The 264,213-nt window shown below is 41.7% G+C and overlaps 1 protein-coding gene and 1 pseudogene across 1 annotated transcript; one reads left to right on the top strand and one right to left on the bottom strand.

Annotated features, from left to right (window-relative positions):
• Positions 1-20,622: 20,622 nt before the first annotated feature.
• On the bottom strand, positions 20,623-143,323 carry LOC148018684 (putative transferase At1g60990, chloroplastic). The gene is made up of 13 exons (XM_087701069.1): positions 143,291-143,323; positions 138,649-138,907; positions 81,359-81,528; positions 79,817-79,850; positions 79,497-79,570; positions 79,323-79,388; positions 79,110-79,174; positions 47,364-47,451; positions 47,202-47,267; positions 46,959-47,124; positions 24,553-24,636; positions 24,150-24,277; positions 20,623-21,091 (listed from the first exon to the last, which is right to left on the bottom strand). Exons 1-13 carry the CDS (start codon positions 143,321-143,323, stop codon positions 20,933-20,935), a joined length of 1,392 nt encoding a protein of 463 aa, XP_087557195.1. The 3' UTR covers positions 20,623-20,932.
• A 245-nt stretch (positions 143,324-143,568) lies between these two features.
• LOC148018683 (uncharacterized) lies at positions 143,569-148,200 on the top strand (annotated as a pseudogene).
• Positions 148,201-264,213: the final 116,013 nt, after the last annotated feature.

Raw genomic sequence — 264,213 nt, 5'->3', positions numbered from 1 at the left:
CACGGATCCAAATTGCCCGTCATGTGGGGAGATATTGTAGAAGTGTAAGAGGACATTTTGGATAGGGTAGCTTTTGCATGGAAGCTAAATATGTGGGATTCATCACTTAGGGTACATGCATACCAATGTAATGCTTAGTGTAGAATGAATTCCTAATAGCCACAACATGTGCTCTTAGCATGCATCTCCTTGTCCCTCTCAAGTATTGCCATGATGAAATCTAAGCAAGATGTGGATTTTTCAAAGAACCTTTGGAAGCATGGTCACCCATGTACCTCTTTATTCCTTGAGATTACTTCTACACTAATATGTAAATAAGAGGTGGATATACTTAATTCAATGCACCATATTTTGCATACATATCTCAAAAATCATTGCCAAGGTTCTCCTATAGAATTACATACTATAGTGTTGGAATATATAAAATCTTCATTTTGCATAATTTATATAGAGATTGTTTTTCCAATGTTGCTCGAACTTTTAGGTTAGCTAAAAAAGACTTGCTGAGTGAATGGTTTTCCTCACCATCTCCTCTTTGGCACATTGAATTTGAGCTTTATTCCTCTTAAGCTAGTCCATTCCCAAGATATAGTCACAGCATTACAAATGTAGAATTTGGAATTTGGATTCAACTAGTTGGTTGTCTAGTTCAAATTGTATTTACCCTACAATTTCAGTTGAGGTGACCTCTTTCCAACTAGCCAATTCTACTACCAATTTCTTTGTTTCCTAGATTCTAGATGCAATCTTCTAATTGTCTTTGTCACAAGAAAAGAATGAATGCTTTCATAATCAATCAAAATTTTGAATGGCTTACCCTTACATGTTGTTGGAGTTTGAATGACACAGCATTGGTGCTCTACTCCTTTACTCCTAACAATAACATGTATGAATCCTCTTTTAATTTTTTCACCCAGGGTGCATTCTTTGAGTCGACCTATCATTGTGTTTATGCAAGCTTTGGTTGCTCTTTCACATCCACGACCTGGGTTGTTGTTACTATTTTCATGACCTCTTTTGATTGTTGGGTTAGGGTTCGAAGGACCATTTAGGCTATTTACTTTCAAATACCTAGTTCTTCCACATTGGTAGCACTACCTATTATCTAATCCTTTTGGTCCTTGGCCAATGGCATTAGCTTCACTGTTTCCTCAAGCATTGTTCATACTAGCTCCATAGTTTGGAAGTTCCTTTTGTAGTTATTGTTCATAAGGCGATTCTGTTAACCATTTTGAGTAATCTCTATGTTTATGGGCTTTTCTCGCATTAAGGCATCCTCAAGGTTTGTCAATGACATTGACTATAGATGTGTTTCTAGGTGTGGATTTAACCCTTGGCAAAATCTTGCAATTTGTTGAGTTGCCATTATTAGTGTTGCATACTTGCAAAGATTGTCAAACTTTGAGTAATATCATTGCCATGTCAAATTAAGTTGAGAGAGGCATGATAGAATTCATTCATCTTGATGGATTCAAAAGATGAGGGTTACTATCACCATTTCACTACTTTAATTTGATCCCAAGTCTAGGAAGCTTCAATCACTCCCTTATATTAACACCATAATTTGCTTCCAACAAAGTTTGGCCTCACCAATGAGAAGAAGAATGTAGTCATGGATTGATTAGCAACAATACTTTTTGTAGCTAGAAAGTAATCATTCATAGCTTCGATATCTTATTCTACATTGAATCCTTCTCCATTACATTTAGTGGAGTTTTCTTTTGAAGGAACTTCTTCTCTTATAACTCTTTGTAAGTGTCCTCAACCCTCATTACTTTTGGAGATTTTGATCGAGAGATAAGCCAAATATTAGGGTGAAATTTCCCAAATATTGAAGGCCTTCCTCTCTACACACTTTGTAACAAAAGAATATAGCAATATTCATGATCAAAATGACATTGTGATATATTACGTTCTTAATCATGGACTTTGTGCAATGGTACAATTACAAAAATGGGAGGTTTTTTCATTACTTCTAAGGCTCTATAGGCTATAGGCAAAGGAGAATATCCTCTAGTAACATATCCATTCCAAAAAGTCTCTCATGTGCCACCATACAATCGGGAGGTATAACTCAAGTGACCCGATCACACACCTAGTGATGTAAAGTCATTATTTGTTTGTTAATTGTGATACTATCATTAGTCTTTTGTCCTTTGAATAAGAAGTATTGAACTAACTTTAACTCTTCCATCCATCGAATTCTCCTAAGATCAATTCAAAGATTTCCAGTTTGATCATGATTGACCATGAAGAAATTATGAGAAATTCTCAATGTCATCCCTCATAGACATCCCATTGGATTCAGATATAGTCAAATTCTCAAGAATTATCATGATGGTTTTGTGAAACTCAAATATTCAAAGATTTGACAAGCAATCATGTATATTATTTTGAATACCATGAATTGTTCATAAGGATGATCATCATTCTAAAATATTATAACACATCCATAAGAAAATAACAACATATTTATTAACATGGCCAAGTACAAGAATTCAATTATGTATTGAGCCCTCATGATCTCCTCAAGCTCTTTTATTACAAAGGAAGGCATAATAGCCCTAGCCTCCTCTAAAAATCAATAACACTTTGGGAGATCAAGATACTTAGGGAGCTCATAATTCTAGACTTTCCTTGTCCAATAACAACAATCCTATTGGGTGAGATAGCCTTGGTATGTTGATCATATATTTGTTTATTTGTCCTTACAAACTTATCCATCTATTAGCTTACCCTTATCTTTGCAAAGAGTATCATACTTATAAAGTACAATTAGTTTAAGTTCCTCAAGTCATTTCAAGAATTTAAGATGAGTTCCCATATCTTCATACAAGCTTACATCAAGATAAGGTAGGTATTAGACTATCCCCAAGTAATTGAAAACTCTTTGTAAACTCAAACAAGTCTAAAAATGCATCTTTTCTAAGATAGCCACCGTAACCTTCTTACCAAATTCCAATACAATTGATTGACAAGCAATTGCATATATGATTTCAAAAATCAATCGCATAAGATTTATTCTATTACTCACATGTCAAAACAACTTGACTAATAAATACGGTAACTCTACTTAGATTTTTCCACAACAACAAAGCTTCTTATTACTTATGTAATATCAATTACAAATTTTGAAGTGTGTAGCAATCGATCTACAAAACATCATTGTGAATTTTATTCTCATGAAATTCATTATGATCTATATCCCCATATCTTGTTTCTCTTGAGCATGATAAATAACGTACTAGGATTTTGAGATTATCCCCAACATCTAGTTCCAAATATAAGCCTTCTTGGCACTATAGCTACTCTTTATGTGGGACTATCACAATACTTACCAATAGATTCGCAATGTTTTAGGTACTAACTCATTGCCAACTAACAACAACAATTCATCAAAAGTGGCAAACATACAGATATATTGACTCACTTTAGTTGCCTAGCCTAGTAGATTCTCCATGATTCATATTGGAACAAGAAGTTTTGGCTTTCGTATATCCCCATATGTGTGACCTATTTTGTGGTTAAAAGTTACACATGTACCAATGCCTTCATGAGGTTGCAACATATTTGGAGAAATAAATATTTTCTCCAATGTCTCAAATATGGCTTCTCGATATGAGCAGTCATTTTAATCTAAGGCCATATAATACGTCAATGAAAAATTCTCCCTCAACCATACAAACTCTTTTTCTCCAATTTCTTGTGGGTCATAATGTAGTTACTATAAGTAGTGGGAAAAAACTACCAAGTTTTATTAAAATATGTATTGCTATTCAATTAACTACTTTTATTTGTTGATCACTTATCTTTTAAAACATTGGCTCTGATGCCACATCTGAGGTGTCTCTTCTAATAAATTGAGGGGAGTCCTTTAGTAATTGAGTGAAGTCTATTTCCATGCACAATACTGCTCAGTCTTCCCTCAGGGAACATTGGACTCAATTGAGCATAGGAATCTTGATTCTATTTCATAAGGGAAGCATGGTAGCTCATCTCTAATAGCAGTCTAATACCCACTTAAGAAATGTCATTTTGCAACCAATCAGAGGTGAGATTAGGGCTACCACTACACCTACTTGAAAGAGAGTGAGAGAGAGGGAGTGTAACTCAATCCATATACCCATAAGGTAAAATTTTAGCTTTGGGGGCCCCAAAATGATGTTAATCCCAGTAACTATCCTCCCAAAAGTAGAGAGTCCTATACTAAACAACTTTATCTAGTGTTAGGAAAGTTACTAGACTTTTTATTAGGTCCACCCAATCAAATGTGATAGGTTATTGGGACCAATAACAAGGTATACTACCATATTATCCAATATATAAACATAACTTCATATCATTATCATGTTAAACAAGATTCATCAACATGGCCTTTAGTATGTTACAATACTTTGAAAAACAAGTGACCTTATTTCATAAAATATATATACACAAACATCACTTTGTAGACTCGTGATACAAAATTTGTCTCTCCATAGAGATGACAACAGTCTAGCATAGGATATGATATTCAAACCCTGCAAGGTTGGGGTATATGTGATCGCACTCCTTTTGTGGAATAGGGAATTTTCTAACTTAGAGTTCCACTAAGCTTTCCTTAGCCTTCAAAGTCATTCTACATAATAGGTTCATTTACCAATTAGCCCTTTGCCTTATTAAGCGTTCTGAGTGATCCATAAACAAAAGACACCTACCTCTTGAGGAGCATAGCACCCCCGCCCACACGTGATTTTTTGGCATTCCATAGAATGCTAAGGAGCATTGGGCTGGGGATCTCAATGTCCTAAATCAACATAAAATTGATTTTAACATTTTCTAATTTCTTTTCAAGTATTTACATCCACAAATCATTTTATGAAGTGGAAAAGAACAAGCTTATGTGCTTGTTTCATTATCTTGGTTCTATTTTTTTATTTTCCATTGAGTGCATGTAATCAATTGCATAAAAGTAATTATACAAATCAAGAAAAATGATTTCAAAATAGTAAAATTTATCTGAAATTCTTACACCAACTAGTTATCTTCACTTGACCATCCATCCTTGCATGGGAAAACTACATCTTTGGGTTAGAATGCGATTATCGTATCTTCGAGTTGTGTGGAGTCTAGGGATTCCTTAGGTTGCACCTTAGCTTTGGGTTGAGCCTCATCCCTGCCTCATTGAACTTATATGATCTCTCTATGTCTCTTTGGGCCGTGAAAATAGTTTTCCTATGCATGATCTTCATGAACACTCATGAATGATCTTTAAAACCTAGGTTTGCTATTGCTTTGAGATATAGAAGGGCTACAAAAGCCTCCATGAAATTTTATGACTCTTTTTTTAATCTTTTGGACATTTTGGTGGCCTCCTCTGAGGCTTGTTGCACATGAATGGGACTTATAGTAAGTGAGTTGAGGACATGAGACAATGTGAATGGAGTGTAATGTTACAACTGTTGTTACTGAAGAAAATGGAAACGAGAGCAGTAAATAGGCTTCAACATGCTATGATATTAGTGAAGATTGTGTGTAGCACTGGTCATGAACCTTTGAATGGAGGATATGGCTAGAGTCCTTACAAATAGTAGGCTAAGATGCTCTAGGGGATTCGGCCTGCAAAGAAGAGAATCCAAGGTTTCTTACCCAATATGGAATGTTTATATAGATGTTATGGAGAAAAGCCCAACATGCTTCTCTCCCCCCTTTTCTTTTTTGGAATTGTATTGTTAAAATAGGCCTAATTGAGCATGCATGTCCCAAAAGCATACCTTTCTTTTTGGCTCCCCTCTTTTTGCACAAAAGGTTTGAAAAAAATTTCCACTATATTTTATTCTTCTTCTTCCATTTTTTATAAATCCAAAAGTAAAATTTTTATGTTTTCTATATATAAGGTCTAATGCACTCCTAATGTCAGATTAACTAAAATTGTATACCTTTCTTTTTGGCTCCCCTCTTTTCACACAAAAGCTAATCGGAATTTTCTTTTTCCACTCTATTTTTTTCTTCATCCATTTTTTATAAATCCAAAAATACTTTTGTTATGTTTTCTATATGTAAGGTCTAATGCACTCCTAATGTCAGATTAACTTGATGTAAAATTGTAGAGTGACTTATTTTTTGAGATAAACACATCTATGCTATTAATTTATTCTCTCTTCAAAATTAAATGGATTGATTTAATATGTATGGGTTTTTTCGCATTTTGAAATTAGTAGTTTATTTCTATTAAGTATGCATGCGTTTAACAATATGCAAATGTGCAAATGTTGCAAGCATTCACATTTCATAAACAAAAGCACTTATTCAACATTATTTATATATGAAATAAACTATTTCTAAAATGAACGTAATTTTATTGAAGTTAACTATATGCACATTGTTTATTGAAGTGGACTAAGTAATAGGAACATCACAATAATGGAATAATAAAGAGAAGTAGCTTTTATATGTTCTCCTAGTATGATAGCATGCTTTGCTAATTAGATAACTAAAACAAACTCATTAAGGAAAGTGGGAGGCCTTGATTTTGATGACCAAGAGGTTATGATTGGGTAGACTCGATCAATAAACTATGTTTAAAAAAAGTCAATGTAGATACCTCAAGTCATTGTGGACAATTAGTAGCCTGTGCATGTACAACACCTACAAGAGGAGGATGGGTATCCAACTGTAGAAACATGGTATTCTTTTGTGGAGATGATATATTAGAAGCTAAAAGTGAGCAAGCAACCACACAACATGTGATCTTGGAAGATAGCACCGCACAATAAGATGAGGATTTTGTTGACATTGTAGAGTAGATGGGTTTCCCTAGTGTGGAGAAACTCAGAGCATATTGACTTGATCTGATTCCCCTCCTTTTCTATTATGCAGCTACCTTTAGTAGGACTTGTGCATCAATTTGCTAATGGTTATGTAGAAGACTCATGGAATGGTATCTTGCCATTACATGCAAGCCTTAGGAATGCTTATGTATTGACAATCAGGTTACAAGAGTATCCAAATGAGAAAGAAATAGTGGTGGACTTCCATATGAACCTTTTGTGCACTGATGAGTATGACAAGCTGAATCAATGGCTCCAATGATATAGGCACATTCATGATGAAACAAGTCTTTGGTGAGGCTTTGCTTATGGTTGATTTTGGCAGGCCAAAGTGTTAAGAATGTGTGCTCTGTGTTTTGTTGGACATTTTGCATATCTCAACAATTGAGGGGTGAGGTAAATATGATGGGTTTTGTCTAGAAACCCTTTTTTCATCTTGTGTACCAAGCCCTTAATGATAAGGCTTCATTGGACACATTTATTGCAAGATCCTCTTGTGTAGCTATTGCTTTGTGAAAAGAAAAATTAGGAGTGGGCCTTGAAACACACAAGCATAGAAAAAGGACATTGTATGTGAAGTGGACACTAGCCTTTTTTGTATGTGACATCCCCTTCAACACAAGCTGAAATCAAATACCCTAGGGTTCTTCGATGTCCACAACAAAACTAGGTTTTACTTTGCTAGAATATACTAAATTCTATCTACCTTTTAGTGTTGGATTGCTCTTGTTGAGAACTAGTCTACATATAGGATGAAGTACTTGAGGTTTGACGATGAGGGTCAATAGGTTTCTAAAGCATATGAGATGTTTTGTGATGAGAGGGGTATTAAGAATTAATTGATTGCTCCATATAACCCACCCCAAAATGGTGTTTTTGAGCACATGAACAGGACCATTCATGAAAGAGTCCAAAGTATGGTTAGTTAGGTAGGCTTACAATAGCACTATTGGGCTATGGCCCTTACTATTGCCATACATTTGATAAACAAATCCCCATGCATTGATATTGATTGTTAGGTTGCAGAGGAGGCATGGTTTGGGAAACATCCCTCAGATGCACATCTTAGAGTCTCTCGATGTGAGGCTTTCTACCATGTACCCAAGGACAAACACAATAAGCTAGATTCTAAGTTAATGAAACACATCTTTCATGGTCATGAGGATGTAGGTGTGAGATGGGCTATTGCCTATGAGATCTACAGGCTCAGAAGGTCATCTATAGCCATGATTTGGTCTTCCATGAGGAGAATATGAAAAAATAGCTTAAGCATGTAGCTGAGATACGCATGGTAATCTTTCAAGAGGAGCCTTCTCTTACAATACAACTAGCTAGATAGCATGTAAATGATACTCTAGTGGCCCATGATTATGATGCTAAATAGGATATATAAGCACATAGCTTGTTTTGGGTTAGTCTTCTAGAGATAAATGTTAGCCTAATGGGTTTGTGCCCTCTATGGACTATGTTATGGTGATTCTAGTGAGTCTCTTACTTTATGAGGAGGCCATGTGTAGAGGTGATAGTCACTCTTAGGAGAGGACCATGCAATCTAATATAGAAAAACCATACATTGGGATTTGGTTTCTTTGCCCAATAGGAAACATGCATTGCTATGCAAGTGGATGTATAAGTTGAAGAATACCCCTAGATACCTAAAGCCAACATATAAGGCTAGATTGGTTGCTAAGGGCTTTAAGCATGAGCATGGTATCGACTTTGATGAAGTATTTTCTCTTATAGTCAAGATGACTATCTTATGATTGATTTTGGCCTTGGTTTCGTAGTTGGATGTAGACCTTTATCAAATAGATGTGAAAACAAATTTTTTACATGGGGACTTGTATGAGGATATCTATATGCAACATCCTAAGGGCAATATGGAAAAGAGTAGGAAACACCTACTATGCAAGTTAAGAAAAAGCCTTTACAGTATTAAGCCCACACCAGAGAATTGTACCATAAGTTTGATAGTTTCATACATTGCAAGGACATACTCGCATTGATGTGAATTTGTGTCTTTACATGAAAAGGGCTTGTGATGGTAGCCTTATTAACTTGGTACTTTTTATCAATGATATTGTGATTGGTGGGAGAGCTTGTGATGATCTAGATGCTTTGAAGACTCAGCTTAAGAAGATATTTGAGATGAAGGACATGGGGCATGCCTTAAATATTGTTGGCATACGCATCATGCACGATCGCTTTAAGGGGCTCCTTTATGTGTCACAATAGGCATACATACAAAAGGATTTTGAGCAATTTGATGGACAAGATTCTTTATGTACATGGAATGGGTAGTTTGATGTATGCCATGATAGTCATTCGCCCTGACATAGCATTTGCAATGGGAGTTTTGGCATGCTATATGCCTACACTTAGCCAGTGATATTGGGATGCCATGAAGAGTATCATGAAGTACTTGAAAGGAATTGTAAATATGAGCATTTGCTATGGTGGCTAGGATACTATAGTCGTGGGTTACACTAACTTCAATTATGTAGGACGTGTAGATAGTAGGAAGTCCATATCTGGGTATGTCTTTACTTTTGATGGAGGTATTGTTTCTTGGATATCCAAGGTGCATAAATGCATGGCCTTATCTACTACTAAGGTAGAGTGTATTGTACCCACTGAGGCTTGGAAGGAGGTCCTATGGTTAGACATTGGTATTACCATTACTCCTAACTCTATTGAATTCTATGAGTGCTATAGTTAGCCAAGAATCTAGCCTTTCATACAAAGACAAAGCACATTGAGGTGTACTATCACTTTATTAGAGAGATGGTAGAGGACAAGTCTGTTGAGCTTGTCAAGATCTTGGCTGATGAGAATCCTACAAATGTAGAATCCTACAAAAGTTGGAGGTTTATGGGTTAGGAGATCAATTGGGTAGATTTCTTTTTTTCCTTCGAAAGATAATGGATGTAGGATGAGATGATGTTTATTCCTCATCATATTGTACTTTATCATTTTTTTCTTATTCTCTCCTCACTAGAGGCATATTTGCCTTTAGGTGGGAGGTTGTTAGGGTAAAGGTGCATGTGTCTACACCACCCTATATTTGCTACACATATTGTGATGGCATACATGTATACTATAGGTGGCGAGTGCCTATCATTATTACTTTGTTATTTATTCTTTTAGTGATTATTGAATAAAGGAAGGATGATCACACATTGTGTATCTCTCTCTTGGTCTCTTGCTCCATCCTCCATAACTCATATCTCTATTGCTTTCTCTTGCTTGGGCTTCTACTTGAGCTTCTCCATTCAATCATATATGCATTGATTGGACACATCATCATTTTTTCTAGTTAAGAATAGAAACACACACACACACACACACACACACACACACACACACACACATCATTATGACTCATTTTATGGGTATAATAGGTTAACATGGTTATCCTACATATACCATATACAATATGAGTCCATTTAAATGTAAAAAATGGATCTATACATGTACTTATATGCTCAATCTCAAACAAAACATTAGGAAAAAATAAACTAAAAAATGGGCCTTTTAGCCCTCCCTCCCTACCCTCCCCTTCCCCCTTTTCCTTAAAATAAGGAGAAAAGGAGAGAAGAATAGTAGAATAATCATCTTCTCTCTTCCTCTTCCCTCACTACACTAAGCTACATCCTTCCCCTTGATACCTTTGTGTGCCTCTCTATGCATCTCTACTCTATCTTTTGAGAGAACTAAGTATTGCTCTCCGTTTCTATTAATATCTCTATGCATCTTCTCTAACCTATCTCCATATAGACACTAAACCAACTATTTCTATTACTATCTTTATATATTTATCTCAGTGTCTCTACCTGTGCCTCTCTAGTTCATCATTGTAAACTCAATAGCCCTATTTCTATTAATATATAAGTGTATCATTTTTCTTACCTCTAGCCTAACTCTCTAAATATACTAAACCTCATATTCTCATTAACATCTCTATGCAATCAATTTGTATACTTGCAACCAGGGCACAAACTTATAAGTAAAATACATACAAGAAAAAGGGAGCTATATATTGCAATAGAGGCTGAATATATCCCATTTTTAAAAAGACCGAGCATACCAATGACAAGCCTTAGGTTCTACAAAGTTACAAGAAGATGGGATTGAAGCACATGGGCTTGTGGGTGGATGGGAGAATCTACCCAATTGATCTCCTAACCCATAAACCTCCAACTTTCTCAAGAATGACAATTTTTTTGAAGTATGTGTGTGAGGGTAATAATGGGCTACTTGGTTACACTAAGCGGCTCAATGATTAGGCATTCAAAGTATTTTACAACCTATTAAGCAACCATAAGAAAGTGTCATGAGGTGATTGTTGCATATCAACTTCATATACAATAGCTCATATGACAAGTGGTATAGCTAAATGAGACTATAATTCAACAAAATAATCATGTTGTCACAATATACAACATTGTCTATGACATTAGTATATCATATGACGAGGCAAAGGTACAATTGGATGACCATAGAAAAATCAATAGCAAACTAACTCAATAATGAAAGCAAAAGAAGAAGCTAATCAATGAGTTAATTGTGAATATAACACCTAGTGAAAGTGACATATTAAAGCATGCAAGGAAGATTCGAATGAAAAGCTAGATGAGAGTGAGCTTGGATCATCTCTTTGTGTTTTGTATCCTCTACTCTAGCAAATCCAATCTCTTCAATCTCAATCCAATGAACTGGTTCCTTTTGATTTGGCCTTTCTAACCTAACCGCATGGGTTTCAGAATGCTAGCCACAAATGCAAACAATCAATATTCCATCAATCCCATCCATGTCCATGAACAAGCCTCCTATTCTACCACATGGTAGGAGTGTGAGAACCTCAATGGTTGCATCATCCGTGGTCCCACCAATGGAACCAAAATGTTGCACCAAGTGCACAACAATTGGGACATTGGGTGGACTTCTATTGTATCAAAAGCTGCAACTCGCTTCGACGATAATCACTTACATTGTCTCTCAACACTCCGCTTTAACTAACCATGCATCCTCCTCTCTATCCCAAGAAAGTAAGAATACAAGACTAGCTTCAAGGTGTAGTAAACTCACTAACTTACCTTCTTGCATTGTAGTGCAAATGCTTGATGGCTAGAAGATGATTCCATGACCATCTTCTACACGGTCAACAAGATCCAATGCCATCACTCCTTTGCATCCACCAACAACCATACCAACGAGCTAATAAGATCTCACTCACTCACTCTCATTTAGTCTCAAGCAATGGAAGCAAGATGATAGAATAGAAGAAGAGAATAGGAAGCTTCAATAGTTGTATCGATAAAGCTTTTGTAGCATGAATGCACCAAAAGGGTGATTAAACTAAGACCTTCCACCCTTATGTAGGATGACACACCATTTTTGGGTAAGGATTTGCATCCCTTTTTCCTTTTAGGGTTTCCATCACTATGAATTAGGGTGTGCACCCTCTTTTGGTCATCCTACCCATTTTGTGGATACCTTAGTCTAAATACACCAAGCCTACGCTAATCCAATCACAAATACATGTGTGCAACCCACACAACACTTACAAGTGTGACACATACAATGTGGGTGATAAATACAACCTACATGTAGTGAGCCCAAGGCTCTCACAAATAATATATCCATGATAATTTGATGATATATATAATACACAAGTGTCCAAAATAATATATGAAGCTTCACAAAATTATGATCCTATAAAAAAATAGTAGCTGGCATTTGCACTTTGATTTTGCTTTAACCTTCTTTGACTTAAGCCTTCTCAAAATATTGTTAACATCTATAGTTGTACTTTCATGTGTATCTTGATCAAGGCACAACCATTCACCCTTAAGCATCCTCCATCTATGATGCTTGAATACTAGGCATAATGTTTATCATTTGACAAAGGACTTGTAATTGGGAAGGAAAGCTAGTTGATCCATCCTTGAGAGAGCTGAATTTAAAGCGCAAAATTGTCTCGAGATCCATAAACGAACCATTTTTTACGAGAAATGTGTCAATCATGGATCAAGGAGCTGGAGTTTCTCTAAGTGCATTTCAACATCGGGAATCCAATGCAAGTGCTCATTTGTCGATCGGAGTCTATTTGGACCCCCATTTAATGGCCACAAGTTTTGGTGTTATGAAGTGGCTACCTGATCTGAAAGCCAGAAAGCAAGTGATAAAGGCCAACATAATAGTGTTCGATGCCAGAAAGTCGCATGTCTAGTCCGATCACGAATCTGAGGTCATTTGTCCCTTTGTTCAGCCTGCAACCACTTATGGGATAGTGCAAACATGAAGGAGCGGCCATTTTTAAAGTTTGAGAATTGTTCAAATCATGCTTTCTCCTGCTGGCCATGGATTCCTACAATTCTTCACTTCTTTAGATCGCTCTAGGCCATGTGTGATTTGATGTAATAAATGTAAAGTTCAAATTTCACACACACACACACACACACACACACACACACACACACACACACACTCTCTCTCTCTCTCTCTCTCTCTCTCTCTCTCTCTCTCTCTCTCTCTCTCTCTCTCTCTCTCCATAAACGTTGTTCATATGGGCTAGGAGGATGAGGGAGAATGGATGCCGATTCGTGTGACGAGATGCAAGGAATGGAACAACTAAGCACAAAGGAGGCATCAATAGTTGTAAAAGAGCATTAGTGGCTTCTTGTTTTTGAAATATGATGAGATGCTTATGTGGATTATAGAGTAAGTGGTCTTTTATCAAATTTCATGATGAATCTTTCGTTCTTATTATGGAAAATGATTGAAAATGGTTGAATATATTTAAAATTATAGAATAATTAGAATTTTTTGTAATTCACGTAATGAAAATCAAAACTATAAAACCTGGAATGTGAAATTTAGTAGAAAAATGCTAATTTCATGGGTTTTTATGGTTCAAATGGTGTTCATATGGAGTTATATTGAATATACTACTATATCACAATCCATATAAGCTTCATAAATCTAAAAATTGAAAAAATATTAATTAATATTAAAATAAAAAATAAAAATCATTAAAAAAATTTAATGATGAAAAAATTTAGTTTACATGTGTAAAAATAAGTTTACATGTGTAAAAATTACAATAAATTAGGTATATGTGTGTGGATGTATGGTGAAGATAGGGCATGGGAATTTGACTCAATCTACCTCCATCCTTATGTGAAAGTGTGTGCTTACCGCTTTTCTATATGGAATAATTAACATGAAACACCCTTATAAACCGATGCATGATTGCAAACCTAGACGGTAGGAGAAAAGGGGTTGTGAAAAGTTAAGTATAATTTAAATTCTACTTTCTATGCATATCATGACATATAAAACTCGCTTCATTTAAGTTCAAAGTAACAAAGCATGGATTAGTTCGGTATTGTTTCTAAGCAATGCAGTAATGGGTTAGAAAGGAATTCATTGAAAGAACATTTTTCACATGACACATTGGTTGATCATCTTTTGGAGGATATGGACGAGAGCAAGTTCACTAGTTGTAACCGCCCATTCTTGCCTTCAATAATGGTGAATATTTGTCGATCTGTTAAGGGATATATGATGAGTAGAGCTTTCCTGGAAAAATTCATGAGACCCTTACTCCTGTCAGCCCAAGATCAAAGGAGGGGAAGGAAATAGTTATTTAGTATTACCCAAAAAGAAAAGGGAGCCTTCACTTTCCCCACTTTCCCTTACATTCATTTAGGGTCCTCAAGGTAGGACATCCCAAGAAATTGGCAGACATGTCTCCTTGAATATCACCTCATTGCACCAAAACATCTCACCAATTGGGTCCGCAAGTGTGGGATGGACCTAGGGAATCTCGGTTCTCCTAGCACAAACCCATCTTCCAATCGGCATCCACCCATTAATGCCCCACCACCACATAACTTTTTCTTGTAGGTAACTTGAAGACCTAGAAGCACAATCAACAACCACCCTTTCCTTCAACATCAGCAAATAACCTCCTAACTCCCCATGCAGGTCTCTAGCACCTTGATCAGTGCCAAGGGATTGGCACTTGTCTAGGAGGGGGTTAATGTTAACCTTTTATGCAAAGAAGCCACAAGACACAGGAAACAACAAGCTACTAGAGTACATCGAGAGAAGCCAAAGATTAAAAAAGCAAGAAGAGAAAAATTCGAGGAGCATTCAAGAGTGATGACTTGAAGAAATAATGACGACATCTAGTTGACAAAAATTCAAAGCCTAGAAAAAAAGACAAAAATAACACAAAAGTATTAAGCACAAGAAAGAGGACCAAATAAATTTTGTAAAATCATTTTCAAGTGTTGCGCTCACTCCCCTACAAATTGTAATTAATGTGCATTTGATGGCACACGAGTGAGTGATTTTGGACAATTAGATGGGACATTGGGCTTGAAGAGCGAGCTTCAAGAGATTATGGATGGTGGGCACATTCAGAAAAGAGGTCTAACCCAAGTTTAAATTCGAAGGCCACATATATATGGTGGAAAACCTTATTGTAAATCATTACTATGACTAATGCAAGGTAGACTTATCTCTTTCTTATCCACTATCTTTGCTTCCATCTTTGTGTAGCCATCTCACACTTGTAGAAGTTTCAAGAGATAGGAGAGCTTATGAGCTTGCTCCCAATCTTTATTGCATTGGTCCATTGCTTCCCCTCACCTTCTTGGGATCTTCCAAGTTTGTCGGGTGGAAAGATAGAAAATGTATCACACACACACACACACACAGAGGCATACTAGTGGGAGTTTGGAGGAACAAGCGACGGAGGCTGTATCCTTGCACGAAAAGGATAAAGGGTGAGAAGCGCAAAGCTTGTCACATCGTGTGTTGGTGGAGTCATCAGAGCTTAGGAGCTCACACGAATTTCTAGACTACAAGAGGTGAGTTCTCTTGCCCCAACTAATATTGTCGAGTTGTCTTCTTGCTTGGCGGGCTTTGAATCTATAATTCGTGGTAATTCAAGAGAGCGATGGTAGAACACCTCACATGGTTGGAGACCATGAGTGAACTTGACTTGAGAGAGCGCATGATTGATGTGTCATTCTGTCTAGATCCAGCACATAGGCAAATGGTTCAATAAGTTAACATGTTGTAATATTATAGAGTGACTAATTTTTTGAGACAAATATATCTTTGGTATTAATTTTTCATGTCTTCAATGTTAAATGGCTTGATTTTAAATATATGAATTTTTTACATTTTAATATTAGGATATTGAGGGGGGTATGTGTCAAGCCACAAATCATAGGGGTTCAAGAGATTAGACATTAGGATATTACTCTTCAAAAGACTTTGTACATTGTAGATACCCTCTTGGATTATAAACACTCTTTTGATAGCCCAAAGCATCTATCAATAGTAGGCAAGTAGAAGCTTTAAGAAAGGAACCATGTATAAAAACCCTAAGGTCAACAGTCCTATCTTGAACTTGCTACAACTTGCTTTCACTCAAAATTTCTCCTTTGAACTCAAAATATGGTCATTTGGGTACTTGAATTGATTAAAATAGACATAGTCTACAAGCTAACGTGGAAAAATTTACAAAAATATTTTTTTTGAAGTAAAAAATGCTACTTTTCATAAAATACTTTACTTTTTTGTATTTTTAGGCTTGGTTGCCTTGTAGCACTCAACATAACTCCTTGTAAATGTATCCATCCAAAATTATCATTAAGTTAATAGAACTCAATAATGAATGTTCAGACTATGTTAATAGAGCTCAATAATGAATGTTCAGACTATGTTGGAGATTACTTTTGAACCTAGAAAATATGTCAAGATTATGAGAAAGTATCCCATAGACATATATTTGAAATATTTATATGGATGTCTTTTTCTTTATTTCCCTTCATTGAATGTGTAACCATACAATATCTACACTCCAAACCTACACATCCTTCGGATGGGCCACAACTACCAATTGTCGTTTCTTTTGAGCTCCATAGTCAACTCAAACTCCTCTTCCTCTACATCTAGATCTTCTACTTTATCTACTATATCATCCACTTTCTCTTCTTCATCCTCTTTGTCGTCATGTCCTTCACCCAAGCTCTCCAATGCATGTGTCTTTTCATCCCTTATCTTGAATACTTTGATTCTCTTATCCACAATGGGTATCCACAAGGCTCTATCAGTGAATAAGTAGCATTGTCCTAGGCATGCTTCACTCTATAAGATCCAAACCATCTCTTGACTACCTTCATTAAGGGAGTTTCAGACTCCATTTTGGGCCTTGTAAGAAATTCCACCTTAGCATAGAAAGAGAATTTAAAAATCAATAAAAATAGCTAAAATTTGAAAAATTTCAAGATTTTTTTTTCAAAATACACAAATTAGCATGTGGCCTTTAAGTTGTCAATTAGCATTAAGAGTCAAGACATCAATTCTTGGAATTAAGTGCCTAGTACTCAAAACTAAATGGCTCGTATATGAATCGATTGGAATTAATAGCATAGCAACTTCACAAACATCGCAAACAAGGATGGATGAAGCTGAATCAACATCACAAATGGAGATGGCTAGGATGGAATCAACAGTGATAGAGTTGGGGCAAAATCAACACCACGACTGGAGATGACTAAGGTAGAATCAACATAACAAAGGGAGACAGTGGTGTCCGAATCATCATCAAAGAGATACATGAGAGAGGCATATCACCTCCATGTCAAGCTTGATAATCAATATGAGCCATTAAGTAAGAAAAATAACCCTATCTCATGTCTTCTACATCCAAATAACTCTGTAGGTTGCAAGGAAAGATGAATATACATCTATGGACTCATGGGAAACTGTATTCAAAAGATCCTTTGCATAACTATGTGCCTCTGTTGAGGGATATTCGTTGGAAATAGTTATAATGGCCTTTTAGGGTGCACTCAACATTTGGATGCCATCAACAATGTATAGAAGTTAAAAAGAGATTTGTTAGAGAAGGAGAATGCCAGACATTAGAGTAATGTAAGCACAAATTACTGTAAAACAAGGATATTATTTAGAGCTAGAGAATTCGTAAATATGCTTGATAATAGTTTTTCTAAATAGACTATGTAAGATATTGAGGAGCACGAAAAATGTATTGGTACTTACAGATTCAAGGCAACCATCAATGTAAATTTACATTAATTTGTTATAGTATGCTTGCTTATTTGTTTGCTTCTCCTATTATTTAGTACTATAGATGCTACTCCTATTGTTGGTTATTCAAGCAATATCTATAGTATGTTTGCTTGCTTCTCTTCTTGGTATTATAGATGCTACTCCTATTGTTCTAGCTAAAATTTGAGTATTCTATCACATTTTTTTGGTATCATAAAATCTTGTTCCAAATTTCTCAATCTTTGTGTTTTACAAGTGTGGAATATAGAGCAACAATATGTAGCTTGTAATATACTTACTTTTTGTATATTGCATTATCCGTCTTAGATGCATTACTACATACATTGATGTTTTTGGATATTGCATTATTCGTCTTAGATGCATTACTACATACATTGATGATGAAGTTCGTAAGATATTTTTTTGGGGTTTTCCAATGAATGGCATGCAAATAGCATCTATAAGTTAGTCAACAAAGCTATGGTGCCATATATAACATAATAGCCAATATTAATGCAAATCATGTGATAATGTCTCATACATATATTTGTAGAGCAATAAGTAGAATGGGAAATATTATCATCTTAACATCAATTGGCCACTATATTTTACCACGGATAAATCAAAGTGCAAGGAACCAAACCAAGCCAAGTGAAGATTTCACTTTCAAATAATGATTTGACAATACTTTGTCACCTTACTAAATTAGAGATTTTGATGGCTCAATTCTACAATATTTTTGGTTGATTATAGCATATAGAAATTGATATCCTTAGGATAATGAGTATATGCAAACCATGTTCTTGCATCCATTTATTGCTTAAATATGGATTTCAAGAATGCCATGTTTTTTTGTATTTTTTGGATTGAACAACTTTTAAGGAAACTTCTATGAATATGACTCATACTAAAATATTCAATTTGGGGGGATGCAAGATACAAAAATCTTCACTTTCAAGGGAGATTATCTACAAGTTTTTGAACTTTATTTAGAAATTTTTATTAGTTTTTAATGTTTTTGTCATATTCTTGTGATAACCACACATGTGAACTAAGTTTGGCACCAAAAGTGTTGTATGAATTTTGATTTTCCAAGGATAGTATTAACATTTTTTATAGAATATAGTAGAATTTTAATATTGCAGGAGTGTGGCCATACAAGTTGCATATGTAGGCCAAGTGTGTGGTTGCAAAATGCGGCATGATGAGCGCAAAATCCATTATGTAGTTTTTTTGCTTTATAACCTCATCTAGCTACTATGGGTGGGCTAAGGATGCATGCCAAAGATAATGTTACTTGGTACTTCCATCCAAGCCACATGCATGGGCTAGAAAGCAACATACCAAGCACAAAAATGCCTAGTAATTCATTGCTAGACATGTCTTTGGACTATACTAAGTTACAAATCACTGTAACAAGAAAAAAACCACTACAAATGAGTGTACTAGGATACATAACAATATTGAACTAAAAAAATGTAAACTATCAAACTAGAGACTTTGGAGTTCATAAGCCAAATGCTAAAGTCATAGATGAAATTACACTGGCACAACGTAAAGCATGACCGATGATGACTTTGCCACCTCAATAAATTGCCCATCTAGCCTTCAATCTCAATGATTTCATATTAGAGCAATTAAAAAACCATAATCATTGCCTTACTTTTGGTTCATGATAAATTTAGTAACTTTGATGGCCATATGAATTGGTTGTCTTTTCGTGCTAATGGCACCTTGTTGTGGGTTTCTTTTCATACCAATGGCACCTTGAAGTGGATTATAACTAAAAACTTTGATGTATGTCTCTGTCTTGTACGCCTTTGAAATGACTCTCATGCCTCTTTGTCATGTATGCATTTGAGGCATCTCTCATATCTCTTTTTCTTATACACCTTTGACGCCTCTCCCTCTTATGTGTATGTTGTGTGTTTGTTGTTATGTTTAGGTTATATAATTTCTAAAAAGTGTTGAATAGTGTCAAAAAAAGTCTTCACATAAGAAGAAAGAAGGCAAAGGAGGGTACCTTGCTTCTTCATCATCCTCTATTCACAATATCTCAACTTCAAGTTCTTTGCTTCAAGGTGTGACTTGAATCTTTGACTTTGCAGTAGATCAATAAATGCATCCACACATAGGTGTGCAAAGCACCTAGCTTTCAATTAGAAGAACTTGATTCAAATATATGGAAGCCACAATTCTTCATTGATCATCTATGGCCATTGCATTAAATAAATGACCAACTCAAAGTAAGCATCTTATCAACTAGCAGTTAGCTAGCTAAGTCTAGCCTTGCTAATGCACTTCATTATTTAATCTAAGTACAAGCTTTTTCAAAGCAACTAAGTTGACTCTTTATCAAAGAGAATCCAAAGCTTGCATTTCCTCAAGAGCAAAGCAACTAGATCAAATGTAGCCCCACCTTGGATGCTTTACACACTTGTTGTGCTCTGACTTGAATCTCTCTAGAATCTTGATTGAGCCACTTAGAATTAGAGAGTGAAAAAGCTTCAACTACACAATTGAGCCACAAATAGCCAATTTAGACACTTAGAAATCTTTGTGTAGACAATTTGTCATTGGAACTCAGCTCTTTTTGAGGATCTCTAATCGTCTCGAAAACCACTGAAAATGAGACTATTGCCAAGACTATATGTGGACATGAAGGACATCCATGCAATATTTTCTAATTTGATATCCAAATTATGTTAGTTCTAGGTTCAAATCATACTTGCACTCTGTGTTATCCAATCTTCTACTATGATGATGTCAAGCGTGGTGAATTTTCTTGCTGAGTCACAATATTTGTCAATATGATGGCAGTTTGGTCAAGATCCTAACTGGGTTTGCTTGGACCATGTTATCTATTAGCACATTTTGCCCCTCTTTTGATCGTATCATTAATTGGTTTAGAACTGGGCGTAGTTATTTCATAGGCTTAATCATATTACTGGGCGTAGAATTACAGCAGATGAGAAAAATATGAAAAGTAAATATGTCCTGAAAAGTAGCATTCCAATCTACAATTATCAGTTTGCCAAAGAATGTGACACAAAAGGTACACCAACTACCAAACCTTTCCTGTCACCCACTTGCACTTCGAGATCTGACAACCCAACCTTTTTGCTAATATATCCAAGGCCACGGCATTCATCACTTCTTGTTGTGCAACTTGTAAGTTTACCAACCTGAAAACGGCCAACAGAATACTTCAATCTGAGATCAAGACCTCTATGTTGGGCAAATATTTGGAGCTTCAAGATCAGCATTATCATCCCCTAAACTGTTAAAATTTTACTTTCAGTATTCACTCTGACAATGATATAATCCATTATTGTATTCATGTTCAATTGATCAGGTTTACAGCTCAGTTAATAAATTATTAGATTGCAAAATTGTATGGTACAGTTCCAACTAAGCTCAAGTGTAAGGGCGTGGACTGAGAGTCAAACTGCAATAATCAATTTAGAAGAAACTAGGACAGCATGACAAACAGGCAACCACAGTTCATATGTTTCCTACAGGTAGGAATGATTTTTTTGGCAACTATGATCCATAAAAAGGGCAGAAGTTTGGATGGCAGGTCTTTGTTTGGAAGCACACTCTCTAGCTATACTTCATGACACTTCCAACCAATTCACCCTCAATTGAGACATTATGCATGCCAATGCACAAGTAGCATCCTGCTATACTTCAGGACAATTCCAACCAATTCACCCTCAATTGAGACATTATATATGCCAATGCACAAGTAGCATCCTTGCTCACTGTCTTACTTTGAAGATCGAAATCAGCAGTGCATTAGGGATGCTTTCATCTCCTTGATGGTCACAATGTCAAGAACACTCGTACATATAATAAAGGTATATTGAGACTCATACAGATGATACAAGTATATTGAGACAAGGCAAATACCTGCTCATATTGCAAAAACCTCAACACATGCAACACAAGTGCGCCTGGAGACAATGTTGACAATGCTTGTTCTTAGATTTACCGTCCTAGTTTTCGATCGAGACTTGGTGTTCCCTTGTGCATCCCTTGTCTTTGTGGATGAGTCTTTATCTTTGTTTTTGTCTTATCCACCCTACTTCCCTTTTGAGATGTGGAAACAAGCATCCACTTTGAAGATGGCAACAAGGGTTTCTTATGAGTTTGATCAAACAGCTGTGCGGAACACAACAGCTAGACAAGATAGATTGTGAGATCACTCGTTGCATGAAATTGAAATATTTGGGTGGTAAGTTATTTGAAAACAATGTGACCTAGTCATCTCGGACTTTCGAGGTCTAGTGGTGGCAAACTTGGCAAGTAATGCTAATACTCAGCTAGCTTCCCCTTGAGGTTGGTCTAGTTAGTAATTTTGAACTCTTGGAGCTCATGGTCCAAGTTTATTTGATGGATCCTATCACGAGCCACATAGCAGTCCATCAACTAAGCCCACCAGTCTAGTGATAAGTTAAAGTGTTGCAATTGAGGGTGAAATTCAAGGAGTAGGTCTTGTATCAACTCAACTATGGCTGTAGTGTTAACAGCTTTTCCAAAAGCAAACAGCCTTGTACAAGGAGCAATAAGGGTTTGGCTAAAGTTCCGACCCCTATGCAAGGTCCCAATGGTCTTGTAAATCCAAGACATGCCATATCAAATTCGAATGTGCTAAAGTGACTTGCATACGTGAGGTGCAAGTTTATTTGATGGATCCTATCACGAGCCACATAGCAGTCGATCAACTAAGCCCACCAGTCTAGTGATAAGTTCAAGTGTTGCGATTGAGGGTGAAATTCAAGGAGTAGGTCTTGTATCAACTCAACTATGGCTGTAGTGTTAACAGCTTTTCCAAAAGCAAACAGCCTTGTACAAGGAGCAATAAGGGTTTGGCTAAAGTTCCAACCCCTATGCAAGGTCCCAATGGTCTTGTAAATCCAAGACATGCCATATCAAATTCGAATGTGCTAAAGTGACTTGCATATGTGAGGTGCAAGTTAATTATATCACAATGCGGGACCTAATATCCCAAATTATCAGTTAATGCCAAAGGCAAAAGTTGTAATAAGTTATGTCTGATAGGTACTAGGTGGTACCTAGTGTCAAAATCTAGATTGATGACAAAGACAAGCACAACTTAAAGTCAGCATCTAGTGCTACAATTCTTTTCAAGTGCTCCTAACAATGCTTATCATTGTGTTCCTACGTACCTGTGCACACTATTTCTAGTGGCAAGCATACCATACATCATATACAAGAGCCTATTTTAAGCTGGCAAAAAGACCCCAACAATGTTACATGTGGTTGCAATCGCTGGATAGTCTTCTTGGAGCTTTGAACAACTCTCACTTGAACTATCTTGCACTTTAGAGAGCTACTACTTGTGGGCAGTAGTTTGCTTAGCCCATGCTGCATCGTTGAGGAGTCTTCTTTATGCTATCTCTGAGGCACATCCAGTTCATGCACAAGACTAGAGCACTCGTCATGATGTCTTTATGTCATTGTGTTTTCTTGATACTCTATGATTCCCCTAGGGAGGTACTCATAGTGAGTCTTGTCCACTCGCATCCATTCTGACTTGTGCCTATAAAAATGCACCTTTTGCCACCCCTCATTGGTGGATTCACTCATTGCCACACCAGAGGTGATCTACAATGTTTAATCTCATCTTGATGGGATCCTTAGAGCTTGCTTGAGGGAAAGCAAACATACAAATGATTAAATGAGATGCATACTAGTCATAATTCTTGTGGATGTCTGGCCTTCAGCCTGGTTGAGATCAGTGTATCCTATCAAAGGGATTGAGGAGGGCGTGAGGGCATGGCCTAGTGTAATTAGCAGACCATCTGGTAGTCTGAAGATCTGACCATTGAAAATGCTTGAATGCAAGCGAGAATGTCTAGGATACAAAGCCTCAAAGCAATCTGTTGAACTGGCTGGAGAGAGCCAATTTATAGAAAGGCTTTTGGAATCTGGCCAACCTGCTGATAGGTCTTACTTGTGCACCAGATCTAACCTGCATTATTTCATTACAACCCACCACATGGAATGTCCTGATGGCCCATCCTGTGTGGTCGTGCTGGTATTGACTGCGCTGCTGCTCTTGCTCCTGCTCCGGCATAGTGACACTGCCATTACAGCATCTGTCATGCCAACAGTCTGGGACTCTCACTGTACACTGGTCACGATGTTAGTGACTCTTTTTTATAATTGACCACGGCAGGTCAAGGAACAACAATGGGTAACTCAAAATGTGCATACCTTTGTTCCATTTAAGAGGATTGGAGTTCCTGGCACCACTGGCCCATCCAAAGAAAGTCCCCATAGATGTTGCTTTACCCCATCATATGTTATCAACCTTGCTACTGTCTCCTGTCCAATATAGCACCCTGGAATGCACCAACACCCATTCAAAACTGGCAATATGAAAACCTTAGAACAGCTTGTAAAACATCAGCAAAGCAGTGCAAATGTAGATTTATTGGCTGGCCACAGCAGGAATACGGCTGGAGGCTAGAGAGAGTTTTATTTCGTCATTTTAGCTTTAGATAAGTTACTTCATTTGTCTAAAACACTACTGATCATGAAAAATACTTTTCGCTGTCTTTTTTGCATTTTACTAAAACTTTTTCTCTTGCATGTTCTTCTAAATTTGCAAAATCACCTTTTGACAAAGATATAGTAGACCAGAGGCCTGCTTCCAACACATTAAACTCATCTGTGAGCTCCTTGCCAGCTGCAGGACGTCCTGTTAAGACATACTATTCAGCACATTATATTCATGCATCATTCAGACCAAATATTCATCCATCATAAATCATAGTTTTCTCATATGTCAATCAAATTTCAATTGAAATGGCTATGAAAGTATGCTTTGAGTATGGTTTAAACCCTTGAGGTGAATCATACATGACCCTAATTTTCAAACATATTTTAACAAACTTATGAGAAAACATAAATACTGAAATTTAAGCGTGAAACTACAAAGATCTCCAAAACAACTATCAAATTCCATGTGCCAACCAGAAGGATATGTGTCGAGAACAAAGGTGCATGATGTACACTACTGAAGTCTAAGCTAATATAAAAAGTTACGAATATCAAGACAGCAAGAGACACTAGAGGCCTTGTTGAGCTAAAAAGTGCATTAAAAATCTGATTACTCTTTATTACAGCCCTAAAACTCAATTATTACCAAAGATTCATTAAACGATGCACATTTCTAGACACTGTCTGTGTCCCATAAGGCAAACCCTAATTTGGGAGGATCCACACTCCTACGAATAGAAGTTGCCGACCACTTAGCCCTAATCCTGTTTTGTAGATTGTTGGTGCCTATCTCTGCTGTCCACACCCTATTATAAAGGATATCCCAATTTGAGCTGCTGTCTACTGCCATCACCTTGCAGGCTGCATTTACGGCTACTGACCACCTTCCAGCCTGCATTTGACCCTGATCTGCTGCCACCAGCTGCTGACATGATCATCCACACCTGCATTTACTGCTCAGCCTGGTTATACAGAGCGCCACATCATCAATGCAGCTGTGTTTTGCTGCAACAGCTGTTGTCTGGCAATTCTGGATTGTTTTGTTCCTGCTGCTCACTATTCGAGCTGTCCAACTTCATCTAGCACTAATCCAAACACTCCTAGATCTGCATTTGCTGCTGTAGGAGCATATTTGGAGGTTGTCTATTGTGTTTTGAGATCCATCAAAATATAAGACACTCCAGCTTATACTCTCTACCCCAATCCTAGAGACATGGGAAGTTCAGTATTCACCTTTTGCATAGTGTGTTTGCTGCATAGAGTATTGTGTTTATTCCTCATTCATTATTCATCTTCAATGTTCATTATTCTAACTTACCCTAGCCCTAATTGTGTTCTTTATTAGTCTGAATTTTGTCACACAATTGTATTTGTTATCTATAGGTGAGTATTTATTTACATGGTATCAAAGCTAGGTTCTCACTGAAGAAACCCATGCTTTTGACTAGAGAACACATATGAGAAACAAGTTTACATACAAAAGATGACTTTGAATACTTCCACACCACTTTAGTCTCTCAAGCCCTATATGCAAAGACCTACGAGAGTGGACCTCACAACTTGCTCTGCAAGGTTTCCACATGGGTGGAGAGAAATTGGACTACCATGAAGTTGTTGAGATGGCAAGCTCAACATGTGCGGACATTGATGATGGACCACCTAGTTAGATGGGTTTGCACATCTACACTTAGCACATTAGTGGTCATTATGATTCTCACTTGGCCCACTGACTTATCACTTATTATTTTTGGTTTGTTGCACCTATCTATAGCTGGCATACTTATAGCCCGAGCTGATTAGTATAGTCATTTATGCACTATTTGACTTAGTAAGCCACTTTTTTTTATGTTGTATCTTATCTATACTTTATATACATTGTATTGTGAGAGAAAAAAAAAAGCTAGCAACAAAATGTTTTAGCCTCCATCTCTTTTCTTTTGTTCTTGAGTAAGCTTCCTCTTGTGTGTTTGCTGCAACAGCTCAAGCAAATCTCCTCACTACCCAATTCATGACATGACATCAAAGCGGCATCACTGAGAGAGGCTCCTTTTGAAGGCTTAAGTAAAGAAAAAGAAGCAAGGATTTGAGCAAGCAACCAATAAGTAAGAAGCTCTCCAATTCTTTCACTCTCTCTTGGATAGAGCATATGGAGGCACCAAAAGCAGGGCAAAGCAAGTATCTCAAGTCATTGTGAGATTTGGTGTGTGAGCAGAGCACTATATATTCTCCGGATAAGCCCTTTGGAACTTGCTCGTTGCCAAGAAAGCCATTTCGAGCCTCATTTTAGACTTGCAAGGTTATAGGCAATAGTTTCAAGATATGTTGCAATTTTGACTAGAGCACATAGAGGCACCAAAAGTAGGCAGAGCAAGTATCTCAAGTTATTGTGAGATTTGGTCTGTGAGCAGAGTACTGAATATTCTCCAAATAAGCCCTTTGGGGCTTGCTCGCTGCTAAGAAGACCATTTCGAGTTTTAGACCTGCAAGGTTATAGACAATAGTTTCAAGGTATGTTGCAATTTCGGCTATCTCGATAAAAAGTGGATACACAGGCTATAGATTTCAAAAGTTTTGAGATGTTTGCTTGGAAGAAAACACAAGTTTTATCTGCAAACAAGTTGCATATTATATGTATTGTTAAGCAATCAACAAAAAAGATTGCTTCATGTGTTGTTATACACTTGTTATAAAAGTTCGTAAAAGATTTGCTTGTTTTAATTTTGTGAAAATGGGAAAGAATAGTGGAAATCCCATCATTGAGAAGTTCAACAAGAACAGTTATCCATTATGGAAGTTTTGTGTGACGAACTTTCCTATTGGAAAAGGCCTTTATAAGTTCGTTTCAAGTAAAAAAAAGCAGCCAGAGCATAATAACCCTACGACTGCAAATGAATTAAAGACATAGAAAGAATGGAATGTAAAAGACAAAAAAGTGATATATTGACTATTTGCAGTAATTGATAATACTATGTTGGGACATATCAGAAATGCAAAAACTTCAAATGCAGCTTGGACAATCTTTGAGAATATATTTTTCGTAAATACAAAGGCATAGAAGATTCAACTCAAGAGTTGAATACTTTGAAGAAAGGAAAGATCTTTAGCATTGCAGATGCCATAGCAGTTATTGATGCAATGCTTGAAAATGATGATTTGCTTTTATTTACTTTGGGTGGCCTTAATAATAAGAAGGCTTGGAAATCATTTGCCACTTCTATATATGTATAGAAGTCCTTTTTAGTTAATGATAAGTTGGTCTCTCTCATGATTACTAAAGAGATCGATATACAAGGTGAATCATTTGAAATAAGTGGTGAACAGATACAAGCATTCTACTCTTATTCAAGAAGAGAATGTGACAGATTTTATTTAAGAGGCAGTGATATGAGATGTCAAACCAACAAAACAGGTTGAATAATTTTGATAAAATACAGGTTTCAAGAGGTCTCGGAAACATTAGAGATAGGGGGAGCTCTAGAGGAAAAGGTGGATGGAAGAACAAAGATTCTAATAATTCTCGTATTGTTTGTCATTATTATTACAAAACAAGTCACATCGCAGTTCATTATTATGCTAAGAAGAAAAACATTCGAAGTGATAAATTGCAACAAAAAAACTATGCATCATCTTTACGAAAAAATGAAGATAAAAATGAGTATTTATTTGTTATATAGCATATAATGAATGTTGCTACAAGAAAGGAGATACATAACGATATATGGTATGTTAATTTAGGTGCATCTAATTATATGACCAGTCATGCTGAATGGTTTGAAGAGATGCAACGTTTACAAAATCTAGGTTATGTGTAGAAGAGTGAAGATTCATGCCACTTAATTTTTAACATTGAAAAAGTTTCCCTATCCTTGTATGATGACTGAACAAAGAGTCTTGTCAGATATATTACATGTACCATCAATCACAAAGAGTTTAGTTTCTGTTGACTAAGTGATACAGTAAGAATTGTAAGTTCGATTTAATACAAAAGATTGTTTTGTAAAAGACTTTAATGATAAGTACAAGTTGGTTGCAAAAGGAAGTAGAGTTGGCCGCATGTTTTACTTTAGATGTTGAAATTCTTGTCATGAATACTACTATGTATGCTAAAGGAGGAGTGGTTGTAGGTGATTACAGACAGGGTTGTCAAGTACGAAAGGTATGATATGATATGGTACAATAAAATATGATACTAATTGGTATCTTATGAGTATGGTACGATATTAGTACAAAAAAAAAACTTGGTTATTTTGGATTATAGATAATAAAACACATGTTTAGAGCTAAAATAGCAATGCCACTTGAGTTAATAGGATGAATACATGAGGATAACAAGGAAAAACCTCATGCACAACATGCGCAATGCGCTACTAGAAGACAGATGGGAGTGTATATATAATACATCAAAGAACAAAGCAAAGTTTAGGGTGGATGGTGAAGCAGGCTCTTCATTCTTGTTTGTGTGTGTGTGTGTGTGTGTGTGTGTGTGTGTGTGTGTGTGTGTGAGAGAGAGAGAGAGAGAGAGAGAGAGAGAGAGAGGGGGGGAGGAGGGATGCTCTTGGAATTGCATATTCATCCTAGAAGTTGGGTGAGAGTGTATGTGTGTGTGTGAGAGAGAGACTTGGAATTATGATAATAAATATAAGGCTTAGGAGTTGGAAGATATTGTATGGTCTAGTCTTCAGAGGCAAAAAAAAGCCTGTTTTATATACGAAATGGTACGGATACATACCGTATGGTACGGTACAAACCGTACAGAACGAACTAGTCCGTATGTAGTATGCAGGCAACTATGGTTATAGGGTTACCTGATCTGCTTTTAGAATTAGTAAGCAAGCAAGACAACCTTTTTCAGATGATACAAATATGAGTAGGAATATACTTTATGTTGTGCATACAAATATTTGGGGACCTATACAAAACATGTCTCTTGGCAGCAATAAATATTTTATTACGTTTATTGATGATTGTTTAAGAAAGTTATGGATATATTTTCATAAAGAAAAAGAGTGATGTATTTAAGCACTTTAAAACTTTCAAGGTTGCTCTTGAAACGGAAACAGGCTTGAAAGTTAAATGTTTGGGGTTAAATGGAGAGAGAGAGTAGCTCTCTATTGAGTTTAATGACTTATTGCTATAACCTTGTCACAAGCATAGTTGCCCGAAATAGCATTTTAGGCTGCTCAAAATGGAAACGTTTCGGTCTAGAAACACGTTTTGGGACAAGCATTTCCGCTTATAGGGGTTTTACCCAATTTGAGGTCGTAGACTGCATTCCACTTTCTTGCACGAGCATTCCACCTTTCCCTTGCTGTCCACCCTGTTTCTCAGCTGATCGTCCTCCCTACCTGCTGTCTGCTTCACATCCCAGCCTTGAAACTCCGGATTCCTCATCCTTCAACTACCCAATGCCTTTCCTTTCATGTCCATACTATTTCTAGCTGTTTTTCCTCAGATTTGGTGCTGATTTTCGTTGTTTTCAGCAAGCAATTCCTCCCCTCTCTTTGTTGTTCACTGTCCACATTGATTTGAGCAAGTTTTTCCACTTTTGCTCCTAATTTTCCTTGTTTTCAGCAAGGGACAGCCCTATTGAAGGACACAATTTGGAGCCACATACGTTTTCTTTTGCAATTATGGAGGTAGCGATGACTCGAAGCGATGGAAATGCAACTACTGCCGTGTCATATGTGCGGGGAGCATTACACAAGTGAAGGATCATCTTGCTCATGTTAGTGGTAAGCATATTGATAATTGCCCTGATGTGCCTAATGATGTATTTGCTAGTGTAGAGCATTGGAGGCGGCAACACCTTGTGGTTAGTGCACCACATAAGGATGATACTTCGTAACCAAGTGTACATCCCACCATTTCACCTTCTCCTGCAGATGTTAGTGCCCCAAAGAGGGGTAGAGTGTGCATGAATGTTGGTGGCAGTGCTTCTACTAGTGGCAACATCTCTATGGATATACATGTAGAGGCCACTCAAGCAAGCACAGGTGCTTCCATTGAGAGCACAATTCCTTCATGGATCCCTTTGCCACAGCTTGGGGGTGCACAAGGTGGTAGTAGCTCATCAACAGGTGCATGTACCACTAGGGCAGCAAGAGCTGTAAGAGAATCATTGAAAAGGGCAAGTATTACAACAACCCTTCAAAAGCAAGCAAAGGCAAAGGCTACTCATGAGATCGTTTAGATAGTGCGCCATCCCTTTTCATGTTGCACATACAAACAAGTGAAAAAGGACCATCAAGGTCATCAATCGGATTGGATGTGAGTGGGAGAGCCCCTCCTATGAGGATTTGCGCACACGTGAGCTTGCTAGAGAGAAACAAGTTGTAGAGCTAGAGATGCAACATTTGAATGCTACTTCGCGAAAGTATGGTTGCACTATTTTGTGTGATGGATGGATGGATGTGCGGGGTAATGTGTATAACATCTTGGTGTCCTATTGCAAAGGGACCATGTTCTTGCATACCATAGATGCATCGGCAATAGGGGCATTGATTACAGGTGAGTACATCTATAGGCATATCAAGGCTATCGTTTCAGAGATTGATGTAGAGAATGTAGTATAGGTCATCACTAACAATGGCAGTAACTATGAGCCTATGGGTGCTTTGTTAGAGAGTGAGTTCTCTAAGATCGTGTGGACTCCATGTGCATCACAATGTTTAGATCTACTCATGGAGGATTTGGAAAATCTTGGATAGATAGATAACCTCTTCAAGAGACGTAGAAGCATAGTAAAGTTTGTGACAAAGAGGCCTAGAGTGCATGCCATTTTTAAGGAAAATAGTGATTTGGATCTTTTGAAGCCATCAATCACTCGCTTTGCTTACATGTTTATTGTTGTGGAGAACTTATTAGAGTCCACCCGGGCCTCTAGGACGGTTGTCTCTAGAGAGCGGGCTGCATGGATGAGAAGGAGCAGCCTAAGGCCTTGACATTTATAAAGAATGTAATGGATGAGGCCTATTTGGGAGGATGCAACTACATTGGTAAAATCTTTGACTCCCATTTACACAGTTTTGAGGACCATTGATATGGAGGATAGTACTCTAGGTCTTTTGTACAAGAACATGGATCAAAAAATTGAAAGGCGCTTAACAAAAACATCTTCTTCTCTCGAGATAAGTGAATCAATGACTATCCATTCTAATTTCACCTTTTTAATCATATGTATGAATCTATGATCTATTATGATTCATAATTTATATTGCTATGTGGCTAACAATTTTTATACATGCTATAGAGTGTAGGACATTCGCACACTCTGCAACAGGAGATGGGATTGGTTTAACAAACCAATCCATGCTGTTGCATATTGCTTGCATCCTCTTTGGTGCAGCGAGGATCAATATGTAAGTGAGAAGCTTGAAGAGGGGCTGCAACATTATTTTAGTGAGTAGGCTGATGGAGATGTTTCTGTCATTATGCAACTTGAGGATGATGTCCTCAAGTTTGGTAATCACTATCTCTTATTTGCACGCCCCACAACAAAGTTCCATGCGACACATCTCTAGTCTCTGTCTTGGTGGAAGAAGTATGGTAATTGTGCTTTGACATTGGTGAGTAAGGTAGCAAGTGTAAATAATAAACATGTGACATGATACATCATACAATGATACATGTAAGTTGTAACTTATAAGTTGTAATATAAATAAGTGTGCTGAAATTTTTTTAATTCTTTTATTGGAATTAGGTAAAAAAGGATGGCTGTCCATGTTTTCTCGCACGACTGTGGTAGTGGTCCTGTTGAGAGAAATTGAAACATGTAGGCATTGTTTCACACCAAAAAGAAAAATAAGTTAAAGACTGCTCAACTTGAGAGATTAGTTTTTTGCCATTGTAACTTGTGCTTGATTGAGAATTCAAGTAACACACCTGAGCTAAACCAGGTAAATATAGATAAGATTGACATAGAGAAGGTGAGGGACATTCCTCACATTCCAAAGGAGGAGATAGACATCTACAATATGCTATATGAGGAGATGTCTGCACCTACACATCGGACACAGTCCAAGTGTACATAAGCTAGAGCGAGAGGATTTTGACCTTGACGTGGAGTTGCTTCTATCTCTACAGCTCCAATGGCAAATGATGATGATGATGCCTTCTCTTCCTCTAGTAATAGTACTAGTGCTCCTGCTAGTAGCCTTGAGAAGGCTAAGATAGAGATGGCTTTGGATGATGTTGAGTGACTCTCATGAGTCATTAGATGACATATCATGATATAATGATTCATAGACTTACACTTTGCAAACTTGCTATTAGTTGATTATGTAGATTCATGTTTATGATTCAGTGGAATTTGGATGACTCACGACTCATGATATAATGTGATACACCATGGATTATACATCATAGTTGTATTTCTTTTCATGCATTGTTTATTGAGTTATGACTCATGAGTACTCTCTTTTTTAGTCTACATGACATAATATAAGTCTACGGCTATTCACTTTTGAGTCTTCAATCTGGAGTTTACTGTCTATGACAAGTTATAGTTTATTGTCTTAAATTGAATCATAATTTGTGTATACTTTAAACTTGTCAAATCTCGATTCTCTTCTAAGTTTTAATGTTATATTTGTTCAGTGTAAAGTCCCTTTGTGTCCATGTAAATAGACTTATGGGTGTGAACACACCCTTAATGTACCCTTACATATAAATACATTCTTTTATTCTTTGTGTACCATCACAATGGTACACCTATCTCTGCGTTCACTTCTCTCTAACTCTCAGCTCAGCTTTGCTCTTCAACTAACGCCGTTATCTCACACGCCATTGCCCACTCTCACCCCTTCAAACCAGTATCAGAGCATACTGTGCAGACGATTGTCAGGCGGGGACATGGCTGGAGTTTGTGTCGAGTAGGGAGTCAACTGGAGTTCTTGACCAAACTGGAGTTGGGTTCCACAAATTGCTGACCAATGTGACCAGCGTGGTCCAATGGGCATGCAATAGGTACAATGACTAGCGGGAAGTAGGCGCTGGCGGGCTTTAATGGTTTGTGCGTGATAGCGGGAGTCGAGCAGCAACGGGCATGACAGCAGGAAGGTAGTGGACTTCGCATCCAGTAGCAACTCACCAGCCCCCAAGTGCAACGTGACCAGCACGGGCACTTTGCATAGAGTAGCGACTTGCCAATCCCCAGGCACAACGCGACCAGCACGGGCGGTAGTTTAGCAAGAGCCATGTTGCCTAATAGGTCATGGACCTGAACGCTCGTTGACCCGCCGTTTTTTTTTCCAGAAATATTTGAGATTATTTTTATCTCCTCTCTTCCGGGTGTTTGCACCCGCAAGCATAATGCGCAGATTTGTGTAGATTTAGGCCTAGAAAATTGGGGCTTTTTCAGGTTGAGTGCTGCTTATGCAAAATTGAGGTATCTATGTTAGAAAATTGCAGACATTGTGCGCGTTTGAATTGGGGATTTCGCCAACTTTATTCAAATTTTGCTCATCCAAGTGAAATTTCTAAACATTGGACCTATAAAATTTAGGGCTTTTGCTGTATTAGTAAAATTTTCTTCAACTAAGTCAGACTGACTGACATTGGTGTACAGTTGGACCCGAGAAATTTGGGGCTTTTGCAAAATTTTGTAAAATTTTGCTAAATTTGCCTATTTTATGCTCTCAGGAACATGTATTAATGCAATTGGGGCAGATTTGATAATGAAATTTTGGGGCTTTTGCTAAAATATGTGGATTTTGGCAAAGTTAATGCATGAAATGCATTTTGAGAATATTGCTGGAGCAATCTTGTGGTTATAAGCAGAGTGATTTGAGCACTTTTATCTCCCACTTGTGCGATTTTGGAGAAATTGCAGAGATACGATCACATACATATGCAGTACACTTGTTGGACAGCTCCCATTGAGTTAATGTATTAGTGATTATTCATGTTGCAGCAGTCTTAGTGATCATTTGCAGATCTGGGATTGGTGCATATGTATTTTTGGTGATATTGCTGAAGTGGGAGTTACTTGGCAGTGGTGTATGCATTTAATGTATGCTGAAATTGCAGTCATACCGCTGAAAGTCATTCTTTCTACTGCTGGACATGTACTTGGACTGAATCTTGCTATTATTTGCTGAAAAAATGGGCTGAAAACAGCCGAATATTTGGCTCATTTTTTGCTGTCATAAATTGCAGCATCGAATTTTTGCTGAAAAATGAAGCCCATTGCATACATTAAGATAGCAGTGTCTGATGATATACTTACAGACATCAAGCGTCTTGACACAGGTTATGCATATGGAAAAAGCTTAAGGACACTTATGAAAATACAACTCATGTGAATCAAGTGCATCTTATGCGTAAACTTGTGAACATGGAGTTGGATAAATCTAAGCCAGTATCTGAGCATTTGAGTACTTTCACATGGGTTTTGAGTCAGTTACAGGACTATGGTTTGGCAACTTTCGATGATAAATTGAAAGCTATTTTCTTATTGATGAATTTGCATGACAGCTAGGAATCTTTGGTTGGGTCACTTAGCAACAACTCCGCTTTGACTTTTGATGGTGTTAGAGGTTTAATCCTCAATGAAGAAATCAGAAGAAAGTCTAGTGGTGAAAGCAGTGGCTCAGCTTACCATGTAAGAGGCAGACCTGAAAAGAGGGGTAATGCAGCCAATATAGGTAAAAACAAAAGCAAAAGCAAGGGCAAATAGCAGGATGTCATATGCTATCAGTGTGGGCATAAAGGGCATAAAAAGCCCGATTGCCGATACTTCAAGAAAGAGCAAGAAAGAAAGAAACAGCAGGGCAAAAAGAAGGATGATAAGAAAGATGATGATAGCTCTTTCTCAAAAGAAGTTGCAAAGACAAATGTTGCATCTAGTGTGGTCATTGAAGAGCTTCCTGACACTAAAGAGATATTTCTTGTAGCCTCGTGTAATGATGTAGATATTATGGCAGCAAACAAGTGATATGCACATCACCAAAAAGGTGGTAATTGATGCCTTACTTTTAGCTCATGATACGCTGTCACAATCATGGATAGTGGACAGCAGTGCCTCTTTTCATGTTACTCCCTCTTTGGAGTCATTTTCTAAATACATTGCACGTTGTCTAGGCAAGGTTTACTTGGGTAATAATGAGTAGCAACCTATTGTGCTATAGCCAGAAGATCATGGACAACAAATAGATGCACAAGATGAAATAGGATAGCAAGAAGATTATGCTGAGAATAGATTACAGCAGCAAGAACATGCTGAAAATCAGCCACCTGGTGATGGTGTCCACATTCCTCAAGATGTAGGCCCACTGCCTGATAATACAGATCATTGGGTAAGACGGTCTACACGTGTTAGAAGGCAGCCACAGAGGTTTCAGCCATCTTTGGATTGCATTTTGTTGACTGATGAGGGTGAGCCTCTAACATTTAAAGATATGCACAGTCACATGAAAACAAGAGAAAGTGGGAGCTTGCTATGTAGGAAGAGATGAAGTCTCTATATGCAAATAACACATGGGAGCTTGTACCTTTGCCCAAGGATAGGAAAGCTATTCCTAATAAATGGGTTTACATAGTGAAATGTATTGATGGGAATCCCAAGTACAAGGCACTACACAAAAGGAAGCCATAGGCTACTAGGAGGTCTTTCCACTAGTGGTGAAGATGGCTACGCTCTGTGTTTTGTTTGCTCTCACTGCATCCTTGGATTTAGAGTTGGATCAAATGGATGCAAAGACTGCTTTTCTTCATGGTGACTTGGATGAAGAGATGTACATGAAACAACCAAAAGGATTTGCTATTCCAGGACAAGAGCATTTGGTTTGTAAGCTGAAACACATCTTATATGGGCTAAAACAAGCCCCTAAACAATGGAACAAAAAATTTGATACCTTTATGCTCAGCCATGGATTTAAATGCAATCATGCAAATCACTACTTATACACTAAAAAGGCTAATGATGGCAGCCTTATTGTGCTGGTTTTATATATGGATGACATGCTGTTGCAGGATAGCATAAGAGTACTTTGAATGCTCTTAAAAGGCAGCTGAGTTCAGCCGTCTCTATGAAAGATTTGGGGGCAACTGAACACATCTTGGGCATGCACATTAAAAGAGACAGAGGGCAGCATTTGTTGTTTCTCTCACAGGACAAGTACATAAGAAAAGTACTTGACAAGTTCAATATGGCTGATGCTAAGCCTCTTGGTGTGCCTTTACCACCACATACAAAGCTTAGCAAATCTAATTGCCCTAAGGATAATGCAGTTGCTAGTACCATGAAGGGTATACCTTATGCATCAACTTGTGGATCTTTGATGTATACCTGGTTGCAACTTGCCCTGACATTGCTCATGCAATGGGAGTTAGCAGATTCATGCCTAACCCTGGCAAGCTACATTGGGAAGTAGTGAAATGTATCTTCAGATATTTGAAAGGTACACAAGAAAAGTGTATATGCTATGAAAAGGGCATACTAGAGTTGCAAGATTATGTGATTCAGACATGGCAGGAGATCTTGACACTAGAAAATCCACCAGTGGGAATGTTTTTAGTTTGGCTGGTGGGGCTATCTCTTGGTGTTCAAGATTGCAGAAAATTGTGGCACTTAGTACTACAAAGACTGTATATATTTCAACCACAAAAGCTTCTAAGGAAGGTATTTGGCTTGGCCGTCTAGTCAAGGATTTTGGTCTTTCTTCACGTACTCCAGTGCTTGGGTGTGATAGCCAGAGTGCAGTATGCCTGGCTAAGAATGCCATGTTCCATGCATGTACCAAACACATAGATGTTCAGTATCACTTTATTCGACAGGTCTTGGATGATAATCTTGTCACACTGACTAAGGTCAAAACCCAAGATAACCCTGCAGATGTTCTGACTTAGTCTCTTGCAAAGGCTCACCATGAGCATTGCATTCGTTTAGTGGGAGTTGGTTAGCTTAAAGGTACCACTTCGAGCCTTTAAGTGGGAGGTTGTTGGGTGTAAAGTCCCTTCGTCTCCGTGCAAATAGACTTACGGGTATGAACACACCCTTAATGTACCCTAACATATAAATACATTCTTTTATTCTTTGTGTACCATTACAACGGTACACCTATCTCTACGTTCACTTCTCTTTAACTCTCAGCTTAGCTATGCTCTTCAACTAACGCCTTCATTCACACGCACTCTCACCCCTTCAATATTGTTGAGGAATTTAAGTGTTTTGATGTAGAGGTTCAACTAATAAGTGGTGTTACTTCATCATATATTTTTAGTTATATTTATGACTATATATATAGTTATTTCAATACCTATTTTTTTTTGGATTTCCATTTCATCGTTCCTGACCGGGCCTGAAACTCTATTTCACAACTCCAAAACGCATTTTTGTTTCGCCCTTTCCAAAACTCTTGGCAACTATGGTCACAAGGGAGTTCAGAGTGAGCAAGGATGTTATTTTTAATGAGATTAGCAGTTGATAAGCATCTAGTGGTGATGAATTGAATGATAATAATGATAATCATAATAGTTATATATAGAAAGGAATGTAAGAATCATGAAGCCTGAGTGGACTAGAAACATCATCTTGTACTATATTTACAATTAACCCTTAGTTTTCTAGATGAAGGAGTAGCCCCACATCTTCATATGCATCTACGGATGCTACAAGTGTAGACAAAGGAAAGAAAAAAGTGTCGGATGATAATGGTGCATCTACTAGTCATTTGGGATTTAATGGATATTCCAATGGTTCAGAGAGTTTGGATGATAAGCTTGGTATTCCTTCAATCAAGACACCAGATGTATAGAGAGTACATGGTAATGTAAAGGCTCCACTGAGTGATATAGTGGTACACAGGCCTAGTAGGGTTAGATACCCTATTAAAAGTTTAGTCTTGAAGGTTACACAATTCACCATTATGCTAATCTGGTAAAGGTAGTTGAAGATGTTGAGTCCACTTGCTTTGAGGATGTTGTTGGTCATGCTCATTGGGATGTACCAATAGATGAGGAGATGGTTGCATTAGAAGCCAATAAAACTTGGGATCTAGTATCATTGCCTAAGGATAAGAAAGCTATTGGCTATAAGTAGATCTACAAAATTAAGCATAATGTAGATGGACCTATTAGTAGGTATAAGGCTAGGCTGGTTGTAAATGGCTATACTCAAACATATGGCATAGATTATGAAGAGATTCTGTCCAATTGCTAGGATAAAAACTGTTAGATATATGATTGCTTTGGCAGTGGTGAAAAGTTGGAGGTTGCAATAAATGAATGTAAAAAATGCCTTCTTGCATAGTTCATTGTAAGAAGAGGTGTATATGAAGCAACCAACACGTTATGAGGATTTAGGTCATCCCACATATGTGTGCGGGTTAAAGAAGGTGCTCTATGAGCTCAAGCAAACACCTAGAGAATGGTCTGATAGGATTGGAGAGTATCTTGTCAATATTGACTTTTATGTTTTTTATGCTAATCACTCACTTTATGTAAAAAAGAGATGCAAGTTTGGTTATCATATTCATCTATGTGGATAACTTGGTCATTACAAGTGATAGTGACAATGGAATCGCAAAAATAAAAAAACATTTGAAAAAGTTTAAGATGGAGGATTTAGGTAAGCTAAGGTACTTTCTTGGTATTGAGGTAATCAGATGTGATGATGATATATGGCTGTCCCAAAGGCAGTATGGCTTAGATATGTTCTCCAAGTATGATATGACAGCATGTAAGCCTCTTTTAATACTACTGGAGCAAAATGTGATGTTGAGTGCCAATCTTGGGAATGAGATATAAGACATACTATTTTCAAGAGGATAGTAGGAAGTCTAATTTATATGACTATCACAAGGTCAGACTTGAGTTATGTTGTTGGCCTTGTTAGTCAGTTTATGGAGATGCCTAGAAAGTCTTATTTGGATGCAATTACACACATATTGAGGTTTGTGAAGTTTACTTTGCATTATGGACTTTTCTATAAGGCAGTTAAGGATATACAAGTGTTTGAATACATAGATGCAGATTGGGCCGATAGCATGTTTAATAGAAGATCTACCAGCAGATTCATATTTTCCCTCGGTAGTGTAACAGCTATGTTGAGCAATAAAAAGCAACCTACATTGCTTATCGAGTGTAGAGGCCAAGAATAGAGGTATTACTACGGTAGTAAGTGAGATGGTATGGCTACAAAAGTTATTGGGTGATTTGGATGTGCATGGAGATGGTTCAATTGTCATTCATTGTGACAACAAGAGCAACATACGGTTAGCTAGGAACCCAATGTTCCATGCTAGGACAAAACACATTAAGGTACATTACCACTTTGTGAGAGAGAAGGTACTTGCAAGAGAGATTGGCTTGGCCTATATCAACACACAAGATTAGATAGCTAATATTTTCACAAACGCATTGGGTGCAGAAAAGCTTTGAAATTTTCGAAGCTTACTTAGAGTTGTAGAGATATAGTTGAGCTTAAGGGGGAGTATTGAGATGACAAGCTCCATACATGCGAACATTGATAATGGACCGTCTAGTTAGATGGATCCGCACATCTACACTTAGCACATCGACGGTCATTATGATCCTCACATGGCCATTGACTTATCACTTATTATATTTAGTTTGCTTCAGTTCATAAAGAGCTTTCCATAAGCAAATAAACTTACCTTCTCAATCAAAAAAAGAAAATCTAGGTGGTTGCTCTATATAGATTTCCTCCTCCACGTAACCATTCAAAAAGGCACTTTTAAGATCCATTTGATAGATAAGCCAACCATGGTGAGCAACTACCATAATCAACAAACGGAATTTTGTCAACCGCACAGTAAGAGTAAAGGACTCTTCATGATTAATACCTTTGCTTCTCTCAAAACCCTTGCATGACAAGTCAAGCCTTGTACTTTTCTAAAGTCCCATTAGATGGTAGCTTGGTTCTAAATATCCACTTCATTCGAATGACTTTCTTATGACTCAGATGATCCACCAAAGTCCAAGTCTCATTCAATCAATATTCTCTAGCTCCCTCTCCATGGCCTCTCACCATAGGGAATGCTAAAGAGTCTCTTATCAATTATCCGGCTTAGAATGCGCTATGTAATCAGTTATAAACAACGATGCAAATGAAGTCTAAGTCTAAAGTCCCATTAGATGATAGCTTGGTTCTAAATATCCACTTCATTCAAATGACTTTCTTATGACTCAAATAATCCATCAAAGTCCAAGTCTCATTCAATCAATATTCTCTAGCTCCTTCTCCATGGCCTCTCACTATAGAGAATGCTAAAGAGTCTCCTATTAATTATCCGGCTTAGAATGTGCTATGTAATCAGTTATAAACAACGATGCAAATGAAGTCTAAGGTGCGATCCGAAAAAATCTTCTAGGACACTTAAGAGTGGAATCCGATGAAAGCATCCCCGAATTCCACATGGTCTACTAATACGAGGTAATGGTCTTGTAGAGAGGGCTTGGGAGTAGAAGAATCGACAAGAAGGTCAAGAGCAGGCAATAGCCCCACCTCAGAAGGCACTATCTCTGATGGAATATATAGAGAAATCGGCTTAGAGTTCGGTGCATAAGACAACATAATATCCCTCTTATCAATAACTACATTTCTCCTAACAATCACCTTGTTTGTTCGAGGATCGTGTCCAAGGATCAAACATAAGACAACATAATATCCCTCTTATCAATAACTACATTTCTTCTAACAATCACCTTGTTTGTTCGAGGATCGTGTCCAAGGATCAAACAAACGATAGGTATTCGCTTCATAGGAGTAACCTACAAAAATCAAGAGATCAACTCGAGGAGTAAGCTTTTCTATCTTATCATCAAACATGTGCGTATATGCATGACTTCCAAAGACTCTAAAGTGGGAAACTATAGGTGGAGAGCCAAAAAATGCCTCATATAGAGTCCTTTGAGGGACAATCATTATCAAGGATAACGGTGGAGAATGTACACCGAGCTTTTAATAGTCTAACACATGAAGGCGTTCAGGGAGCTCTGCTGCAAACAATATACTGCATGCCATGTTCATGATGGTCCAATTCCTACGCTCTATGACTCCATTCTGAGAAGGGGAGTTGCTAGAGATAACCTAGCAAGAGATGACATACTCCTATAGAAACTCGAAGAACTTGTGTGAGGTAAACTTGCCATCACTATCACTCCTCACGCATCCTATACGACGACTAGTCTAGTTATGAACCAACTATACCCAAGCAAGAAAACATGTAAATGCATCAGACTTATGCTCGAGAAAGTGCACCTAGATGTATCTAGTGTAATCATTCACCATCAAAAAATATCATGCGTTGTTTAAGACGGCGATGGACGCCGGCTCATAAAGGTCAACATGAATCCATCTCAGAGGCACCTCAGCTCTAGTGTGAATTGTTGAGGGAATGAGAAACAATGCTACTGTCCAAGTCAATAAGCTTTACAGATATCTCAAGATAGCTTTAGGTGTGAAAGGCCCTCAACCATCTGACCATGCGACAACTCAAAAAGGGAGTCCTATTCAATATGTCCTAAGCAAAGATGCTAGAGACCCTCCATACTCGTAGACTCTCATGTGGTGGCTAAAGCCTCAAAGCAATGAAACTCGAAGCCCTTGGTTGTCAGTTCAAAAAGGACCTTGGTCATGTGGTACAAGGCACTAGACTCTACTTCAATGCAAGCAATCACTTCACTAGTCTAAGAATCAAGGAGCTCGATTATGGTTGCTATAAAGAAAACTACTCGTCCCAACAAGCAAAGCTGTTGTACGGATAAGTTCAATGAGTTGGGGAACCTATTAGTATACATTATTGAGCATAGTGAGATTCGAGCCATCGTCAATGGCAAAATTGATGAACCTTGAGCCGGAATTTTGACCGAGGAGTTGTTCCCAACATGAACTATCACGGTTTCAGGGGCTCAAGAGATAAAAATATCCAAGATGGAGGTCATCTCATGAGTAGTTGCACCGTCCACAATCCAAGGAGTAGCTGAAGGAAGCAACTTACAAATATGGACAAGACTCGCATTCTTAAATGTCTCTAAGAAGAGGATGTGGATCTCTACAAACCAGACAAGTACGCCCTCTTGCATTGAGAATATCGTAGACTATGATGGTTAATAGATGGCAATGCGGATCTAGCTTCACCATTGCCCCTGTTAAGGTTTGCTACCACCCTGTCTCTTCTGCTTAGGGTCGCCCCGACTGGGGAGTGAGGGTCTAAGTCTTGGATTTTGGTGTTGTACCTCTTGCCTTTGATCAACACTCATCGTCAAAGTGGTCAGTCTTCTATTATTCTTTTTAGTTACATTCTGCCACCCGGATTTAAGAAAAGACTAGGTGTTCACTAAGGTCTCACTAGCTGGATTTGGAGTTTGATTTTGATTTGAGTTTTGATTTTGCTTGCCCTTCCCTTGCTGCCCCTTCTAAGAATGAGAGTCTCCTTTGAGGAGATCATGCTATGAAACTAATCGAACAATCAAGCACAACACAATAAGTGACACACAAATTTATAGAATGTAAGCATGGTGGGCTATGAGATCACATACTGCACAAAGTGAAAGTATTTACGTAGCATCTTTGTTAAGGAACAATATAACTTGATCATCCAAGAACTTGGAAACCTCCATGGTAGAGAACTCGGTAAAAAGTCACACATACTCAACCAACTTGACTTTCAAGTCATCCCTACTAGTGATTTTGAAGTTTTGGAGCTTATGGTCAAGATTTATGCGACGGGTCCTTTCCAAGCCACATAGTAATCGCTCAAGTGTGCCCAATGCTCGGATACTAAATCAAAATGCTAATGTTGAGAATGAAGCCTAAGAAGCCTTGCATCAGCTCGACAATAGTTGAGGCCTTCCGAGCCTTTCATGAGTGGACGACCTCCTGTCACGAATCATGTGATGGGGAGACTTGCTTGGCTGTTGCGCCAAACACACACCATACACACAAGAGTAAGCTCATACACTATACAATATACACAAAGTATAGATAAGATACAATATAAAGGAAAATGGCTTACTAAGTCAAACAATGCATAACTAACTATACTAATCGAGTGGCACTATAACTATACCAGTTGTAGGTTGTTAGCGATATCAGATCCCTGGCCGTACAGTACGGCAGACTGGTCGAACTGACCAATCGGACTGCCACGTGGCAGTCCGACCTATACTGGTCAGTCGGCTGCATTTAATGCAGCCGACCTGTCTATTCTGGGCGCATATTTTTTGGCTATTTATAGCCGATGTTTAGCATAGTCTTCCACACTTCCGATCGCAGGTTTCAAGCTGGAGATTCGTGCTGATTATAGGTCTATTTGCAGGTTATAGGCTGGAGATTGTGCAGACTGCAGCGGACTTCGAGGTGAACAGCAGGTTGCATCGTCGAGGTGGAGACACACAGTCCCGCGCACTACGTCTGTGTACATATTTGCATATCTTTGTATACAGCACACTTTATACAGCAGATCTTCATCTTCCACTATCTCTTTCTCTCTCTCTCTTCTCTCTGCGTTCACTCTCTCTCTCAATCTTGGTCCCACGCTTCCACATCGCTGCACTCTGACATGGTATCAGAGCAGTGAAGAAGGGCTAACTGAGTGAAGAACCTACCTGAAGAGGAGATTCCATCGCGACACAAGGCTATGTTTCCAGTGTTCGAGGGCGAGCGGGAGGGCTGCGCATCGGAACAACGCTGAAGCGAGTGTGGGCTCGTGGGAAAGAAGTCCAGTTGGTGGACTTGCTGCTGTTTACTGCTGTTTGAAGAGGAGGAAGGCTGAGTTTTCAGCTTTCAAGTGCAGGTTTTGCTTTTTTATCGCCTCTGGCGGGTGAAGAAGGTTCGGGACGCCGAAGAAAGAGCCCTAGCAGGCTGCGTTTTCACAGTCAGAGGGGGTTGCTTTTGTGTTTGTGAAGGCATTACAGCTGAAGATGTCTACAGAGATTGACTTGGAGTTTCAGACGATCATGGATCGGAAGGTGCCTGTCTTACCGGCTCTTCCCGCAGATCAAAAGCTCGATGGCGACAATTACCGCATTTGGCGCGTGATGATCGTGCGGAGTTGGCTAAGGCACAGTCTCACTGGGACAAACTGAATGCCCGTATCCGTTCTTTTCTTTTTCTGTCTTGTACTACAGCCGTGATAGCCCACATCGAGCACTTGACGGTGGCTCGGGAGATATGGTTGGAGCTTGACCAGATGTATAACCGGATGACCCTTATGAAGCGGGTTTCTTTGGAGGTGCAGATGCGGACCTTGTCCGTGAACAAGTCTTCTTCGTTGCAGGAGCACATCAACAAGCTTAGACAGCTTCAGATGCAGGTTCAGAATGCGGGGAAGCCGATTTCCTCCGAAGACATGGCAATCACACTCTTGTCCCAGTTCCCGCCACGATTCGGTGCTTTTTACTCCGCCCTTATTGCTTCGGGGCGAGAGTCTACTCTTCGTTCGGAAGAATTGGTTCCTATGGTCTTGGACCAAGAGGAACAACGTTCAAATATGTTTATTGTACCTATTCTCTTGGATTGACTTATGGCCATGGTTCGATTTTACAAGGTTACACTAATTCTAACTAGACAAGAGATCTTGACACAAGACATCCCATGGCAGGTTTATCTTATCCTTGGCACGGCTCCCATTTCATGGTTAAGCTGTAAGCATGTTACAATGGTTGCTTACATGGCTGAGGTAAACTACAAGGCTTTATATAATAGCAACACAAAGCCCATCTACTTGAGGTGCTTGCTGCATCTACTCGAGGTGTTGGCAACGCTTCATTTTCCATGTGACATTCCAATGTTGATCTTCTACAACAACCAAAGTGCTATAGCACTAGCTAGTAAACCCACCATTAGTCTACAGACAAGTCTACAGACAAAGCATGTTGGAGTGCACTACCACTTCACTAGAGAACAAATTGAACTAGGCACAATTCGCCTAGAGTTTGTGCCTTTATCAAACAATTTTGCATATCTATTCACCAAGATGGATTCATCAACACTTGCTACACAAGAAGAGGTTCTCTCTAGCTTTTCCTTCCACCGTCCAGTGGTAAGAGGAGGCAACTTCTTCTCTTGGCAATTGACATTATTGTTGTACTTTGTATCAACATCCATATCATTAGGATGATCATGATTGTAAAAGGATACCTGGGCAAGTGAACACTTGCCTATGAGGACATTGTCCAAGTGGCAGCATTGCATATATTTTGCATACGCATTACATTTTACAGTGCCCTTTACATTACCGCATGCACTGGTATTCTATTCTTGTACACATGTATCTATGCATACTTATCTTTTTCGGGTCAAAGAGTGGTTGACTCTAAATACACCATATTCAGGGCAGCTAACTACTCACATGGTAGTCTCCCTAGGCAATCTCTCTTTGCCAACTTTTCTACAAACATTCCTTCCCATTTTTCCTTGCGACACAAATTACTTGATAGGGTGCAAATTGTTGCTAAAAGAAAATAAGTTTAAAGTGGTTGCCACTAGGCAACCGACAAGTACCCTTTGTCCGATGCCTTGGCCTCTCTGGGGTGACCCTTTAGGCTCCCTTGATAAAATAGCCATTGCCTTTGTAGTCTTGGTAGGTCACTGGGCAGCCAATAAGCACCCTTTGCCCAATGCTTGGCTACTTTGGGGTACGCCTTGGGGTAAATAGATCATGGGCTTGAACTATGTTGGTAGTCCCTTCATGGTTCTAGTTTTGGGCCTAAGAGGGGTGTTGAGCTAAAAAATACATTATAACCTGATTAGCTGTTTGCTACACCCCAAATCTCAATTACTACCAAAGTTTCAATAAATGGTACGAGTTCCTAGAGAGTGCTTATGTCCCATAAGCCAAACTATAATTGGGGAGGATCCACACTTCTATAAATGGACAGGCTGCCCATCACTCAACACTAATCTTGCTTTGCAGATTGCTAGCATCTATCTCTGCTGTCCACATCCTGCTCGTGGAGGATATCTCAGTTCGAGCTACTATCTACTTCTGCCCTGCACCAGGTGCTTGCTGTCCAGCCCTCTGTACCTACTGATGACTGTTCTCAGCATGCTGCCATCACCCTGCAGGCTGTGTTTACTGCTGTGACCACATTCCAGCCTGTGTTTGACTCTGATCTGCTGCCACCAGCTGCTGATATCATCATCCAAACCTGTGTTTACTGCTCAGCCTGGGCATACAGCCTGGCACATCATCACTGCAGCCATGTTTTGCTGCAGCAGCTGTTGCCTGGATGAACAGCAGCAAGGCAGCCTGATCAGTTGAAAACACGGCAGTCCTCCAAGGCATAATAATCAGCATGGCAGCTGGAATCAGTCAGACAGGGCCTGGAGGAGTTGTGAAGGAGGCTGAGGTGATGGCAATAACAGCTGGAACCAAATGCAGATGTGGGCATCCTTGATGCCTGAACATTTGTTATGACATATCCTGTGCTATTTTTTATTCTAGACTAACTGAGGTTGAATCACAAGTTAAAATGTTCAGGGTGCAAAATAAGTTGGACTTCATCTCAATTATGCCTTTCTTAAAACCAATAAGTTGGACTTTTTCTAAATAATACCTTTCTTGATACGAAGATGCTCCCAAGCCTTTGCACCCATAGGCACAGCACCAGCTTTGAGAAATGCTTCCCAAATGAGACCAGCTGTGTCAACTGACAGCATCAATGAGTACCCACTTTTTGAAAGCAGATTGCCTACTCCAACTGTCACAGGCGTTCCTTCAATCTGAAAGGGGACAAAAATTCAGCCAATGCACATAACATGGCTTAGCTCGTGATCTATAATCATAAATATCAACTCACTGCGTAGTGCAGATGAGTCCCATAGGGTTTTCCAATTATGTCCTTCATGTTGAGCCGCTCCATCAACTGTTTCACAATAAACCACAAAAGAGCTTACACATCCATAAAGCCAGTTCTACATAATGTTGAAAGAGGACAAAACCAATAAGTATGCAACCATACAAGGTCACTCTCAGGGCCCATAATCGTAAAGAAGAATGTTTTGTCGGTAATATCTTCAATTTCAACCTTATCTGCAAAAAAAATATACCTGCAATAGTATTACAATAAAGAAAGCTTAAAAAGGGAGCAACACCATAACTTCAAAAGGAACATAATTCATGTAATTACTAGCAAAAAGTTGCATTATCTTGTATGCACCAGCAGCATATTTTTCAAGTGTTAATGTCGATGCATAGGAGTAAGTGGGCTTACCTAAAAATATTCTGAGATCTAGCTACTAGAAACTTAACACAAGTGACCACTATTCATTGCAACCATGTGACTAGAGCACCCTAACTGAAAGGTGAACATGCAGTAATGTACCCATGGTGTCTATTGTGACGGTATGGCTTGTATCATGCCCCCAATTGTCCACATCTGATGGCATGTCAATCCGTTCCATAAGTCCCATCCTGTACTACTCATCCGATCTTCTACGGACTCATCCAATTGGGCCAATTGGACATGTCGCAGGTCAAAAGCTGACCACCGTTTTCTTGGCCATTTTTGCCAAATCCTCCCACATGCAACCAAACGGCTCTAGCACATGTCTCTGGGCTCTCTCTCACACAATGCCTCCAATCTCATGATTCTCTCTCTTTTTTTTTCCGTAAAATGATTCTCTCTCTCTCTCTCTCTCTCTTTTCGTGAAGAAAATTGAATTAGATAGTGAATATTTACATCAGACCATCAAGTCAACATTCTCTTTGTAACTCTTACTTTCTATTACAACAGACCATCAAGTCAGCATACTCTCTCTCTCTCTGTGTAACTACTATGTACATGAGGCCTACAGGCTCTCAGAACAACCAGAACAACCTATTACATGAATAGTACTAATAGATTAGACAGAAGGAACAACTGGAATAGAGCGAACAATCGCCAGCCAGGGAGCAGCAATATCCGGAAGAACCAGGTCCGCTGACATCATAGAGGAGATTTGCCATAAGACTATTCCACGCACACGGGCCACATGCCCATGGATGCCCGATGCTGCATCAAAAATAAAGGCATTGTGAGTGCGCCATATATGCCATAGGGCTGTCCATCTAAGGAAATGAAATAGACAGGAACAATCTGAACTCAAAGAGGGCATAGAGGACATATTTCCCATAATCCAGGAATGAACTGATAGGCGGTGCTGAGTCACCGAGAACCACACACAGGAAATGAAATTCCACATCTGTTGCGTAACAGGGCAAGAGACAAAGAGGTGAAGCAATGTCTCATCACAAGTAGTGCAGAAAACACAACGCCCCGCAGAGATCTTTCGGGCATGGAGCACTTCACCCGTTGGAAGACCCCCAATAGGCAGCCGCCACATGAACACTTTTTCCTGATACAGGACCTTAGACTTCCAAAGCTGGATAAATCTTTCCCGCCACTTCATTTTACTGTCCCTACTATGCCATAACCTATTCACTTTCCCCATGACCCATTTCTTGGCTTCCACCATCTGATGATATATCGGATTAGCTGACCTTTTCCCAAAATCATTAGGAAGCACAAACATCCAGTCATGCCAAGGATCCAATGGTTGTAATGCACGCAAAGGAAAGAACCTCTGAAGACTGTCCTGGATGGACGATCAAATGTCCCTGTATCCACGAGGCACCCTAAAGTACTGACGAATACGCCTAAAGGAATAAAGACGGGGCTGCCCAGGAATAACATCATCACGAACGTCTCAACCCCAACCTAGCCATCCGATTGAACTTGTCTCGCTGCAAATCTTTTAGTGGCCAATCCAATAACCTCGAAGAAGCCAGCATTTCTTCTTGCAACGAATTTTCCTCTTTCCGAATATCCGGGGGACGAAAAAATGCAAAACAAAGCATCTCCTGCCAGGAAGCTATCAAATGAGAAAGGAGAAAAGACTGGGAGACCTTTAAAGGCCTTGTAGAATTAAGTGCATGCCACCAGGAAGCATGAATAACTGTGCTACCATGAGAGATGCTAGTCTTTTCTATGAAGAATTTGGCAATGTTTGACCAAGGATGACATTGAGTACATTGACTCTGCAACAAGGATAGCCTCAAAGCGACCATATGCAAATTGACATCTAGCAAAGCTGCACCCCCCATCCTTTTCGGAGTGGTCACATGCTGCCAGGGGATCCATACCTACCCCAAACTATTGCCTTTCTTTTTCCAAAGCATAAATCTGATAGGCTGAACCAAATACGAAATGGACTTCTTAGTCCAAGGAAGAAATGGTAGAAAGAATGAGATCATACTGATCATAATGCATTGAGCCACTTTTAGTCTAACATGTGGTGGCCAACTCTCGGATTTCCAATACATGAACCTGTCATGAATTTGAGAGGCCATCCAATCCAACAAGGCTCGGGGAGCAACCTCCACACCAATAGGATATCCCAAGTGCCCGATTATATTACCCCTTGTGATCACAATGCCATTCCAGCCCAAGGCGTGCAAATCATTCTCTATACAAGAGAGAGGGTGGATTTCTAAGTATTAATGTGAAGACCCGATGCCAAAGCAAAAAGATTCCAAGCCACCAGTGCCCGGTTAACATTAATACGATCCACCTTAAGGAACATAAAAGAATCATTTGCCAAAGATTGACCCAAATGCTGGTCACCGCTAGGAAGAGTCAAGCCCACTATTTGACCTTGAGCTGCCACCTTATCCGATAATGAGAGTGTGGGGTGAGTTACCAAAGCAAACAACAAAGGGCTGAGAGGACAACCTTGCCGAAGGGACCGAGATGAGGCAATTTCCTCCATAATCCCTCCATTAAGAGCAATGTGAGCCACAACACCTTGACTAATAGTATCAACTAGAGAAATCATATAGGGTTCAAACCCCATTGTAGACATTAATTGCCACAAGAAAGACCAACTAACATGGTCAAAAGCCTTCTCAATATCTAGCTGAAGCATAACAACCTGCTGGCTAGAAGCTTTGGCATAGTCAATTCCGAGCTGAACATTCAAAATGTTGTGCATTATATTCCGACCTTAAATAAAACCGTATTGACGTGGATGAATGAGGTGTGGAAAAACTTTTTGCAATTTGTTGGTAATAATTTTGGAGAAGATTTTATATAACGATCCCATAACAGAAACTGGTCTCCATTGTTTCAAAGAGGTCAGAGAGGGAACCTTGGGCAACAACCTCATGACAGCAATCTTCCAATCCGCTGGCATCATACCAGAGTTCCACACATGCTGGCATAAGCGAGTTAATGGGTCCTTAAGCAGTTGCACATGGGCTGAAAACAGCTCATTAGGAAGCCCATCCCAGCCTGGACTTTTTCTTCGAGGCAAGTGAGACAGCACTTCTGCCACTTCATCTTCAGAAATATCAGCCTCCATCAGATTCACCCATTCTGGTTTGACCTGATTACTAACCATGTCACAAATATATGTTTGAGTAGAGAGAACAGCATCGGAAAGAATCTCTTGCAGGCCCAACAAGGCCCTATAAAAGTCAACAATCATCTGAATAATAGAGGTAGGGTCGGTCACCAAATCACCTTGCCCATCCTTTAAGCACACAATATTTTGCCAGGCATAATTTTGATACAGATGAGCAAAAAAATGATGAGTTTGACAATTGTTATCATGTAAAGCTTCACCTCTAGCCAACAGTTTGTATTTTGCATATTCCTCTTCCTTAAGAAATTGGACCCTACCTTTTCAAACATTCAATGCATAGAGACAAGGAATGAGCTAATAAGGATTGAGCATGCTGCAATTGAGCTCAAAACGAGGAAGCATGCTGAATACCATATTCTTGGGATAACGCTCGCGCATTATCCCTAAAAACCGCCCATGCTTCCATCCCTGTAGATAGGACCCTCAAGCTAAAAGGGGCTATCAGTTGTTGAACACGTTCTATAAACTACTTTTGCTGCAAAAAAGATTGATTAAATCGAAGAGGAAAACAGGCAAGGAGGGCCTTAAATGCATGAACAGGTCTATGGCTCATTTCCAAGACCAAAGGGTTATGATCTTACAAAACATGTTGTTTTTCCACTCGCATATCGATGACTATAGGAAGAAAAAAATCACTTTGGCAGATATATATCCTATCCAAGTTGGCCCAAGTGTTTGGATGTTGAAAAGAACGATAAGTGTATCCAACTTGTGATGGATATATCCAAGACCACGTCCTGTTTCAAAGATGCTGCTGCAAGAGCATCCCAAACCTGTCTCTCAGGACCATCCATAACCAAATGCGGAGAGGTCACTTGATCCACAGAAACACAGGCATTAAAATACCCCATAACAAAGCCTTGACGAGCCATGGCAAGGCAATGCAGGTCTTCCCAAAGCTGACGATGTTCTCTTGCATTAGAAGGAGCATACACACCTACAATCCACAAAACCTCACCCTCATAAATTATTTCAAGAATCAAAAATCGGCCACGAGAGTCTTGAGAGACCAACGATGGATGTAGGGAGGATTTGACTGCCAACATAACTCCTGATCTGTGCGGAGGTCGACCAAAGCGTGTTGTTTATGCTCCATAGCACAGAAAACATCCCATTTTCCAGCTAGCACCACTTTCCACAACCGGTACTTCTTTTTGCCCTAAGAAATATCTTTCACATTCCACAGAGCAATTTTCATAATGAATCACTAATGAAAAGAACTATTGAACTGCCGCTTTCCCTTTCCCTTTTACATCAATAGCCTTGGCAGCCTGGAATCTCTCCATTTTACCTCCAATAACATCAACAAGATCTGCCCTCTGCAAGTCGGCAATGGAAGCATGGGAAGGAAAGTGCTATTACTGGGAGCCAAACACATCCCAAGGAGGCACAAGCCTCCCATGCGCATCAAAGCACAAAGTAGAATCAAAAGGCCTTTTATCTTCTACTGTCGGAGCACGAGAAGATTGGGATTTCATATAAAACCCCTTTCCTCTACGTTGAAAGGTTTGAGTGATAGGGGGTGGAAAGGATGAGCAAGAGTGGAGTGAGAATCCTATCTTGCATTACAACAAGCAACTGTAACCCAAGAATCCTCCCAAAGAGACAAGTTCCGCCCACCCGCAAGCGAAGCACGCTCCCCATCAACATGGGAAACGTCCTTCTTGCCTTCATTACGATCATCTTGAAAAAGCTGCTCAATATCAGCCACAGGCTTTTGAATCATCTGCTGAGGGAGGTGGTCTTGGATTTCCATATCTGGGTCCATAGAGGATTGCCCTACCTCCATATTTTTGTCGCATTCCGAAATGAAATGGCCCAACTGGCCACATTTGAAACAATGTCCTGCAAAAGTACCCCATTTCAATTCATACACCAACGTTTGTAGCCCTGGAACCTCAAAACGAATCTTCGTCAGGTGAGGTTTCCCTGTACTCCAAAGCATACATGCCCTATTCCGATTGCGGGAAGTCAGCCGAGGTTCCACCAAAACCTCCCTAATGGTTCTCAAAACCAGAGGGAGGAGTCTCCAGAGATGCACAGGGAAATCCACCATCTCTATCTAAATGGGGCATGCCTGTCTCAACACATCCTGAAACTCAGCCATGGGCCTCCAAGGGACCACATGAACTAGTTGCCCATCCATAAACAAAGGAATGTGTTGCATAATAAGAGCCCATACTTCTGCAGAACAAAAAAGAACCTCAAAGAACCCCTTCGATCCCTCATAAATCTCTTCCACTAGGGAAACCTGCATACGCCTTGAAACTTCTTCAGAGCACTGTTCAAAACTGGCAAGCATAGACTACAGCCAAGCATGAATTTTGGTGATCAAAGGGGTCCTTCCAGTAAAATCAAATATGGCTGCCCTCTCATGGAAAGTAGCTATCTGTTGTAGAACCAAGTCAGTTCCCATGACTACAACTACTTGATCCCCATCTGGTAGTGCGTTAGCTTTATCCTCATTATGATGGACATATTCTGATATAAGATGATTCGCAATGGCCAGCATGAATTGTAAAGACCCATCGGGCTGTGAACACAAAACATGTTTCTCTGTCTGAGACGAATTCGGGCCCAAGACCGGTTTTTCAACCGACATCCTACGACATTTAGCCATCTCTTCACTATCGTGCAATGGCCCAAGTTCATCAGCCGAGGAATCGCCATCCAGATCAGCAAAGTCTTTGTTATTCCCTTGCCCAATCTGCTAATCGAGAAAGGCCATGTCGATGCCATTAGATTGTAGAGCCAGAATGTCGTTTTCCATTTCGTTACTGGTAGGAGAAGTCACCAATAGGAGAATGTCCAATCCGCAAGCTCTGCTCGACAGCAATCTTCAGCCCAAGTGTAGATCAATTGCTGCCGTTACCTGACCTGTGGAGGGTCGCAATCATGTGCTCCCAGATCCTGGCAATCTCTCTCTCTCTCTCTCTCTCTCTCTCTCTCTCTCTCTCTCTCTCTCTCTCTCTCTCTCTCTCTCTCTCTCTCTCTCTCTCTCTCTCTCTCTCTCTCTCTCTCTCTCTCTCTCTCTCTCTCTCTCTCTCTCTCTACACATGGTTCAACCCTAGTATAGTCTCATCGTATAGTTATTTTAAGTATATTTTCAGTATTGTTTCATAGGCCACCCACTTATTTGTAATGTTATCTTTACCTTACTGATGAGATGACATTAGACATCAATGTACTCTGGATTTTGTCTCATAGGCCACATTGGCCTTATGAAGACATTAATATAACTTTATTTCTTTCTTTCTTTCTCTCTCTTGATAGCTAACTCTCCAAAGGGTCTACAGAGACACTTAGATGCAGTACACTCCTATACTTTGAACAGTGGGCTTTCACTGAACCTTGGTAATCTTACCCAGTTGGATATCAAACGAACATGGTTGATACCGGGCCAAGAGCTAGGGACAAAGATGGCTTTTTACTGCGTGCATTTCCTTCATACTACAGATGATGAATTTATTGTTTGCCCGAGATACATGGACACCCACCTTTCCCATGGGATCAGATGTATTATTGGCCAGTTGTACACCTCCTCACATCAGCTAGAGATTGAGACTGGCAAATATAGATCCATTTCACCAGAGCGCATATGCCAAATATGCCAATTAGAGCCAGAGACAGAGGAGCATTATATTTGCCGCTGCCCAGCATATTATGAGGTCCCTGGTAAATTTATGAGCCTGGACCCGAGGAAATTACGCGATGTCAAAGGAAAAAGTTGCTATAAGTTATGCCGCACAGGTACTTGGTGATATTTGGTACCAGTTGTTGACCTAGGTCATTCACTTGGCCATAAGTGTCAGTTGGTGACACTAGAGAAGTGGCGTTTAATGATACCTACACTAATCTAATGGTCAAAGATGACGCACAAACACTCGGGAATGAAAGTTGCCTAGCCAATTTAATTATTGGCCAATCAGATTACTTTTCAAGTTACCGAAATAATTATTAGATTAATTTTTAATATTTAAAGACTGAAAATTAATATATAATTATAAATAATACTAGAAAAACCATTTGGAAAGGCTGCCCCTTGTCAAAAATGCCCATGCAAGACTAAAAAACGTCTTTAGAGGCTGAAGAGAGGCATTTTTAGTATATTCAACTTGCAAGAGACAAAGAGGAGTTGCTGCTAGTCTGATTTGCAGCCGTTGGAGAACCTTTTTAGGCAGCCAGGGGAAGGAGAAGACCAATCAACAGCAAGTGACAACATCTACGGGCTGTTGAGAGAAGGCAACAGCAGTAAATAATTAATTTTCCTCAGTTCTTTGCATTTACAAGTTGTTGAGACAGGGCAATAGCAGTAAATGACAAATTTTCTTCACGAAGAAAGTTATAATTTTCTCTCTCCTCAACATTTCTACAGCCTTGCTCCAAAGATTGCAGCAATCTCACTAGTGGTTGAGAAATTTTAAATTTCTCTCCTCTAAATCCTAATCTACAGTAGAAATTAAGGTTTAGCAACAGCCTCGAGAAGTGTGCGAAAAATTGAAAGCTCCAAGACTTGGATTCAATACAGCTGAAGTTGTTTTTAGCCTATTCAAGTGAAGGGACCAACAAATAATTGAATTTAGGACATTTTTCACTCCATCAAAGCGAGTAAAGGCCAATTGATTGCCCGAATCAAGGGGCAAATCATATTAAAGACTTGTTAGTCATTTTGAACAGTAAGGGGAGTTGGAATACCGAAAGGGATTGGGAGAATCCCATTGTACATCAACTTCTTCTTCAATTAAGTTAAATAAATACCGAAAGGGGCGTCAGTTTTGGGACCAACACGGTGTCCAATGTCCAAGATTATATGGTAAAGTGTACTTTTCAATTTTGTGAATTTGTTAATTGTTGTAAATAGTTCTTCATCAGGTTATTTACCAACCTATCCAAGGAGGAAGGTTGGTTTCATGGTTCCATTGTCATCTAGTCCGGTTAAGATACCTCGCTTTCACCTAGGCAACAGACCTACAAATTCTTTTTTGCACCGTGGAGAATTCAGCTCTTGACTGTAATTCATGCACTGTCTACGTGGAAACATTATTTGTTGTAGGCTGAGTTTACAGTGCAAATAGACCATCAAACTTTGTGGTACTTTCTGATGCTAACAAAGTTGTCAAAGAAGCATATGAGATGGGCAAATTTTCTCTCTATGTTTCATTTTCAGATTGTACATATTGATGGTAAAAAGAATATTGTGGCTGATACACTGTCCCGTAAGTCACAAATCTCAACCGTCAACATGGTTTATCACAATGAGTTGGATGCCATGAAAGAGCAATATGTTGCTGATTCGAACTTTGCTAATGTTTATGATCAGCTTTGCAATGGCCAAAGGCATGGACACTTTGTGCCAAGAGATGGATTTCTAATGATGCATGGACGACTATGTGTCACAAAGCACAGTGAGGAGAGTGGAATGTTCCAACTTCTATAAAACATAAAACATTGTACTTGACTATCACTTTCATATGGAATGAATACAATATCATGATGCTTTGTACTTTAACTTAGTGTCTTTTTCATTATCACTCCATTACACAAGATTGTCTTTATGAGTCCAAGCTTCCATCTTGAAACCTAATTCACTTGTGTAACAATTGGTCTCTATTTGTCTATATCAATATGAATCTTGTCTTCGTCTTCCATCCTCCATAGCTCTTGCCATGCTCTAGATCCGCACTTTTCACATGGTATCAGAGCCCAATCGGGCATGGCACTACTCCTCTAGCTCCGTTTCACTCTCATCTAGCTCAGCTTAAGCTCAGTCCAGTCTTCCTACTCCTTCCTCTCATTGCCCTGCTTGGCAGCCATAGCCAGCCTGCACCTACCCTGCTTTAAACTCTTAGATCTCTTCAACGAGACAAGATCTTGACAAGCTTCATTCTGGAGATCTATAATCTTGCTCTTGGAGCTTCTCACTGTTACCTCAGAGCTCAACATTAGGTCATCTATAGCTCAACATTATCAACTGTGTCAACTTCTGTTCTATGTGTCCTCCATAGCCAAACAGGACTTGCAGCCATTTGAGCTCCTCAATCTCACAGTAAAGCCCATATCTTATTACGATTTCTTCTAAGGAGTTGTTCAACAACTTAGGGCACAACTTCTTGCCACAACAACTCACGACAATGAGCACTCTATACTCCGGCATTTCCAAATTTCATGGTCACTGCCCTGAACTGCACCAATCACTGTACGTACGATAAGATCTTCCTCCACGCGGCGTAATCTATCCCGCTGGTATAGAGCTTTTGAAGCCTATCTCATAAGCTACCTTCCCAACAATTCTTGTTCCTAATGATTGCTTGTACAATCTGCTACAACCAAAAAACATGTCGCCTGTTCTTGCAAACCCTAATAAAACACCATAGTCATTAACATTCAAGCTTTCCTCCTCGCTCCATTCTTAAATCTATTTAACAAAGCCAAACTCAAGTTAAAGGACAAGACAAGCATCAAGAATCGCCATCAAGCAGGAAGAAGATTCAAGCTCAAGACCAAATATAGTATCTCTTGATACTACAGAGTGTGTCTTCACATTACCTTGCACTTGTGTCCCTTGACACATTGAAATACAACTCTTTTGCTTGTTAATTTAAGCTTACTAACATGGCAGAGCTTGAGCAAATAGCAAAGTTCAATGGAGAAGGTTTCCATGCTTGGAAGGAAAAGACCATGTACCACCTCATGAGGAAAGACCTCTAGGATCTCTTTGAAGATGATGAAGGTGATGCAGATGACGAGAAAGAAGATTCAGAAAGCGGGATCCTTGTAGTAGCTCCACCCAAAACCAAAGAGTGGAAAAAGATGAATAACAAGGCACTAGGCATCATTACCTGGGGACTAAGTGATTATGTGCTACATCATATCTCTAGCATTAGAGATACTAGAACTACTTGGGAGGAACTTGACAGGATGTTTGGTACCCAAATAAAAAATTGAAATGTAAAATTACTCATGCAGTTTTATAAACTAGATATAAAAGACAATGCTTCCATAACCATACACATTAACAAGTTCAAGAGTCTAAAAACCCAGCTTGCAACTCTTAAGAAGAATATTGATGAAAATGAAGCAATAGTCGTACTGCTTGCAAGTGTAAATAAGGATCCATACGAGAATCTTATGTCCACCCTAAGTAATGTTCCAAGTCTCTCACTTAAAGATATTGAGCACTCTCTTCTTGATTAAGAGAACAAACATAAGAACATGAATGCAAAAGATGATATCCCATCATCTAGGAAAAATCTCTTATACACCAAAGGAGCTGTTGGACCCAAAGGAAGAGATCGAGGATTCAACACAGACAACAAAATCGGATGACATGTCATTATTATGGTAATACTGGCCCTATAGCCAGTAAATGTTTTCACAAGAAAATAGCATAGCAGATGCAGAATGATCACCACCACAACCAATTCATGAATAAAGAAAAAGAAGAAGATGCTTCCGCTACCATCAACAACTCTAGCAGATTGTTCTAAAGAATTTTCATTGTATCTTTCATATGTTTTCCTCATAGTGGATCTCTATTTTTCCCTTAGTGGCTTTGCTTTGTAAAACAAAACCCTCGCTAAAGATGTAAACTTTCAAGCTTAAACTTGACTAGACTGCCTATAAGCTAGTCTCTTGGGCCATGTCATCATGTAGGGGGGCAAAAGCCAGCAAGTGAAAGGACTTATCATTTGAGGAGAGGTGTTCAGAAATGACAAATGATGTATGCTCCAGGAAGAGCTATCCTAAATTCCATATGCACAGTGAGCAGAGTGGAACAATCCAACTTCTATAAAGCATTGTACTTGACTATCACTTTCATATGAAATGAATACAATATCATAATGCTTTGTACTTTCGCTTAGTTCCAGAGTCGATCATTAGTGATCGAGACCCCCAGATGACTAGTTTATTTTGGAAGGGCTTGTTTGAGAATATGGGTACCACACTAAAATTCTCATCATCCTTCCATCCACAGACTGATGATCAGTCTCAGGAAGCAAATTCTACGATGTTAGATCTTTTGAGATGCTATGTTTCAAACCACAAGGCACAGTGGGAGCAGTATTTTCCCTTGGTTGAGTTTCCTTACAACAACACAGTGCATACATTCTACGGGCAAAGCTCCATTTAAAGTCGTTGAGGGTGGCAAGAAGGTACCACCTATTTTGCACACTAAGGATAAGATGTTTGAGGCTGATCGTTTTCTGGAAAACTTGAATGTAGCCTATGCAAGGATAAAATATGCACTTCAGAGATCACAAGAAAAGAAAAACACGGCAACTGATCGCCACAGACGTGCTTTTTTGCAAAGGGTGATTATGTATTGCTGCGTTTTGAAAAAGCAAGACTGAAAAAGATCAAAGGAAGAGAAAGATTGTGTTCGAACTTCAATATGAGATACTGTGGGCCCTTCCAAGTGTTGGAGAAGATTAGCAATTATCTCCACATTCGCGGATACACAATGCCTTTCATGTCAATTTGTTGAGCCCTTTTCATGGTGATGTGCTAGAGGATATAAGGAAAGAAAGGTCAAATGTAAAGTTTCCAGGAGATACTTAGTGAAATTTCAAAATCATTCACCAATACATGCCAAATGGATGGAAGAGGATGACTTGGTAGACCATCCTCAGCTATTGCAGCTTTACCTAGATGTCTTTCAGTTAGAACTGACTTTAGTTTGGGCTCCGTTAGGTTCAATAAAGCAAGGGTCCGGCATATTGCCTGATACTCGAGGAAAAAGTAGCACTTCCACTCCTTCAATTATGATAGCTCTCGTATGTACTGGATCTCGGATGTATTTAGCATGTATCCAAGGTACTATGCTGACAATATATTTTCCATGAGGTCACTACTTATTGTACTAGTCACTATGAGATGCATGCAGATGAGTATGAGTTTCACCCGCGCACTAGAACTATACTCTTGCATTAGCTTATGATCAACTTGGCATGAATTTTGCCTCAATTTTAAGACAAAAATTATGATTAAATTCAGCTCAGTTCTTTATCAGCTTGAGAACCGTTTATGGTCACTTTTTGGATTAGTTTTTGCAATGAGTTTGTGATCAGTTTAGGGTCACATTTGCAGCAATTTGTGACCAGTTCTCAGATCAGCAAGTAATCAATTTACGATCAGATTATGCTCGTTTTTCAATAATTTACATCTAGTTCCATGGATAACAACATATATTATGATGCCATTGTTGTTTTAGCCATGGTTTATGCTTAGTTATGCTATGCTACGGTTTGGTTTTGCCAGATGAGTTGAGCTCATGAGAAATAGACATGTCACATGATAATCTGGCAATGTTTTTTTATAAGATTCTTTGTGAGCCTTATGGTATGTTATGATTGGTTGGTAATTTTCAGCATGTGTTAGACATATGGAATGGTTGGATAACAGTGCTGAATGTTATATTAACTATGATGCCTTGTGAAAATTCCAATTTACTATTTTGCTTTTGATACATTTGGCAGTGCAATTGTGGACGATTGCAAGGATTTTAAGAGGAAGGGCTGTCATCAAGACATGTATTTTTGAAACCTCACTTAACATGTGGATTAATTTTTTAATCACATGGTTAAGTACATGTTGCATATGTGAGGTGTAACTAGGATTAGAGTAAATTTACAAGCCCGAGACCTGAGGAAATCACAGGATGTCAAAGGCAAAAGTTGCTATAAGTTATGCCACATGCGTACTTCATGGTATCCAGTATCAATTGTTGGCCTACGTCATTTATTTGGCCATAAGTGTCAATTTGTGACACTAGAAAAGTGACGTTTAATGGTATCTAATGCCAATCTGAGATCAAAGATGGCACACAGACACTTGATAATGGAAGTTGCCTTAGCCAATTTAATTATTGACAAATCAGATTATTTTTCAAGGTACCGAAAAAATTGTTAGATTAATTTTCCGTATTTAAAAACTGAAAATTAATATTTAATTATGGATAATGCTAGAAAAACCATTTGAGAAGGCTACCACTTGTCAAAAATGCCCATGCAAGACTGAAAAACGTCTTTAGAGGCTAAAGAGAGGTATTTTTAGTGTATTCAACCTGCAAGAAAGAGAGGAGATACTGCTAGTCTAATTTGCAGCCATTGGAGGACCTTCTGAGGCAACCAGGGATAGAAGAAAACTAATCAACAACATGTGACAGCATCTATAAGCTATTGAGGTAGGGCAGCAACAGTAAATGACTGATTTTATTCAATTCTTTACATCTACAAGCTGTTGAGACAGGGCAGCAGTAGTAAATAATAATTTCTTCGCCAAGAAAAAATCTGAATTTTCTCTCTCCTCAGCATTCTCTCTCATCTCCCAACCTTTCTACAGCCTTGCTCCAAAGATTGCAGCATTGAGACCAGCATTCTCTCATCTTCCAGCCTTACTACAACCTTGCTCCAAGGATCACCAGAGGCTGAGAAATTTCAGATTTCTCTAATCTAAACCCTGGTCTACAGTAGAAATTAGGGTTTAGCAGCAGCCTCGAAAAGCATGCCAAAATTTGGAAGCTCCAAGACTTGGATTCAACAAGGCTGAAGTTGTTTTTAGCCTATTCAAGTGGAGGGACCAGCAAATATTTGAATTTGGGGCATTTTCCATCTCCATCAAAGCGGGTGAAGGCCAATTGATTGTCCGAATCAAGGGGCAAATCAGATTAAAGACTTGCTGGTCATTTTGAACAGCAAGGGAAGTTGGAATACCGAAAAGGATTGGGAGAATCCCATTGTACATCAACTTCTTCTTCAATGATGTTAAATAAATACTAAAAGGGGCACCAGTTTTAGGGCCAACAAGGTGTTCAATGTCCAAGATTATATGGTAAAGTATACTTTTCAATTTTGTGAATTTGTTAATTGCTGTAAATAGTGCTTAATCAAGTTATTTCCCACCCTATCCGAGGAGGAAAGGTCGTTTTCAGGGCCTCTTGGTCCAAAGAGGGGAGAGGTTGCATGCCCCATAAAGAGATCAAGATGACACCCCACAAATTATGATAGCCTTCGAGAAACAAAAGAAGTATCGAACTGATCTAAAAGACATGACACCCCCACTTACAAGTAGCAATGTTGATTTTTTAGCATTAATATGAATGCACGAGGCCAAACCAAAGAGACTCCAAACTGCCATTACCCAATTGACATTGGTTCAGTCAGCCTTAAGAAACATAAAGAATCATTTGCCTAAGACTGACCCAAAAGTTGAGAACCATTGGAAAGAGATAAAACAACAATCTCTACATCCTCCACCAACCAATCTAGCAAAGAAAGCATAGCGTGAGTGACCAATGCAAATAATAATCGACGGAGAGGGCATTCTTAATAAAGAGAATGAGATAAAGCAATGTCACTTGTGGCTCCCCCATTAAGCACATGTGCCATTGCATCCTGACTAATAGTGTCAATAAGAAAACTCTGCAAGGACCAAAGCCCATGGTAGATATCAATTGCCGCATGAAAGACGAGTTGACATGATCAAAAGCCTTTTCAATATCTTACTAAATCATAATTGGCCAAAGGCTTTGGAATAATCAATCCCCATTTGAACATTCAAAATATTATGCATGAAGTTCCATCTGAATCCATACTGGTGGGGTGAACCAACTATGGGAACACTTCATACAATGTGTTTGCAATGACCTTTGAAAAGATTTTATATAATGAGCCAATAACAAAGATTTTATATAATGAGCCCATAACAAAAATAGGCCTCCATTATAGATCCAAAAAATCCATATCGATGCCACAAGAGGTCTCCATCACTGCCCCTATGCGTACTGTGTTAGACTAACCTCTCTCTCACTTTTACTTTTTTTTTTTCATAAACGGTAATTTTATTGGCTTTGGTTTTTGCAATCTTTACTAGTTGTGCTCCCAGTCTTCAAGCTACAGACCCTGGAGACTACCCTCTAAAAAACTGGAGATTGAATATTCGAGGTGGAGACATATGCACACATTCTCTCCACACCCGTGTATATTTATGCATCCTTATACAGCATTCTTCACTGCAGATTTTCCATGTTTCATTGTCTCTTTCTGTCATCTCTTCTCTCTCTGTTCACTCTTTGTCTTGGTCATTCGCTTCCGCATTGCTTTATTTTGACATGGTATCAAAGCATTGAAGAACCAACCTAGGGTGGACCCGTTTGAAGAGGAGATTTCAGCATGACACAAGGCTTCGTGCCTTTTAAATGCGCTCCTGTGTGAACACACCCTTAGCACTTGTACTTACACATACATATCTATCTTAAAACCTAAAGGTACACCCTCGTCATTGTACCTGAAAATGTGCTCACTCTCTACTCTGCTCTCTCGCACTCTCTCTGTCTCTAACTGCGCGTAATGACGGTCTGTCTTGATCTCCATGCCTAATCAGTCCCTACAAACTCGTATCAGAGCACAAAGTGCACGGTCCACAAGGTCAAAGGCAGCTCACGCACAGCAGCTGAGGCAGCTCACGTACAGCAGTTGAGTGTGTGTCTATCGCCAGCTGGAGAGAGGAAACAGTCGCAGGTGACCAGCGACACGGGCAGGACCAGGCGACTGGTCCAGCGTGGGCAAGAGGGCAGCAGTGGGCAGCAGCAAGTGTGACGCGCAGCAATTGCAAACAACTAGACTTCCTGTCCAGCGCTACAGCCTAGTGATAGCGACTTTATTGCTGCGCTGACAACCAGCGGGCGATAGGCACGGCGGGACACCTTCTACTGACAGCGACTGCAGCAGGCCGTCAGTCACACAACGCTTGGCGGGTCAACGGACCCATCAAACTTTTCTGAAAATTCAATATTTTTTTGAAATTTCTTTTACCCACTGACGGGGTTTCGCACATGCAAGCACAAAATCTCAGATCTGTGCAAAATTGGCCAAGAAATTTGGGGTTTTTCCCGAAATTGGGAATCTCAACACAAAATTGGACAATCTGACTCAGAAATTGCAAAGTAGGTGTACATTTGCCCAGGAATTTTGGGCTTTCACATTTTAGTGAAATTCTTTCAATTTCACTGAAATTAGTGCACGCATGACTTGAAATTTTTGGGGATTTGTCCAAATTTGGTGCGAGCAAGATGCAACAATGATATCTGTCTCACAAATTGCAGGAATTTATGACATTTTGTCCCCGACATTCTGGGCTTTTAATGTGCGTGTACAAATTGGGCTGAAATTAACCCAATTCCTCAACATTGAGGCACATTGGACCCCGTGAAATTTGGGGCTTTTGCAGTTTGGGAAAAATCTGTGCTGCATCTGAAATTGCTCTATTTTGGCAAAATTGGCATATCCTATGCATGACAGGGGAAATGCAGATGTGTGTTTGATACTTTGAGCACAAAATTTTCGGGCTTTTCACCGTTCGTGTCAAATCTTATGCCCGTGGATACATGTACAACAGAAATTGCAGCTGAAATTTTGGGATTCCTCATGTAATCTGATGCACATGCCCTTGGAACAGCTGTAATCAGTTGGATAATGCTATAGCACATGGTTTGGTGCTTCTGAAAATTTAATTACAGATCTGAAATCTATGCTTCTGCGTGGTTATTAATTGTTGTTTGGTACTTGTTTGTACCTTGGTCACTTGGGTGACAGTTTGGGCCTCCATTTACTGGTTTTTTGTCACATTTGGGCTGAAAATCATGGTTGGCAGCAATGACAGCAATAATCTAATGCAGGAAATGAAGCTTGAAGGCGCGCATAATTTTGCAATTTGGCAAAAGCAGTGCTACAATATCCTGTTACAAAAGAAGCGAGCAAAGCCAATCAAAACCAAGGGGGCAAAGCCCGTAGACATGGATCAGGATGATTGGGATGAGTTAAATAAGCTTGCATGCTCGACCATAGAGCTATCAATTTCTAAAGCTTTCCTCTTCAACATTGAAGGTTTGGATTCTACATATGCTATATGGACTAGACCGGAAGAACTGTATGCACAAGAGTGCTGCAAGCAAAGTGTATTGGCTGAAAAAGCTTATGGATTTGCGTATGAAAGAGAGTACAGCAATGTCTACTCACTTGAGTGAGTTTAACTCCATTTTCAGCCAGCTGGTTGCCTTGAAGTTCATGATTGATGACAAATTTAAGGCTACTTTCTTGCTTTGCACTCTACCAGAGAGTTGGGATATATTCAAGACTGCTATGAGCAATTCTAATGTGATCCTTTCGTATGCTGATGTAAAGAGTGCTCTACTTATGGAAGAGATGAATCGGCAGAACAATGCATCCAGTAAGTCTTCAAGTGCTTTGCATACAAGGGGCAAATCACAGCAAAAGGGCAAATATGATGGCAAGGGACGCAGTAAATCACGTGGCAAAGATGTTGAATGCCATCATTGTGGCAAGAAGGATCACTTTAAACATGACTGCTACAAATGAAAGAAAGAGAAAGGAAAAGGCAAGAAGACAGATGATACCAAGGAAGAGAAGAAAGATAGCCTAAGAAGAGCAGTGTAAAAATTGAAGAGATGAATGTAGTCACTCATGACAGTGACAGTGACAGTGACGTACTCTTTGTCTCCTCACACTTTGGTGCACATGCTTTACTTGCAGATACAGATGATGCTGGAAATGATCAGCCAGCTATTGCCTATGAAAATGAGCCATTACATGTGCACGAATAGCAAGGACAGCAAGCTGTTAATGCTGATTTGCAGGCTGAAATGCCACGACAGCATGCTGAAAATGGAAATTTGCAAGAACAACCAACAAACAATGACCATTGGGTTAGGAGATCGTCTAGGGCTACTAGACAACCTGACAGGTTTGTCCCTAGTGCAATTAATGTGGCTAATTATGTCATGTTGACAGATTGTGGTGAACCGTCTTGCTTCAAGGAAGCAATGGACAGACGGGACAGCAAGAAATGATATAAAGCCATGCTGTCAAAAATGAAATCTCTTGAAAAAAATGGCACTTGGGACTTGGTGCAGTTGCCTAAAGGGCAGAAAACCCTTCCATGCAAATGGGTTTACAACATGAAGGTCACTTCTCGTTCCTCACCAAAGTAAAAGCAAGATTGGTTGCAAAGGGGTACAAGCAGAAGCATGGAATTGACTTTGATGAGATTTTCTCTCATGTGCTCAAGATGACTACATTGAAAACCATTTTGGGCTTGGTTGCAGTTGAGGATATGAAGCTCATACAGATGGATATAAAGACTGTGTTTTTACATGGTGATCTAAATAAAGACATATATATGCAACAGCTTGAAGAGTTTGTTGAACGAGAGAAGGAAAAAATGGTATTGAAACTCAAAAGGAGTCTGTATGGGCTGAAACAAGCACCAAGAGAATGGTATCATTAGTTTGATACATTCATACAGTCCCAAGGCTTTCATAGAAGTCAACTAGATCACTGCTTGTACACCAAGAAGGTAGCAGATGGCAGCCTGATTATCTTAGTTTTGTATGTTGATGACATACTGATTGCTGGCAGGGATACTCATGCCTTGGATTCATTGAAGCAAAGTCTTCATGGCAGCTTTGACATGAAGGATCTTGGTAATGCAAATCACATTCTTGGCATGCGCATACTCAGAGATAGATCAAAAGGCTTACTCTATCTATCTCAACAGGAGTATGTCTCCACAGTTTTGCAGCGTTTCAATATGGAGGGGGGGAAAACAATTGGGGTTCCATTGCCTCCATATATGAAACTTAATGCAGAGGACAGCCCTACATCTGATGATGAGAAGGCTGAAATGGCCAAGATACCATATGTTTTTCTTTGGCAGTTTGATGTATGCTATAGTTGCTACACGTCCTGACATTGCCTTTGCAATGCGAGTGGTTAGCAGATACATGGCAACCCCTGGCAAGAAGCATTGGGATGTAGTGAAAGGTATTATGAGATACCTCAAAGGCACAAAGGAGCTGTGCATCTGCTTTGGAAAGCTGAAGGCATCTGTTATTGGCTTTACAGATGCAGATTATACTGGTCATGCGAACTGCAGGAAGTCTACTTCTGGATATGTATTTACTTTCACAGGAGGAGTAGTCTCTTGGATCTCTAGGCTACAAAAGTGTCTTGCGTTGTCTACTACAGAGACAAAGTATGTGGCTGCCACTAAGGCATGCAAGGAGGCTTTATGGCTTTCGCGTGTCTGGTGGGAGAGCTTGACATCTCAAATTTACCTGTTCTCCATTGTGATAGTCAAAGTACTATCATGCTAGCATGGAATCCTATCTTTCATGCAAAGACAAAGCACATACAAGTGAAGTACCACATCATTAGAGATGTACTTAACGGCAAGAGCTTTGAGCTTATCAAAGTGCATACAGATGATAACCCTGCAGATCTTCTCACGAAGGGTCTTCCAGCAAAGCGGTTTGCTCATCGCCGACACATGATGGGAGTTGGATAGATATATGTATTTCATCTTTGTACATACCTAGACTTAGCTGATTCTTTTCTCCTCTTAAGGAACATTGCCTTTAGGTGGGAGATTGTTGGGAATAAAGGTCTCGTGCCTTTTAAATGTGCTCGGATATGAACACATCCTTAGCACTTGTACTTACACATATATATCTATCTAAAAACCTAAAAGTACACACTCGTCATTGTACCTATAAACGTGCTCACTCTCTACTTTGCTCTCTCGCCCTCTCTCTGTCGCTCATTGCACGTGACGATTGTCTGCCTCAATCTCCGTGCCTAATCGGTCCCTACAGTAGGAGGGCTGCACATCAAAACAAGGTTGAGCCAAGTGTGGGCATGGGCGTGCAAGAAAGGAGAAGATTTGCTGGAGCTACTCTGTTTTTTGCTGTTACAAAAGAAAGAAGGCTACATGTTCGGCCTTCAAATCCAGATTTTACCTTTTCATTGCCTCCAACAGGTAAAGAAGAAGCGCGATGAGTGGTAAAGAGCCTAGGAGACTGTATTTTCACACTCAGAGGGGGTTGTTTTTATGCTTTATGCAGGCATTGTAGATAAAGATGTCTTCTGAGGCTGAGACAGAGATTCAAGCAATCATGAACCGCCTTACAGGCTCTTTCATCAGATCAAAGGCTCGATGGCAAGAATTATCGCATTTGGCAGGTCATGATGCTTGCCATTTTGGAGTCTTATGATTTGGCGGAGCTTGTTACAAAGGCTATTCATCGTCCTTCTTCACGAGACAAGTCCAAACTCTCTTCCAATGATAAGGTGGAGTTGGCAAAGGCTCGGACACATTGGGATAAACTCAATGTTCACATCCGCTCATTTTTATTTCTCTCCTATACTACAGTTGTTCTCTCTCATATTGAGCACTTGACGGTGGCCCAAGAGATATGGCTGGACCTTGATTAGATGTGCAATCGTATGACCATCATGAAACAAGTTTCTTTGGAAGTGAAGATGAGGACCATGAAGTCATCTTCTATGCGGAAGCATATTAACACACAAAGGCAACTTCAAATGTAGGTACAAAATGCAAGGAAGGTGATCACTTCCAAAGACATGGCGATAACTCTTCTTTCACAGTTACCGCCTTGTTTCAATGGTTTTTATTCCACCTTTGATTGCTTCAAAGCGGTCTAAAACTCTTCGGTGGGAAGAGTTGGTTCCTATGGTCTTGGACCAAGAGAAGCAGTTGAAAGGGACCAATGCTTCTAAATCTGAGGCTTTGGTTGGTCAATCCTCTCAGAAGAAGAGGAAGGCCCAAAAAACCATCAGTAGGGGGTCCTTCACCACCTCCCAGTACGTAGTGAAGAAAGCCTTAGAGAGGCCATCCTCTCCCATGCATTTCTGCTCGTCTTGTGTATGGAAGGCCCTCCTCTAGTTCCTTCTCTGCGAAGGGGGCTAGGAGGGAGCGTCCCATCTCCTCTGTGACAAGGGACAAGATGTGATCCCAAACCTGCTGTCTACACCATTGTGCTCTAGCTGAGGCTGTCTCCTACTGAAACAAACGCCTGTAGTAGTCGGTGGCAATCTCCATCACCTCGTCTGGGCTAGAAGGAGTCCTCCCATACTGATCTCGAAGGCTGCGTATCTGCTCTCTTGAGATAGGAGGCTTGTGCAACTGGAAAAACTCCCTACACATCGTGTCCTCTTTCTACACCCAGAAAGCTGCTGAGGTGCGGAAAGAGAACTTCGAGCACCTGTCCTCAAGGCCAGCAATGGCTGCTCGCGTGCGCATCTCCTGTGCGTGGAGGGTGGGATCCCTTGGTGCCTCCTGTAATAATCTCTGCGTGGCTACAAGGTCCCACCGAAGTGCACTCTCCTCCCAGCTCTGCTACCTGGCCTATATGGCTACCTCTTGGCAGATATTGCTCGACTCGGCTAGGACCTCTGCAACCTCCTCTACGATCCGGTCCTTCTGCCCCACTCCCTGGCCCAAATCTACTCAATCTGTCTCGTCACCTGCTCCCTCCTACAGATCAAGACCGAGATCCGACAAGATCGTGTGTCAAGGCCAGATGCTGGAGGATCAAGTGTCAAGAGAACCGCACAATGATCAACAATGATCGCACAATGTGGTGCCCGCCAACTAACCAGTTTGACCTCCACGAGAGCATCCCCACTCTCCCACATAAAACCTGTCCAACCGCTCCAGCAAGTCACCACCTAGCCACTTGTATCCCCAAGAGAAATCCAGCAACCTCTCCCTCCTGTGGAATGCAGGATCTCTCCAAGCATCGCATGCTCCCACTGCCAGTAGGAAGACCTCCCATACCTCCTCCTCCCCAGTCATGCCCTAGTAGTTTCTGCCTCTGCCCTACTGGTCTTCTAAAGCCTCCAAGTTGTTGAAGTCTCCTCCAACGATCCAAGAGTCCACCTCTGAGAGTCCATCTGCGATCTCCACCCAGAACCTACTACGGTGCCCTAACCTCAGTAGAGGCATAGACATTGAGGACTCCAAAGCATGAGTCCCCAATATCCAATCTGATCCATAGAACCCTCCCTACCACTATTGTCTCGTGGTCTCATACACACGCAGTGAGACTCGGGCCAATAGACGTGCATAAGCCTCCGCTCTTGTCATGGCACCGATGGCATACTCCCAGTAAGTGTGCAATCTGCCCGGTAGTACCTTCCCTACCCACTAAGCCTAGGTGGGAGTGAGCTTGTGCTCCTGTAGAAGTAAGATGTCGATCCATCCGGCAAGGGCAAGCTGCAACTCCTGCTGAACAATCAACTTCCGGAAACCACGTGTCCCACTATAGTGGAGGCTATTCACATTCCAAGATACAAGGTGTAAACTCATGGGGAGACCTGTGACAGACCGAACAAGTATTTGTTCGGCGTGGAAGCCGCAGACGAAGAAGAGTTATGAGGCATGCGGATATGATTCGCTGTCAGCCTGGATAGTGAACTCCATTCCCCCATGGTAGCCCTCAGTCGGACCGTGGGGATGATGGATACGCCTAGTGGAACCACCAGGGCATCAATCAACGAGGCTGAGAGGCGAGACTTCATACACTCAATCACATCTATTGGTGTTCTCCACTGCGGGTGGGCTTCAAAGATAATGCTTAGATGAGGGGCCTCGGCCCCTGCCCACCAGTTGATATCCATCATGCAACCTAGCCACTCCTGTGAGAAAAATAACAATCCACCTTCTCCCATCCACTGGGAAACGTGGTCTGCCACCTAGCTTTTCACCTCCTTCTCTACCTAAGTAGTCGTCCAGCCTCCTGTGTGGGAGGTCTAACAAAAGAAGGCATAGTTTGGTCCATCCGATGGTATCTTGGCCATTTCAGCCATAGCATACATCAAACTCCCAACAGCTGAAGCATATGGTGTCTTGGCCATTTCAGCCTTCTCATCATCAGATATAGAGTTGTCCTCTGCACTGAGTTTCACATATGGAGGCAATGGTCATGCAGATCACCATGTAAGAATGTAGTCTTTACATCCATCTGTATGAGCTCGATATGTTCAGCTACAACCAAGCCCAAAATAGTTCTCAATGTAGTCATCTTAACTACAGAAGAGAAGACCTCATCAAAGTCAACTCTATGTTCCTACTTATACCCCTTTGCAACTAATCTTGCTTTGTACTTTGGTGAGGAACCAGAAGTGACCATCTTGTAAACCCATTTGCATGGAAGGGTTTTCTACCCTTTAGGCGACTGCACCAAGTCCCAAGTGACATTTCTCTCAAGAGATTCCATCTCTGACAACATGGCTTTATACCATTTCTTGTTGTCCTATCTGTCCATTGCTTCCTTGAAGCAAAATGGTTCACCACAGTCTATCAACATGACATAATCAGCCACATTGTTTGCACCACGAATGAATCTATCAGGTTGTCTAGTAGCTCTAGACAATCTCCTAACCCAATGATCGTTGTTTGCTAGCTGTTGAGCATTTCCAGCGTGTTGTCCTAGCATTTCAGCCTACAAATCAGCATTAACAGCTTGTTGTCCTAGCTGTTCCTGCAAATCTAGTGGCTCATCATTATGGGCAATAGCTAGCTGATCATTTCCAGCATTATTTTCTACATTTGTAGGTTCATTTACAGCACATATTTGCTGCTCTACAACGGGCACATTTGGCTGTGCAAAAGGTATTTCTTTCCGGAATACAATCCTATGGACCTCCTAAGTCTTTTCGGGCTGCTTATGCATGCGGTCTTTCCGGAAAATAACATCATTGTTGCGTATTACTTTCCTTTTCTCAGGATCCCATAATCTATAGCCCATTTCACCCTCGTCACCATATCCTAGGAAAATACATTTACAAGACTTTGGCTCAAGTTTGCTACGTTTCTCTTTACAAATGTGGACAAAAGCCTCGCAGCCAAACATTTCAGGTGAGCATATGAAGGTGGCTTTCCCGACCACGCTTCTTGGGAAACTCCCCCCCCCCCCCCCCAAAAAGACCTGTTTGGTGACCGATTAATCAAGTGTATGGCTGTCATAACAGCCTCTGCCCAAAAACCATGGGGTAATGCAGCATGAGACAGCATCGTATGGACCTTATCCTATATGGTTTGATTCATACGCCCTGCAACTCTATTTTGGGGTGGATTATGAGGGCTAGTGAGCTCCCTCTTTATCCCTTTGCTGTCACAAAATACCTGAAAGGCCTTGAACACATATTCCCCACCATTGTCAAAACGAAGATACTTAAGTGTTTTATCAGTCTAATTTTCAACCAATGCCAAGAATTTTTTAAACTTGTCAAGCACTTCATCCTTGCTACGAATACGATAAACCCATACCTTCCGTGTAGCATCATCCACAAAGGTGAAAAAATATTTCTTTCCAACCAAAGATAATCCTTGCATTTGACATACATCGGAATGTAGTAACTCTAGAGGAGAAGATTTCGGTGAAAGAGACCTTTTATGAAACATCTATGCATGTTTACCATAAACACAATGATCACAATGCTCAAAATCAGCATAAAAGCGACTAGGCAAGTAACCCAAACGAGAGAGTACTTTCATTCCAGTTTGACTCATGTGTCCCAACCGGCTATGCTACAAAGAAACACTTGGCTGCTCGGTCACAACAACATGATCACTCACACTAGATACATGGAGAGGATACAAGGTATCACTTTTACAACATCTGGCAATCACTCTAGATCCCTTACAGATCTTCCATTTTCCATCACCAAAGGTGGTATAAAATCCATTATCATCTAGCTGCCCTGTGCTAATCAAGCTCTTCTTGAGCTGAGATACATGCCATACATGTTGAAGTGTGAAGACAGAACCATGCTGAAACTACAACTGCACACTGTCAATACCTGCAATGTCACATGCATAGTTGTCCCCAAGATGAACAACACCATGTCAACCCCCTGTATAGTCAGAAAGTCACTCACGATGAGGGGTGACATGAAAAGAAGCACCTAAATCTAGAATCCAAGTATGCATGTCATCATCCGTATCTGTAAGTAAAGCATGTATACTAAAATGTGAAGAGACCAAGAGTATGACACTCCCACTATCATTGTCATGAGTGACTACATTCAACTCTTCCATTTTGGCACTACTCTTCTTAGGCTGACTCTCTTTTTTCTCTTCCTTGCTATCATTTGTCTTCTTGCCCTTTCCTTTTTCTTTCTTCCATTTGTAGCAGTCACATTTAAAGTGATCCTTCTTGCCACAATGATGGCATTCAACATCCTTACCAAGTGATTTTTTGTGTCCATTGCTATCAGATTTGCCTTTCTATTGTGATCTATCCCTAGTATGCAAAGCACTAGAAGACTTACCGAATGCATTGTTCTGCCGATTCATTTTTTCCATGAGTAGAGCACTCTCTACATCAACATACAAAAGAATCGCATTAGAGTTACTCGTAGCAGTCCTGAATGTATCCCAACTCTCTGACAGAGTGCAAAGCAAGAACGTAGCCTTAAATTCTTTGTCAATCAAGGACTTTAAGGCAACCAGCTGGCTGAAAATGGAGTTAAACTCACTCAACTGAGTAGACATAGTTGTACCCTCTTTCATGCGCAAATCCATAAGCTTTTTCAGCCAGTACACTTTGCTTGCGGCACTCTTTTGTGCATACAATTCTTCCAATCGAGTCCAAATAGCATATGCAAAATCCAAATCTTCAATGTTAAACAGCAAGGCATCAGAAATCGATATCTTGATGGTTGAGCGTGCAAACTCATTTAACTCATCTCAATCTTCATGTTCCATGTCTGCGGGATTTGCCCCTTTGATCTTAATCGGCTTTGCTTGCTTCTTCTGCAACACGATATTGTAGCATTGTTTTTGCCACATTGCAAAGTTATGTGCTTCTTCAAGCTTCTTAATGTGCATGAGATTACTTTTGTCACTGCTGCCAACCATGATTTTCAGCCCAAATGTGACCAAAAATTCAGCAAATGCAAGCCCAAACTGTCACACAAGTGACCAAGCTACAAATAAGTACCAACCAGCAATAAATGACCACATAGAAGCAGAAATTTCAGATCTGCAAGTAATCTTTCAGAAGCACCAAACCATGTGCTACAGCATTCCACAACAAATTACAGCTCTTCCAAGGGCAAATACATCACATTACATGAGAAGTCCCAAATTTTAGCTGCAATTTTTGTTGTACATGTACCCACGGGCATAAAATTTGACATGCACGATCAAAGAAGCCCAAAATTTTGTACTCAAAGCATCAACCATACATCTGCACTGTCTCTGACATGCATAGAACAGGCCAATTTTGCTAAAATAGAGCAATTTCAGTAAAACCCCAAATTTCACTAACCGATCTATCCCGTTTGCATTAATACATGTTCCTGAAAGCATAAAACGGGCAAAATTAGTAAAATTTCACAAGATTTTGCAAAAGCCCCAAATTTCTCGGGTCCAAATGTGCACCAATGTCAGTCAATCTGACTCAACTGAAAAGAACTTCACCAATACAGTAAAAGCCCCAAATTTTATGGGTCCAATATTGAGAAATTTCACTCCGATGAGCAAAATTTCAATAATTTTGGCGAAATTCCCAATTCAAATGCACACAGTGTCTCCGACTTCTAACGCAGATGCCTCAATTTTGCATGAACAGCACTCAATCTCGAAAAACCCCAAATTGTTGGGCCTAAATCTGCACAAATCTGCGCACTGTGCTTGCGTGCGCGAGTAGTGGAAGAGGAATTTTTTATTTTAAAAAATGGAAGGGAAAAAAAATTTGTTGAATGACGGGTCCGTTGACTCGTCAAGGCTGACATCACCTGTTTGCGCCAGTCAGCTGCCGCATTTGTTGTCAGCCTTATCGGCCCACCACGCATGCCACACAGTCCTGTCGCGCAGGACAAACGCCTGTCAGTCGTGTGACACAAACATCCATCAATCCCTGCTACTCAACACCCCGCTGGTCCCACCATCCCCTCAGTTGATGTCGCCTGCTCCGTCCGACTGGCACGATGCCTACAGCGAGTGTCACCTATTCACGACATGTCGCACGCCGTCTAGCAGTCCGTTGACTTGGACTTCGTCAGTCCTACTGCCCGCAGTGCCTGCAGCCCAACCTGCAACTAGGACTCTGCCATCTCACTCCTGCACTACTGATGGAGTATTGAACACCTGCCAGATTATCGAGCTCAAAGAGCACGGAGATCGAGACACGTAGTGATTGCTAGCAGCAGAGAGAGAGAGAGAGAGAGGTAGAGAGAGTGCAGAGTTGAGAGTGAAAGTGAGTACGACTTGTGGGTACAATAACGAGAGTGTACCTCTTTAGGTTTTTAGATAGATATATACATGAAAGTACAAGTGCTAAGGGTGTGTTCACACCCGAGCACATTTAAAAGGCACGAGGGCCTTTATTTCCAACAATAATTAGCCACACTTTATTTGCCAAAAAAAAAGATTTCATGAATGATCCAAAGTAAGCCCTCTATACCACATGAGATCAACTGAGCGAAGATAGAGCAATACCCATAGTGGCAAAGGCCCTTTTCCAAACTGTGGCTTTCCTATATATATCTGAAACTTGCAAAGAAAGAGATACTCCCAGCTCGCACTAGAGTCGTCTAGATAGCTACTATTATAATGGGATATTGAGTGTTGGTATGCTTCAACAAAGATATGGTTACGACTACTATCATAAGGATGTGAAATTTTATTGCTTTGCTTATCATTTGATGAAAGTTAATCAAATGTGCAAATGTGACTTGCACATGTAAGATACAAGTCAATTATTTCACAGTGTGGAACTCAAGACCTCAAGATAGATCAATAAGTGCTTAGAGATACTTGGAAAACAAGTTGCCCTAGCCAATTTAATTATTGGCTAGTGAAATTAATTTTTGAGCACTAGAGTACTTATCAAATTAGTTTTCACAATTAATATTCTGAAAATTAATTTAATAAGCTGAACCATGTTGAAAAATGGAATTAGAAAGCTGCAACAATTCTTATCAGTGAGAAGTAAAGCGTCTTTTGACTCGCACTTGAGGCTACCCTAGCCCATTGAGTGCTCTATCTTTTCTTTGAGCTTATCTAGCAGGTATGGGTCTCTCTTCGCAGCTACCCTAAGAGTTAGTATGTACACGAATCGGTGCCTAAACCCGCTTGTTCTGTCTTCAGCGTCCCACATGGTGTTGGCCATCCTAACTACCCTACTTTTGATTCAGTTTCTGCCTCAACATCTTTTGATTTAGCAAAAGGAGGAATATGTTGAACCTATTTCTTTCCTTTCCTTCTCCTATGGGGTGTTTCCCAAACATGAGCAGAAACTTCTAATCCCGCTTGGACAAAGTGAAAAATGAATAATGATACATCTTGTTTGTTGAATCTCGAAAATACTTAAGACATTGTTAAAGCGGTTAAAATAACTCTCATATGAGCTGGCAAAACTTGCCCATGCAGGTGGAAAAAAACGTTTTGGATGCTAGTGGAAGTCTATTCCAACCATTGTGAAAGAGAAAAAGGCTATTAGAGAGCAAGGAGATTGCCGCCAATGTGATTTGCAACAGAAGGTGACAGCAGTTTGGAGCCCTCCAAGTGCAAAAAAAACAATCCAAGGTCCTTCTGGTGCATGTGACAATATACAGGAGAGGGTAGTAGCCTTTTTTATGGTCCTAAGTTGTAGGTAGCAGCTTCCATGGCTGTTTGAGCAAGGCAGCAGGCACTTGTTTGCCAACCTTTCTCAAGATGAAACTCTAAAATTTCTCTCTCTACAGCATGCTCTCTCATCCTGTAGCCATCTTTCAAGTTATCTCAGCAAAATCTAGATACTTGAATCATTAGAGGTGGAGATATTGGAAAATTTCTATTGTAAACCCTGATTTACAACAATAGAAATTAGGGTTTGATAGCCACCTCGGGATGCGTGCTCAAAATTAGCAACTGAAATTAAAGAATTTTAGCGAGATTCAAGAGGTTAGCTAGCCCATATCAAATTTAGGCCTTAATTTGTCTCTCAAGGAGCAAGCTAAAGGCCAATCCCCGAGCAAACCAAGGGGAAATTTGATTTCAAGGCTTGCTGGTCAGTTTTGACAACAAGAGGCACTTGGATTAGTGGAGGAGATCAAAGAATCTCAATTGTACTCCATCCATTTGCAATAAAAGCTACAGAATACCTCGAGGGGCGTCAGTTTTGGGGCCCAATGGGCTATCCATTGTCCAAGATTAAGGTGGTAGATTCTGCATTTTCAGTTTATGTGAATTTTATACTTGCTGTAATTAGTATTAAATCTGGTTATTTATTACCCCATCTGAGAAAGAATGTTGGTTTCAGCTACATGGATTACACATGGATCACCTTCCACCCCGACAATAAAGCTTGGATCGCCCTCACTTGGAGCTCAACCAAAAGGAGCTCAACCACATCATCAACATGGACATTATTAAGTTACATACAGCCAAGACATGGGTGGTATCTACTCAGGATCTAGGGACGAAGATGGCTTTCTACCAAAAATATCTTCTACACATATCCCCCAATGGCTTTGTTATCAATCTAAGATACATGGATGTACACTTGTCTCGTGGTTTATGATGCACCATTGCCAATTGGTCAACTCCATACATCCTCACACCAGCTACAAATCTATTATGCATTCGAGATATATGGATGTATACTTGTCTCGTGGTTTACAATGCACCATTGGACAGCTCCATGCATCCTCCAGGACATAGGTGCCATCTACTCAGGATCTGGGGACGAAGATCGCTTTCTACCAAAATCATTCTCTACACATATCCCCTGATGGCTTTATTATCAATCCAAGATACATGGATGTACATGTCGCATGGTTTACGATGCACCATTGGTCAGCTCCATACATCCTCACACTAGCTACGAATCTATTATGCATTCGAGATACATGGATGTATACTTGTCTCGTGGTTTACAATGCACCATTGGACAGCTCCATGCATCCTTGCACCAGCTACACATCGAGACAAGTAGAGACATTGTAGACTCTCTCCCCCTAGAGGACGAGATTTGCTAGCTCTATTAGTTGAAGCCAGAGACAAAGGAGCACTCCATATGCAGATGCCCAGTGTATTATGAGATCAAAAGATGCTTCCATTACCTATTTAGAGAGGGATTAGTGCCATTATGCAAGGTGATGGATTTCCCCGGTTAGAGATGTCTTGGGCTCTTCTCAGTAGAGCTATGTCGGCATAGAGAGCATCTCTTATGGACTCAAGATCAAGCACATGGAGACACACCAATGTGGACTCATAGAGTTCTACAAAGCATTGACCACTCCCACTACCACAAAGCCCCCATCCGACCGACTAGTAGCCCCACCCTGGGGAGTCACCCTGACATAGCTGCTTAGAGCAACAAAGCCCATCATCCACGCTCATGCAAGAGGCATCTTCTACAAATACAGAGAATACTACATCATCATCAGGGAACCATGGCTTGCTGTTTCAACCTCTCAATGTTAAATAGACCCATGAGAGATATCTTGGGACAAGAGTACCCTCAGAGCAGTTCACATTGTATCTGGTTTTGACATTATTTTGTATTCATCAGCTATGTATTTATTATTCTCCTTCAGTTAGTCATAGCATTAGATGATAGCTATTTTGGGATTTGGGAAAATTCCCCAACTTTCAGATGTAACATTTTGGTCGCATAGGCCAATTTGGCCTTTTGTAGACTTTAATATAACTTTCTGTCTTTCTTTCTTTCTTCTTCTGCTACCTCACTCAAAGGTCTCCAGTCTCCTCATATTATGCTGTGTCAGCCCGATTGAGTGGTAAAAATGTCACATGTGATGATAAGTGAACAGGCGGCCTGTTTACATGCACCATAAGCTGCATAGCCCTCTGAAAGCTTGCAAAGATGAAGAAGGTCCTGTTCTACTATCTTGTGATTTTCTTGCAGCCATACTAGACCTAGAATCCTTTGACTAGACCTTAGCATAGGTCGATCCTTTATTTATACACATACATTGTTTGGTTGTCCTCTGCCTGCATGACCATTGGCCACAGCTGATTGAGGGTCAGCTCACCATCCACCATAGCTCACTCCACTTTTTCTGAAAGTTAAGGCTTCAAGGATCCAGCTCTCAGAACTTGTCATATGAAAATCACCTCGACATGATCGATGCTTTTCAGAAACAGTACTTGTAGAATGTTCACTGTTCCCACTACTTGACCTTATGCCCAAAAAGAGATCCTTATATAAAGTGACACCAAATTGGCCAGCCAGTTGCATTGGACTCTTGGAGAAAATGTGGATCTTTTATGAGAAAATTTAGTTCAAACTGAATTATGCCATCAATGTACAAGGATAACGTGAATGGACACATTTGTATTGCAAAAACATTAAATGCTTTTTTCTAAGCTTTGTAAAGAAACAATACTCGAGTGCAAATAATGAGCTTCACAAGGATGGACTATTAGAGTATGAAACTATTAATCAGCTGAAACAAGCTAGAAGACGATCATACTTGTTCAGCATTTGGGAAAGACCTTGTCGCATGTTTGGCGATATAAAGAGTATAACTGATCGCTTCTGCAAAAGATATAAACAAAGAAAACTTATTGAGCTTGCTGCATAGGAGCTACAAGTGCCTGATTTTGGCCTCAAATAACACAAATTGAGCTGAATGAAACTGATATGAGCAATTTCTGAAAATAGAGTTAAGAAACATCAACCATACCATAATCCAAGCTGATGCAAGGTCGATGGTCCTAGCAGTAGAACTCACAAAAACAGTATCACAACCCTAAAGTCAAAAGATGAGTTTAAACCATTATATAGATAAGTGGCCTTGACATTAGGTGGTAAAAAACAATAAGAATTAAGATATTTTCAACGTCGATATATAACACACCTGGCCCTCCTTTAAGGTTTGAAAATCTGCAGTACTTTGATTGTGCAAAAATCGAATCCGATCATCCCCACTTACTGAAATACAAGTTTTTTTGCAATTAGACATCATATATAACTGCTTCAAAGTGCTATAGAAACATTCTGTTGTAGATGCAGAATTGTTGTAGGAGCACACTGCACTACTTCAACTCATAAACACAGAACCAGAAAGAGCATACTTATTCCAAATTGGAACAGCAGTAGGCACATGCTAGGGGTGATATTTGACAAGACTAGTTGACAATAATGAACTTATGAAGTCTTGCAAGAAAGGTGTGTCACCTCTTAGCCTGCCAATGTGGGACATTTCAACCACCTGTCACAAAACCTAAAAACATGAGATGATGAGGAAATAGGTTGTTCCTCTGGTTTGGAGAGCAAAAGCCCTTTGTCCCACATCTAATATGCTTGAACAAAGGGCTAACAGTTAGATGTGGCTAACCATCTATCAGAAATACACTAACAACAAAATACACTAACAACACGCCAAAGAAGTTAGGCCACTTCAGCCATGCGTATGGACACTCATCAACAACATATCACAACACCATGAAAACTTTAGACAGATATCAAAGCAGCTGTGGATAAAAGACAAAGAAATGGCATACAATCATGGCAAATGAAATTTTCATGAACAGAACTAGTAAGGTAAGACAAAGAACAAAATAGATCTGCACAGAGATCACAAAAGCCTGTGCAGGCTATTTGTACCTGAGGCCATGTGCTCACTTCTTTTATCTCAGGATGAATCAGCCTGCAACTATAAATGCAAAGAGACAAGTCAACTCATCAAAAACATTCCCCTATAAACAATTCTGGCTTTACAGAAATTGCCATACTGGAATGATTTGCTCATAAATCAGATAGTGCAGGGAGCTACTTGGATATCCTGGATTCTACCCCATGCAGAGAGAGACAATGAGTACATGATATTCTTGCATCTGTCCACATGCCTGACTATGAAAACCAATACAAAATGGAAGATGCAAGAGATATGCAGAGAAGCTGCTCATGCAAGACAATAGCTGGCAGCTACAAGCTAAACCAAAGAACGAGAGAGGACTAAAGGTTCCCCTAATGTTTAGTTGTACATACCTCATGATGACCTAGGGATCTTGTAAATAAATATAGCATGCATGTAACTTGCAAGCCACATAACTATATCTGACAAGATAGCATAAGAAGTGTGAATAGGAAATAAGCAAATTTGTAGCCATTCTCAGGCCTCAGAAATCTCTTTTCTGGAGAAGAAAGGGTGGGAGGAGAATACTGGGTAAAATGTACATGAAAAAGAAACACTTCCGATCTGAGAAAATCCTCATGCAATCGTGAGTGCTTTATAGCAGTTGAGCATACCATCAAAGTTAACACCAGACAGCTAAGTGAGAGGGAAGAAGGCTCCACTTAGTATGCGAATGGCATGTCATCATGGTCATCATTCACATTAGCCTAAAAATTAATTGAAGACTATCAAATCGCATCATAAACTAGATATCAATTCACCAATAACATGTAATAGCAACGACACTTGTTTGATGCCTTTCTTCAAGTAAGTCTGGACATCGGGACAACACCAACAGCATAGACTGTAAACCAAGGCCAGCAAAACAGAAGCACTGAACAGATACCATATCCATAATTTAATGATGCAAAAATATACCCAACAAAAGCCTCCAAAATTCTGTGTGACCTAGCTAAGATGGATTAAGTACAAAGGTTCTAGAAGATCCAAAAATTATGCTCGCTTTGATCTCATCAATGTAAACAAAATGCACAAACATAACTGCTTTATTAGAAAAAGAATAAATGACATGATATACCCACAGCAGCACCTTCATCAGCTGCTTTCAGAGCTTCTTCATCATTGCCAAAGGATTGAACCACACCATCCTCAGAAAACTCTGCTCCCATATCTCTCATGAGAGACTGCAACACACAGTTCCATACTGCAACATTCAATCCCAGGATAGAGGTCACAATAAATTGTTTCAAATCTGAAACAGTACACAACAAAACATTTCAATAAGCAGACAGCAAAGAAAAAGTATGGACAAAAAAGCCAGGGCATTTCAGAAACCTACAAAACACCTGTTTTAAAGTTCCAAAAGGCCCTACCCTAAAAGATGTGTTTGAACTTTCGTAATCTTGTCACAGATTCATTTGACACTCTAACATGGACATTGACATTGTTTGCAAGAACAAGTTGTTGTCCATAATGCATGTATATATTGATCGCTTCTGCTATAATGAAAGCTGTCATGGACAATGGGCCATGATGCATGTATATGTTGATGCTATGTTAAATCTCCAATTGTATTGGATAGGATTATGAATTATGATAAATCACATCATATGAGTCATACTCTATACTTATAAAGTCTCATGATAGTTTTCTTCCATCTTGAATGAAACTCCTTTCTAATGTTTCAGGAAACTCATATGAAGCCTATGAAACCCATTCCATACCTCCCGTTTCAGAAACCCTCAGCAACTATGGAGCAACTTCAGAGGCTGAACTGAAACCTTTCATTTCAGTGATTAAAATGAAATGTTACAAATTTTTCATTCTCATTGAAATGCATTTTTAACTTACCTTTGACTGTTATTATTGGGAATGTCACTTATAAACACCATATCTAGCACATACCCACGAGTGTGTGTTGGCCTATATTTTGTCAAGTCTATCATCTCCTAGTTGTGAGCTCTGTCAGAGTCTGACAGAGACACACAAGCTCTGACTATTTCATCCCATTCTGTTTGCATACATTTCTACTTCAGTGTCGGATGTGTTCACAGTAGAACCAGCCCACGTGCATTTCTTTTTCAGTGGCTGCAGGGCCTATTTTTCATTGCCATAGGGGGCCCAGCCTGCATAGATATTCGCACGAGCACTTTTTGCAGCAGAAGCAGCTGATCGGCCAGTTTTATGCTGGCCCATTCCATCAACATTTTCACCTACATCAGGTCAGCCAGTTTAGGCTGATTTGGCTATTTATAGCCAGCCTCCACACTTGGCACATCATCTTCTTCATTTTGCAAGTTGAGCACACTTCGTCTTCAACCTTCCTCCGTCTCTGGTGCTGCCACAGTCATCAGCCTGATCCAATGCCCTCACTAATGCCTTCTTTCCTTGTTGTCTCTTTGTTCTCTTTCCTCTTTATGTTCATGTTCCTCTTACATTATACACTCTCACATGTTATCATTGCCTACATGAGGACACAGAGACTTCAGCTTGAAGAGACCACACTGTTACTGAAAATGCAGATTTCAGCCTGCTGTCTGCTACAGAAAACACAGATTTTCTGCACTATTCGTGTGATTTCAACAAAGGCAAGACATCTACCACTGTCTTCTTGCACGTGTAGCTCATACCCTCTGCTTGGGCTCCCCTACAACAAAATGCAGCAGATTTAGTGTGTTTGCAAGTCTACTACAAGGATGGAGTACCACCATTTCAATGTGTTTGATGACTCCAATGAGGAGTCTACCTATTCCTCCGAAGATGGGCGTTCTCACAGGTCTAAATGCCACAAAGAGCGACGCAAAGAATGGAGAGCAAAGCATGAAAGGGAGCATCACTCTCACAAGTCTCGAAGATCTGCGTGGCTTTCTCCTCCTCCCACTCATTTACATGTCCTACATAGGGCCCATCTTTTTGGCCCTCGCATCGCTATGATGGCACCTTCTGTACAGGTGGTAGTTCTTCCTTCCTTACCCAAAGAAGATCAACTTGACAAATCGAACTATTCCCTTTGGTCATGCAAAGCGAGTGCATTATTGACACCTTTGATCTTTGGGATTATATTACTACTCCTATTCCTTGACCCACAGAGGATCTTGCTATTGTTTCTATGATGGACTGAGCTACTCTCTAGGATCAGATCCACTCTCAAGCTAGGTCTTTTCTTTTGATGAGTCTACAAGATGTTGTCGTTGTTCATGTACACAAGTTGCAAACTGCAATGAAAGTGTGGATAAAGCCCTCTTTCCTTTACCATCAAAAGATCTTTGCCCGTCATGGTCCATGTTACTCACAAGAAGAAACTCAAGTTGCTCTCTGTTGATGGCTCTCCTATGAAGGACCATATCAACAAGATGGAGGATATGTGGGATAAGCTTATATCCCTGGATCAGATGCTATCTTCAAAGGACATAGCAAGGTTTCTTTTGCCCAATTGCCTTCTCCTAAGTACAGAGTATTCTGCACCAATTTGCTTACCTCCACGGTATGTAAAACTCTTCTTTGGGAGAAGTTAGTTTTGCTTGCTTGGAGAATGACGAACGACTCAAAGAAGTTGGAGCTAGTAGATCCAGCTCTACCAAGGCTTTTACTACACATGCAAGAGGGGGGAACAAGAAGGAAAACAATAAGGCTAATAATAAGAAGCAAAATGAAAATAAGGATGAGAATAAGTCCAAGCCCAAGTGCCCACACTGTGAGCACGGCTAGCATTGTCAACCTTCTTTCTTGATCTTCCATTTTTCCCCTTAATTTCTGCTGCTCTTCCTGTGTGCTGAGGCAACCTCTTAGGTTAATTTTTCCACCTCTCTTTTGTACCGGCAAGCTCTTTCCTCCCTCAGCTCCTCTAGTTCTTTTGTGGCTTTAGTGATTTTCTTCATTTCAACTTGCAGATCTTGGTAGATCCCCACAGTCTCTTCATTCTATTGTCGTAGGCATTCCAAGGCAAGCTCAACCCGAAGTCAAAATTATCTTCATTAATTATAGCATGACCACAAAGGGCTACAAGTTCTATGACTTGAAAAAACAAAGATAGAGGTGAGAAAGAATGTGGTATTTGATGAGTTTGCGGCCTCGGATAATCCAATTGATGGTGCTTCTACTCCAAAGTTCTTCCTCATGGACTCCCCTCCCCCCCCTCTAAGAAACCATCACTTCCCTTCCCCCCTTTCCTTCCAAGTTACCCATCAATACCCCTTCTTCATTTGTGACTCACGCCCATTCTTCCCCACCTTTTGCTTTCCTTCCACCCTTGATCGTTCCTTCTTCTACTTCTTCATTGAGTATTCATACTCCTTCCCCATCCCCTCGAATGTCTTCCGAGAGTATTTAATCATCAAGGTGGGAGCCCTCTTCTTCAAAAGAGAGGGATGTAACTTTATCTAGTGAAGAAGAGTCCCTATGCCAAACAAGTGTATTACAAGTACCAAAGACCTCTTAGTCTCCATTGTAGCAAGGTGAGACTCTTGTTATTCCACAATGGTACGTGCAGCTCATGCAGGATGCAAGACTAACTCATTATTCTGCTATACTGTCAAGCCCACTAGATCAGTCAGCATACAGTGAAACACCTAGTGTGCGGAAGGCACAAGAGAATGGTAAAGCACCTGGTAGTGATCTAGATTCATGCAAGTCAATTAGAGTGAGAAAGCCAATGCAATGATTGACATATAACAGCTATGTAGCTTATCACTATACATACATGGATAAGGTTCTATAGGATGTGGAATCCACCTGTTTTGAGGATGCAGTGGGTAATGAGTATTGGGATCGTGCTATGGATGAAGAAATGACTACACTTAAAAATAATGGCACATGGGAGTTAGTACCCTTACCTGAAAGCAAGAAAGTTATTAGTTGCAAATGGGTTTACAAGGTCAAGATGGATCTATAGAGCTCTAAAGCCACGGCTAGTTAAACCAGATAGGGTGGTTTTCTCTATATGAGCTATACTTTTACATTTCGGATTTCACAAGATCATGAGTCTACTATTATTGTCGATTGATGAGGCTCTTGCACAAGATACTTCGTGTTGTGCTATGTAGGAGAAGCTCAATGCTATTAAACGTAATCAGACTTGGGAGCAGTGTTTCAATGCATTTCGAAAACATGAGTTTCAAAAATTGAAAGAAACTAAGTTTCAAAGTTTCGACCATTTGAAGTGGATCCAAAATTTTCAATTATCTAATATACTATATTATAAATAATAATATATGTGTTTAAGCATATAAATAAGCATATGTATACATACTAAGCATACTAGAGACTATAGTCATTGAGCAATCTTAACCTTTAACACAAGAATCCAATATCCATGATTCACATTGCGCAATTTCACATAGTTATCAGTTTTACATGTTGCAACTTGCAAGATTCTTTAGTATTAAGCAATCTTAAATCAAGTTTATGAGACTCATAACAATGCAAGCAGCAATAGATCATAGTAGATACATGATACATCAAAATAGGCAATCTAAAGAATTAAGACTAGATACACTACAATGAATGACAAACCATGTTTTAAAAGGTATCATAAGTAGAAATAGTTGAATAGCTCAAAACTTTGATGGAGGAATAGCCTTCATAAAAAGATATGTCAAAATGTCTTCTAAAAAACCAACCTAATCACAATCCACGAATCCATGCATGAGTAAAGAATAGCCTTGAAGAAAAAGTTTAAATCCTTGGTGTCCTTGAGGTAAGTGAAGATACTCTTCATTGTTTGCCAATGATTTACAAGAGGGCTATCAGTTATAATGCTTGATTAGGCAACAAAATACATTGTCAATTGGGCAACTGAATCCTTTGTTCGTGATGGAAATATGCCCCCCTCAATGGTGACAAATTATAAAGCCCATAGGTGGGTGAAGAACACCAACATAAACGACAGCAAGTGGTTGCTAAAAATGATGCTGTAATTTTAACAGCATTGATCCCAATAATAAGCAAATCATCAATATATGGAATAAAAATCAGCAAATCTGAAATGTGTGGTATTGAAAGAACATATGTCATAAAAGATCATTTGCTAAAGGAGTATGACCAAGAGAAATTTCAGCATGCTGTTGATCATAAGCATCAAGACAATAAAGTCCTCATGTGAGAGTGTTGCTCGATACAACAGAAGAAGGTGCCCACTTATCATAAACCACACGCAGAGGGCCATCAAAGAGGACATGAAAGCCCGAAGTAGCAAGGGCTGAGATGGAAAGAAGGTTCTTCTTAATCTCTTGCACATAGAGGACTTTCTATAACATCATGGAGATGCCACAAATAGTATTAACTTCTACAGTATCAATACCTTCAATTGCATAAGAGGCATTGTTTGCACACATGACTATGCCACCCTTAGGTATATGAGAAATGGATGAGAATAATTCTTGACAATAAATGATGTGCTTAGAAACACCACTATCGAAATACGAAGTAGAAGCCACATCAATGATGAAAGAGCAAGCATCATGTATAGAAGGATTATATTGACATTTGATGAAGAAGGGTATTCATTGTGCTTGGAGAGGTTGGTGGTCTCATTGGTGACAACAAGGCCGGGACTCCTTTTTCTTCTCCAATGCAATGCGCTTACAACATTTAGTGATGTCATGCCCCGTCTTTCAATGGTAGTTGCACCTATTTGTTTTGTTGGATGTACCTTTGGAAGGATTGGAAGATACTGCACCAACATGGAAAGGTAACTTGGAGGAATGATTTGATGAAGAAAATGAATGATCACCATAGGTATTTGCTGGCTTTTAATCAACCTGCTTGTACTTCACTTGATTTTGACCTTTTCCACAATGGTGGGTAGAAAAGGCTTGTTTGGTCACCATGGTAGCATTGCAGTTGAGTTGGTTTTGTTTTTCCTACAACAAAAGAGACACGAGCTTATCAAAACTGTAGGTAGCTCAGTTGCCCATAGTTGCCAATCGCAAGGTGGTAGCAAGATCTTGATATGACTCCAATGGACCATTAAGAGTTATAGAAACAAGCTGATTATTTGGGACTTCTTCATTAGTATTTAATAGTTGTTCTTTAAGAACTTTGACGCCGGTGAGATAGGCATCCATATGACCTTCTCTTTCTATGCAAATATCTTCCCGTTGCTTACATAAATAAGTAACGTGTGCCTTGTTGTGCACTTGATATAATGATGTGAGTTTATCCCATGCTTCCTTGGGTGTCTTGCATGATCGAATGTGTGGAATGATACCTCTCTTCAAAGTTCGCAGATAAAGCAAGTAGGGCATGCACTCGAGCGCCATGGCCATACCATTGAATCTGGTCTTGAGTGGGAAGCGTTGTGGAACAAAAAGATGATTTGGCATCATGAGAGCCGCCTCGTGATGTGGAGGTGAGAGGTGGCACCGGTGTTGGAGAAGCTCGCCTTTGCTCAGTGCTATTCAAAATATGCCATAAATTCTTTGTGACAAGAACATGTCACATTATGTAAGCCCACATTGGGTAATTGGTGCCATCAAGCTTGTCATCGGCACCAAGCATATAACAAATCATTATTATTGCTAGACATGAGCGGAAATCAACAATAAAATAATATTTTCCAAGTGAAGAGAGAGAAAATAGATGTCCGAATAATAATAAATCACTGATAGAAGAGATGTTGCCCACCTCAATGAAGTCAAATAATATGAAGAATAATATTTTTTTTATTGTTTTCTTGTTGAGGAGAGAGAAAAATATGCATAAAATAATTATTTTCAGAAATAAAATATTACTTGAACAATGCAGCAATCAGCAATATGCTGAAATCAGAGATTAATGGCTGAAAGTGCTCCAAGAATGCCAACAGCAGCAGAATTGGATGAAAATTTGCCCAATAAATGCGCCAAAATAATAAATTTGTCTTCAATACTGGGGAAAAACAAGGCCAGCAGCCAAATAATATGATCTTGGAGCACACCGAAACCACAACAAAATTCGAGTGCCTCGGAGGTGGAGTGGAATTGGGCAAGAGCCCCAAATTTGAACCGAAAGTAAGAGAATTTGAAGAAATTGGATAAATTTTTAACCCAATTAATGTCGAATGCCTCACCTCAAGGTGAATTGAACATTGATATTGATATATTTGATGAAATTCAGAAAAGCCCCAAATTTTTCAAAGAAACTAGGGTGAAGTTGAGCTCAAATGACAAAAAACCCAAATTTTATTGGGAAATTGAAGAGAAAGTCGAAGATTTTTGTGACATTTTTACCCAAATGATGCCAAATGTCGTGCCCGATGATGAATTGAGTCTCAATGTTGATGAAGAATCCCAAATTCTTGAAAAGACCCAAAAAAATTTATAATATCTGGGCAAATTTTGATCAAATTGATGAAAAGGCCCACATTTGATGAAGACCACACCTCAATTCAATGATGAATCTAGAGTAAAAAATGCAAAGCTCCAAGATTTTCTTTAAATTGAATAAATTGGCATTTTTCGTGAAAAGCCCTCAATTAGCCCCAAAATGTACTTGTGAAGGGCACTGTGGCAGAACAAGGGCTTTCTAGTGTGAATTGAGGTTTTATTCATTTAAATGAATAATATTTTTAAATAAAATTTGTTGTCGACACTATTGGGCTACAAGGCACAAGTAGCCAGCTAATGTGTTATGCAAAAGACAATAGAGCGACATGCTCAGTGACATAGATCAGTTGACTAGTGAAACCAGTGCTGGTGGCAAGCACGCATAGCAAGTTAGGGCCGGCAATCAAGTAGCACATCGACTAGATGGTGAACAAACAGAGCATGACACAGCACATATGTGGCAGCATGGGTAGTGACGAGGCAACTATCAAGTAGCATGTCCATCAACAGCTCGTCTGTGGGCCAAGGCAATAAACTACATCATTATCACAAATAGGCGCCAATGACAAGGCATGGCCTATGAGACACATTTGAAGTTCGCAGTGTGGAACTGTAATAGAGCCATGAGGATGGTTGCAAGATTACTCCAAGAGACCTTTACCAACAGGGACATCATCCTATACACAAAGATACACCAGAGTCCAATCACACACTTGCCAAATGTGAGAGGCTATAGATTCTTTGTGTACCAACACATTTGTTGGTACACTCTTATCGTCTCGTACTTTTACTCTGCTCACACTCTCTCAAGCCGTCACACTCACTCGTTCACTCCTGCTCGAGCTGTGTCCCTATCACTTCCAACAACTGGTATCAGAGCTGACTTTTGTGTATGCTTCTCGTGAAGAAGACCAACAACCGAGCAGCCGTGCAGAAAACAAGCAGAATACTGCTCGAAGTAACCAAGCAGGCGTGTAGCTGACGGCAGGCAAAAGGCGTGATAGTTGGGCGAACTGCAGACAAGCATCGAACTGCAAATGGGTGGTGACTGTGCAACATTCACGCGACTTCTCCGGGCGGTATGCGACTAGGAACCACACGACAACTAGGCAACCTCTACGAGCGGTTCGGGAATGGATAGGCGAGCGACGTCTGAGGGTGACGTGACATGACAGGGGTAAACGGACACCCCCCCCCCCCAGTTCCTTTGTTGTTTTTTTTTTTTTTAATCGAAGTTTTCTCTAATCCCCTCATTACCACTTGGCTTTGACGGGAGTTCACACGCCAAAAGCACAAATCACAGATCTGTGAGGATTGGAATTAAAAAATTTGAGGCTTCCCAAATTTGATCTCATCTAGGCCACACACACAATGACACTCGTGTCAGAAATTGCTGACATTGCGAGAGGTGACCTCAATTAATTTGGGGATTTTACCAAATTTGTTGGATTTTCGCTCTTTTGGGCAAAATTTCCTAACATTGGATCCCAGAAATTTGTGGGTTTTCATGTATTGGCAAAGCTTTACTCAGCTGGGTCAGATTGACTGACATTCATGCAATTTTGGACTTGAAATTTTGGGGATTTGCACAAAATTTGGTAAATTTCTGCATCTTTTGCCCATGTAGTGGCTGGTTAATGTACAAATAGCAGAGATTTATTTCTAGTTGAGGAAAAACAGCAAGGTATTTTGCTGGTTCAGCTTATGCTTCTGTAAATTAGTGCATTTACTCTTGTGTTCGTAATAAAATGGCTGCAACTTCTTCCAGTTCAAACATAAAGAGTTTGATGGAGATTAAACGGTTTCATGGTCATGGATTTGACCTTTGGAAAGACCGTATGCAGGGCATTTTGTTCCTGAAGGATTGTGAGGATGCTTTGCACGAAGATAAACTTGCACTAATGTCTGATGTAGATTGGGCCAGAGTGAATAAAAAGGCTGTGGCTTACATAAAGATGGGTGTCACTGATGACATTCTAACAGACATTAAGGGTTTAGACATGGGTGTGACTGGATGAGTCAAAGCCTACAGCTGAGCACTTCAGTGCATTTACAAGGATTCTAAATCAGCTCAAAGATGCAAACTTGGACTTTGATGATAAGTTGAGGGCGATCTTTTTTATCATTACACTGCTTGACTCTTGGGAAACCTTGGTGGTTTCACTCAGCAATAACCCCAATCTCTCATATGATGGGGTGAGGGGTTCTATCTTAAATGAAGAAATTAGACGTATGTCTAGTGGAGAAGGTAGCAACTCAGCTTATAATGTAAGAGGCACGGTTGAAAAGAAAAATACAAATGCAAGACACAGAAACAGGAGCAAGAGCAAAGGAAAGGATAAGAGTGACATCACTTGCTATCACTGTGGTCGAAAGTGTCAGAGTGCAGCGATGCAGAAGCGTAGGACAAAGACTGAGAGAGAGTGAACACAGAGAGGAGAGAGAGAGAGGGAACAGTGTAAACACAGAAAATTTGCAGTGTAGTATGATATATAAGAGTGCAGAAATACACAAGGGAGCAGAGGAAATACCTGTGTATGTCTCTGACTTGATGACCTCAATCTCCGTCAGCCCAAGCGCAGTCTGTCTCAGCCAACAGATCTCAAGATCAGAATCTGAATAATGAATGCTGAAGTGTGTCAAAAACCTGGCTATAAATAGCCAAAAAATAGGAAATAATTGCAGCAGGTTGGCTGCATTAAATGCAGCGGACTGCAGTAAATAATGTCCGATTGCAGGTGCTGACGTGGCACCTGCTGACATGGTACTGACGTCCGTACTGTCCAGCTGTCCAAGAAATGACTGTCTAACATCCCCTCTCACATCCTGGACAGGTCAAAAGACTGAGGGATCTGGAATGTTGCCAAAGAAGAGCTTGGGGAAGCGCCTTTGTAAACAAATCTGCAAGATTATCCTCCGTCTTCCAATACTCCACATCAATGGTCCCATCCAGAAGCTTCTCCCGAATGAAGTGATACAAGATCTCAATGTGCTTTGTCCGGGCATGGAATACTGGATTCCCTACCAAGGCAATGCAACTCTCATTCTCGCAACTCCCACCGCAGAAGAGTAGGACAAGTCTAGGGACAACCAAGCTCCTCCAACAATCTCCGAAGCCACACAACCTCACATGTGGTGGAAGACGCAAGCCGATACTCCGCCTCAGTAGAAGAAAGGGCTACTGTGGGCTGCTTCTTGCTACTCCAAGAGATAACACATGTACCCAAGATAAAACAGTAGCCTGTAGTAGACCGTCGATGGTCCACATCTCCAGCCCAATCCGAGTCACTCCAACCTACAAAAACCAGATTGGAAGCATCTATACCTCCGAGATAAGAAATCCCTAAGTCAGAGGTCGCCCTCAAATACCAAAGAATCCTCAGGGCAGCATGCCAATGCACTTGTTTGGGTTCCGTCGTGAACCCTGCCAAAAGACCCACAGCAAAACAAAGATCAACACAAGTGTTGAGAAGCCAAATCAAAGATCCAATCAACTGACGATAACGTGAAGCATCCATCACGGGAGAATCTGAGTGTGAAGTGGCCTTCCAATTCGGATCCATAGGAGTAGTAATGGGCCGACAAGTATCCATCTCGAAAGTAACCAAGAGCTCCTAAATGTACCTCTGCTGAGAGATGAAAATCCCCCTCTGAGACTAATAAATCTCGTGACCTAAGAAGAAATAAGAAGCCCCAAATCCGTCATCTCGAATGCCTGATGTAAAGCTGTCTTGGTCTCTCAGACCTTCTGTGCATGATCCCCTGTCAAAATCGAACCATCAACATATAACACGAACAACACATGACCAACCTCGGAAATATGCACATAAAGCTGCGGATCGGCCTTGAGGCGCCGATATCCCAACTTCGACTGAAGAAACGAGTCAATCTTCTCGTTTCATGCACGCGGAGCCTGCTTGAGGCCATACAAGGCCTTCGTCAACCTGTAAACTTTCCCATCCGAGGATCCAAAGCCAAGAGGTTGCTCGACATAGATCTCCTGCAAGTCACCATTCAGAAAGGCCGACTTCACATCCAACTGATAAACAGGCCATCTCCTATGGCCAACCAAGGCAAGAACAGCTTAAATAGTCACCATACGAGCAGTGGGGGTAAAAGTATCATGGAAGTCAATGCCTGGGCGCAGAGCAAAACCTTTAACAACAAAGCAAGCCTTGTGCTTGTCCAAATAACCATCACTAAGGTACTTGGTCTTGAAGACCCACTTGACACCAATCACCTTCTTGTGAGAGGGACGAGGCACAAGAGACCAAGTGTCATTCCTCTCAATAGCCTCCAACTCGGCTTCCATGGCCTTCCGCCAATGATCAGGTTGCAAAGCCTCGTTCACTGAAGTGGGCTCTCGATCCTGCATAACAAGGGTCAGCAAACAATAGTTGGAGCAAACAAGCTCCAAAGAATGTGCCTGGTTCCTCCATGACCTCCGCAGTCCATCCTACGGTTCTCTCCTCAGGGACCCCCTCGATCCCTGAATCTCAAAGGGTATCATGTGCCCAACGAGGAGGAGGACGAACCTCTCGCTCTCCATCTACTGAAGACTCAGAAACATCCACCGGCGGAAGCTCCTCGGGAATGGCCGATGGAATAGAAGACTCTGAATCCGAAGAAGAATCTCCATCAAGAGGCTCTGGCTTCAAAGAACTGTCTCAAGAGCCCAACTCTACCCTGGATCTCCAAGGACGGGGTGCTCCTCACCCCCCTCTATGGCCGGTACTTCCACGAACCGTACTTCTTAGCTCGTATAGACATCCCGCTTAATGGGATCAAACAAGCGATAACCTTGGAATTGGAAGCTATAGCCAACAAAAACCTATCGTCGGGAAACCGCCTCAAACTTATCACAATCTTCGAAATGTGCACATAAGCATCACACCCAAAGATCCTCAAATAAGAGACATCAAGCTTAGTCCCGAAGTAAGACTCAAAAGGTGTCATCCTGTCAACGGCCGAAGAGGGAGATCGATTAAGGATGTGAACTGCGGTAGCCACTGCCTCTGCCCATAGAAACTGAGGTGTCTTGTGGTGCTCCATCATGGTGTGTGCCATCTCAATCACACTTCGGTTCTTCCGCTCCAAAATGCCATTCTCTTGGGAAGTGTTGGTGTTAGCAAACTCCTGGTGAATGCCCCTATCTGCACAAAAAAGAACAAACTCATTAGACATAAATTCACCTCCCTTGTCTGAACACAAGGTCTTCAATCGCCAACCAGAACAGTTCTCCTCAAAGAGAAGCCAATCCTTGAAATGAGAGAAAGACTCCGACTTCAAAGTCAAGAAATAGGTCCAAGTCATCCTGCTGCAGTCATCTACGATCAACATGAAGTAAAAGCTCCCCTTCAAGAACTCAGTCCTCATCAGGCCACAAAGATCCGTAGATACAAGCTCCATGGGTGAAGTAGACCTCCTAGAAGCTTTGTTGGGAATCGCATCCCGATGCAATTTCCCACGAATGCAGGAGACACATGGCTGATGACTCACCACTATGTCCGGCAAGCCTCGGACAAATGACCCTCGCGACGCCTTCCGAAGGTACTCATAGTTCAAGTGGCCAAACCGAGCATGCCATAGCTCGAACTGTGTCTAAGAAGTAAGAAGAAGAGAAGTAAGAGCTGAAGAAGACTTCAATTTGTAGATGCCATTCTCCTCATACCCTGCAGAGAGAACCTTCCTCGATCCACGATCAAGGACTCCTACAGTATCACTGTCAAACTCCACCAAGAGGCCAAGAGCACAAATCTTATGAACCGAAAGTAAATGATACCCCAATCCTGGCACATGCAGCACCTCAAAGGTGTGGATACTACCACGTCCATCTAGAATAAGCTGCATCTCACCCCGTGTAGCAATAGACACAGAAGAGTTATCTCCAATGAGAATCTGCCCACGCGAAGGTCGCAAATGGGCAACACCAACGGAAGGAGTTGTGTTCTGTGAGGCACCGCTGTCCACAATCCACTCTCGAGCCTGGGGAGCTGTCATCGCAGCATTAGAAGTTGTCAGTGTAGAGTCCTCAATGACTGCTAAGTGTAGAAAAGCAGCTGAAGAGGGTGCAGCCACCGCTCCAGAGTCCTTCGTGTCCTTCTTCTTGGTATCCTTCTTGTCTTTGTTGGGACATTTCTTCTTCCAGTGACCGGTCTTGCCACAAATATGGCAAGTTGATTTTTTCTCCTTATTCTTCTTGGATTTGTTGTCCTCCTTCTTCTTTTGATCCTTCCCCTTCTTCTGAGAGGCTTGACCAACCAATACCTCCAATTTGAAAGCATTCTGTCCCTTCAATTGTTCCTCTTGGTCCAAGACCATAGGAACCAACTCTTCCCACCGAAGAGTCGACTCCCGCCCTGAAGCAATAAAAGCAAAATAAAAGTACCGAATCATGACAGCAACTGGGATAGTAAAGTGATCACCATGTCTTCGGGGGAAATAGGCTTCCCCGCATTTTGAACCTGCATCTGAAGCTGTCGAAGCTTATTGATGTGTTCCCGAAGCGAAGAAGACTTATTCACGGACAAAGTCCGCATCTGCACCTCCAAAGAAACCCTCTTTATCAGGGTCATCCGGTTGTATATCTGATTGAGCTCCAGCCATATCTCACGAGCCACAATCAAGTGCTCAATGTGAGCTATCACGGCTGTGATGCAAGACAGACACATAAAAGATCAAATCATGGCATTCAGTTTGTCCCAATGAGACTAGGCCTTGGTCAACTCCACACGAGCATTGGAAGAGAGTTTGGACTCATCCCTCACCGAGGGCCTATTAATCTCCTCCATCACCAATTCCGCCAAATCACAAGACTCTAAGATGGCCAACATCATCACCCGTCAGATTTAGTAATTGTCACCATCAAGCTTTTGATCCGTTGGAAGAGCATGTAGGACAGGCACCTTCCTGTCCATGATCGCCTGGAACTCCAAATCAATCTCTAAAGACATGTTAACCTGCAATACTTGCACAAACACAAAAGTAGTCCCCCTTTGACTATGAAAACGCAGCCTTCTAGGACTGATTCCTCCGCTGACCTTCTTCACCCACCAGAGGCGATGAAAAGGTAAAATCTTCAATGGAAAGCCTCAAACACAGCCTTCCTCAACTTAAATAGTAATAACCTGCAGCAAATTCACCGATTAGACTCCAAAATGGTCAAGCCCAAGGTCATGATGGACTAGTAGCAGAGCACCTATCACATACCAGAGTATATTGTTGCTTTGTGGATTTCCATAAGAACACAATACCATGTGCTAGGCTCATCCAAACACTAAACAAGCTAGAGATCTCAATGGAGATCAAATGGGGGATACTAGCATTGTATGTCTCTGTTACAGGATGAGTACGAGCACCAAAAGGGTTGTCTAAGGCAATCACTAGCACCATTGGTATGAGACACAGATGCCCACTCTCACCTACCCCATTCGGCCTTTATATGGATGAGATAGCAAACTACATATCAAAGTGCAGCGATGTGGAAGTGTAGGACAAAGACTGAGAGAGAGTGAACACAGAGAGAAGAGAGAGAGAGAGAGAGAGAGAGAGAAAAGGAGAGTGTAAACGCAGAAAATCTGCAGTGTAGTATGCTGTATAAGAGTGCAGAAATGCACAAGGGGGCAGAGGAAATATCTGCGTATGTCTCCGACTTGATGACCTCGATCTCCGTCAGCCCTAGCACAGTCTGTCTCAGCCAACAGATCTCAAGATCAGAATCTGAAATCACTGAATAATGTACCAACAATGTGATGGAGGACTGCTATATAAAGCAGAAATAAAAGGCATAAAATAAACAGGTAGGCTGCATTAAATGCAGCCGACTGCAATAAAATAATGCCAAAAAAAACTGTCCGACTGCACTGCAAGCTGCCACGTGGCACCTGCGCAGTCTGCTGACGTGGCTAGCTGCTGACATGGCACTGTACTCTGTCTGCTGCTGACATGGCTCTGTAATCTGTCTACTGTACCAAACCCTAACTGTGCAAAAACCCTAACACAGCCTGTCCAGGGGATGACTCAAATACTAACACATTGATGGACTTGGAGAGGAAGGAGCTGGCTGGGGAGGGGGACATTGATACCCATACTACAGTATGCCGAAGACATAGTCCTCATCTCCAGCACACCTGAGGGATTGCAGTGCCACCTAGATGCACTACAAGCCTTCTATCAAGACAAGGATCTAATAGTGAACCTTGGGAAAACCAAGGTTATGGTGTTTAGTACTTCCAATGGATTTGGCGATCAAGGCCCCATTTCACTTATGGAGAGGAGATAGTGGAGGTGCTCCAAATATATGTTTACTTGGAGATTACATTTTCATCGCCAAAATTCGCTTTGAGGATTACAATAGAGAATAGGTTGACACAAGGCTATGCAGCTCTAGGGTTCATGGAGAGTCGATGTGCACACATACAATTTTAGGAGCCTTGGACAAAGCTCTAGCTCTTCGACACTTTGGTCACACCAGCACTTTTATATGGGGGCCCCGTATGGGGATTGAGCCTCTACCACACGAGTCACACAGGATCAGCCACTACCCAAGGGGGAGAAGATTATGAGGGATGGGAGCAAATGGAGAGACCCTTGGTACTGATGATTTCACAGATGATTTGAAGGAAGCCCTTGGTACCACAAGAGATTATCAGAGCATAGATGGGAGCACCACCCATAGTAGCAGAGGCTCTCTTCTAGACACTTACTTTCCTCCATAGTCTCTACACCTTGCCAAGACAGAGAATACAACTTGGAGTGTCCTCACTTGGAGCTCAGCTAAGAAGAGCATCAGGATGGACATTAGTCAGATATACACAACCAGGACATGGGTGACACCTACTGAGGATCTAGGGACGAAGATAGCATCTTCTACACATCACTCGATGGTTTTGTTGCCTGCCTAAGATACATGGATACACACCTATCTCATGGTGTACAATATGCCATTAGACAACTTACATCCTCACACCATCTCCAGATCAAGAGAGGTGGATATGGCACAGACTCCCTCCCTCCAGAGGACAAGATTTGCCAACTTTGTCAGTTTGAGCCAAAGATAGAGAAGCACTGCTTATATAGATGCCCAGCATACTATAAGATCTGAGGGTGCTTCCATTGCTTGTTCAGAGAGGGATTTGGGCCACAATCCAAGGTTATGGATTTCCTGGATCAAAGATGTCTCAGGCTCTTTTTACTGGAGCTACGCCACCACAAAGAGCACCTCTTACGAACCCAACAGCAAATACACGGAGCACACACCAGTCTGAACTTACAAAGTTCTACAAAGCATCGATTACTCTCTACACTACAGAGCCCTCATCGCTCCGCAACCAATGATCCCACCACGAGGGACCACCCTAGACACAATCACAGAGAGATGTAGAGCCCGTCATCCATGCATTCCCTACCTCACCGCTTCAACCTCTCTATGCTAGATAGACCCATAAGAGATATCCTGGGATAAGAGTGCCTTTTGATAATGGAGATATCCTGAGATAAGAATGTATCCAAAGCAGTTCCACATTGTATTTAGCTTGGATATCATTTTATACTCATCAACTATATATTGTTCTGTGTTTATTTTCCATTTAGTTAGTCAAAGCATTAGATGATAGCTTTTTTGAGACATCAAAAATTCCTAGACTTTTCAAATGTAACATTTTGGTCTCATAGGCCAATTTGGCCTTTTGTAGACAATATAACTTTCTTTCTTTCTTTTTCTTTTTGAAGTAATTAGAGGTTACAATATCAAAAGACCAACCTCTCCGACTAAGCAATGGGAAGCTTATTCATTTTCTTTGTATGGAAAAGAGCCCAAGTACTTGAATTTCTATCTCAAAGGGTCGAGCTACAATCTTGTGAGAGCACTCATATAGCAATACGTTTCTTTATATCATCATTCAAATAGAAACATAAATAGAGCCATAAGAATCAAATTATACAATGATAATAAGTTACACACATGACATTATGTATAATAAAGAATTCTTGGGTTTGCAAATTACCGGTGTCAATGCACAATTTCCATACTAGTCCCATACATGAGACACACTGAAGTTGAGCCTCTCTTAGCTTTGCAATCTCTCTACCAAAATGCAAGCTCTCATTGTGGAATATTAAGAGATCATCCTCAATCTTTTGAAGTATGGACACGTCACCTCCTATCACCTTTGTCATATACTCCATGAATCTCTCCTCTAGCTCCTCACTCTCACATTGCTTATTATCTTGCCAAAGATGATGCAAGACATAGGCCATTGCATAAATTGGTCTATGAAACCAATTCTATCTCCTCTCCCACAACTATAATTTAAGCAATCCTAAAGATGTTAACATTGAACAAACATGTGAAATTTCAATTCAAGAATGGTTATCAAATTTCACATATATAATATCAATTTGCAACAAAAAAGTTTCTTACTTGTCCAAGGGTAAAAGTTGTTCTTTTTGAGACCCTCTCCTATCTTATCCATATACTTGTAAAGAAAATCTACACTATATTGCCCCTTGGCAGCTGCCCTCCATGACTTGTGTTTCAAGAGTTGGTGAGAGAGATCCAACTCAAGGAGATACATTGATAGCACTTATACATCTACCCTCTTTCATTTCAACATATTCATTGACTGCAGATTTCTGTGTTCTCATATCTCCTTTCTCTCTCCCTCTTCTCTCATGCTCATTGTCTTTCAATCTTCTCCATACGCTTTCACATTCACTACATTCTGACATGGTATCAATGCAATGTAGAAGGGTTGATTGATTGTGGGCAATGACCTAATTAGGAGGATTATTCGCAACAAAAGTTTGTGTTTTCAACCTTTGGAGGCTGAAATGACAAGTATAGTTCGAAGGAGTGAAGAAGAAGTTTTTTGCAAATTCTTGAAGTTAGTGAAGAACAAAAGGCTACTTTTTCGACCTTTTGAAGTAGATCTTAAGTTTTCATCTCCTGTGAGAGGTGAAACTCTTTCAAGATGAGTAGAGTGTTAGCAATCATGATTGTCATACCTTGTCATCTCCTATCTATGAGCCTCAGTCTGAGTCAGACGAGGACTGCGGGTGTAACCAGCCTTCCTTCCATGGATGGGTGGTAATTGCCTGATTACAACTTAATTATAGCAACAGACAATAAATGAAAATTTGAAAATACAAATTTACCTTGTCGTGATTGTTATGCCTCGTCATCTCCTATCTATGAGCCTCAGTCAGTCAAACGAGGACAGCGGGTGTAACCAGCCTTCCTTCCATGGATGGATGGTAATTGCGTGATTACAACTTAATTACAGCAACAGACAATAAATGCAAATTTGAAAATACAAACTTACCTACTAATCTTGGACAATGCACACCCGATTGGCCCCAAAATTGGTGCCCCTTTCGCTATTTCTTTAGCTTTATTAAAGAAGAAGTTGATTTACAATGGGATTCTCCTGATTCCCTTCGCAATCCAAACTCCCCTTGCTGTCCAAAGTGACCAGCAAGTCTTCAAACTATTTTCCCCCTTGCTTCAAGGACTTAATTGGTCTTCACCCACTTCATGGACGATGGAAATGCCCCAAATTCAATGGTTGGCTAGTCCTCCACTTGAATTTAACTGAAATTCACCTTTAGCCCTAAAAAATCCAAGTCTTGGAGCTTCCAATTTCTGGCACACTTCCCAAGGCTGCTGCCAAACCCTAATTTCTGCCGTAAATTAGGGTTTACAACAAAAAAATTTGCAATTTCTCAACCTCCAAGGGTCCAAATGCTGAGATCTTTGAAGCAAGGCTGTGAAATGGCTGGGAGATGAGAGAAAGCTGTAGAGAGAGAATTCAAAGTTTTGTCGCGAAGAATGACTGAAAATCAATCAAATCCAACTGCTGCCCTGCCATAACAGTTTGTAGATACAAAGAACTGAAGAAAATCGGTCATTTACTGCTGCTGCCTTGTCTTAACAGCCTATACCTTGGATGCATACTCATCTGCATACATCTCACAGTGACTAGTACACTAACTAGTGACCTCATGGCAAACATTATGTCAGCGCAATACCTTGGATGCATGCTGAATACATCCAAGATCCACTACATACGCAAGCTGTCCATTACTAAGGAGCGGAGGTGCTAGCTACCTCACAAGCATCAGGTAATACTCTGAACCTCTGCTCTACTGAACCTAATTGAGCCCGAACTAAAGTCGGCTCTAACTGAAAGGCATCTAGGTAAAGCTTCAACAACTAAGGATGGTTTGCCAAGTCATCCTCTTCCATCCATTTGGCATCAATGGGCGAATAATTCTAAAATTTCACCAAGTATCTCCTGGAAACTTTACCTTTGACCTTTCTTTATGTGCCAAAATCTACTGAGGTACCAAAATCTCATCCAACTCCTCAACCTCATGTTGAATTTCAGCAAACATATCCTCTAGCACATCACCATGAAAAGGTCTAAGCAAGCTCACATGAAAGGCATTGTGTATCTGCCAGTGTGGAGGCAATTTCAGCCTGTAGCATGCATCACTAATCCTCTCCAACACTTACAACAGCAACAGATTCCCCTTTCAATTTTACATCCAAAGTATGAACTTTGCCTCTATGGAAGAGGGTCATAATCTTATCATGAGAATCAATCACTGCATGCACACGATGACACCAAGGCATACCAAGAAAGACATCGCATCCTTCCAATGGAGCAATACTCTTCGTTGTCCAAATAACTTTGAATGTGCAAACGAAGCTTTCCAATGATAGGAGTGGCCAACTCTGCATGTCCCTTGCATGCCATACCAATCTCACCCATGGGCCCCATCTCATCCTCTCTGATGCCTAAAAGGGATGCCATATCAAGAGAGATGAAATTTGACTATGCCCCTGGATCAAGAAAAATCAATGCATGCTGATCTCTAATTTTGCCCCATATCCTGCAAAGTTCAATACTATCTTGATTAGGTTGATTTGCCACTACGTCAAGTACTAAACCAGCAATGCTTTTGCCTTTCTTTCCCTTATTATCATCCTCTTCAGCTTGTTGTTTATTAGGATAGTTGAGTGCCATATGCCCTTCAACTCCCTATGTCATGCATCACTTTTCCCACTCTTTCTCTACGGTCTGTTCCTCTTTCCAGCCCTATTTTCAGATCTGCCCTGATTTTCAGCTTTATTTTCAGATTTACCCTTTTTCTCAACCTTTCCCTCTTTGACATGTGACTTGGCATCATCATCGTGGAATCCTACATCCTTTCCACACAGCAATGTGTCGGCTATAGTAGCAACTTCTATAAGCTGAGACATACTAGAAACAATGGACTAAATGCAAAAATCCCGAATACCCTTTGGCAGACCACAAATATACTTCTCCACTTGCTCAGGAGGGGTATTGTGCAATCAAAAGTAACTGGCAACAATGTATCCCAAAACTTCTTATTGTACTGATCCAAGTTCTTGCAATCTTTGGAATTCAACTAATTCCAAGCTGTCATAATGTCTACTTCAAAGGTACTTGTCAACCAATTTGAAGCAAACATTTGCTTGAACTGGACCCAAGTCGTAGGTAACTTCCCTTGAATAAGAAGTGTAGTCCACCACTGCAATGCATTTACCTTCAAAAATGTGGCTGCCTTGTGTATCTTAGATGCCTCTGTGAAGTTACCTCCAGAATAGGCTACATCAAACTACTGAATAAAAACAAGTGCTTTCAGTATTTCTTATTCACCACTAAAAGGCTCAAACTTCATGCTTTTGCCACCTTCATCATAGTCCTTCGAAGGACCTATGGGAGTCAAGTTATCATAAATGGGCTGCTGCAAAAAGGATGCATTGGCTGTATTTGCATAAAAACTAGTACTATCTGAAGCATCTACATGACCAGCACCAAATCCTTGTGCTCCAACAATCCCTAGGGGTGCCGATACATATCCATATGGTCTGCTTTGTGCCCCAAACATCATGCTTATGCTGCCATACATGGGATTAGACATTCCACTTGCATTACTTGGATACATTGGATGTTGTGAGCAATGCATTGGCTGCAGCATACCATAGGGATTTGTGCCATACATTTCCGTGTGTAGTGTCTGTCAAATCATAGCATGAAAAATGGTACCACCACCAAAGTATCCTTGTTGTTCCATGCTTGCATGTGCATAATTGCCTTGTTGCCTATGTTCCCATGGATTGGAACTACCAAGTTAGCCATGCATTTGCACTAGCTGCCCCACGGATACCAGCTATTTATGCTCATCAAGCATTTTGAGCTCTTCTAAAGAAGCCTTAGGCATTGCCTTTGGTTCTTGCAGCTCTCCTGAAGCTGTAGAAGATGTCTTTTTCTCTTTGCCTTTGCTGTCCTTCTTTGGGGCATTCAAGAATCAAGTAAACTTGGGATACTTTGCCAATTCAGCAAAAAGATTTGCTGTTGTACGCATTCGATCCTTGAAGCTATCATCAAATTCTTCAGCCCCTTGCCGATCATCAGTCTCTTTATGCATTGAAGTGCCAAAATTTGGGTCATTTCCCACATTTTCAACATGCTGTCCATGCTGAGAACCATGCCCAACGTTAGTCATTGCATTTCCCCCTTCACCACATGATTGATCAAGGAGTGATACATCCTCTCCACTTGATCCCATATCACGATGTGAAGACATGCTTGCTGTAATCACTGCTGAGAACAATTTCAGCAATAATGCAATAGTCCCAAGTTGCAATCAAATACCACAGGCCCACCAATTCAAAGGATTTGATGGTATCCTGGCAATAGAACCATGTAACCAGCCTTCCTTCCGTGGATGGGTGGTAATTCCCCGATTACAACTTAATTACAGCAGCAGACAATAAATGCAAATCTGAAAGTACAGATTTACCTACTAATCTTGGACAATGCACACCCAATTGGCCCCAAAATTGGCACCCCTTTCAATATTTCTTTAGCTTCATTGAAGAAGAAGTTGATTTACAATGGGATTCTCCCGATCCCCTTTGCAATCCAAACTCCTCTAGCTGTCCAAAGTGACTAACAAGTCTTCGAACTATTTTGCCCCTTCATAAGAAGTTGATTTACAATGGGATTCTCCCGATCCCCTTTACAATCCAAACTCCCCTAGCTGTCCAAAGTGACCAACAAGTCTTCGAACTAGTTTGCCCCTTAATTCGAGCACTTAATTGGCCTTCACCCACTTCATGGACGATGGAAATGCCCCAAATTCAATGGTTGGCTAGTCCTCCACCTGAATTTAGCTGAATTTCACCTTCAACCCTGAAAAATCCAAGTCTTGGAGCTTCCAATTTCTGGCACATTTCTCGAGGCTGCTGCCAAACCCTAATTTCTGCTGTAAATTAGGGTTTATAACAAAGAAATTTGCAATTTCTTAACCTCCAAGGGTCCAAATGCTGAGATCTTTGGAGCAAGGTTGTGAAATGGCTGAGAGATGAGAAAGAAAGCTGTAGAGAGAGAGAATTCAGAGTTTTGTCGCAAAGAAAGACTGAAAATCAGTCAAATGCAGCTGCTGCCCTACCACAACAGCGTGTAGATGCAAAGAACTGAAGAAAATCAGTCATTTACTGTTGATGCCCTGTCTCAACAGCCTGTAGATGTTGTAACCTGCTGTTGATTAGTCTTCTCCTGCCCTTGGCTGCCTCAAAAGGTCCTGCAATGGCTGCAAATCAAACCAACAACATCTCCTCTCTCTCTCTCTTGTAGGCTAAATACACTAAAAATGCCTTTCTCCAACCTCTAAAGACGTTTTACAGTCTTGAATGGGCATTTTTTACGAGTGGCAACCTTCCCAAATGGTTTTTCAAGCATTATCCATAATTAAATATTCACTTTCAGTCTTTAAATACTGAAAATTAATCTAATAATTATTTCGGTGCCCTGAAAAATAATGACTGGCCAATAATTAAATTGGCTAAGCAACTTCCATTCCCAAGTGTCTCTAAGCCATCTTTGACCATCAGATTGGCGTTAGGTACCATTAAACGCCACTTATCTAGCGTCACCAACTAACACTTATGACCAAATGAATGACCTAGGCCAACAACTGGCACCAAATACCACCAAGTACCTGTGCGGCATAACTTATAGCAACTTTTTCCTTTGACATCCTATGATTTCCTGGAGTCCCAGGCTCATAAATTTACTCTAACCCCAATTACACCTCACATGTGCAACATGTACTTAACCATATGATTAAAAATTAATCCACATGTTTAGTGAGGTTTCAAAAATACATGTCCTCATGACAGTTGGAACTCAAACCTATCTGTCACTTGTTTTAACGAAGAAGATAGATCATTCTAGAGCAATCAGTTTATTGCCTTTCAATGCATTTTCTCCTCCAGTTATAATTTTTTGTGCATGTCACGAGCAATTTTTACATATATTAGTCTACCTCACTTACTAGACATTGTCCACCATTTTCGGGATTTTTCTGAGCACATCTGGTATTTTTGCCAGCATTAATGCTAGCTAGCCACTTTTTTGGTTCAAATTGCTGCTCAACCAATTTTCAAGTTATTTGGCTATTTATAACCTTTCCTTCAATTGGCAAATGATCTTCCTTCTTCCTTGGTAGGTGCAAACTCCAACTCAGTCATCTTCCCCTGTCTCAAGTATTGTTGTCATCATCCGCTTGATCCGGTGGCCTCAATGACACTGTGGGCTGCGTGCAAGGATTGATCAGTCCGGTATTGTCTGCATCAGCAAACGCACACTTTGTAGAAGCAAGCAACTAACCAAAACAGCAAGCAACAAGTTTCTGCATTGTCGTTTTCAGCAAACGCAGTCTTTGTGTCCAAGGGACAATCATTTTCCTCCGAGCAAACCATCTACATCGAATCCTTCCTGATCCTACAGCTTCTTTCCATTGTTCAAGGGCCTATCTAGTCCAAACACAGTTTCTGTGGGTGGTTCTCTTACAAGATATCAAAGATGTCTTGCAACTAGTTTCGCGGTTGTGATGATACAAATGAGCAACCTTCTCAACACTCCTCTGAACGATGACGAGATTATCATGAAGACTATCGCACAGATTGTGAAGAACGTAGTCACCTAGCCCACTTGTTACAGAACCCTTCCCCTCGTTCTCTCCATGTTTCTCAGTATGCCAGTTGTGCTGGCCTTAGAATGTCATCCATGGCACCCTCTATACAGGTGTCTGTACTCCCTTCTTTGCCCAAAGAAGAATGGCTCGATGGTTCCAACTACTCACTTTTGTCATGTAAGGTAGAGTGTATCCTTGATACCTTCAATATTTGTCAGTTTGTTACCCACCCTATTCCCTGTCCAATGGACGATTCCACCATTGGATCATCGATGGATCGTGCGGCCCTATGGGATCGCCTCAACTCTAGAGCTTGATCTTTCCTCTTTATGAGCTTACAAGATTCTCTCCTAGTGCATGTGCACAGGTTACAAAAAGCAGTGGAAGTGTGGACAAAGCTTGCTTTCTTGAACCACCAGAAAACATTTGCCCACCAAATTACTCTCAAGAAGAAATTATGGATGCTCTCTATTGATGATTCTCCTTCCATGAAGGATCATATCAACAGGCTGGAGGATATGAGGGATGAGCTTGCATCCCTTGGCAGGATGATATCTTCAAAGGATAGGGCCATGATGTCTTCTACACTAGCCTTCTTACATTAAGAATCCATGAAAAGTTCTCTAGTAGAAGCTTGCCGCACTTGTTTCAAAGCATGATGAGCACACAAAAGAGGTTGCCAATGGATCCACCTCCACGAAAGCTTTTGTTGCAAGTTCAGGAGGAGGGAAGAAGAAGAAAGGGAAGTCAAAGGCTAAATGATGGGAGAGTTCTTTAGGCTGTGACTCCGACTCCGAGAAGCCTAAATGCCCATATTATGAAAAGAGGACACATCCAGAGGAGAAATGTTAAAAGAAATACCCACACCTTTGTCTAGGAGCAAAGGATAACGCTAAAACATCCAAGCCTTCTATTCCTTCATATTGTTGACTTGGAGGAGCCTTCTTCAATGGTTGCCTCATCTTCTGAAGGCTTTAGCTGGTTGATAGTGAAGCTTTTAGTCGTACAACTCCACGAGGTGATTTGTTGCAGGATCTTGTCCTTCTAAGGGTTCAATCACTGTTGGTGGCATTGTATCGATGCCTATTGGTGGTGTTGGCACTTTGCCTTTATTTCTCGATCGCACATCGAGCTCCCTTTCACACGCCCTTTATGTTCCGAACTTGGGCTTTCCACTCATCAACGTTGGCATTCCTCTTGCCACCCCATGATCCATTTCTCCCTTGGCCTCCTGCCACATCCAAGATCCAAGAGGGAGTGTTAGCAATCACGATTGTCATGCCTTGTCATCTCCTTCCTGTGAGCCTCAATCTTAGTCAGACGAGGACTTTATGAGCTCTGACTTAACTATCACTTGTTTTGGCGGAGAAGGTAGCTCATTCTAGAGCAATCAATTTATTGCCTTTCAATGCAATTTCTCCTCCAGTCGGAACTTTTTGTGTTCTTCTTGGGCAATTTCTACATTGTTTGTCTACCTCACCTACAATTGGCATTTTTACCAGCATTAAATGCTGGTTGGCCACTTTTTTAGCCCAAATTGTTGGTTGGCCAGTTTTGGGGTTATTTGGCTATTCATAGCCTTCCCCATTCAGCTAATAGATCATCTTTCTTCTTCCTTAGTAGGTGCACACTTCAACTCCGTTATCTTCCTCCATCTCCGATGCTGCTGTCATCAACCTAATCCGGTACCCTCACAGACGTTGCGTGCTGCGTGCAAGGACTGATTGGTCCTCCTTTTGTATTCAGCATTTGTTCATTGTTCAATGCAGATTTCTTTTTTCTTTTCTTGTAGTCCCTCTCTATTCCTTTGTCCCCATGTTGCATTCCCTTCCATTGTGCACTATCACACAGAGGAAGCCCTAGCAGGCACCGGCATTGTGCATGGAGTCAAAGGGGGGCTGTGTTAGCAGATTAGTTAGCTCAATTGTGAGTCTATGCTGCAAAGGCTGTGGCATTTTATGCAGCATTTTATGTTGTATTTATTTCTGACATTTTCTGGCGTGTTTTTTAGGGCTGGGGAGCATTTAATGCTAACCGACTGCATTTATTGCTCCCCTCATTTTATGCCTATTTATTGCTAGGCTCCTCCTCTGTGGGTACTTTAGCCATCACACGTGGATTCTTCAGGAGAGAGGAGCCGGTGCCAGGGTGCCCACACAGCCAATGACTCATTGTCGTACGCTTCAAACGTATGGTCGAAGTTGCAATTGATGTATGAGGCTCCTTCCACCATGAGGGCTGTTACTCTCTATGGCCAACTCCAGCAATTGAAGTTTGAACCCAAGGATACGATCCAATCATTCCTACTTCGTGTTACCCAACTCCAGGACCAGCTTCACACTATATATCTGCCCTCTCAAAGGCACATCTTGTTGGTATGGTACTCTACAAGCTTCCTCGAGAGTTTGATGGCGCGGCGAATGCCTTACAGGCGCAAACATCTACCACCCCTGCCAGTTTTCTTCATATGTCCTCGATGCTACTTGAGCATGAGGCTACTTTGTGACTACAAGGGAGGCTTCCGTCACATTATGGAGGTTCCGATGAGGCTCTTGCAGCTTCAGAGAGGGGTTCAACGAAGAAGTTGAAGGCCCAATGTTACCACTATGGCAAGAAAGGTCATTTACGAAAGGACCACAAAGAGTTAGCGGCTTCCAAGAAGAAAAAGGAGCAAAAGATGAAGCAGGATGCGGACTCCTCGGACAAGTCATTGTCCGCCTCTGATTCCGCCTCCGATCCTCCGGCCACAACGAAGTCCAAGACGTGGAAGGGATAACTTCTTTGGATCGTGGAAAGGGCTTGATGGCCCCTTCCTCTATTGCTTTCTAGTGATGCCCTCACGACTCTTCGGTGCCAGAGAGGGAGTGTGAGAGGGTGTGGTGGTGGGGCAGGCGTGCCTCATCTATATTTTTCTACAGATACACAGGATCCACAGAGGAATGTCCCTGGCTCATCGTCGTTGTCTAGCAGTGAAATCCTAGAGTCTGGATTTGACATTTGGGTTCATGATGGACTGTTCTCTTATTGACAGAGAGCAGGAGGCTTTCGTCTAGAGCTCACATGAGGGGACACTTTGGCAGTTTTGGCCGAAGGCGGGGATTCCATGGCCACATATTCAAAGACATGGTTGACAGATTGGTATTGTCTGTCCTGAGGGACATAGGTGACATAACACAGAGAGCACTATGATTCTTCTCTATTTTCAAGTGGTGCTGTTATGATCAACCTTGACATCAGATACTCTTCGAGGCATCTTGGTGGTGGGCTCGCCACTCCCTGCTTGGATATCCATGGTTCTTCTAAAGGTTATATGATGTATAGTTTATGATTCCCATCATTGTACTATTGTATTGTATCAGATCACCCCTAATCTGAGAGAGAGTTTTAGCAGATTAGTCAGCTCAATTGTGAGTCTATGTTGCAGAGGCTGTGGCATTTTATGCAGTATTTATCTGGCATTTTCTGGCATGTTTTTTAGGAATGGAGAGCATTTAATGCTGGTAGACCAACATTAAATGCTAGCCGACTGCATTTATTGCTCCCCTCATTTTATGCCTATTTATTATTGGGCTCCTCCTCCTCTGTGGGTACTTCAACCATCACACATGGATTCTTCAAGAGAGAGGAGCCGATACCAGGGTGCCCACACAGCCAGTGACTCATTGTCGTATGCTGTTGTCTCGTGTTCGATATGCTCATCTGTTTTTGTGTTCATTCATTCTTTCTTTCTCGTCTTGTGTTTCAACAGTCTATTTCAGCATGTTGTTTATGCTTCCATTACTGCACCATTTCTGACAAGCTGCCCTTGTTTTTGTGCAAGTCATTCCATTTACAATGTCAACTAAATTTTACATGGAGTTTTAGGCTATTATAGACTGTAAAGTCCCCATATGCTAGCTCTTCCTTCACATCAAAAGCTTGAGAGGGAGAATGACTACATTTTAATGCTTCCATTGGCTCCGAAAGGGGGGTAAAATACCAACACACCTGGCCAAAATTCTGCTAGTTCACTCCTTCATCTCCCACTTTAACAATTGTCTCTGTTGTAGCACGAGCCCAATGCATTCGTGAATAATGACTGCTTGGAATAAAATAAGCATATTCTTCTTCATGTGCTTGTTGATGGACATCCCTATTATACATAGCCTTCTCTCTATGCTTAGTACTGCCCATAATACCATTTTCAGCCACAAGCGTGCTGTCTATACTTCCATTTAACCCATTTTCAGCATCAATCTGTTCTAAGACAGCATTACATGCATCATCATATTCTCTCTAAAGATGTTTCTCTATGTCTTTGTCAACCTGCATCAATGCTTGCAAAACTTCACCATCAAATTGCATTTTTAGTTTCAGCATATCAATGATTGCATCATGAAATTCACGCTTTGCGATTCCAAGAACTTCGCCAAGTGTGAATTCTACTCTACTACCAAGTATACGATCTTCCAATACTTTTTTAAGGTTTGTGGCAATCTCAAGATCTGATTGTAACCAATAGCTGGGCTGCTTGCCCCTTTTCTTTCCTTCTTGTTTCTTCTCTTAAAATGCATCCTTCATAACATGCTCAGATATGGCTTTTTCAGTCTCTTTCTGCTGCTCCATTTTACTTTGTGTTATGCGTTTAGATGGACCTGAAGAGGAAGGCAAGTAATGTCCTCATCTCTTCTTCTCTTTTCTTCCACAAGAGCTTCTTAATTATGAGCCTCAGTCAAATAAGCATAGGCTGAAAATGAATCCACTGGTGCACTCCATCCTATTCTCCCTCGTATACTCTAACTTGCATCAACCAATGCAGACTTTGTTGTTTTGCCCTTTTCCATACAATCTAATGCTTGCATCCAAACACGAGATTTTGCTTCAGCCATGCCTCTTTTACGAGCTTCATCAATCCTTTCAATTCTAAACCCATATGAGGCTACATCTATGGCAACAAATGATGTCCTTGTAGCCATATCTTCCAACCTCTTCTGCATGTCACCATTTCCAAAATTTGGCTCTATTGGAAAACCAGTTTCTGCTGCGTGTATTTTACCATCTTTTCAAAAGACTAACATTTTTGCTTCCACTTCACGGTAGGTTGTAAAGTCTCGCTTTTCATGCCGTAAACTGTCACACCAAATGCATCTCCTCTTGTATCCTTCTTTGTACGGTCTTTGGGCTGTTGCCTGAGCCTTCTCTTCTACCTTAACATCCAACTTTTGACCTTTGCATAGATTTCTGTCAAATTCAACCTCAAATCACACATGCCTTTGATTAATTCATCCACAGCATCACCTTTAAGAGCCGGACCAATAGGTATAGCCGGTTGTTCCACAATAGCTACAGGCGCCTTGACTACAATTTTAAACCCCTTCTGAGCACTGGTAAGTGTGGTACCTATCCCCCATCTTAATTTCATCCGCTCTCTCTTTACCAACATATGCACTACTTCAGTTACATTAGCCCAATCTGATTTCAGCCATGTTTCAGAAGAGGCAGCTTTTAAATGATCAGTCAGCTTCTCCTGCAAGACACGATCTGCAGCCTTCAAAAACAAATCAATTTTCTGACTCTCCAATGATTGCTGCTCATCCGCATCAAACTGCGTATACCGACTTTCAATTTCACGGAGCAAAGCTGTAGTAGCCAACCCTTTATTGGGCTTTTCAATCCAATCTATAAATGTCTTTTTAGTTACCAATCTTGCATCTTCCAAGAAAAACTCTTTTCTCAAAGCTTTCTTAAAAGCTGCCCCTAATCAGTATCTCTTCTATGTAACTCATCAATCTGATCATACAATGCATGCATGGCCAAACCAAAGAAATACCGACTCCATACATATTGCAAACCCCATGAAACAACATCTTTTCTTCATACAACCAGATGAAGGCCGAAACATTTTAACCTTTAAACTGCTTCAATTCTTGTCCCACTACCTGCAATGCATTCACAGCTAAGGAATCAATTCTTTCTACTTCCTGCCGAGTTTGCATCTACTGTTGTAACAACTATTGTTATTATTACTGCAACAAAGCAATCATCAATTGTATGTTAGCCTGCTCTTTATCATTCTCAGTCTGTCATCTCCTGGTTGTGAGCTCCTGTCAGAGTCTAACAGGAGACAGAGGAACTCTGTCAGTTCATTTAGTGGCTGTCCTTGTCAGTCTGCAGCCTTTGAGTGTCATACAGCCCATTCTGGGCTGTTATTCTACAGTCGGCCCAGTTTCTGGGCAGGTCGGCCAGATCTGGCTGGTCGGCCAAATCTGGCCAGGTCGGCCAGATTTGGCAGGTCGGCCAGTTTTCTGGCCTGGGGGCTATATATAGCTGCCCCGCCAGTCATTCCAGCATCGTACTCTGCAGGTTCAGCACTGCCTCCGTCATCTCCGTCTCCGGTATTGGTGCTGCCATTGCGTCCAGTCTGTTCTGGTGCCCTCACTGACGCTCCAGGCTGCGTGCAGGGACTGCTCTGTCCATTTCAGTGCATTCAGCATTCATCTCAGTCAGTGCAGACTTTCTTCCTTCATTCTCTGCTTTCTCTCTCCTCTCCTCTGTGTTCGTGTTCTTCTTCCGTTGCGCACTCTCACATGGTATCATCGCCTGATTGAGAGCACGGAGGACATACCCTCAGGAGTGAGATACCTTACTGCTACTGCCATCTGATCAACAACTGCCAGGTGACTTCTTCGGGAGGCCTTTCAGCCTGCGTTTTGCTGCCCACGCTGTCTGCAGAGGCTGCCACGTCATCCAGCGACGCAGTTACCCTGCGTTTTCCACCAGGCTGTCCCTCCTGCTGGGCAACCTCCCTACAGGCTGCGTTTTGCTGTTCTGCTGGTCGCTACCACTCCAGGCGGCACATTTCCTGCTGGCGACTTCTTTCCAGGCTGTTTCCTGGTGCTGGTGGTCTCTCTTCTGGTGATCGACATCAGTTATCGTTGCGTTTTGCAGATCCAGGTGTTTGTAGGCATTCTCTGCCTGCGTCTTGGTGGTTGGTGACCACATTGCTGGTCATATTTCGACATCGGCACAACTTTCTTTGGTATTTTGCAGATTGGAAGATGTCTTACCAATTTTCAGGCTTTGATGACTCAAAGGATGAACTTCTTTCTCATCATTCCTCTGAGCGGAGGCGGGATTATCATGAGGTTCGACGTCGAGAAGAACCTCCTCGCACTCGTCCTTCTTCAGTCCATGCATCTCAGAGGGTTCCATCTACCGCGAAGGTTTCTTCAGTGAAGACTACTTCAGATGTGCGGATGCCTTCCTTGATTCCCTCTATTCAGGTGCCGATTCTCCCTTCCTTTCCGAAGGAAGATAAGTTGGATGGTTCCAACTACTGCCTCTGGTCATGCAAGGTGGCTTGCATCCTCGATACATTTGACCTTTGGGAGCTTGTTTCTTCACCCATCGACCGTCCCCCCGCGGATTCGTCCGATGGCACCTCTATGGACCGTGTAGCCTTATGGGATAGGCTCAACTCTCGAGCCCGTTCCTTTCTTTTTATGAGTCTCCATGATTCTGTTCTTGTACATGTTCACAGGCTACAGACCGCGGCGGAAGTGTGGACGAAGCTTGCGTCTTTGTATCAGCACAAGACATTTGCCCACAAGATTTCCTTGGAGAAGAAGTTGCAGATGCTCAGTCTTGATGGTTCTCCTTCCATGAAGGAATACATCACGAAGATGGAGGATATGCGAGGCGAGTTAGCCTCTCTTGGTCGTTTGATATCGTCTGAGGATATGGCGATGATTCTGTTGACTCAGCTGCCATTACCTCGATATGATATGATGTCTTCTATACCAGCCTCATCACCTCGAGGACCCGTGAGACACTCCTATGGGAGGAGCTTTCCCCGCTTGTCTTGGAGCATGACGAGCGACTCAAAGAGGTGGGAGCCAAGGGCTCCACCAAGGCATTTACGGCCTGCACAGGTGGCGGCAAGAAGAAGAAACAAAAGAAGGAGAAAGCCAAGGACAAGAAGGAGGAGGACAAGAAGGATGCGAAGGAGAAGAAGCCCAAGTGTCGCCATTGTGGGAAGGGCACTCATCCCGAGGAGAAGTGTTGGCAGAAGTATCCCCATCTGAAACCTAAGGAGAAGGACTCGAAGGCGGCCCCAGCCACAACAGAATCTGCATTTGTGCATGTCTTTGTTGAGGAGGATACTGCCCTAGCTTCTACCACACAGGAGAAGCCTTGGCTCGTCGACAGTGGAGCATCTTCACATATGACCTTCCGTCAGGATTGGCTTCAGGATCTTCGTTCCAGAGAGGGTACCATCACCATTGGTGACAATTCTACGGTCCCTGTTCGAGGCATGGGGACTTTACCTATGTTTTCTGACAAGCGGTCTTCCTCCGCCAAAGTTCTCTATGTCCCTGATTTGGGTTTTAACCTATTATCTGTGCATGGCCTTACTCAGTTAGGTACCCGAGTCATTTTTACACAGGATGCAGTCGCAGTGGAGGATGCTTCTACAGGTGATGCTCTTTGGACAGGTACACAGGAGGGTGGGCTTTATACGCTCACAGCCTTGGCTGCGCGGACTTCCCATGAGCTTTGGCTGCTTTGGCATGCTCGGTATGGTCATTTGAACCTCGATTCTCTTCGCCGGGCTTCTAGGAGGAAGATGGTGGAGAGACTTCCTGATTTCCCTCCTCTTCACACTTTGTGCCCCAGCTGCTTGAGGGGCAAGCAGCACAGGCAGCCACACCCTCAGGTTGCTTCTAGGAGGGCTACTTCTCCGCTTGAGTTGGTTCACACCGACCTTTGCGGACCTATGGGCACGGGCTCCCTTGGGAAGGCCAAGTATTTGATGCTGATTGTGGACGACTTTAGTCGTTATGTGTGGCCTTATTTTTTGGAGTACAAGAGCGAGGCGTACTCCCGTTTCTGTGAGTGGTAGGTGTTTGTGGAGACCCAAACAACTTCCAAGGTTCGTGGCGTTCGAGCTGATCACGGTGGCGAGTTCACTTCTCACCTTTTCTCTCAGTTTTGCAAGGATCATGGTATTCGGGTGGAGTATTCACATCCGAGCACACCATCAGAGAATGGTGTGGTGGAGCATGCGAATCGGACCATGGTGGAGATGGCCCTGCTGGAGCATAGGAGTCTTCCTCATTTCCTTTGGGGTAAGGCGGTGGCTACAGCGGTGCATATTCGCAACCACTCTCCGACTTCGGCTTTACAGGACATGACTCCTTATGAGGCTTTCTTTGGAAAGAAGCCTTCCGTGTCCCATTTTCGCATCTTTGGGTGCGATGCTTTTGTCCATGTGGACAAGAAGAAGAGGAAGACGAAGTTCGACTCTAAGTCGAGAAAGCTTATCTTCGTGGGTTATAGTACGACCACGAAGGGATATCGGCTCTACGACCCGACGACGCGGAAGGTTAAGGTGAGCAGGGATGTGATCTTTGATGAGGCTTCGGCCTCTGAGGATCCGATTGATGGTTCCATTACAGATGTTTCTTCGTCATCGACGGACCTCCCCCCACCTTCTTTACCTTCACTTCCTTCCAGGATACCCCTTAGCACCCCCCCCTATTCCTCCTCCTTCGGCTTCCCTTTCCCCTTTGGTGGATGTGACTCCGTCTTCTACGAGCTCTTCCACTGTCACTTCGGGATCTTCACGGGATACACAGCCTTCTTCTGATGCGGAGGATCTACCTTCACTCGGTGAGGGGGAGTCCCTCTCCGATTTGGGTGCTTTGCAGGTTCCGAAGACCCCCCGGTCTCCCTCCCAGCAGCAAGAGTCTCTCAGAATTCCTTTATGGTATCGCCGGCTCATGCAGGATTTAGGTGTTACTCACTTTCCTGCTTCTTCTACAGGTCCACGTCGATCAGCACGTTTACAGGCCCAGCGGGATAGTTCACTATGTGTGAACTATGCTCTTATGTCACAGATTCTTCAGGATTCCGAGCCTTCCACTGTGGAGAAGGCTCTTGCACAGGATATTTGGAGACAGGCTATGCAGGCCGAGCTCGATTCCATCGAGCGAAACCATACGTGGGAGCTTGTTCCGCGTCCCGCAAAACGGAAGGTGATAGGTGTGAAATGGGTCTTTAAGACCAAGTATCTTGCAGATGGCTCCTTGGACAAGCATAAGACTAGGCTTGTTGCCAAGGGTTTTGCGCAGCGTGCAGGCTTGGACTACTTCGAGACTTTTGCTCCTACAGCTAGGATGTTCACCATTCGAGTTCTTTTGGCTCTTGCTGCTCACCACCGTTGGCCTGTTTATCAGATGGACGTCAAGTCTGCTTTCCCGAATGGCGTTCTTGAGGAGGAGATTTATGTTTCACAGCCTCCTGGTTTTCTTGTGCAGGGGAAGGAGGATCATGTCTACAGGCTGCGGAAGGCTCTTTATGGCTTGAAGCAGGCTCCTCGTGCTTGGTACCAGCGGATTGACCGCTTCTTTCTACAGAGTGGCTTTGCGCGCTCCGCTTATGATCCCAACCTCTACTTACGGGTTGTGGATTCTCTTTCAGTGTTCCTTATCTTGTATGTGGATGATATTATCATTACAGGGAGCGACACTCAGCAGGTGGAGCATACACGGTCCATTCTTCAGCAAGAGTTTGACATGACGGATCTAGGGATCCTTCACTTCTTTCTAGGCCTGGAGATCTATCAGATGGCACAGGGCATTTTTATCTCGCAGCATAGGTACATCTCCGAGCTTCTTTTGGAGTTTGATATGGCTGAGTGTCGGCCTATCTCATGCCCCATGGACCCCGAGTCCAAGCTTTTGACAGCTGGAGTTCCCCTTCCAGATCCCACCCGTTACAGGTGCCTTGTCGGCTCTCTTATCTGGCTGCTTCACACTCGGCCGGATATCTCTTTTGTGGCGGCTTTATTGTCTTCTTTTATGCAGACTCCTACCCAGGATCACTGGCCGGCGGCCTTGCGGGTTCTTCGCTATTTACAGGGGACTCGATCCTTCGGGATCATGTATGGAGATGGGATTACCCTTTCTGGATGGAGTGATTCTAATTGGGCAGGTGATGTGGATTCGAGACGATCCACTACAGGTTATGCTTTCACCCTTGGATCCGGTGCTGTCTCCTGGAGCAGCAAGAAGCAGCCTACTGTGGCACTTTCTTCTACAGAGGTTGAGTATCGGGCCCTATGTTCGACCGCTATGGAGGCAGTTTGGCTCCGTCGCTTACTGGCGGAGATTGGCTTTTCCCAGACCGGACCTACGGAGCTGCGCGTGGATAACCAGAGTGCTCTTGCTTTGGCCAAGAACCCGGTGTTTCATGCTCGCACGAAGCACATTGAGGTTCAGTATCACTATGTCCGAGAGCGGATCGTGGAGTAGGAGCTGGTGGTGGTCTATTGTCCTACGGCGGCCAATGCAGCTGATCTCTTTACGAAGCCTTTGCCTCAGGCTTCTTTGCTTCATCACATGCGGTCCTTGGGTCTTCAGACCCTCCCAGGATCTGAGAGGGGGTGTTAGCCTGCTCTTTATCATTCTCAGTCTGTCATCTCCTGGTTGTGAGCTCCTGTCAGAGTCTGACAAGAGACAGAGGAGCTCTGTCAGTTCATTTAGTGGCTGTCCTTGTCAGTCTGCAGCCTTTGAGTGTCATACAGCCCATTTTGGGCTGTTATTCTGCAGTCGGTCCAGTTTCTGGGCAGGTCGGCCAGATTGGCCAAAGTCGGCCAGATCTGGCTGGTCGGCGCAGGTCGGCCAGTTTTCTGGCCTGGGGGCTATATATAGCTGCCCCCCCAGTCATTCCAGCATCGTACTCTGCAGGTTCAGCACTGCCTCCGTCATCTCCGTCTCCGGCATTGGTGCTGCCATTGCGTCCAGTCTGTTCTGGTGCCCTCACTGACGCTCCGGGCTGCGTGCAGGGACTGCTCTGTCCATTTCAGTGTATTCAGCATTCATCTCAGTCAGTGCAGACTTTCTTCCTTCATTCTCTGCTTTCTCTCTCCTCTCCTCTGTGTTCGTGTTTTTCTTCTGTTGCGCACTCTCACATTGTAAAGCATCACCACCACTTGAACCCAAAGAATCCCCATCTTTAGACACTTGCTGCCGACTTTCATATCGGATTCACGGTTGTCGGAGCATTTGGAGTCCAAAGTCTACCGCAGGGATAAGAGACAGCAAGGTAAAGGGAGATTCAAGGAGAGGAGTAGACGGAAGAGAAGGGCTTCAAAGAAATAGAAGATATAGAAGATATAGAAAAATACTCACAGAAAGAAATAGAAGATGTAGAAGAATACTCACAGAGATGAAGCCTGTCAATTTATTGCTGCATTATGAGAAGAAAAATCTCTTGTAGACAAAAAAAACGTGCATAAAATAACACATTCCTCTATGCTACTCAGATCGCCAATCTGATGCTTCCATTGGCTCCGAAAGGGGGGTAAAATACTAGCACACCTAACCAAAATTTTGCCAGATCACTCCTCTTTCATCTCCCACTTCAAAGTGTTGTCCACTGCCTAAAAACTATGATCGCATGTCACGCAATTTCACCAATCCTTCTTTTTACATAAAATCCTTCCAAAACGACTGAAAGCTACATGCTTTCTTTTACATGTTATCCTATACTAGAAGTTGTCTACAATTTTTGGATTTTTACAAGAGATAATATCTAAAATATCAAAAATTGCCTAAACTTGTCCAAAAATTTAGTATTTTTTAACCATCCACACTACGAACACTGACATTAATGACTAATATGGCATTTGTTCTCTAGATCCATAAGAAAGACGCACTCTAGAGTTTTTCACAGTGTCCGCGTAGCAGCACAACGGAGAGTTAAGGTAAGTCAGAATATGATTTTCAATGAGACTGCTGTCTTCGACGATTCGGTTGATGATTCTTGTGCAAGTGATACCTCGTCCTCTCTTGACCCTTCCTCACCCTCAGTTCCTCCTTTCTTCCAGGTTCCCTATCAGTACCCCTCCCTCTATTGTGCTAAGAAATGCACTTAGTCACTTAAACAACCCCAAAACATACTTATTTTAGGCTTATTTTAGCCAAAACCCTAAAATGGGGAGCGGATCGAGAGAGTTAAGTGAGGAGGATCTAGAACCTTAATTTTCTATAAATTGGCAGCCAGCCCTCCACTCTTCCCTCAATCTCGTTTTTGCAGATTTTAGGTGTTTCAGTTTGCTACCCACATCCCGTTCGCAGAGGACATCTCAGTCGAAGCTGTCCATTGCTGTCTCCATCAATTGGCGCCTAATTTCTAGCCCTCTTCACGCAGTTTGGAGCTTATTTCAATCAAGCAACTACAATTCCTGTGCATACTTGCTACCGTACAATCTACCACATCATCACAGTCCTATTGCCTACGTTTTCAGTCTTTCTCTCTCCTGCAAGCTGTCCTACCTGCGTTTTTAGTTTTTCTCTCACCTACTGCCTGCGTTTTCAATATTTCTCTCTCTTGCAGGCTGTCTTGCCTGCGTTTTTAGTCTTTCTCTCTCCTCACTGCTATATGCATTAGATCCAGCTTTTCACTGTTGCATTTGCTGGTGTTCCACATCCGGAGGCTGCCTTGCTGCAATTCGGAATCCATTCAAAGTACGACACACTCTCCAGCTCATTACCCCTGCCCTAATCCTTGAGATACAGGAGTTTGAGATTCAATATTCATTCACTGCATAGTCTGTTTGCTACATAAGCATCGTATTATTCAATAGTTATATCACTTCATTTATTCACTGTGTTCATTGTCTCTGAGTTACCCTAACCCTAGCTGTGTTCTTTAATCAGTCTGTGCTTTGACGTAAGATTTCTGTTTATGTTTCTATGTTAGGTTATTTCTTAACATGGTATCAAAGCCTAGTACTCTCTGAGAAACCTAGGCCTTTGATCTAAAAGCTCTTCACAAGAAGCAAGAACAACAATAGATTCAAATGACTTCAAACACAACAACACCAATTCAATCTCCAAAACCAACTATGCCGAGAACCGAGCGAGAGTGGGCCGATCAGCTTGCTCCACAAAGTTCCGACATGGTGGATGACACTTCAGATTACGTGGAAGAACAGCTAGGCAAGCTGACCTCTAAAGAATATAAATTGATCATAGCTTATAGACGAAAGAAGATTGAGGAGCTCAATCGAAGGATTGCCATTCAAGAAAATCTCCTAAATGAAGGTATGCATAAATTTCTCTCTTCAGATTTTGCGCGTAAGTCTAACGATGTTGCAAGGTCGTCGAGACCTCCATCAGGGATGGATCCCCTTGTTGGAAAACAAGACCCCGAGTATATTCATTTATTTCATCCACTTCCATCCACTCCAAAGCAAGGTACGTTAGATTCATCTTTTGTGCCTTCTTCTTTTACTTCTTCTGCTTTGCAATATTCTCGTAAAGATCACGAGGAAAAAAGAGTACAGTTTGTTGACTATGGAAAAGGTCCTCTTGAGAACCAATTCTTGTATGTTAACACACGTCGTGGGGATTATAAGAAAAAGCCAGGTACCTCTTCTTCTGCCCTTCCTTCTTTTCTATCTACTTCACAAAATCAAAATGAATTTGGTGTTCCTTTTTCTTCATTGCATGGTGCATCATCATCTTCACATTTTTATTTCCAATCATTAAATGATAAAAATGAACAAAATGCATTTGCATCTCATACACCTCGTTTTCAAAACCCACCTATCCCACCACATTCATCCACTGCTTCTCCACTTCCATTCACACCATTCACTTTTCCATTTCAGACACCTTATGTCGCACCACACATCACACCAGGGGGTTATGGAAACATAGACACATCCTTTAGGACCTCATCCTTGCCTCTGCCAAGTGGTGTTCCACCTACTTCACACACACTTTTGGAATCATTGCAACTTGGGTATCCCCCCAGTCTCCCCCAAGAGTGGATCAGTTGACTCCACAGTTTACCTCCATGGCTTTTCCTAGTGGATCTTCTGGTCATATTGTTGTGCCCCGGCCTCACTTTGGACAGGGCTTCCGTGTCCCAGTGCCTTCACATACACCGGCACCTTATGCAAACATTCATGTTCCAGTGCCTCCGCCTCAATCGACACTCATTGGGCACTCACAACTTACTTTTGCTTACCCATAGTTTCCCCCTCCTCCTTCAGATTTAACTTACTCAATTAGCATACTCAATCAGTATTTCACAACACCTAGGATATCACATTGGACTGCATGTCTTTGTGTGTTGCGTTATTTATGGCGTACTTATTCTTATGGCCTGACATATGGTTCTGGTTTATGTTTTCAAGAGTACACTAATTCTAATTGGGTAGAAAATCTTGACACCCAACATTCCCATAACAGCTACCTCTTTACCTTGGACACGGCTCCCATTTCTTGGTCCAACCATAAGGAGGAGACGGTGGTGACTTCCACGGCCGAGGCTGAGTACTGGGCTCTCTTTGATGGCCTCGGTGCTGAAGAGTCTACTGGCGGCACTTCATTTACCACGTGACTCTCCCACAGTTGCCTACTGCGACAACCAAAGTGCCATTACCCTTGCGGACAATCCGATCATCACACCACGGACACGGCATGTGGGAGTCCACTTTCACTTTTCCAAGGAGCAGGTTGAGCTAGGTACTATTCGCCTAGAGTTTGTGCCTTTATCAAATAATTTTGCAGACATTTTAACCAAAGCGGTCAACCGGCCGGTTCTTCAGTACCTGCTACCCAAGATCGACTTGGGTACACCACGGACACGGCATGTGGGAGTCCACTTTCACTTTTCCAAGGAGCAGGTTGAGCTAGGTACTATTCGCCTAGAGTTTGTGCCTTCATCAAATAATTTTGCAGACATTTTAACCAAAGTGGTCAACCGGCCGGTTCTTCAGTACCTGCTACCCAAGATCGACTTCGGTACACCCTCCCTACTTCTTCAGCTTGACGGGGAGTGAGTGCTTTCCCTTCCAATTTGAGAGGGGGCGGCTTCTACTCTTGATAGTGATAGTGATGATGCTTACATTTTTTAGACATTACATTCATTTATTCTTTTGTATTGTATTATGGACATTTGTAACTTCATCCGCACTGTCAAGATTACATGATTGTAAAAGGGCACTTGGACAAGTAAACAATTCCCTTGCGAGGACATTGTCCAAGTAGCACCGGTGCATAGCATATTGCATGAGCATATCATCTTGCATCTCCCTTTGCATTACCCCATGTATTGGCATTCTATTCATGTAAACATGCATTTGTGCGCATTTATCCCTCTTCGGTCTTTTGGAGTGGTCGACTCTAGGATCCACCATATTCGTGGCATAACACATGGCAGTTCTCCTAAAAGGCAGTTTCCCTACCCTTGCTTACTTTGGTTGTCTTGCGAAGCCCACCATCATCTTTTTTGCCTCTACATATATTCACCACATGATTGGCATACACACACACTTTTATCATCCTTAGGCACTTATCCTAGTCAGTATGAGGGATTGGCTTGCTAGTTTTGTAAATGACTTGGGTTTAAAACTCTCTTTATCCTTTCCTATATGTCACTTAATAGGCTGCTTCCCCTATATTCCTTATGTATTTTCAAAACACTTTTCAAACCAAAACAAAACAAAACAAACAAGTCCATTGTTGTCTCCATCCGCCTTTGTAGGGCTTGGTAGGCCCTTGGGCAGCCAACGAGCATCCTTTGTCCGATGCCCTAGCCTTTCTAGGCTGATCACTTCGGCTCCCTTGGTAAGATAACCATCGCCTCTATAGTCTTGGTAGACCACTGGGCAACCAACGTGCACCCTTTGTCTGATGCCTTAGCTACTTTGGAATGGGACGCCTTGGGGTAAATCAAAATTTAGGCTGACCTACTTTTCTAGCCCTATTTTAGGCTTGAGAGGGGATGTTGTACTAAGAAACACACTTAGTCACTCAAACAGCCCCAAAACATACTTATTTTAGGCTTATTTTAGCCAAAACCCTAAAATGGGAAGCGGATCGAGAGAGTTAAGTAGGAGAGGATCTAGAACCCTAATTTTCTATAAATTGGCAGCCAACCCTCCACTCTTTCCTTAATCTCATTTTTGCACATTTCAGGTGTTTCAGCTTGCTACCCACACCCCGTTCGCAGAGGACATCTCAGTCGAAGCTATCCATTGCTGTCTCCATCAGTTGGCACCTGATTTCCAACCCTCTTCACGCAATTTGGAGCTGATTTCAGTCAGGCGACTATTGTTCCTGCGCAGACCTGCTGCCGTACAGCCTGCCACATCATCACAGTCCTGTTGTCTACGTTTTCAGTCTTTCTCTCTCCTGTAGAAGGTCCTACCTGCGTTTTTAGTCTTTCTCTCACCTGTTGCCTACGTTTTCAGTATTTCTCTCTCCTGCAGGCTGTCCTGCCTGCGTTTTTAGTCTTTCTCTCACCTGCTGCCTGCGTTTTTAGTATTTCTCTCTCCTCATTGCTATCAGCATCAGATCCAGCTTCTCACTACTGCATTTACTGGTGTTCGACATCCGGAGGCTGCCTTGCTACAATTCGGAATCCATTCAAAGTACGACACACTCTCCAGCTCATTACCCCTGCCTTGATCCTTGAGATACAAGAGTTCAAGGTTCAATATTCATTCACTGCATGGTGTGTTTGCTGCATGAGCATCGTATTATTCAATAGTTATATCACTTCATTTATTCATTGTCTTCATTGTCTCTGAGTTACCCTAACCCTAATTGTGTTCTTTTATCAGTATGTGCTTTGTCGTACGGTTTCTATTTATGTTTCTGTGTTAGGGTATTTCTTAACACCCTCATCATTGGCTCCTCCCCCTCCTACTCCTCCATCTACCCCTCCTTCCCTTCCACCCTTAACGGATTCTCCTTCTTCACCAAGTATTTCCATCCCTTTAGCCTCCTCTCCAGAGTCTTCTAGGGATCCTTCATCGCCACAGGGGGAGCCTTCCTTAGATCAAGAGGATGTCCCTTCCCTACAAGAGGGGGAGTCCCTTTCTTTAACGGGTGCACTACAGGTACCAGAGACATCCTTGTCACCCTCGCAACAAGATGAGTCTCTCCACATTCCTTTGTGGTATCACCGGCTTATGCAGGATTCTAGTGTTTCTCACTTTCTTGCTACCCTTTCACGTCCACACACACCAACTCACTTACAAGCCTAGTGGGATAGTTCGCTCTATGTAAGCTATGCTCTTATGTCACAGATTCATCAGGATAGAGAGCCTACTACAGTTGATGAGGCTCTTGCCCAAGGTGTTAGGAGGCAGGCTATGTAGGCTGAGCTTGATTCTATCAAGCACAATCAGACTTGGGAGTTGGTTCCATATCGTCGGAAGCGGAGGTTGATTGGTGTGAAGTGGATCTTTAAAGACCAAATATCTTGCATATGGTTGTTTGGACAAGCACAAAGCCAAGCTTATTGCCAAGGGTTTTGCACAACATGCAAGATTGGACTATTTTGAGACTTTCACACCTATGGCTCGAATGTCTACTATTCAAGCTATCTTGGCTATTTCTGCCCATCATCGTTGCCCTATCTACCAGATGGACATCAAGTCCGGTTTCTTGAATGTCATTCTCAAGGAGGAGATTTATGTTTCCCAGCCTCCCAATTTTCTTGTACAAGGGAAGGAGGCCCATATCTACGAGTTGCAAAAGGTCCTTTGTGGCCTGAAGCAAGCTCTCAAGACTTCGTACCTAAGGATTGGTCGATTCTTCTTACAGAGTGGCTTCCATCACTCAATACATGACCAACCTTTACTACAAGGTTAAGGGTGGCAGCTGGTTTTGATTATTTTGTATGTGGATAATCTTATCATCACTGGGAGCTCTACATAGGAGGTTGATCTGACTTAAGAGATTTTGAGACACGAGTTTGACATGACGGATATTGGGATCCTTCACTTCTTCCTTGAATTGGAGCTCTATCAAATGGCACAACACATTTTTATTTCCCAACGCTAGTAGATCTCCTTTTATGAAGACTCCTATCTAAGATCACTAGAGAGCGGCTTTGCGCATTCTTCGATATTTATAGGGGACTCAGTCCTACGGGATCAGGTATGGGAAGGGGGTTACTCCATGGATGGAGTGACTCTGTTTGGACAAGTGATATGGATTTGAGACAGCCCACTATAGGTTTTGCTTTTTCCCTTGGATCGAGAGCTATCTCTTGGAGCAATAAGAAACAGCCTATTGTGGCTCTTTCTTCTACCAAAGGCTAAGTATCATGCCCTTTGTTCTACCGCCATGGAGGCAGTTTGGCTCCATTGTATAATGGCAGAGATTGGCTTTCCTTAGATAGGACCTAGGAGCTGCACATGGACAACCAAAGTGCCCTTGCTCGGGCAAAGAACCCAGTGTTTCATACTCGCATGAAGCACATTGACGTTCAGTATCATTATGTTGAAGAGCAGATCGTGGATTCCGAGTTAGCGGTGGCATACTGTCCCACCGAGGACAATGTTACAGATCTCTTCACGAAACCTTAGCCTCAGGCTTCTATGCATCATCACATGAGGTTGTTGGGTCTTTAGACACTCCCAAGATCTGACAGGGGGTGTTTGTGAGAGTGCGCAACGGAAGAAGAACACGAACACAGAGGAGGAGAGACAGTAGAAAATGAAGGAAGAAAATCTGCACTGACTGTAATGAATGCTGAATACAAAACTGTGGACTGATCAGTCCCTGCACGCAGCCCGAAGCATCAGTGAGGGCACCAGATCAGGCTGATGATGACGGCAGCACCGAAGACGGAGGAAGATGACGGAGTCGGAGTGTGCACCTACCAAAGAAGGAGGGAAGATGATAATACAACTGACTATTTATAGCCAAGTGGAAAATGACTATAAATAGCCAAAAAACGCAAAAACTGGCCGACCTGAAATTTGAGGCCGTAAATATGTCCGACCAGCATTTAATGCTGGTAAAAATGCCAGGAATGCTCAGAAAATTCCCGGAAAGGGTGGACAATGTCCGGCAGGTGAGGCAGGCTGAAGAATGCAGAAACTGCCCCGGGAAATGCACATCTGAGTGCTCTAGAATGAGCTACCTCCTCCGTCAAAACAAGCGATAGACAAGTCAGAGCTCCTAAAGTCCTCGTCTGACTCAGACTGAGGCTCACAGGAAGAAGATGACAAGGCATGACAAACATGACTGCTAACACCCCCTCTCAGATCCTGGATGTGGCTGAAGGCCAAGGGAGAAACGGATCCTGGGGTGGCAAGAGGAATGCCAAGGTCAATGAAGTCCGTCGATGTAGACTGCTACTGAAGGAGCTCCTCACGATCTTGGGAATCCCCCTCTAAAACACTAGGGGCCAGGGAATCCACAGCCGCATCACCGAGATCGTCCCCCTCTGAAAGGGATGGGGGGTACGAGGGAACCACCGGAGGAGAGGGTGGGGGATGGGAAGGAACCTGTGGAATAGAAGGTACACAAGAGGAAACGGGTGTAGCAATAGACTGCCTCGGAGGACCCTGCATCAAAGAAGGGGAATGGAGCCTGTAAAGCCCGCTCTCTTGCTAACCTGTAGATAAGACAGCTCCTGTAAGAGAATCCTCAATAACAACGGCATGCTCGGTGAAGATCACTCGTGTGCCAAGCCTCGTAAGGCCATAAACTGAGAGGAGGGGAAGGCCCAAATCCGGAACATGTAGGGCCTGGGAAAAGGAGCTCGAAGGTCGGTCGGTAAACAAAGGCAATGTGCCAACACCACTAATAGGCACCGATAAAATGTCACCAACAGTGACTGAACCCTCTGATGGACGGAGATCCTGTAACAAATCACCGCGGGGAGTCATATGACTCAAAGCACCACTGTCCACTAACCAAGGCTGCGCAGAAGACACTGCAGCCACGGAAGAAGGATCCTCCTCCAAAGCATGGATATGAAGGAACACTGACTCATGGGTAACAGCTGGTGTAGAGGTAGAAGAAGGCTCCGATGTAGATCCACCCTTCGCTCCCGGACGAAGGTGAGGGTACTTCTTCCAACATTTCTCCTCTGGATGTGTCCTCGTGTGCCAAGCCTCGTAAGGCCATAAACTGAGAGGAGGGGAAGGCCCAAATCCAGAACATGTAGGGCCTGGGAAAAGGAGCTCGAAGGTCGGTCGGTAAACAAAGGCAATGTGCCAACACCACTAATAGGCACCGATAAAATGTCACCAACAGTGACTGAACCCTCTGATGGACGGAGATCCTGTAACAAATCACCGCGGGGAGTCATATGACTCGAAGCACCATTGTCCACTAACCAAGGCTGCGCAGAAGACGCTGCAGCCATGGAAGAAGGATCCTCCTCCAAAGCATGGATATGAAGGAACACTAACTCATGGGTAACAGCTGGTGTAGAGGTAGAAGAAGGCTCCGATGTAGATCCACCCTTCGCTCCTGGACGAAGGTGAGGGTACTTCTTCCAACATTTCTCCTCTGGATGTGTCCCTTTCCCACAGTGTGGGCACTTCGGTCTCTCTGAATCTGAGTCAGAGCCTGAAGAACTCTCCTTCTTCGTAGCCTTTGACTTCTTCTTCTTCTTCTGTCCTCCCGAACCTGCAACAAAGGTTCTAGTGGAGTCGGATCCACTAGCACTGACCTCTCTGAGTCGCTCGTCATGCTCCAAGACAAGCGGGAATAGCTCCTCCCATAGAAGCTTCTCACGGGTCCTCGATGTAAGAAGACTGGTGTAGAAGACATCAAACCGAGGCGATGGCAACTGAGTCAAAAGAATCATAGCCATGTCTTCAGAAGATATCGTTCGACCGAGGAATGCAAGCTCATCCCTCATATCCTGTAATCTGTTGATGTGGTTCTTCAGAGAAGGACTATCATCAATAGCGAGCATCCGCAACTTCTTTTCGAGAGATATCCGGTGGGCAAACGTCTTCTGTTGATAGAGAGACGCAAGCTTTCTCCACACGTCCACTGCAGTCTTCAACCTGTGAACATGAACAAGGACAGAACCTTGCAAACTCAGAAAGAGGAAAGATCTGGCTCTAGAATTGAGCCGATCCCATAAGGTTGCACGATCCATAGATGTCCCATCTGCGGGATCCACCTTAGGCCCGGGGAATAGGAACAGAAACAAGCTCCCAAAGATCGAAGGAGTCCAAGATACACTCCACCTTGCAGGACCATAGAGAAAAGTTGGAGCCATCCAACCGGTCCTCTTTGGGCAGCTGAGGAAGTACGGGTACCTGTACAGGGGGTACCAAAGGCTGCATCTTCGGCCCACTAGAAGGGGATCGCCGAGATACATGAATAGAAGGGGGACGGGAGAGAGAAATAGACTCCGGACGACAGCCCTCGTGATAGAAATCACGCCTCCGTTCAGATGAGTGTCGAGACAAAAGCTCGTCATCTGAGTCATCAAAGCCCGTAAACTGATGAGAAGACATCTTCCAATCTGCAAAACACCAAACACCAAAGAAAAACTGTGCCGAAGCCGAAGTATGACCAGCAATCTGGTCACCAACCACCAAAACGCAGGCTGTGATAGCCTACAAATACCTGGAGCTGCAAAACGCAAGGTATCTGATGAAGATCTCCAAAACAGAAGCCGCCAGCACCAAAACGCAGCCTGGGAGTGGGTCGTCAGTAGGAGATGAGCCGCCAGGAGTGGAAACGATCACCAGATCAGGAAAACGCAGCCTGATGATGTGTCGCCCAGCTGAAGGAGGGGCCACCTGATGGTAAACGCAAGCAGGAGGGGTCATTTGATGACCTGGCAGCCTTTGGAGAAGTCATCTGCAGCAAACGCAAGAAGAATGGCCACCTGGAGGGGCCGCCTGGGCAGTTGGAGATGAGGCAACAACAGCAGAAGAGGGATGAGGTATCTCTCCACAAGGTTAGGTCCTCCGTGCTCTCAGTCAGGCGATGATACCATGTGAGAGTGCGCAACGGAAAAAGAACACGAACACAGAGAAGGAGAGAGAGTAGAAAATGAAGGAAGAAAATCTGCACTGACTGTAATGAATGCTGAATACAAAACTGTGGACTGATCAGTCCCTGCACGCAGCCTGAAGCGTCAGTGAGAGCGCCAGATCAGGCTGATGATGACGGCAGCACCGAAGACGGAGGAAGATGACAGAGTCGGAGTGTGCACCTGCCAAAGAAGGAGGGAAGATGATAATACAACTGACTGCCAAGTGGGAAATGGCTATAAATAGCCAAAAAACCCAAAAACTGGCCGACCTGAAATTTGAGGCCATAAATATGTCCGACCAGCATTTAATGCTGATCCGACCAGCATTTAATGCTGGTAAAAATGCCAAGAATGCTCAGAAAAATCCCGGAAAGGGTGGACAATGTCCGGCAGGTGAGGCAGGCTGAAGAATGCAGAAACTGCCCCAGGAAATGCACATCTGAGTGCTCTAGAATGAGCTACCTCCTCCGTCAAAACAAGTGTGTTACAAACATGACTGCTAACAGTGTTAACCTACCTACTTTAGTCATGTCAGTCTGTCATCTCTTGGTTGTGAGCTCCTATCAGAGTCTAACGAAGACATGGGAGCTTTGACAATGTAGCGTGCATTTCCCTAGTTTATTAGGAGGTTTCCACCTTTGGTCAGTGTCAAACTACTCCACGACTGCTGATTGTTTTGGTCATTATTTTCCCCATTTTTTTCAGCAATCAAACTGCATTAAATGCAGCCACTTTTTAGCATTTATAGTAGTTGGCCAAATTTAGGGCCTCCTTCGGTAGTCAGCCAAATTTGGAGGGTGTTGGCTATTTATAGCCATCTCATTGATCACTCTCTCACTTTTGCAGGTTATCTTCAACACACTCCTCTCTAACACTCTCTAGCATCGGTGTTGCCTTCATCATCTCAGCCTGATCTGGTGCCTTGCTGACGCTCCAAGCTACGTGCAGGGACTGATCAGACCTCATCATTGTATTCAGCATTCTTCTTCAGTCAATGCAGTATTTCTTTCTTCATCTGCTCGTGTTTCTTCTTCCATCATGCACTCTCATATTGATCACCCGTTGAATGGGGAACCTTCTTCAAATGAGGATGATTTACCTCCCCTTAGTGAGGGGGAGGCTACTCAATCTCCCTCGAAGTGGATGAGCCTATTCAGATTCCTTGTTGATACTAACAGTTCATGCAAGATTCAGATGTTTCTTACTTTCTTGCTTCTCCTATAGGTCCACACAGATCAGCTCGCTTAAAAGCCCAACCGACTAGTTCACTTTGTGTGAACTATGCTCTTATGTCACAAATTCTTCTTGCTAGTGAGCCTACTACAATTGAGGAGGCTCTTGCACCGGATATTTGGCATCAAGCCATGCAAAAGGAGCTCGATTCTATTGAGCGTATTCAAACTTTGGATTTGGTTCCGCATCCCCCCAAGCGGAAGGTGACAGGTGTCAGGTGGGTCTAAAAGACCAAGTACCTTGCAAATGGTTTCTTGGACAAGCACAAAGCTAGGCTTGTAGCCAAGGGTTTTGCTCACAGAGTAGGTTTGGACGATTTTGAGACTTTTGCACCCACAACTTAAATGTCTACTATTCAACTTATCTGACTCTTGCGGCCCACCACCGCTAGCTTGTTTATCAAATGGACATAAAGTCTGACTTCTTGAATGGTGTCCTTAAGAAAAAGATTTATGTTTCACAACCTCCAAGTTTTCTTGTGCAGGGAAAGGAGGACCATGTCTACAAATTACAAAAGGCCCTCTATAGCTTGAAGTAAGCTCCTCGTACTTGGTACCAAAGGATTGATCGATTATTTCTACAGAGTGGCTTCCATCAATCAGCTCATGACCCCAATCTATACTTCAAGGTTGAGGGTGACAAGTACGTTTTGCTTGTCTTGTATATGGATGATCTTATCATTACAGGGAGCTCTACTCGGGAGGTTGATTGTACTCGGGAGACTTTGCAATAGGAGTTTGACATGACTGATCCTGGGATCCCACATTTCTTCCTTGGCCTGGAGATCTATCAAATGGCACGCATTTTTATTTTGCAACAACCATACATTTTCAAGCTTCCCTCAAAGTTTGGTATGGCCAATTATCAACCTATTTCTTGCCCCATGGACCCCGAGTCCAAGCTTTTGGCAGCCCGAGCTCCCCTTACAAATGCCAGTTGTTATAAGTGTCTTGTTGGCTCCCTCATCTAGCTTATTCACACTGAGATCTATCAAATGGCACAATGCATTTTTATTTTGCAACAACCATACATTTTCAAGCTTCCCTCAAAGTTTGGTATGGCCAATTATCAACCTATTTCTTGCCCCATGGACCCCGAGTCCAAGCTTTTGGCAGCCCGAGCTCCCCTTACAAATGCCAGTTGTTATAAGTGTCTTGTTGGCTCCCTCATCTAGCTTATTCACACTCGACCAGATGTTTCTTTTGTTGTGGCATAGTTATCTTCTTTCATGAAGACTCCCACTCAGAAGCATTAGGGAGCGGCCTTGCGTATTCTTCGTTATTTACAAGGGACTCAATCCTAGAGGATCATGTTTGGGGAGGGGCAAACGCTCTCTGGTTGGAGTGATTCTGATTGGGCAAGTGATGTGGATTTGCGCCAATCCACTACAGGTGATGCCTTCTCCCTTGGATTGAGAGTTATCTTGTGGAGCAACAAGAAGCAGCCTAGTGTGGCCCTTTCTTCTACAAAGGTAGAGTATCGTGCCTTATGTTCTACAACTATGGAGGCAGTTTGGCTTCGTTGCATGTTGGCAGAGACTAGCTTTCCTCAACCCCAGGACCTACGAAGCTACATGTCCACAACCAGAGTACTCTAGCTCTAGCCAAGAATCCTATGTTTCATGCTCGCACGAAGCACATCGAGGTTCAATATCACTATGTTTGAGAGTGGATCATGGATTCCAAGTTAGCGGTGGCCTATTGTTCCACAAAGGACAATGCAATTGATCTCTTCACAAAGCCTTTGCCCCAAGCTTCTATGCTTCATCACATGAGATTGTTGGATCTTCAGACACTCCCAAGATCTGAGAGGGGATCTTAGCCTACCTATGTTAGTCTTATTAATCTCTCATCTCCGGGTTGTGAGCTCATGTCAGAGTCTAATGGGGACATAGGAGCTCTAGTAGTTAAAATGCATTTTCTTTATTTGTTGGCTTCCTGTGTGCAATTCTCAAGCCAGTTTTTGCTTTCCACAGTCTACCTACACCTGCCGACCATTATCATTATCATCTAGCATTTTTCCAAGGTCCCACATATTTTTTCTAGTATTTTTTCTTCAGTAACCAGCATTAAAAGCTGGTTGGCCAGCTTTTTTGGCACCTACTAGTGTAGATCGGCCAAATTTGGGCATTTATGGTGGCTATTTATAGCCATCCCCCCCACTTGGCAGACACTCTCTCTTCATTCTTCAATCTTCCATTTGTAGGTGCACACTTTAATACTCCATGCTTGGTGTTGCCATCGTCATCAGCTTGATTTGTTACCATCACTGACACTTTGGGCTACAAGCTAGGATTAATCAGTCCATCTCCATTCTATCAGCATTCTTCTTCAATTAGTGCAATATTCTTCCTTCATCTTCAATTGTCTCTCTCTTTTTTTTTTGTGAAGATAATCGAATTAAGTAGCAATATTTACATCAGACCATCCGGTCAGCTAAGAAAAAATTGACACAAATGAAAGGCTACCAAAACTCTAACACACAAAAAGGACAACTAGTGTGGAGCGAACAATATCCAACCAGGGAAAGGAGCAGCAATGTCAAGAAGAACCAAATCAACTGAAACCATAGGGGAGATCTGCCATAACACTAAACCACGAACATGGGCCACATGACCATGGATGCCTGAGACTGAATCAAAAATAAAGGCATTCCAAGTACGCCAAATATGCCACAGAGCTGTCCATCTAAGGAAATGGAAGAGGCAGGAATAATCTGAATGCAAAGTAGACATAGAGGTCATTCTTTCCATAATCCACGAATGAGCTGATATCTGCTACTAAGTCGCAGAGGACCACACACAGGAAACAAAACACCAAATTTGTCTAGCAAAACAGGGCAAGAGACAAAGAGATGAAGCAATGTCTTATCACATGTAGTGCAAAACATAGAGCAACCACCAGAGATCTTGCGAGCATGCAACACGTCCCCAGTCGAAAGACCCCCCAATAAGCAACCTCCACAAGAACACTTTACCTTGATAAGGAATCTTTAACTTCCAGAGTTGGATGAATCTTTCCTACCACTTCCTTTTGCTATCCCGAATATGCCATAATTTATTAGCCTTTCCAATGACCCATCTCTTGGCCTCGGCCCTCAACCATCTAATGATATATCTAATTAGCTGACCTTTTCTCGAAATCATGAGGAAGCACAAACATCCAATCTTGCTAGGGAGAGGATGGTTGTAAAGCAAGTAAAGGAGAGAATCTCAAAAGCATGCCTTGTATGGACGACCAATTGTCATGATATCCTCGACGCACCTAAAAGTGCTGACGAAAAAGCCGGAAAGAATATAAACAAGGCTGTCCAGGAATGACACCATCATGAACTGTCTACAACCCCAAATGAGCCATCCGATTAAACTGGTCTCGCTACAAATCTATATCACGCTAATCCAATAACCTGGAGGTAGCCAACACTTCTCCTTGCAGCAAATTTTCCTCCTTACAAAAATCAAGAGGGCGTCAAACTGCAAAACGTAACATCCCTTCCAAGATGCAATCAAATGAGAGAGGAGAAAAGACTGGGAGACCTTAACAAGCCTCATAGAATAAAGCACATGCCACCAAAAAGCTTGAATAACAGTGCTACCATGAGATGCTAGTCTTTTTTATGAAAAAATTTTCCTCTCTCTCTCTCTCTCTCTCTCTCTCTCTCTCTCTCTCCTGTTGTGCACTCTCACAAAGTCGGCCCTGATAGATCTTCCAAACTTCGGCAAAAGGAGAGCGCCGAGGGGAGTATCAACCTCCTCCTCATTGGGCTAGTTTACCAACTTGATGTGAAGTCTACCTTCCTTAATGGTGATCTAAAAGAGGAAATCTATGTTGAGTAACCTCATCGCTTTTCCTTATCAAATGCAAAGGTGTACATGTTGAAGAGGCCTCAAACAAGCTCCACATGCTTGGAACAAGAAGATAGACTCATTCTTCCAAGGGAAGTTGGGATATGGGCATTCCTCTTCAGATCCCTAGTAGTATGTCCACACCTCACTTTGAGGGCATGCGTAGTTCGCACTTTATGTGGATGATCTTATTTTCACAAGTGACCATGCCCAGAAGGTCAAGCAAACGAAGCAGGCACTACACAAGATGTTCAAGATGATGGATATGGGCCTTCTCCATTTCTTTTTAGGTCATCAGATTTACCAGACTTTGAGAGGGATTTTTTATCTCCCAATAGCAATATGTACAAGAGCTTTTGGCTACGTTTGAAATGGAGGGATGTAAGGCCATTTCTCCTCCTATGGATCCGAATCGGAAGGCTATGGCCCATGTAGCCAGTACACATAGTTGAATGGGTCCTTGATTTGGCAACTTAACACTCAAGTTGATTTGTGCTTTCCTGTAGGCTTGTAGACCAAGTTAATGAGCGAACCTAAGGTAGCTCATTGGAAAGTTGCTATGAGGATTTTGCGATTCCTGAGAGGAACCCCCAATCTTGGTATTCATTATCTGGCAGGTACTACAGACTGGGTTTTGGTTCTTATAGGCTAGACGGATTTAAATTGGGCCAGAGATGTTGACCAACAGAGGTCAACGACACGATATTGTTTTACTCTGGGTGCAGGTGTTATCTCGTGGAGTAGTAAGAAGCAACTCATAGTTGCCCTTTCTTCCACAAAGGCAAAGTATAAAGCGGCATCTTCTACCACATGTGAGTCAATGTGGCTTCAAAGGTTACTTGACCCTTCATTCCAACAAAGAGAGTTGCATTGCTTTGGCATGGAACCCTGTGTTTCACGCTTGGTCGAAGCACATTGAGATATAGTACCATTTCATTCAAGAGGAGACCTTGGATGAGACTATAAACCTAGCAAATTTATTTACGAAGGCACTTTCTCAGGTTGTTCTTCAACGGCACTCCAAATCCCTAAGCCTTGTGCTGTGTCCAAGATCTGAGGGGTTGTTACAGATTAGTCATCCCCTAGACTAGCATTCTCAGGCTATAGTTGTTGCAATCAGTTCCCTCAAGAGGAGTTACACATTTTCCTATCAAGTATCTAGGCATTTTTAGTAGTCACAATGTCTGGGCACCTTATTACAAGCAAGGGCAATGCCACATGGCAGCCCAACATCATATCACTAATTTTGTTGACCGCCCTCTATATTTTATTGCATTCTTTTTGTGTTATATATTGCCCCTTGGCAATTGCCCTCCATGACTTGTATTTCAAGTGTTGTTGAGAGAGATCTAGCTCGCGATGATACATCGATAGCCCTTGCACGTCTGCCCTCTTTCATTTCAGCATTCATTGATTGCAAATTTCTGCATTCTTCTCTCTTTTCTCTCTCCCTCTTCTCTCACGTTCATCGTCTTTCTGTCTTGTCCATATGCATCCACATTCGCTACACTCTGACAAACATACCTAACACTGATTTAGGAAAAGAAATGCATACAAAATCGAATGGAAAACACAATCAGAGCTCCAATGTCTCCGTCAAACTCTGACAGAGCTCACAACAAGAAGATGATAAACTTAAAGAATAAATTGGTAGGCTAACACCCCTCTCAGATCCTGGGAGTGTCTATAGACCTAACAACCTCATGTGATGAAGCATGGAAGCCTCGAGCAAAGGCTTCATGAAGAGATCCATTGGATTGTCCTTCATGAGACAATAGACCACAGCTAGCTCAAAATCCATGATCCACTCTTAGACATAATGATATAGAACCTCTATGTGCTTCATGCGAGCATGAAACATAGATTCTTTGCAAAAGCTAAGGCACTCTGGTTATCCATGCATAGTTGAGTGGGTCCTATCTATGTTGAGCCAATCTCGGCCAACATCAAACCAAACCAAACTACCTCCATAGCTGTAGAATAAAGTACTTGGGTACTTTGCCTCCATAGAAGATGGTATTTGAATTTGCCAATTCTTCGAGTAGTGCCCAATCCTGTGGACACATGAAGAGAGGGAGGAGGAGATGGCTGCTCTAATCTATGTGACCTGGCAAGAGAGGCTTCGGTTTAGAATGATGTTGGGACCTCCGATCCTCACGATGATCACACAACCTCTCAAATGGAGTATGAATAGACTCCTCATCTAAATCATCAAAAGCCTTGGAACTGGTGATGAGACATTTCTATACAACACAAAAGATGCTGCATTTTGCCTGAACAACGGGAAAATCAACAACACCTGCCAAAGAAGAGGTGTGAATGTCTTGCCTTTGTGGAATGTCACCTATGAAATACAAAAATTTTGCATTTACAGCAGCAATCAGTAGGCTGAAATTTGAGTTTTCAACAACAGTGCGGTCTCCTCTTTGGCTGGAAACTCCGAGTCCTCATGTAGTGAACATGTGCAACAAAAGAGAATCACGAGAAAAGGAGAGGAGGAGAGAAAGTAAGAAGAGAAGAAATGATTTACACTAAACAAAGAAGAAACGCTAAATATAACGAGGACTAATCAATCCCTACACGCAACCCAAGGCATCAATGAGGGCATGGCACCAGATCAAGCTGAATAATGATGACAACACCTGTGTGACAGTGATGAAGATGACGTGTGCAGCTAGAAGTCCTCACTGAAGTCGGAACAAAACATAGCAATCTGAATGTGCGCAAACCTGCCATAAAGAATAATGAATCTACCCCACACAAATCAATGATACAAATAGCCAAAAAGGGCCAAAACTAGCCAACTAGGAGCCTTAAGCAAAAAAAATGCAATCGACCTAATCAAAACTAACTGAGCAACTCTAACTGCTACCAAAAATGCTAACATGGCAGCCTCTGTGGCAAATCGCAGCCATTTGCCTCCTCCGTCAAAACACATGATAGACATGTCAAAGCTCCTAACGTCCTTGTCTGACTCAAATTTAGGCTCACAAGCAAGAGATGGCAATGCATCACAAACATGATTGCTAACAAAGGGAAAGAAGGTTGGGAGTCAATCCCTACCTCATGAGAAGTGATGGTGCACAAAGCTCTTGTGGGACACCTGTTAAAGGCATAAGTGGCACAAAGAATAGCATCGAACCAAAAAGAATTTGGTAAACTCTTACTCTTCATCATGCATCTTGCCATCTCCATGAGCGATCTATTCTTTCACTCCGCTACTCCATTTTATTGTGAGGAGTAAGGGATGATGCATTGATGATGAATACTTTGAGATAAAAGATACTTTGGAAACTATTTAGAAAGAATTTCACCCAAGTGAGCCTCGTCTATACAAATATATAGATGCAAAGGATCCAAAGAGCAACTTTCCTTCCACATTGATTAAAGTCTGGTAGATGTTGAAATCTTGGAGCTCAAGTTCACTTCCAAGTTCATGATGGGCTTTGATAGAGAGCAAGATTGGCTCCTAGTCCAAGCTCACATGAGAGAACACTTTGGCACTTTGGCCAAAGGTGGGGAATCCATGGTCATGTATGCTCATAGGCATTATTGACATGATGGTCATGTATACTATTACAAGGCACTCTTGACAAGCATAGAGAGCTACTATGATTCTTCTCTATTTTCAAGAGATGGTATGATCGACATCCACATCAGGTTCTTTCCAAGGCACCTTGGTGGTCACTTGATCACCCACTACTTGGGTATCCATGGTCCTATTCTAATGGTCTCTGTTGTATGGACTTTAATAGGTCCTTATCATTGCATCATTGTATTGTGTTAGTTCGCTCATGATCTAAGAGAGGGTTTTAGTAGATTAGTCAGCTCATCGGTAAGTCTATGCATGTATTGTGGGTTGGACATACTATTATGCATTTCTTTCTATAGGTGTCTAATTTATTGGGGCCTAATTTATGGTTGTCTGGGCATTTTACCTAATCAACCTACATATTTTATTATTCTTTATGATGGCACACTTTTTGTTGGATTTGGTCTATCTGGCCCTCTCCAACATAGTCATTCATTACTTGCAATCTTCCAAAATAGGTCCTGTTAGAGAGAGGGAGTCAGTGCCATACCAGTGCTCACATTAGCCCCAACAACTCACTATTGTATGTGATTGTCTCATGTTTGGTATATGGATTCCATTTCCTAAGCATATCTCTGGAGTTCTCTCTTTGTATTTTTTCTTTATTTTCTTGCAATCTCTCTTTCTTTTGTATTGTGCAATCTATTACAACAATCTTCTACACTTCCATCGTTGCACCCACTACTAGGCAAACAATTCATATTGAATTTTATGGCCAAGTAGACCATTTTCTGGGCAGGTTGCTTTAAGTAGCCACCTTTGTGTATTTTTCTTTTTGAAGGGTGCTCAGTCATATTCTAGACAAGATCAGTCAATTTTCAGTTCCTCTCCCTATTTATAGTGTAGTCATCTCCATTTCTCATTATTGCTTGCAGCTCATTCCTTGCCTGCTACTATTGTTGCAATTGTCCCTACTGGCCATCATCTTTTGTCATCTTCCTCCATCAAATTTCATCATTTCCTACCACCACTTCAATGCCCTCACTGCCATGGCATTCACACATGCAAGGGCTGGCTGTTTGCAGCCTTGTATTGCCTTCAGATCAAAGTGTTATTCCTTCAGTTTCACATATGTTTCTTGGCCAAATGCCCTGCAATCTATTATAGAGGCATGTCGGGAGCACTCCTTCCAACACTCTTGTGATCATCCTCCACATTCTAATCATTCCTTCCCTTTCAATGCCAGCACTCCATCACCTTCTTCCATCTTCTTTCCGTGTACGTGTATGACAGAAAACTATACTACGTGTATGACAGAAAAGTATATGGTAGGCTCTAAGGCTAAGAGTGTGTGAGACTCTACCAATTCTCTTGTAATGAACTGTTGTCTCTCGTATTCCCTTGCTCTCTTTTGTTTTCTGAATTCTTGGTTAATTAGTGTTATTGTATGTTAGAGGGTGGACAGCAAAAAGTGAACAGATAGCGAGCACTCATTCAGCCGTAATCCATGTTTGCTTCTGCGCTCTTAAGACGGCCAGCCAACAAACCAGGTTTGCAAACCTTGAAAACTCTTTCATCTCCAAACTATTCATATTGCACATTTCAGGGCTGGTAGATGAATGGAGAGGGTGAGGGACTTACGTGCAGGTCGTAGTCGATGGATGGAGAGGCAAGGTCGAGAGGAGACGCGACTAGACTGGTTCTCTTGTGCAGCACGAGGGGACTGTGGCTGTGGAAGACATTGCTGTCTGCTAGTCGAAAATGCAATGCCCGTCTGCTGCCCCCGGGCGCACAGGAGGCGGCAGGAGTCGGAAGGCAACACAGGGACGCGCTCATCGCCTCCATGGTTGTCTGGATGGCGCAGAGATGTACCTCTCGGTAGTCGAGAGGCTCGTGCGAGCTATTCTTCAGCAAGTAACAAGGACCCCAGGGTTGCCAACGAGTGTTATACACAACTGGCTGGAGCGCCTTCTGGTTGCCCCGCTCCAGTATTTCCTTCATGGGAACCCATCCTTTTGCTCACTCGAGTCAAACACTCGAAAAAACTTGATGAGATACCTAACGATGAAACCAAGGGAAAGTGATGCAAGTTGTCGGATATTCTTAATTCAAAACCCACAATTAGGCAGCTTTCTGGGATCTTATCCTTCAATATGATGCACATTCAAGTGAATGAGGTCGAATCTCCCACCATTAATCTCAAATTTTATACATTGAATAAAAAACAAGGATATCCTAAGAACCTTGTCCATATGTCACTAGAGCCCCTCCCCACTCAGGTCAAATAGAATTTATGGTGGTGGAAATCAAAGTCATGATTATTGGAGTTGTAACAATCAATCCAATTGGTGCAAGAAATCGAGACTTCAATAGACTCCAATGATGTCGAAGCTGAAACAAGTTATAGAAGTACCACTCTAACGACTTCAAAGTCTAAAAAGTTGCAAAAGGGACCCCTTCTATCACTTCCATTAACTATTCCTCTCATGTCCATGAAGTAGACCATGTGGTGGTGACTCTTTATTGTTAGATATGCTCAATGCCCCACCCTCATAAGATGCCACCACCATTGATCCATGGTGCTCTAAGTTGTAATGCCCCCGTTATGAGAAGAAGCTATCTGTGAGCAGCACGGACATTGGGTGGGTCCTAACTTGTATGTCAAATGAGGTCTATGTGACTAGATGGCAAAAAGGTGACCTTTGTGGATCTAACCTTTGGGTTAGGTAGAGTAGTTATGCTGGTAGCAACTCGAGGCACAATGCATCGAGTTGCAGGATATAACCCCCGACAATAAAGGGAATATTCCTTGCAATATTCCTTGGCTGGGAAAGATTCATATTATTGTTGAACATATTGACTAGACTACCTTCCCAATCTATAAAAGGAAAACCCTTCTAAAGCCATCATCAATCTATCTTTCACCCAATCAAAGTTCTTACAGCTACCCTTAAGCTCTTCGCCTATCATCTATCTAGATCACCATCTAAGCTTCACAGTGGAAGCACACTGGTGGACAGAGCCATCTTTGTATCAATTCATTTGAAATTAAAGCAATATTTTTTCTTCTCATATTTGCTATGTGTTCTCTAATGCTTGCTTATATTTTATTTGCTGTGTCATGTAATTTCTACATTCACCATGTGGTGGTGATACCTCTTGTCCTCTTCCAGCCCATTTATTATGCATTTGATTCTCCACCATGTGGTGGCAATATCTATCGTCTTCTTCCTTATATCCTTTCGCACTCGAATTCATGTATTTTTATGAGGTCTACTAATAGCCACAACTTTATGCAAAGCCAATTAGCTTCACCTTATTAAAGTTAACTGCCATAGTTCAAAGAGGTCACAAGGGGACTAATGGTCATTAAAATTTGAGGTTTGGTGTCATGTGAATTATTACATTTTGGCAACTTTGGAACTTTTGGTGAGGACTTTCACATTTCAAAAACTAGGGTCACTCTAGTTATCATGGGATCTAAAACTTGCAAATTATGAATGTTTAAGTCTTTTATATGAGCTCCAAAATGTACTTATGTTGGCTTCAAGGCCTTCTACCCACATCTTAAAGGCTTTCCATAGGTTTGAATTTTGCTTAAGAAGGATTCCTATATGGGCATTGACACATTGTTGAAGCTATTTTTGCTACTAAGGATAGGTTTACTTCTTTATATATATATAATTCATATTGTTTATCATCACATGTTTCCCACTTCCCTCCCCACCATAGAGTGTCTTTGGTCTTATCCAAACAAATTTTTAAAACCATTACACATATCATGTTGGGTTTCTTATGGTATGAGAGATGGCTTGAGCTCCTTTTTGGCTTACTTCACCTAACTAGCTATCTACTCTGTCAATTGTATCTACTCATTTTGGCCAAGATATCCCCCAAGGTCCTAGTGCCTAGGATGATTGGAGTTGGTCACCATCCTTTCTAGTTGGGTTTGTTGTGGTGCCTCTATGCTTTTAGCTTGGTTTGACACAAGTATTACCTTCTAGCATTAGCACTAAAGTTTTGAGAGGGGTTCAATTCAAAAGTTTTAAACTAGTTATGCCCTATTGTTTTTTACTTGGTACAAAATGCGATATTACATTGCCTTTATAGGTCTTTAAAGAATTCATGCACCATCTTTTTACACAGTACACAATGGTATATAATGTGGCCTCCCCTAGCCTTGAGGGCATTTGTGCCCCATCTTCTACCACATTACAAATTGGGATGTAGCATTATCCCCCCATGTCTTGGGGGCATTCATGCCATGAATGATTATGTGTGCACTTCCACTAAATTACTTATTCATGTATAGTGAGGGTTCATCCTCACCTATTCAACTTTATTGATGAGCATCTTGATGGCTCTCATAACTTATTGAAATCTCTTCTCTAGCTATTTCCTAGAGCTTCTTGTCTCTATCGTCTTTCTCTTTATCTCCATACCTTGAAGCCAAGGTTCCTCCAATCTTGCTCATGGTTTTGCTTCTCTCAAGTAAATCATATTTATGGTTCTTCCAAGCTTGCTGACGGTTTTGCTTATCTCAAGTAATTTGTATTTGATATTTATAGCCTCATTGAACATAGTGCTCAAGACCTTATAATTGAGTATAGAGTTTGCAATAAATAGCAAGAATATGCTCATGTTCCTAATCCCATGGATTAAGGACTTAAATATGGCGCAGTTAGTCAATGTCTCATTCATAGGAAACCTTTTGCTACACATAGTCCCTTACTAGCTCATCATTTCTCTGTTGAAATCCATCAACTCTACTACTAGAATATTATTGCAAATAGACAAGGAAAACGATTTTGTGAAGAGTGGCTTGGTCGCATTATAGTCTAATGCAATGGCTCGATCTATTATATTAAAGGGTTCCTTTCCGTACTAGTTAGACATAACCAAAAGGTTTTGGCCATATGGAAGACTAGCAAATGCACTAGTAGTGTCAGTACTGCATTCAAATCAATCCACAAGTTCATGCACATCCCTATTACCACTAACATATCTAATCTCTTTGGCTATAGTTGGTATCCTACTACTCTCATTATTTGTTGGATCTTGTAAGCTTGCATGTTGTCACCATTCATTCTCCTAGTTGTTATGTGGATTCTCAAACAATAGAACTTTTTCTCAATAGGTCATTTTAGGATTCATTGGGAGCTGCTTCTCTACAAAAACAAAATGTGACATTGGTAGAATCTTATGGTTTCAAGATAATCCTCTCGCTTCTATGGTTCTAGCTACCTTTCACATTCTTGCCTTGTATTGTTGATCTAAACAAACCATGCTTTCTCCACTCAATTCCATGAACGCAAAAAAGAAAGAAGGCTTAAAGCTTGTGATAAACTCATTGGATTTACCTTTCTTTTCATGGCCTAATCTACCCAAAGGAGCTTGATGGCTTCATGATCTAAGAAGCATGCCTACTCAAGCTCTCAAGATACCATTGCGTGCTATCACCATTGGTTCATTCTCCTAGTTGCTATGTGAATTCTCAAACAATAGAAAAATTTTAAATGGGTCATTTAAGGAGTCATTGCATGTTGCTTTTTTGCACAACATTGTGCAACATTGGCAGAACTATATTGTTTCAAGATAATCCTCTCTCTTCTACGGTTCTAACTACCTTTCACATTGTTGTCTTATATTATAGCTTTGAACAGACCATGCTTCCTACTCAATCCCATCAATGCAAGAAAGCAAACAAGGCTTAAAGCTGAGAGGTAGAGCTTAAGTGAATGCACACAAGTGAAAGCAAGAACTATGGCAAATGGAGCAAGAGAGTGAGAGACAAAGAGAGAGGCATTGTATATGGAAACTCCAACAATCACAATATGTGACTAGCCTTCCCTTATTCAATAGTCACTCAATGAATAAAGAATAAAGTGACAATCATGGGCGCCCGCCACTTTCAATGTATAGGTGTGTGGTCATGATGTGTGAAGTAAATGCAAGGCAGCATAGGCACAAGCGCCTCTAACTTAAAGGCAAATATATCTCTAGTGAGGAGAGAATTAAAAAAAGTGACAAAGTACAAATGTACATAAAGCACAACAGGATGAGGAATGGACATCTAAGAAACAACACCTTTAGCAAAGTGAAGACATGCCCAAACACGGACTTTCTACTATCTACATGTCCTGCATAGTTGGAGTCAATGTAACCCATGATTATAGTATCTTGGCCCCACCATAACAATTCAAACCTTATGCAAATAATCATCAATGAAAGTCACAAAATACTTTGCACCACCTAGTGACTGACAAGGCATGGGACCACATACATCAGAATGAACAAGAGCCAGAGGCATACCCATGTGCGTAATGCCAAACTTCTTATGAGAATTGTGTGTCTACCTACATAAAGACAATGATCAAATGAATCAAAACATTTATAGTGAAGTGGCATAAGATACTCCAAATGAGAAAGCATTTTTATTCCTTTTAAGGACATGTAGTCCAAGCGATAATGCCATAAAAATACATGTGGTATGTTAACTACAACCAATACATGGTCAATAGACCCATACTTAAGCAAGGGATAGAGGCTGCCAACATTGGCATGTCGAGCAAAGATAAGATTTCCACAAGTAATCTTCCATGTGGAATCACCAAGGATACATGATATTATGCATCATACAACTGTTGCAAAGAGTAGGCATTTGGTCAAAGTTGACGGAACATGGCATACATAATGCAAAACAAAAGTACTGCCTAAAGTAAACTGGAGCCGAACATCCCCAATGCCAATGATATCCAATGCTAAGTCATTTCCCAGTTTAACAGAACCTGTCGTGTTGCAATAGGAATGAAATGAAAATCCCTATGTAGGGTAACATGGAAAAAGCCCCCAAATCAAGCAACCAATATAGTGAGAAAGTAGACAAGATAGTAGCCAACTGACTAATATCAAGAAAAGAAGTTATTAAGATGTGATCATCATTGGGCTTAGACTCCAAGGTATATATCTCTATAATTTTCATGCTGGAATTACTAGGCACAATGCTTTGATCATTAAATTTATCCTTGCATTTTTCACTATACTTATCATTGCATATCTTACAGCATCATGGCCTAATACGATCATGCTTCCCACAGTAATGGCATGTAAGAGAGGCCTTATGACCATGAGACTTACTGTTTGTTTGGTAGAGACTCACAGTGGCCTAATATGATCATGCTTCCCATAGTAATGATCACCACAGTAGACAAACAACCAAGAAAGCAAGCTCGCATTGCCAAGGATATCTAACTAGCAATAGGAATACAAAGAATGTAACTAGCAGTAACTAAGCATAGACCACCAATACCAATGATTGTCACGAAGTCAAAGTATTAGTAAACCATGCATTCCATAAGCATATACATCACTGACAAATTGTTGAAAAATGTAAGTGTCCATATTCAAAGCATACTAAATCAAATTAGCCTACATGTAGTGGTAAAATATGTCCAATAGCATACAAGAGAGCATATACATGAACCAAGAGTCCCACTATCTCGAAAAACTAAGCTCAACTACATAAAGAATCCAAATCTGTAGCTCCCATTGATACAAATCCAAACACCAAATGAGCAATCCAAGCTCAATATATCAAGAACATGACTATTTAGAATCCAATATATATTCAGGAATATGAAACCCAAGTAAGTCTTCAAACTCATAATGTCAATGCCTAAAGCAATTGATGCATAAAGCCAAAGCTCCAAATCATCCAATATAGCTCGAATCTGAGTGGTAAAGCCATCCATAATCATGTTTGGTCCAAGTATCAATGTTGTACATCAATGCATATACAAGTGACATACTCGAATAGCATCAAGTCTCAATAGGCATAAAGTTATTGTTAATAACTTGATGTCCATACTATTATTATAGTAATGAAATTTTACAAAATTGAGCTAATCGATCTTTCACCAATCTAAGTAGCATCCCAAAGCATAATCATAACATCCCAACACAAAATAGCATTATTAAGGGATTAAATTATGCATAATGGATCTCATTATTTGCTATCCAAACCTGAACTATTTTATTTTGTGTGAATCTGAGTTGAAGCAAAGGATAAAGAAGCTCCTTAAATGGTTGGCTCTAATACTAGTTGAAAGGTAAAACTTGAGTGAAAGCACACAAGAAAAAGTAAGAGCTATGGCAGATGGAGAGAGAGAGAGAGAGCGAGAGAGAGAGCATATATGGAAATTCCAATAGTCATAATGTGTGGCCAGTCTTCCCTTATTCAATAGTCACAGAAATAATAAAGAGTAAAATGATAGTCATGGGTGCTCCCCACCTACAATGTACAAGTGTATGGTCATGGTGTATGAAGTTAATACATGGCAACCTAAACACGATGCCTTTACCTCCAAAAAAGCTTGTAGTAAACTCATCAGATTTAGCTTTCTTATTGTGGCCTAATCAATACGAGCTTGATTGCCTCATGATTTAAGGAGTGTGCCTATTTAAAGCTCTCAAGATACCTATTTGATATGATATACCTTCACATTGTCACCAAGAAGACTAGAGACATAAGAGGAAGAAGAATTGATGCTAGAATAGAGATGAAGCTTCTCTTGTAAAATTATATGACATGAGCAAACAATACATAATATATGCAAATTAGACCATAATTGAGATTTTTTCTATTGTAAGCAAAGTAATACAATCATGACATTGCCTACTCATATACTTGCATAGAGAAAGCTCAGATGTTGATCTAAATAGATTATAGGTGAAGATATTAAGGCTTGCTTGATGAACTTTGAGGTGAATGGATGATCATGGTTCTCATAGGTCTTCCTTGTTCATAACCTGCAAAGATGGTCATACATTTCTTATTCAATTTCATAACATTCAGCTCGATCGACATACCATATTATTGGCCTTCGCTAGTCAATCATGTAATATTCCAAGGATCATTCACATTGCACTCGCACTCGTGCTTGTGGGTGTTATATGCACATGAATAGACTAAAAATATACAACAATAATGTTAAGCCCATCACAAGCAAGTAGAGAAGCAAGGGAATTCCCAAAAAAATCGATCCCATCAAAAGCAAGTAGAGAAGCAAGGGAGTGCCCAAAAGAAGGGAGGATTAATTGTTTTGTCCATATCAGTGAATATTTGTGTAAGCTAGATAATGTGATCGATTAAAGCTGAGAGCTGGGCTCACTCCCATGCAACTTGTAACATTTTTTGTGGTGCATAGTCTCACTTAACTTCTACACTTAGGGAGATTAAGAGCCCAATGCTACGAGACATTGGAACTTGAGGGCAATATGCATTATAACATGAGAGGAAGAGATGAGAAACTTTAAAACTTAAAAAGATAAACAAAAAATAAAATTTAAAAAGCACATGAGAAAATAGAAAATGACATGGGTAAATCTCTCTTTGGAAAGGTCGGGTGTCAAAAGAAGTGGTCGAAGTTGGAAGGAATGTTGTTGTGACTATCGAGAGAGAGAGAGAGAGAGAGAGAGAGAGAGAGAGAGAGAGAGAGAGAGAGAGAGAGAGAGAGAGAGAGAGAGAGAGAGAGAGAGAGAGAGAGAGAGAGAGAGAGAGAGAGAGAGAGAGAGAGAGAGGTTGTCATGTTACAAAGTAACTGAAAGGACAACCTAGTCATGAGAGCATAAGTTAAAAGCAAGGCTCCAATGGCACTAATATGCTACATAGGCGACTATTTAATAAGGTTATTCCAATAGAATGGGAGAAAGTGGGAATCAAATGGTATCATCAAATGCATGCTTGAACATTGACAATTGAACTCACACTGGGCAATGGAGTCAAGAAGGGCAAACATCCAAAAGTGGACTTGGCCCAAGTGATCTAGGAACAAGGAGAAGGAGAGAGAGCGGAGGAGAAGATTGGTTCTATAATGTAGCAAAGCCAAGGTGAGAAAATTTGGAGGATTTGGAAAAAGGAGTTTGTTTGGAAGAAGAAAGCATTGAAGGAAGGTAGCACATGAATAGAGTGTATAATTTAATTCAAAATCATTATAGCATCTCAATAATGCTTGGAGTAGCACAATTATTACTTTTTATAGTACACTTTTGGTGGCTTCTTCAACCATTTGAGTGCAACCCGATAGTATCCTTTTGGTGGCTTCTTCAACCATCTAAGCATAGCCCAATTGGAATCAAATGCATTTATAGACTTAGCATGCTTTCATTCAAATGCATTTATAGACTTAGTACACTTTTATTTGAGGGCCCCCCTTAGGGTAGGATCAAACTCTTCAAAAGTGATTGATGGATTTGCACCAATGAAACAACCCTCTTCTTCTTCTCGAAATCAAACAAGATGTTTGGATCCACTATTTGGAGTAGTAGATGCCCAAAGGGGAGGTTCAATCCTAGTCAATGGTGCCATGCCTCCTCTCCACAAGCCAAGCGCAAGCAATCTCACTCCAAAAGAGCTCAGCATAAACCCCTCTGATTAGCACTACCTCAACCAGTCCCTATTGAACCTCTTGCAAAGATACAAAGAAAGAAAGTTGCCAAGCAATGGACCATTGAAGACACGACTCAAGAAATTGTTGATCACGAGACAAGAATTTCTCTCAATAAGTGTTCTAACAAATATGGGATGAGTGCCTAAATGTTAAATTAGCAAGAGGGGCAAACCAATAAGAAGGCAAAAAGGACCAATAACCATGCTAATAGCGAAAGAGGAGGCAGCTCTTTTTGACTGGTGTTTCAAAAAATGTGATTCAAGCCATCGAGTATATGTTCTTGATGTGAAGCTAAAGGTCACTAAAATATGTTAGACCAGGCATATAATTTTCAATCAAGGGATTCCTGGGAAGAGTTGGTGGGAATGCTTTCACAAGCGACATCCATACTTGGTGTTTCAAGTTAGCGAACCCTTGGAGCAATCTAGGGCCATTAGTTTTTGACCAAAAAATTGTGGTGACCTTCCATGAGAACTTGAAGGCCCTTTATGAGCAACACAATTACCCCCCAACCAACATATGGAATACAGATGAGACATGATTTCAAGACTCTGGAGATAAAGGCATGAGAGAGCTTGCATGGAAAGGCACAACAGCTGTATATGGGATGCCCACTGACTCTAGGGAGTGGATGTCAATTTTATGTTGTGTTAATGCAATTCTTGGATACTACATCTTCAAAGGACAAAGGGTTGGTGGAAATTATATCCAAGATTGTGAAGAGGGAGCAGTCATGGCCATGTAAGAAAATCTTGGATGATGAGGGAGTTGTTCCATGCATGGTTGGACCATTTCCATAAATGTATATATGTTGGGTTGCAAGGTGTTTGTGAAATATACACTTAAACATGAACTTGGAAAGTGTCTATATTTTAATAACTATGTCATAGTCAAATTATCATTATATTGTGAACTCAACATAAAGGTTTCATTCTCGTGTATCGTCCCTATCTCCCTAGATATGGATGGGCACTTGGTTGTGAATTTGGCTAGATATTATCTTGATGGGCTATACATAAATAAATTACTAATGGGTGTTACATCATGTATTCTTCTAGACAATGCCTTCATATGCTAATTATTTTGTATTGTTTGATGGGGTAGGACTATAAAAATGTTTTACTACAACTTACAGATACAATACTGGTATTTAAAGTAACAAAATTGTTCGTGGAAAAAATTGTCTACCTCATTGATATTCATGTCACTAATAGTAACATAATAGATTTATCACTATTCAAATTAGTGACGCAAACTATGACCATTGTAAAGTAAAATTTTTATGTAAACAACGAAGGTTGTAGAGGGAAAAAAAGGGTGGTAGGACATGCAACCATGCCACCCTTTTAGCTATATAGACTAAATATTCATGTATAATTCATTTGCCAATGTAACATACACCTAACATTCAAAAATTGTGCATCATGGTTCACCAAAAACAAGGAATCCATTGATTGTAAAAGCTAGATACAATCAATATGAAAAAGTACTACTCAATGAGATTATTCATCACTTGCTTAAGCCCAAGAAGAAGAGCTTCACTTCAAACTTTCATGGCAATCACACCTTGAGGTATGCATTAATCACATTGATCTTTTGCTTACTCCATTCTTCCAAACTTATCCAAGACTTTCTAGGAGAGTGTTTGGGCATTTGTAAGAGTCTCATTTAGTAGAAGCCTAAATAAACTAATGTGATTTGCACTAGGTGACTTGGCTACCCTAATTGCCCCCCATTTTCTTGTAAACTCTAACTACACTAAATAAGGGGGAAAAAACTCCCCCTACATAGGATAAAGATAGCAAATACATGCATGGAAGGGTCTATATACATTAATAAAACAAAAACATCGTATATAAGGCTAGCATACTACATCTCCAATTTGTTGTAAGATGAGTGACATTTCAATTTTTAGATTGAGGTTCCATTATGAGGGTTTGAGTGCTATCGGGTGATCCTTAAATTAGTGTGAAGTAAAATATCATCAACAACAGCTTGAGAATTAAGGAAGAGCATGGTGACATCTTGTTGTGTCAACCTACATATATTGTAATCCCTATTTATCCAGCATGAACTGAGAGAAGAACTTGGGGATATTTCTAGGAGATACTATGCATGCCAAGGTTGCCTATGTGTCTATAGGGATCAACATGCTTTCAAGAGGGTTGTGTTGTAACCTACATATTGTCAATTAATTTGATGAGGCTCAAAAGCTGACAATGAAAATGCTTAAGGAGCTAGAGCTATGTTTATTGTTTGGGTAACTATGCAAGTTTTAGGGCTGACCATTATCCATGATAGAGAGAAGCTTTACATTCCATGTCTCTATGGGGATTAGGAGGGCTATCTTTTGCAATAAGCCAAGCTACACGTATGGGTTGTTTGTCATGTTTTAAGGCATGGAATGATTCTTGTAGTTCATGGAGTGACATGTTATGTCAAGACCTGGCTAGTGTGTTTTAAAAAGGAAATATTAGTGCACAAGATGAATGTGGTTAATGAGAGACTCAATTTGATCTAGGCATTTGTGGTACCACAAGCATGGCCATGTACTCTGACTTTCTTGATTAGGACATTTGACTAAACCATCTACTCAACCACTTGATTTAACTTCACAATAAGATCATTATGTCTAATTGAATGCCTAGTCTCATGTTTACAAAGTGTTGCATTTATCATGCTATATGCAATGTATTCACGCGATTACTCTTCATCATGTTATTGCTCAAGTATTGCTTCACATCCCTCTTTGATTTATTGCTAAATATCCTCATTGACTTTATTCTTTCCCTTATTTCAAGCTAGTTCTACTCATTGTCAAAGTGCAACCCAAGTATACCTCTTGTTACAAAAATGGCTATAACTTTTCTCCACGATATTGAAATGTGAAACTTTTTGGTTCAAAATTAGATGAACTGTCTTTCTTTGCTTAAAAATCAAAACCAAAATATTTTGAAAACATTCTTTGCTATATAGATGAGTCCAATACCTTGTAAATTCATTTTTTTGACTTCTCAAGTACCCGTGTTTCCAAGGCGAGCTCTCTAAATCAAACCTAAATATGACTCGTAAGCATTGAATACCACCTACAATCACGTAGGTAAGCCCTATACAAACTCTAAAATACCATGTAACATCTATAACAAAAAGTGAATTAGTACTACCAAGAAGACCTTGATATCTTCTTTCTCTATAACAAATTGTAAACTTGTAAATGGCATAAAATAGTCTATAATACCTATAAGTGGCTAAAATTTTATCCCAATAAATGTCCAAGCATTTTATTACTTTTCCAAGTACTTATATTTTACCAACAAAGGCTAAAGGAACCTCAAAACAATCTTTAATCCTTATAATTTGACCAACCTTGTTTGAATGCTCTTCACCGAAGGCCTTCAATATCTCCACTCGCAATACCTGTGTGAGGGATAAGCCAACAAGTCAAGCTCCCTACATCAAGTCATCAAGAGAAAAGCCAAAACCCCACCCCTTTAAGATCTTTAATAGTTGGGGGGGGCGGGGGGTGGTGGGGAGGGGTCATCTCTTTTTTTGTCCCGCTCCCTCTTAACATTCACCTTTTTCCTTTAATGGGTTTATACATGGCAAGAGCATTCTACTCTTTGAAAACATAGATGAAATGGATTATTGAAATTATTTTTTCAACCTTTGATGACAAGCATAAATTGATTGTTGATATAAAAATTAAAAATGGGAATTGATGGAGGGTCCTATCAATGCAAATTATTGATTCGCTTATTGAAATACTTAACATGTACAATTCATTCTTGGGTACAAGAGAATAAAATGATCAAATTAGGCTTATGTATTAAGGTAAATAACCCCCTCCCTCTATCCGTTTCTCTTATTATCTTCATTACTATCATTCTCTTTACGTCTCTCATGTTTCTCTTCCCCTCCCCCTCCCTCTATTTTTCCTCCTTTTCTCTCCATACCCTACACTCTTATTATCTTCATCGCTATCATTCTCCGTGTCTCTCATGTTTCTCTTCCCCTCCCCCTCCCTCTATTTTTCCTCCTTTTCTCTCCATACCCTACACTCTTATTATCTTCATCACTATCATTCTCTTTGTCTCTCATGTTTCTCTTCCCCTCCCCCTCCCTCTATTTTTCCTCCTTTTCTCTCCATACCCTACATAGACACACACATGTATATCTATATTTCCCCTCAACTCCTATTTTTCTTCTCTCCCCCTTTTCCTCCTCTTTATCACTATTACCCTTTCCTCTCTTTTTTCCTTTCCCCTTTATTTTCTCTTCCCCTCTATTTCCCTCTATGTACATATATGTATATGCTCTTCCCTCTAGTTTCTCTCTATTCCCCTTCACTCTCTTTTTTCCTTTCCCCTCTATTTCTCTATGTACGTATATATATATGCTCTTCCTCTAGCGGCTCTTTTCCTTTAATTCTCTTCCCCCTCTCTTCCTTTTTCCATCTCTCTACATTTCTTCCCCTTCCTCGATTTCTGCATTTTTCATCTCTCTCTCAACCTCCATTGCTTTGAGTTCTCCACCTCTTTTGTGCTCGTGTGCTCTTGTTTACAAATCTATAAAATACCATGCTTAGGGTTAGATATACTCTATTTCTCTCTCAACCTCAATCTTCCTTGCTTTGAGCTCTCCACCTTTCATGCTCCATTTACAAATCTGTAAAATACCATGCTTAGGTTTTGATATATTTTTTCTCAATACATAATTACCATTAGCATCTTTTATTTGCATCACTATTAACATCATTATTTGTGCGCAGTGATGCACATAATAGTTCAAATAAACACTAATAGTGATGACAATAGTCACACTTTGAAATACAAACAATAAAAATTGACTTTAACAAAAAGATAGGACTAACTAAGGCTAAAACTTAATGCTTCAACTCGACCATACATTCACAAAGATAAATGTTATTTTTCATTTTTCAAATGCAAAGCACCTAATTTTCAAATAGAGAATCATGCTATTAAAGGAAAATACATAATATAACACAAAAACAACTTACACTCCACCCCCCAACACAATTAAGCTAAAATCACAATTAAACCATCTTCAATCTTTGTCCTTTTCTCCCACTTCTTATGACATTAAGATTCATTTATAAGAGTAAGATACAAGACATTCAATCTTATAGAATCATACCCTCACAAAACAACATTTCTTCCCATAGTAACTCAAAATGGGAGGCATCATTCATGTAAACTAATCACATTTTACAATAATGGCTTTAAAAAAGCAACTACATGAAGATAATTTCATTTCTCTTCTCGCTTCAAATCTTTCAAGGTGCACATCAATAAGAGTGAGGTAATTGGAAGATCCTTATATACACCTAGCCACTCCTAAATACTAACTCCTTAGAAGACTAGACCCTCTTTGTCCCTCTCTTGGAAGGTCTCAACACATCACAATTTAAAACTTCACTAAAAGGAGTGATTGGCTCAAAGGAAAGGCCTTGCAAATGCACAAATCCCTTAGATAAGCATGCAAAGTTCAAGATCAAGAATCTTCCTCCCTCAAATAAGCATGCAAAGTTCAAGATAAAGAATTTTCCTTGACAAGTGTGTGTTATCCTAAACTTTGCAAATCTTCATCTAAAAACTTTTAATTCCTAAATTACTTGGATAACTAATTCACTAAATTACAACATACATTTTTCTCTTATTATATACTATCACAACAAAGAAGTTATGATATCCTAAAAGTACTTAAATAGCATACCCATCATAAAGCAAGTAACATGGCTTTGAATTGGTCATCAAATTTTAAAAACAAGTCCTCACCCACTAGTAAAGTCAACATGAGGGGGAGCATAATCTTTCAAAAATCAAGGATTAGTATCAAATCCCTTTTCAATAGTAGCTCTAAAGGATGCAATATGTACATTAATTATGTCCTATCTTAAATCTTACAAGAGTCAATTTCAAGCATCTTCCAAATTGGTTGTCAACAATTGACAAATTCAAAACTCTTCTATACTATTTGAAACCCAATGCATTAAGGTCTAGTATGCAATTGTTTTCCAATAATGTCATTCAAAGAATCAACATACACATCCATTACATTCTACAACAATTTACTTTTCCTCCACCTTCCCAACAATGGCTCTGACAAAGCAACACAAAAATTAGTTCAATTTTACCTTCAAAAAAGTTTAACAAGAACCTTACCAATGGTAAATGCACAACTAACAATTTAAATTTCTCCACCTTCCCAACAATGGTTTCAACAAAGCAACATGCAAATTAGTTCAGTTTTACCTTCAAAAAGGTTTAACAAGACTAAACTTCAAACGACCACCACCATATTAGTTCATCGTGATTGTATCATTTGCTCAATGCTCACAAGAGTTCTTACAAAAAAACATACATGCATGGTGTGTGGCATATGTACACATGCATGTTTCGAGAGGCTGCATGAATGTATTTATATATACGAGCACGAATATGCTTTTACATATATATATATATATATAGAGGAGCACGTGATATCTCACATCGTAGCTGCTGGAACTTGCAAATAAAACGATGGTTCTCTTTGGCTTAAATATATTTTGAACAAACTATCCCTTTCACGGCCATTGACCCCGGAGGCCTGAGGAATATCTCAGGCTATCACGATTCGCCACTGTGGTCGATTATCTCGACCACTCGTCAGGCCACGAGGCTCGAGGAAGAAAGAGCTTCACATAATCTTCAATATATACTGTTGCACGACAGACATGCAGTTTACATAATCTTCACCACTGTTTCACGATAGACATGCAGTCCACGCCTCACCACTTATTCACGACTGTTTTGATACTCAGATATGCGTCGCCATTCATACAACAGTTGTCTAAAAGTGCGACCAAGTTTATTAATAAGAAAGCAATTACATGTTGAAGAATCCTTGGTGCTTCCACACCAACAGCATAATTTGCTATACAACCAACCCCTTGATATCTTTAGTGCCAAGGGTGTGCTGCCCGCTGCATGGAATGCCCGCGCAGGAAAACCCAGCATGAAATACCGGTTCGCGGAAACCCTAATTACCACCTGCAACAACCATATTAGCGTGATGCATTTCCAGTGACCCCCTTTACAAACGTAAATATTGATTGTGATCCCATCCTGATTAAGCACATAACAATCCATAATATATATATATATACTTCCCCAAAAGAGGTAAATTTAAGGAGAGGACACCGAGCCTGACCTCATTGCTATGATATATTAATCCGTGCCATGCGTACTGTATTGCGCTCCGACCGACAGGCCGGATCAAATCGCATAAGAAGAAAGGAGGGAGCTCCCTTCTTTCCAAGACAGGTAATAAAGAAGGGGTAGCAGCTGCAGCTCCCACTTCAAGCAAGCACTCGCATGGCTGTCTATTGGTCATGTCATCAAAAAGCTCCGCCCATAAGTGACAAATTCACATTCTCGTGGCATTCATATAAGTACAGAATGAGACAAGCCAAGCAGGTGAATCCTTGAAATGGCAGCTGATGCAGTCACACCCCCTACCGGTGTTGGAAGAAGGAAGCTCCAGCCAGTCTTCTTGGCATACACTAGTAGAAAGCACAGACGTAGAACGCAATATACTGCGGCTATGCGGCATGAAAAACCCTAGTTGGAGGTGCGCTGGCACATGTCTACCTAAGCAGAATCTGCAGATACAAACAGATCACAAGCGAAATGTGCACATCGTTAGAATCGAAATACGTCATTGCACATAAAGACATCCAATATCCGTGTTATCTAATCTGATAACAATATTGACGACTTTTGTGGGGGAGGGCGGTTCGAAAGACAGACGACAAACAACGGGAGCATGCCTACGGCTGCGGACACGGGAAGAAAGAATTTCCAAATAGAGCCAAATATCGTGATGCGTGAAGAGTTACCCTAAGAGGAAAGAGAAGGCGAAGACGAAAGCAGCACTAATACACTATCGACGAGAGAAGGCGGGGTGGGTTGGGGGCCGGAGGAGTGATTCAGAGAGTGTGAGGCCGATCGGTAGATAATCTCTGAGGCGGTTTGCTTATATAGAGGAGATCGAGAGGCACGCCATTGCAGGACGGTTAAATCAATCCATTTCAAAAGGTCCTCTCTCCCTCTCTCTGTGCCTCTCTCGCGCGTCTTGTCGTCTCTTAGAGCTGCGGGAACTTGCCTTCACATCACTACACGCAATCCGATGGCGCCATGCATACACAAATATGCTGGCCAGTGGCTACATCCAAACACACACATACATACACACACACAGACTCTCTCTCTCTCTCTCCCTCTCTCTCTCTCTCTCTCGGCTACCTACAATACGGGTGATGAGACTAGACCCCCGCCCTCTCTTGTGTGATCATTCACAACCTTACCTCCTTACTTTCAGTGCCCCCCCTCCCTGATCGCCTCCCTCCTGATCCCCAAGTCACCTCACACTAAAACACCCACAGCAGCCCATCAGTACACGGAAATGGCCTCTCGCATGCCTGAAGCCTCTGTACTAAAGCCCTGTCCCTTTACTGCGGGGCTATGATAAAGCAACATTACACGAACTGCTAGTAACTAGATCCCCCCTCTCCCCGCCGGCCATATACGACTGCTCATTCGTTCGTCTATCTAGTATCTAATCTACATAGGAAACTATGAACATCATACCAGCCTATGCCCTTAGCATAAGAATTCTTTCAAGTTCTACTATGATCCGGTTCAGTTAGCCTTGCAGGACAGGTCGTTATTATCCACATAACAGTAATATAATAGTGCGGCATTTCAATCCGCTCATGGATTCACTACCCATCCTTCAAATGTGCGTCATTAGATTCGCTGAACACACAATCATACACGTACTTGTGTGAGATGAAGGCATGTGATTATATACTGCTAATGAAAGCGCAAAAAGAAAATATCAGATTAGCCATAATTATACCGCTAGTTATAGAGTTGGAGTGATATACTACTACGATTAGGATAGTTACTAAGATTCGGATAGTAGTGGTACCCTGGCCCGATAGCTTCATGTGTATGTTGAAGGACGTATTGTGACAACACATGATCTGAGACCACACGTAATTCTGCTTCTAGAGACCTATGTAGCCTGGACTTACATATGGTTAGATTAATGAAACACAAGCACCTTAAGTTCTCATGGGTTCTAAAGACTAGGAGGTCAAGGGTTCAAAACTTACAATCGGGTAGCTCCGCAATGATTTACCTTTGGGTGGCAAATGGGTGTTATTCCCATCACACCCACATACTCTCGGCCGTTGATCGCTGATACACATGTTCATTCTAGGCACATGTAGTCACATGGGATGATAGTTGTAAACCCATTGAGGCTTAGCAACCACTATAACATCTTGCCAAATAAACTAGCCGTTAGATGGAAAGATAAGGTTCAATTGTAACGGCCAAGAAATTTTAAGCAAGAGTGAACATTGTTTTGCATTAGTTGCACTTTGTAATAATTTCTTCCTCCCATCACCAGGCTATTGAGATTTTGTCCATATATCTTTTCCAAGTATAGATGGCAAGTAGTAGTACAATACCTTCCAACCTCTTTGCAAAGAAATGCAACTTTACTAAAGCCCTTCAATTTAAAGATTTAGATTTTGGATAACATTAGTATCTTACATAAAGTTACAAGCCAAGGGATCACACTCTAAAGTGATGTTGTGCTTTCTAGCACCTCTCACTTTCTATCAGAGAACCACTTCCTTTGAAATAGCTAGCAAATGTTTGAGTAGGCAATAGAGAGTTATCTAAACTCAAAGATGCACTTTCTTATGGGATTGTAAATATATTTTCTATTCATATATATGCGCCCATTATAGGAAACAAGTCACAATTGGAGGAGCAGCATTCTGTTGATATTAATATCATGGAATCTTTATGCCTTTTCACTTCACCACAAAGAAATACATGCTCCAATGGTTTACTGTGAATGCAATTTTCAGGGCATGCATTTTTAAAAATTTGCAATTATCATGACTTTTGATCCCTCTTCTTTATTGTGACCTTTCATCATCATATCCTTGACCTCATATTATCATTACCTTTGACCTTACATTATCTTATCTTTTCATTTTTAAAAATGTTGACCTTCCACTTTCATCACCATTCCCATGATTCTTAATCTTCTCATGTTTGGACTCTTCTCAATTATTTCTTTTCAAATGAGAAACACAAACCCCTAACCTTTCCCTATTAAAATATAATTTAGATGATTAGAATCCAATCCTTTAATACTTTTTGAGTTGTTGGCTTAGATAGGTAGGACCTTTCATCGTGAGATCAGCTTTAGGAGTAAGGATGGATGTTGGGAACAATACGTCTTGAAAGATAGTCACTATATCTCAAGAAAATTCTCTTCTAGTCGGTGGGTGAGAACTTTGTGATTGCACTAAATGTTGGATTTCCAATGAATTTTATCACAAGCTTACCTCAAACTTTGTGCTTTTGAGGACTGGTTGAGTTCCCGGGATCTTTCCGTTAATATATAGCCTAATGGGTAATTGAATGTTTCACTCGTGAAAAAACTAAATTCTTAGAATACTATAAAAGTAATATTTTGGAGAACCTCTTGTTCATGCTTTAACCCATTTGCATAAAAAGTATTGATCTTTGGAAGATTTGAATGATTGGATGATATCAATAATGTTTCTTCAAGAACTTTTGTTGGTTGAGTGGAAGACTTATGTTGCGTTTCCAAAATGGTAATCTATCCCAAGTACACCTCTAGGACAATCTTCATGTGTGTAGGCTTATCTCACTTTGAAGTAAATATCACACACTCAAGATTATTTGAACTTGGTAGTAAAATAGAAGTATGATTTTTCTACTTTCTTGAAAGGGAGTCATCTCTCAAATGAATGGTACTAGAGATTTTTTAGGTTTAGTGCAAGGTCTTTGTTGCTTTTCTAGGATGGTAACATATTTCAAACATTTCAAAAAAACTAGGGTAGTAACATATTTCAATTGTTTCCAAAGATCTAGATTTTGTCTCATTATGAAGCAAACCTATGACATGAGAGTGTCAAAGTTTGTAGTAAAAATGATAACACAAGAGCCATCCTTTTATACAAAGGTTGTTGTATCACCCAAATTACCCTTCACATGAGAATGTATAAAGCTTAGTGGAGAGTTCCAACAAACATAATTTCAAGAATGAATTCAACCTAAACCATCAAAATTTTCTTATCTCTATCTCATGCATAAAAAATATGTGCTTTGTGTTCCAATTTTTGACAACTTGTATCCTAGTAGAGTTCTTTGAGGGAAAACATTAAGAACATCATTCTTACATATTTCATAATCATATGCATTTATTTGGATCTTCATTGTGTTTATTAACGTGTTTCTTTGGAAGAATTCAAATTATCAAATAGATCAATATGTGGTATAATAGTTTTCTTTGGAAGAACTTGAAATTACATGATAAGATACTTAGATATGGTTTAAATACATTCACACTTTTCTTTCACTCTTTCTTATCAATGAGTCTCCTTTGCCTCTTTCTTACAAAGTCTCTTAAAAATATTATAAATATTCAAACATGTCTCCAAGGGAAAAGTATACAACATGCATGTGTCATTTTTTGCAACTAGAGGTGGGGGGCTACCATGGTTTGAGAAAAAACCCACAAAATTTTGGACTACATATCAAAAGAATGATATTTTAGTTAAATTTTCAAAATATTTATATTTCCTTATAGATGTTTCTTTAAAAGCATTAGATACATGCACACCTTATCAGAGAGCACCTTGAATGCTCCATATACATTTTATTACATGCAAATTAGATACAAAGAGAGAGAGAGAGAGAGAGAGAGAGAGAGAGAGAGAGAGAGAGAGAGAGAGAGAGAGAGAGAGAGAGAGAGAGAGAGAGAGAGAGAGAGAGAGAGAGAGAGAGAGAGAGAGAGAGAGAGAGAGAGAGAGAGAGAGAGAGGGCATGAGAAGGATGATATGTTGAGGGACATGATGGTCTCCATTACTAGCTAGGCAAGGAGTGTGCTCCTCAAATTTAATGAATGTTTATGAGAGGCGAGGTTTGAGAGGAGCTCTCTTTATTTATTTCCAATAAGAGGTCAAATGATTATTAAAAGGAATACCTTTGTAGATAGGCTAAGCACACATCTTCTATTGCATCCATCTTTTTGTGCGTCAAAGTTTCCTTTATTGAATAATCATATTGTTTCTACAAGCATAGACATAGATTTACACATCCTCAAAAGCACAATGTACATTTTAAGCATATCTTTGATCCAAGGATAATGAAGGTTATATAGGACTTGAAGATTTGTGAAAGAGGGCTTTTGATCAAATTGATTCGGAGTTTGTGAGTGGGAGTACAAATCAATGTCCTCTTATTCAAAATAAGTAATGAGGAATCTAATGTGCATTCCATGTCACATGACACATAAGTAAACCACCTAAAGATAAGAAAAATATAGTGCACGATAGAGCATTCCCTAACCTCTCTAAGTTGACACCAAGAATACATCCTCTAAGACCTCCACAACTCTTATAATGATCTTACTCTCTACAATTATGCTAAGACAACTCTTTCATTCACAAAATGGAATCAGTATCCAACCATTATCTAATCTCACTACACATAGTAAAACTTGCCATTTCAAGTTTATAACATAATAAAGGTGTTGATAAAAATTTGCAATTCTTTAAATTTGAGACACATCTTGATTATCAAAAGATTGAATTCAAAGGATAAGTGCATCAATGGCATGTTTGGAACTATAAGCATATTAAACATCTTCAAGATGAAGAGCATATAGTATACAAGAAGACGATAGAAATTGACTCTAAATGATATGAATTGGTCCACCTCTATAGTCAATTCTCGAGAATCATTAAGAAGACTTGTAATCTTCCTATAGCCAAAGAATTGAATATCATTATATTCTCATGCCACTAGACATATTGTAGCTGTTATCATCTATTGCAGAGATGTCATGTTGTCAATTTAGAAAAAGATATTGCTTCTCAAGCATATGTTGATATTACAAACTATAAAACTTATTTGTTAAGTCTACCAAAGTACCCAAAATCTCTGAGAAAGAAGAAGACATCTTTAAAATTGTTGTCACTATAATTCTTACAATGTTGGTTACTATAATTGGTTCTTGGGCGACTTCGAAAGTTGGGATTAATCATAATGATCTCCTAGAAGTGTTGTAAAAATATCTATTTAGAGTAAAACATTATTTGTATGTCTCTACTATTGCAATTACAAATTTGCAACTATTTTCTTTGAGCATGATGTATATAGAATATCAACAAAAAGAAAGAGAAAATAATGTTGTGAGATTCAACAACCTATCTTTATGAAACTTTTCCAATCAACTCCACTAGAGGAAAATTATAACTTTAACAAACTCATTGTTACTGTTACATTTTAAGTCTAATATTGAAATATACCCAATCCTAAATCATATGAAAGATAGTTTGGTAGTGGTCCAAGGATTAGATCCTAGCCATCACTGTCCATGCTACTCACAAGCATATGGATTTAGGTAACTAGGTGTTCCCTAGGTCTACCTTATAAGCGAAGCATCCGTACTCATCTCAAGAGGATAGACCTATGGTTTCTTAAAGTCACAACTAGGTCTCTAAATGTTATCTAGTATTAAGCTTATATGTGAAAGGTGAGAAGGATCAAAGCTTGCACGGGAGAGTTATGGCGGGAAAGCAAGAGCAAGAGAGGGAGAGAGACTCACAGCGTGAGAACTCCAACATTCACAATGTGTGACCATCCTTCCCTTCCTTGCAAGCCTCAGTGGCTGCAACATACTTGGCCTTAGTGGTGGAAAGAGCCATACACTTCTGCACCCTGGACATCCAAGAGACAGTACCTCCAGCATAGATGAACACATATCCAGAAGTGCATATATCCTAGCTACCATAGCATATGCATATATTTGCAGTGCCCTTTAGGTACCTCATGATACCCTTCACAACATCCTAATGCTTCTTGCTAGGTGTAGCCATATAGCATGCCACAATACCAATTGCAAAGGCAATATTTGGATGAGTGACTATCATGGCATATATAAGACTGCCCACTGTGGATGCATAGGGAATCTCGGTCCTCTGCTCATTTGTCTCTGGACAATCAGCATGTGATACCTTCACATAAGAAGGCAATGGACATCCAATAGGCTTCATGTCCTGCATGCAGAAGCACTCAAGAACTTTATGAATGTACTCCCTCTGTGACATTAGAGGAGTCCTTGATGCCTATCGTGTCTAATGTGCATACCAAGTATGTGAGAGGCATGTCCTAGATCCTCCATCTCAAAGCTCTTCTTGAGTTGAGCCGTAGAGTATTTAGCTCATCATGAGCTTTCCCTACTAATAGCATGTCATCCACATAGAGTACCAAAATAAGCAAAGATCCATCATGGGTTTTCTTTGTATACAAGCACGGATCCATAGCATTACGGTTGTAGCCCTATGACTGCATAAAGGCATTGAACTTATGACACTATTCCTTAGGTGCATGCTTCAAGCCATAAAAACTATTCTTCAACTTGCACACTAAGGTGCTCCTTGCTAGGCTCTGCAAAGCCGTTAGGCTGCTCCATGTAAATCTCATCATGCAAGTCCCCATATAAGAAAGCCATCTTAACATCCATCTGGTACAAGTCCAAGTCAAGCTGTGCAACCAAAGCCAAGACTAAGCGCAGGGTGATCATCTTAACCACAGAAGAGAAGACCTCATCAAAGTCAACACCATGCTCCTGCTTAAAATGCTTTGCTACCAATCTAGCATTGTATGTTGGCTTGAGGTGTCTAGGGTTCTTTTCAGCTTATACATCCACTTGCACGGCAGAGCCTTCTTACCACCAGCAGGCAAGGAAACCAAATCCCAAGTCATATTCTTATGCAAGGAGTCTATCTCAGAATGCATAGCCCTCTCCCAAGAGTGATGTCACCCCTGCGCATAGCCTCATCATATTCTTATGCAAGGAGTCTATCTCAGACTGCATAGCCCTCTCCCAAGAGTGATTGTCACCTCTGCGCATAGCCTCCTCATCATAGGTGAGAGTCTCTCCTACATCTGTAACCAAGACATAGTGCATGGAGGGCTCGAATCTGTCAGTTGGGTGTCTATCTCTAGTAGAACTTCGCACTGTAGGATCTGTTGGTTGCCCAACATTTTGTCCAACATCCAGGCCATGAGCATTTGCTGCTGCTACAAGCTGTCTAGTTGGTTGTATGGGAGCTCGTGGCTCCTCCTGAAATATAACCCTGTGTATCTCCACGACTCTTTCAGGCTACCTATCATATTGTCTTCATGGAAAGACTACATCATGGCTGTGGATGACTTTCCACGCCTACGAATCCCATAGATGGTAACTCATCCCTCTTGCATCTCCATAACCAAGGAATATGCATTTAACACTCTTAGGATCCAACTTGTTACTCTTGTCCTTGGGCACATGGCAGAATGCCTCACATCCAAAGACATGTAAATGCACATAAAAGGGAGGCTTTCTTGTCCATACCTCCTCTAAAACCTGAAAATCAGTGGCACTACATGGCAATCTATTAATGATATGCATAACAGTCGTAATTGCCTCAACCCAAAAGTGCTTGGGTAGGCCTGCATGGCTAAGCATATTGCGAACCCTTTCCTGGATGGTCCTATTCATCCACTTAGCCATACCATTCTGGGGAGGGGTATAAGGGGTGGTCAACTGACGCTTAATACCCCTCTCATCACATAGCTTCTCAAAATCACGTGCTACATATTCACCCCCATTATCTGTCCTAAGGCATTTCAGCATATGCCTAGACTCAAAGCAAGCCATCCTTGAAAAACTACCAAGACATCGGACTTCTACTTTATGGGATAAGCCCATACTTTACGTTAAAAATCATTTATGAAAGTAACAAAATACTTCGCGCCACCCATAGACTAACATGGCATGGGCCCAAGAACATCAGAATGAACTAAGGCCAAGGGCTCAGTCATGCGTGACATACCACACTTCTTATGCGTAGACCTAGTCTGCTTGCCATAAAGACAATGATCACAAGAATCAAAATGAGAATAGTCAAGGGGCAGTAAGTATTGCAAACCAGAAAGCATTTTCATTCCCTTAACGGACATGTGCCCCAAACGGGCATGCTAAAGAGATACATGAGGTAAAGACCCCACAGACAAAGCATGATCAACTATAGATCCAAAAACAACTAAGGGGTAGAGGCTTCCAGCCTTGGCACCTCTTGCAAGAACAAGCTTGCCACGAGTAATATTTCATGCAAAGTCTCCAAAAGATACATGTTATCTTGTGTCATTAAGCTATCCAATAGACATGAGACTTCTAGTCAATGTAGATACATGACGTACATCGTGCATAATAAAACTACTGCCAAAAGGAAGCTTCAATCTAACAACACCAATGCTGACAATCTCAAGAGACATGTCATCACCCAAGCACACAGAACCCGAAACAGAACGGTATGAATGGAACCTCTCTCGGCAAGGTGTCACATGAAAGGACACACCTGAGTCTAAGAGCCAACATTGTGCACATAGAGTGTATCTGTCATCTGCGAAGCACTAGATGAAGTTGCTACAAGGATATAATCCCCACCACTATCCTCGGGCCGCATAACATTGATCTCTTCAATTTTAACACTTGACTTAGCAGGTACTATGCTGCAATCAAAAGACTTTTCTTGGACTTTCTCTTTTCCCATGTCTTTGCACCTTTCATTGCGTAATTGATGACATTGTGGCCTTATGTAGCCTTTCTTCCACAACGATGACAAGTCAGATTTTGCATTTCTCCCATGCAACTTACTGCGCGACTTGCCACGTGACTTGGATCAAGATTTCTACAAATCCCATCCATGGCCATTATTTGCATTTCCATCATGTCAGCCTCTAACTCTCAAAGCGTGAGACACACGAGAGGCATCCAAATTCTTACGGTTTTTCTCTTCCTGCAAAAGAGAGCTCTCAACATCAAAGAGCTTCAGAGTAGTGGCATAAGTACACAAGGCAATGCGAAATACATCCCAAAACTCATTAAGAGTTCCAAGCAAGAACAACGGAGTGACATCCTCTTTGAAATCAATGCCATGCAAAACCAAGTTCTTAAGAATAGCATGAAATTGGCTCAGATGAGCTGACATGGTCACATTCTCTTTCATGTGGAGATCCATAAACTATTTCAACCAATACATTTGACTTGCAGGACTTTGCTTATCATAGAGGTTCTTGATCTTAGCCCAAAGCTACCAAGCACTCTCTGCTTCCTCAACTACATTGTAATGCACCTATTTAATGAGAGACAAGATGAGGGTGGACTTGCATAACTCATCAAGCTCCATCCATTCGTCATTAGTCATAATTTCAGGTTGCTGTCCACTTAACCTTAGTGGCTTTATTTGCGATTTCTGCACCAATACCTGCCAAACTTGGCTCTTCCAATAGGCATAATTCATACCATCAAGCTTAGTGATGTTGAAGATAGCACTGCTAGTGGAAGAAGATGCCATACTGCAAGCTGAAACAGTGCAGATAGTTCAAAACTGCTTGATGTAAACTGCAAAAAATGACCAAAAAACCAAGGCAACATGGTGAGAAACGAGTATTTAATGATGCTTCCCACCAAGTACCATCAAAAGTGCATCAAACTAGGATGATTTAGCATGAAAAATACATGACAATCTAGAGATATATGCTTGCTGTAATTTATGACAGCAGTGTACAATGAGAGCTGACAGTAGGCAAAACCCAATATTCAAAGTCAATCATTGATTATCAATGCAAAACCAGCATCAAGCAAGCATAAACAAGCATGTAACAATCAAATTGACATGAGCCAACACCCAAGCATGTCAGAAAAAGTCCATCAGTAAAGTCAGTACATCCCCTAGTCAACAGGGAAAAATATACATACCACTGCCAAGACAACACAAGTCGGTGTCTGCTCAGTGAATACAAAACCGAATTAGCCCAAGTACATCTACACGGTGTCGTGCCACTACGTAGATACAATGTGAAAAACTTTAGAGTGCATCATCATCTAACTTTCTTATTGATCTAGAGAGTTAATGTCATCTAAGTCATTAATGCTAGTGTCTGTGGCATGGATGGTCCAAAAATACTAGATTTTTAGACAATTTTAGCTTATTTTTGATATTTTGGATATTATTTATTGTAAATATCCTTGAAAGCTAAGGAAACTTTTAGATTAGGATGGCATGCAAAAAGCAAGTTGCTTTTTCAGTCAGTTTTTGGATTTTTCATGAAAAAGGAAGATGGGTGAAATCGTGTGCGTCGCAATCACAGTTGACAAGTAGTAAACATCACTTTGAACTAGAAGAAAAAGGAGTAAACCAGGAGATTCTGGAGCAAGTGTCCATAAATTTTACCCCCCTTTCGGAGTCAACGGAGCCATGAGATTTGGGTTTCGAGCAACATAGAAGAAGTTGTTTTGATGCACGTTTTTGGTTTATAAGGGAGCTCTAGGAGATCTAATGCTTGGAGATTGCTTCTGAGTAGTGCCAGATAAGGGATTCCAGGCTCTATCAATACATATTGATTTGATTCATTATGCTTCATCTTTATTGTGTTTACATCTTGTCTATTCTCTTTCTTTTATTCCATCTCCTATCTCTACTTCCTTCTATCTCTGATCCCTGGTGAATATGACCTTTCGACAAAAACTCCTTCGACATTGGTGCACCCAATGTGAAAGGTCGTTAGAAGGAAAGACAAGGTGGGATAACCTTCGAAGAAAATTTCTAGTGATGTTTTGCAACAGTTAGTGCTGAATATGAATATGCTTGTGCAGGTACAACAACAACAAAAGGTGATGTAGGCTTCTGCTCAAACTGAAACTATTGTGATGAAGTCTATGCAAGTAGTTGAGCGTGAGATGAAGTTATTCAATGGCAGGAATGTATCTGCATATGTACATACCTATGCTCAAAAGATGGAATTCTTTGGGGTGGCTCAATTTGCATGGAGCCAATATTTTGTTCGGATCACTGTACATGAACTGAAAGCATGAATTACTGAATTGTACATGTAGGATGTTGATTGGGTAGCTTTCAAGAAGACACTCAGGGAAGAATTTTACATTGAAGATACCAGTTTGATTACGTGCAAGACTTTTCAGGAGTGGGTTTTACAACCCAGTAAGAGTCTTGTGACTACAGAATTATTAAGAGAATTTGAAAGTCGATTTGAGCAATTAGATCTTGCAGAATAGCAAGCTCTTGCAAGTCAAAAAATTGAATTGTTTCTACAAGCAGTAGATCCTGAGCTTCAAGAGAAGCTTGATGATTTGCTGAAGGATCAGACTATAGAGACACGTTTTAAAACATAGTGGAGACATGTCAAGGAAGCTATTATTGGACTTGTAAAAAAGCATAGAAGAAGAGAAAGATTGCATGTCTCTAGCTTGTCCATTGTTACAGGCTAACCCTATGGCTGTACCTGCTATTGTTCCCACTGTTAGGGAAGATGTTTAGGTGAATTGGTCAAAAGCATGCAGGATCTTCAATTCAAGGTCGAAAAATTAGATGAAAAAGGACAAGAGGAAAGGGAATGGGCAGCAACCCCTAAGCCATGAAAAAGATGTATGTGGTGTGATAGTTTGCAGCATGAGAGCAAGGATCGTGCTACCTATCTGGAGGCCTTGGCACGACAACTCATCTTTTGGAAAGATGGCAAGATCCATGCACAAGAAACGGGATTTCCTCTTGCTTTGAATTTTGGAAAGGGAGGTATGTTGAAGTTGTTGGAAGACTTGGCTGTCCAAAATGCTTATGCGGCTATACATGCTTCTACTTTTGGTCTACAGTTGGATAGAATGCATGGCCAAGTGATGGTTGGTCCAAAGGCTGAAATATGGACACATGCTTTACATGCAGCTAAAAAGAGAAAAGTTACTGATAGTGAAATGTCTCATGCAGGGCAAGACATTCGTGACATAACTGGTTGGGAATCACCGGTAGATGCATATTCAATGTATGCATATTTAGCAAAGGTACAAAACACATATGTGCTTGTGGAAGAGAAACAAAAGAGAGATGAAGATAATGCAAGGACATCTAAAAGAGTGACAAGAAGAAGTGTGGATCAGCCTAAAGCTACAAATCAGCAACGTCCCGAGCATGTTGTGGAAGAGGTCAGTTAAGAGCAAAAACAGGATAGCAAAAAAGAGGGCAAAAAGAAGGGCAAGTAGCCAGGATATAAGTTGCAGTCTGACATTGAGACAGCCACAGATCTTATGAAGGTTCTTGAAGAACGGATCCTAAACAATCGGGTGGAATTCACATTGGGAGAGGTGCTTGGTATCTCCAAGCAAGAATTTCATGATGAGATCATTGACATAATTAAGAGAAGGCGTCAGTTTCTTGGTGATCCCACTAGTGCATTGCTGAAATTTGAAGAGGAAATTGGTTTGTTGGGTATTTGGGCTGAATATGAGCATGAAGTAAGTATTGGATTATCTATGCAAGATGCTACTAATTAGTGGATAGCATGTGGAAAAGAGAAGAAAGTGATTGAAAATGCATTGTCATGTAGCAATATGCATGGTGGAGTAAGGCAGATGCAACAATATGGGGAAGAGACTCTAGGATTTATTTCTCGAAGTCATTACACAAGAAATCATTGGGCCAGGGCTACCACTAAAATGGTAGTGAAAATAGGGGAACGCAAAACTCCTTATGTTGCTTTGCTTGACCATGGGTCTGCGATTAATGTCATTGAGCGTGGATTGTATGAGAATGGTGCATGGCCTGCATGTGGACACTGATCATGGTTGGCGTATGAGGGCTATAAATAATTCTTTGGGAGAGCTCTATGCTACATGTCCTAATGTAAAAGTGATGATTGGTGATGTACAAGAAGAGCAATACTTCTTTGTGTAAGATAATTCCTCATATGCAATGATTTTGGGACAGCCCTATATTACAGGAGTGCGTATGGAAACAAAGGTGCTTGATGATGGTTTTGCTTATGTAAGAGTCAGAAGCAAGGATGGGAGGAAAGTAGTCCAATTTCTTACTGTTTGTGTTAATCATCCTAGGAATCGGGATACACTTCAAGAGTCTTTTTTGCCTCCAAATGTAAGGGAATTCAAAGACCTAGATTTTCATTAAGCACTACTGTAATGCGGGGCTATAGTAGTGCTATTCAGAGGATGTACTTGCCTCTTGATGGAATAAAGCATGTATTTACTATTGGCCATTCTTAGTTTACACCAAACAATGCATGTTGGTTTAAGCCTATGGAAGCTATGTGCATGCCTGAACGCATATCTATGAAACGGGCTACTAAGGAACTGAGAGCATTGAGATTGTTAACTGAAAATGAAGGCATTTCAGGCATATTTGATGGGTTGAATATTAATGACACTATGGCTGAAATTTCAGCAACTATACATGCAAAAATGAGGCTGAAAATAGAGTGTTGTCAGTATGTTCTTTGGACATGTATGATATTATAGCATTGTTTGCTTAGCAGGAAGGATTACAATGGGCTGAGGCACTTGTGGAGACAAAGTATAAGAAAGTTGACAAAAAGGTGAAACCAATTGCTTTGCCACTTCCACCAAAAAATGAGGGTCTATATGAAAAAGTGTTAAGGCAGCCAAGCTTACAGGATCCTAAAGATATAGGTCATCAGTTTACATATGAAACATTATAGGAATTGAAAGTTGGTAAAGAAGGGTTTCTTTTGCCTACTGAAAGAGATTGTTTTATGCAGATCCTAAAGATATGGGTAATCAGTTTACATTTGAAACATTATAGGAATTGAAAGTTGTATAGAAGGGTTTCTTTTGCCTACTGAAAGAGACTATTTTATGCAAATGTTGGCTAGGCATGGAAATGCATTTTCATTTTAGCCAACTAAAATAGGTTGTGTGGATCCAAATATTGTCTCTCCTATGGTAATATTTACTATGCCACATGTACCATGGAACTTGAGGTCTATTCCAGTGCCTAAAGCTTACTTGCCAAAGCTAATGGATTTGTTAAATGAAAAGATTTGCATGAAGATCTTGGAGCTCTCTTCAGGCATGTACTCAAATCGTTGGTTTACTATGCCAAAAAAGAATGGGGCTTTGAGATTTATTCAAGACATGCAACCGGTCAATAAAGTGACCATAAGAAATGTGGGTGCAGGTCCTGTGGTTAATGAATTTGCAGAGGCTTTTGCAGGCAAAGCGATCTTTTCTTTGGGTGATCTTTACTCGAGGCATAATCAGTTTTAGCTTGCAGTTGAAAGCAGGGATATCACAATCATAAAGACTCCCTTGGGGTTAGTACGGATGTGTACTCTCCCACATAGTGCAACAAACTCAATGGCACACATGACAAATGCTATGAATAGAGTACTCAAGGATTTTATATCACACTTGACAATGCCCTTCTTGGATGATGTTCCAATCAAAGGGTGTGCAATGGATGAAAAGAATGAAGAGATGGATGCTCATGGGTGCAGACAGTTTGTTGCAGACCATATCGTGGATTGTGAGAGGATTTTGACGCATCTAAAAGAGGTGCATTTAACTCTTTCTGGAAAAAAGTCTATCTTTGGAGTTGAAGAGGTTTTGATTGTTGGGCATATGTGTGGGGCCTATGGGTGAAGACCATCACTTGCAAAAATATACGGGATTGATAGAATGCAAGATGTATGCACGAATATATCAGATGTGCGTAGATTCTTGGGAACATGTGTGTTCTATTTGATTTGGATCCCTCACTTTGCACATGTAGCTGATGCTCTACATCAGCTCCTGAGGAAAGGTCAAAGGTTTCACTGGGAAAGGAAGCATTAGAAAGTAATGTGGAAATTGAAGCAGCTCTTGAAATTTGCTCCTACATTGAGAAAGACTGATCATGCACATAGAAAGCCTATCATTATTACTGTTGATACAAGCCCAATTGGGATTGGATGAGCAATTGGGCAAGATGATGAGGAAGGACAAAGATATGCAATTCAATTTGGTGCTAAAGTATTGAATGAACGACAGAGAAGGTATCCATAAGTAAAAAGAGAATTATGGGGAATTGTGACAACCCTTAAATGTGATAAGTAGTATTTTATAGGTGCTCATGTAGTCATTGAGACTGATTGTTTGCCAATATTGGGTATGATTACTAGTTGTGCTACCCCGGACATTGCTATGCTTCGTTGGATTGCATACATCAAATCTTTGAACCCTGAATTTCAGCATATTACGGGAAGAGATAGCCCAGTGGCAGAACATGTTATCTCAGGCATGCTATGAGAATGAAGATGGGATGATGGATGAAAAGGAAGAAGATGACTTTCTTGTAGCTGAAAATGATGTTGTAAGAGTGAATTTAGCAATACAAGGAGTTGCTACAACACTAACAGGAGCTTGGACAGCAAAGAGAAGACACTTTAGATGTTTTATATCTTGTGTAGAAGTGTTTTTGAAAGACAAATATGCAAGAGAATGGCTGAGAATTGGTCAATACCTCAATAGATTAACAAAGAGAGATGAATGGTCAGATGAGGAGTTTAAGAAGATCAAGAGGAAAGCCTATGGGTTTTTCTTAAAGGATGGATACTTATAGAAACATGCTAAAAAGAAGCAGGATATGACATTGCGAGTTTTGGGTGCCAGAACTTCACAAGTAAGTGTTATGCAAGAATTTCATGAAAGCTTGTGGGCTGGCAATAGAGTTGTTTGGGGTACTTTTGCAAAGATCAAAGAAAGATATTAGTGGTAGGGTATGTATAAGGATGTTGCTCACTTTGTGGAAACATGTATGACATGTCAAATGTATTCATTTGTAAGACATCGGGATGGATTGTAGCCCACATATCCATTGTCTCTTCATTTTAAGTGGGTAGTGGATTTAGTCATGATACCTACAGGTATTTGGTAAGTGAGATATCTTGTACTTGCTCATAAATTCTTGACTAATCAAGTAGAAGGAAGAGCTATACTACGTACTAAGACAACAAATGCAGTGTGTACTTTTCTCTTAGAAGAGATCTTTTGTCGATATGGTTGTGTGGTAAAAATTATAGTATATAGGGGTGAGATGGATGTAGATGAAGCTCATGATTTCTTTGCATGGTTGGGGATAAAGCTTGCTTTAACTTCAGCTTATAACCCTGAAGGAAATGGAAAAAGTGAAAGAGGTAATCCACCTATTGTGAAGGCATTGGCAAAAGCATGTGGAGAGAAGGTAAAAGAGTGGCCACGATTGCTCCCTTATGCTTTGTGGGCTGACATAACAACTCATAGTGCCCTTACAAGATACATGCCTACTGAATTGATGTATGGTCAAAAACCTATCATGCCGATAGAAGACATAACACTCACATGGAGTGTGCTACCTTGGGAAGAGGAGTTGAATCGAGAGGAGTTGTTGGCCTTGCTCATTAGGCAGTTGGAAAGAAGATCAGAAGACATAGAGGCAAGAGTTGCAAAGTTAAGGGTAACAAGGACACAGAACAAGAAACAAATTGACAAAAGACATAGATTGAGACCAAGAACCATATAAGACGGGGATTGAGCATTGGTTTATGATAGCAGCTTAGACAATCAACATAGTGCCATGTGTAAAGTTCCCAAAAGATGGTTTGGACCCTATGTGATAAGACAAGTGTTTGATAATGTTACTTATGCATTAAATGAGTTGGATGGGGCAGCCATAAAACTTTCAGTAGTAGGGAAAAGAATCGAATTATTTAAGAGGCGAGAATTTACTGCTTATGAGTTGCCAGAATTGGAAGAAAATAGTGACCTTGATACAAGGGTTAGCCAAGAATATATGGAAGATGAAGAAGCAAAGGATATGGTTGTAGAGGATGAGGAGGACTCAGAATCTAGTGACAACTAGGATATTGGGACATATCGGAGGATGTGCAGGTTCAGAGGGGGTGGATGTCGTGCCACTACGTAGACACAGTGTGAAAAACTCTGGAGTGCATCATCATCCGACTTTCTTACTGATCTAGAGAATCAATGTCATCTAAGTCATTAGTACTAGTGTCCATGGCATGGATGGTACAAAAATACTAGATTTTTGGACAAATTTAGCCTATTTTGGATATTTTGGATATTATTTATTGTAAATATCCTAAAAAGCTAGAGAAACTTCTAGATTAGGATGGTATGCAAAAAGCAAGTTGATTTTTCAACCAGTTTTTGGGTTTTTCATGAAAAAGAAAGATGGGCGAAATCGCGTGCATCGCGATCACAATTGACAGGCAGCAAACATTACTTTGAACTAGAAGAAAAAGAAGGAGTAAACTGGAAGATTCTAGAGCATGTGTCTTGCAATTTTATCCCCCTTTCGGAGCCATCAGATTTGGGTTCTGAGCAGGAAAGAAGCTGTTGTTTTGATGCACGTTTTTGGTCTACGAGGGAGCTCCAGGAGATCTAATGCTTGGATATTGCTTCTGAGTGTAGTGCCAGACAAGGGATTGCAAATTCTATTAATACATATTGATTTAATTCATTGTGCTTTTTCTTTATTGTGTTTACCTCTTGTCTATTCTTTTTCTTCTCTTCCTTCCCCTATCTCTATTTCCTTCTATCTCAGATCCCCAATGGATACGACCTTCGACAAAAACCCCTCTAACAATGGACCAAGGCATATCAACCATACATCATCCACAAGGAGATCCCGATCTCAAAGATCCAAAAGCTCAATATGTGTAACCCGCACTATTCAATGTATGATAAGCATACAAAGATACTCCCACCGGGAGAAAAGCCATAAGTATCAAGCAAATAGGCTCAAACAAAGCATGTAAGAGCACCAATGATGGAGTATTCAAGATCATACATCAGTAAGACATTTAGAGTTAATGAGTGGTCAAGTATCCAATGATAGCATCCAATGTCATGAAGACAATCCCAATCAATCTCTGACGAGCCAAATTAAGACCACAATAAGCTCTAGAATATCCAAGATCAAGCCCAAACAAAGCTCTAGTAGCATTCAAGTCCAAGCAATGCAGCTAGCATGTGTAGGTAACATAAGCATCAAGCATGTACCAACGGGTCATACATAGACCATAGGTATAACCTCTGTTACAAAGCATGTCAGTGTAGACCAATGTCAAGTAAAAGCTAACCAATATGGAGCTTGAATAAGGCTCAAAATACATTTCAGAACCATCCAAAGCATTTGCCAACCTCCAAATGATGGCTAATCAATAGGCATACATTTCTCTAACATTTGGGACCAACCGAGCATCAAATGTCGATGCTATCCAAGCATAAACATAAATTGCAGATGTAACACTATTTATGACTGCCTATTGACTATGGAAAATTGTCTCGGACTGAGGTCAATCAGTCCACAAATCAATATCAATGACAAACCACCAATGTTGAGCATCAAGGTGGTATTCCCAAGTGCCAAATGAAGTGTTTTCAAGCTACCAATGAGTGCCAAGGGAGGGATGAAGTAAAAAACAAGTTTTTGCAAGTCTTCAAGCTGGTGCAAAGTAATTTAGGGCCTATGGAAGGGATGGGCAAGGTCAAGGCGAGGCTGAGGGGTAGTCAAGGACCCCCAGGAGCTCCCTCTTGATGAAGGGCAAAGTCACTTGTAGAGTGTAGGTGTCACAAGAAGCAAGAGAACATGGCTTCCTTGCTTCACAAAATCTATGGACTAAAGTGAAATAACAAAAGTGAGCTCCAATAACTTTGAAGGAATGCCTTGAGGGTGCCTAAATGGGGTGGGTAGGTGCTCGGGAAGCTGAGGAGTGATCAGAGCTCGAAGGAGTCGAATATGATTGCCAAGAGTGAGAACAATGGTGTAGGGATTCGAATGAATGCTAAAGGAGCCATAGACCAAGTTTGAATACTCAAGAAACCATGCTTTGATACCAGTTGAAAGGTGAGAAGGATTGAAGCTTGCACGGGAGAGCTATGGCGGGAGAGCAAGAGCAAGATAGAGAGAGATAATTAATCTTACTCTTCACGAAGTGTCTCCACATAGAGATCTTCTTGTTTGACATTGACATCAGTATCAAGTAAGTGAGATCAGACTAGCAATGAGTTGCTTCTTGAATACTTGTCTTGTCCTTCAACTTGACTCCCCTCCTTGCTGATGTGATGGATAAATTTTACTTGAATCATTGCTGGAAATTGAGTTAGGAGCTCAGATCATAGTGGCAAAACCTTCTAATGGAGTGAGAAGAGTGAGATGGAAGAGGAGCTTGGTGATGATATTCAATTGAATATTCCAAGTCTTCCAAACACTCCACAAGTGTCTTCACCTTGATGTTATCACTCAGTAAGTCAAGGAATCAGAGTGGCAATGTCTTAATCCAAGTGGTAGGAGAGAGAAATGAAGTAAAGATGAGCTTTTGAGAGGTTGGCTATGGCTGCCAACTCTAGGGTTTCTGGGCAACCCTGGTTTTTCTGCTCGTGCAGCTCATGGACTTAATCATTTTGCTCAAGACTTGATGAGAAGGAAGCTTGGGTAGTGGGCTTTCAAAGCCCTATGATTAGAATGAATGTTGCGTTGCGGACAAGGAGAATAGTCATACGACCATACAACGAGCTGCAAACAGCTAGCGACCACAAATTTTGACAATGCTGGGTCAATGTCAATGATTGAGCTAACAGGGAGCTGCACTTGGAGCAGAGGGACAATTATTTAGAAGAAAGCCGATCAAGATCTAACCTGTTGATGAGATCTAGGAGCTCAAAGTAGGGTAGGTGCTGTGTGGCTATGACAACCTCAAGGTCAAGTGAGGATGAAGTTGGAAATGGAGTCATACATTGATCCTGAGCTGTCCAGAGATGAAGAGGAGCTGAAAGAGCAAAGAGAAGACCTCAAACATGCTAAGCCATGCTCAGTTGTACTTTGATACCATGTGAAAAGACGCGGACTCTAGAGTACGGTAGTGGCTATGGTAGATCAAAGATAAATATTAAGTTCATGATGACATATACAAGACTTCACCTATTACACAAGTGAATTAGGTTCCAAGATTGAGACTTGGACTCATAAACACAATTTTGTGTATAAGACTGACAATGGCCAAGGCAATGATAACATGAATCAAAGCATTTATAGTCAAGTGGTAGAAGATACTCCAAATGAGACAGCATTCTTATTCCTTTTAAGGACATGTAGTCCAGGTGATGATGCCATAAAGATACATGTGGTATGTTAGCCACAACCAATACATGGTCAATAAACCCATACTTAAGCAATGCCAATGATAAACCACCAATGTCGAGCATCAAGGGAGTGTTTCCAAGTGCCAAATGAACTGTTTTCAAGCTGCCAATGAGTGCCAAGGGAGGATTGAAGTAAAAAATGAATTTTTGTAGGTCTTCAAGCTAGCACAAACTAATCTGGTGCCTATGGAAGGGTTGGGCAAGGTCAAGGCAAGGTTGGGGGTAGTCAAGGACCCCCAAGAGCTCCCTCTTAATGAACGGCAAAGTCACCGCTAGAGTGTAGGGGTCACAAGAACCAAGAGGACATGGCTTCCCTGCTTCACAAAACCTATGGACTAAAGTGAAATAACAAAAGTGAGCTCTAATATCTTTGAAAGAATGCCCTGAGGGTGCCCAAATGGGCCGGGTAGGTGCTCGAGAAGCCGAGGAGTAGTGATCGGAGCTTGAAGGAGTCAAATATGGTTGCCAAGAGTGAGAACCAATGTTGTAGGGATTGGAAGGAATGCTAAAGGAGTCACAGACCGAGGTCGAATGCTGAAGCAACCATGCTCTTATACCAATTGAAAGGTGAGAAGGATTGAAGCTTGCACGGGAGGGCCATGGTGGGAGAGAGACAGAGAGAGAGAGAGAGAGAGAGAGAGAGAGAGAGAGAGAGAGAGAGAGAGAGAGAGAGAGAGAGAGAGAGAGAGAGAGAGAGAGAGAGAGAGAGAGAGAGAGAGAGAGAGAGAGAGAGAGAGACTCACAATGTGGGCACTCCAACAGTCACAATGTTTGACCGACCTTCCCTTTATTCATCTGTCACTGAAAGAATAAATAATAAAATGACGGTGATGGGCATCCACCACTTATAGTGTGCAAGTGTAGGTACTGTCAGTGTAGTAATACACGGGTGGCTAGGCAGAGGCGCATTTACCCTCAACAAGATGGTCATTATTGCACGAGTCATTAGAGACTTGAGGCAAACAAGGACCGCACTTGGTTCAATGAGAGTGAGAAACTAGGGGGAGTTGAGCATAAATCTCTTTGCTCGTAAGGTATAGTCTCACACTGGCCTCCTAAAACAGTGCTTAACAGATTCTAAGAAACGACCTAGAATGGTCACAATTTTTCGGCCCTTTTCTGTTGGGGGTTAAAGTCCACATTTGCCTAGGTGCCCACATTTGCTTGTACTAGTTGCTTGAATACTTATACACTGCAAGTGGTAGCTGCTCACCATTATCACTTTATTCTTTATTCTTTTTATGAAAGTAGAATAAGGGAAGGCGAGTCACACATTGTGACTATTTTAGTTCCCACATACTGTCTTGCTCTCTCTTGCTTGAACCTCCATAGCTCTTGCTTTTGCTTGTGCTCTCACCTCTTACTCCTTCTTTCAACTAGTATCAGAGGGGGCATTTAAGGAGATTCATCAATATTCACTTCAATATAGTAAGAGAAATTCATTTAGAGCTTCCATGACATCTACTCAATGGGGTATGCATCATCAACCCTATTGCTTCTCAAATCAATGCCACCCTTTCCAGCACTAATCAAGACCTTCGTTCAAACCTTTTGAGCTTTTGCAAGTGAGCATTGACCTCAAAAGAAATAGTAGAACTCTTAGTAGTAGTGGCCAATGTTGGTAGGTGAATTGGATGGTTAGCCTCTATTGACTCCAAAGACAACACCACATGATAAAAGCCAAGCAAAACAAGGTTCCTTGTATCACTTTCTTTTCATTGAGAGCTCATTCTAGCCTTATAATAGTTCAAAATTTTAGATTTATAGTTTTTCTTAATTTTAGGAGCTCTAACCCACTATACAAGTTTCTTATTTTTCAGAGTCGCAATCCGTTGTAGATTGCAAGCGCCGCTATAGAGACTATGGGGTTACAAGTGGTGAAATGCCTCTTTTAAGTCCAGATCTATATTTTAGCATAGAAAACCATGTATTGCAACATACTCTTCTTTGACAAAACCTTAAAAGGCTTGAAGTTCTATTGTAGGTCTGCTACTATAGAATTGCAAGTATCATTGTGGAAAATGTAGGGTTGTAGGTAGCAAACCACCTCTTTTGATTTCATATTTGTATCTGAGTGTGAAAATGTATATATTTTAGCATATTCTTACTTGATAAAGCACTACAAATCTCAAAATCAATAAAGCTTCAAGAGCTACAAAATTTTAGACCATGTGAGTATTAAACATGGCCATGTGAGAAAGTCTTTCCATTCCCAAAGAAACATGCAATTTTATTATTTCTGTTGTCATAAATCCTTCAAATTCTCCATTGACTTGAGTAGCATATTTAGCCTTTGGCAATAGTACATAACCTTTACAATACACTGATCCCTCAAACATTGAAATTTTAGTTTTCCTTTTGTCATTGATGAGAAACCTATGACATGTGACATACACCATCAACAACGTTGGGTGAAATAGCCTTCTTGTTGTCTAACAACAATATCTTAAACAAAAGGTTGCACTCACCATATTTTCGGTAGGAGGAGAAGAGGAAAGAGAAGTTGAAAGTAAACCCTCCTTGTCATAAGTAGAGAACAACCGAACTGTAGCAACAAATTCCATTCTAGGACTCTATCTTCAACACATCACCATGAAGCTCTCAATCCTTGAAAGACTCTATCATGTGTTGCAGGTTTTTTTCCTTGCGCTTGTATTTTTTATCTCCTCCTAACTTCCTCCACGTTTTTCCTTTTATCTAAGGTTCCTCTTTCTTGCCAAGTGGCCAACATGTTGCTTAACACTTAATTTTTCTGCTTGGGGTCATAAAATATCACAGTGGGATCGCAAATCCTATTCACAAGGCTGTACTTCTTGATGAAGTAGGAATGCATCTCAAAACCAAGTGAAAAAAACACATTGTGAACATGTGAGTAACCACTTAAGACTCCCATCCATTGACACAACTCCCAATATGGGTATGCATTGGAAAGTCAAATGAATGGTATTTACACTAATTATCTAGTTTGTCCGCATGTGGTGATATACCCATAGTTAAGCATTTTCACACACCATGATTAGCCTACCCCTATGGTTTAGAACAAAAAGTGTGAACTAACCTTTATTTGAATTTCCAAATCACATCTAGCAAAGGTATTCTTTGACTTTCAAAACCTAGTCAATCGAGACACCTAGGCATAAAAGTACTCATAACTTTTAACCTTTAGTGCAGATCACTAAGCTATCTCAAGGAAACTAGTAGATCTAGTTTCAAACTACAACTTGTGAGGAGACATCAAAGTCGAATTCCAAAGATTTTAGTCCCAAAAAGCCTTTGCAGAGTCTATAATTTTGCATTTTTTCATGCAGTCTACTATAGATATTAAAATTCTAGAGCGCATATCTTCCAATATTTGCTTGCTTGGCTACCAAACTTGGTAGGGAGCTTTGTTAGGTGTGCAAGTACACTCTGTGAATACTATCCATCATTTGAAACTCCCCAATTAACACCAGATTCCAAAATACCAAAACTGTCAAAAATTGCTAACCATAATAATGTGTTCTATGACTTGTAGATATGCTACTTACAACATTTGTATTTACATGATTATGCAAATATATTTATTGAGATGGAACTCTTTGATCCTACATTTATGAATAGTCCCATTTAGATATTGTGAGAGACTATGGATATGGCTAGTTATTCAATAATTGCTAGACCTTTATACAAGGTGCTTATATTATTTATGTGGATAGATGAATGGTAATAAGTTTATGACAAGTTAAAGAGGGACCTTACCATCATGCTTATTTGATCAAGTTCCATGTACACATTTGATCGTGTTGGAAAGATATTGGTGCATTCTTCAAGATCAGACTACATCACAATCCACACGAATACTTCCCTTAGAGTAATGAAGGCTGTTATCCTTTGGGGCCAACCTAACATGATTATATCCGTTGAAACCATCCAACAAGGAAAATATCTCTATAGAAATGATCAAGAATAATTGCTTCATTTACCTTCCAATAAATCACACAACTCCATAGATTCTTGTGCTTTTTTAGACATGATCGTAATAGGAAAAATTCACTCACTCCTTTCTACTAGAGCAATGAACCGTAAATAAAACATCCAATCTAGATCTTCCTTAGCAAGCTTTGCTATATGTGGATTCATTATGTATCTTTGCATCTAAACTAAAACTATCTCCTACAAGAGCTATAGCGGATGGAGCAAGAGAGTGAGGGACAAAGAGAGAGACACTGCACATGGAAACTCCAACAATCACAATATGTGACTAGCCTTACCTTATTCAATAGTCACTCAAAGAATAAAGAATAAAGTGACAATCATGGGCACCTGCCACTTGCAATGTATAGGTCTGTGGTCATGATGTGTGAAGTAAATGCAAGGCAGCATAGGCACAAGCGCCTCTGACTTAAAGGCAAATATACCTCTAGTGAGAAGAGATTTTAAAAAAGTGACAAAGTACAAATGTACATAAAGTACAACATGATGAGGAATGGACATGTAAGAAACAATGCCTCTAGTAAAGTGAAGATATACCCAAACACGGACTTTCTACTATCTGTATGTCCTGCATAGTTGGAGTCAATGTAACCCATGATTGTAGTATCTTGGAACCACCATAGCAAATGCTTATACTTGCAATGTCTTTCGGGAACCTCATGATACCCTTCATGGCATCCCAATGTCATTGGCTAGGTGTAGCTATATAGTGTGCTACAACTCCCACTGCAAATGCTATGTCAGAGGGCAAGTGGCAATCATAGCATATATCAAATTGCCCACTGACGAATGCATAAGGGATCTTGGCCATCTCAACCTTTAGCTCCACCAAATTGACCATCACATGGGAAGTTAAAGGACAATCAATAGGCTTAACATCCTACATATGGAATCACTCAAGGACCTTGTATATATACTCCTTTGACAAGTAAAGGAGCCCTTAAGAACGATTGCGCATGATGCGCATCCCAAGAATATGTGAGGCATGTCCCATGTCCTTTATCTCAAATATCTTCTTGATTTGAGTTTTCAAAGTATTCAACTCATGATGAGCTCTCCTAGCAATCAACACATCATCCACATAAAGTACCAAGATAATAAGGTTGCCATCATAAGTCTTCTTCATGTGGAGACATAGATCCATATCACTATGGGAGTAAGACTAAGATTGCATAAATGCATCAAAATTATGATACCATTTCCTAGATGCAATATTAGTCTTACTTTCATATAACTATGGGAGTAAGACTAAGATTGCATAAATGCATCAAACCTATGATACCATTCCCCAGATGCCTGCTTGAGACCATAAAGACTCTTTCTTAACCTGCACACTAGGTGTTCGTTGCCCTTTTCTTGAAAGGCCTTAGGTTACTACAAATAAATCTCATCATGTAAGTCCCTATGTTAAAAGTTATCTTACCATCCATCTCTAATAGAGATCTAGATTTAATTGAGTAACCAAGACCAATACTAAGCATAGGGTAGTCATCTTAACAATAGAAGAAAAGACCTTATCAAAGTCAACACCATGCTTTTGCTTAAAACCCTTAGCAACTAATCTAGCCTTATATGCTGGCTTGGGGCATCAAGGGGTACTCTTCAACTTATAACCCAGTTGCATGGCAATGCATGTTTTCCATTGGGGCAAGGGAACAAAATCCCATGTATGAATTTTTTTGCAATGAGTCATACTCTAATTGCATCGCTCATCATAAAACTGCTCAAATGCTTTAGAGACATATTCACCCCTAGTATTCTGACCTTAGTGTAGGGGGTAGTCAACTAATTTTTAATACCTCTCTCATTACAAGATTGCTTAAATTCTTTAGATACATATTCATCCCCATTATCTAGCCTTATGTATTTTAGCTTATACCCAGATTGATTCTCAACAAGAGTAAGACAACGTTGAAAGGTAGAAAATACATCCAATTTTTTCTTTGTGGGATGTTCCCAGACCTTATGCCAATAATTATCAATGAAAGTTGTGAAAAGACATGGGATCTAGAGCATGGCAGTGGCTATGGTGGATTGAAGATGAAGATTAAGCTCATGATGACATAGACAAGACTTGACCTGTTACATAAGTGAATTAGGTTCCAAGATTGAGACTTGGACTCATAAACACAATCTTGTGTATAAGATTGACAATGACCAAGATACTAACTGAAATGGGAAAGCATCATGATATTGCATTCATCATATATTTAAAAGTGGTAGTTATGTACAATGTTTTATAGTTGTTGGATGTGTAGAAGTTTCCCTTTCTTTGCCTATGGGATTTAATTTGCATGTATGTCCTAAGCCCATAACTGTCTCATACAAAGAGGCCACAATGGGTTGGATTGTAAATCTCAACACCCCTCCTCAATCAAAACGAGAAAGGACAAAGTGTGTAGAGGGTTTAGTGAAAGCAACATCTGCAAAGTGTGAGCACACCACAGACATGGCAAAACACCAAAGATTGTCATAGAAAAAGGCTAAGTATGGGTACCACAAACATGGTGGCCATCTAGAGGCTGTAACAGGGGCCTCACAAATTGTACAGAGAGTGTATTACAAGGCTACATGAGGATTTTAGAAGCTTATGTCAGAAGCATTAGGACTAGGCATTACAAGGCTAAAAAGTCTAGTAAAAAATTGGGTCAAGGACCATGAGGCCCTTGCAGTTTTCAACATTTCTTTTGACATAGATATTTAATTCATTGCATGTCTTCTTGTTGATGTAGTCCAGCTTGATCTTGTACTTATTCTTCACTTTACTTGTAGCTTCAATGTCCGCCGCTTTGATCTTTTGGTCCTCTTCTTCTAGGTCCTCCTAGTCTACTGCTTGCAATAGTTGCATCAATCTTCATGTTTGTGTCCCCCTCAAGCAAAGGTATCATCTTTGAGGCAAAAGAAATGAATTTAAACTCTTGCACTTTCTCCAAGGTAGTAGGTAGTTCTACAAATGGAAATATTGATGGCATTTGGATATAGGCAGCTCTTTGTCTTCCTACAAGTAGATCACACAAATCTTCTCTGTATTGTAGATGAGCAGCACAAGTCATGTTACTCTTCATGAAGTGTCTCCACATAGAGATCTTCTTGTTTGTCATTGACATCAGTATCAAGTAAGTGAGATCAGACTAGCAATGAGCCGATTCTTGAATATTTGTCTTGTCCTTCAACTTGAGTACCCTCCTTACTGATGTGATGGATAAATTTTACTTGAATCATTGCTGGAAACTGAGCTGGGAGCTCAGTTCATAGTGGCAAAACCTTTCAATGGAGTGAGAAGAGTGAGATGAAAGAGGAGCTTGATGATAATATTCGATTGAATATTCCAAGTCTTCCAAACACTCCACAAATGTCTTCACCTTGATGTTTATCATAGATAAGTTAGTGAATCAGACTGGCAATGTCTTAATCCAAGTGGTAGGAGAGAGAAAATGAATTAAAGATGAAGCTTTTGAGAGGTTGGCTATTTTTAACCTCAAATGAACAAGGTGGAAAATCTGGAAAAGCTAAAGCAGAAGACAAAGGCCAAGGCAAAAATGGTAACCCTCAGATGAACAAGGTGGAAAATCTAGAAAAGCTAAAGCAAAAGACAAAGGCCAAGGCAAAGTGAAATGGAAGACAAAGACACACAAGGAGAAGAGTCCTAAATAAGGGAGAAAGGCACACAAGGAAAAGCGCAAGTCACTACTTTTGTAAAAGAGCGCAAGTGCATCATGATTTAATTTAAGGAGCGCCCGGCTCTCACCCGTGCAATTTGTAAATGTAGATGGGCAGTGGAAAGGAAGCTAGGAAGATAAAAGGACAATGGGAAAAAGGACCTAGGCCACGGCTGGCCATGTAAAAAAGGGGATAAGGGGATGACCGCCCAAAAGGGATTCAGGGTTCTGTATATAAAGTTGAAAAGTGAATGAGAAGCTCATTCTTGTGTGTGGCCAAAAGTGGCTCTCGTCTTCTTCTTCTTCTTCTTCTTCTTACTTGCTTGAGCTTGTGCTTGAGAGAGGGAGTGTGAGTGTGTGAGAGAGTGAGTGTGTGAGGGTGAGGGATCGGGGAGGAGAAGCTATCCATCTTCTCTTCTCTTCTCTTCTTTTGTCTTGCTTGCAGCAATGGAGCTTGAAGCGTGGAGCTTGAGGATGGAGCTTGCTTGAAGCTTGCACTTGGATCGTGGAGTTATCAGAGTGCGCGAGAGAGGAGGTAACTCGATCGGCATGGAGGTAAGCTCACTACACCCGTACATATGGACGGCACGTCGGCTATGTGAGAGGTAGCCATTAGTGCTCGGCTTGGAACGCTTGAAGAATAAGTGGTCCGTGGGTCTTGGTGGTTGAGCGAAAGCTCTTGCATTTTGGTTCCGTTGCCGGGACCATGGATTCAAGCCTTGAGCGTTCGCATGCTTCGAATCGAGCATTGAAGTAGGGTTTTCCCCGAACCAGTACTTGAAGTAGATAGGTAGGAAGCGAGGGAGTTTGAAGAGGTATTCGATCTCCTTAGCAAGTGGGTTTTAGATTTGTTGTTGAATATTAGAGTAGGACCATCCATCTCCATCTTTTGTTTTGATTTTTGTTGCATTAGGTTAAGGTTAGGATAGGAAAAAAAGAAGGAAAACAGTAGGGTTTTCTGTTGCTGTATAACATGCTGAAATAGGGAAATAGGGGCACAGATTCAGATTTCTGGCTGGAAGGGTATGAGGGACTAATCTCTGAGGTCACAACAGGCTGGGATGGGGCAGTAAGAGGCCCAGGGAACCAGGAAAGGCCACATTTGACATCCTGCCCTCTGAGAAGAGAGTGTGCTTGAGAGCCAGGGGGAGAGAGAGAGAGGGAGGGAGGGAGGGAGGGAGAGAGAGAGAGAGAGAGAGAGAGAGAGAGAGAGAGAGAGAGAGAGAGAGAGAGCTGCAGGGAGATAGTCAACATGCTGATCGATTCGAGCGCCACCCCATTTCCAGGTACACCAGTCGTTTCCCTATGTTGCTTTGCATCTAATTAGACGGCACGGCACGATTCGGTGAAGTAGATGTCAGCCTAGAGGCGTCGCATGCAACTCATGGGCTGTCAGCTGTGCAGTCGGACCATTTCGTCCGAGTCCCAGAATAGTATTGCCCTATCTCTGGAATCGGACCGTCCGACTCCGAAAAACATCCGACTTTGAAAATCGGACCACCCTTTCGATCCGATTCCCAGAATCGGACCAGTCCTAGAATCAGACCACCTTTGTCTATTGGATCGGACACTCGACCATCCGATTTTGAAAATAGTATACTTGGACCTTGGAAATCGGACACAAGGAATCAGACCAACCCGTCCGATTTTGATAATCAGACTCTTGATTGGACATCTGAGAATCAGACAAAAAAATGTCAAAATCGGACAGGTATCTAGAACACAAATTTTGACGCATCTAAACCCCGAAATTGACCCCAAACGCACCTCCCCCAAGTAGGTTATAGAGAAAACGCATGGCAAGAAACCAAACATGAGTGTTCGAAAGAAAGAGCCTTAGCCTAGCATGCTTAATAAGCAGATGTCATATGTAACCATTGAGCGTGCACAAAAGCCATTAGTGCCCAAAAAGCCTTTGATTTTGCAATAGGATAATAGGCATTATGGGCACAACATTGCTCATGGCAAGGCTGATCGCTCAACAAAGCAAAGAGCACAATCGTCTAATAGCCTCGAGCAAATCATTCAGCTAGTGCCAAGTCCACCTAAGAGTCTTAGATCTCCTACACCCTATTTTTCCAAAAGGACACAAAAAGCACTATAGCAGTCATCAAGGGCGACTGCTCAATCCCAATCTCTATCTCCATCTAAGCTTCCAAATGTCCAAGAGGTGGGACATGACACCATCCGTAGCTCTTGACCCAAGGATATGCCCGTGCAACCTAAGGTGACTAGATTAGCTCATGCTCGATCTACATAGGTGAATGCTCAAAGGGCAACAAAAGACATGACCACTCCCGATCGCCCTAGGGACTTGACACTGCAATCTACTAGTAGTAGCCAGTCCACTGAAATAGCCGCCATTACTTCCAATCAGGGATCACAGCAGTCACGACCCTTGGCTATGACAATGCCCCTTGCGGAACGTGTCCTTAGTAGCTTACATGTGGAGGAGGTGTCACAACCAACTTCATTGGCAACTCCAGTACTTTCAAAGTGCTTAAAGCCTAGGCTGGGGGAGTTAAGTAGAAGGGAATTGGCTGAAGAGCTAGACTCTCCAAAAAGAGAGGTAGTTGTACCCTCACAACCCAGCGAAGCTATTCAACACGCCACGGCTATGTCCATAAGGACACACTACAGAAAGAGAATGCTAAGGCCCAAGCAAGCGCATCAACGGTTGACCTAGTCCAGGGTCTTGAGTCGTTGAGAGATGCACCTTCAGTAACCAAGAAAAAGAGGAGAAAACATAAAAAACAACAGCAGTTACAGGTGGTTGTGGACCCCAAGAACATTGACACCAAGAGCACTGGAGAGCTGAGAAATAAAGCATCAAGTCCATCCACCAACAACCCCATTGATGCCTCTCCTAATAGCGGTGAAACCTCATATACATCCATGTGCTATGAAAAATCAAAGCAGTTGTTACCATCAACGGCTGCTTGTAACACTCAACCCACTGACAATGGAACTCGCATTGACCAATCAAGAGTGGATATGACGCTGTCACAACAGGGTGACAAATCTATACTAGCCACATCCAAGGAGAACCATGACACAATAACGAAGCCTCAGGAGAAACATGGAAACTCCGAGAGAATAATAAGTCCTAGCGTTGGCCAACTTGCTCGTCTAGGCCTGAGCCCCCAGTACACTAAAGCCCAGGCAAACTCCTAGAACCTTGCATGAGATAGCAATCGAGCAAGCCCTCATTGAACATAGAAGTGTCACAGAATGCTTAACAGAGTTGGATGCTAAGCTCAAAGTGTTCACACATGTCTATGTCCTGGCAGACATGGGCGCATTCCCTAAAGAGCAACTTGAAGAATACTTGCCATTTCCCTTATCCTGGGATGAGCAAGAACATCTTGACAAGCACTATAACAGGCTCCTATATGAATGCATGCGACTCATCTCTAACGAGGAAGCCGACGAACTACGCTTAACTGTCACATTCAATGATGTGCTCTACCAACCAAATCTCTTAGAGATGGAGCAACTAGAGCGACTATCAGAGGGCCGAAGTCAATTTGAACAATGTTGGTGTGAAAACTGCGTTGCAATGGCCGAACTAGGAGCCCAGATCATGACAATCTCAGAGGAGCGATTGGCCAAATGGCGGTCTCAAAGAGACCCAACCTATGTGGCACCAACTTCCCTTCGAGTGCTGACTGCCATTTGGGGTACGGACTTAGCTGAAACTAGCCAAGAGAACTCTCTGTCTGATAAGGTTCTCACTGAGGAGGAGTTACATGTTGCTAGTAGACTCTGGACAAGGTTCCATGCTACTAGATGTTGCAAAATATCTATCGGTATTGAGTAAGCTGCCATGAGTACTAGATGCGTGTGCCACGCTCCAGTACAATCTAGAGTTCTACAATTGGCTTTTATCCTTGTGAAGTGACATGGATTCATGGATATGTATAGAAATAAACAATGACTTTTGTGACCCTGTATAGACACTATCAACACACACAAGCAATAATAGTCAAGCGCAGGGAGAAGAGTTGGGTTCAACATGCTAAGCTCCTCAGGTCCTCCTCTCACCACACATTTAGAAGTTGTGTGACCATTCCCACCTCCAGGTGGAGGGCATGGAACCCTCATTACCACCATAGGAAGCCCTGACCAACATCTCTGATGGTATAGACAGGGTACCATCCCTTTCTATACACCTTTTCCCCTTTCCGGTCTATACTTTTGAGGATGAGCCTTGCCCCACTCCATGAAAACCAGTCCACGTAACTTAGCATGAGCCAAGATCTGCTAATGGCTGGAGGCCAAATGAACATCATCATGGGGGCCATCCCTCTACAATGAACACTACATGTCTCACCCCTCCCCTTCGCGTCATATGCGCTTGATAACTCACACTATAATCCCTTTCATGCAAATGGTTTTATCCTATATCAAGGCCTAATCCTTGGTTCGCATTTTGTAGGTCTCCCTACGTGGAAGACATGGAGCACCCAGGGCAGCTGGCTTGCAAAGACGCTCTCCGTTGTCGAAAGGAACATGCAGCACAAGCTCCTCCGCCGGTGCGCTACGTGCCTACCCTCAAAAGGTATGCAAAGAAACGAGGTCCCAAGCGATACTGCCCTGGACGTACGCCGAAGAATCCCCAGGCTAGGGAAAGAGAAGCTCAAAGAAGCACACAAGGCGTGGCAACACCGGTTGTGAGAGCCCCAGTAGATGCTCGGGCACTAGGTGCTCAAAGGCAAAAATGGCAGCTCGAGACAAGGAAGAATTCAATGCATTGTTCAAAAGCATTTTGGAAATGGTTGCAGCGAGAGACTACACCATTCAGGTTTTGGCCGACATCTTCCTTGCCCAACCTTATAGGAGCCCCTCACTAGAGCAGAGCTTCAGTCGACTAACCACCCGGACTCACTCCGCCTTGTGCAAATAAAGTAGCTCCTATGATATGCAAGCAACTTAACAAATGCCATCCTGCCATAACTTTTTGTCTTTTGAGGGTTAAAGGGGCAGGCTTCCCACTTGTACACACTTTCCTCACCTATTGCTAATATATGCCAAGTCTTTAACAAGCACCGGAATGGGCATCACAATCAACATTATAGGATTTTGAAAAAGTAATATCTTGACATGATTGCATTTGTTCGTTGTACTTGATGCATGCGACTTGCATATACTCTCATTAAGTGACAAGCGGATGCAGGATGACACAGATCTTCGTGCAAATGTGTTCAATGTCCAAGTCACCGTAAGACCACCAACCTCACAAAGAACCATGACAAAACCATGTTGCCGAATGCCAAGAATCACCCTTACGAGTGCCCACATCGCATGACCCAAAGCGTAGTCATGGGCTACGCTCTCTTTCTGGGTCAAGCTCTACAGTTGGCTCATAACAGTTGTTACCTCAATTATACTGACTTCGTGTGTCGCAAAGAGGTTTGCAAGATCTCAAGTGTATCTCCCCATCTCAACAACTGCTTCTCTAACAATGAGGCTAGGGCGCAATCATCACTGTAATATCCATTTCCTAAGCCTTCAAAGCTTGACATTTCCCAACCATTGAAAGGCTGATAGCCTCAACATATTGCAATGGTTGTACTCAGGCAAGTAAAAAAAAAAAGCAAAAGAAAAAGAAACAAAAAAAGAAAATAGAAAAGGAAAAAAGAAAAGAAAAGAAAAGAAAAGAAAAGAAAGAAAGAAAGAAAGAAAAGAGAGAGAGAGAAAAAAAGAGAGAACTAAAAGATAACAAGCACCCACGATCACAGCACAACACCTAGGGGTCCTCAAACTAGGTGCATCAGTGACACTGGTCGACTGGCTCCGTCCCTAGTCCCCTAGCCCCTTAGCATCACACACAATTGTTCAGGGCACACCAAGGGCATGACATATCTAGGGAGCTTGTCTCGCCTATGATTAGACCTGTCACCCTGACCCATTCACAAGATTCCCTCTTGCACTCTGCCTTAATACCATTGCAATCAATTGTGGTAAGCACTGCACGAATGGCTATGAGAAGTACACTGTCCTCATCATGCAGGTCCAATAGCTACCAGCTACTACCGATCGTGCAGTGTCCCTGTGTTCAATGATGTTACATTATGCAGTCACATTGCAAAGGATGTCGCAGACACCTTCATGTGTACTTCTTCTCAACATGGACAACTTTGCTTCATCCACACATCGTTATGAGAAACCAACTTGCGGTCTTCTACATACGTAATATCTAAGTATGCATGAGCACTCACATAATATCTGCACCGAAGTATATACATAGTTTGGGTCCTCAAGTGCAAGACAATACTCTCAGCTTGCTTAGAGTTCAACCTGTCTCTCAAACTAATTAAACTATGTCTTGTGCACGATAGAGAAGACTAGCACTACCCCTGGGGAGAGACCACTTAGGAGAGGTTTTCAATTGCAGGTATTGAAGACTCCAACGAAAGTATCATTCACTCTTCATCGACACTCAGCTTTGAATTCCTATCCTTTATCATCCTGCAAGCTCGCCAAGAATCGTCATGTGCATAATCCCCAACAAACTGCCACTTGTACTCCATCAGTGCAATCCCCACAAAGAACAACCCTACCACCAACTCCAATAGCCCTACCACCAGCCACCTAGGTCCCCAACGACCTTCCTTCCCACCACTACCAACGCTCCTCCATGGAAACCACAGACATCCTTGCCACCCACGTCTTCGATGCATGCTAAAGCCTGCTACCTACGACGGTGAGTGCCATGGGACTGGCACTCGTCTAGGAGGGGGTAATATTAATCCTTAGACGAACAAGGTGGAAAATTTGGAAAAGCTAAAGCTTAAGACAAAGGCCAAGGCAATAATGTTAACCCTAAGATGAACAAGGTGGAAAATCTAGAAAAGCTAAAGCAGAAGATAAAGGCTAAGGCAAAGTAAGACGGAAGACAAAGACGCACAAGGAGAAGAGTCCTAAATAAGGGAGAAAGGCGCACAAGGAAAAGCGCAAGTCGCTATTTTTGTAAAAGAGCACAAGCGCATCATGATTTAATTTAAGGAGCGACGGGATCTCACCTGTGCAATTTGTAAATGTAGATGGGCGGTGGAAAAGAGAGACTAGGAAGATAAAAGGACAATGGGAAAAAGGACCTAGGCCACGGCCGGCCATGTAAAAAAGGAGATAAGGGGATGATCACCCAAAAGGGATTTAGGGTTTTGTATATAAAGTTGAAAAGTGAATGAGAAGCTCATTCTTGTGTGTGGCCAAAAGTGGCTCTCCTCCTCTTCTTCTTCTTCTTGTTCTTGCTTGCTTGAGCTTGTGCTTAAGAGAGGGAGTGTGAGAGTGTGAGGGAGTGAATGTGTGAGGGTGAGGGACCGGGGAGGAGAAGCTCTCCATCTTCTCCTCTCTTCTTCTCTTCTCTTCTCTTCTCTTGTCTTGCTCGTGACAATGGAGTTTGGAGCGTGGAGCTTGAGGATGGAGTTTGCTTGAAGCTTGCACTTGGATTGTGGAGTTACCGGAGTGCGCGAGAGAGGAGGTAACTCAATTGGTATGGAGGTAAGCTCGCTACACCCGTAGATATGGATGACGTGTCGGCTATGTGAGAGGTAGCCATTAGTGCTCGGCTTGGAACGCTTGAACAATAAGCGGTTCGTGGGTCTTGGCAGTTGAGCGAAAGCTCCCACAGCTATGGCTGCCAACTCTAGGATTTCTGGGCAGCCCTGGTTTTTCTGCTCGTGCAGCTCATGGACTTAATCATTTTCCTCAAGACTTGATGAGAAGGAAGCTTAGGTAGTGGGCTTTCAAAGCTCTATGATTAGAATGAACGTCGCATTGCAGACAAAGAGAATAGTCATACGACCAGACGACGGGTTGTAGACAGGCAGTGACTACAATTTTTGACAATGCCAGGCTATAGAAGGGTCAAGGTCAGTGATGATTGAGCTAATAGGGAGCTACGCATGGAGCAGAGGGACAAACACTTAGAAGAAATCTAGTCAAGATCTAGCTTGGTTGATGAGATCGAGGAGCTCAAAGTAGGGTAGGTGCTGTGTGCCTATGGGAGCCTCAAGGTTAAGTGAGGATGAAGTTGAAAATGGTGTCATATACTGATCTTGAGCCATGCTCAGCTACGCTTTGATACCATGTGAAAAGACGTGGGTTCTAGAGCATGGCAATGGCTATGGTGGATCAAAGATGAAGATTAAACTCATGATGACCTAGACAAGACTTGACCTATTACACAAGTGAATTAGGTTCCAAGATTGAGACTTGGACTCATAAACACAATCTTGTGTATAAGACTGACAATGACCAAGACACTAATTGAAATGGAAAAGCATCATGATATTGATTCATCATATATTTAACAATGGTAGTTAAGTACAATGTTTTATAGTTGTTGGGTGGGTAGCAATTTCCCTTTGTGTGCCTATGGGATTCAGTCTGCCTGCAGTCCCTAAGCTGAGAACTACCTTATACAAAGAGGCCACACTGGGTGTGATTGTAAATCTCAACAACAGTCACAAAATACTTCGCACCACCTAGTGACTGGCAAGGCATGGGACCACATACATCATAATGAACAAGAGGCAGAGGCATACCCACATGTGTAATGCCAAACTTCTTATGAGAATTGTGTCTCTACCTACATAAAGAGAATGATAACATGAATCAAAACATTTATAGTCAAGTGGTAGAAGATACTCCAAGGACATGTAGTCCAGGCAATGATGCCCTAAAGATACATGTGGTATGTTAGCCACAACCAAAATATGGTCAATAGACCCATACTTAAGCAATGTCAATGATAAACCACCAATGCTAAGCATCAAGGTGGTGTTTCCAAGTGTCAAATGAAGTGTTTTCAAGCTGCCAATGAGTGCCAATGATAAACCACCAATGCTAAGCATCAAGGTGGTGTTTCCAAGTGTCAAATGAAGTGTTTTCAAGATGCCAATGAGTGCCAAGGGAGGGTTGAAGTAAAAAACAAATTTTTGTAGGTCTTCAAGATGGCACAAACTAATCAGGGGCTTGTGGAAGGGTTGGGCAATGCCAAGGCAAGGTTGTGGGGTGGTCAAGGACCCCCAAGAGCTCCCTCTTGATGAAGGGCAAAGTCACCGGTAGAGTGTAGGCATCACAAGAAGCAAGAGGACATGGCTTCCCTACTTTACAAAACCTATGGACTAAAGTGAAATAACAAAAGAGAGCTCCAATACCTTTGAAGGAATACCTCGAGGGTGCCCAAATGGGGTGGGTAGGTGCTCGGGAAGCCGAGGAGTGATCGGAGCTCAAAGGAGTGGAATATGGTTGCCAGCTATAGGGATTCGAATAAATGCTAAAGGAGTCACCGACCTAGCTCAAATGCTCAAGCAACCATGCTCTTATACCAGTTGAAAGGTGAGAAGGATTGAAGCTTGCATGGAAGAGCTATGGCGGGAGAGCTATGGTGGGAGAGCAAGAGTAAGAGAGAGAGAGACTCACAATGTGGGAACTCCAATAGTCACAATTTTTGACCGGCCTTTCCTTTATTCATCTGTCACTAAAAGAATAAATAATAAAGTGATGGTAATGGGAACCCGCCGCCTGCAGTGTGCAAGTGTAGGTACTGTCAATGTAGTAATACACGGGCGGCTAGGCGCAGGCGCCTTTACCCTCAACAAGATGGCCACTATTGCACGAGTCATTAGAGACTCGAGGTAGACAAGCACTGCACTTGGTTCAATGAGAGTGAGAAACTAGGCGGAGTTAAGTATAAATCGCTTTGTCATAAGGTATATTCTCACATTGGCCTCCTAAAATAGTGCTTAAACGATTGTAAGAAACGACCTAGGATGGTCACAATTTTTCGGCCCTTTTCTGGTGGGGGTTAAAGTCCACATTTGCCTAGGTGCCCACATTTGCTTGTACTAGTTGCTTGCATACTTGTACACTACTGCAAGTGGTAGCTGCTCATCATTATCACTTAATTCTTTATTCTTTTTATGAAAATAGAATAAGGGAAGACAACTCACACATTGTGACTATTTGAGTTCCCACATACTATCTTGCTTTCTCTTGCTTGAACCTCCATATCTCTTACTTTCACTTGTGCTCTCACCTCTTACTCCTTCTTTCAACTCGTATCAGAGTGGGCATTTCAAGAGATTCAACAATATTCACTTCAGTACAGGAAGAGAAATTCATTCATAACTTCCATGGCATCTACTCAGTGGGGTATGCATCATCAACTCTATTGCTTCTCAAATCAATGCCACCCTTTCCAACACTAATCAAGTCCTTTCTTCAGACCTTTTGAGCTTGTACAAGCGAGCATTGACCTCAAAAGAAATAGTAGAACTCTTAGGAGCAGTAGCTAGTGTTGGTAGGTGAATTGGACGGTCAGCCTCTATCGACTCTAAAGACAACACCATATGATAAAAGCCAATAATCTCTCTTAACAAAAGTTCTCAAATCAACACCACAAAAAGCAAAACAAGGTTCCCTCTATCACATTCTTTCCATTGAGAGCTCGTTCTAGCCTTCTAATAGTTCAAAATTTTAGATTTATAGTTTTTCTTAATTCTAGGAGCACTAACCCACTATGTAAGCACTGCTATAGAGACTATGGGGTTACAAGTGGTGAACTGTCTCTTTTAAGTTCAAATCTATATTTTAGCATAGAAAAACATGTATTGCAACATACTCTTCTTTGATAAAACACTAAAAGGCTTCAAGTCCTATTGTAGGTGTTCTACTATAGAATTGCATGTATCATTGCGGAAAATGTAGGGTTGCAGGTAGCAAACCACCTCTTTTGATTTCATATTTGTATCTAAGTGTGAAAATGTATATAGTTTAGCATATTCTTACTTGATAAAGCACTACAAATCTCAGAATCAATAAAGCTTCACGAGCTACAAAATTTTAGACTATGCGAGTATTAAACATGGCCATGTGAGAAAGTCTTTCCATTCCCAAAGAAATATGAAATTTTATTATTTCTGTTGTCATAAATCCTTCAAATTCTCCATTGACTCCAGTGAAAAAGACACATTGTGAACATGTGAGTTACCACTTAAGACTCCCATCCATTAACACAATTCCCAATATGGGTATGCATTGAAAAGTCAAATGAATGGTACTTACACTACTTATCTAGTTTGTTCGCATGTCGTGATATACCCATAGTAAAGGATTTTCACACACCATGATTAGCCTACCCCTATGGTTTGGAAGAAAAAATGTGAACAATCCTTTATTTGAATTTCCAAATCACATATGGCAAATGCATTCTTTGACTTCCAAAAGCTAGTCAAAAGCTAGTCAATCAAGATACCTAGGCATAAAAGTACATAACTTTTAACCTTTAATGTAGATCACTAAGCTATCTCAAAGAAACTAGTAGATCTAGTTTCAAACTACAACTTTTGAGGAGACATCAAAGTCGAATTACAAAGATTTTAGTCCCAAAAAGCCTTTGCAGAGTCTATAGTTTCACATTTTTGCATGCAGGCTACTATAGATATTAAAATTCTAGAGCACATATCTTCCAATACTTTCTTGCTTGGCTACCAAACTTGGTAGGGAGCTTTGTTAGGTGTGCAAGTACACTCTGTGAATACTATCCATCATTTGAAACCCCCCAATTAACACTAGATTCCAAAATACCAAAACTGTCAAAAATTGCTTACCATAATAATCTATTCTATGACTTGTATATATGCTACTCACAACATTCATATTTACATGATTTTACAAATATATTCATTGAGATGGAACCCGTTGATCCTAATTTTATGAATTTTCCCCCATTTAGTGTTGAGATATCGAGCTCCACTCGTGATATGCTAGGGTGACCGTTGTGTATTTATGTCACCGACTTGTTAGTTGCAGATGCGGTTGGTACACCGCCCATGAATAATAGCTACATGACAGCTATCCTTATCTACTCTAGTTCATGGCTCAATTAGTATGCCACCTTAGTTAGTTGAGTTTGGTTTGAGACCCATATATAGGGATCTTCTATTTCTTTGTACTAGAGTTCTTTTTGGCTTACACAACTAAGAAGAGGAAAACTGTTTTCAACCTCCACCCTTGTGTGTATTCCCCCATTGTGCAAGCAAGAAAGCTTCAAGTGAGTGATGGACCTAAAAACGGGCCGGCACTGGCTCATGCACTAGCCGGACCTCGTCACTATGCGCAAGACAACCCCCTCGGCCTCGCGGCCAGGAGCGTCTATCAAAATCTCTGCCTTCCTAAACATTGCGTTTGTAATACGTTGTAGTCCAACTGATCCTAACCCAATATTGCTCCTCAGAGGGAGTCCCTTTCACATAGCCAAAAGGCTCGAATCACATACACATGGGTTCCTCCTACGGCTGAATGCCGTCAACCCTCTGCGACTCTCCTACACCTTGGGGATTGGCCCCTCGATGCGCCGCTCAACATTTAGACATTTCGCACAAACGTCACTCAAGGTACCAAATAAACGTATCCAGGAATGTACCATTGTCCTTACTTAATTTCCCCTTTAGGATCCCACGACTAGCCTACAGCATAGGAACCTCACACTCTCAACGGTGGGTCACAGGCCTACTGAAAACAATTGCTATGCATATCCAGGAGCTAACTCTGATACTTTTAATTTCCTCTAAATGATCATGCAAAGAGGTGGATGCCTAGTGCTCAAACATTTTGAAAACCAGCAGCGTGCAAGTGCAAATCATCTCTTTCATGCTTTTCTTTCTAACCGCTTTGTGCTTCGTTGCAACACCTAGCACCGAAGTGATCTTCGTGCTACTAGGTTTTAATTTTTATCATTATTATTCCGTCCTAGATGCAATGCATATAAAATCAGCAAATTATTCCTCATGCTCAACGGCATTTAACCATTTTTTCCACAACTCTACCCTTCCCCGTTGATAGGGCATCATTGCATTCATTTCTTTCAGGGTTTCCTTGTCATTTTATGTGGAGAAAGGAAGGAAACACACACTACAACAAATAAACAAGGCTGAACTGAAGCATAACTTCATGCCCCAACCTTGCTATACATCAACAAACATAAATCCTATTTTTCTGTATTTTTCGTAGCCCCAAATGTATTTTTCCCCTATTTTTCATGGTGTTTTTATCATTTTTCCCCATTTTCTTCATTTTCTTGTATTTTTTAAATTGCTGAAAATGAAAACCAGTTTGTGGGCTGTGGCCCTTAGTTCATTTGCAACAAAATTGAAAGATTAGTTGATGTGTATCGACAGTTTTCCCCATTTATATGCCCAAAACCCTTGTTTTCCTTCATTTTTCACGGTTTTCGGGTTTCTTGACATTATTTCGAGCCATGAAATGCATGTTTTTCATAATTTCTGGTTATAAACAGTAAGAACTCAGAAGAATCAGCAACATAATCAAATCTTAGTCCATATGAACGGCATTCCATCAATCAAAAGCATAAAACACTAAATTTTCTTTGTAATTTTTTGGTTTACCGCTTAAGCGCGTGTTTCGGGTTTTGTATCCATGGCTGTAGATTTGGAAAACAGCAACCCTTCATGTCCAGCAACATCCCAAATCACCATTCTCAGCCCGTGTAGCAATCCGGTCCATGCCGGACAAGTCTCCATCATTCTTTCTTCATTGCTCCTTCTCACACATGAACTGCCTCTTAGAAGAGAGAGAGGGAGGAGAGAGAAAGACTAGAATCAGAAATTTCAAACCAGGCCATCATTCCACGGGCGAAGGGCGGCGATATGATCAGCATACGGAGGGGATTCACTGCCAATGATCACTCGGGGGGGTTGTGTGCAGTCTCCATCCTCCATCTCCCAAGATCATGGCGAAAAAATCGGCGCCTGTTTCCTCACGCCTTCTTCTTCCTCATCACGTTTTTTTTCATCCACATTTCATGTGGCATAAAATTTGGGCCCCAAAGGTCATGCCCACTTTGGCCAAAAATAAGTCCACCTTTTCAAATCTTGACCGGTTTGTGGCCTTTCCCCCGTCCGGACTCGGAATCGAGCTCTGAAAAATCTTGGGCGTCCGGCTTAGCATCCCGCATTGGCCAGTAGCTCGTGTCAACCCGCACGACTGTCTGAAAAATTATGAAAAATCACCAAGTGTCGCTCGGGCGCCTTTAAAGCACTTTGGCGCTTAAAATCGTCCTAGATCGAGCCGCCGCCTTTGACGGTGGATATTTTTCCCTTGATCTTCATAATTTTTAGCTATTTTTAAGCACTTGCCGTCTCCTAAATTCCGCTCTCATTGGCGACCACGGGATAGGGCGACTCAGCCCGTCGAATCCACGAACATATCTGCACATAAACAACCAAAGAAGCATCAAACTGATACAAAACAATTATCACCATAAAACTCAGCACAATGCTCCCCCTACCCCTGACAGAACCAAGGCATAACATCCACAAGGAGTAGGCCTAGCATCATCTAATAGAAGATCCGAAGTGAGTCACGAACCAGCTGCTCCAACACAGCCAAACTAAAAAGAACTGTCAAAGAGGTTGCCCTAAATGGTAGCCTGAACTACTTACCAACTAAAGACAACGCAACTAGGAGCTCCTACAAGGCGAGGACTCCTATAGCCTGAGCAAAGGATATTTTCTTTCAGTATATCTCTTCTTTGAGGGTTTTGATTGGATGAACATACTTGGCATGTAAAAAGGAGGGAGCTGAGCGTAGTGACCCAAGGAGAACAGGGCATCGGTCTCAGGACCTGTCTCGGCACCCAAGAACCTACCAGGCCCTCGCAAGGCGACACTTAATCCTTTTCTAACGCTCACTTTTATTTTCGCTCCAACCTTCCTTGTTTTGATATTATTTTTCCAGCAAGAAGCCACCCCTAGGAAGACAAGGTATCGGCCCCGGGTCTGACTCGTCCCCAGGAACCTACCAGGCCTTCGCAAGGCAATGATCAACTGCTTATATCTTTTCATTTCTTTTCATTTCATTTCTTAGAGAGGGGTTAGAACCCCTTTTTACACACCGTCGCATTTATATTCATCTTTTGGGATGTTCAGGATTTCTTGGCATCATTATTATTATCTTCTAGCAGGCTTCTCTAACTGCCTCACTACTAACAAGAACGCCTAGAACGGCTGCCTAGCAGGCTGGCAGAACAGGGTCACTAGGACTTCTTTCTCAAACAGGTCTTTTAATGTCTAACAATGTCTTTACAGGAGGTAATGACTACTCCAACCTCCCTCAAACATACTTAGCCTAAACTTGGGACTTTATGCCTTGGTCGCCGGTCCCCAACAAAAAGTATCCCCTCAACAAGTACAAATACACATATAACAGGAAAGAAAGGTACTTGTAAAGGAGAAATATCACCTGGAGTGGCCACAAGAAGCTTCCATCGCAGCAAAGGCTCCTCCAGGCTCCACCAAATTCCACGAACCACGAAACCTGTCCAGCACAACACTCAACAAAAACCCAATTAAACGCACCCGCACTAGACAGGAAAATGGCCCTCTTGGCCTAATGAAATCATACATGACTTTGCTACAAAACTGAATCGGCCCTCTTGGCCTAATGAAATAAACCAATATTATGCAGAACATCCACCTGGAAACAACCATGATAGACATCAAAGCATACCATTCCCAGGGAAACAAAGGCTCGTAGCCCTAAACTAGGTGCATTAAATTATGACCTATCCCCCCTGCGTATATCGCAAGAGGTGTTCGCATCACATGGCGTCGAATCAGTCTATGGGTCCCCGATAATAAAGGTAGATGAGTCTCGCTTACCCTCTGCATCACCCAAATCAACCATCGTCTGCCAAAGAGGGCATGTTCAGAAAGCATACCCCACAAACGACCAGGTCCTGTCTCACCATCAATAGATATATCGGGACAAGGGCCACAATTAAAGAAGAGGTCCTCTTCATACGCAAGATTAGCCAATGAATCGGCAAACTGATTCCAATTCCGTGGAATCAGCTGAAAAGACACTCTATCGAATTCGTCTAGCAGGGCTATGGCAGTATGATGGTACATACAAAGGATGGGGTTCCGTACCATGTACGTCCCATTGAGTTGATTTAAAACCAACTGAGAGTCCCCTTTCACCAACAACTGGCGGATACCACCCTTCTTTGCAATATTCAAACCCATAATCAGGGCTTTGTATTCTGCCATATTATTGGTAAAATTCGCCCCGAGATAAGCAGCTAACTTCATGACAATGCGTCGTCGGGGGTCTCGGATGACAACTCCTACACTTCCTTTTTTGCATGCACCCCTGGACGCCCCATCAAAGTACAAGGTGTATGTCCATAAAGCGTTTACATATCCCGCCATCCAGAACTCTACTCGTAATTATGGTAATCGAAATTCAGCATTTTCAACGGGTGGACTGTAGGCTCCATCCCTCCATCATCATTGAATTCAACAGGGATGCTCGTCAAAAGTTGTAGGCAGTGATGGCAGAAGACCTTGATTTCCCAAATGAATGTCCCGCCTTCTTGCTCAATCACCTTGTATCCTTTGCTCCACCAAATGAGCTTTCCCTGATGATATCTTTGTTCCAAATATGGGTGTTCTAAATAAGGGATCAGACGACCCATCAACCTCTATCACGATTTCCTTGCAGATGTTTGATCGATCTTGCCTAGACCTGCAAGGCAGTCATAGCATTAGTGTAATCAGAAGTAATAAGGTTTAATCTTATTAAGATTAACCTTATTTTTAAATTCTATCCCCTCAAGGTCAGCTAACAATACTGTAGATTTATTCTTTCCTATCCTAACGATCCTATAGGGCCCATCCCATTTGGGCTCTAACTTGCCTGGAAATAATTCTCGTCGTGCATCATAATACAGAACAAGCTGTCCTTTCTTGAAGGTGTATTTCTTGGCTTTGAGGTCGTGTAGCTGCTTCATTCGGCGCTTCGCCACTTCTTGGTGCAACAAGCTCTGCAACTTAAGCTCATCTAAATGTGCCAATGTCGTCAAGCGCTCAAAAAGAGCGTCTTCATCGCTCAAAGAATGATTGATGGCAAACCGAATAGTCGGCAGCTCAATCTCTAAAGGCAAGACACACTCCTCCCCATATACTAACTTGAACGGGGTATGGCCAGTGGCTCGTTTGAAAGTCGTATTATAAGCCCACACTGCCACGTATAACTTTTTATCCCAATCCCGTTTCTTTTCCGACACAATTTTGGACAGGATGCCCACAAGCTGCTTGTTGGTGCTCTCAACTTGCCCATTGGCTTGCGGATTATATGGGGTTGTCTTGTTATGCTTGATGTTCCACAACTCTGTCAAACCTTTGATCACCTTATTCAGGAAATGAGTTCCGCGGTCCGACACTAATTCTTTCGGTGGACCAAACCGGCATATTATCTGCTCTAAAAGGAAACTAGCAGTTTCTTTAGCATCATCTTTCCTTGTTGCACGTGCTTCTGACCACTTTGTGAAGTAGTCAGTTGCTACAATGATGTACCGTTTTTGCGTAGTCGATGACGGAGTAATAGGACCCACAAAGTCTATTCCCCACTTCTCAAATGGAAGTATCGCCATAATAGGGGTGAGTGGTCGTTTCCTATTCTCTCGATTATCATGTCGTTGGCAAATATCGCATCGCTTAACATACGCAAACGAATCCTGGAAGATGGCAGGCCACCAATAACCTGCTCTTAAAGCCTTTTGTGCTGTAAGCCGTCCAGCAAAATGGCCACCGCAAGCAGAATCATGGCACTCCTCCAAAATGAATGGCACCTCGTCAGGCATCACACATCGGCGATAGATATCATCAACCCCTTGCCGATATAATGTACCTGCGATCAAAGCAAACTTTAACGCTTGCTGCTTAATTTTCCTTTTCTCAGCCTTAGATAATTCGGATCCCGCCTCTCCTGTTGATAAATAATGCGTTATTGCAGCATACCAGGAGGGAATAGATGCCGTATCTATTTTAAATATCATCTCCATGTCACTACCTTCAGCCACAGATTCTTTCGGCTCCCCAAAGTCCACTAGACATTCCACGATGCCTTGCAACCTTGGTGGCTTACTCTTGATTTCATAATCAAATTCCTGCAAAGTGATCAACCACTTCGCTAAACGATCAGGCGGCTGTAACTTATTCATCAATAGTCGAAGTCCCTCCGCCTTCGTATAAAGCACGACTTTCTCATAGAGAATGTAATGCCTGAACTTCTTGGCCCCAAAGACCATCGCTAGACACAGCTTCTCCATGTAGGTGTAATTGATTTCGGATACCCCCAGCTTCCGACTAGCAAAAGCAATCGGGTGGTACCACTTCTCTTCCCAAATTTGGGCTAAACAGCAGCTGATACTATACATGGTGGCTGCTGAGAATATATAAAACGCCTCACCTCTTTTAGGTGCTTTTAAAACGGGCGCTCTTGCTAGCTCTTGTTTCACATCCTCGAATGCTACCTTACAAGGGTCACCCCATACAAACGAACAGCTAAAGGACAATAAATTTGTAAGTGGCAACGTTCTTTCTGCTAAGGCGTTAATGAATCTACGGTAGTAACCAACCGAAGACAGAAAGCTATGAACTTCTTTCGGAGTGCGTGGTGGACCCATGGCAACTATGACTTTCACCTTCTCGGGGTCTGTCGCAATTCCTACCGAACTAACCACATGACCCAACAATAGCCCATAAGGTACTCCAAAAACGCACTTCCGTGGGTTTAGGGCGATGCAAAATTGTCTACAGCGCTCAAAGCATTTTCTCAAAATGATCAACTGCCTTTCTCTCACGGTGGCGGCCCCTAAGTCATCAATAAACACCCTCAACTCTTCAGGGGATATGTCACCGAATGTCTTATCGGCTGTTCGTTGCCACGAACCAGGCGCATTGCATAAACCAAAGGCCATCACATGGTAAGCAAAAGTGCCAAATACAGTGATAAAAGTTGTTTTCAACTTATCCTCTTCTGCAATTGCCATTTGGTTGTATCCTGCAAAGCAATCCATAAACGAATATATCTCCCTACCCGCTAATTGATCCAAAATCTGGTCAATAAATGGCAATGGGTAGTAGTCCTTAACTGTCTGCTTATTCAGCTCTCTAAAGTCTACACATAAACGGATCTGATTATTCTTCTTCTTTCTAATCACAACTGGCGAACACCATTCCGTGTGTTGTACAGGGAAAATCAAACCCGCTTTTCGAAGCTTCTGTAACTCTTCAAACAACCCGTCCCTTAATTCGAAAGGCATACGCCTGACTTTCTGCCGTACAGGACGACTGCCCTCTTTCAACGGAATTGTATGAACAGCAAGACTGGGAGGGATGCCTCTCAACTCATCATAACTCCAGGCAAAGATATCACGGAATTCCTGGATCAAGGCCACATAGTCCTCCCTTTCTGCTGAGCTGAGCATAGAGCCTAATTTGATTGGCCGCGAATCATCAAGCGTACCAAGGTCTAGCTCGATAACATCTGCATCTCTTATACGATCTTGGGCCTCTATCGGCTCGTTCAAAGTGATCTGATAGATGTCCTCCGTGGTGGATCCCTCTTTGGACTCATCACTCGATGATGTCTCACTAGCAGATAAATCTTCTAATGTCTCCAATTCTGTAGAAGATAGAGGAGCTCTCTCACTCTGCGGGGACTCAGGATAAGCATCAACCACCACACGCTGGGCACCTCTGCCGAATAACAATCGACCGGCGGGTATATCCACTTGGCAATCCGCTTGCAAGATCCAAGGTCGTCCAAGTAATACTTGGTAACTTGGCCGCCCTGCAAAACGAATCACCCTAAAGTCCAACAGGCATTCTACATTTGCAACAGTGACATGGACCTTAGTAATGCAGCCTTCCGGCTGTCTCAAACTGTCATCTGCCATTCTGAGAATTGTGGAAGTATCTTTCTGAATCGCAAGACCCAACCTTTCCATCAGTTCAGAACTCATAATGTTAACAGATGATCCCGTGTCGACAATGGCATAATCTACTAATATCCCATCGACATAGGCTGCAACCCTTGGGCAATGCTTCTCAGCATGCTCGAACCAGTCATCACCAACTCGCGCAATACCCAAAGGTTCTACAATATACCCGGTACGTAGGATCTTTCTAAATTCCTTACGTACTCCGGGGGAAAGCTTAATAAGCTGCAAAAGGTTCACATCCGGCTTGACTTCGCAAAGAGAGCCCGCCAAATCGAATTCATGATAGTTCGATAGGGCTCGCTTTTCACGCCAAACCATCCGCTCTTTAGGTCGCTGAACTGGCTTCATTGCCTCTTTCTTAACTTTCACCTTCTTCTTTGGTGGTTCCTTATCGGCTTTACTCTCTACGGGCTTCAAAGGTCCCCCTTCTAGGGCAGGATCCAAAACTTGCGTTCCTTTGTCGCCTTGTTTAGGGTTTCCGTCGACAGGCTTATCCATGTCGGCTTCTCTACCCTTTTTACCTCTTGTAAGGACAGCTCGTAGATTAGAGGTTTCAGTATCATTAACGCGTACAGCCTCAATCAAACTAACCCCACTTCCACTTGGTAGCTCTTCCACTGTAGTCTTTGGTCGTTGAAGTATTTGTTTAGGCCCATCCTCTCGCTGGGAATCATTTCCTTGGGCACGATGATTAACAGGCCCTGGTTGCCGACTACCCCGCTGGAGGGAACTGATCTTACTCCAGCAAGTAGCTGCTAGATGGCCGGATTTTCCACAAATGTCGCACTTAACATTTGGGCAATTTCTTGGATAGTGCTGCCCGCCACACCATTTGCAACTAAACCTCGACGGTGCACCCTCCTCCGGGTATCTACTTCCTATCAAATTTTGTTGTTTTTTAAGGAAGTTGACATCAACAGCTATTTGTCGATACTGCTCCGTAATCATGTCGGTATAATGCTTCATCATGTCCTTAACCTCGCCAAGAACATTGGAAGAACTCGACTCATAGCCTTGGTCATTACCATGTCGCTCCATCGGCCTAACAATTCGATTAGGCACTGGTTGTTGAACCACAGGCATGGGATTAGAATTGACCGCCTGGCCTCCACCACTTGGAGCCATTTGACTGCCCGTAGGCATCGACATGCTAGGGGGAGCTGGTAATAAAGGCACATTCTGCATCATGTTCCCTCTCCCATTAGGGTTAGCCATCGCTATCCCTTGGCCACTACTGCCATTGGCTATTGCCATATTGTTTCCCAATACTAGACCCATGTTCGAATTGCCTCTAGAAGCATAGGCTGCTTGTAGTCGGGATTCCACCTCTTGTGCTCGTGTAATGGCAGTATCTATATCCCCCAAGGGAACACTACTCAACTGCAATTGGATATTAAAGTCCAAACCATGTAGGAAATATTGCAATTGGGCAGCTGCGGGGATAGGGATAGAGGTGTCCAACTTACGGAAGACCTCTTTTATCTTCTTCGCATAAGCACGAATATCCTCGTGTGGATCTTGGCGGGTCACGTTGAGTACACGCAACCAATATTGCCCACCCCTTTCAGGGGCAAACTCCCTTCGAAAAGCTCCATAAAATGCATCAATGTTCAATATGGTTCCGGCTTCTAAACCATGATACCATATAGCGGCTCTTCCTTTGAGAGTCATGTTGAAGAACATCATTAAATGCCCTTCTTCTTGAATGCGACAGTTAAACATCAGCTTTTGAAACTCCCTAATGTGGAGTTCCGCATCTTCCTCAACTAACCCATTAAAAATGGGTAGCGGGTAGCCTAGAGCCGGCAAATCCGTCGTTCCTGCTGGAATTGCAATAGGCTGCGCCATGACGAGGATTGGGTTTGCACGAGGAATAGGGAACGGTGGGGTTACACCTCCCGCAATTGACGTGGACTGGCTTAAGGAAAGAAGGGGAGCACTAGAGCTTCCACCTTCTCCTAACTTACTGCTTGGGGTCCTAAGACCACTAGATCCACTCCCTCGTAAGGGTTCAGCACCGCTCCGCTTAGGGGAATATCTCCTAAAGATTTCAGCACGTCGCCTAGCTCTCTCGTCTCTTTCTTGCTTTTGGATTTCTGCTAGACGATGCTTATCACTAAATAACGGATCAAGCTCAGTATCCTTTGGCATAAACTGCTAGTTGGTCCCTAGAAAACCAGGATTCGAGAACCGCCACTTTAAGCAGCTCCCGGCAGACGCACCACTGATGGACCTAAAAACGGGCCGGCACTGGCTCATGCACTAGCCGGACCTCGTCACTATGCGCAAGACAACCCCCTCGGCCTCGCGGCCAGGAGCGTCTATCAAAATCTCTGCCTTCCTAAACATTGCGTTTGTAATACGTTGTAGTCCAACTGATCCTAACCCAATATTGCTCCTCAGAGGGAGTCCCTTTCACATAGCCAAAAGGCTCGAATCACATACACATTGGGTTCCTCCTACGGCTGAATGCCGTCAACCCTCTGCGACTCTCCTACACCTTGGGGATTGGCCCCTCGATGCGCCGCTCAACATTTAGACATTTCGCACAAACGTCACTCAAGGTACCAAATAAACGTATCCAGGAATGTACCATTGTCCTTACTTAATTTCCCCTTTAGGATCCCACGACTAGCCTACAGCATAGGAACCTCACACTCTCAACGGTGGGTCACAGGCCTACTGAAAACAATTGCTATGCATATCCAGGAGCTAACTCTGATACTTTTAATTTCCTCTAAATGATCATGCAAAGAGGTGGATGCCTAGTGCTCAAACATTTTGAAAACCAGCAGCGTGCAAGTGCAAATCATCTCTTTCATGCTTTTCTTTCTAACCGCTTTGTGCTTCGTTGCAACACCTAGCACCGAAGTGATCTTCGTGCTACTAGGTTTTAATTTTTATCATTATTATTCCGTCCTAGATGCAATGCATATAAAATCAGCAAATTATTCCTCATGCTCAACGGCATTTAACCATTTTTTCCACAACTCTACCCTTCCCCGTTGATAGGGCATCATTGCATTCATTTCTTTCAGGGTTTCCTTGTCATTTTATGTGGAGAAAGGAAGGAAACACACACTACAACAAATAAACAAGGCTGAACTGAAGCATAACTTCATGCCCCAACCTTGCTATACATCAACAAACATAAATCCTATTTTTCTGTATTTTTCGTAGCCCCAAATGTATTTTTCCCCTATTTTTCATGGTGTTTTTATCATTTTTCCCCATTTTCTTCATTTTCTTGTATTTTTTAAATTGCTGAAAATGAAAACCAGTTTGTGGGCTGTGGCCCTTAGTTCATTTGCAACAAAATTGAAAGATTAGTTGATGTGTATCGACAGTTTTCCCCATTTATATGCCCAAAACCCTTGTTTTCCTTCATTTTTCACGGTTTTCGGGTTTCTTGACATTATTTCGAGCCATGAAATGCATGTTTTTCATAATTTCTGGTTATAAACAGTAAGAACTCAGAAGAATCAGCAACATAATCAAATCTTAGTCCATATGAACGGCATTCCATCAATCAAAAGCATAAAACACTAAATTTTCTTTGTAATTTTTTGGTTTACCGCTTAAGCGCGTGTTTCGGGTTTTGTATCCATGGCTGTAGATTTGGAAAACAGCAACCCTTCATGTCCAGCAACATCCCAAATCACCATTCTCAGCCCGTGTAGCAATCCGGTCCATGCCGGACAAGTCTCCATCATTCTTTCTTCATTGCTCCTTCTCACACATGAACTGCCTCTTAGAAGAGAGAGAGGGAGGAGAGAGAAAGACTAGAATCAGAAATTTCAAACCAGGCCATCATTCCACGGGCGAAGGGCGGCGATATGATCAGCATACGGAGGGGATTCACTGCCAATGATCACTCGGGGGGGTTGTGTGCAGTCTCCATCCTCCATCTCCCAAGATCATGGCGAAAAAATCGGCGCCTGTTTCCTCACGCCTTCTTCTTCCTCATCACGTTTTTTTTCATCCACATTTCATGTGGCATAAAATTTGGGCCCCAAAGGTCATGCCCACTTTGGCCAAAAATAAGTCCACCTTTTCAAATCTTGACCGGTTTGTGGCCTTTCCCCCGTCCGGACTCGGAATCGAGCTCTGAAAAATCTTGGGCGTCCGGCTTAGCATCCCGCATTGGCCAGTAGCTCGTGTCAACCCGCACGACTGTCTGAAAAATTATGAAAAATCACCAAGTGTCGCTCGGGCGCCTTTAAAGCACTTTGGCGCTTAAAATCGTCCTAGATCGAGCCGCCGCCTTTGACGGTGGATATTTTTCCCTTGATCTTCATAATTTTTAGCTATTTTTAAGCACTTGCCGTCTCCTAAATTCCGCTCTCAGTGAGACTCCTTCCTTCTCTCCCACAATCTTGACATGGTATCAGAGCCTTGTTCGTAGTAAGGAGCTCAAGAAAGTAAGCCAAGCTCACAGTGTTCTGGTAAGAGGAGCAGTGTTGCTTTCATTTTCTGTTTTGGGAGCATATCTCTGCAGGTAGCACAACCGGAAAGTACAGGAGTGCATTGTCTCAGGTTGAGACGCCCTTCGCGGTGAAGCAAGAGGGTAGTATATGCTGCGGGAAAGTGCTTTAGCCCTAGGCGACCTTGCTTTTTTGATTTGAGGCCATTTCGGGGCCTGTTTTGGAGGCGGAAGTTTTCTGCACGCACTCAGGAAAAGGCCGAGTTTTATGCTGTGCAGCCACTGTTCTACAGGTCGGTGAAAAGTTACTGTAGAAATTGCATCGTATGCTTGTGCGCAGAGACATTGGGAGTTACAGAATCATCCCTGTTCCCTGTTGATGCAAAATCGTCACTAGGAAGTGACTGTGTGGTCAAATACCACTTTTGCCAGTTTTGCAGATTTTCCCTTATGAGGGTGAAGCTGTGTTTTTTGCAGTGACACAATTTTTTACAGTGTTCTGTAATGGCATCTGATTCTCTTTCACAGATTGTCACTGAAAAGCTTGACAAGAACAACTTCCAAGCATGGAAGTTTAGAATGACGAATTTCCTTATGGGAAAAAGATATTGGGAATTTGTTGCAGGAAATGAAGAAGAACCAGTTCTTCCTGATGTTCCCAATCAACAGCAAATGCATGCATTTAAAGCATGGCATGAGAGAGCCAGGAAAGTTATGTACTGGCTGCCTATTAGCATTTCAGACTCTATGATTGTGCATATTCAAGATATAAGTACGCCAAAGGAGGCATGGGATACTTTGTCAAAAATGTATAGCACAAATACGCAAGCCAGGAAAATGCAGCTCAAGCAAGAGTTGCACAATGTGCAAAGAGAAAGTATGAGCATCAATGACTACCACATGAAGGTGAAGAAGATTGCAGATGCACTTGCTTCCATTGGGTCGCTAGTGGAAGATGATGATTTAGTCTCAGTGACCTTGAATGGTCTAGGAAAGGATTATGCACAGTTCCGAACATCTATTTCCGTCTGTGAAAGATTTTCTGATTTTGAGGAGTTGATTGCTCTTCTAATTTCTGAGGAGCAGAGAAATGGTGGTGCATCTTCTTCAGGAGGAACTTCAAAAGAAGCTGTCTTCTACTCAAATGCTGGAAGAGGTAGAGGAGGCCGATTTGGAGGCCATGGCAGAAATAAGAATATGCAGCAAACTCAGGAAAACCAGTCCTATGGAGGAGGGCGTGGTAACTCAAGAGGCAGGGGGAGCCAAAGGGGTCGTGGTGGATGGCAAAGAGGCCAAAATGCAAACAGTAATGTTGAATGCTACTACTGTGGTAAAATGGGTCATATGGCTAAAGACTGCTATAAAAAGCAGAATGACATCATAAATGGAAAACTGCAACAAGGGCATTATGCATCTTCTAGTAGATAGGGTGATGACAGAAATGAGCATTTGTTTATGGTGTAGCACATGAACAATTCTGTGACAACTGCAGAAGAAAGCAATGATGTATGGTATGTTGACTCAGGTGCATCAAACCACATGACAGGTCATGCAGAATGGATGGAGGATGCAAGGAAAATGGAAAAACCAAGATTTGTGGAGACTGGTGATGATACTGCACATCCTATTGTGCAGATTGGAAAAATTCCTTTGTCTATGCAGGATGGGAAAAAGAAATACATGTCCGATGTATTTCATGTCCCGAATATCACCAAGAATTTGGTTTCTGTTGGTCAAATGGTTGAGCAGGGCTTGCAGGTCAGATTTAATCCTCATGGATGCTTTGTTGAGGATATGAAAAATAAAGGTCGCTTGATAGCAAAAGGAAAGAAGAAGGGCAGAATGTTTACATTGGATGCAGACATGCCTGAATTGAGTGCAACAATGTTTGCACATGGGACCGGTGTAGCTGCAGATATTGATATCTGGCATAAACGCATTGGTCATGTTAATGTACATCGACTTAAATTTATGCAGGCCCAAAATATTGTTGCAGGATTGCCCAAATTCAAGGTTGCAGAAATGCATAAGGTATGTGAAGCCTGTTAGTTTGGAAAACATGCAAGGAAACCATTTCCTAGACATGTTCAAGAGAGTGAGAAGCCATTAGAATTAATCCACTCCGATGTGTGGACTACTAAAGCTGCATCTCTTGGAGGCTGTCATTATTTTGTCACTTTATTGATGACTATAGCAGAAAAGTTTAGGTGTATTTTATGAAAAAGAAAAGTAAAGTTTTTGGGCATTTCAAAACTCTTAAAGCTATGGTTGAAAAAGAAACAGGCTTGCAGATAAAATGCCTAAGGTCAGATGGAGGGGGAGAGTACCTCTCAAATGAGTTTGCAAAGTTCTTGCAGGAGCATGGCATAAAGCAGCAATATTCATGTAGTCATACCCCACAACAAAATGGAATTGCAAAAAGGAAAAACATGCATATTGGAGAGGTATCTCGTGCCATGCTCAATGAAAAAGACTTGTCAGATTTTTATTGGGCTGAAGCAGTTGCTACAGCAGTCTACATAATGAACAGGACTCCCACTGTAGCAATACATGGAATGACTCCAAAGGAGAGGTATACTGGTAGGAAACCAGATATTTCTCATTTGAAAATTTTTGGTTGCATTGCCTATGTACATGTGCCAGATGAGTTGAGATCCAAGTTGGATCCAAAAGCTGAGAAGTGCATCTTTATTGGTTACTCTCTGCAGCAAAAAGGGTATAGATGCTATAACCCTTCTACTCGTAAGTTTACAGTGAGCATAGATGTTGTTTTTTATGAGTTGAGTAGCTGGTATAAACCAGTAAATGTGATTGATGATGTAGATGCACAAAATGGTAATGCTGCACAGAATTCATAGTAGCAGTCACAAAATATTAGTGGACCTGGAGCATCCTCTAGCAGTGGTTCACATTCTTCGCCATGGACAGGCAGATTGAGATCAGGAGAATCTTCTCAAAGTAATGCAGATAGTGGTATGCAGGTATCACGAAAAGGAAAAGAGAAGGTTGATCAGCCCATGTTTGATGTGAATGCAGGTCACTCTTATGTGGATGGTGAATCCAGTGGCTCAGAACAGAGCATTGATGATGAGTTGGGTATTCCTTCTATTGTTACACCTGGAGTAAGGAAGACCAGGGATGTTTTGAGAGCACCTGGGAGTGAACCTACTTTGCGGAGGTCTATGAGAGCTAGGTATCCTGTGGATAGGCTGAAATATAATGGATTCACAGCTATTCACTATGCATATATGGTCAAAGTGATATAGGAATCAGAACCCACTTCTTTTGAGCAAGCCATGGGAAAAGAAAAATGGGAGAAAGCCATGGATGAAGAAATGGATGCCTTGGAAGCAAATGCTACATGGGAATTGGTACCTTTGTCTAAAGGTAAAAATGCAATTGGCTGTAAGTGGATTTATAAGGTGAAGTACAATGCAGATGGTTCTGTGAATAGATACAAGGCAAGATTAGTTGTCAAGGGGTATGCACAAACATATGGCATTCACTATGAAGAAACATTTAGTCCGATTGCAAGGATGGCAACCGTAAGAGCAGCCATTGCTATGGCTGCATCAAAGGGATGGTCTTTACATCAGATGGATGTAAAGAATGCATTCTTGCATGGTGATTTGCAAGAAGAGGTATATATGGAGCAGCCACCGGGTTATGTGCATGCTGTTCATCCTGAGTTTGTTTGCAGGTTGAAGAAAGCCTTGTATGGCTTGAAGCAAGCACCTAGAGCATGGTATGACAAGATAGGACAGTATCTTGTCACTATTGGCTTTCAGATTTCCAAGGCAGATTTCTCACTTTATGTGAGAAAAACAGAGAAAGGTATTATGCTACTTGTCATTTATGTTGATGATTTGATTATGACAGGTGAGAGTGATGAAGATATCCTTCATGTGAAAATGCTATTGAAGCAGAAGTTTGAGATGAAGGATTTAGGAGAGCTGCGTTATTTCTTGGGCATTGAGGTGATTAGATCACCAAGTGGGATACAGCTCTTGTAGAGGCAATATGGATTGGACATGCTGTCCAAATATGGGATGACAGGCTGTAAGCCTATTTCAGTTCCTTTGGAGCAGAATGTGAAGCTGAGCACAGATGTAGGTGAGCTTCTAGAAGACCCTACTATGTACAGACGCATAGTAGGAAGTTTGATTTATATGACTATTACTAGACCAGATTTGAGCTATGATGTTGGATTGGTAAGTCAGTTTATGCAGGCTCCAAGGAAACCACATTTGGATGCGGCTAGACGCATACTCAGGTATGTGAAGTCCACATTGCAGTATGGACTATTTTATGAGACTGGTGTTCAGATACAGTTGCATGGATACACTGATGCTGATTGGGCTGGTAGTATTTCTGATAGACGATCTACCAGTGGATATGTGTTGTCTTTTGGGAGTGCTGCAGTCACTTGGAGCAGCAAGAAACAGCCTACATTTGCCTTGTCGAGCACAGAGGCTGAGTACAGGGGTGCAGCAATGGCTGCATGTGAGGTAGCTTGGTTGCATAAGCTACTTTATGATATGCATCAGTCTACAGATGGGCCAGTTGTCATTTATTGTGACAACATGAGTAGTATACACTTGGTAAATAACCCAGTCTATCATGCTAGAACAAAGCACATTGAGGTGCATTATCACTATGTGCGAGAGAGGGTTTTACTAGGTCTTATTGATCTAGTTTATGTCAGCACAGAGGATCAGGTAGCTGACATATTCACGAAGGCATTGGGCGCAGAGAAGCTGCGCAAGTTCAGAGACCTGCTTGGTGTGCAGGAATTGGGATTGAGCTCGAGGGGGAGTGTTGAGATATCGAGCTCCACTCGTGATATGCCAGGGTGACCGTTGTGTATTTATGTCACTGACTTGTCACTTGTAGATGCGGTTGGTACACCGCCCATGAATAATAGCTACATGACAGCTATCCTTATCTACTCTAGTTCGTGGCTCAGTTAGTATGCCACCTTAGTTAGTTGAGTTTGGTTTGAGACCCATATATAGGGTTCTTCTATTTCTTTGTACTAGAGTTCTTTTTGGCTTACACAACTAAGAAGAGGAAAACTGTTTTCAGCCTCCACCCTTGTGTGTATTCCCCCATTGTGCAAGCAAGAAAGCTTCAAGTGAGACTCCTTCCTCTCTCTCCCACAATCTTGACATTTAGATCTTGTGAGAGACTATGGATATGGCTAGTTCTTCAATACTTGCTAGACCTTTATACAATGTGCTTATATTATTTGTGTGGATAGATGAATGCTAATAAGTTTATGACAAGTTAAAGAGAGCCCTTAGCATCACACTTATTTGATCAGGTTCCATGTACACATTTGATCGTGTTGGAAATATATTGGTGCATTCTTGAGATCAGACTACATCACAATGCACACGAATACTCCCCTTAGAGTAAGGAAGGTTGTTATCCTTTGGGGCCAACCTAAGCTGATTATATCCATTGAAACCATCCAATAAGAAAAATATCTCTATAGAAATGATCAAGAATAGTTGCTTGATTTATCTTCCTATAAATCACACAACTTCATAGATTCCTATTCTTTTTAGACATGATCGTAATAGGGGAAATTCACTCACTCCTTTCTACGAGAGCAATGAAACCTAGATAAAGCATCCAATCTAGATCTTCCTTAGCAAGCTTTGCTATATGTGGATTCATTATATATCTTTGCATCCAATCTAAAACTACCTCTAATATATCCCCATAATTTGGGAAGGGAACTCAAGCAGGATCCATTGGAGAGGTAACATATAAATACTATGATTTCATCTGTGTGTTAAAGCAATCCCTTTTTTTGAGCAATCCTCTAAGCATTGAATACGAGTCGAGACACATGGCAAATTATCATATCAAGCACACTTCCAAAGTAGGTTGAGAAATCAACACACTTCCCAAAGTACACTAAACACATTTCCAGGGCAGGTTGGGAAAATCAACAGAGAACTAGATGCATGGATAAGAAGCACACACTTAAATTTGATCTTCAAACTGCTTGCATGATGTCTATTTCTTGACTACTAGAAAACCCATCTTTAATGAAATAATAAGCCATCATACATTAGAACCATGCATGCACATTTGACCTTCAAATACAAAGTAACTAATGCCTAGAGCTTTGCTCGATTCTGTATTAACATATAACACATGTGACTCGTTGCTCAATACAATGGATTCAACAATAATATTTGCGTCAAGGGTCTTTCCTTTTTGAATATTATCTTGAAATTCTTTTGTCAATCTTGATCTCGATTTAACCACCTTACTGTCTTAATATTTTGATTGGTATCCATCAAGAATATTTGGAGCAAGAGATGCAACTTGCAACAGAAATCCATTGTTTTGAAGCGTTGTTATCTCTGCAGGAAGAAAACTTGTGCCCTTAGCAACAAATGGCCACAGTCCAAGCATTGGACTTGGTGGTCACACAATATGTTGCTCATCAACCACCCATGATTGTGTGTTCGAGATCTTGCAAAACCAAATGAACCCCTCAACCACACCACTTGGATATTACTTTCATCTACCCCAAAATTGCACATATATTGGCCACATTGCCTAGTTTGTCAAGGATGTTTACCAAAATATGTCACTTTTCTTTTTGATTCAGTTCTATGAATTGCCCCCACTATTCTTGGAACCTTTGCCTCCTTGAGGGTAGGCTTGCTACATGTTTGTGTGAAAGCACATTGATGAGTATTATGTTTGCTCTCTACCATTGTATAACAAACTTTGACCTACGAGTATCCTCATCTAGAATTATCAAGGGATGCATCTAGTCTGAACACTTTTTGCAAATGCTACACAATCATGCAGTTGTCAACTGCATCTTAGGGGGACCCACCCTTATTTCCTCCATTGAAGCATGTGCCAATTCCACCAAGTGCTTGCTAGAGGTAGAAGAAACATGCTACGTAAAATCTATTGCTATGTCTTGCACCCTTAGGTAGACCTATTTTCTTTCAGATACTCATTATATCTTATGCTTTGCAACAATGAAGGACATGTCTAGACTTGATGCTTAAAAAAAACTAGATGCTCATAGTATCCAATTGAAATGCTAGCATGCTTGGCCTTAGCAAGGTTTGCTTGCAACACAAAAACACCAGTATCATTTTGGGAAACAAATCTTGCCCCCTAATGAAACACTATTGTGTCCCACCATGCCAACTATGTCTCTAGGGGCAGGGATCTCATTGTCCACTACATGCCCTAGTGCCCAAAACTTTCTAAGCTCATACTTGCATATGGTAGCAACATTTTCAGATGATGTATTTTTCCATTTTTGACACAAGTTTTTATGATCTTCATGTGAGGAGGGTTTGAACATCTACTGATATGCATAATCATGCTGTGCTCCCAATGAAATACATAGCTTCTCTCTTTCTCTTGCACTATTTTCTTTGCCCCTCCAAAGTAAATAGTGCGAATGGAAATTCAATTGGCTTGTGCTTTATTGGCCATGAATCCTCAAAATTGAGGCTTCTAAAAACCTCTTCTTTCCACCACACCAATCAAGCCGTCACATGGGCAACCTACAATAGCACAACAATGGCAATGATTGTGTCATATGAAGCACATAGTAGGCTCTTCACGTTACTATCATGAAATTGCACAATCATGTGGAAGGAAAAATATTAGGCTCTTCATAGGTCATGTGGAAGACTACATCATTGTCCTGAAATTTTGGTTGCACTTATCGTTAACATTTAGCACACAAATACCATGTGGAAGGTAGCGAGTTCTACAAATTTGAAGATCATATAGGCTTTAAAGTCTAAAGAAAGGAGGAGACAATCAGCTTGACCCGAGTATTGTGGCAACTCCATGCATATGACCAACCTGAGCAATGTTTACCATCATCGGAAGATGATAATTGCTCCAAATGAATATGGTAGCGACATAATGATCTCCACAAGGAGAGCAATTGGAAATGTTCACATAGAGAGTAACCAAATATAGTACTTGGTATATAACCTATTGGCATATAATCATTGTGTATGTGGCCATAGTTGTTGCTAGCATCAAGAGAATCAAGCTGCTATATATAGAAGGATCATCAGCAAACCCATCATTCATGTTGCTAGTGTTTAACAACTCACTATCTATCTCGCCTCCATTTCAATGTCTTTAGCAAATATCAAGACATAAAACTCAAAAATTTTATGAAATATTGAACCATGAATAATGATGATGTGATGGGTGGCATTGTGGCCACAAATAGACTCATCTTCTTCTCCAACTCCTTCTAGGAGCTCACATTGTAGAAGTGCTTTAGGTAGTTTGTCCTAATTACAGAGAAAGGGCCATGGATGATGATGATGGATCATGCAACAGAGAGGGTAAGGAAACTTGACATGGAGAGTGCACTTAATGTAAGGTATGCAATAGAGCATGGAAAAGGGAAAGAAAGAGTTGTGCACTTGTAAATGCTTCATGGTGTCTTTGGGACAGTTACTTAGGAGATTGATGTTGTGCGGGTGAACTTGGTGCTTTGAGGCATAATGGCTTCTTCCCAAATCATTCCGTGCAAATGTGGAATGAATTAGGGAGTTTCATGGTGGGTCAAATCATTCCGTAATGCGATGATGCCATCAAACATGTATGAAGAACTTGGAATGTTGAAGGAATGCATGAAATGCTGATTTGGTGCTTTGTGGCATAATGGTTTCTTTCCAAATCATTCCATGCCAATGGGGAATGAATTAGTAGTTTCATGGTGGATCAAATCCTTTGAATCATGTGTGTCATTCTGTAATGCAATGATGCCATCAAACATGTATGAAGAGTTTGGGATGTTGAAGGAATGTCTATAATGCTAATTTGGTGCTTTGTGGGATAATAGTGTCTTCCCAAATCATTCCGTAATGCAATGATGTGATAAAAGATCAAGGGAAATTTTGTGCATGGTGATGCAATAACTTCTTGACAAGGTCACATGTTCGAGTTGATGCTTTCCTACCTTGGCACACTAATTTCTCCACTAAAACCATGTGGAACTTTGGGATGTATAGTGGAGGCCTGTGTGATACATGCTTTCATCGTTTGGTGTAGACTAGAATGAGGGTTGAACATTGGGAACTCCTTGATTGATTTTTGTGGCAAGCGTAGAAAGCTAGATGAAGCTCTCATTGTGTTTGAGAGTTTGCAGATTAGAAAGGTTATCTCATGGGGCATGTAGATTGAAGGATCTATCCATCACGAATGTAGTTAAATTTCCCTTGGCATATCCATGACATGGAAAGGATGTATTTGAGTGTTGTAGATATTTCTTTGTGAGCCATAAAGCATTTCCCCTACAATTTAGCTTTGAAAGTATTTTGGTTGATGTGTTGACTGTGGCATGGTGAAAAGGCATTTGAATGATTGGCTTGTATAAGAGTGCATTTTGTAAAGTTGTGTGTCTTGTGATGATCACCAAAATACCTCAAATTGACTAAGTTGTGTTGTTTTTTGTCAGTCAACTTTTGGCTAGTTATGTCATCGATTAGTCATCAACGTAGAGGGGCTTGGCATCATCCTAGGTGAGTTCGTGATTATAATCCTTTTTAGGCATAGTCCTTTTCACATGTAATGGATTTGTTAATGCTACAACCCCTCTCCCAAGGCCGAACAAGCTCCTGGTTGTAAGAGTGAGAAGCATTGGGCTTCATCACACGAGATAATTAACCAAATCAGTATGGTGGAGGCCTCAGCATAGCATGCCAAAGTACATGATTCGGGCCATGGGGATGAGAGCCAACATATCAACTATGAAGCAAATGAGGAGGCATATGATAATGAAGATGAAGGTGCTCCACTCAAAGCTAACCTATAGATAATGCCTTATGTGTTCTAGCTTGAGGTTGGCTTGATAGATGATGAGACGAATGATGCTAAGCTTTACATGGATAGAGGGGAGAACTTCATGAAAAAGATTCAATTATTGAGCTATTTTCACTACCCATCAATAACAACATGTAGGTTGATTCCTTATGCTCATGTTAGGGGGCTACGAGATGATACCTCAGGTTTGTGTCTACATTTATATTGGTTTTAATAATGTTTTCCCATTGATTTGGATTTGTGACCACCTTGGGATTGTATTTGTAGGTTTGAAGTTTGCATTTTCCAAAGAGAAGTATGTTTTAGAAAAAGGTGCTTTCATTGATTTAGAATGCACCTTGTGTTAATTAAATGACCATAGCGGATGACAATGTAAGAGGGAGCTGGGATGACATTTGGCATCAAATCAATGAAAAATGACCATAGTGGATGGCAATGTAACAGGGTGATGGGACGCCATTTGGCATCAAATCAATGAAGAGTTTGAGAAAGAGATCAAATGGAGGGACGTGCTTCATTTTCTATCAAGAAATATGTTTTATGTCTAGGTGGGGAATCACATGACCGTTGCTTGGATGGTTGCAATTGCGGAGAGCTTTGTGAATACAAGAGCAAAGCATTGCAAGGTGCTCTACACTCTCATTGACGCCACACGGGTCTGTGAGATTGCACTTTTGTCTAGTGTCCAATGATAGAACTAGTAGATTTTTATATTTGTTATCTTTTTTTCGACACGATTCAACAATTAATATAATGGTTAGGTAAAAATTTTAAGCCTAAATACACATGCACTTGTGGCCCCCATACTTTGTGATGAGATGATTAATGTTAGCAAACCACTAGAAGTATATGAAGGAGCTCCTTGATAAGGACCATAAGCTTATTGCACACCTCATAAAGAAGTTTTCAAGAGGAGCTGCTCCATGGTAACTGCTTATGTGATGACACTTCGGAAAGCTTGTATGTAATGTAAATGATGGGTTACTTGCTTCTCTAGGGTGTGGGTATGGTGTTCTATTGGTTGAATTTGGAATTTAAATATGGTATGTCAATGTGATGTTTATCCATGAATCTTGTTTGACCATTGTGATCTTACAACTGTAGATATTAAGGCTATCAACCGCAAGCTTGAAGTATCAAGAGTAAGCATCTCAAATGAGCAATTGGGTGCATTGGAGAAAAAGGAGCTAGGGGAGCTTTCCACAAGATACAGTGATAGAGTTGGAAAGGTACATGATCCCCTAGTTGGACTTATGAGTTAATACAAGTGTTAGTGCATCTCCTCAACAAGTTTTTTATTCTTCATATGGATCCTTAACATCTTGGACCCTAAACATTGTAATGTGTGGCATGAGCATGTCTTTGCTTTGAAGTGGGGTTTAGAAAGCTATGCTACATTAGAGAAGCTGAATTTTATTGCTCTAATTGATATGTTTGTTTCCACCAAATTGTCTAGATTTCATTTCTTGAGGAAACAAAGGCCACCAAGAACTTGATAGGGCTGCCACGAAGTGACCATACTTTCCGAGAGTAAGTATTATGTTTCATTGGTCATTGATTTGGCTCTAACCATTTGTTCAATCATGTTGGTTTTGGCTAGTTGTGAGCTACTTAAGTGCTAAAACTTTTCTATTTCTCGTGTTTATGTTGGATTTGTCAAGAAGGGATACTTGAGCATATATTGGTCAAGGCAAAGGATATGCTAGCATATTTCACTGATGTTCTAGGTAGACTGTCCCCTTCCCAAAAAATCCTCAATTGTTGATTACTTTGAGGAGATTAAGATTGAGTGTAGGAGGTTCCTATTCCCATTGGAGGCCATGTTTTTTTCTAGAGAGAAGGGGGAGGACCTCAAAGCCTTTGATCCAAATGGTGTCTGAGTGACTTGTGTATAGGTGCTTGGTCTATGTATTTGCTAGTGGTTGTGGGACTTATATGGTTTAGGGTTTTCCTTATGGTGCTTTGTTTGGGAATGTGGATGTAGATACTTCAACTATTTGAAGGGATAGGGGTACATGGAAACTATTCCTATAAGAGCTAGGAAATGGATTTTCTTGGCTAAAAATGAGGGGGTTTGTATGTACCCCCTCCTGTGCACACAATATCCATATGGGAGTTGCAACAATGCCCATGGTGGATCAATCTAGAGTCTTAACACATGCTTGCTAAAGAAAAGGAGATCTATACGAAGATGAAGATGGACCAAAGGAAGGATGATGCACACATGGAAAAAGGTGAACATCAATGATCTCATCCAATTAATCATATGTTCACTTGCAAAAACAAGGGTTGACAAATGCTCTATATCATGTGCTTTGGGATGCACCGATTGGTTTTTCTATCTTGCTTGAAAAGCTTAGCTCAAAGAAAAGGACTCCGTGTGTCATGACCAGTGTTTGGTAGGAAAAATGAGGGTTGATTACGATGGTTGATTATGTCTTGAAGATTGTATAGTAGAAAGTTTGGGATACATAAAAACTTTCCAAGCGTAAGACAGAGTTTACATAAGTAATAGAGGATTTTCTATACCTGTCAAGTCAGTGGGGCCATGTACTTTGCAGGGTTGTGACCTAGGGTACCAAGAGTAAGTGAGTGCCCAAGATAATATCCAATGTCCAATTTCCATGGCACAAGTTCAAAAGTGTCCAAGATAGTGACCATGCCCAAGAGTAAGTAGAAAAAGGGAGAAATGGATTGATTTCTAGCCGGTCATTGAGAGAAAAGAACATAGAATTTGAGCATGATTCAGGACAGATTGCGTGTTGACCAAGGCATCATCTCTAATGTGGAAAAGCTCCAACAAACTCTCCATGCAAGACAATAACTATAGGCAACTAAAACTGAAGAAGAAGGAAATATCAAAGCTTGATTTGTGAGAACCAAGTGATGGTTGGTATGGCCTAAAACAAAGTAGGCCACCATGTCAAAACATGGAATTATAGTAGTAGTGATTTTTCTTCATCTATCTTGTTTGAATTCATGAAGCTTTGGGGCCAAAGGCACTGACTCTTTGATACACTCCCAATCATAGCTAGGGACTTGTGGCATCGAAGGAAGGTCTCTATGGATCTTTTTGGGCTAAAAAGGACTGTAAAAGTAGGGTATGAAATAGTGTATGCCTTGTTATAATAAAAAATTCAACATATAACTTGCATGTGCATACTACAGGTGAAGTATTTTGCTTGTCTACAAAAGACACATACTTGATGCACATTGTGGGAGCTTTCGCTCAACCATCAAGACCCACAGACCACTTATTGTTTCAAGTGTTTCAAGTGAGCTCTAATGGCTATCTCTCACCTAGCCGATGCGTCGTCGATCCTACGAGTGTAGTGAGCTTACCTTAATGTTGATATGAGTTGCCTCATCTCTCACACATGCCGGTAGCTCAACGATCCTAGATGCAAGCTGAAGCATCCTCAAGCCTCCTCCACCTCCAAGCTCCATCCTCCATAGCCGCGCGCGCAAGAAGAGAGAAGTGAAGAGAAGAAGAGAAGAGGAGATGGTGAAGAGCTTCACCCTCTTGATCCCTCACTCCCACACACTCACTCCCTCACACTCTCACACTCCCTCTTCTCAAGAGCACACACAAGCAAGAAGATGAGGAGAGAAGAAGAAGAAAACTCTTGTTGCCACACACCAAAGAATGAGCTCTCATTCACTTTTTGAACTTTATATATACAAACCCTAAAATCCCATGGGCACCCATCCCTTTTTTACATGACCGGCCATTGTGGCAAGGTCCTTTTTCCCTTTCCCTCTTCTAGCCTTGTGCCTCTAGCCCACACCCATCTAATATTTTACAATTGGCACAGGAGGGAGCCTCGCGCTCTTTTACAAGAGTTTTCCGAGTTTTTTGAGGCTCCTTTTCATTTAAAGTTGTGCTTTTTGCTTGGGTTCATCTTTAGAGGCCGCCTGCGTGTCTTTGCTCTTTTTCCATCTTCCTTTTACTTTTTCCTTCATTTTTCTGCCATCTCGACTTGGGGTTAACATTACCCCCCTCCTAGATGGGTGCCAGTCCCATGGCACTTTGGCGCTGGGTTGGTGTAAGGGTGAGGGCCACATGAAAACTCAGGAGCTTGTCAAAGCTTAAGAATGATGTTTGTCGGAGCAGCTAATGGGATGTCATGGGTTGACAAGGGCCTCCGAAAGTCGGTGGTTTGGCACTTTTGGGGTGTCTGAAGGAGAAGGTGCGATGCTCTACCTAAGGGGGGTGCTTCCTCAGCGTGTTGGTGCATTGTGCTCGTACTAGTGGAATGGGGAGGTGGGTCTAACCGCAGGCGAGCCTGGGTGATGTCCCACACTTGAGGACCCCATTTGTGCCAAGGGGGTGCGGTGCCGGTGGCTTAGGGTAACAGGTCTAACCATAGGTAAGTGTTACCTCCCTAGGTGTGTCCTGCCCTTGATGTGCCCTAAGCGTGAAGTGGGGGAGCAAAAAGGGCTAGGGGGTTAGGAGCGGAGCTAGCCGACCAAAGCCACCGGACCCGCCTAACTTAAGGACCCCTAGGTGCAATGATTGTGCTTTTGTGGTGCTAAGTGGTTCTGCAAGTGAGTTTTTCCATCCATTCAGTGTGGAATGGCGTTCGTGCTTTTTTTTTTTGGGATACATTTAGGGATAGTATTACATTAGGAGTATGACAGCCAAGTCTAATTCTCATCTCTTGAATGAGGGGGGAAGGAGGGCGGATGGATTTGTGCAAAAATTGGTGGCTTTGCATGTACCCTTTCAGGTTCATGCGGACGTGGAGAGAGGTGGTGGATAGGAAGGGGTGATTACACCTAGTGAATTGGCTGTCACTCATGTCGTCTAGGAGAGCTAGGCAAAAGGAAGGTAGTAGACTAGCTCTTATCATTAAGTGTACCATAGCGCAGCTATCAATAGCATTGGGATCAAAAAAGAGGGGGAGGCAAGCCATTTTCCTGCGGTGCCGGATCTTGCTTGAGTAGGAGCTTAAGGAGCCTAAGGTAATTACACGTAGTTATGAAAGCGGGATCAGGACAAGAGGAGAATTCCACGAGGAAGCGCATCATGGAGTCGGTTAGGCCTCCTAAATCAAAAAGTAGAGCATCCTTGAAGGAGGTGGCGTTGGAATTGTAGATGACGGGGAAGTCATGCCTCCCATGGAGGGTGGTGACAAAATCCATGCCTACCCTAAGAGGATACACTATGAATGTGGGGTCGTTTCTCTTGTAGGGTAGGGTGTTGCAAAATGCCATCCAGGCGAGCATGTTAGTATTGCATATTCGCCTTCTCCAGAGGGGTTGGCAGTCGTAGCCCCTTACGGTGTGTGGCACTTCGTACAATTTGTCTTGCCAAAATTCTGCTTCCTCTATGCCCCATAGAATATGGGTCTTTGCCCTGTCATCCAGCCATTTTTGGCCTAGTCAGCTGCCAGCCGCGATCACCTCCTCCATTACTCTGATCGGCAGGACCCTTCTTAGGCTGTTAGGCATAAGGAAGCTGAAAGAGAAAGGGTTCTTTTCGATTTCCTGCTGTTCCCAAACCACCATCTCCGTGTGGAATTCCGTTGGGAGGTCATCGAGGCATGGTGGGAGGGATGCGGATGGCCGCACGACTGGCTTGGCTTGTAGCCTTTTCCTGGCTTCTTCCACCAATTTTTTCTGTCGCTCCTTGAGCGTGGCTTGTTAGTCTAGGGGTGGGTCAAGTGGTTGCTGTTCCTGAATGTGCGGTGAGGGGGGTTGTGGGATCACATCTTCCATGAATCTATTCACGTCGATGTCGAGTTCGGCTTCCTCCCCCTGCCGATTTCCCTGTGGTGCTCTCTCTTCAAATCCTAGGGCATCTGCTTCCTAGGGGGTTAGGCTGGCCAGTAGTAGGTACTTCCGTTGCTCGTCTAGGATTAGCCTAACCTCCGTAGGTTGGGGTGGCATTTTCAATCCTGCGTGTAGGGCTCTGCATGCAATGCTGAGCTTTCTTTGTGCCACCTCCAACGGCTCTCCCTCCTCTGAGCGGGTAGTGTCCCTGATGGTGTCGAGGAAGGCTTTTTGTTGGGCATTGAAGGCCACTTGGGCGGCTTCTACCTTGCTCTCTGCAATGATCTTTTTCTTTTCTACCAGAGCAAGGCGCCGTGCTAGTGTCACCCTCTTTTCATTATGCACCGCCCACTCCTCTGCTTTCTTGTTCATTTCCTCCATGCTCTCCCCTTGCTTCAGGGTCAGTATCATGAGCCTTTGCTCTTGGTCCTCCAATTCCCTGATCAGCCTCTCTTGTTCTTTTCTTTCAGAGTTCAACCGATCGGTTAGGCACTCAATCTCTTCTTGCTGCTCTTCCATGTCCTGCTTCCTTTTCTCATCCCTAGTGTTGAGCTCAACCATGAGCTCTTCAACTTTAGCAGTTTTTGTAATGAGCTCTTGGTATTGCATTATCAAGAGCTTATGTTCTCTTTGCATCTTCACTAGCTCCTGTGTTTCATTCTCGAGCTGCTGCCTCCAGTGCTCTTCTATGTCATCCTTAGCCTTTATTTCCTACTTGAGATCTGCGATCTCCCTTTGTTGCATGGCTATCATCCTTGTCTTGTCAAGTTGGAAGATGGCTATTGATTCCTTCTCAGATGCCAACTCAGCCACCACTACCTTGCATTCCTCCTTAGCTCTCTCCAACTACGAGAGTAGCTTGGAGATGTATTCGTCGTAATTAGCTATCGGTGTCATCGTTGTTTGGATGGGTGTTGTTGAGGCCTCCACCTTTTGTCATTTAGGATCTTGCCTAGACTCTACGTCTGTGGCCGGTCGCTTTTGCCATGTAACCGTAGTTTCAGTGTTCGTCCCTTGGGCTATCTCCTTGTTAATGAAATACTGCATCCATGCCACAAGATTTGATATGTCTGTAGTACTGGTGGGGATGCTGGGAGTGGTGGTGGTTGGCTCGGTGGGAGGCACCAATAGAGTAGGAATTGGGTGGATTGGGGCCTTGCCCTTGCCCTCAGTGATGGCGGGCGGCACAATCTCCAGCACCTGTGTGCTTAACCCAAGCCTTTCTTCTCTATGTGGGTTCAAACTCCCTAGTTCATCGGCTCTACATTTTTGTTCGATGGACTGACATGTAGCTTTAGCCAGGTCCTCTTCCTTCTTCTTTCTTAGTTCTTCCTCTTCTTCATCAGCCTTTCTTCGCCTTTCCTCTTCTGCTTTTCTGTGCTCTTCCTTCTTTTTCTTTTTTCTTCCGTTTCCTTTCTTTTTCTCTCCTCTACCTCTTGCTTTGATGCCTTCTTAGCCTTCTGTAATTACTCCTTTTCCTTCTCTTCTTCCCGTTTTTTCTTCTTTTCCCTCTCCTTGGCCTCCCTAAAAGACTCTCTCTTGGCCTTCTCTAAGTCCTCTTTCTCTTTCATGTGGCCCTCGTCATCCTTTTTCTTTTTCTTTTGCACTGCCTTCTTCTCGGTCTCCTTGACTTGCGTTTTGCTTTTCTGTTCTTTCCCTTCTTCCTCGGTCTCAGTCCTATCACTAGACCTCTCTTGGTGTTGATGAGGAGGTGATCTGTTGGGTGTTTCCCCTCCCCCTCTTCTGCCTCCTACGACTCCTTCACGGCCTCCTGGATAAGCGCCGTTCAGACACCTCCATACCCGATGTAAGAGGCCTTGGATGAAGCTTTCTTCCTCTCTGTAGCCTTGGAGGTTAGAGACCCTCCACTTGTTCGCACACTTCCTAAGGCCAATGCTTTGGCTGCCTGGTCGATAGTTTTTCGTACATATCTATTCTAGTCAACTTCGTCCAGAGTGTGGGCCTCTATGTTCTCCAGCATAGGCACGCTAGTTTGATGCATCAGGGAGTTGTAGCGCTAGCTAGAGAAGAGGACATGTACTAGCTTTGCTTGTAGCCTAGCTTCTGCGTCGGGGATATCTAGGATGCTGATGCCGTCATTGGTGAGCACCTCCTCCTTCTTCATTTTCAGCATCGCATAGACATCCCTATTCTGTTTTCTCTCCATTTTTGGCTCCAATCCCAATGCCTTCTCCACCAAGGCTGGGTCTAGATGGACCTGCACCTGCTTGGCAGTTTGTCCTCTACCCACCGTCACTATGCCGCATTCTTGGTTTGGGTCATATGATATGAGGAACTCTACACACTTCAGGTGGTCCGGCTCCTGTGAGAATTTTTCAAGGTACTTGCTGAGGTTACATTGCTCGACCACCCTCCTAGCAGCTTCCTCCCTAGCCACCAAAACTTCTATGTTGCGGATGGTTCGAAACTTAAGCTAGCCGAAGGCGCGGTTTTCTAGGTGGATGCGATATTGCTCTCTTTCCTCGTCTGTGAACGGAAGTCGGTAGCCGTGGTCTTGCGGTGACATCTTTTGTTCTTGTCATAAACCGTAATTTTCATTAGTGCTTGCGGCATAATAATTTGCTGAAAAAGCAAAAGTCTATGCTTGTGAATGAATTCATTAAGATCTAATGTAGATTCTCCTTTTCATACTTTGACTTTTTACCTTTTACTTCAAAAATTTCATGCCCTTTTCCTACCCCATCCGTTTTCCATAATATATATCTATGTGCTTCACTGACTTTGATTTGATTTACTGATTCTGATTTAATTCACCTTACCCCCCTCCCCTTCCAGCTTGAGAAGAATCCTTCCTAGGATTTAGGGTCAGAAGGTTAAGGGATTTCGGCATGGGGGTGTAGGGGTTACTTATGAATGAGCCAAGTATAGAAATTGGGATTGTATTCCAAATGAGCTTCGTGGTCCAGGTCAAAGGGTTTAATCTCCACTTGGGTGATGTACGTGAGAACATTTGTTAGGAAGTCACCCGAGTTGACTCGGCTAGCAATGTGTTACTCTTCCTCGGTCAACAAGCGGTTGAGGTAGGGGTGTCCTTTGATGTGTTCTTCTATGGGACGGCCCCGAAGAGTGGTTAACACTCGATATGAGTTTGGTGCGACATATGTGGGGTCGTACTCTATTGTTTTGATAGCGCCGCTGCTCAGCGTTGGTCATTATTTGGCATCCTTCGACTTCCCATTGCAACCTAAGAGTGTACCAATGCCTTAAGAACTGGGATTGCATCTCAGCAAGTCTTGACAACTCTGCAACTTCTTGGTCAGTGATGGTAGAAGTGGTTCACTGATCATATGACGTGATGAGGCGTTGTTTGATTGCTTGCTCTTTGGAGATCTCAGTGCTGAGCAATTCAGCAATGGAGGTAGCGGCTTTTGCAAACGCGAATTCAAACGTTTCCCAAGAACAAGGCATCGTTTGAACTTTGGTTGCGAAGGATTCATCCAATAGGCCTAAGTCCAGGCGATCGTAGCTTAGAGCTAGCGACATAAAAGTGGCGTCTAGTTGCTTAATGCAATCCACCACGTCATCCCCTGTTTCTTCAGCTAAATCAGCTCCTAGTGTGTGAGAAAGGATTTCCTCTCGTAAGAGGGTTTAAGGCCTGTTGGTGGTTGGGGTTTGGTAGGACTTGAGTCTTTGGAAACAAAAAGTTGCAGTTGTGAGTGTTCTTGAGCTTGCGATTGGGTCGCTGGGACTATGGCTGGGTTAGCAGCAGCTTTGAGTGACGGCGTGTTGCCTTCAGGATGGATTTGGGAAGTCGGATCGACTTTGGCGATTAAATGCTTGGGCGATTGTCTTGGGTTCACGCGTGGATGTACTTGATGGTTGCGGGTCAGGGAAGCTTTGCGGTTTGTGGTTTTAAGGTTTTACGGTTTTTGGTATGATCAAGCTTGAGGCTCTGGCATACGAGTGGTGCCTTTGGCCATATGGGCCTTAGGTATCCTATCCATAGCCAAGCATTGCCCTCATAGTAGCCTTGTGCGTGCAAGAGGGCTTTGGGGACCCATCTTTGTCTGATTACGCGTCTATTCTTGTAACTCTGTTTGGGCCTCCTAGGTTTAGAGTTTCTGGTCTTATGAGGGTAGGAGCATCGACTCCGAGGCGGCTGTTGCGGCTATTTAGGCATCCATTGAAGGCGAGGCTGCGGGGCCTTAGCTTTGGCTGCTATGGGTTGCAGTCTATGAAATTCAGGGAGTGGCGGCCGTGCACTACCCCCTCCTTAGACTTGACTACATATGTTTCTATCGATGGCTTTGTGGCCCGGGATGAGGTCGCACAGCCCTTGCTGAAAGCTGTAACAATGCGAATGTTACCTATTGCGAGGTGGATGCGCTGCGACTCGTAATCAACATTGCAGTGGTTCTGCTTTTTGAAAGTTCGCCCTAGTAGTGACTCTGTGCCTGCATTTTTAGCATTTGGCAACACATAAAAAATCATTGGAACAGTCTCAGACTCGATAGAAACAATTGCTTTGCACTTGTCGAGTAGTGCATAGGAATGGGCCCCATATGGGCTTAATTTCGAATTAGTGGGCTGAAGTTGTGGTCTGCCAAGTTGAGTCCAATGATCACGGGCTAAGACATTGAAGTCTGCTCCCTCGTCGATCAAGGTGTTGAAAGCGCATGTTTGTTTTGCCGTGACCGTAATATGGAGGTATGCAGGCTCTACAGCTTCCTCATCCTCGTCGTCGATTTCAGTGATTGTGGCTACTCGTACGTTGACAGGAGGTTCTAACATCGGTGGCTCATGCAAAGGGTGCATAGGAGGGTAGTACTTCTTGACACGACTGCCATTGAAGAAGCCTATCCCTTCATCGTCTAGGGTCTCAAGTTCGACATTGCCTGTTCGACTGATTGCACGAACTTTGAAGGGTCCAAGACCTCTAAATTTCATTTTTTGCTTATGTCTCTTAACTGAGTAGAGGAGCACTAAGTCACCCTGTTCGAACTCGCGCTGCTTGACGTGCTAGTCAAACCAGCTCTTGCATCAAGATTTCTCACAGAGCAACGCATGGGTGGCTAGAAGACGAGTCTCCAAGAGGCGTTCGAGTTCAACTAGGCATTGTGTCCATGCCTTCTTCCCTTCCCATCGTTCTTGAAGCGCTATTCTCAGGCTAGGAATGAAGAATTCTAATGGTAGAATCGCTTATGTTCCATATGTCAGCCTAAAGGGGGTTTGACCGATAGCTGTTTTATAAGCTGTGCGGTAAGTCCACAAAGCTGCCATCAGCTTGTTGTCCCAGTCGTTGCGTGAAGCATAGACAACCTTGGTTAGGACATTGACAAGAATCTTATTCGTTGATTCGGCCTGGCTGTTTGCCTGAGGGTAGTATGGCGGGGATTTGCAATGGATGATGAGGAAGGTGGACAGAAGATGCACGATCACTTCATTGATGAAGTACGTGCCTTGGTCACTAACCAGTTCGATGGGGCAGCTGAATCGTGAAATCACCTGCTCCCATAAGAACTTAGCAGTTGTTCTAGTGTTATTTTTCCGTGTTGCTCTCGCTTCCACCCATTTAATGAGGTAATCCATGGCCACAATGATGTACTTGGCCTGCGAATATTGTGCCGCAAGACTTATGGGTCCAATTAAATCAATTCTCCATTTTTCAAGGGTTGTCAAGCAATAAATGGGGTTAATTCCATTTGATCCTTGCGAATTGGGACCTTCGTCTGCTGGCACTCATCACAGTGCTTGACAAATCGTGCTGCATCACGAAAAAGTGTGGGCCACCACAGTTGAGACTGCAACACTTTTTGTGTTGTCGTGTCTCCGTTAAAGTGCCCTCCTCTGGCAATGCCCCCGTGCGCTTCTGAGAGCACATCGTGCATCTCATATTCGCATACGCATCTGCGCAACAATTCGTCTTGCCCCAGCCTATAGAGTTGGCTTGCAATCAGCTGTGATAGGGCTGGATTTTAAGGATTAATCACCTAAGTCGGGCTTTTTCTATTGGTCAGTTAGGCAGTCCATGCTCAAGCACTTGGACTATGTCATCTACCCAATATGGCATTAGATCAGCCTTAAATAGATCTCTCTCGCTGGAAAGGTTAAACAGATGGGCGTCGGGTAGTTCATCAACAACACCTTGTCTAGCGGCTTCTCCGATGGGAATGCATGACATGTGATCAGCCATGTAATGCTATTTTCCCTTGCTTTCGGTCCATTTGAAGACAATAAGCAGCTTGTACAGGGGTTTGGCAATCAGCGCATAATTCAGTACAAACCGCTGATAGTATCCAGTATGGCCTAGGAAGCATTGAACTCCCGTGTAGTTGTTTGGGGGTGGAAGGTCAACAATGACCCTGACCTTCGAGAAGTCAGTGGCAATGCCATTCTTCGACACCACATGCCCTAGGATGCATCCATGCTTCACCCAAAAATGGCACTTTAAGGGGTTCAAGGAGAGATGATATAAGCGACATCACTCAAAGACTGCTCGGAGTTTGTCTAGGTGTTCGCTCCAGGTCGAGTGGACACAAAGGTCATCTACAAAGACTTCTAACTCCTTGCAAAAGCATGTCCTTAAAGATGGTGCACATGAGGCATTGGAAAGTGGCAGGGGCATTAGTCAACCCGAAGGGCATGACTATGTAAGCAAAGACGCCCCACTTAGTGGCGAAGGCCTGCAGGATGCACTCGCACCTGGTTGTACCCTAAGAAGTCGTCTAAAAAATTGTAGGCTTCTTTGCCTGCCACTCTCTCAAGCATGTGCTTGGTGTATGGCAACGGATAGTTGTCCCTCTTAGTAGCAGCGTTCACCTTTTTGTAATTGACACACACTCGGATTTTTTCATTATTCTTCATCACGATGACTATGGGCGATACCCAGTCTGTGCGCTCGATTTCGTAGATGAATCCCGCTCTCATCAGCTTATCGATCTCTTCTTTGACAGCATGAGTGTGTTTTGGATTCATAGGGTACGGTCACTGCTTGATCGGCGTTGCATCTGGCGTCAAGGGTATGTTGTGAGTCACGACACTCGGATCTACCCCCTTAAGCTCTTCTAAGGACCAAGCGAACACATCTGAGTACTCTCGCAAGAGAGCGACAAGACTCGTTTCTTCTTCATTAGTCAAGTCATCGGCAATGAAGACTAGTCGAGGTGTTTCCCCTTCCTAGGCTAGGTCCACCTCCTTGACCTTGGCTAGTCCCTCAATTGGTTCACTTATCTAAGCTTGACGTTTGGTACCTAACATGACTACTACCCTATCCCGTTTTTTATATTTCATAAATTGTTTAGGGAGGTTCTGCGGTTTTCGCTATTCTTCCCTTCGTGTATCCTTGGGTTGTTTTGCCTTTTTCTACCTTAATCTTCTGCGCCTTAGGTGGACGGGTAGGTCCCCCTTGGTGTGTTTGGTTGTGGGCGGCCTAGGGATTTCTGGGTCACTATCTGAACTAACCTCCAATTCAGAGTGGAACCCTCCATCTTTGCTAGAGGAGGTGGTCTCCCCTGGTGGGGGCAGTTCAGATGGTGATTCAGTCCTAAGCATTGATGTTGTTCCAAGCTGGGCTAGGCCTGCTCGCTCAAGGTCTATGGCTCCTACGTGTTCCAACCAGGCGCGATCACATTCCATGCGCATGACCTGTCGCTCCATCCTGAAGTTACTCTTTTTCTGTGGCTTGGAGTCTGCTTGTATTTGCTCTATTTCTTGTCCTTCAGTGTTATATTCCACGGTATCTACCTCACCCTCACTTTCATCACTCAAGGATTGACAGTCTTCGTATTCATCGTTAGAATTCTCTTCATCAGACTGCTCGTCGCTCCCTAAGGCTTGGTATATCTCTGGTCGTTGGTCAGGAACCAGGGCCCAGTTATACATGAGGTTTAAGCCATGCACTCTGGTCCATTTCCACTTGGATTCATTTAAGAGATCTTGGAGTGGTTTGAAATTTGCAGCTGGGTTGCCAACTGGCTTGTCCGTTAGGTATTCCAGTATCTCCTGGAGTTCCCTTTTGTTGGTTGGGACTTGGAAGTTGACAAGCTTCGGTTTCCCCCGAAGGCTTCCTACCATCATGCAGACTGGTACGGAGGGTGTGTTGTTAGCCTTGCCGATTGTTTTGATGGCTTGCTCATACATCTCGTGATTAGAGAACGACAGGTCGATTGTAGCAAGGACATGCATCCAATCCCGCTCGTCCTCTGGGCATGGGATATACTTGGTCAAGAGCCCATAGGACTGCTTGACCCAAGCATTACCCTTGAGCATAGCAGAGATGGCATCTAAGTCGACTGGTGAGGTCTTCCAGGTGCCCATCTCCACTCTCACGGCGTCCGTCCTATTGCCAAGGAAGATCAAGCTGTTACCCTAGTCTTCGATGACTCTAGCGTTGCGCATCCAAGGTCGGCCTAATAGGATGTCATAGTCCACTCCCTTCATGACTATAAAGTCAATGGAGAACTAGACACCTGCGATCTTCAATGGCCAATTCTTAAGCACCCCGAATGGCTTGACTCTCATACCGTTTGTTAGTGTGACATTCAACCTAGCAGTCTCAATGGGTGGGTTTCCCTACGTCTAAAGCACTGCGTGGCTAAGCACACTAACCCTAGCCCCCGTGTCCATGATTCCCTTCCTCATTGTATCGCCTAGGGCTAAAATCGTTAAGACTGCATGCATCTCAAAACCTTCCCAGAAGGCATTGACGTGCAAGGATTTAGACATAGAGTGCAGTGTCAAACTCGGTATTTGCGTCTCTGCATCATGGTCATAAGGGTCTGTCGTGACCTACTCTTGTGACCCTTCAACCCACTGCTTAAGATCTTGCCATAGGGTGGGATGGTGCCTAAGCAGATCTCCCAGGCTAAGTGTTACAGGGGTAGTCACCAACGTGGTTAGAAGATTGTTGGGTGTTCGTCTCTCTCCTAACCTGGATCGTCCTGACCAATGGCCGTGACTGAACTGCAGCCCTATAGAGGCTTGGCCTTAGTGGCACTGCTTATGGTGCAGTTGCTTCTCCCGACTTTGGTTGTGGAGGTGAGGTTGGCATACTTATGCTAGAGAGATCATCGATCTCGTCCTCTATGAGGGGCTCAGTGTCTTTTAGATGCTCTTGGACTTCCTTCACCCATTCCTTCACATTTTCTATGGCCTCTAACTGTTGCTTCGGATGTGGGTATTCCCCTACCTTAGCGCTTCCCTTTTCAGCCATCTTAGGGGCTGACGTCTCTGCCTCTACGTCAGAGACCTTCTTTCTAGCAGGCAGAGTTATAGCACTGTTCGTTTTTAGTGCGATTTTAGCTTCAAACCTCTTCCTCCTCCATCTACGGCTCTTTTTCCCTATCGAGGCTACATCGAGATTGCTAGGTCCTGGCAGAGAGATGCCGGCCTGCTTTGTTTGGGCATGGGTCATGACCCGCAATGGAATAGGCTTGGCCTCCCCATCGTGGTTCTCGGCACCAAATAGCCCCAATGGGACAGATGGCTCGTTGGCTGAGCTAGACGACGGCTTTCGCCTTGGGCAATCGACAAAGAGATGGGTGATTCTGCACTCAGCACACCTTTGGTTAGCCTTGTCTCTATTTTGCTGCTCCCTTTCAGGGCAACGTGATGAGATATGACCTGGGTGACCACAAGTCCAACAGGTGATTGGATCCTGCGTCTTCCCTCCTAGGCCTTTACCTTGTCCTCTTCCTAACGCCATCACTGGTACGGAGCGATAATCCATGAGGATAGCGTTGTCCTCATCATCATGCGAGACGTAAGGGCATATGTAAGCTTCTTCCTTGTTCGGTTCTTCCACATAGTGGACATGCGCATCACTCGGTGGATGGGTTACGTAAGGACCAGGCGGTCTAGGAATGCCTGTAGGATTTATTTCCATCCTAGGAATAGCCGGCTTAATGGCATTAGGCGCAGGGAGGGCCAATGGGACTCCCCTTTCAAAAAATGGCTGCGCCTTGTTCGCTAGGTAAGGCTGGCCATATGGTTGTGAGTACGGAAGTATTCTTGGCAATCTACAATGTGCGACGTCATGACCGAACCTACCGCAGTTAGTGCAAGGTCTTGACCTAGGGTCTTGACACTCGGCTGGCAAGTGGTTTCTGCCATAGTACATGCATTGGACATGTGGGCGCTTTGGTTGTCTCAACATGTCTTGTAACTTGGCTAATTCCATCTTAACGTTAGCCAAGTCTTGGTTCCTCTCGATGGTTTTCCCTTTATCTTGGGATGATGGGCCTGATTGCTCACTCGAGGCTGACGCTCTCTCTAAATTTTGTGAGTTGGTTTGCTCAGAGTCAAGCTCCTAGAGCTTCGTTCCTTCAGCTGATCGTCAACTCGGATGGCTTCCTCAAAGACCCTAGCTAGCATGTCTCACTGCAAGCTCGAGTTGCCTGCCAAAGCCTTATATAGTTCCTCGTTTTGAATCCCACTGATGAATATCATTGATACTGCTCTTTCAGTCGGCCGTTCTCTGGTAGGGATTCTCTTGAAGAGATTCCGTACATTGGTCACGTAATCGCAAATGTCCTCCTTCTCTTTCTACTTGACGTTCATCAAGCGTACTAGTAGATTATCAGAGTATCTGAGCTCGGCAAATCTCTTAATGAAGAGATCCTTGAGGCCATCAAAGTTGACTCGCTCTGCGGTATCTAAGCTCGTATACCATGTCCTACCCTTGTCGCCCAAGCAAAGCCCAAATGCTTGAGAGCATTAAGTTAGGTCATTGAGGCCGTTGGCTTCGTAGACTTGCTCGAACTGCTCAACAAAGCTGTATGGATCGTCATGGGGTTGGTACTTATCGAGTTGCTTGGCAACAATAGGGATTTTAGACTGGCTCTTTGAGCCTTGATTTGCTCCTAATCCTGCAAGCAACGATGTCGCTAGAGCCGTGGCACTTTACTCTGCAGCCGTGTTATCGAGCAGCCGTTTCATGAGAAGCTCACTTAGCGTTAAGTCTCCTTCTAGTGCTCTCTCATGGTCCGTTCAATTTTTGCCAGCTAGGTTCAACACCCGCTGCACCTCTCGCAACTCCATGCTTTGCCTTTGGCTCCTAGCCTGCTAATTCCTATTGTATTCAGCCATGCTTTGCAGGCTAGCTTTCTCTCCTCTTCTAGATCCGGGATGATAGCGTCTGCTGTCCTGTCGCGGTGCTCATATTGGGCATGAGCGTTGTAATTGCTGACCAGCTGAACAGCATCTAGAAAGACTCATAAGTCAAATTCCTCGTTAGATCTGCTATCTGAACTTTCTTCTGCCATTTAAGTTATCGTGCTCCACCAAGTTATAGATCAGGTCTAGTAGACTTGTCAAATCCACTTCGTCGGCGCCCCTTGCTTGGTCCTACTTTGCGCGTCGATGGTTTGTCTATGTCTTGGGTCCTCTCCTACTGGTGGGTTCCTTGAGTGGTTTATCTAGGTGAGTTCCTTCAGTTATTGAATACAATCCTCAATTTATGGCCATTCAATGTGTGTGTCTTTTCCTGTGCACTTGTGCTCAACCAGGCTTTCAGTTTCCCTAAGTGTGCTTCAAGTGTAGAAATTCAGGGTGAGTGCAGCAACCAATTTCTACGTGTCTTACACACTCTCGCATTTTTTCGGGCCTAATAGGCTTGTTGATCAATTTTTTGGCCGTCTTGGCAAGGTTTAGCGTTTCTCTAATATGTTGCCTCGTTCGTTTTTGGTTCAATCAGGCTTTACAACTCAACGGTTTGCGTCTAAGCCTCTAGGTCTTGCAACTGCCTACTTCTAGTTGCTAAGTGGCAGCGCCCTATAATTTTGCCTATTCCGTGTGCCAGAATCAAGTTCTGAGCATCCTAAGGGCTTTCAACAGTTTGCGCTGCTGAGTTCTAGCCGGGTCAAGTCAAATTTCTAAAAATTTGGTAAAAATCTACACTCGGCTCAACTAGTCCGAATTGTAGGGTCCGAGTAGGTCACTCGGATGGGTTGAGGCGCATGGGCTGAGGGCCGAATTCGGGACTTGGACAAGGTGGGCTCGGATGGACCGAGGAGCGGACTCGGACAAAGTCGCTCGAACGGGATGGCTTGAACGGGTCGAGTGGTCAATTCGGACGAGGTTGATCGAACGGGCCGAGGCAATCTGTTTGAGGGAAGTGGGCCGAGGGTCGAATTTGACACGTCGCAGAGGGCCGAATTGGTCCATGGTCCGAATGGTAGACTCGGACGGGCCGATTAGGGTTTGGGCCAAGTGGGTCGAATGGTAAGGGGTCGAGGGCCGATTTTGGGACTCGGCCCAGAAGTGACCGTTTGAATGTTGAGATATCGAGCTCCACTCGTGATATGCCAGGGTGACCGTTGTGCATTGATGTCACTGACTTGTTAGCTACAGATGCGGTTGGTACACCGCCCATGAATAATAGCTAGATGATAGCTATCCTTATCTACTCTAGTTCGTGGCTCAGTTAGTATGCCACCTTAGTTGAGTTTGGTTTGAGACCCATATATAGGATTCTTCTATTTCTTAGTACTAGAGTTCTTTTTGGCTTACATAACTAAGAAGAGAAAAACTGTTTTCAGCCTCCATCTGTGTGTGAATTCCCCCATTGTGCAAGTAAGAAAGCTACAAGTGAGACTCCTTCCTTCTCTCCCACAATCTTGACATGGTATCAGAGCCTAGTTCGTGGTAAGGAGCTCAAGAAAGCAAACCAAGTTTGCGGTGTTCTGGTAAGAGGACCAGTGTTGCTTTCATTTTTTGAGTTTGGGAGCAAGTCTCTGGAGGTAGCACAACTAGAAAGTGCAAGAGGGAATTGTCTCAGATTGAGAGACCCTTCGCGGTGTAGCAAGAGGATAGTTTCGGGGCCTGTTTTGGAGGCGGAAGTTTTCCGCATGCACTCAAGAAAAGGCCATGTTTTATGCTGTGTGACCACTGTTCTATAGGTCGGTGAAAAGTTATTGTAGAAATTGCATTGTATGCCTGTGCGCAGAGACATTGGGAGTTACATAATCATCCTTGTTACCTGTTGATGCAAAATTGTCACTAGGAAGTGATTGTGTGGTCAAATACCACTTTTGTCAGTTTTGCAGATTTGCCCTTGTGAGGCTGAAGCTGTGTTTTTTGCAGTGACAGAATTTTTTGCAGTGTTCTTTAATGGCATCTGATTCTCTTTCACAGATTGTCACTGAAAAGCTTGACAAGAACAACTTCCAAGCATGGAAGTTTAGAATGACGAATTTTCTTATGGGAAAAGGATATTGGGAATTCGTTGCAGGAAATGAAGAAGAACCAGTTCTTCCTGATGTTCCCAATCAACAGCAAATGCAGGCATTTAAAGGATGGCATGAGAGAGCCAGAAAAGTTATGTACTGGATGTCTATCAGTAGTTCAGACTATATGATTGTGCATATTCAGGATGCAAGTACGCCAAAGAAGGCATGGGATACTTTGTCAAAAATGTATAGCACAAATACGCAAGCCAGGAAAATGCAGCTCAAGCAAGAGTTGCACAATGTGCAAAGAGAAAGTATGAGCATCAATGACTACCACATGAAGGTGAAGAAGATTGCAGATGCACTTGCTTCCATTGGGTCACCAATGGAAGATGATGATTTAGTTTCTGTGACCTTGAATGGTCTAGAAAAGGATTATGCACAGTTCCGAATATCCATTTCCGTCCGTGAAAGATTTCGTGATTTTGAGGAGTTGATTGCTCTTCTAATTTCCGAGGAGCAGAGAAATGGTGGTGCATCTTCTTCAGGAGGAACTTCAAAAGAAGCTGTCTTCTACTCAAATGCTGGAAGAGATAGAGGCAGAGGTAGAGGAGGCCGATCTGGAGGCCGTGGTAGAAATCAGAATATGCAGCAAACTCAAGAAAACCAGTCCTATGGAGGAGGACGTGGTAACTCTAGAGGTAGGGGGAGCCAAAGAGGCCGTGGTGGATGACAAAGAGGCCAAAATGCGAACAGCAATGTTGAATGCTACTACTGTGGTAAAATGGGTCATATGGCTAAAGACTGCTATAAAAAGCAGAATGACATCATGAATAGAAAATTGCAACAAGGGAATTATGCATCTTCTAGTAGACAGGGTGATGATAGAAATGAGCATTTGTTTATGGTGTAGCACATGACCAATTCTGTGACAAGTGCAGAAGAAAGCAACGATGTGTGGTATGTTGACTCAGATGCATCAAACCACATGACAGGTCATGCAGAATGGATGCAGGATGCAAGGAAAATGGAAAAACCAAGATTTGTGGAGACTGGTGATGATACTGCACATCCTATTGTGCAGATTGGAAAAATTCCTTTGTCTATGCAGGATGGGAAAAAGAAATACATGTTGGATGTATTTCATATCCCGAATATCACCAAGAACCTGGTTTCTGTTGGTCAAATGGTTGAGCAGGGCTTGCAGGTCAGATTTAATTCTCATGGATGCTTTGTTGAGGATATGAAAAATAAAGGTCGCTTGATAGCAAAAGGAAAGAAGAAGGGCATAATTTTTACGTTGGATGGAGACATGCCTGAATTGAGTGTAGCAATGTTTGCACATGGGATCGGCGTAGTTGCAGATATTGATATTTGGCATAAACGCATTGGTCATGTTAATGTACATCGACTTAAATCAATGCAAGCCTAAAATATTATTGCAAGATTGCCTAAATTCAAGGTTGCAGAAATGCATAAGGTATGTGAAGCCTGTCAATTTGGAAAACAGGCAAGGAAACCATTTCCTAGACATGTTCAAGAGAGTAAGAAGCCATTGGAATTAATCCACTCTGATGTGTGGACTACTAAAGCTGTATCTATTGGAGGCTGTCATTATTTTGTCACTTTTATTGATGACTATAGCAGAAAACTTTGGGTGTATTTTATGAAAAAGAAAAGTGAAGTTTCTGGGCATTTCAAAACTCTTAAAGCTATGGTTGAAATAGAAACAAGCCTGCAAATAAAATGCCTAAGGTCAGATGGAGGGAAAGAGTACCTCTCAAATGAGTTTGCAAGGTTCTTGTAGGAGCATGGCATAAAGCAGCAATATTCATGTAGTCATACCCCACAGCAAAATGGAATTGCAGAAAGAAAAAACAGGCATATTGGAGAGGTATCTTGTGCCATGCTCAATGAAAAAGACTTGCCAGATTTTTACTGGGCTGAGGCAGTTGCTACCGCAGTTTACATAATGAACATGACTTCCACTGCAGCAATACATGGCATGACTCCAGAGGAGAGGTATACTGGTAGGAAACCAGATATTTCTCATTTGAAAATTTTTGGTTGCATTGCCTATGTTCATGTGCCAGATGAGTTGAGATCCAAGTTGGATCCAAAAGTTGAGAAGTGCATCTTTATTGGTTACTCTCTGCAGCAAAAAGGGTATAGATGCTATAACCCTTATACTCGTAAGTTTACAGTGAGCAGAGATGTTGTTTTTGATGAGATGAGTAGCTGGTATAAACCAGTAAATGTGATTGATAATGTAGATGCACAAAATGGTAATGCTGTACAGAATTCACAGCAACAGTCTCACAAGATATTAGTGGACCTGGAGCGTTCTCTAGCAGTGGTTGACATTCTTTGCCATGGACAGGCAGATTGAGATCAGGAGAAACTTCTCAAAGCAATGCAGATAGTGGTATGCAAGTATCAACAAAAGGAAAAGAGAAGGTAGATCAGCCCATGTTTGATGTGAATGCAGGTCACTCTTATGTGGATGGTGAATCCAGTGGCTCAGAACAAAGCATTGATGATGAGTTGGGTATTCCTTCTATTGTTATATCTGGAGTAAGAAAGACCAGGGATGTTTTGAGAGCACCTGGGAGTGAACCTACTTTGTGTAGGTCTACCAGAGCTAGGTATCCTGTGGATAGGCTGAAATATGATGGATTTACAGCCATTCACTATGCCTATATGGTCAAAGTGATACATGAACCAGAACCCACTTCTTTTGAGCAAGCCATGGGAAAAGAAATATGGGAGAAAGCCATGGATGAAGAAATGGATGCCTTGGAAGCAAATGCTACATGGGAATTAGTACCTTTGCCTAAAGATAAGAATGCAATTGGTTGTAAGTGGGTTTATAAGGTGAAACACAATGCGGATGGTTCTGTGAATAGATACAAGGCAAGATTAGTAGTCAAGGGGTATGCACAAAAATATGGCATTGATTATGAAGAAACATTCAGTCCGGTTGCAAGGATGGCAACCATAAGAGCAGTCATTGCTATGGCTGCATCAAAGGGATGGTCTTTACATTAGATGGATGTAAAGAATGCCTTCTTGCATGGTGATTTGCAAGAAGAGGTCTATATGGAGCAACCACCAGGTTATGTGCATACTGTTCATCCTGAGTTTGTTTGCAGGTTGAAGAAAGCCTTGTATGGCTTGAAGCAAGCACCTAGAGCATGGTCTGACAAGATATGACAATATCTTGTCACTATTGGCTTTCAGATTTCCAAGGCAGATTTCTCACTTTATGTGAGAAAAACGGAGAAAGGTATTATGCTACTTGTCATTTATGTTGATGATTTGATTATGACAGGTGACAATGATGAAGATATTCTTCATGTGAAAATGCTATTGAAGCAGAAGTTTGAGATGAAGGATTTAGGAGAGCTGCGTTATTTCTTGGGCATTAAGGTGATTAGATCACCAAGTGGGATACGGCTCTTGCAGAGACAGTATGGATTGGACATGTTGTCCAAATATGAGATGACAAGTTGTAAGCCTATTTCAGTTCCTTTGGAGCAGAATGTGAAGCTGAGTGCAGATGCAGGTGAGCTTCTGGAAGACCCTACTATGTACAGACGCATAGTAGGAAGTTTGATTCATATGACTATTACCAGGCCAGATTTGAGCTATGCTGTTGGATTGGTAAGTTAGTTTATGTAGGCTCCAAGGAAACCGCATTTGGATGTGGCTAGACGCATACTCAGGTATGTGAAGTCCACATTACAGTATGGACTACTTTATGAGACTGGGGTTCAAATATAGTTGCATGGATACACTGATGCTGATTGGGCTGGTAGTATTTCTGATAGATGATCTACCAATGGATATGTGTTCTCTTTTGGGAGTGCTGCAGTCACTTGGAGCAGCAAGAAACAGCCTACAGTTGCCTTGTCGAGCACAGAGGCTGAGTACAAGGGCGCAGCAATGGCTGCATGTGAGGTAGCTTGGTTGCATAAGCTACTTTATGATATGCATCAACCTATAGATGGGCCAATTGTCATTTATTGTGACAACATGAGTAGTATACACTTGGCAAATAACCCAGTCTATCATGCTAGAACAAAGCATATTGAGGTGCATTATCACTATATGCTGGAGAGGGTTTTACTAGGTCTTATTGATCTAGTTTATGTTAGCACAGAGGATCAGGTAGCTCACATATTTATGAAGGCATTGGACATAGAGAAGCTGCGCAAGTTTAGAGACTGGCTTGGTATGCAGGAATTGGGATTGAGCTCGAGGGGGAGTGTTGAGATATCGAGCTCCACTCGTGATATGACAGGGTGACCATTGTGCATTTATGTCACTGACTTGTTAGCTACAGATGCGGTTGGTACACCACCCATGAATAATAGCTAGATGATAGCTATCCTTATCTACTCTAGTTCGTGGCTCAGTTAGTATGCCACCTTAGTTGAGTTTGGTTTGAGACCCATATATAGGGTTCTTCTATTTCTTTGTACTAGAGTTCTTTTTGGCTTACATAACTAAGAAGAGGAAAACTGTTTTCAACCTCCACCTGTGTGTGTATTCCCCCATTATGCAAGTAAGAAAGCTACAAGTGTTCTCCTTCCTTCTCTCCCACAATCTTGACATCGGATGGGCCGAGTGCGGTGCACGTCAACAACACAAGTTTGATTTCGATCGTTCCTTGTGATTTACTCAATCGTATCATGTACAAACCTCCAGATCCTACCTAAGGGGGTAAGGGAAGGGATTCATATACCTGGATAGAGTGGTGGGCTCGTCGTTGGTGAGATCGAATCGAATCGAGCAATAGTCTCTCTCTCTCTCTCTCTCTCTCTCTCTCACTGAAATGGTTGCAAATGAGTTCTCCCTTGGCCTCTTGGCTCTTATACCCCTTCCCGGGTATGGTGTTGGCGCCCCCAATTACTCACTTACCAATCTTAGGCATCACAAGCGAGCTTTTTGTCATTTTTTGCACGATTTTTACCCTATTTTACCCTGTTTTGCAATAGTAAACCCTACCCTTCTCTGGTGCGATTTCCTAATCCTAACCTACTCTAAATGCAATAAGAATCGAAAGCAAAACACTGAAATGATTTCTCCATGTTTCCTAATCATCAAACAAACAAAATAACCCAAAATACTTGTTTTGAAGATAAAAAACACCCAAACTTCCTACCTATCTCAAGCTCCATTTCGGGGATAAATCCCTTACTTCGATGCTTGATATGAGGTGTGCAAGTACTCAAGCTTGAATCTGTTGGCCCCGGCAAACGAAACCAAAATGTGGGAGCTTTTGCTCAATCGCCAAGACCCACGGACCGCTTATTGTTTCAAGTGTTTCAAGTGAGCTCTAATGGCTATCTCTCACCTAGCCGACGCGCCGTTGATCCTACGATTGTAGTGAGCTTACCTTAATGCCGATATGAGTTGCCTCCTCTCTCACATATGCCGGTAGCTCAACGATCCTAGATGCAAGCTCAAGCATCCTCAAGCCTCCTCCACCTCCAAGCTCCATCCTCCATAGCCGCGCGCAAGAAGAGAGAAGTGAAGAGAAGAAGAGAAGAGGAGATGGTGAAGAGCTTCACCCTCTTGATCCCTCACTCCCACACACTCACTCTCTCACACTCTCACACTCCCTCTCTCAAGAGCACACACAAGCAAGAAGATGAGAAGGAGAGAAGAAAAAGAAGACTCTTGTTGCCACACACCAAAGAATGAGCTCTCATTCACTTTTTAAACTTTATATATACAAACCCTAAAATCCTATGGGCACCCATCCCTTTTTTACATGACCGGCCATTGTGGCAAGGTCCTTTTTCCCTTTCCCTCTTCTGGCCTTGTGCCACTAGCCCACACCCATCTAATATTTTACAATTGGCATAAGAGGGAGCTTGGCGCTCTTTTACAAGAGTTTTCCGAGTTTTTTGAGGCGCCTTTTCATTTAAAGTTGCGCTTTTTGCCTTAGTTCATCTTTAGAGGCCGCCTGCGTGTCTTTGCTCTTTTTCCATCTTCCTTTTGTTTTTTTCTTCATTTTTCTGCCATCTCGACTTGGGGTTAACACACATGAAGAGCTTTCTTGGATGATCTTGGATAGCAAGAAGTGAGAAGCCCATGCATTAACATAAATCCTATGTGCAATAGTGAAGTGATTTGTGTCAGGGTATTAATGGAGCTATTGACTCAAGAGTGTTTGGGCAATTGTCTCATCTAGGATCTACATTGTTACTTGTAGTGCATGCATCGATCTTGAAATGTTGCACAAGTTGTTAATTGAAGGGCTTTGATTTGGCTTCATACAGTGTGTTTGGATTTTGAAATTCCATAAACAGTTATTCTTCTTAAAATTTTCTATCTTTACTCTCTAACTAAAACCCTTCTCCTTACCTAAACTCCTATGGTTAAGGCCTTCTACCTTATATGCATTGCGACATTTGGTAAACTAACACGAAGGCCATTGGAAGGATTGTAGGCATGGGTGATGCAACACATTTTGGTTTCTCTATAGGGCCTAGTGATGATATGAGGAAAGTGTTATTGCTATTGTGGCAATAGTGGTAATAATAACAACAATGGCTAGACTCACAAAACCTTGAGTTTGTGGCTATAAATGCTTAGCATGAGGTAGTTGAGCATGAGATGAAGCAACTTGATGGGCATAATGTATTGGCTTATTATGGTTATACACATCAAAAATGGATTTTTCTAGGGTTTCACAGTATGCATGGAGTTGATACTTTGCTCGCTTGCTGTGCAAGCACTCAAAGAGTGGGTTTTAGCCTTGTATAGGTAAGATTTAGATTTGGTAGACTTTAAAAAGGCTCTTAGAGAGGAGTTTTTATTAGAAGATACTAGTTTGGTTATATGTAATACATTTATGGATTGGGTAGAGAAACCCAGCAATTGTCTTGCAGCCACTACACTGTTGCAAGAATTTGAGAGCAAGTATGCATAGTTGGATGCCATTGAAGAGCATGCTCTAGAGGGTCATAAGGTTGAATTATTCTTAAAGGCCATAGATCCTTCCTTACAAGAAAAGTTGGGGGATGGTTTGGAAAATGAGATAATAGAGACAAGACTGAAAACAAATTGGTCACATGTAATTGATGCTGTTAATAGGATTGTTAAGAGGGAAATAATAAAAGTGAGACTACATATGGGGGCTATGCATACCACCTTTGACAAAGAGTCTGCAATGAAACCACATGTACCCATGGTTGTATCTATTATTCCAATAGTGAAAGAATATGCTTTGGATGGGATAGTGAAGGTAATGCATGATCTACAATTGAAGGTTACAAAGTTGGATGAAAAGGTGGAAGAAAGAGGGAGGGTAGTAACCCAATGGCCTACTCGAGAGGGGTTTTTATGTAGATGCATATGGTGTGATGGCCCTCAGAATGAGAGGTGTGTCTTTGCTTTGTTGAGAAATCAAATGATGTATGCTCATAGAGGCTGAATGTATGCCCATAGAATCTGGATGTATGCCCAAAAGAGGCATACATCTAGGCCCATAAGTGGCTTTGTATGGAATATATGAGAAAAGATGTATGCTCTAGAGGGTCTAGGAAGAGATGTTTAGAATCCCACATGCATAGTGAGGAGAATGGTACTATTCAAAAAGCTATAAAGGCATGACACTCATAACAAGGCAATGGAACTATCAGTTTGAGTCACTGTCAGTGTCATTGTCCATCTTACACAAGAATGTGTTTATGAGTCGAAGCTAATCTATCTTGGAACCTAATTCACTTGTGTAATAGTTAGTCTATTTAAATCTATGTCATCATGAGTTGTACATTCATCTTCCATCCTCCATAGCTTCTGCCATGCTCTAGGTCTCGTGTTTGTCAAACATGCTTCCTATTGTGATGCATTGGCAAAGGATTTAATCGTTTGAAAGTATAGTAAGATCCATTTAAAAGAAATAGGTTTGCCTCTTGAGGCAAACTTTGGTGAATGTGGTACATAGAAGCTTCTTGATAAAATGACAATAAGAAATATATATTTAGATGTAGATGCTACCACACATGGTTTGCAGATTGAGAAATCTCATGGTAAATGCATGGATGTCACTAGGTCTAAAATTTGGACATGTGCCTTGGATTTTGTAGAGAAAGAAAAGGCTTCCTAGGTTGATTTGATAGGTGGTAGTCGGAATATACATTGTATGACAAGTTGGAATGCTCTGGTGGACTCTTTTTCAGCCTACATATACTTGGCAAAATTGCAAAATAATGATGTAGTTGTGGAAGAAAAGAGAAAGAGGGATGAGAATGAGGTAGGTACCTCAAAGAGGATGACAAGAGGTAAAGTAGAACAAATAGAAGGAAGGTGAAAAAGGTCACTCCTAAACATATAATGGAAGATGTAGCGTAGGGCGGGAAATAAGAAGAAAAGAACAAGGGCAAGTAGCCTAGGTATAAATTATAGTCTGACGACATAGAGACTACATTTGATATCAAGAAAGTGTTTGAGAAGCGGATCCTAAATAGCAAGGTGGAGTTTTTGCTTGGCAAGGTGGTAGGGATGATCAAATGTGAATTTCATGATGAAATCATACATATTATTAAGAGAAAGAGGCAGTTTTTGGGAGTGATAATTCAGGTAGCATTGATGCAAGTTGATGAAGGGATGGGTTTGCAAGGGATATGATTGGATTTTGACGATGAATTTGTTGTTGTTTTAAAATAGACTGAGGTTGAAAATGGGCTAAATGAGGGTGTAAAAGTAGATGTATTGGCTGAAAATGTTGTTGGTAACAATACTTTTCATGGGGAGGTATGCAACTACAATCTAATGAGGATAAGGCGTCCAGTTTCATTCCTAAAAGCCACTATTCACGCACACATTGGGCTATACTCACCATAAAGAACTATAATGAAAATTAAAGAATGAGAGACCCCATGCATTGCATTACTCGATTGGGGGTTCGAAATAAATATCACGATACATAGTTTATATGAGAATGGTGGTTGGAGAATATGGGTTGCAAATAACTACTTTGGAGAGCTTTATGCTACATGCCTAAATGGTCTGGTGACTATTGGGGATGTACAGGATGACCAACACTTTTTTGTGTTGGACATGCAAAGTTATCTAGTTATACTGAGATGGCCATACATCACAGTAGTGAGAATGGATACTAAGGTGCTTGATGATGGTTTAGCATATACTTGTGTTAGGAGCAGAGATGGCAAAAAAATAGTTCATGCACAAAATAGAGATGCTCTCAAAGGATGACCTAGTGTAGTCAAAAAGAATTTAAGGGTTTTTAAAAGGTACTATTGTAATGGGAGGCTACGATATTGCTACCTTGAGGATGTTCTTGTCTTTTGGTGAAGAGAAAAATATATTTATTGCTAGATACAACAAGCAATTTGGGGAGATGCAAGGGGATTGAAGCTATGTGTAAGGCAAAAGGGATATATATAGAGAAAGCTTAAAAAGACCATTAAAAATATGGTGTTTTGGTGAAGGGAAAAATATATATTTTTGCTAGTTTTCATGTATGAACAACAAGTGATATGGGGAGATGCAAGAGGGTTGAGTGTAAGGCTAAAAGGATACATATAGAGAAAGCTTGAAAAGAACATAAAAAATATGTTGTTTTGACTATAGATAAATGCATTTTGGGGTTGTTTAATGGGCTGATATTTGTAGATACTATGGTTTGAATTATATTAGTAATTAACACAAAAAATTATGGATTAACATTATGTCTTATATTTATGCACCTTGGATACGTTTGAAGTCATAAAAGAATTTGTGCAATAAGAAGGTAAAATTTAGCAAGAATATGCTGAAGCACTTATGGAGACAAAGTACAAGACAACCCCCTTGAGTGATGGAATTTATTAAATAGGGTCAAAATAGCCAAGTTTGAGAGATCCAAGGAGTATTGGTACTGCAGAGACATTGAAAGAATTGAAGGTTGGGTATGATAGGCTTCTCTTGCCACCAAAAAGGGATTGTTTTATGAAGATGCTATCAAATCATGGGAAGGCTTTCATATTTCAATTTGCTAAAATTGGTTGTGTTGATTGACTAGTATGGCCCCAATGGTGATTGTTACAATGCCACATGTTTCATGGAATTTAAGGAAAATTCTCGTGCCTTAGGCCTATTTGCCTAAATTGATGGACTCATTAAATGAGAAGATTAGGATGAAAATTTTGGAGTTATCCTCAACTCCATATTCAAATCATTGGTTTACTATGCCTAAGAAAAATAGTGCATTGTGGTTCATTTAAGATATGTAGTCGGTCAACAGTGACAATAAGGAATGTTGATGTAGGGCATGTAGTAGATGAGTTTGCAGAGGCATTTGTTAAAAGGGCTATTTATTCATTGGGAGATTTGTACTTAGGTTATGATTAGTCCTAGTTGGTGGTAGAAAATAGAGATATCACTACCATGAAGACACCATTGGATTAGTTCAGATGTATACTCTTCCATAGAGGGTGAAAAACTCTGTAGAACTTGATGAATAAGGTTTTGAGAGACTACGTAATGTAGCTTACTATGCCATTTCTTGATGATGTATCGATTAACATGTATGCAGTGGATAAAAAGAATGAGGAGTTGGATAAGAATGGCTACAGATTGTTTGCTACTAGGCATTATAGAGGCGAGAGCTCAAGTTCAACCACCAAGACCCATGGACTGCTTATTCTTTCAAGCGTTTCAAGCCGAGCACTAATGGATACCTCTCACATAGCTGACACGCTATCCCTCTCTATGAGTGTAGTGAGCTTACCTCCATGCCTGATGGAGTTGCCTCTTCTCCCGAGCACTTTGATAGCTCCATGATCCAAGTGCAAGCTTCAAGCGAGCTCGATCCTTAAGATCCACGCTGCAAGGTCCATTGCCACGAGCAAGGCAAGAGAAGAGAAGAGAAGAGAAGAGAAGAAGAGAGGAGAAGATGGAGATATTCTTCACCAGAGTTCCTCACCCTCATACACTCACTCCCTCACGCTCTCAAACTCCCTCTCTCAAGTACAAGCTCAAGTAAGCAAGAAGAAGAAGAAGAAGAAGAAGAAGAAGAAGAAGAAGAAGAAGAAGAAGAAGAAGAGAGCTACTTTTGGCTACACATAAGAATGAGCTCCTCATTCACTTTTCAACTTTCTTTTCAAAACCCTAAATCCCTTTTTAGGCGGTCATCCCCTTTTTGGTCTAGGATTGGCCCATTCCTCCAACCCTTCTCCTCCTCTTTCCCTATTGGCATGGACTCAACCCATGCCTCTAACCATTTACAATTTGAATTTGCATGGGTGAGGACTCAGCGCTCTTTTACAAAATAAATCATGGTGCGCCTTGTGGTCTTTTACAAAAGTATTGACTTGCGCTTTTTCATGTGTGCCTCTCTCCTTGATTTAGGACTTTTTGCACTTCTTATGTTTCCAGATTTTTATTGGCATGCCTTCATCTTCTATTTTACTTTTGCCTTAGCCTTGTCTTCTACTTAGATTTTTTAGATTTTCTACCTTGTTTGTCTGAGGGTTAACATTACCCCCTCCTAGACGAGTGCTAGTCCCATGGCACTCTCTGTTGTAGGTAGCAGGCTTTGGCATGCACCGAAGATGTGGGTGGAAGGGACTGCTGTGGTTTACAGTGGAGGAGTTTTGGTGGTGGTGTAGATGAAGGTCGTTGGTGGTACTTTGTTGGCCTGATTGGTTGGTGATAAGGTTGTTGTAGTTGGTGATAGGGCTATTCTTTATTGGGAGTTGCACTCATGGCTGGCACATGTATTGGTTTTTGGAGATTTTGCATGTGACGATTCTTTGGTGGGCTTGCATGATGATAAAGAACAAGAGTTTAGAGTTGAGTGTTGATGAAAAACGGATGGCACTTTCGTTGGAGTATTCAATACCTGTGATTGAAAAACTCTCATATTTTCTATCCCTTAGGGGTTCACAAGACATAGTTTGATTAGTTTGGGAGACAGGTCGATGAACTCTAAGCAAGCTGAGACACTTGAGGATCCAATTTGTATATAGATTGTGGTGCAAATATTATGTGAGTGCACATCCGTACTTAGATATTACATAGTTAGAAGACTGCTAGTTTGGTTCCTCATCTCAATGTGTGGATGAAGCGAGGGTTCAATGGGGTGGAAAAAGTTGTCGATGTTGAGGAGAAGTATACTTGAAGGCTTCTTGAGACATCAGTTGTGATTTTGACAACACAATGTAGCATAATTGAGCTCATTGACACCTTAGCTTTGGTGTACTTTCCATGGTCTTGCATGCCTTGCTCACCACTATTGATTGCTATAGTATTGAGATGGAGTGTGAAAAAAGAATCGTGCAAATGGTTTAGGGGTGATAGGTGTCAAGAATCGTGTGGTGGGGGGACTTGCTTGATTTGCTGTGGCAAACACACACTGTATACACAAGAGGAAGCTCACTCAAGAACACAAGAAGAGAGATGGAGGCCAAAACATTTTCTTGTTGGTTTCTTCTTCTTCTTCCACACACTATACAATGTACACAAAGTATAGATAAGATACAACATAAAGGAAAGTGGCCTACTAAGTCAAATAGTGCATAACTAACTACACTAATCGATTGGCGCTATGTCTTTGCTAGCTATAGGTAGGTGTAACAAACTAAATATAATAAATAATAAGTTAGTGGCCATGTCAGTATCATAATGACCACCAACGTGCTAAGTGTAGATGTGCGGAGCCATCTAGCCAGGCGGTCCATCATCAATGTCCACACGTGTTGAGCTTGCAATCTCAACACTCCCCCTCAAGCTCAACTCTATCTCTGCAACTCCAAGTAAGCTTCAGAACTTTTGAAGCTTCTCTGCATCCAATGCCTTTGTGAAAATGTCAGCTATCTGATCCTGTGTGCTGACATATACCATGTCAATCTCTCCTACAAGTACCTTCTCTCTCACAAAGTGGTAGTATACCTCAATGTGTTTTGTCCTAGCATGGAACATTGGATTCCTAGCTAGCTATATGTTGCTCATGTTGTCACAATGAATGACAACTGGACCATCTCCTTGCATGTCCAAATCACCTAATAACTTTTGCATCCATACCACCTCACATGCTGCCATAGCAGCACCTCTATACTCAGCCCCTGTACTCGATAAAGCAACTATAGGTTGCTTTTTGCTGCTCCATGTAACTGCTGCACTACCAAGGGAAAACATGAATCCACTTGTAGATCTTTTGTTTGACATGCTACTAGCCCAATCTGCATCTGTGTATCCAAAGATCTGTATGTCCTTACCTGTCTCATAAAAAATTCTATAATGTAAAGTGGACTTCACATACCTCAATATACATCTAACTGCATCCAAATGAGGCTTTCTAGGTATCTGTATAAACTGACTGACAAGGCCAATATCGTAGCTCAAGTCTAGCCTTGTGATAGTCATGTAAATCAAACTCCCTACTATCCTGCTGAATGTAGTAGAGTCTTCTATCCCATCACCAATGTCAGCACTCAGCTTCACATTTTGCTCCAATGGTACTGAAAGATGCTTACATACTGTCATACCATACTTGGATAACATATCCAAGCCATACTGCCTTTGGGATAGCCATATACCATCATCACATCTGATCACCTCAATACCAAGAAAGTATCTCAGCTCATCCAAATCTTTTATCTCAAACTTCTTCTTCAAGAAGTCCTTAACTTCAGCAATCCCATTGTCACTGTCACCTGTAATAGTCAAGTCATCCACATAGATGACTATGATGACCAACCCTGCATCTCCCTTTCTCACATAAAGTGAGTGATCAGCATCAGAAATACAAAATCCAATATTTACAAGATACTCTCTAATCTTGTAAGACTATGCTTTACGTGCTTGCTTCAGCCCATAGAGCACCTTCTTTAACCTGCACACATATGTGGGATACTCTAAATCCTCATAACCTGCTGGCTGCTCCATATACACTTCTTTTTGCAATTCACCATGCAATAAGTTATTCTTAACATCCATTTGTTGCAAAATCCAACCTTTGGCTGCTGCCAAGGCAATCACACACCTAACAGTTTGCCATCCTAGCAACTGGACTGAATGTCTCGTCATAATCTATGCCATATGTTTGAGCACAGCCTTTTGCAACCAGCCTAGCCTTATACCTATTAACTGAACCGTCAACATTATGCTTGACTTTGTAAACCCACTTACAGCCATAGCTTTCTTACCCTTAGGTAAGGGTATCAAATCCTAAGTCTTATTGGCTTCTAATGTAGCCATCTCCTCATCCATTGCTGTATCCCAATGAGCATGACCAACAACATCCTCAAAACAAGTCGGCTCAACATCCTCAACTAGTTTCACCATATAAGCATAATGGTGAGTTGCATAACCTTCAAAACCAAATCTTTTAACAGGGTATTTGACCCTGCTAGATCTGCGTACCACCGGATCACTCAATGAAGTCTTTACATTACTATGAGCTCTTTGTACACCTAGTGTCCTGACTGAAGGAATGCCAAGCTCATCATCCAAACTCTCCGAACCACTAGAATCTCCATCAAATCCCAATTGACTAGTAGATGCATCATTACCATCCAACACTTTCTTCTTTCCTTTGTCCTTCCCTACAACACTTATAGATCCACCTGAAGATGTGGGACTATTCCTTAGTCTCCCAGACCAAGGGCTCATTGTAGGTATAGTACCAGATGATGTTTCTGGTCCACTAAGACTCTGTGATTCTTATTTTTCTTTTTGCACATAGCTGTCCTAATCATTATCATCATCTAATACATCACCAGCAGTAGGTGCATACCAACTGCCCATCACATCAAAGATAACATCCCTGCTCACTTTGAACTCACTTGTGACAGGGTTATGACAGTGATACCCTTTCTGCTCTAAAGAGTACCCAATAAAAATACAAAATTCAGACTTTGAATCAAGCTTTTTTCGTAGCTCATCTGGCACATGAACATATGCAACACATCTAAATATCTTCAAGTGCGATACATTGGGCTTCTTGCCAATAAAGCACTCTTCAGGAGTCATCCCATGAACTGCAGCTGTGGGAGTTCTGTTCATAATGTAGACAGCAGTATGAACAGGCTCAGACCAAAAATATTTGGGCATATTCATAATAATATATCAATCATTTTGTACACACCATGATCAACCCCACATTGGGATTATTGACATGGTATCAGAGCCAAGGTTTAGGGCTATTGATCATGGTGTACTTATATGTGTAGATATCATTGTATGTGGTTTTCTTGAATTTAGCCTTAGTATGTTTTAGCCATTCTTTCCTTAAAAATCTTGCACACTCATTACTATTATGATTGCAAATGAGGGAGCTGAAAATTTTTAGGATTACAAAGAGGCCATCAACATCAAATGAAGGAGTTGTGAATTATGGAGGCTGAAAATGGAGTTTTTCAGCACAAGTCGTGGAGCCACTGTCAACAAAGAAGCTACTAATAGAAGTCAAAGGTATTTGGTCATTTTGCCTCTTGATTATTGTTGTTGAACATGGAACAATGCTCAAAGAATAGAAGGGTTTCTCTTTGTGGACATTGTTGTCCTATTGGCTCCTGCTATTGAGCAAGGAGCATGTAAAGGTGCATATGCTTGCTGTCATTAGAATGGCAAGTGGTGTTTGATTGGCTAAAATTCAAGATGGAGCATGTCGGCTGAGGCATGTCTCATGTGTATGCTCAAGGAAGAGAATTCAGAGTGGAAGCAAGGAAGGCTTTCACATGGTTGGCACCTTGGAGGCTTATCAAATAGAGAAGCATGGTAAAAGCATCCTTGAAGATGCATGCTGAAAAGATAATAAATACCAAAGCAGGTGGATGGAATGACCGGGATGACGATGCAAGGATTCATGATGATGTCTGCATGCAGACTGCACAAAGCTCCAAGAATACAGCATACAACACTGTTCAGAAGGGTGAAAACCAATCGAAGACTATTTAGAAGACCTTGTAGCAAATAGGGTTGCAAAGGTCAAGAAATTGATTGCAATCGAGTGATTAACTCAAGAAGCGACAGCAACGGAGGCGGCAGAATAAGAAGAAGAAGAAGAAGAAGCAGCATCAGAGAGGTGTGTGACTGTGAAGACGCGATGGCCACAGCTCAGGCAGCTCTGGCCTTGCCCTCCTCCATTTCCACCTGTGACTTTCGAGGCCTCAAGGCCAGCAAGACCAGCATTGTCTCCTCCTCCTCCATTCCTGCGTGCTTGCCCTCTCTACGAGTGCAAAACAAGGGAGCTCTTGCGTGTGCGCTACAACTTCATCGACTCTCCAACTAACCTGATCATGGTGGCATCCACAACAATGATGCTATTTGCAGGAAGGTTTGGATTGGCCTCTTCGGCGAATCGGAAGGCCTTTGCAGGCCTAAAGTTGGAGGATCGTGACTCCGGTCTGTAGACCGGCGACCCTGCGGGCTTCACCGGCACAGACACCCTTGCCTACGGTGTCATGGGCCATGCTTCTCCACGCTTGCCCGCAAGGCAGCCTCTTGCTTCGGCGTCCACTTCTGCTTCCGAGCCCCGATCAGACGCAGAGTTTTGCTGCTTCTCTTCTCCTCTTCTGCGTTTTTCATAGGCAATCTACCTCACAATCCTGGACGATTGTACATAAGCTCGATCATGGTATCCCTGGTCATCGAGTTGGTGCTAGAGAATCTTTCGATTCCGAGAATATATAATTGATAGCAATAAGTGCATTATTGAAACACTCTAAGCAGGGCAGAGAGAGAGAGAGAGAGAGAGAGAGAGAGAGAGAGAGAGAGAGAGAGAGAGAGAGAGAGAGAGAGAGAGAGAGAGAGAGAGAGAGAGAGAGAGAGCACAGAAATGAAGAGTCAAACAAAAAAAAAGAAGCTTGCCAGTGACGATAGGGCAAAGGAGTTGCCATGTGGCAACCTTATATTTTCTGGGTTTTTGGCATGTGTAAAGCCCCATTCATACACCAAAGCAAAAGTTAAGTTATACATTCTAAATATGTTTGTGTGAAACAATGTGAAAAAATTCACATTTGTATTGTGGATAATGATAGCTGAACTTGAGAGTTGAAAATGAAAAATTGTACTTCATCCATGGTATGAGGGTACTCTACCCGAGCCCACCTAGAGGCTCAGAATGAATGTATCTACATGCATGTGTGTCTCAAAAGAGTCTATTTGAGACGAGGTTGCACAAGAATTGGCTTGTGTGAGGGGTTCTCTGCCCGAGATTGAGATCTCAAAAAGAATTTTGCGAGTGCGTGGTGTGTGCACATGACTGTTGCACCTTGAGGTTTGTCATACCTTTCCCGAACATCTAGGATTGTTAAAAAAGGATGGGGTAGGTTCACCTAAGCAAGTGGTGCTCAAACGAACATTGTACACGCACATAAAACATGCATATGGTGGACTAGAAGTGTCTAGTCATATAAACACTCAATATAGCATTGAGGGGGAGTGTTAAGAAGTAGCAATTGTGGTCATGCAATGCTACATTGGATGGGTGATAAGGTAAAGTAAACACCTCGCTTAAGAGGGGGTGTTGAGAATGTAAGCTTCGGTATTTGCGGGTGTGTATTATGTGAAAGCACTCTTGTGTGCTTAAGATTGTATGGTGCATGAATATGGATGAGAGATGTGGAGTAAAGTGTGCCACATAGGATTATCTTCTGGCTAGGTCTTTTACTTTCTTTGTTGACCATCAAGCCTTTTTGTATCTAGTTAACAAACCATGCACTACAGAATGCATTGTTAGATGGCTTCTTCTACTTTTGAGCTTGATTTCACCATGATGGTGCATAAAGGGAAACAACATTACATGGTTGACCATCTGCTTTGTGTCCCCACAGGAGAAGTGGCTGGAAAAGGCATTGTGGATAGACGCACATCTATTCCACTTATCCAATGAAAAAGATTTGTTTAGAGTTGACATGATGCCATATTGGAGCAGATGACATAGTTTAAGTACTTGAATATGAACTTCTGGAATGATCGAAAGAAAAGGCCCGACTCAAGAGGCTCATCCTAAAAATCCAACCCTATCATTTGATAATTGACCAAATTTACAAACTGGGGCAAGACCGGTTACTCTGCAGATGCTTGTGTGAGCACGAGATGCATGACGTGCTGACAGAGGCACACGGCAGAATTGCAGAGGAGGACATTTTAGCGGAGACGTGATAGCCCACGAGGTGTTGTAGTCCCAGCTATGGTGGCTCACCCTCTTTCGAGATGAGGCACGATTTGTGAAGCACTGTGATGAGTGCCAAAGGACTAAAATTTCAATTTGTAAGGATCACATGGAGTTAACCCCAATTATCGCACGATAACCCTTCAAGAAATGGGGGATTGACTTCATCGAATCCATTAGTCTTGTAGCACAATATTCACAAGCCAAATACATCATTGTGGCTATTGATTATCTGACAAAATGGAAAGAAGCGTGAGCTACGAGAAAGAATGACGCTCAGACCAATGCTAAGTTCCTATGGGAGCAAGTGATCTCACAATTTGGCTAACCCATCGAACTAGTTAGCGACCAAGGCACACACTTCATCAACAAAGTGATAGCTCGCCTCTTATCCTCCCTAATTATCCATAAAAAATCCTCACCTTATTCCCCACAAGCAAACGGTTGAGGCAAATCAATAAATAAAATCCTAGTAAAAGTTTTGACCAAGGTTGTCTCTACTTCACGCAGTGATTGACATATGGTACAAAGGCAATTGAATTCTTTGTACGAAGCCTCAAAATTGCCCTTCAAGAAAGATGGGATGGGAAGGGGGCATGGACGGAACACTTGATTGGACTTGAATGCTTAATGGAAACTCGGCTTCTAGCCACCCATGCACTCATATGCAAGAAGGCAAGACACAAAAGTTGGTTTGACAAGCATGTCAAGCAGCACAACTTCGAACAGGGTGACTTAGTATTGCTATATTGAATCAAAGGACATAAGAAAAAGCTAAAGTTTTGGGGGCTAGGGTCTTTTAAGGTTCAAACCATCAGTTGAGCTGGCAATGTAGAACTAGAAACCCTAGAGGGTGAGGGCATATGCTTCTTCAATGGCAACTGCATAAAGCAGTATTTCCCTCCCATGCAACCATTGCATGAGCCCCCCAATGCTAGCACCCCATGTCCACATATACGATTAGCCACTATCACTGAGGTGGACGGTGAGGATGAGGAAGTAGTACCACCAGCTTACCTACGCATGACGGTCACTGTTAAACACACATGCACCATCAACACATTGATCGATGAAGGAGCTTATTTTAATATCTTGACTCATGACCATTGGACCCAAATTGGAAAACTACAGTTGTAGCCCACTAATGCTAATATCACCCCTTATGGAGGCCAACCCTACACGCTGTTAGGAACATGCAAGGTTGTAGTTTTTGTTGAGTCTGAAAGCATGTCGATAATCTTCTATGTGTTGCCTAATACTAAGAAAGCAGGCATGAAATCATTGTTAGGACAAACTTTCAAGAACCAAGCTCTTTGCAATGTTGACTATCAGTTGTAGCATATCCACCTAACCGTGGGCAATGTTTGCATTGTTACAGCTTTTAGCAAGGATGACATGACTCTTTCCAAGACCGTGAAGCCATTGGTAGAGGAACCCACCATTAAGACTAAGGAGGGGGGTCATGGCTCATCGCAACCTACCAAACCTCGATGCCAGGAACCAACATTGAAGCCCACGAACCCCAATTTAGATGGGTACCTAAACATGGAGCCCCGCCTAGGAATAGCAACCCACGGCCTCACAAGGCGAATGATCCACACCCAAAACCTAGGATGCCAAGACAACACTATAAACACTGATGTACGATCAAGCCGCAATGGGTCCCCAAGGCCTTATTGCAAGCGTAAGGCTACTATGCAGATAGCACCTGGATTTGGCTACCTAAAACCAAAGCAACTAAAGGAAAGTCCACAGAACCTCCAAAGCCTAGCTTAGTAGGGCCTTAACCAATCTATAGCCCAAAAGTACATCTTGCTACTAACAAAATTCCCATTCTGGCCCTGATGATATCCCTCAGATCTCAAATGTATCTAGTAGCATGACAACCACAACTACCACCAAACCCATCGAACATGAGGCCAAGCTCCAAACCTAAAGAGCAAACCAAGCTGCGACTATTAGCTGCTGAACTCTCTAGTCCTGTCAAGCCTCAACCACCCACTTTCCTTTGACCCTCTTATGAGTGATAATCAATTCTAACCTTGGCCATGGACTTAGCTCAAAAATATAGGGGACGACTTGGTTTCTTGCCTCCGATGCTTGGACGCTACTTTCATGACCTTGGCTAAAAGCTGCCATCAACTAGACTTAGGCCTCTTGAAAGAACCTATAGCAATGGAAGTACAAATACTCCCTTGCTCTTGGGGGGAGTTGGAATTTTTATTCGTTAAGGCTTCTGAAGTAGCTCAAGAGTTAATTACAACTGAGATATCCCAGGAGCAACCAATCAAGTAGCATCTCATTTCGTCATATAGCAAGAATACAATCATGGCCACAAACTAAGAAATCAAGGAGTTGAAATAGCTTACCAACCATGGCTCCTCCTTGCAAAAATGGTACGCTTTACGCCTACAATGGGAGCTAGAGGGATGCCAAATAATGACCAACACTGAACATCAATGCGCAATCAAGGCATCTGAATATGACCCAGCTCCAACTTCCTATAGGGTGTTGACTTCCATTCGTAACCGACCCCTGGAAGAACACAGTAAGGGACATTCTTATTTAGATTGCATCATTATAGAGGAGGATGTTGCATATTTCTAGTTGAGTGGACTTTGGTGACTTCTTGCTTGACATCCTCACTTACATTACACACGTAGGCATCTGTCCTTTCGACATAGATAGCTATGCTAATTTTGAGTATAATCCAAATTTCTACACCTAGCTCATGTGAAGGTAAAGCACTAAGATTATGTGCTGAACACACTTCATTCTCTAACCCTTTAATCCTAGGAAGGATTCTTCTCAATTCAAAGAGGGGAAAGGTAAGGCGAATCAAACCAAATACATAAGAAAAACCAAAAAGGAAGATCACACATACGAGGGACCTCAATGGTAGGACGAAGCAACTTTTGACTGAGGAATTGACAATAAAATTTGAAAGCAATATACTTAGACTACTTGGAGGAAAAAGTCTAATTTTGTACTAAAAATAATTCAATTTGCCAAGCATGAAGTATTTTCTTTCAGTGAGTAACTATTTGCACTAATGGCAAACCATGGCTTATGACAGGAGTTGAAGATGACGCATCAAGACCAAGCCCCCCATCGACTACCCTTCACAGAAGAGGAAAGAGTGAAGTATAGCCTCTCCCTTAAAAAGCGGGCGTACAACCAACTCAGGTTTAGGAGCATCCACAACATCAAAGGGGTAGTGACTAGCGAGGAAGCCGTCAGGAGGATCGTGGATCAGTGCAACCTCGCCACGTATATCGAAAAGTTTGGATAAGAGCCTTATCACACTAGGTGTGTGGAATTCCTATGGACGTATGACCCCATAAGGAGAGTGGGACAGTGTCCTTGGCAAGTAGAGAAGGAATCAAGCAAGTGTAGGTCCTGCTTAGCAAGGCCTTAGTGGAGAAGGCATTGGGGTTGGAACCAAAGGTGGAGAAGAGGCATAAAAGAGATGTCTATGCCATGCTGGGGATGAAGAAGGAAAGTGTCTTAATGAATGATGGCATAAGTATCCAAGACATTCCCGACGTGGAGGTCAGATTACAAGCCAAGGTGATCCACACCCTCTTCTCCAGCCTTAAGATACAATTCGCTCATGCATAGGATCAATGTGCCCGTGCTGGAGAGTGTGGTGGCTCATTCGTTACATGAAGTGGATTAGAATGGCTATGATAGGAAAACCATAGACCAATCAGCTAAGACACTCAATGTTGGAAGCAAACTGGCGGGTGGAGAATCCCTAGCATCAAAGGAAATTGATAGGAAGAAGCCCTTAGCCAAGGACTCATTCATAGGGTATGGAGGAGTCTTGACTGCCCTTATCCAAGAGGCGATGAAAGAGGTGCAAGACAGGAAAGAGGGATCAAATGAAACGCCTGAGAGGTCACCTTCTCGTCATGACAAAGGACCATCAAGTGAGAGGACAGTTAGTGAAGGAGAGGGAGAGCAAGAAGCTCAATCCAACAAGGAGAGGAAGAAAAAAGAGGAAGCTGACCTACTAAAAGCCAAGGCTAAGTCAAAAAGAGCCGAGAAAGAGAGGAGGAGAAAAGCTATTGAGTAGGAGGAGGATTTGAGAAGGAAACAAGAGGAGGACTTGGCACAAGCTATGCACATGTCTATAGAACAATAGTGCAGACATGAGGAACTAGTAGTAATAAGCCTACCTAGGCAGGATAGGCCAGGAACCAATGCCCAAGCATCAAAAGACTTACCTCCACCCATCCCGGAAGGAAAGGGCAAGGACGCAATTCACCTAACCCCATCTACCCTCTTTCCCAATACCCTGACCACCATCATAGCAATGCCAAGAACCCCAACCACAGTGGACGCCAGCAACCTCATGGCATGGGTGTAGTTCTTGGTCGATAAGGCACATATCCCGATTCCCACCTCTAGTGCAGGAACCTCAACGATAGGAGTGAAGATTGATAACTACAGATGTTGAATCTCAACAAGGGCCCAAGTGACCAAGAATAGATACTACCACCATGGAGCCGTAGCACGCTGACCAGGATGAGCATGTCAAGGAGCTTTATGCTCAATTAGAAAGGGCAGAGGAGGAGAAGAGAGAGGTAGTGGCAAAGTGGGAAATAGAAAGGGAAATGACAAATACCTCTCAGCTAGAAAAGACCCATCAAGTGGCCTTGCAACAAAAAGAAATCCATGCACTAAAAGTAGAGCTAAGGGCCAAGGAAGATGATGAAGAACAGTGGTGAAAAAGACTGGATGAAGAGAACCAGGAGCTGATCGCAATGCAAAGGGAATACAAACTTTTGGTTCTGCAGCAAGCGAAGCTCAAAGCACAGGTGAGAAAAATCCAAGAGGGCATGGAAGAGCTCATCACATTGGAAGCAGAGAGAGCACAAGAGTAGGAAGAATGGAAAAAAGAGAGAGAAGAAGTAGAACGTGGAATGCAATGCCAAAGGGAAGAACGAATAACCCTAGAGAAGGTGATCGGGCACCTAACATAAGAAAAAGAGGACCTTGTACAAAAATGGAAAAGGCAGGAGCAGGTGATAGTGGCCTTGTCAAAAAGGCAAAGCAAGGGCATAGAAGAAATGAAAAAGAAGGCAAGGGAATGGGAAGTCAAGAGTGAGAAGCAAGTGAAGGATCTAGCGAGCCTCTTGGCCCTTGCAGAGGGAGGCCATATATTAGCAGAAGGCAGGGCATGTGCTGCTCAAGCTAGTCTTGACATCCAACAATGTGCCTTACTTAGCATGATTTTAGACATCACACTCTGTGGGGAGGAGGAGGTAGTTGATGTGCTTAAAAGGAAACTAGAAACAGCCCACAAGGCATTCAAAGAAGGGTTGTGCTCCTAGGTTCAAGATGCAAGCCCCAATTCGATCAATCAAGATCAAAAAGAGAATCAGTTTTGGGAGAAAGCTTGACACTGGAAGAGATTGACGCCTTGGAACCTCAAGAACAACAACCCCAGGAGGCAGGGGAAGGGTCAAGACATGAAGGAACGCAACAAGATGAGAAGTGGATTCCACCACTCCCTCATCAAAAACTAGAACCCCCTCAAGAACAAGATGCCATAGTGGAAAGGAAGCCAAAAGCAAAAAAGAAGAGGGCCAGAATGTTAAATAAAGCATGCAAAAGAGCTCAAGCACAACGCTTGCAGTTCCATAGCCGCCCATCCCACTAGAAAGGGACTGATTACCCATGAATTGGAATACAGAGCTGTTGATGTGGGAGTAGTGGGAAAATTGCCACCAACCCTTCGACTTCACCTTTTGATATCGTTGCTAAGACCTCGGGAGATGACGTAGTGACATGCATCAAGGTGTTAGATAACACCTTCACCACATTCGCTAGGATCTATGAGAGGCTTGACCTAGGACTTCTCGATGAACCCCTTGTTTCTGATGTTCGTGTGTTGCCATGCACTTGGGAAGACTACGAATTTATGACCGTCAAATTTCCAAAATTGCCACCGAATTAATTGCTAATGGAGAAATCTCAAAGGAGCAATCCATTCTCAGAAGACTAATTACCTCGTACCGCAAGCATGCTTGCTTTGCACCTGAACAAGAACTGGAGGAGCTCACGCAGCTTGCCAACTCTGATTCTTCGTTCTTACAATTGTGGTATGCCTTGCGACTCCAATGGGAGAAAAAAGGCTGCCGCATCATGACCAATGCCGAGCAAATAAGGGCAATCAAAACAATTGAACATGACCCTACTTATGTGGCACCTCTTTCGTTTCAAATTTTGGCCATTACACGCAACATACACTTAGATGACCATATGTTAGCCCACCCTTGCATTGACCAATTCCTTACGGAAGAGGAACTACACATTGCTAGCTGCCTCAACTTCGGGGACATCTTTCATGATGTCTTGACCTATATCACCCAAGCTTCCATACGACCATGTGAACTTGATCGTCATGCCCAGCTTGAATATAACCCTAACCTCTATACTTGGCTATTGGCCAAGTAATTCGCCCCACAAAGTCCATGTGAGTCCTCCTTCTTCCCTTGCTAATCCTAGAAAGGATTCCTTTAAACTTAAGGAAGGGGGCTGGGGGAGCAAAGTGAGAGCCAAGTGATGTAGCAAGGTGTAGTGATGGATGAAAATGATCAATTGAATTTAAATAGGAAAGAATGCAAGGAGGAAATAGATGTTGCTTTTGAATAATTTCCAAGTTTCATACCTCTGAAGCAGCATGGCAAATTGTCACACGCATTCTTTATTGGGTTTTTGTTAGTGATGAGCCAATTCATAACGCTAATATTGGCATGGTGTAATGACAGGCACCTACCATGGCAGGATAAGAAAAGGGGGGTAAACTTCCATTCGCTGAAGAGGAGCTGACAAAGTATGAGATCACTGTTGAGACACGTGGATTTAGCCACTTCACATTCAAACATACCTTGAATTTAGATTATGCCATCCTAGAAGAGCCGATAGTGAAGGAGTTGGTGGATAAATGCAACCTCCGAAAGTATGTGGAAAAGGTCGAATAGGCTGAAGATTATAGCATGTGCGCTGACTTTTTAAAGAGCTTTGATGAAGGTAGGAGCTATGGCACGGTCACAGTAAGGACTGGTGACCAAGAAAGAAGGGTGCAAGTGCCCCTTAATGCAACCATCGTCGAGAAAGCCCTGGGGCTTGTGTCCAAGAAGGAGAGATGCCCAAGAAGAGATGTATAAACCATGATGGGAGTCAAAAAAGATGACGTACAGATAGTGGATGGAATCAGTTTGGCTGATATTCCAGACCCCGCAACAAAGATGCAAGGTAAAAGGTCCATGCCCTTTTCTCAGGACAGAGATACAACACTTTAATGAACAGAATCGGGGTGCCAATACTAGAGAGCATCATTGTAGGAGTTCCAGAGGAGGTGGATTGGAATGGTTTTGTGCAGAAAACTATCAAGTGTTCAGCCACACTCCTGGCTCCAATCGCAGCACCAGCTCTGGTGGGAAGTCTCCTACTTCTACTGCATGATTCGCAAGGAAAAAGCTTGCCTCGAAAGCCTCCACAATCAGATATGGCGATGTCTTGACGGCAATCATCCATGAGGATATTAAGGATGCTGGTGTAGATGATGAGAAAGCTGTGCATCAAAGCTCACCTCACCGCGAGAAAGAAGGCTCAAGTGAAAGGACAATAAGAGATAAAGGAGAGCCAGAGGCACCACCTACTCAAGCGATTAAACCACGGGAGCAAAAGAAGAGTGACAAGAGCCAGAAGGAGAAGAAAGAAAGACTGAGCAAAGAAGAGCGAGCCGAGATGAAGAGGGCTCAAAGTGTATCAAGAAGGGTGGAGGACGAATGAAGGAAAAAAGAAGAAGAAGAACTCGAAAAAATTAGAGAAGAATCAAAGAGGGCAGAAGAAGAGAGGCAAAGAAGGGCAAAGGAGAAAGCCGAAGAACTAAGAATGAAAGAACTTGCTAAGTTGGCAGAGGCCACTCATAGATCTGTCGAAGAAAACCATGGGGGAGGAGAGATCAATCCTTTGAGTCTCCGCCATGAAGCTAAAGCAAGTGGCAGTGTGGAAATGGCCCCAATAGTTGTAGGCAAGGGCAAGTCCCTGCTGCACCACCTGCCTTCCTCCTTTGTGCCAGTACCAACTGACACCACAACCACAACCACCCCGCAACCCATGCCCTCTCTAAACATGGCCCAATTGATGAACATGATGCAATTACTTGTCAGTAAAGTGGCTAAAATTATACTAGAAGCTAGAGCAAAAAGACCCACTTCCGCGCAGATGCCGAGTCTAGGCAAGATCCAAAATGACAGAAGCTAGAGGCATCAACCACTATAGCCCCTACTCCTGTGCCATCTGGTGCCGACTATGATGCTTATGTGGCTAAGCTTCTAGCACAATTGGACAAGGAAAAATAAGAAAAGAAGATAGCCCTGGTGGAGTTAGAGAAAGAAAAGGAAACTTTGGCAGCCTTAAAGCTGGAAGTTTCAAAGCAAGGAGCTGACTGAAGAAGGGAAGTGAAAACTCTACAAGATTAGCTGGAAGCAAAGACCAAGGAAGCCCAGGACAATGAGAGCTGCCTAAGACAAAGTTTGGAAGATGAATAGCAAAACCTGGTGGCAGAACAACGAAGCTTGAAGTTACTAGTGCAGTAGTATGCTGACTTGCAACAAAGAGCTACCGAGCTGGAAAGGTACAGAGAGATAGAAGCTCAGGAGGGCGAGCCAAGTGAGCAACAAGAAGATGTCATAGCTTTCTGGCTATGGTATGAACTTGAAGAACGAGACAGATTGGAGAGGGAAATAGAGTTCCTAGAACGGGAAAGGCCGGGAGTTTCCACAACAGAAGCACAAAGGCTACAGAATGAGGCACAACGACTACAAGATGCATTGGAGATTACCAAGGGAGACATAGAGGCCCTCATAGCCATGGCCTTCACCCAAAGAAGATTGCACTTCGCAGAGATCCAAAGTCACGAGCAACTTGTGCAAGAAAAGTCAAAGCTATTTGCTAAGGCAAAAAAAAGATTCAGCATTGCAAATCAGGCAAAAGAAATTGCTGAAGAACGGTTGGCTCAAAAATCTAGGGAAAGGAACCAACTCTAGTTCTTAACGAATGAGCAGCAGCAGTTTGTGACAACCTTAGCAAGTGAGCTAGAGGAGGGAAGAAAGAAGATGGACGAGAGAGCCAGTGAGTGGGAAAGAAAAAATTTTGAAAGAGTTAGGGATTTAACAGAATGCTTGGCAGTGGTTGAGTGCAAGAGAGTGCTTCTGGAGTCCAGGACAGAAGCTGTTGATGTATGTGCCAAAACACAAAGGCAAGCCTTCCTTAGCACAGTACTACATGTCACCCAGGTGGAGGGCAATGATTCAATGGAGAAGGTAAGAAGGAAGCTAAAACTGACCACCCGAGCACTAAAGTATAGCCTTCAAGAACGAGAGCTTCTAACAGGCACATGAATCACAAAAGAGTAGCAATTTCACTACCTACACCATGCCGGCCTCTCCACTGTTGAGCTTAAGGAACTTGGGTTTGAAGAGCATGAGCAGCCACCACCACCACCACAAGCGGTTCCATCAGTTGTTGAGCAGAATGTTGAAGAGGGTCCGGACTTTGAGCAGGATGCTGAAGAAGAGCAACAAAGAATGTGCAATCCGCCTCTACCAGACCTCCCGCTTGAAGAGCCCGAAGATCCCGAGCACATTGTGGCAGCCAGAAGAACAAGACAATAACTAGCAGAGGAAGCCCAATGCAGAGCACGATCACTGCCAAGACAATTCACTGAAGAGCCTGTGCCACTACGGGGGGATCCCCATCCTATCGATTGGCCTCAGGAATTGGTCATATGGCGTCAACAGGAGTTCC

Source organism: Lygodium microphyllum, chromosome 20 (genome assembly GCF_053477565.2).
Source record: "Lygodium microphyllum isolate KBCC chromosome 20, Lygodium_microphyllum_v1.1.10, whole genome shotgun sequence".
In the NCBI taxonomy this organism is placed as follows: Eukaryota; Viridiplantae; Streptophyta; class Polypodiopsida; order Schizaeales; family Lygodiaceae; genus Lygodium; species Lygodium microphyllum.
This window is presented reverse-complemented; position numbering and strand designations above follow the sequence as displayed.

What these genes read in the sequence shown, in the direction of transcription:
- LOC148018684 (XM_087701069.1), bottom strand. Translation starts at nt 143,323, where the DNA reads ATGGGTATGCCTCTGGCTCTTGTTCATTCTGAT. An exon ending in GCATCTTCGTATCAAGAAAG is followed by an intron (nt 24,637 to 46,958) that starts GTATTATTTAGA and finishes ATGTCTTAACAG; the next exon opens with GACGTCCTGCAGCTGGCAAG. An exon ending in TCCTCTTAAATGGAACAAAG is followed by an intron (nt 21,092 to 24,149) that starts GTATGCACATTT and finishes GGCCGTTTTCAG; the next exon opens with GTTGGTAAACTTACAAGTTG.